General features: G+C 52.3%; 16 protein-coding genes across 45 annotated transcripts; 7 read left to right on the forward strand and 9 right to left on the reverse strand.

Annotated features, from left to right (window-relative positions):
• Positions 1-6,330: 6,330 nt before the first annotated feature.
• On the forward strand, positions 6,331-34,367 carry ADORA1 (adenosine A1 receptor). Of its 2 annotated transcripts, none has more exons than XM_058855554.1 (3): positions 6,331-6,677; positions 7,876-8,249; positions 33,397-34,367. In XM_058855554.1, the coding sequence occupies exons 2-3, from the start codon at positions 7,909-7,911 to the stop codon at positions 34,031-34,033; spliced, it is 978 nt and encodes a 325-aa protein (XP_058711537.1). In that variant the 5' UTR covers positions 6,331-6,677; positions 7,876-7,908; the 3' UTR covers positions 34,034-34,367. The 2 variants fall into 2 exon arrangements, with proteins under 2 accessions (XP_058711537.1, XP_058711536.1); XM_058855553.1 differs by having other exon boundaries at positions 6,332-6,677; positions 7,867-8,249.
• Positions 34,368-37,595: 3,228 nt separating this feature from the next.
• MYBPH (myosin binding protein H) lies at positions 37,596-48,702 on the reverse strand. Its single transcript, XM_058855539.1, has 11 exons — positions 48,157-48,702; positions 47,803-47,937; positions 45,634-45,801; positions 43,121-43,209; positions 41,980-42,175; positions 41,507-41,646; positions 41,203-41,362; positions 40,329-40,465; positions 39,736-39,922; positions 38,103-38,144; positions 37,596-37,833 (listed from the first exon to the last, which is right to left on the reverse strand). The coding sequence occupies exons 1-10, from the start codon at positions 48,476-48,478 to the stop codon at positions 38,134-38,136; spliced, it is 1,545 nt and encodes a 514-aa protein (XP_058711522.1). The 5' UTR covers positions 48,479-48,702; the 3' UTR covers positions 37,596-37,833; positions 38,103-38,133.
• A 12,506-nt stretch (positions 48,703-61,208) lies between these two features.
• DENND2D (DENN domain containing 2D) lies at positions 61,209-76,318 on the forward strand. Of its 5 annotated transcripts, none has more exons than XM_058855523.1 (15): positions 61,209-61,878; positions 63,649-63,993; positions 64,067-64,105; positions 64,291-64,362; positions 68,115-68,299; positions 68,717-68,829; positions 68,945-69,014; positions 70,067-70,144; positions 70,234-70,374; positions 72,282-72,430; positions 72,562-72,739; positions 73,197-73,238; positions 73,859-73,949; positions 74,384-74,623; positions 75,212-75,945. In XM_058855523.1, exons 1-15 carry the CDS (start codon positions 61,224-61,226, stop codon positions 75,271-75,273), a joined length of 2,460 nt encoding a protein of 819 aa, XP_058711506.1. In that variant the 5' UTR covers positions 61,209-61,223; the 3' UTR covers positions 75,274-75,945. The 5 variants fall into 5 exon arrangements, with proteins under 5 accessions (XP_058711506.1, XP_058711507.1, XP_058711508.1 ...); XM_058855524.1 differs by having other exon boundaries at positions 64,067-64,087; positions 64,285-64,362; positions 75,212-75,944; XM_058855525.1 differs by lacking the exon at positions 64,067-64,105 and having other exon boundaries at positions 63,649-64,014; positions 64,285-64,362.
• A 3,555-nt stretch (positions 76,319-79,873) lies between these two features.
• On the reverse strand, positions 79,874-110,140 carry CEPT1 (choline/ethanolamine phosphotransferase 1). 11 transcript variants are annotated; one of them, XM_058855548.1, is made up of 9 exons: positions 109,955-110,140; positions 107,060-107,460; positions 103,670-103,817; positions 102,466-102,607; positions 94,914-95,085; positions 84,289-84,420; positions 83,482-83,640; positions 82,219-82,344; positions 79,874-80,666 (listed from the first exon to the last, which is right to left on the reverse strand). In XM_058855548.1, exons 2-9 carry the CDS (start codon positions 107,396-107,398, stop codon positions 80,547-80,549), a joined length of 1,338 nt encoding a protein of 445 aa, XP_058711531.1. In that variant the 5' UTR covers positions 107,399-107,460; positions 109,955-110,140; the 3' UTR covers positions 79,874-80,546. The 11 variants fall into 11 exon arrangements, with proteins under 11 accessions (XP_058711531.1, XP_058711534.1, XP_058711526.1 ...); XM_058855551.1 differs by lacking the exons at positions 94,914-95,085; positions 109,955-110,140 and adding exons at positions 89,104-89,188; positions 108,949-109,021; XM_058855543.1 differs by lacking the exon at positions 109,955-110,140 and adding an exon at positions 108,949-109,021.
• DRAM2 (DNA damage regulated autophagy modulator 2) lies at positions 108,982-121,718 on the forward strand. Of its 2 annotated transcripts, none has more exons than XM_058855556.1 (9): positions 108,982-109,073; positions 111,334-111,427; positions 112,724-112,881; positions 113,785-113,852; positions 114,402-114,541; positions 116,636-116,813; positions 120,123-120,205; positions 120,831-120,923; positions 121,394-121,718. In XM_058855556.1, the coding sequence occupies exons 3-9, from the start codon at positions 112,751-112,753 to the stop codon at positions 121,499-121,501; spliced, it is 801 nt and encodes a 266-aa protein (XP_058711539.1). In that variant the 5' UTR covers positions 108,982-109,073; positions 111,334-111,427; positions 112,724-112,750; the 3' UTR covers positions 121,502-121,718. The 2 variants fall into 2 exon arrangements, with proteins under 2 accessions (XP_058711539.1, XP_058711540.1); XM_058855557.1 differs by lacking the exon at positions 108,982-109,073 and adding an exon at positions 109,198-109,242.
• LRIF1 (ligand dependent nuclear receptor interacting factor 1) lies at positions 121,541-137,474 on the reverse strand. Of its 9 annotated transcripts, none has more exons than XM_058855535.1 (6): positions 137,392-137,455; positions 133,976-134,146; positions 133,209-133,284; positions 129,682-131,200; positions 128,063-128,341; positions 121,541-126,836 (listed from the first exon to the last, which is right to left on the reverse strand). In XM_058855535.1, the coding sequence occupies exons 4-6, from the start codon at positions 131,185-131,187 to the stop codon at positions 126,390-126,392; spliced, it is 2,232 nt and encodes a 743-aa protein (XP_058711518.1). In that variant the 5' UTR covers positions 131,188-131,200; positions 133,209-133,284; positions 133,976-134,146; positions 137,392-137,455; the 3' UTR covers positions 121,541-126,389. The 9 variants fall into 9 exon arrangements, with proteins under 9 accessions (XP_058711518.1, XP_058711516.1, XP_058711517.1 ...); XM_058855533.1 differs by having other exon boundaries at positions 137,343-137,439; XM_058855534.1 differs by lacking the exon at positions 137,392-137,455 and adding an exon at positions 133,428-133,723 and having other exon boundaries at positions 133,976-134,260.
• A 605-nt stretch (positions 137,475-138,079) lies between these two features.
• On the reverse strand, positions 138,080-155,514 carry LOC131587554 (cryptochrome-1-like). 2 transcript variants are annotated; one of them, XR_009279384.1, is made up of 11 exons: positions 155,240-155,514; positions 151,027-151,487; positions 150,020-150,136; positions 147,132-147,279; positions 146,734-146,874; positions 145,443-145,613; positions 144,782-144,922; positions 144,195-144,346; positions 142,967-143,064; positions 141,968-142,507; positions 138,080-141,345 (listed from the first exon to the last, which is right to left on the reverse strand). XR_009279384.1 is itself a non-coding variant. In XM_058855538.1 (11 exons), the coding sequence occupies exons 2-11, from the start codon at positions 151,437-151,439 to the stop codon at positions 141,254-141,256; spliced, it is 1,584 nt and encodes a 527-aa protein (XP_058711521.1). In that variant the 5' UTR covers positions 151,440-151,487; positions 155,240-155,514; the 3' UTR covers positions 138,084-141,253. The 2 variants fall into 2 exon arrangements, 1 of the variants encoding a protein (XP_058711521.1); XM_058855538.1 differs by having other exon boundaries at positions 138,084-141,345; positions 142,397-142,507.
• A 165-nt stretch (positions 155,515-155,679) lies between these two features.
• Positions 155,680-160,802, forward strand: UBE2T (ubiquitin conjugating enzyme E2 T). Of its 2 annotated transcripts, none has more exons than XM_058855563.1 (7): positions 155,680-155,765; positions 157,005-157,144; positions 157,726-157,795; positions 158,512-158,617; positions 159,066-159,164; positions 159,538-159,618; positions 160,513-160,802. In XM_058855563.1, exons 2-7 carry the CDS (start codon positions 157,039-157,041, stop codon positions 160,636-160,638), a joined length of 588 nt encoding a protein of 195 aa, XP_058711546.1. In that variant the 5' UTR covers positions 155,680-155,765; positions 157,005-157,038; the 3' UTR covers positions 160,639-160,802. The 2 variants fall into 2 exon arrangements, with proteins under 2 accessions (XP_058711546.1, XP_058711547.1); XM_058855564.1 differs by lacking the exon at positions 155,680-155,765 and adding an exon at positions 155,769-155,800.
• Positions 160,803-163,272: 2,470 nt separating this feature from the next.
• Positions 163,273-166,599, reverse strand: LOC131587563 (CD151 antigen-like). Its single transcript, XM_058855561.1, has 4 exons — positions 165,487-166,599; positions 165,062-165,155; positions 164,622-164,816; positions 163,273-164,079 (listed from the first exon to the last, which is right to left on the reverse strand). The coding sequence occupies exons 2-4, from the start codon at positions 165,116-165,118 to the stop codon at positions 163,663-163,665; spliced, it is 669 nt and encodes a 222-aa protein (XP_058711544.1). The 5' UTR covers positions 165,119-165,155; positions 165,487-166,599; the 3' UTR covers positions 163,273-163,662.
• A 967-nt stretch (positions 166,600-167,566) lies between these two features.
• On the forward strand, positions 167,567-174,068 carry ADIPOR1 (adiponectin receptor 1). The gene is made up of 8 exons (XM_058855552.1): positions 167,567-167,680; positions 167,787-167,997; positions 168,553-168,675; positions 169,243-169,414; positions 170,332-170,518; positions 171,515-171,702; positions 172,864-173,057; positions 173,356-174,068. The coding sequence occupies exons 2-8, from the start codon at positions 167,848-167,850 to the stop codon at positions 173,482-173,484; spliced, it is 1,143 nt and encodes a 380-aa protein (XP_058711535.1). The 5' UTR covers positions 167,567-167,680; positions 167,787-167,847; the 3' UTR covers positions 173,485-174,068.
• Positions 174,069-174,938: 870 nt separating this feature from the next.
• On the reverse strand, positions 174,939-184,010 carry TIMM17A (translocase of inner mitochondrial membrane 17A). Its single transcript, XM_058855565.1, has 6 exons — positions 183,891-184,010; positions 179,409-179,508; positions 177,920-177,983; positions 177,039-177,167; positions 176,386-176,496; positions 174,939-175,249 (listed from the first exon to the last, which is right to left on the reverse strand). The coding sequence occupies exons 1-6, from the start codon at positions 183,914-183,916 to the stop codon at positions 175,179-175,181; spliced, it is 501 nt and encodes a 166-aa protein (XP_058711548.1). The 5' UTR covers positions 183,917-184,010; the 3' UTR covers positions 174,939-175,178.
• Positions 184,011-190,563: 6,553 nt separating this feature from the next.
• Positions 190,564-210,428, forward strand: LMOD1 (leiomodin 1). Its single transcript, XM_058856047.1, has 3 exons — positions 190,564-191,034; positions 206,066-207,649; positions 208,745-210,428. Exons 1-3 carry the CDS (start codon positions 190,774-190,776, stop codon positions 208,769-208,771), a joined length of 1,872 nt encoding a protein of 623 aa, XP_058712030.1. The 5' UTR covers positions 190,564-190,773; the 3' UTR covers positions 208,772-210,428.
• Positions 210,379-211,370, reverse strand: LOC131587586 (basic salivary proline-rich protein 1-like). Its single transcript, XM_058855587.1, has 3 exons — positions 211,185-211,370; positions 210,466-211,120; positions 210,379-210,419 (listed from the first exon to the last, which is right to left on the reverse strand). Exons 1-3 carry the CDS (start codon positions 211,368-211,370, stop codon positions 210,379-210,381), a joined length of 882 nt encoding a protein of 293 aa, XP_058711570.1.
• LOC131587775 (collagen alpha-1(I) chain-like) lies at positions 211,101-213,937 on the forward strand. The gene is made up of 2 exons (XM_058856005.1): positions 211,101-211,863; positions 213,257-213,937. The coding sequence occupies exons 1-2, from the start codon at positions 211,395-211,397 to the stop codon at positions 213,787-213,789; spliced, it is 1,002 nt and encodes a 333-aa protein (XP_058711988.1). The 5' UTR covers positions 211,101-211,394; the 3' UTR covers positions 213,790-213,937.
• A 547-nt stretch (positions 213,938-214,484) lies between these two features.
• Positions 214,485-218,723, reverse strand: SHISA4 (shisa family member 4). Its single transcript, XM_058856006.1, has 5 exons — positions 218,429-218,723; positions 217,239-217,410; positions 216,178-216,311; positions 214,974-215,156; positions 214,485-214,886 (listed from the first exon to the last, which is right to left on the reverse strand). Exons 1-5 carry the CDS (start codon positions 218,499-218,501, stop codon positions 214,840-214,842), a joined length of 609 nt encoding a protein of 202 aa, XP_058711989.1. The 5' UTR covers positions 218,502-218,723; the 3' UTR covers positions 214,485-214,839.
• Positions 218,724-219,495: 772 nt separating this feature from the next.
• On the reverse strand, positions 219,496-226,706 carry INAVA (innate immunity activator). Of its 4 annotated transcripts, none has more exons than XM_058855997.1 (8): positions 226,447-226,706; positions 225,922-225,981; positions 225,154-225,278; positions 224,959-225,075; positions 224,121-224,325; positions 222,275-222,776; positions 220,962-221,529; positions 219,496-219,800 (listed from the first exon to the last, which is right to left on the reverse strand). In XM_058855997.1, the coding sequence occupies exons 2-8, from the start codon at positions 225,965-225,967 to the stop codon at positions 219,708-219,710; spliced, it is 1,656 nt and encodes a 551-aa protein (XP_058711980.1). In that variant the 5' UTR covers positions 225,968-225,981; positions 226,447-226,706; the 3' UTR covers positions 219,496-219,707. The 4 variants fall into 4 exon arrangements, with proteins under 4 accessions (XP_058711980.1, XP_058711981.1, XP_058711979.1 ...); XM_058855998.1 differs by having other exon boundaries at positions 222,275-222,677; positions 224,956-225,075; XM_058855996.1 differs by having other exon boundaries at positions 224,956-225,075.
• Between the last annotated feature and the right edge of the window lie 2,382 nt (positions 226,707-229,088).

Below are 229,088 nucleotides of genomic sequence, written 5' to 3' on the forward strand. Positions count from 1 at the left end.
GTTTGGCTTCCTGAGTTCCTGCTCCAGTCCCAGTTCCCTCATTCATCTTTTGGGCCAAAACATCATAATCCGGGAACGGGAGGCTCCAGGGAAGTTGAGGGACTCCCCAGAAACACTTTGCGTTTTCCAGCTCATTTGGGGATGAAATTGTCCTGGAGAAGAAACTTTTGGCCTCAGCTCTAGCAGACACATTTTCCCCCAATCTGTTTTGGGGAGCAGCTGGCTTTCATCCCATAGGGAGGGACAGGAGTGTCATTTGAGGGGTTCCCTTCTCTATTTCTTCTGCAGCAGAAATATAAAAAATATCAATAACAATAATAATCAATAATGTATCATCATCATCATCATCATCATCATCATCATCATCATCATCATCATCATCATCTCTTTTTCTGTTTATTCTCTTTCTCCTCTGTCCCGGTGCCCGTGTCCCATCTGCTCCCTTTGGCTCCATGGATTTATTTGTGTCTGGAGCTGGGCTAGGGGGGAACCCTTCAGCCACCGGAGCTCACTTTGGCCTCTGCCCTTTCAAGAGCATCTATTTAGGGATGTGAAACTGGAGTCCCAATCGGCCCTAGGGCTGGGGGGGGGTCCCTTGTACCCATGAGGGGACTCTGGGAAATTGGGAAATTAGGGAAAAAGCCCAGTTTCCAGTGCCTGGGTGCTTTTTAATCCCAGGGAATGCCTGGAGGCACAAGCTCCTGTCCCTGTGTGATATTTTGGAATGGGTGAGCAGGTTGAGTGTCACGGGGGCTCCTTCCCTGCTCCATCCCAGCGTTCCCAGCCTGGATGGAGGAGATGGGCACGGATGGCAAACACGGCTCCAGCCAAGGCTTCTCGTGGAAAGGGCTGTTTCTGGGGTGAGGAGAGGAAATTTAGGGTTACTGCCTTCACAACGCTTGCCTGCGGTCTCTGCCCTTCAGCCCGGTGCTGTTCCAGCCTTTCCCGCAAGGGAATGCGGTGCCCGCACTCCCCCTCGTCCCCCGCCGCTCCCCCAGAGCTCGGAGACAATCTGGGGGTGTCAGTCCCCCGAAAGTGACACCGCTGGGTCTGTGCAGCTCTGCTGGATCCCCCTTTCCCTCCTCTCCAGCCTCGGGAGCCGAGCATCGCCGTGGGAACGGGTCCGGGGCATCACCGAGCGACCTCCGGGGTCAAATCCCCCCGGGGCTGGGCGGTGTGAGGCTGGAGGAGCTCCCCCGATCCCCGATCCCTGATCCCCGATCCCCCATCCCCGCTCCCCGATCCCCGATCCCCGATCCCCGGTCCCCCGTCCCCGATCCCCGGGAGGAAAGGCAGGGGAAGGCTCCGCTCCGATGCTCTCGGAGCTCCTGGCAGTCACTCGCGTTCCCGAGGAAAGCTCCCGGCTCTGGGAATGTTCCCCGATGGCCCCGGGGCTGCTGCGAGCTCTGGGGAATGTCCCAAGTCCCTCTGCAGAGTCACCGGCCCGGCCGAGCCGCTCCCCGGGGAGCAGCTTTGGCAGCTCCCGGGCTGTTCCAGCGGTGTTTGCGCTGCTCCAGGGCCGCGGGGAAACGATTCCAGCTGGAGGAGAAGTGGAGCGGGGCAGGAGGCGGATCCCCTGTGCTGATAAGGAATTTTCCACGTCTGCAATAGGAATCTGCAGGTTTAGGCATGTGGGAAGGTTTTGAACAGCTTTTCCTACAACACAGAGAACCTACCCAGCGAACTGCTGTCCTGAATTAATTTCTGGATATAAAAGAATTCGCCTTAAAGTGGTTGGAAGGCAATAATTTGGGCAGCAGCAGGGTGCAGGGCTCAGAGGCTGCAGGAGAAGAAGAGCTTTCCTCTTGGAGGATGGTGAGATGGTTACAGCCTGAGAGTCTGAGTGGGGGGAAAAGCTCCACTACTGAACCCAAGAGCTCTAAGTGACAGCTGGAAGCTAAAAGCAGGGAATTTAAAAATAGAAATATGGGACAAAATGCTAAAGTGAGAGATACGGGCTTGGGGAGCAGCAACCATGATTTCTTTATTGCCGCCTCTCCCTCCTCACTCAGAGGCACCGATACAGCTCAGCCCAGTCCTCCTTGGACATTTCCCTCTGTCACTGTCACTCCTTCATCCCAGGTTTCTCCTTCACCCCAAATCCTCATTTTCCAGCACCCCTGTGGTGTCCCCAGGTGTCCCCAGACCATCTCAGCCCCAGGTCTGGGGGTGGCCCTGGGCTTTTCCAGCCACAACACCCACTCGACTCTTCATCCCCTCCCCAATATTTCCCCAAAGATCAATCAGAAAAGGCTTTTACCATCTCCGAGATCCATCAAGGGAGGTGGTTCCCCTCATTCAGCCCTTGTAGCAAACTGGAACTCATCTTCTTCCTTTTACATTTTCATCCCTCACAGATTTTTTTTATTTATTTATTTTTTCCCTGAGCAGTCACTGTTTCATGCCAATCTTTGCCCCAGCAGGATCTGTCATCACTCCTGGGTGTTCCGGAGCCCTCACAGCCCCGGCCTCCCTCCTCCTCCCCACGGCACAGCCGGGCTGGAGGCACCGCCTGCCCTTCCTCAGGCTGCTGCAGCTGGAACCAGAGGCCAAACAGCGCTGGGTCTGTTCCAGGGGTAGCCCTGGAGAGGGACAAAGGGTTCGAACCGTCCTGGAAAGTGCTCGGCAGTGCTGGAAAGGTTTAACCCTCTCCTGCCCTAGGGAGCCGGCTGGAAGCAGGGGCAGGAACAGCTCCTGGCGCTCAGCCGGGCTCGGGGACACTCACGGGGAATAAAACACCCCCGGTGTGGTGAGGAACCAAACACCCCCGGTGTGGTGAGGAACGAAACACCCCCGGTGTGGTGAGGAACCAAACACCCCCGGTGTGGTGAGGAACCAAACACCCCCGGTGTGGTGAGGAACCAAACACCCCCGGTGTGGTGAGGAACCAAACACCCCCGGTGTGGTGAGGAACCAAACACCCCCGGTGTGGTGAGGAACCAAACACCCCCGGTGTGGTGAGGAACCAAACACCCCCGGTGTGGTGAGGAACCAAACACCCCCGGTGTGGTGAGGAACCAAACACCCCCGGTGTGGTGAGGAACAGGCAGCGGAGCCCAGGGAAGGGCTCGGATCGGGGCGTGGGGGCGGATTTCGGGACAGACCCCTGCCCTACCCCGCTGCCCTGCCAGGGACTGCCCTGCCCTGGGCTCAGATCCATTTTCTCTTCCACCCCGCGATGTCTCAGCATTTCCCCCCTGACAGGGCAGCACAGAAGCTGGCAATGTCCTGCTGTGCCAAGGCGTCCTCACAGTGACCCAGCTGCCTGTGGGCAACATCTGGTGACATCTGGCAGGGATCCAAGCGGGGCCTGACCCATTTGGCTACTCTGGGAATCTGCAGCATCATGGATGTGGCATCTGCCCAGGCCAGAGGGAACTGGGGCACATCCTCGTGCCAGCGCAGGGCTGAGGGATCACAGGCACCTCCCAGGACTCAGTTTCTCCCTTGGAGCACTGGCAGCGCTGCCAAGCCCCTTCCCAGCCTGCTCTGAGGGGTGGGGTGTGCTCAGGGGGAACAGGCAGACCACAGGGAAGCAGCCTTGCCTTCATCCACTCTCCAGCATCTTTAAATTCTCTCCCGGGATATTTTATGTGCTGTGTCATTGCTGCTGAGCAGCTCCTGCCAAGCCCAGATGGGGGTGCCCACCCTACAGAAACCTGGGGCTCCTCGTTTCCCCGATGGCTCCCCAGGGCCACACATCCCATGAAACGGGAGAGAAATGGAGCACAAGTCCTGGAGCAGCTGTGTCCCGAGTGAGGGAGGTCCCCAGGGCTCTGTGTCACTGGCACAGAGTGGTGGCCCCAGCACCATGGGGTGAGCATCACTCCAAAACATCCCAGCACAGAGATTTCCTCCTTGGAAAAGCTCTGGGGTTTCCCTTTGTTTGCTGCTTCTTTCTTTGCCCTGCACCAGCCTGTGTAGATCCACCAGACCGTGGCACTCAGGGGGTCACTTGTCCTAATTAATGTCTCTCAGAGCCATCAGCCCTCCAAGCACACATCACTGTGCTGCTGGCACCAGCCACACTCCTAATCAACTTTCCTAATTAAGAGGCCTCTTTCTATGACCAGAATGGGATGGGGTGGTCACCATGATGGAAGAGGTGGAGAAATTCTCAATTTCTCCTGCCTTGATCACCCACAATGGCACCACAGAGCTGCTCTTTGTGTAGGTAAACTGAGGTAGGAGGGGGAAACTCACACCCCAGAGAAAAGCTGAAGGAAGATGGGCAGAAATGAGCTCCCCACGCCCTGACTTGTCTCCCTGGAAAAGCTTTCTTTGGCTGCTGCCCAAGCCTGGGGGTTCAGTCAGGGCTCTCATCAGCCAGCCCTGACACGCCACAGCCTTGGGTGAATCCTGCTGGCATCACAGCAGACACCAACCATCCCCTCCTGCCGTGGCCACAGGCTGCTCCTGTCCCCAGCTCACGGGAGCTGCTGCACCATGTCCCCTGTTTGTCCCACTCCATCCCCTCTCTCCCTGAGTCCCAAGGGTATTTATCCACAGCACCATCACCCATTGCACTTCTCAGGACATTTTCTCCTTAAAAACCCCAGAAAGAGCCTGCAAGACCTGAACAGTTTTCCCAGTGTTTGATGCTCCCCAGAAGATCCTTTTGAAGGAATCCCTGACAGTCTCTGGACACATCCCCAGCTCGCTGTCAGGAGAATGAGCAGATGATCCCTGTCCAGCAGGAATGGGCTCTGTGCAGCCACCTGGATCACTTTGGCCATCCAACCCCTGCAGCCTTTGCCTGTGCCCTGGGACATTGCTTGAGCTGCTGACAGAGCTTGGACCCCCTTGGCAGGTTCACAGTCAGCAGATCATTTTTGGCATAAAATGGGGGTCTTTAGGGGTGCTGCTAAAATTGAGCATTCAGGGCCACGGATCCAAGGAGGGAGAACAAACTGCAAATCCATAAAGGAAAAGGAGTGGGTTTAATCTGTGTTTGGGAGATTTGCATACAATCAGGCCGGGCCCTGCCTGCGTTTGCTTCCGCATTGCACTCCCTTGAGGAACCTGATGGTTTTCCTGCCCTGCTCCCAGCCAGAGGTTGATTGCAAGGACACTCACCCTGGGGAGGTGCTGGGCGAGGGGTTCTGGGTTCTCTGGGAATGCCCTTTCCACTGTGGGGAGCCCATCCTGAACACCCCCATCCCACCCCTAGCTCTGGATTTAGGGGCTGAGCCATAGGGGGGCACCACTTTTCCCTGCAGTGGAGGAGGTGTGAGGAGATGCTGCTGGATGTGACACTCCATAAATAGCGCTGTGTTTACAGGAGCCTGCCAGCCTCGGGTTATTTCTCTCTGCACAGCAAACACATCATTCAGACCTAACTAAGCTCACCTTGCCCTGCTGCTGGCACAGCCCAGTGCCCAGAGGTGGCACAATGCCACAGTCCCCAGCCAGCCCTAGGAGGCTGGGACCCCCAGCTCTTTGCTGGCCACTTGCCCAAGGGGGAGAGCAGGCACCCCATGAGACAGCAGCTGATGGAAAACCAGCCCTGGGTTGGGATGGTCCCACAGCTGATCCCATCCCTGCTGCGGGGGGTACAGGTTCTGATGAGGAGAGGGATGAGGGGCAGCCCCAGGGGGCAGATCCAAGAGCTGGGACAGCTCTCCCGAGGCCGAGCAGAGCAGGGGACAGCTCCAGTCCCAAGTCTCACCAGAGGAGGGACAAAGGTGCAGATGGGAGTGGGGAGAGTCCCCCTGCCCCACGGCTGAGGTTCCTTGCAGCATTTGGATAAACCAGCCGCGCTCCTGGGAGGTGATTTATGGAAGATAATTTATGTAAGATGAGCTTCGCAGGTGCCTGCTGCACACCCGGGGTCCCTGGAGGGATTGGGTGGTTCAGCTCCATCAGTGAGACCGAGCCCCCAGACCCATTTCCTCTGCACTGCCCGGCCCAGGGAGGAGAACCGGGGGGTGACCATATTCCCTCAAACTTCTCCTAGAACCTTACAGAAGGTCCAGTCCAGTCTCGGCAGCAGTTCATTCGTGTGCCCAGAGTGTGCGGACAGAACACAGCCCCTCCCCAGCCCGGGCAGGGCCGCTCGGAGGATGAAGAGTCCCCCGGAGGTCTCACAGCGGTGATTTGGGTGAGGCAGTGCCAGCCAGAGACCGGGTGAGCATCAGAGCTCCTCGGGGCTCCGATTGTTGGGTTCTAACGAGGGGTCCCGGGGCCCAGCCCCGAGCAGCGCTGCCCGTGCCGGGTTCTCGCCCACAGCAGCTCAGGCTCTGCCTCCGCCCTCCCTCCCCGCCCCGATCCTCTGCTCACACCCGACCTCAAAAACCGGTTTTCGCGTTAAAACCGGAGCCCGACTGGTGCTGGCAGCGTCGGGGCTGGGACCGACTCCGCTCCCCTCGGTCCTGCCGCTTCCCCCCGGCCCCCGGCTCCCCCTCCCCCGGCTCTCCCGGTGCCGGCGAGCCCCGAATCGGGTCAGTCGCTCTTTAAAGGCTGGAAGGCGGCACCATGTGATGCTCCGGCTCCGGCGGGGAGCGGGGCAGCGCCTGCGGGAGCCGAGCGGTGCCGGGCACCGGGGACCGAGCGCAGCCCCGGCCAGCCCGGTCCCCCCGGCCGCCCCCAGCATGAGCCCCGCCTCGCCCTGCGGGGGGACAGCGCCGGCTCTCCGGGGGTGAGCGACCCCCAAAACGAGCCCTGGCTTTGCAGGCAAGGTGAGAGGGGTCGGGGCCGGGAGCGGGAGCAGCGCTGGGCAGGGAGGGCACCCAGCGAGGGGACAGCGGGGGACAGCGGGGGGACAGCGGGAGGACAGCGGGGGGACAGCGGGGAGACAGCGGGGGGACAGCGGGGGACAGCGGGGGGACAGCGGGGGGACAGCGGGGGGACAGCGGGGGGCAGCGGGGGTCCCGCCGCAGCTCCGTCCGCCCCGAAGGCTCCGACAGAGGCCCCGGGGCGGCCCCAGGGGCGGGGGGCGCTGCCGCTCTCCCAGGACTGGAGGCTCCGGTTCCGTCTTCAGCTCCGGGAGCGGTCGCGCTGCGGGATGGAGGGTGCGGGATGGAGGAGGGAGCGGGATGATGGGTGAGGGATGGAGGGAACGGGATTGAGGAGGGTGCGGGATGGAGGAGGGAGCGGGATGGAGGGTGCGGGATGGAGGAGGGTGCGGGATGATGGGTGCAGGATGGAGATGGGTGCGGGATGGAGGGTGCGGGATGGAGGAGGGTGCGGGATGAAGGGTGCGGGATGGAGGGTGCGGGATGATGGGTGCGGGATGGAGAGTGCGGGATGGAGGGTGCGGGATGGAGGGTGCGGGATGGAGGAGGGTGCGGGATGAAGGGTGCGGGATGGAGGGTGCGGGATGATGGGTGCGGGATGGAGAGTGCGGGATGGAGGGTGCGGGATGGAGGAGGGTGCGGGATGGAGAGTGCGGGATGGAGGGAACGGGATTGAGGGGGGTGCGGGATGGAGGGGGGTGCGGGATGGAGGAGGGAGCGGGATGATGGGTGAGGGATGGAGGGAACGGGATTGAGGGGGGTGCGGGATGGAGGGTGCGGGATGGAGATGGGTGCGGGATGGAGATGGGTGCGGGATGGAGGAGGGTGCGGGATGGAGGGTGCGGGATGGAGGGTGCGGGATGGAGATGGGTGCGGGATGGAGAGTGCGGGATGGAGGGAACGGGATTGAGGGGGGTGCGGGATGGAGGGAGCGGGATGGAGATGGGTGCGGGATGGAGGGTGCGGGATGGAGGAGGGTGCGGGATGAGCTCGGGAGGGGCAGGGGGGGCTGGAGCCCCGGGGGACGGCACAGACGGGAGAAGGGTTTTTCCCACCCCCTCGAGCAGGCTCCATCCCGCTCGCAGCTCGATCAGCGATGCCACTCTCTCACTGCCTCCCCGTGTGCTCGCAGGCGACCGAGGAACCCCACGGGAGCAGGGCGGACCGGAGCATCATGGCACACCCCATCTCAGCCTTCCAGGCTGCCTACATCTCCATCGAAGTGCTCATCGCTTTGGTGTCCGTGCCGGGCAATATCCTGGTCATCTGGGCTGTGAAGATGAACCAGGCACTGCGGGATGCCACCTTCTGCTTCATCGTTTCACTGGCGGTGGCCGACGTGGCCGTGGGGGCTCTGGTCATCCCCCTGGCCATCATCATCAACATCGGACCCCAGACGGAGTTTTACACCTGCCTCATGGTGGCCTGTCCCGTCCTCATCCTCACGGAGAGCTCCATCCTGGCGCTCCTGGCCATTGCCGTGGATCGGTACCTGCGGGTGAAGATCCCTGTCAGGTAGGAACCGGCTCTGTTGTGGAGGTTAAAAGGGAGTGAGGAAACCCCAAATTCTTGGAGAAGCCCAGGGAGAAAGGACTTCCCTCCCACTGCCATCCCAGACACATCTGGCTGCAGGGACAGGCTGGGAGAGGAGGGGAAGGGAGAGGGGGTGTCCTGGAGGCTCCAGCCGCTTCTTTTGGGGTGTCGGGGGGTGCTGGGTGTGCAGGCAGTGCTGGCCGGGAGGGACAGTCCCTCACGGGATCCCCACGGCCGGGACAAAGTGTCCCCAGGCACGGGACAGCCCCGGCCGGGTGCTCCTGGAGGAAAGGGGACACAGGTTCGGCTTTCAGCCCGGATTTTCCCCTGCCATGGGAATTGCTGCGGGACACAGCTTTGGGAGTTTGAGGAACCAGAGGTGGCAGCCTGGCACGTTTCACGGGGCAGCCTCCCCCAGGAGAGGGAGCCTCGCAAAAAACTCCTTTCTCCGGTTTCCCCCTTCTCTAACTGCTGCATTCCGAGCCCAGAGCAAGTACCGCGGGCCGAAAAGGAGGAGGATTCCTTATCTGAGCACTTTGTTGGAGCTCTGACGGCCCAGGAGGAGATGTTTAACCCTTTATGCCCCGCGGGGCTGGGGCAGCATTTCTGGGGTGCCGCGGTGGGAGCGGGGGCTGTGAGCGGGGCTGGGACATGAGAGCCGATCTGGGTGCCCTGGGCAGAGCCAGGCTCGCCCGGCTGTGAGTCCCCCTCGCTCTGTGAGGACGCCTTTGCCAGGCTCGGGATGCGGGAGCATCGCTGGAGAACAGCTCCTGTCAGACCCCTCTGCACTTCGGGCAGTTCCCTGGAGGGGTCCCCGAGCCTTCATCAGCACCAACAGCCCGGGAAGGCACCGAGCCCCTTGTGCTGGTGCTGCCCAGACCCTTCCCCAGGCAGGAATTGCCTTCCCATTCAGGGAGACAGGGACGGGAGGCGCCGGTGCTGGGATGGCCTGAGCGCTCTCGGTGTCCCCACATCCATGGGATCAGCCCAGGATTTGTGTTCCTCTGCTGTTTTCCCGCAGACACCAGCAGCAGAGCTTGCTTGGAGAAGATCTGTTAGACAGGAGGGGGTGCAGGATAAATCCACAATCGCTGCCCACCCCCTCGCTGCCGCACATGATTTCACAGACTGTTCCCGACTTCCTCCCTAGGTGTGATTTTCCCAATCTCTGTCTCCCAGCCCGCCGGTGTCACCGGAGTGATTCCCACCCTGTCACTGCTCTCCGAGCTTTTTTGGGCTTTGCGCATCTCCTGTGTGTGGGGAAGGCTCCGGTGTGGGAGTTCTGCGGCTCCACAGGAGCAGCACAGCCTGTCAGGCATTTTCCTAACAAACCAGTCCATTTTTAACTCCTTGTCTGCCTCTGAGCATCAGATGGGCCTTCCAAGGGAGACTCCTGCCCTGATTTCAGGAGATTTCCTGAGAGAAATATTAATATTAATATTATGCTGTACAGTTTGGGTGGGTTTTTCTCATGCAATTTCCACCCTGAATTTTGTGATCCCATTGTGTGCCAAGAACTCAGCAGCAGGAGTTTTTTCTGTCTTTTCAGAACATATTTTAGTATTGAAAAGCTTTGTGACTTCATCAGCCTAATGGTTGCACTCAAGTATCTCCAAGATACTTAGGATCTTAAAGACCCTACAGCTCCATGAATTCCTGGCAGTTGATAGATGTGGTGATTTTAGGGGATGCAGTGCCCTGTATACAGCACACAGGACAGGAAACACCACTAAGGAATATTCCCTGAATCTGAAAGGCCTCGAGTTTCTCCCAGCTTGTTGCAGGACACTGAGGATGACAGTGACAGCAATTTTGCAGTGTTCAGGGCTCTTGTGGTGTCATTGCTAACTGTGACACTGAAGCCAGCAGTGGCACAGAGGGTGTTGAGGGCCTGGAGCACCTGGCAGGACTCGGGGCCCGGGGGGAACACGTGGCCACTGTAGCTGGGAGAGCTCTGGGAGAGCTCCAGGCATCCCCAGAGAGCTGCAGGCAGTGATGGCAGCCAGATCTGAGCAGAGCTTTGCAGGCAGGTGGGGAGGGATGTGGGGAATATCTGCCTCAGGCTCATCCCTAGGGCAGCCAGAAGATGAGTGGGGACATCTCCCCTGGCACAGGCAGGGACAGGGTGAGCAGGGCCATCTCCCCTGGCACAGGCAGGGACAGGGTGAGCAGGGACATCTCCCCTGGCACAGGCAGGGACAGGGTGAGCAGGGACATCTCCCCTGGCACAGGCAGGGACAGGGTGAGCAGGGACATCTCCCCTGGCACAGGCAGGGACAGGGTGAGCAGGGACATCTCCCCTGGCACAGGCAGGGACAGGGTGAGCAGGGACATCTCCCCTGGCACAGGCAGGGACAGGGTGAGCAGGGACAGGGTGAGCAGGGACATCTCCCCTGGCACAGGCAAGGACAGGGTGAGCAGGGACATCTCCCCTGGCACAGGCAGGGACAGGGTGAGCAGGGACATCTCCCCTGGCACAGGCAGGGACAGGGTGCTCACTGCAGCCCATTCCTGTGCCAGTGGGACTCTTCAGACAAGCCTGGCACAGGGTGGATCCTCACCAGTGTGACCCACATGAAGCTGAGGGGTCTTGTGGGGACCCCCCACGCTCCAGCCCTGCTCCCCTCCCACAGGCAGCCCTGGTGCTGCTGAGGCTCAGGGAGAGGGAAATGCCAGGGACACCTTCCACCAGGCAGGGACACCTTCCACCACCCCAGGCTGCTCCAAGCCCCTTCCATCCTGACCCTGGACTCTTCCAGGAATGGGGAAGCCTCAGCTTCTCTTGGCAGCTTGTGCCTTCCCCCAGGAAGAACGGCAGGGAATGGGGAGCACGGTGCATGGCAGCCTGGTTCCAGCTCCATGGACAGCCTGGCCCTTGGGCTGGGAGCCTGGGGGACAAACTGCAGGTCTGATCCCTGTTCCAGGAAACACACAGACCCAGCTGCTGGGGACCTGAGCCCTGGAAACCTGGTGGCCCCAAGAGTGGGTTTCTCCTGGAAGAAATGGTACCCTGACAGATTTGGGGTGTCTCTACATGGCCGTGGGAGATGCCAAAGCAGCTCCATCACTCCAGGGGCACTTCCCATGGACACAGAAGCACAGAGGGACGTGGGCCACTCTTGCAAGGTGAAGGCAGATTTTATGTGATGGAGAGGGGTCTTGTTTGGATTTGAGTTGGCACCTCCTGTTCTTCCTTCTCTCCCCAGCACACACCCAGCATGGTCATGGCACTGGGATGTCCCACCAAATCCTCTCCCTTTTCTGCAGCCCCTGATCTCTCCTGGCTGCTGGGGCCTGAATGATGCTGCCTCCCACCTGAGGGGCCTTTCCTTGACTAAGAGGGATGCAGGGGCATCACTTGGGCTGAGCAGGCTGTAGCAGTGCTTCCCCCAGCCCCCACAGGAACAGCTGGAAACCACCTAAAATAGATCTGCTGGTGGAAAACTCTTCCTCCCCTCTTACATCCTTCCTCCCTGCCTGGCAGCCAGGCAGGACCCCCAGCCTGTGATCCCCCCCCATCCGGGCACAGCGGGACCTCCTGGCCCAGCCCAAACTTCCCCCTCCCAGCCGAGCCTGGGGAGATGAAACGAGTTCAAAGGGAGGGGAAGCAGCCAGCCGGGGGTGTCCGGCAGGAACCGGCCCCGCAGCATCCCGGCGGAGGCAGGATGGGAAGAGATGGTGCCGGAGCGGTGTTTGAGGGGATGCAGCTCCTTCAGCACCAGCTTCTGCTGCCCTGGGGGCCCTGTCTCTGCTCTGAGACGTGCCTTGGGCCTTTTGGAAAGGGTCATAGCAAAAGCAGCCGCTGTCCTTGGGATGTGCCAAACCCCCTTTGGCGAGGGGATGCTGACGCCTGGATGCAGCCCAAGCCTATCTTGGAATATCCCTGGGGGTCCTCACCTTGTGACCTCACCTCAAACACTTTGAAACGTGCCAGGAAGGGAAAAGCTGCAGGAATCTGATGTTTGCAGGAGTTTGTAACTCGTGTTGGAGTCTCTGTCCACAGCCAGAACCGCCACCCTCTGTGCCTGGGCCCCAGCGTTGGGGCGTCCTCCCAGCCCTGCCCTTCCCACCCTGCAGCATCCCAAGGAGCATCCCAGCAGGGAGAGCTGCCTTTGGTGCTGCTGAAGGTTTGGAATGCACATCTGTGAGGCTGCAGAGCCACAGAAGTCAGATCAGAATGGTTGGAGCTCTCCAGGAAATGGGGGTCAGGAGGCTGGAGCACAGCATGGGGAGAGCCAGGGTAAAAGCAGTGATAGGGGATGGCTCTGGGGACAGCGCTGGCATTGCCTGGGGGTTCAGGAATGCCCTCCTGGAATGAGATAAAACAGCTCAGGGATGGCAGAACACCCCTAAACCCTGCAGTGCCTTCAAGGGGGGCGTGCAGGGGACCTGTGAGCTCCTGGATGGACCCAGAGGGCGAAGGGGGAAACTCCCCCCTGGACTCCCTCTTTTCCAGGCTCCTGCCTGAGCTCAGGCTCTTCCTGGGATTGTTGTGCTCTTTCCCCTTCTCTCCAGCCCTGCCAAGGGCCACAGGCATGAGGCCAGCTAGGGCCAGGTCATGGAAAGCCTGGGAAGTCTTGCTGCCCTCGGCCAGCTGGGTGGTGGAGCAGGACACATCTGAGGTGGCTTTTCCCCGTTCCAGGTGTCCCAGGGAAGCTGTGGCTGCCCCTGGATCCCTGGAAGTGCCCAAGGCCAGGTTGGATGGGGCTTGGAGCAAACCTGGGATAGTGAAAGGTGTCCCTGCCCATGAGTGGAATGAGATGAGCTTTAAGGTCCCTTCCAACCAAACCATTCCATGATTCCTTCACTAAGAGTTCAGGGAGGGTCTTGGAAGGAGAGTGACGGTCACCTGCTGCCATGGGATGGGCAAGGAGGAGAACATTGGGATGGTTAAGCCAAAATTCCCAGTTCCCAAAGCATCTAAGGGCCCATGGGACACCTTTCCAGCACTCCCAACACTTAGTGCCAGGAAACCTTCCCGTCCATCCAGGCCAGTGAACAAGCCAAACCACAACTCTTCCAAGGCCTGTTTTACATTCAGAAGAATTTCAAAAGCATCCAGGTGACTCAGAGCTCTCATCCAGGAGCTCATCTATTTTCTTTCAACCTCCATTAGTCAGTGAAAAGATGCCATCCATCTGTACAGGCCCCATCCCTGAGAAAGCAGATTTCATTTCCAAGGAGAACACTCCCATTTTCCCTAACTTGGAGGAATTTTGGGGACTGGTAGGTCTTTGCAGCCACCTCTTTTGTTTCTTCCCTTGCTGCCCTTCTCCAGGTATATTTTTAGCACATGAGAGTGATCTGTGGAGAACTTCATTCTGTGGAACAGGCAGCTCTGAGCCAAGGATGGAGATTAAAATGCAGGAATTACAGTCCAGGGAGGTTTCTGAGACTTGAGGCTGTTTCCAAGCCACAGTTCTCAGCACACTGCACCACCTCAGCATGTGGGTGCTACATCAGAGCCAGCTTTTCTCAGCAAGCTCTGCTCCAAGCAGAGCCGGCTGCACGGACAAGCTGTGCCAGTGCAGCGCCAGGAGCTCGATTCCAGTATCACCAAAACCCCAGAGACCTCGAGAGGGGCAGGAATCCCTTGAGATGGGATTTACCAGCAGGTTATGTTGGTCTGAGATCCTGGTAAAGACCTGTAAACATCCAGGTGAACTGGTTTTCAGCCCTGCTCTCTGATCTTCAGAATAATTTCCAGCCATGAATGGGCCAAGGCAGGGATCAAAGGCACGAGGGCTCTTCCCTCGGCGGGGGAAGCCTGGATTAGACTCGCTGGGAGCTCACAGCTGCTGCAGTGGCGCCGTGAGACCTTGGCTGGCAGACACAAAATCAGGTCACTCCTGCTGCCGTGCAGCTGCAGGGAGGCAAGCAGGGCTGTCAGCAGCACTCCCAGCTCCTGCAGTGGCAGGAAAATGCTGCCTTGGGGGTGCCCCCTTGGGATGCAGTGAGGGGCTGAGTGTGGGGGGATCAGTCCCCAGCAGAGCAGAGGGAAGGGGAGGAGAGCCCCGAATCCTGTGTGGGAATGCTCCAGACTCGCTGATATTCAGAGCTATTCCCAAATTCTCTGAGTTAAAAGGATGAGAGGAGATGAATGGCCTCAAGAGACCCTTCCTGAGCAGCAGGAGCCTGTCCCCTCCCAGCCCTTGAGCACCCCAGCAGGGTGAGGTGCCGGGTAATCGCTCTGACCCCAATAGCGGTGTCACATCTGTCCCTCAGCAGAACTCACATCTGCCAGGGCTCTGTTGCAGGGCCATCAGTGAAAAACTACTCCTTCTGCTGCTTCACCCCAAAACCCTGCTCTGGGAATGTTTTCATTGGGCTCTTTACTTATTCCTATGATTTTCAGGGTAAGGCATCAACCCTTGGCAATGTCTCACCAGTAAATCTGAGGACGTTCCCAGCAAGGGCACATCTGCAGATGGGGAAACTGAGGCACTGAGCTGCACCATGGCTGGCTCAGGCTGATCCCACAGGTCAGGGCTGGAGGCTGGGAACAGGGAAGGTGCAGAAGCTGAGATTTTCTGGGACAGCACGGCCTGTCTGCTGCTGCACTGGAGTCCTGTCGTGACTGTGCCCAGAACAAGACAAGGAGCAGTGGCTTCAGACTGAAAAAATGGAAATTTCGGTTCAATACTGGGAAAGAATTCTTCCCTGTCAGGGTCATGAGGCCCTGGCACAGGTTGCCCAGAGCAGCTGTGGCTGCCCCATCCCTGGAAGTGTCCCAGACCAGGTTGGACAGGGCTTGGAGCAGCCTGGGATAGGGAAAGGTGTCCCTGCCCTTGGCAGAGGATGGAATGGGATGAGCTCTAAGGTCTCTTCCCACCCAAAGCAGACCCTCATCAAGCAGGGAGCAGACACCAAACCAGGTGGGGATGTGTGGATGGAACCCAGCAAGGCTCTGCCATCTCCATGGCCATGGTTCAGGTGTGGTACCATCAATCCAAGATCTGCTTTGCCAGGCAGGTGGGGTACAGCCAGCCTGTGTTCCCTCATCCCATGGCAGCACAGAGGGTCCATGAGGTCTCCATGGAGCAGAAACTGAGGAGCACCCACAGCCAGGAGCAGCCAGGCATGGTGGGACAGACAGCAGGTCCCTCACTGGAGCTGAGGAATGCTCCTGTGTCCAGGATATGACCTAAGGATGAGCTGCAGAGCCCCAGACCTGCCTGGGAACACCCAGACACACTGTCACACTTCCAGGACGTGGCTTTCCCTTTCCTGGAGTGACCAGCCTGTGTCCCAGGGCTCTGGGCTGGTGGAGGTGACGGTGATGCCCTTCTGGGCTGGGTGTCCAAAGGGCCTGTGCAGATGCTGGCACAGAGACAGGGAAACACCCCAGGAAAGAGGCTCTGCCAAAGCAAGAGCTGCTGATTCAGCTGCCCCAGCCCCTGCCAGCCCAGCCTGGCCCTCCAGGCTGGGTGTTGGGGTGAGTCAGGCCCAGCTCACACAGTCTGTGCTGAGCTGGCTCAGGGCATGCAGGAGTCCTTTGATGGGGTCCCAGCTCTTCCCTTACCCCCAAGATGTAGGAATGTGACTCCATCCAGGGGAGGTGTCATCATCTCCTGATCTTTACCAATCCAATCCCATCTCTGGTCTCAGCTCCTCTCCACATCACCCAGAGCAGGTGATGGAGTGAGAATAAGTGACTCACAGGGGTGCAGAGGGGCTCAGACTCCAATCTGGGGTGCAGAGGGACTCAGACTCCAATCTGGGGTGCAGGCTGGGGGTGCAGAGGGGCTCAGACTCCAATCTGGGGTGCAGGCTGGGGGTGCAGAGGGGCTCAGACTCCAATCTGGGGTGCAGAGGGGCTCAGACTCCAATCTGGGGTGCAGGCTGGGGGTGCAGAGGGGCTCAGTTGCTCCTCTTGACACGGAGCCTTTCCCAGTGACTGGCTCTGGGCTCTGGGCTGCTCTCCCTGTCCCTGCCCAGCCCTTGGCACAGGCACATGGCCTCTCTCTTGCTCTTTTTGGGTATGTGCCATGTGGCCATCAACAGCCAAACCACCCTCAGCTCCTCCTACACCCTCAGGTCAATCACACCAGGGTTTTTTAGTCCATTAGTGGTGTCAGAATAAACTTAACTGTGCCATAAAAAGGCAAGATTGGTTCTGCTGACCAGGAGGGGAATTTTGGCTGTGAGCTCAGGTGGGAGACAGCTGGGACAAAGCCTCCACCTCCAAACTTGGATCTGGAGGGACCCCTGTGAGGCCAGACCCCATGAAATCTCCTGTCTGGGACACCTCAGAGCAGCTTGTGCTAGACACCAGGGACTGCTGGCCATGGGGATCTGTCTGGGTGGCCTGGGACATGCAGGTCCATGGGGCTCCAAGGCAGAACAGGCAGGGCTGGAGGAAGGATAAGGGATGGGGGCAGTGGAGCTCATGCATCCAAATGACTGTGTTTGAAATCAGCCTGGCAGCGGGGAATGGCTCATCCAAGGGGTCAGAGTGGTGCATGGGCAGGTCTGTGTCCTGGGGTGAGGGCAGGGGGGAGAGAAACATCACAGCAACACAAGGAGGGATGAAAAAAAAAAAAGAGGAAAATGTGTGGGAGGCAGCACAGGGAAAGAACCTGAGAGATGAGTTTCATTGTGACACACACCAGAGTCATTTCAGACTGAGAGGAACTGATGGGCTGGGAGAAAACCTCTGTCTGGAAGGACAGGAAAAAGCCCTGTCCTTCCTGATCTTGCCCACAGGAATGTGAGGGAAGCCCAGCCACAGCCTGGGGAGCGCTGTGGTCTCTGCAGGCAGCAGCACACGGAGCATGGAGGGGACCACAGGAGGACTCCTGGGAGGGATGGGGACAGCTCGAGAGGCTCACCCCCCTGGGGACAACAGCACTGTCTCAGCCTGGGGAAACGACAGCCAGCACATCTGAGCTGACAGAAGCAGCATTAGATTATCCTGGAGAGAAATGAATGATTTTCCAGTGATCCTGCCAAAGCAGCAGGGATGGACACAGCAGCTGAGCTGGCAGAGCCCAGTGCTGGGGCTGGCACGGGGTGGGAGGGGTGTCCCAAGGGGCTGCTCCTTCTGGGACACCTTTCACCCAAGCTGACCTGAACTTTCAAGGCCATGGAATGGGAAAGGTGATGTCCCAGAGGCTGCCTGGGCTCCTGGCAGGGAGTTCCTGCCCTGGAAGTGATCACCCAGCTGCTGGGGCTGGCTGGTGCACGGGGTGCCCAGTGGCAAGAAAGAACAATTGATGCTCTCTAGGGCAGCCACAAAAAGCCCCCAAAGCCAGCAGGTTGTCTTGCAGAACAGCAATGAGCTGGGCAGGGGGAAGGGGAGACATCACTGGTGATTCCACCAGTGAGAGAGGATGAAATAACCCTGGAAGACTGAGATCATCTCCTTACAGAGCCCTGTGGGCTGAGGACTGGTGGATGATGGGGGCAAATAGGGGAGGAAGGGCAGTGACTGGTGATGTAGGGAAGAGCAGAGCAGGGTCAGCCACTGGAAAGATTTGGGGCATCTGGCTCTGCCCTTCTGTAGAACCCAACACTCCCCCTTGCACCCTCACTCTCCCTCTTGTTCCCATTGTTCCCCATCCCTTCCTGGCCTGGGCTTTGCCCCCTGGCACTGAGCAGGCAGCTCTGACCAGCAGCTGTCACAGTCCTGGGTGCTGTGCTTGGGTTTTTATCAGGTACCAAAGTCTCTGAACACAAAAAGGAGCTGGAGGAGTCCAAGGGATTTCTTCCCCAGCCTCTTTCCTGTGTGTCCCTCGCCAGCCTTCCTCTGCTGTCCCTGGCACCAGAGCTGGTGCTCTTGCACACAGATCCCAGGTACCAGCCACGCCCAGCAGGACTGTGGGGACACAGAGGTGACATCTCCCTGTCCCACCCTCTGCCTGGGCTGGCAGTGTCAGCTCTCCATCATTCCTTTAAGGAAGGCACAGAAAGCCAGGACATTGCTGCCATGGCTGTTTATCCACCTTCTCCAGGCTATTTCTCTCCCTGCAAGGAGAGATGGGGATGATTTTCTTTGGCCTCCTTCAAAGGAGGGAAGTGCCAGCTCCCAGCACCAGGGATGTTTTCTCATCCAGCTTGGTCCATCTTGGCAGATCACAGCTCCCCTCTGCGGCTCAGTCTCCCCATCTGTTCACAGGGGGAGTGATGCTCTCTCTGCCAACAGCGAGGGGCTGATGCTGAGAAATGCTGCCTCAGACATCGCCAGAATTAGCACAGTCCTACGGATTAAATTATTCCTCTTTCTCCTCTGCTCTGCTAACAACACTCGCTGCCTTTACCCGTGGAAAGCACAAATGAAACTCTCATTTCTCTCGGTGTGAAGGCTCCAGGCTCTGCTCAGTGGTCCTGACTGCGAGAGCCAAGAGCTCAGCCTGGGCCCAGATGGGCCTGGCAAAGCCTGAGCAGGGCCAGCAGAGCCCCACGTGGGTCTCATTTCAGGGATCTTCCCACGTTCTGCACTGCTGGGACACAGCTTCTTTATAGGCTCAAGGAGGTTTGTCTGCTCTGAGGGAGCTCAAAGTGCTCCAGTAGCAAAAGAGCTGGAATCCCAGAATTCAGGAGATGCTGCAAAGTTTCTTGGGTTGAGGATGGAGGGAACATTTAATTGTGGTGTTAACTGGAGCCTTCACTTTCAATTTGGCATTTCATTTGACTGACTGAGATATGGAATAACTGTTCAGACTCATTCCAAGATAAACAACTCAGTGGCTTTACACACGTTCTCTGATCATTACTTCTTCCATCTTTATGGTGTGTGGAGGGGTAATTACACAGGTTTTACTTAAGCTTTGTGGGGAGTTGTGTTTGGACAGAAGTTGGAAGCCAGCTGTAGCCGAAATTGGTACCTCCAAAATTATTTCCACCAGTTGAAACTACATATAACCAACTCATTAGCAAAAAACTAAAGTGAATCCAGCTGCTTTTGCATTTGAAATTGATCTTTTAATCAGGGGAAATATGCATTGGACAGAAGGTGCTGGACTGGTTGTTTTGGGTTACTGTGTCCTTTGAGGTTTAGAAACAGTAGATCTCATCAGCACTGCTAATTCTCCTCTAGGCACTGGGTGGAGAAAACAACGTCTCTGGTTTTGGGAACCTCCAGCCAATTTTTCAGTCTTGGATGTCCTAATCTTTAAACTGGGTTGAGTGCAAGAAAGAAAATGTTCCCTTTGCAGTGACAAATTGTGCTATGAGGATCCTGATCCAATAACAAGTTGCAGCCTAAGAAACTGAGGAGTTTGGTTGTTGGCTGCAAAATCAGGAGTCAGGTTAGCAAGAGAAGTGTAAAACCCAAGAAATTAAAAGGCAGCCAATATCAGTCTCTTGTTCCAAGTGTTCCAGTTTAGGATATGTCTTTTTTTCTGATGAGAAATGCTTTCTGCATTGGAAAGATAAAGACCCACCTCAGCCCTGTTCTGAGGCTTGCTTGGTGCCTCTTGAGATTCTCTCTCCAGTTTCCTGCCTCCCATTTATCTGAGGAGCAGATCTCAATGTCCTGTTGAATGAATATACAACAACAGCAGCTCTCAAGACCCCCCTCGTTTCCCTTCTCCCTGGGGTCCCTGATCTGCTCCTACCTTTTAATGGCTCTTGAAGTTTTCCAGCCTCCCCTGGGGACCCAGCTGGCCTTTGCTCAGCAGCGTGGTGGTGACAGGCAGGGGAGGCTGGTGGCACTGGGCACCTCCTCAGCTGCCACCTCCCTCCCAGCACAGCTGCTCTCCTCCTGCACCTCAACGTTTTGTGGGATGGACTCTGAGCCACAGAGGCTCTGGGAGCCCAGTCCTATCACACACTTCATATCTGCTGTCCCATTTCCATTTCTCAGAGCCACATCTGGCATTTTTAGTGGCTTTTAGAGCTACTTTCTTTCTTCGTCCTCCCTTCTTCTCCTTCCCTTCTAAATTTTGAGGGCTGACTTCAGAGTCCTGGTTTCAAAGAGGTTCTTTTGCATAAAGAACCAAAATATGCAATGCATAGAAAATCAAGTGTAATACAAGCAATAATTAAAAATCCATCACTTTTATCCAGCCAAGCCCTGGATTTGCACTGAAGATTGGCAAAAGCTGCCTTTTATCCCTTCTCCTTTGTACTTTGGGAATTCCTCACCCTCACTTATCCAATCACAGAGATACTCTGCTGAATTGGGTCTGGACAATCAGCTCCTGGCTAATTGCTATGGCAGGGGCAGGGCTGTTGTGTGACACCTCTGGAGGTGGCCAGGGTGATGGCCCAGCATGGCAAGGGACTCCTGGCCAAGCACATTGATATCCTGCCACAGCACTGGGTGAGAAACACCTCCAGCACTGCCACAGAATCATGGAATTGTTTGGGTGGAATCATGGAATTGTTTGGGTGGAATCATGGAATTGTTTGGGTGGAATCATGGAATTGTTTGGGTGGAATCACGGAATTGTTTGGGTGGGAAGGGGCCTGAAAGCTCATCCTGTTCCATCCCTGCCAGGGGCACCTTCCCTAGACCAAAGCTCCAAGCCCCATCCAGCCTGGCCAGGGAGATGCACAAGGGGTTGAGAGCTCCACCTGAAATTGTCTTTTGCTGGAGGTGGGCTCATCCCTGTGATGTGCTTGTGTGGGAGCCACCCTCAGACTCAGACCCCTCTCCAAGGAGATGCTCACACAGCAAATTCCTATTTTTGACAACAAAGCTGTTTAGACACTAAAAATGTCCAGGAAATTTATTGCATATAAAAGGGGGCAGCAGTGAAGAAAAGTCCGTGGTGCTCATCACACCATCCTGCAGCTTTCACAACCTCACCCTTGGGGTGAGCTCTTGGGGACCAAACTGTGCTTTTCTGTGTCCCAATTCCCAAAGTCCTGGGCTATAAAAGAATCTCAGCTTCTGCTTGGTTTTGTTTTTTTTTTTTTAAAGCAGCATTTCTTGCACTTTGCTCAAAACGTTGTTGCCTGAAAGCAGCAGCCAAAAGACGAGAGCATCACATTTTTTTCAGAGAACATCACCAGTTCTGAGATTCTGCATCTTGTTTCATGATTTTGCAGCCACTGCCAATAGTGTTAAATCACTTCCCTCCTACCTGCCTCGGGGTCCTGGAGGAAGAATCCAGAGGTCCAGGAAAACTCAGGGGTCCTGGAGGGCCCTGACCACACGTGGTAGAGCTGGGAGGGAGCCCTGGAGCTGCCAGTGGGACTTGTTCCCCACTGCCCAGGGCTATTGGGTGCATCCTCACACTGCCACGTGCCAGCAGGAGAGTGAAATGTCCAGAGCAGTCACCCACTAAGCACCCTTGGACAGACCTGGTAGTGCCCACGACATCAGGGATCTCACAGCTCCCCTTGGGGCATGAAGGCTCTGTCTGGGCTTGGAGGGCAGTGCTCATTGATAGACACAAACTAAATTATCATTTCCCTCAGGTATTGGATGGCCTGGGCATCCCAGCTCCCTGCTTGACCTCCACACACAAATCTGGGGTGAGGGGCTGAGCTCGGGGTGAGTGGTCCTTGCTGAAATCTGCCTGTGCAGTGACAGAGTCCACAGCAGGGTGCAGCCCAGGCTGAAAGCCAAGCTCAGTTTGGATTTTTTCTGAGCAGAAAGGTTTGATATTGGCTGTTGGGGACGCTGCTGGAGGATGTGAGGAAAATCCTCTCTGAGCGGAGCGGGTGACTCGCACTCCTTCACCTTCCTTGGGCAGCAGCTGCAGCTCCTCCACACCAGGACAGAACCTGAAGAAGGAAGTATCCTTCAGTGAGAAACCTGTGTGCTTTCCAGCCTCCCTTCCTGAGATTTCCAGCCCTCCCATGCTCCCCCTTCCCCTGCAGCTCCTGCTCACGGTGGATACCCAGGGGAGCTGTCAGTAGTGGTCCCTGGTGGAGCTGCTGTGGTTGCTCACACCCCACTCTGAGCTGAGGACAGCTGGGCCAGAGAGCTGAAAGGAGCTCTGCACTTACTGGAAGCTGTGGTTTGTTCCCAAGGGCCGTGATTCACTGCCAGAGCTGGGGCAGTCCAGCAGCACAGACACCCAGAGGGAGGCACAGCTCCAGCTCCAGGATCTGTCCCAGGAGGGTGTGGGGAGCTCTGCTGGCAGGCTGTGGCTGCTCCCAGCTCCCAGGGACAGAGGCGTGACAGGACAAATCTCCCTGGCTCTGCTGGAAAAGGTGTAATCCTGTCACTGGAACCTGAAATGTGGCAGGTGTAGCTCAGAACCAGCTGGGCATTGGGGGGTGTAGGTACATGAGAGAGCAGGGAAACCTCCCGAGGCTCTGGGTGATGCCCACACGGGAGTGCCGAGGTCAGGGTGGGCTGATCTGTGGGGTGTGCTGTGCTTTGAGATTTGATCCCACTGGGACTGGTCACATCAGGAGAGTGGCAGAGCTGGGGGGACGTGGCTGGGCTCTGAGTTGATCCAGGCACTACTGGAGCTGTGGGATCACCTTCTCCCACCCCTGTAACCTCCATCTGGATGGACATCCCCGATGACCCTCACTTTGGCACTGTCAGTCTGGGCTGAGGATAACCTGGCGTGGCCAGGCTGCCCCATGGAGGCATCATTCCCACTTCTAACAATTTTAGCACGTAAAGCTCTTTTCTACCTTATTTCCTCAGCTTCTTGTGGGGATGCTTGTGTCCCTGGGGCTGCTCTTAGATGTGCCCACATCCCTCTGCAGTCCTCAAGGACTTCAGGATGCCTCCAAGGTCCTGAGAGATGTGTCAAGGCAGGCTGAACCCACATCAAGGCTGAGCCCACACCAAGGCAGCAGAATTTCCCCAGGCCTTGTTTGGAGCCCAGAACATCTGCAAATTCCCCAGGTCCCTCCAGAACCTTCTCTGGCAAAGCCCAAAGCACGAACCCCGTTTTTGTGTTACTCTCTTGCCATTTTCTGGACCAGCTGCAGCTTCTCCCACCACTGAGTGAAGCCCTCCCCAAAGCCCTGGAGACTCCATGTTTTGGTGTGTGGGGACCAGTCAATTTTGGCAGCATCAATTTGTTCTCCTCAGCCTCATAATCACCCTCACCCACATCCATTAAAGAATTACTGGCTATTAGAGGTGATTACAAACATCCAGAGGTTTTGCCAGATGCTTTGCCTGGCCAGAGTTGTTTGTGTTTTGCAGGCAGTGGTGAATGATCACTACACAGAATCACCATCTTGGGGTAGAAAAACCAAACCCTGAACACAGATGGAGCAGGATGGTTAGCAGTGGGATGCACACATCCACCCTCCTCCTGCTTTTGGGCTCTCTCCTGGTGGCTTTGGGAGAGGTTTGCATCACCAGGTGTGGAACCATGTCCTCATGCCGCAGTGGAGGAGAGCCAAAGTGTTTTGGGAGCAGAGATGCTCAAGGAAGAGGCTTCTCATGCCCAGGTCCTCTCTGGGGAGGCAGGAGTGGCTGCAGCTCCAGGTCACCACGTGTGTGCCAGGCTTCCAGGTTAGGAACGTGCCAGCTGCTCTCAGAGCTGGGCCAAGCAGGAAAGACACCATATGGTGAGAAAATCCTCGCCTGTCTCCCAGTGGGGTGGTCCTGGTTGTGCTTGAGTGCCCTGCAGGGCAGAGTTAACAGCCAGGAGTGCTCCAGTGACAGCCACGACCTCTGGAATCCAGTTCAGAGCACACAGGACACTCACAGAGGTGTGGGTGGGAGGACCCAGCAAGCATCAGGAACATCCATCCTGGACTCCTTCTCATCTTTGGAGCTCCTGTGCCCTCCTCTCCTTGCAGCACACGGCCCAGGGAACCCCAGCCACTCGCGCCCCCCTGGGCTGTCCCAGTGCTCCAGACTGGGGCAGCTGGTGGTGATGGAAGCAGGGCAGCCCTGAGCTGTGCTCAGTGGTTGCCAGAGAGGTTCCAGGTGGAGGTTTGGGATGCAGCCACCCATGTGAGTGGTGGCTAAAAGGTGTCTGCTGCCATTGGTGCCTCTCCTGCCCTGGGAACCCTTCAAAAGTGACTCCTGTAGAAAAGCCACCATTGTCCTCATCGAGCTGTCCCTCACCCTGAGCAGACAGACATGGGTGAGATACCAGGAGATTTTCCTCCTCAGCTTCCTTTAAATCAGGTCCCCAAGGCAGAGCCTGAGGCCAAGATTCCATGTCACAACCACCTGGCCCATCCCCTCCAACCACGTTTCCCACTCCCTCTTGTCCCAGGTATTGCTGGCACTTCTCAGGTTTCTTCCACAGCTCAAATCTCTTGCAGAGGAACCAGCCAGAGGTGCTGGGAGGAGACACACACAGAGTCCTCCAGATCCCTCTGGAGTGCTGGGAAGAGGCTTTACAGTGGGATGCAGGTGTCAGGCTGGAAAAACTGTTCTGATGGAGTTTGCTGGGCTACTTTGGTGCAGGACAGGGCCTCCAGCACCAACAGACACCAATGTCCTGGCTAGATGTGCTCTTCTGGCTCACTGTTGTGGTTTTAAGGCAGTAACTAAAAAATTACCAGAAATTACTTATTTCTTGCTGTGAGATATGGATTAGAGCAAGAGCAAAACAGGCTTAAAACTTAAAAGCAATAAAGGAAGTTTATTAACAAAACTACAAGAATAAGAACACCAGAATAAACCTCCAGAAAACCCTTTTATCCCCCACTACCCACTATTTCCTTGTTCACATGACAACATAGAGACAAAAACTTTGGAACTTTGGTGCTTGAAACAGTCCCAATTCTTGCTAGAGTCTTTTCATCAGCTTTTGTAGAGAAACAGAAGTCTTCTTCTGCTAATCTATGGAGTTTCTCACGAGAAAACTATTTCTGTTATAGTTTTCCATTTCTCTGATGCCAGCTGCCCGGAAATCTGTCATCAGTTCACTCCTCCCATTTCACATCACTCTGAGGTGTGTTATGGGTCAATGAGTCTAGAGATGCCATTTTTTAAGGATGAGTTATTCAAAGGCAAAAGTTCTCTTTATCTGTTTTTGTGAGCTTTCCTGGAAAACAGTTTTCTCATTGCCCTCAAGGCCTCAAATCTTCGCTTTACTCTGTTCCAGCACCTCACTGTATCACAATTACTCTACTTTTTGCTCAAAATCCACACTTTGAACACTCCATTCCTCCCAATAGACTGTCATGAATTAAAGGAGTTTTTTCAGAACATTATTGTCCATCTCTATAGCTTTAACAGAAAAATATTTCAGCTTATAAAGCATCTCCTTATTCTCTCTTCTCTATCTAAAACTTTTAACTCTTTTCTTCACTGTCTTCTTCATGTTGATTGTCTCTCTCTCTCTCTGTCTCTCTGGGAAAAAGGAGTAATCTGTATGTTTTATCCAGGTAGTAAAAGAATTAAAGTCTTGAAAAAGCTGCAAGAGTTCATGGTGTCAGGTTTCAGTCCAGCAGCAGAAACTACAAATTAAACCAGGTTGGCCAGCTCCGTTTCTCCCCCCTCACCCTCTGCGGCCTTGTCCGGCCTGGAGGGGGGGAGGAGGCCGAGACAGAGCCTGTTACCTCGTCAGAAGCCAGAAACCAAAGAGAACAAGAGAGCCCTGGCTTTACATCTTAAGGTGGTGTTCACAAGCTGATCTCACTTTTCAGTAGTCAAAACTGCTGTCAATTCTTAGAAATGACCGATAATTAGTCAAGGAAAAAACCTCCCATCAGTCACCAGCAGCTTCAACTTCCTTAGCTCTCAAAACTATCTTAAAAGTAGAATCACCCCATGACACTCACCTGAAAGACCAAACCAGTTTTTTATGCCTTTACTTGCCAGCTGGGTTTTGACAAGCAATCAGTCTGGGATTTGGGGATCAGGACAATTTCCCTGGGGATGTTGATAGGACCAGTCTCTCCATTCCAACCATTTGTAGGAACAAGATGTAATGTCCAGCCAAATCCCAGCTTTGACTGATGGTGCTTGACCTTTGTCCCTCCTAAGGCCACCACTCATATGGTGACAGATGTAGCAGTGGCCACAAACCCACACTTGTTACCATTCTGTGATTCTATGAAGAAGGAACTAACCTTTCACCTCCAGGATCAGAGGTGACAAAGGCTCTACGAGCAGAGTTCCTTCTGCAGCACTTCCCACCTTGTGTGAGTACCCAGGGATCTCCTTGTCCCAGCCCTGAGCTGTGGCTCACCTCGCCCTTGCAGAACCCTGATACCACTTTGCATTTCTTAGGTTCTCATTTCTGAGCAGCTTTGAACACCAACATCTGACTTTTCCCACACAGCAGCCTCCAAGACACTGAAAGATCTGAAGGGAAGATACAGCCAGGAGAAAGGAGCAGGAATCTAAATCCCCTGAGATCAAAGCACTTTTGTCTAGAGACTTTCAATTAGATCAGGACATGATCTGGCTGCTTTTTCTTGCTGTGTTCATCGTGCAGATGAACTTCATGTCAGCTTGGCCTCCTTTCCCCCTGCCACATTGGCTCCAGCTTCTTTTCATTAGTAATGGTCTGTCTTCATTAGTGAATTAATTTCCAAGGAATTGCACTGAAATAAACTCTCCAGAGCAAAGACCAGCAAAGCCACATCTTGGCACTGGCTGGACAACAGCGAGGGTTTTGTGGACAGAAAAACTAATCACAGAACTGCTAAAACCCTCCACGTTTTATTCAAACCAGGCCTAGAGTCTTTGAAGCTTTTTCAAACAAAACAAGAGATGTTTGGTGAGTGTTTGGTTTGGGTTGACCTCTGGATCTTGGAAAGGAGCCCTCATCCCTCTCAGGGACAGACCTCAAGGCAAAGGTAAAAATCCATGAAAGCAATGAATGCTCTGTTCTCCAGGTGCTTTTAGACATGTCCAAATGTCTGAAATGGTCACAGGGCCTTTGTCCACCCAGGGCTGGACACCTCCAGAGCAGGGCCTGGGCTGAGCTGGGCTCCTTGGGCCACAACAGAGAGGGTTGTGGAGGTCTGGACACATCAACATGTGGCAGAAGAGGTTTAATGAGGAATGAGGACCAAAGGGAAAGTTGGATGGATGGTGTCTTCAGAGTGATGGCCAGGGGCCATTACAAAGGTCTGGAGGGACAGAACAAGGGGGAATGACTTCCCACTGCCACAGGGCAGGGTTAGACTGGATATTGGGAAGAAATTCCTCCATGTCAGGGTGGTGGCATGGTGGCCCAGAGCAGCTGTGGCTGCTCCACACTTGGAAGTATCCAAGACCGGGTTGGATGGGGCTTGGAGCAACCTGGGATTCTGGAAGGTGTCCCTGGCCATGGCAGTGGTGGGAGGAGATCCCTTCCATACCAAACCATTCTAGGATCCTATGATCTCCATGAGAAAAAGGGCCTCAGTGTTTGCCCCATCCTCAGACTCTCCTGGAGACAGCATCTTGCCCTAGGGAGCTGCTCCCTGTCTCCCTGTGCAGCCCCTGGGGACAATCTGTTGGCCTCTGCCTCCACCCATCACTTCTCCCCTTCCCCTGGGGAGCAAACAGCTCTATCAATAATTGCTATTTTGCCTCTTGGCATTATCTTCCAAAGCCTCAAAGGCAATTTTGTTCTACACTGCAGTTCCTGCCCATCCCATCTCATGATGAGGCTGGATGGTCTTTGGTCCTTTCTCACAGACTTGGCAGCCAGGAGGGCTTGGGTCAGTGCCCATCTCTGTGGGGAAGGTGCAAAAACCACCATCCAGGGAGGGCAAGGGGAACATCTACCAATTATAGCCAGGCTCAAACTCCCACAGGCAGAGGAAACAAACCCAAAGGGGATGAGGATGGGGGTGATGAGTGCCATGAATGTTTTAGTCCCAGCTGTTAATAAAAATAACAGCAGTAATAAAATTGCAATGATGCTGGTAATTGCTCTGGTGCTGATGAGAATAATAAGATTATTTATTAACTATGAGCCATTATCAGCATTTTCGAGTGCTTCTGCCTCCCAGACCATCCCAAACTCCAGCCCTATCATATCTATGCAAAATGAGACAATGATAAAAGATTTTTTTTTATGACATAACCAAGAATAATACTGGGAACAACAATGTCTGTCCCTGTCCCTCTGCTAACTGTCCTCCCACCATGTGGCAGGGGTTGAAAATTAGTTGGGATCTTGCATTTCCACCCTTTACAGAATCACAGAAACAATTAGGTTGGAAAAGGCCTCTGAGACCATCAATTCCAACCTGTAATTGATCCCTACCTTGTTACTCAGCCCAGAGCACTGAGTGCCACATCCAGACATTCCCTGGACACCTCAAAGGAAAATAAAGGGTAAAAGGAATTGAAGTTGGACTTGTGGCCTTTGGAGCAGCTGAGCCCCATGAGAGCTCCATGGTCAGACCCAATGGATGGATGGACCTGGTGGGCTGGAGGAACCTGGAGCAATTTTATAGCTTCTGTCATTCTCCACGTGGGGCTGATGGAGACAGTGGACACAGGTCCCTGGGAGCATATTTCCTGCAGCTGCCTCTCCCCTTGGCTTGTTGTTTGTTGTGGTTTTAAAGCATTAGCTAAAAAATCACTAGAAAACTGACTCATTTCTTGCTGTGAGATACAGATTAGGAGAAGGGCAAAACAGGCTTCAAACTTAAAAGGAATAAAGTTTATTAACAAAACTACAAGAATAAGAAACCAGAATAAAACCTCCAGAAACCCTTTTTTCCCCACCATCCAACCATTCTTTTGTTTAATTGACAACACAGAGACAAAACCTGGTGGATTTAAACAGTCCCAACTTTGCTATAGTCTTTTCATCAGTCTTTATAAAGAAAAAGAAGTTCTCTTTTGTCAATCTATGGGGTTTTTCACAAGAAAACCATTTTCTCATGGTTTCCCATTTTTTTTTATGCCAGCTGCCCAGAAAACTCTGTCATCAGTCCTTTCCTCTCATTTCACACCACTCTGAGGTGTGTTCATGGGCCGTGATTCAAGGGGTGTCATTTTAAGGATGAGTTATTCAAAGGCAAAAATTCTCTTCATTTGTCTCTGTGATCATCTCTGGAAACCAAAGTTTTCTCTTTGTCTCTTAAGGGCCACAAATCTTCAAAAACTCTCACTTCTCCTTTTCTGTCCCAGCATCTCATAGGATCACAACTACTTCACCATCTGCTTAGATCCACACTTTGAAATACTCCATTCCCCCAAAATACTCTTTCATTAATTAAAGGGGTTTTTTTCAGAACATTATTGTCCATCTCCATAGCTTTAACAAAAGAATATTTCAGCTTATTAATGCATCTCCTTATTCTCTTCCCATCTGAGGTTTAATTCTTTTCCTCACTGGCTTTGATAGTTTATGTTGTCTCTTTACATGCTGTTCACTCTCTCTCTCTCTCTTCCCCTCTCTCTGGACAAAGGATTAAATCTGCAAGTCTCATCTGGGTAGTGAAAAGGTTAAAATCTGGCTCAAGCTGTAGTAGGTATTTATACAATAGCAATAGTAGGTATTTATGATGCCTGGGTTTCAGCTCAGCTGTGATTAGAGCCAGGGACCCCCCTGGGAAGAAAAGCTTCAGCCACCCCAGAGGCTTCCCGGGAGCTGCAGCAGAGCCTGGCCCAGCCTGGGGCTGGGAGAATCCTCCCACAGGCTCCATCCCCTGCCCAGGAACCGCTGCAGATCCCATCCTGAGCTCAGGAGAATCCCCTCAAGCCCCATCCCCTGCCCAGGAACCGCTGCAGATCCCATCCTGAGCTCAGGAGAATCCCCCCAGGCTCCATCCCCTGCCCAGGAGGATTCAGCAGATCCCAGCCCATCCTGAGCTCAGGAGAATCCCCACAGGCTCCATCCCCTGCCCTTGAACTGCTGCAGATCCCATCCTGGGCTCAGGAGAATCCCCACAGGCTCCATCCCCTGCCCAGGAACTGCTGCAGATCCCATCCTGAGCTCAGGAGAATCCCCCCAGGCTCCATCCCCTGCCTGGGAACCGCTGCAGATCCCATCCTGAGCTCAGGAGAATCCCCCCAGGCTCCATCCCCTGCCTGGGAACCGCTGCAGATCCCATCCTGGGCTCAGGAGAATCCCCACAGGCTCCATCCCCTGCCCAGGAACCGCTGCAGATCCCACCCTGAGCTCAGGAGAATCCCCACAGGCTCCAACCCCTGCCCAGGAGGATTCAGCAGATCCCACCCTGAGCTCAGGAGAATCCCCACAGGCTCCATCCCCTGCCTGGGATCCGCTGCAGATCCCATCCTGAGTTCAGGAGAAGCCCCACAGGCTCCATTCCCTGCCCAGGAACCGCTGCAGATCCCATCCTGGGCTCAGGAGAATCCCCCCAGGCTCCATCCCCTGCCTGGGAACTGCTGCAGATCCCATCCTGAGCTCAGGAGAATCCCCCCAGGCTCCATCCCCTGCCCTTGAACCGCTGCAGATCCCATCCTGAGCTCAGGAGAATCCCCACAGGCTCCACCCCCTGCCCAGGAACCGCTGCAGATCCCATCCTGAGCTCAGGAGAATCCCCCCAGGCTCCATCCCCTGCCTGGGAACCGCTGCAGATCCCATCCTGAGCTCAGGAGATTCCCCTCAAGCCCCATCCCCTGCCCAGGAGGATTCAGCAGATCCCATCCTGGGCTCAGGAGAATCCCCTCAAGCCCCATCCCCTGCCCAGGAACCGCTGCAGATCCCATCCTGGGCTCAGGAGAATCCCCACAGGCTCCATCCCCTGCCCAGGAGGATTCAGCAGATCCCATCCTGGGCTCAGGAGAATCCCCTCAAGCCCCATCCCCTGCCCAGGAACCGCTGCAGATCCCATCCTGGGCTCAGGAGAATCCCCACAGGCTCCATCCCCTGCCCAGGAGGATTCAGCAGATCCCATCCTGAGCTCAGGAGAATCCCCCCAGGCTCCATCCCCTGCCCAGGAGGATTCAGCAGATCCCATCCTGGGCTCAGGAGAATCCCCTCAAGCCCCATCCCCTGCCCAGGAACCGCTGCAGGCCGAGCTCAGCCCCTGGCCGGGCCGCATGGCCTGGGGAGGACACAGGAGCCAGCTGGAACTCTGTTACCTTTCACAGCTGGAAACCAAAAAGAGAGATTCCCAGGCTTAGGTTTTCAAGGGTGGTGTTCACAGGTTGATCTCACTTTTCAATGGTCAAAACCACTGTCAGTTCTCAGAAATGGCCAGTTATTGACCAGGAGAAAAACTCCTGTCAGTCTCCAGCAGCCTTAACTTCCTTAGGTGTTCCCCATTTCTTTTCTTAAATGCCAATCTGTCTCTTTGTTTGAAGGAGCAGCAAGCTGCAGATGTGGCTGTTTTCTGTGGGTTTTTTGGTTCATCCACTTTTCTGTGACCATGTCACAGACAGGCTGGAGGATGTTGTCCAGGTTTGCCCTGGCTGCTTCTGCAGGTGCACCCTCAAACCTTGTGGGGCAAAGAGGAGCAGGAAGAGCCAGGTCCTGCTCCCAAACGCTGTCAGGTACTGCAGCAAGGGGTAAAAATGGACACGGACCATGGATAGACGTGCAGGAAGGAGGAACAGATATGGATCATGGAGGGACATGGATGTGTAGTGAGGAGGGAGGGACCCTGTGCCCAGCTGCAAGCCCTGGGACCATGTTTGGGGACCGTGGTGACACCGCTGCTGTTCAGCAGCTTTGTCTGCTGGGGAATGGCTCTCACACAGCTCTGCAGGTCACGGAGCACCCACAGTGGGAGCATGTCCAGCAAAATCAGTAGAAGACCCCAGAAATGCCCAGGAGTGAGAAATGTGGCACAGCTTGCAGGGGTTGCAAAGAGGGAAGGAGCTGGGGCAGGGGGATGGTGCTGCTGTTTCTGGTGTCGCCCCCCAGGCTGTTCAAGCCTAGGGAGGTGGCAGTGGGGTGTCAGGGCACATCAGCCCTCCCCAAGGACCTGCAGGCAGACACGGGGTGCAGGGGTCAGCACACAGCCCCACGGGAGTCTCTGGCATCTCTCTGCCAACCCCCTTCTCCCTCTGGACCATCCTCACCATTCCCTTCACTTGACCCCCACTTGGCCAGTTCTCTCCCACCACCCCTTGCCCTCCCCATGCCCCAGTTCTCCCTGCCTGTGCTTTTCCCAAGGTCTCCTGGCCTCTCTCCTCCCCACAAGGAATAAATCATCCTCCAAGGCCAGCCTTGGCTCTCAGAGGAAACAGCTGCCCGCATTGTCACCTGCTTCCCGTGGGACCTGCCTGCTGCTGGCACGTGGTGAAGCTTTTCCCAGAGCACATTAGGTCAGTTCAGGAAAGCTGTCAGGGACCAATGGCTCTGGACTCACAGGGACTGATGTTCTCTCCTCCAGCCTGTGCCAGTCCAAGCTCCCACCTTGATGCCTTGCCCATGAGAGGGGTCTTGAGAAGGGAGAGTGGGTTTGGGTCCTTGGCTGTATAAAAGGCCCAAAATACTCAATTTCCATCACAGGTAAAGGCTGCAGACCTCCAGCAGGGAGCAGGATTGGGAATCCAGGTTTGCCAGCCACCTCCGCGTGGTCCCTGTGGTTGGGTTAACACCAGCAGCACGGAGAGACCCAGCAAACAGTCAGGAAAACATTCTTTGTTCAATCCCCTCTGGTGGAAAGCAATAACTCCTGGGCTGAGAATCTGCCCAGCCTTCAAAGAAAAGCTTTCTGGAGGGCCAGGGGAAAAATCAATCCAGCAGACTGCACTTCCCGCTTGGAGAGCTCTGGAGAGATGAGCCCAGCCCTGGTGGCTCCCCAGGGGCATCAGGGAGGGAGCAGAGCCTAGCCAGAACACAGCTCTCCTCCTCCTCCTCCCGCCCTGGCATCAGCCCATCAAGAAAGAGGGTTTCATCAATCTAAGTACATTAGGAGAGGAACAGGCTGTGCCCAAAGCTTCCCCAGGGGTCCATTAGCACCCACAGATCCTTCCTCCACCCCAGCACATCCCACAGGATGCTTTTGCTGGCGATTTCCTCCCCAGGCACAGGGCAATTGTCTGGGATCTGCCAGGGCTGTTGCGTGGCAGGAGGAGAGGGTGACCTGCTGCTCTGGGTGCAGGTGCTTGGATGGGAGCTGGGGTCCAGAGCATATGAACTCCCTCCAAGAGGGAGGGCTGGATGCTCCAGCACATTCCAGGTGCTAATGCATTCCCTGGCTTGGCATCAACCCCCAGAGCTCATGGATTGAGTCTGGGGTCTCTGCCATCCCAGGACACAGGCAGGGAAACCAGTCTGTGAACACAATTTTCAGCACAGGCTGTTACCTACTGCCAGGGGAGGGAAGGAGGAACATCCTCCTATCAGCACAGGCACTGCCACTCCACCTGGAGCTACACAATCCCCATGGCTAACTCCTTCCTGTGGCTGTGTCTCTCCCACAGGTACAAGAGTGTGGTGACACCGCGGCGGGCAGCTGTGGCCATCGCCTGCTGTTGGATTGTCTCTTTTCTGGTGGGACTTACCCCCATGTTTGGCTGGAACAACCTCAACAAGATGCAGAGGACTCAGGAGCTGAATGGCAGCCACACAGAGTTTGTCATCACGTGCCAGTTTGAGACAGTCATCAGCATGGAGTACATGGTGTACTTCAACTTCTTCGTCTGGGTCCTGCCTCCCCTGCTGCTGATGTTGCTCATCTACCTGGAGGTCTTCAACCTCATCCGCAAGCAGCTCAACAAGAAGGTGTCCTCCAGCTCCAACGACCCCCAGAAGTACTACGGGAAGGAGCTGAAGATCGCCAAGTCCTTGGCGCTGGTTCTCTTCCTGTTTGCGCTCAGCTGGCTGCCTCTGCACGTCCTCAACTGCATCACCCTGTTCTGCCCGTCCTGCCAGACCCCGCCCATCCTCACCTACATCGCCATCTTCCTCACCCACGGCAACTCGGCCATGAACCCCATCGTCTACGCCTTCCGCATCAAGAAGTTCCGGACAGCCTTCCTGCAGATCTGGAACCAGTACTTCTGCTGCAAAACCAACAAAAACGCCACCAGCACCGCCATGGCTGAGACAGGCAACTAGGAACTGGGCGAGGGCAGAGGGGGGACCTCTGTGCCCACCCAATCCCCACCCGGACACTGTTCCTGCTGTCTCAGGAAGGGACAGCGAGGACCCAATGGGTTCTGAGTTCAGCAGCTCCCTGCAGTCCCCACAGCCATCCCGGGGGGTTATTTATTCAAAAGCATTGTACTGTTTGGATATCGTAGCCTGCAGTGTTCCTTTCTGGTTTAGGAATTTTTCTCCCTGTTTGTTTTTGTTTTTCATTTTTTTAAGCATTGCCAACTATTTAAGGAAAAATTGTACAGACAAACGCGCAGTTTATCTTCATGCAAATAAAGCCTAGTGATCCAAAACACCCAGAAGGTGCCCTGCCATTGATGGAAACCCTGAGCTCCGTGGTGCTGGTGGTGCTGGGGGCACCTCACGCTCTGTCCATGGATCCATGGGGGCACCTGGGCACTGGGACAAAGGGGTGCCCTGTGGGAGTGAAGATGTTGAGAACCAGGAGAATCCAGAGCACTGGGATTTATGAAGAAGTTAAGTTTGAAAGTCCTTTCTTTACCCTCTGTAACCAGGGAGAGGCTGAGACATGGGAAGAGATAGGAAAAGTCTTCCCATGGCATTGCCAGCACCCACAGGGCGGTGAAACCACCACCCCAGGAGCAGAGGGTCAGTCTCCAGCTCTCAGCACTACCAGAGAGGTGGGCAGAGGTGGGTATTGCTGAAACCCTGAAGCATAATCCCAGAGAACTCTGCAGAAACCACTTTTGCTTCCCCGATGGCTCCCTATGGGTCCCAGCAGCACCCACTACCCCTGCAAGCTGCCCCCAGGGAGGGTGTCCTCTCCAATGGTCTTCCTCTCCTTTATTCTAGTTTTGAGTCATTTTCCCTCCTTTCTCCTGGCCATTTCATGTGAAAAGCATTGGCAAATTTCTCCCAGGCTGTTCATCCCACACCTCCCATGTTCCTCCCTACCACCCTCCCTCTGCAGCCAAACTCTTTTGACTCAAACATTGTGGGTTAATGCAGACACCTCCCCAGCCCGGGGGGCAAAGGGGAACCCAAACCCCTCTGGGAACAAGTGGGGGAGAGCTACAGGCTCTCTGTGGCTGCTGATGCTGCCACTGCATTTTGCCAGCCCTGAAGTTCAGCTGTGGGTAGATTGGAGGAGGGTGTGGCTGGAGATGGACCATCCCTCATCCAGCTCTGGTCCCTCTGGATGCTGGAAGTGCCATTCCCTGCTCTGCAGCAAGATCTCCAGGGCTGAATTGGTGGTGGGAAAAGTTAATTTGAGTTGATTTGCATTCTTTTCTTATCAGCGTTCCTCGTTCACCAAGCTCCCATTGACAGCACAGGTCTTACTGCCCCAGCAGGGTCGTGTCTCTCAGAAGGGATGTCAGCAGCAGGCAGAGTGACTGCAGCAAGTTCCCACAGAGACTGGGGGTGCAGAGAGAAGGAGGACATTGCACGGGTGAGATTGATGGGTGATTTTTAGCAATGCTGGGAGTGTGCAGCACAGGCACTGGGGCAACCCGGAGTCCCTTCTCCCACTGCTGCAGCAAGCTCTGTTTAGCTCAGAGGGATGAGGAGGGCAGCAAGGAAGACAGGAGATGAAAGGCTCAGCCACCCACATTTTGCAGGCACCTTGATGTATTTCCAGGCTCCTGGCTCAGACCACACAGGGAAAAACAGGAGCAGAGCAGAAAAACAATGACAAGGACAGGAGAAAATCCTTCCCTCAGTACTCATCACAGTAGAGGAGTCCTGAGCACCCTCCCAGCCTTCCCATGGTGTAGATGCTGCTGTGCTGGTGCTGAGCCCTTGGGAACCACAGACTTCAGCCCACATCCCCCTCCCAGGCATCAGCAGTGACCTGGGGCCAGAGCTGAACCTCTCCCATGAGGCATCCCATGTCCCATGGCTCCTCTGCCCGGTGCTCCCGTGCCCCCACCCTGCCACGTCCTGTGCCTTCTCCTGGAGAGGGCAGAGGGAAGCGCCTCAGGTCTCATGGAGCACCAATATCAGTAGTGCCTGAGGATATTGCAACCCCAGGTTAGTGCAGAGGACGCCCCAGGCCAAGGCTGTGGTCCCTTGGCACAGCAGTACCTTGCATTCAGATTTGTGCTGCTGTTTGCCCAGCTCAGACTCCCATTTGCATCTTATTTCTGCTGCTTTTCTGCAGCTGACGCTTTGGCCTGATCCTTGCTAAGGTGCCCAGGAAACTGGTGACTGGGATGCTCATAAATTAAAGGGCATGTGAATGGTTACTTCATTAAAAATAACATCCAGTGGATTTTTCCACTCTGTGCTCTCCAGACCTTTCCCGGGGAGCCCTCACTGAAAGTGGATGTTGTCGCCCACCTCAGTCCCCTGTGGGGTTACAAATGCAGTCTGTGCTCTGTAGGACTGAAATAAGGGCCTGGAAAGGGCACAGTGTGCAGCATGAGAGTCCTGGAGATCAGCCCACAGCCTGCTTCCAGACCTGGCCCTGAAAGAATCCCACTGGCCAAGGCCATGTGCCAGGTGCCAGGAAGACCAAGGGGGACAGGACACCCCAAGCAGTAACAGGTGTGAGCATGCCAAGGAAAACAAGCTCTCCACTTGCCAGCTGGGACTGCAGCCTCTGCTCTGTGGCATTACCACCAGTACCAACCACCTCAAAAACCCAGCCTGACCAGCAGTGGGATAAAATTAATCTGACAATGCCCTCTGATGGTGGAAACAACCCTGGTGTGGACAGGTGCTGCACCAGTGGTGAGCCCCTTGGAACAGCAACACTCCCTGGACTTCAGCTTGGGCTGAAAGTGCCTGGGGACAGAAAGGGACAAAGCAGAGGGGCTGCAGGAGAGATGGTGCAGAGAGGGATCCAATTAATCGTGGGCACTGCCTTCTGTGGCACCAAGGAGGGGATGGGCTCCAATCTGTGGATGCCAGGCTGGATTTGCATCTACACTGGGAATGCCAGGACAGGGACAGGATGTGGGGCTGGCCCCATGACGGAGCTGCCATGCAGCTGGGAGAGCTCCTACCCTCGTGCTGCTGATGGAGAGATCACCTCCGTGCCACTGACTCCAGGTCACCGTGTGTTCCATGGGTCCCTCTGGACTCTGCTAACACCCAGTGTCTGCCCTGAGCTGGCCCAGAGCTGAAGGGATAACTCACCCTGCACACCAGCTCACAGGGAGGAGTCCCCTCCTCTGGGTAACGCATCACCATGTCCTGTACCCACCATGAGGAGGTGACAGCTCCTGGCTGGATCCACTGCCCCACTGGCATGGATAAAAAACCTGTGCTTCAATAAAGAAGCATTAAGATGCCCCAACATTGATGTGCCATTTCTTTTTCCCCAGTCAGAATCATTCCCCTGCTCCAGAAGGAAATCTTCCTGCATTCTCTTTCTCCTGTTGGGCTCCTTTGAGTTCAGTAATCTCTATATGTGTTTCACAAAGCTGGTCCTTCTTTTCCAAGCTCAAAACCCATCTTCTCCACCCTTGGTTGGGTGGGATCCTATGCGACCCCACAGCAGCCCTGGCACCTCTCCACATCCCCCCACCCAAGCCAACCCCACAATAAGCAGGACAGAGCAGTTTGGTGGCTTTTATTAGGACCAAAGCCCCTCAGCTGGGTTTGTTTCGTTGTCACAGGCAATGACAGGTTCAGAGAGGGCCCTGCCATGGCAGGCTGAGGTGCAGCCCCCAAAGCACTGCCAGGGAGGGGCAGCCCAGCAGTGTGCAGAGACTATGGCCAGGGGCATCAGCACCTGCCCCACCACTGCCTGGCACCTGCAGGATCCACCTGGGAAAAGGAACGAGATCCGAATCCTGGAAGAGCACCAAGAGAGCCCTAGTCAGGGATGGGTGGGAAATGTGTCCCAGCCACACTTACAGCCCTCCCTCCACCTCACCAAGGGACAGGTTTCCCTCAGGCTCATCATCCCACCCCACTCACGCATCTCCAGCCACGGGACAATGAAAACCTAAGCTGGGACTCCATCAGCTGGTGACAAGGGCTAATCCAGGACACTCAGCCCACTCCAGCCCCCTGAAGCGATCCAGCTTCCCTCCATTCTGGTGCTCCAACCCAGACCTACCTTGCTCTTTGTCTTGTCCTTTCATCTGTCCTCACTTGGGCACTGCAGGAGAGCAGAGGAGACAAAAAATCCCTGAACTCCCCTTTGACTCCCAAAAGTGCCTGCGTGCTCACCCCAATGTGCACCTCCCCATCCCAACCCTGCACACCCCATTCCTGCACACCCCATTCCTGCACACACCTGCTCCAGGCAATCCCCCACACCACCATCAATGTGTGCTCCTGGCCAGTGTCCCCTGGGATCCCAGCCTGGGTGGCTCCCAGGTGCTCTGTGTCCCCAGAACACTGCCCAGCTCATCCTCCTGGGGCAGCTGGGCTGATCCCCCAGCATGGGCAGCAGGGCAGGGGGGATTCTGCCCCTGTGCCCCACTCAGGTCAGACCCCACCTGCAGAGCTGCCTCCAGCCCTGGGCTCCCAGCACAGGAAGGACGTGGAGCTGCTGGAGCCCCTCTGCTCTGGAGCCAGGCTGGGAGAGCTGGGGCTGTTCATGTGGAGAAGAGGAGGCACTGGAAGGGACTCCAGGAGAGCTGGGGAGGGACTTTGGACAAAGGTCTGGAGTGCCAGGACAAGGAGGAATGGCTTCCCACTGCCAGAGGGCAGGGATAGATGGGCTATCATAGCTATATGATGGCTTCTCCAGATATGGGGAAGGAATTGTTCCCTGTGAAGGCAGAAAGGCCCTGGCACAGGGTGCCCAGAGAAGCTGTGGCTGCCCCATGCCTAAATGTCCAAGGCCAGGTTGGATGGGGCTTGGAGCAACCTGGGATTCTGGAAAGTGTCCCAGCCTGTGGCAGGGGATGGGACTGGGTGAGCTTTGAGTTCACTTCCCACACAGACCATCGATCTGTGACTCCACAGAGCCCCTGCACAGCTGAGGATGTGCCTGTGGGACCACGGGACTGGGGCCACACTTCTGCTCCTGGAGGGTTGAGCAGCAGCTCCCACAGAGCTGAGCACTGACTCTGTGCCACACCAACAGCCCTGGAGCTTCCACGGCATCTGGGGTGCTGGGGTGCCCAACTGGAGCCCTGCCTGCGTGGGAAGTGGGGCAGAGCATGTCTGGTGGCAGGAGTGTGCTTGGAAAGCCATGGGAGGGGACATAGAAGTGTTTAGGGACACCTGGCCAGCACAGGAACATGCAGAGGGTATGTGGGCAGTGGTGCTCCCATGGGCCAAGGAGGGGCTGTGGGGAGCAACATGGGGCAGGTCTGTTCTGGATGCTTTGCTGAGGCAGGGAAATGTGAGTGGGAAGTGTGGGAAGAATCCCAAGACATGAATCAGAGCAGCCCAGGTGCAGGAGAGGAGCTTCCCACACTCCCCCATGCTTGGGACAGGAGCAGGGGCAGCCAGGGCTGGGCCAAGCCTCCCGCAGCTCCTCTGGCTCTGCCATCTCTGCCTTCCTCCAGAAACCTCCCCATTTTTCCCCCATGAATGAGGAACGGTGATTTCAAGATGCTTCAAGACCATAAAGCCAAGAAGCCTAAAGGTGCAGCTCCACAGGGCTGCCCGATGTCCTCAGACTCCCTCACAACCAGGATCAACACAAAACAGGGACAAACCAAAGCACTGGGAAAGTGAGACCTGGAAAAGGCAGGCAAGGGCTCCTGGCTCTCCTTCCCCTCAGCCAATCTCACCTTTCACATCCAGTCTGCAGTCTACTGAGGCTTCCCCCAGGGGGTTCACAGCCTTGCAGGTGTAGACACCCCCGTCGAAAGGGCCAGGCTTGCGGATTTCCAGGGAGCACACACCCTGATCAATCAGTGCTATGTATTTGGGATCTTCCCGGATCTCCATCTGATTTTTCAACCAGATTATTTTGGGCTGAAATTTTAAAGCAGGGAAAGAAATGAGAAATCCAATTGGCCCCAAAATGCCACCTCTCTTTGCCTCTGCCCTGGCCCTGCCTGAAGCTTGTGGCCATGGTGGGATTCACAGTCAGAAGCATTTTGAAGATCCAAAGCTCCCACTTGTGAGCCATAACCACTGCTCCACCCTTCCTCCCCCAGCACAGAGGAAACAGGGCATGGCTTGATTTAAGACGTCTCCCACCCACCTGCAGAAACACCCCAAACATGCCCCAGTTTCACTCAGAGGGCAGTTGCAGCCCCTTAACCTCACCCAACCCTAATCCAACAGCACCAACATCTCCCAAACACCTCCAGCCGTCTTACAAAAAGCCCCCCTGGTGTCCCCAGGCCAAGGTTATGCTGTCCACGGAGCCACCAACCTGGGGGAAGCCCCGGACAGAGCAGAAGAGGTGAGTGCTGTAGCCCCGGGTGGTTGTTCGGTCCGTCAGGGGCTGTGTGAACTTTGGAGGCTCCATCATGTCCCGCTGGGGGATCTTCTCTGGCTGGTATGTGGTTTCTAAGGAGATAATTAATTCTAGCTGAGGCAGAGCTCAGGCTCCCAGGCTGACCAACACAGGAATTCAGCACAAGGTACCCAAGACCACTTCTGCTCCCTCCTGTAAGAGGCCAGGTGTCAGCTGGCCTGACACAAGGACTTGGCCCTCGGCTCAGAACAGCCCAGTTTCCTCATCCAGTGATGGATGATGGTGCCCAGGCCCAGCACAGAGCAGGGGGGATGCCAATCCCCAAACCCACTGTGACACATCCTGTGTGCAGCAGGTGAGAGCCAGGCCGGGCACACTCTGCATCTCCCACTCCATCACCAAATCCCAGTCCACAGAAATGAGAGTCAGAGGGAAGCTCTGCAGATGGCAGAGACCCTACATCATCGTGTGCTACCAGGGAGCAGGACAGAAACAGATGGAAGGAGAGCAGGGCTGCTGGAGATTTGGCTCTGAGCTGTGGAGCCAAAGCCAGGGCTGTTCTGACCCTTCCCAGCTCCTGCTTCCATCTCATCCCAGGGATATCTATGCCTTGGTTCCTCTCAGGGGGCTGAACGTGGCACAAGCTTTCCCCAAAGGAGAAATGAGGTGCAGAGGGGGGACAGGGGAACTCTGGGCCTTGGGGGTGCTCAGCTTCACCCCTGCTGGTCTTGTCCTGGCGACCAGCCCAGCAGCATCAGCACCACTCTGAGGTCAGAACCACTCTTGGCTACCACCCTCCCCAGCCCCTCAGCCAGGGACATGTCCCCACTTGTCTTCTCGATGTAGGCCACCCCAGAGGCTACGGCAGCGCTGTCACTGAGCCCACAGATGTTCTCGGAGAACACTCGGAAGGAGTAAGTGTTGCCAATGATGAGGTCGGAGATGGTGCAGCTGGTGCGGGTGCAGCGCTCCAGCACCGTGAACCATTTCTGGAAGGGAAAAAGGAGGAAAAAAGAGACCAGTGAGGACAGACAGGAGTGTGACAAGGATGGAGAAGGTGTGGGGTGAGGCAGGGAGTGCAGCTGTCCCTCTCCCATCAGGACATCACCAGCAGCAGGAGTGCCCAGGCTCACCCCACTCTTCTTGTCCGACTTCTGCACCCTGTAGCCCTTGATCTCAGAGTTCCCATTGTCCACGGGGGGGGTCCACTCCAGGGCCACGTTAAAGCCCCACACATCCACCAGCTTCAGGTTCTGGGGAGGGCCGGGTGGCTCTGCAAACACAAGCACCCTCAGGGTGACATCCCAGTTTGCTCCCTCCACATTCTGTACCTTGACCATCCCTTGACCTTGCTTTTAATCTCTTCTCACCCTGGTACAGGACACAAGGGATGAGAAGCTGCAAGGGGCAAGGTTGGCAGAAACTCTCCAACCCCAAGCACAGAAGTTCACATGCATGATCCTGTTGAGGATCCTGCTGGAACAGGGACTGCAGAGTCCCTTGCCTTGCTGCTGTCACATCACATCCCACCCAGAACAAGACCTATCCAACCAAGGAGGAGAAATGAGCCCTAGGGTGATCCTGCAGGGTCCCATCCTCAGCTTACCAACCACCTGGATGTCCAGGGTAGCCTTGTCCTCCGCTCCATTGATCTGCACGGTGAGCTCGTACTTGCCCGAGTCGCCGCGCTGGGCCTGGCGGATGTAGAAGATGGTGTCGCGAGCCGTGTTCCGGATGTTGATGCGCTTGGTGTCCAGGGGCTGCCCTCCCTTGCTCCAGCTCACCTCGGGTTGTGGCTTTCCCTGGAAGAGCAGGCAGGTCAGGAGCCACTCTGGCACACGGTCCCAGTCAGTCCTGCTGGGAAGGACGGGTGGCAGAGCCACCCTGCTGTGTCCAGGCAGCAGCAGCCCGGGTGCCACCTCTCCCATCCTGCAGTCCCCAGGAAAGAAGCTGCAGCTGATTCCTGTCAGACTCACTAACGGGAAGCCATCAGGCTCCAGGGATGAGGCAGGAACATGCTGGCTCCACATGGACATCCTGGTCCTCATGGAGCAAGCCCAGCTTTACTTGCCAGGGCAGAGCTGTGCTGTCATGGCCCAGGTGCTGAGCCCAGGCTCCAGCTGAGCACCAGGGCTTGAAGTCAGCATACAGGGAAAGTTAATGCTTGGAGCACGGCCAGCAGAGTCCAAACCGCCTGTGAGACATGGCCTGGACAAGGCCCTCAGCTCAGGGACCTCTCACTCCCTCTGCTTGGCCAACACGTTTCAGAGCCAGCTGCCACGGTGAAGATGCTCTGGTGATGTCCCAGACAGGATGGGAGATAGCTCCAGCCTAGCCCACCAGTGTCAGCATTGCTCCTCCATCACACAGCCCTGGGGCTGCCCTCCTCCAAAGGCAGCTGGTCCCCTCTAGGAACCCAAGTGCTGTGCTGTGGGGTCCCAAGGGATGTGGCCAGATCCTGGCCAGCAGCACAAGCTGAACTGGGCTGAGCTGAGACAGCAGCATCAGCCAGCCCATGTTCTGATGTCTTGGGGTTGTCCCACTGCAGCATCATCAACAAAGATGTAGCAGGGGAAAAATGGGATCTGGGCAGGAAGAGGAGAGAGATTCCCACCCCATCACCCACCCTTGGCCCATGAGACACAGGGACCAGGCCAAGTCAGAGCACACTTGGCCCATGAGCCAACCTGCAGGAGCTAACCTGGAGTGAAATGTGCAGGGGATTGAAGCCCGTATCACCAACCTACCTGAAAGGGGATCATGATGTTTACAGCATCCCCCACACGCCTGATGTAAGTTTCCCGCAGGTGCCGAGGCATGCGGATCTTCGGGAGCTCTGGGGACCAGGAATTCGTGCAGTGAGACAAGGAACTGCCATTCCTCAGCCTGGCAGACCCTCCCCGTACACACCCCTGCTTGGCCACCAAGAAAATCCACCCCAACACGGCCACCCTGTGATCTCCTGGCAGTGCTGCTCCCCTGCAGGGCTGTGCTAGCCTGTCCCATTGCCTGGAGCCCAGAGGAATATCCATCCCTGAGATCCCAAGGGCAGCATTCCAATGGATCATTCACCCCACCCCGTTACAGCCAGGCCGTGGAGACAGCCTGGCCTCAACCAGCAGAGCCACAGCCCTGTGGTAACAAGGCAGGGCACAGCATCTCCCAGCTGGGAAATATTTCTCCCCCTGACTTTCCAGAGGCACACAGCTTCCAGCGAGGACAAGGCCCTCAGCTCAGAACAGTGCTGAACAGTTCCCTGTGCCACCACACCCAGGAGGTGCCTGCTCACACCAGAGCGTGGAAGCCTCAGGCTGGTGACAAATGCAAACATCCCCAAGGAAACATAACAAAGACAAGCAAAAACCCCACCAGGGAATGTTCATGGAGCGTGTCCCTTTCCCAGGACAAACAGAACAACTGTAAAACTTTTCTGGCTCAGTGACACCCAGGGATCCCTCCAGAGCCCCTCATAAAGGAGCTGGGAGTCTCTGCCCAGGTTAAATGAGCTTAACCCTGGGGAGGGGTTATAGAATAAACCAGAATAAACCAGGCCTGAGGTGAGCATCTGTGAGGGCTGGGGAGTGCAGGGACAGGCTGGGCAGTCCCAGGTGACCCTTCCTGACAGTGGAAACAGTCCCTGCTCTGCTTGCCCTGTGATTCCTGCAGGGATGCATCCCCTGGTGCTGCCACTCGGGTTCATCAGTCCCAGCTGGGCAGGGAAATCTGACCTGGGGGAGGAATGTTAATTTATGTGTGCCTCCCTCGTGCCTTGCTCAACAGGAGGGGGCTGGCCAAGGTCAGTGGCCCCGGTGACAAAGAGCCATGGTGGGAAGGCCTTTTTCCTTCCCTTGTTCCCAGCAAAATGTGACTCCCATACTGATCCTTCATCTGGTTTCTCCTTGTCTTTCTCCACCTCCCAAGCCCACTCGTCCCACCTGTTGTTAAGCTCTGTGCTGTCCGATTGCTGCTATTTAAAATTCCCTGGGGTGCTATAAATGAACTGGTGAGATCTACAAAATGCAGGCCTAGAGAAAACGTGAATGCCAGGAGGCAACAAATGGGGAGGAGAGGAGAAGGGAGGAAAGAAATGAAAAGAAATGAGGAAAGGAAAGGAAAGGAAAGGAAAGGAAAGGAAAGGAAAGGAAAGGAAAGGAAAGGAAAGGAAAGGAAAGGAAAGGAAAGGAAAGGAAAGGAAAGGAAAGGAAAGGAAAGGAAAGGAAAGGAAAGGAAAGGAAAGGAAAGGAAAGGAAAGGAAAGGAAAGGAAAGGAAAGGAAAGGAAAGGAAAGGAAAGGAAAGGAAAGGAAAGGAAAGGAGAAAGGAAAGGAGAAAGGAAGGGAAACCCAGTAGATAAGTTCTGTGTGGGTCTCTCAGCACTTTGGGTTTTCCACCTGTACATCTGCCTGGGACAAAGCTCAGGCAGAAGGGACAGGGTGTGGAAAGCACAAACTCTGCATTTGTCATCTCATGCCAGTCCCTCACACCCCAGTTTCCCCAGTTCTAGGAGGTTTGGTGGGATGGTTTTGACATCAGGGGTGAACAGGCACAGCCACCACCCCAGAGCCACATTCACCTCCTCCGAGCACACTGAGAAGATCGACCCTGCAGGATCCTTTTCACAGGCTGATAGTCTCCTCCAAGCCTTTTCCTATGAAAAGCTGCTGGTTCCTTGAATAACTTTTGTTAGTATTACTATTTTTGAGCAGCTGAAAAACCTGATTTTGAATAAGAAGAAAGCTTGAGCATTAATAATTCCTTCTAGAGGGGAAAATGAGTCTGTATTTGCTGTTTGCTGAGTGCAAACTGGCCCTGCCCTCCTGCATCAGCCTCTGCACATTGGCATCACCCCGAGAGGAATGTGAGTCTTGCTAAGCATGGGAGCAACTCATTCATTAACGAGTTCAGCATGATTAAAGTTCCCATGCTCCAGACAACTGGCTCTTGACTTCCTGAGCTAAATAAACAAAGCTGTCCAATGTGTGCCGTGGCATACTGGGGATGTGACAAGGGGAGGAGACATGCTCAGGGGGAGGTGGATTCTGAGCTCTTGAAAAGGGAAAATGGGGCTCTGCCTTTTGAGTCCTTCACCCCCAAAGTTTCAACATCAGCAAGATGTTGTCAGGAAGCTTCTCCCAAGGGAACTGGCCATAGTCACTGAGAAAAACATCTGTCAAAGGCTGGATGGGACCCATGAGAAGCCTCGAGCTGCAGGGGTGGACTGAGATTCCACACAGGAATTCTGCCCTCAGGAGCAGTACTCACGGAGGATCTCCCTGATGAGCACGGGCTGCTCCAGAGTGGCCGGGACGCTGGCGCCGCTGGCACTGACAGCTGTCACCCGCACGTGGATCCTGTCCCCAGAGCTCAGGTTTGGGATTGTGTAGCGGGTGGAAAGAAAAGGCTCCTGGTTCACAGCTTTCCAGTCTGAACCTGCAACAGACCCAGCACAGCACTCGGGATGTGCCATGGACACACATCCCAAGCAGCAGGATCAGGGCCCAGAAGGTGAGACCCCAGAGGGGAGGAATCCCTTCCTTTGAAATGTGGAATGGTTTGGGGCACTAGCAGAAAAAAGGACTTTGGAGGGGAGGTTGGCCACCCCTGCCAAGGAGTGTGGGCCATGAAGTGCTGGCAGGAGCTCAGCAATGGAGCACGAGGACGTTGGCAAGAAAAGGCATCGGGCCAGCAAACACTTCCCAGCTGACCAGGTGCATTTCTGAAAGGAAAGATCCTTGGAGCTCCCTGCCAGCCACTCTGCTCCTCTCACTGCCCCAGGACAACACTGGGGCTCACCATGGCCTCCACAAACCCCTCCACATTTGGCAAGGTCTGCTCAGGACCTGCCCCTGGCTGGATGGACCCCTCCAAGTGTTCTTCCTGTGTGTAAGGGACACCTCAAGCTCAGCCCAGAGCCCAGCTGCACCCCCAGCCCCAGCTGACAGGGCCTTGCCACGTGCCAAACCTCTCAAGGTGTTTCTCATTTAGAAAATAAACTGCCCCAGACCCCCAAGGACTGGTTCAGACCTTGGTGGGCAATCAGAGTGACCCACATATGCCAGGCTGTGCCAAGTCCCCATGTGCACCTTCAGAACAAGAAGGTTTTCTTGTCAATGCCATTGGAGCAGCCAAGTCCCAGCAGATCCTCTTTCCCTTCACCACTGGCATTGCTTGAATTAGCCCTCACTCAAATCTCACCATATTTTAGCCAACCAGAGCCTTGTTCCAGCCCAAATACAGCAGTCCCGTGGCCCCTGGGTGACGACAGAGGGACTGGAGTTCTCCTGTCCTCCAGCAGACCCAAAGCAATCCAGGAGAACATGCAGACCCTTTGGGTGGCTGTCAGACAGATCCCTCCAGGAACGGCTGCATCTTCCCTTGTCCCATGCAAGGGCTTCCTCCTGCACCCCACCCAGTCGTGACAACCTCTCCAGCCCCAGCCCAATGATGGAAGCCTCCCACAGCCAGGAATGTGTCCATCATGTGTGCCAGAAGCTAAACAGATGAGGATCAGGTTCTGTGAGGTTCATGGGCCACCTGGATCTCCCAAACCACTCCAGCCCAGCCTCCCCTTGCAGACCCCCCCAGCCACACAGACCCTTCACTCTCACCCCAAAGCCCAGCAGGGCTTCAAGATAGTGCCCAAAACACAAATCTTATCCACCCTGAAAATCAGTTTTTCGAGCTTGCTGACATAGTTTCTGAGGACTTTCCCAGGACAGTAACTGTAAACATAGATATCTGTACATTCTTTCTGATACACATCTTTTGATGGACATCTCTCACAGCCAGTGTGGTTGGGAAGGTGTTATCCTGATTATCCAATCCCTGGCCGTGGTCAGAAACCTATCAATTCTGAGATAAAAACCAAAGTTCTCTCTTTCCTTCACCACACCCCGAGCTGCAGCTGTGTGACTCGTTTTGTGTCCAGCTGCTATAACCCACCCCATTCCACCAGCCAGGAATACAACTGGAGAACCATGGACAATCACAACTGCTGCCACCTCCCAGCCCTCCTCCACCCACCACAGCCACCCTCCTTCCAGACATAATGCAGTCTGCAAATACATGCCCAGCACCCTTCCCTTCCTCATCCTCCTGTTTTATCCCCATTTTTTCCATGCTTCATTTTGGGCAAACATGGGAGGATTGGACTTTTCCCTCCTGTTTACTTGGGTTACCATCCCAGCACCAGAGGGTGTGTTGGTCTCTGCTCCCCACTGGAGCTGGAAATAGCAGTGACTCTAAACCTGCTCCAAGTGCCTGCTAAAGACATCGCTGCTGTCTGAAGCCAAACCCTGTTCCTTCGTGGAAAGGAAATAACCATTCAAAATGCATGAATTTGGGCAAAGGAAGGGAATTGTTTCTGGGGGAAATGCTCTGCTGGGTCCCATCCCACAACCATGCTCACAAGGCAGGAAACACCAAACCTACTTCCATCTTTGCAGATCTCCACCACGTATCCATCCAAGCCTGCCCGGCCCAGCTGTTCTGGGGCTTTCCAGGTCAGTGTGAATGAGTTTTCAGTCACTTCTTCCACGGCCAGGGACAAGGGACAGCTGGGTGGCTCTGTAACAAACCCACAGTGGTGAGGACAGGGCTCGAGTACCAGGGCTCTTGGAGGGCAATCACTCAATCTCCAGGTCTGTCTTCAGCCCACCTAATCCCCAGCCCCATCCCACTGCAAAAATATCCTTGACGACTTCATCCCCCTGTCCCTTCTCCCCGGTACATGCCCCCTCCAAGCCTTGCTTATGTCCCCTCCCCACTCCAGTGCTCCCCACTCACCTTCCTTTGGTTTCTCCAGTTCAGGTTCAGGGGCTGGGGCCGGGAGTTCAGCTGGGGGATCTGGGGAACCTTCTGCAGGCACTGGAGTCGCTTCTGCTCCGGCTTCCGTGGGGATGGGAGCAGGTTCATCTGTGGGGGCTGGGGGCTGCTCTGGGGGATGCTCAGGGGCTGGGGGCTCTTCAGTAGCTGGGGCTGGGGCTGCTTCTTCCTTCGGGGCTGCTTCTTCCTTCGGGGCTGCTTCTTCCTTCGGGGCTGCTGCCGCCTTTTTCTTCGCCGCTGCTGGAGCTGGTTTTTTGGCTGGAGGTGCAGTTTTGCCAGTCATCTCTGCAAAGCCAAGGGGCTGGGCAAGGGGATATTCTGGGGTCTCTGCTCTGGGGTATCTGCCTTGTTTTGGGGTTCCTGCTCCAGACAAAAGATTTCTTCTCCGGATCTGGGGTCTGGACACCAAGGCTGGGGTCCTGGCTCAGGACCAGGTGTCTCTACTCTGGACCAATGGTCTCTGCTCCGGGACGGCTGTGCTGGGAGGGGGGAACCAGGTCACTGAGCCAGAACAGGGGCTGGGTGACTTTTATAGGCTTTGGCTGGCACTTGTCACCTCCCTGCAAACCAATCTGCCTGCGCAGGCGGGACCGCCAGGAATAGCCACCCGGGAGCTGCACATTCAGCAGCCCCAGCTGCCCCCTCCTATGGGATGGCAGCACACGGGCCCGGCCCCCCCAGCGGCCCCCCTGGGCTCACTCAGGAGTGGGTAGGCCAGGGCCAGGTCACCTTTCTTTGGGGACATGGCTCCTGTCCCCAGCAGCAGCACCCCTCTGGCTAAGAGCTTCCCCACCCCCACTGCCACCTCCCCAACCACCCACTGCCTCCCGGTCCCCACAGACCCTCCCTGGAGCCTTTGCCTTCCTTATCCCCTGCATTAACACCAGACCCCCCCACCCCAGCCCCCCTGTTAATCCTGCATTGACCCCCCAACTCACCTGCTCCCCCTCATGTCTTCCCACACCTCCACTTCCCACCTTCCGCACCCCTCTGGTCCCTCTGTCCTTCCTCAGCCTCATCCTCAATCCCACTGGGTTGGAAGAGGTTGGAAGACAATCTTTGGGCTCATCTGGACCAACCCAGCTGCCCATACCCAGAAACTGCATTTCTGAGAAAGACAAATCTCCAGCCCCATGCTGTGTTCTCCAGCCTCTGTTCTTCCCTCTCCAAGGAGACTGCTCACCCCAGGACTCGTGACCAGCCATCCTACTGTTACCCCCAAACTCAGATTCACCCCAAATGACCCAGAAAAACCCCATTAATCCTGTGGGTCATAAACCACTCACCCCGTGCTTGCTCCTGTTCCCTCACTCGTTCTCATGCTGGCTTTAGACACTACTGGAAGTGTCTCTGTATCCATAACCTTGCTGCAGTTTGGGTTGAGAGAGTGTTGTCCCCATTTCCCAGCTAATTCCCTGTCTCCAGGGGTGCTGCTATGGAGCAGCCAGGCAAGCCTGGATCTCCTGGCTGCTGCTCCACAGGCTCACAGTTCTGTGGCCCCCAGGAAACCCCTCCAGATGTGGACATCAGGGTCAGGAGGCGTCTCTGAGACAGACAGAGCACGAGGCACATTCTCTGCCAGGGCCAGATGATCCCAGATGATCTCATTTCCTAACAAGGGGATGGTTTTCCAGGTAGGGGGAGCTTGGGTAGGGTCACCCAAGAATGGGAGGGAGAGAAGAAAGAGCAAAGCCCCATTGGCCAGGCTGGTCTGTAAATGGATGGTGACATCCCAAGAAAGAGCCTGAGGGGTGCACCCCAGCATGAGCAGCGTGACCCCCCTGTTCCAGGAGGGATATTTGTTCTCTCCTGGTTATTTGGCAGCAGGACAAAGCCAGGATACCACAAGATGATGTTGGTGCCTCAGGAGGGTCTGTTTGCCCCAAACTGTGTGAAAACCCAGATGTTCCTTGATGACTTCCCCAGTGAGAAGGAATATGATTAATAAAGTTCTGCCTTTCCCAAAATACTCTTAGAATGCCTGAGGGATGAGATCCTTGGGGCAGGAGAGAGTGCTGTGGGGCTCCCAGGCATTTCTGCTGCCTGCATGGGTGGGTACTGGCAGCTCCTTTCCTGCCCAGAGCACCTTGGAGTGGCTCAAAATTGCCAAGTCAGTGATGAACCAGAAAATTCCCTACAGCTGCTCCAGCCAGAGAAAGGACAAGTCCTGCTGCCCAGCAGGGCAAGGAAGGGCTGGAGAGGATCATCCATCCATCCTGTTCCAGCTGTCTTTGGCTCCCTGAGGCAAATTGGAGAAGCTCTGGTTTCTCCATATCTTGGCCCACCAGGATTTCATCCTGCCTTGGATGACCTCGGCCCCTCCTTGACTCCTTCACTTGGGAGGATGGGTCATGCCTTGGTGACTCTCCATCAGCTCACAGGTGGCCAGTTCCAGATTCCCACAAACATCTGCTCAGACATCTTCCCTGTGTCTTAATCTGAACAAAAAAAACAAACAAAAAAACACTTTGTTGCAAAAAAATGGGCTTGTTTTGATTAAATGTTTAGAGAAGCAATTTAAAGAGCTGAAAAAGAAAAATAAATCAATACCAAAACTCCAGTTCAGAGCAAAATGGACACTCAGATTTCTCTCTGATTTCAATCTGGGGAAGCGTAGCTGAAAATTAAATACTTTCCTGAGGAAACAAAAAAGAACATTAATGCAATAATTTCACCTGAAGTTCTCAATTTGAAAGAAACTTGGGTCTGTGAACCTGCTCCATGACTTCTGGATGCTTTTGCTCTGCTGACTCAGGGGGTGACTAATAGGTTACAAGCAAATGAATCAACGTGGTTTATCACCCACTCTTATCTGGGCCACATGAGTAGAGTTTATTGGCATCTTGTTTATTCACATGTTGGGCAAAGCCCAGCAGGGAAACACTGAGGAGCTGCTGCTGTTGGTGGCAGAGGCACCACGGGAGGTTGTCCCAGGTCTGAGTTAAGGGTTTCCCACCAGCTCCAGGAGCAAGAGTCGGCATTTCCTTGCCCACCTTGATGGCTTCACCTCTGGATAACAGGGACAGAGGAGCTGCTGCCAGGAGGTGATTTCACCACCCAGGACAGGAGTGTCTGTGCCAGCCCCCAGCTTTGGGTGAGGGAGCTCAAATTAGTCTGGTGATAGAAATGAAAATCACACGGAGGGGGCTGTTCCTGCAGGCAGCTGAGACGGTTGAATATTAAAAATGCAATGATAATTTAAATATCAGCACATTTTTGCCTGAAATTGCAAGTATTTCAAGATTTAGCTGAAATAGAGGTTATCCGTGTTTTCCAGTGAGAAAAAAATCCCATACAAAAAGCTGGTACTTTTATAAACTGGTACTTTTATAAATTGGTTTTGACCCACATTTCCAGCCCACCGAGTCACTGAAACATTTCCTTACTTATTTTCCAAGTGAGTATAGGTCTAAATCAGGGGACAATCATTTATGTCTGGAAGGATCAGATCCTCCTCATGCCACGGTTATATTCCAGCTCCCCCTGATGATGCAGCACAGTGGTCGATCTTTTTCCAGATCTGTGTTTGGTTTTACAGGATCCCATTGCAAAGTGGAGAATTTGTTTCCCCAAAACATCAGCTCAGCCCTTCCAGCCATTCTCCCAGTTCAGGAAACCAGAGACCGTGCCAGGTGGAATGGGGGAAACCTCGGGAATGCCTTCCCCACCATGACAGCTGATGTGTCAGGGCAGGGAGATGGAAGAGGCCTCCAACAGCTGGGGCAAATCCTGGAGGCTTCCAGAGATTAGAACCATCCCCTAAACAGGGCTCCAAGATTAGACAGGAGGTGGTGAGACCTTCCCACTTCATAAAGCAAAGCACAGATGCCAAAGGCCTGGGATGAACATGGAGCTCATGTCATCAGGGTGAGAAGGACTCCCTGAAGCTTCCACATCCCCTGTGCTCATCCCCTCTTCTCCCTGTCCTCAGGAACATCTCTGCAGATCCTGGTGGGCTCTTTGCACCCCAGCAGGACTGAGGAAGCAGGAGGTGGATGTCACTCCTGGGCCACCACAGGCTCTGGGCATGGTGTCACCTGGTCCTTGACACAGCCATGGGTTTGGCCAGGGCAGAGGACAGAGTGCCAGGGGATCAGTGTGGGTGTCAGGGACAGTCACCCACAGGCTGTATCAGGGGACACCCAGCACTCAGCGTCCCCACTGCCAACCCCAGTGAGATAAATTCAAAGTCACCCAACAGAAGGAGAAGAAACCATCCCCAGCTCCCTTTGACCCCACCCTGCACACATCATGTGGACTGTGAGTCTGTGGGACACACCACACAAGGCCAGCAAAATGCCCAAATCCCCTGAATTTCAGCAGAGAGGAAGTGCCCAAGCCCCTCAGGGGGGCTGTTGCTGGTGGTTACTGGAGCTGATTCCAGTGTGGGTCTGTGTCCTCCTGTCCCCTTTCCAGGGTTAACTCAGGTCTCCAGAAAAGCAGGAGGCTCATCTGGAAAGCACATCATGATCAACCACAAACGCCATCAGGGCGTTCAGGTGGGCAGGCTCAGTGCCCTTCCTGCCACCTCCCATCCTGCCTCCAGCTCTGTCTCCCCACAGCATTTCCAGCCCTGCTGTCACTGGGATATTCACAGAGCATTGACTCAAGCAGCCGGGGCAGGCAGCAGGTGGACTGGGACCAGGCAAGGTTTCCATTTGTCTGTCACACACAAGTGGACACTTACTTCATCCCAGAGCAATGACTGCAGGCAGGGGCTCCAGGCCTGAGCTGGGACACAGCCTCAGTTCCCCTCCCAAAGCCCCCCAGGAAAAGCCCTGTTCAGGTGTCACCCTGGGACAGGAGTTCTGAGCAAGCATTGCTTTAAAATATCCTTGTCTAATCTAGAAAACACAACCAGGTGATAAAGAAATATCAACAGGAGCATCTCTGAGGTGCTGAGGGGAATCTCTTGCCTGGTGGGCGTCCCTTGGTGGGCACTGGTTCTGACAGCCACAGGCCCCAGAGTTGTCCCCGCTGCTGAATGTAACCCAGTTCACCCCAGCAGCACCAGTTTGATTCACTGACTCTCCAGTAACCCTTTCTTCAGGGAAAAGGTTGTCCAGCCCTGACACAAGCTGCCCAGGGCAGTGGGGGAGCCCCCAGCCCTGGAAGGATTTAAAAGCCATGTGGATGTGGCAACTGAGGACATGGGTTAGTGGTGGCCTTGGCAGTGCTGGGTTAAGGGTTGGACTCGATGACCTTAAGGGTCTTTTCCAGCCTAATTGGTTGTCTAATTTCATGATCAGTCAGGGTTCAGCCACCTCCAGGTCTCCCAACATCAGCCCATGGAGCAGAAGGGTGGGTGCTCAGACCTGCACTCTCCCTGCTGGGATCAGGAGCTGCCAGATGCAGGCAGGGGATGCAAACACCCAGAAACAACTTCTGGGCTGTTATTTTGGGGTTGTAATGGGATCATTCCCCTCCAAGATGGAAGGGGCAGAAAAATAGGAAAACCCATGCAGAGATGTCCTGATTTTACCCAGTGACTTGCTGGGAGCTGAGCCAGAGAGTTCCACGTTCCCTCCAGCCTGTGACAGCACTGTGGTGGAAAAACCATCACAGGGAGGCATCAGCTGCTGCCCACAGCCAAAATGATTTCCCCAAGGCCACCTGTGGGGCCAGCACAATTACAGTCACAGTGTGAGGGGACAGCACAGCCCGAGCAGGAGCTGCAGGGCAGGAGCTGCAGGGCAGGAGCTGCAGCAGCTGCACCCAGGGCCAGCTGGGTCTGAGCGTGCTGGGCCAGCAGGAACCCTCACCTTGGCACCTTGGCACCTTGGCAGCTGTCACCTGCCGTGTGCCCAGGAGCAGTGCCTGTCCTGGGACCCTGCTCTGCCTGGTGGGGGGATTTTTCCAGCCCTGCCCAACTTCTGGGGCTGCCAGCAGGAGCTCACCTAGGATGGAGAGCCCAGGGACAGGGGGACAGGGCTCTCTTCAGTCTGCCCAGAGTCGCCTCCACCAGGGCTTGGGGATGGCAGCTGGAGGTGCCAATAAAGCTCTGTTACCACCTGCCCTGGCTGGCCCTGCTCTGTAGCACGGAGAAGCTGCAATTAGCAGCTCAGGTTTTCCTTCTTCATTAAAACCAGGAGCTCAGGAAGGCCTGAATGGTTTCAAAGCCCCTTTGCTGGTTTATTCTGAACATTTGCACCCAGGGGCCAGAGCCACACCAGCTGCTTCTGTCTCCTGAGGAAGGAGCTGGGGGGCTCTGCAGGAGAAGGGGGAGGGAACAGCTCAGCCCCAGGCTCCACCAGCACCAAGGGTGAATTTCAGTATGGATTAGGACCAGCAGGGAAACTCAGTGTTTGCTCTGCACGAGGGCAAGGCTTCTCAGAGCCTGCTTTGCTCATCTCCTCACCTGCAGCCCCAGGCAGGACCAGGCACTGCCAGTCCCCAGGAGGGTGTCCAGCTCTGCCCTAAGGACTTGGAGGGGCTGGAACCCCTGCCAGGGTGCACCAGGACACTGGCCAGTAAGAGCCCAGGGTTAGACACTCCAGGTCTCATTTGACCTTCAGCATCCCCTTCATCAAGGACTTAAGGCCACCTTGAGTGTCTTCAAGGCCTCCTGTAGGACCAACATTGGTGTTTCCACCTCCCATTCCAGCACTTCCCATATTTCCTTACATCCAACCCCTCCTTTCCTTACCTTACCTGTTTTCACTGGCACCCTCACCTTCCCTGTGCTCTGCCCATCCCTCCTCCCCCCTGCTCCCCTCAGCCCCCTCCCAGTCCCTGCAGGGCTCTGCCAGCTCCATCCTGGGGGATCCCTGTTCAGCTGGGAGCAGGTAGGACCAGCAGGACGTCCTGCAGCCACACCTGTCCCAGCCCAGGGGACACTGCTGGTGCTGGGACCAGCCACGTTTCACATGGCACAGTGACATCCCAAGGAAGTCCTTGTGGCCAGTGTGGTGGTGGCCACAAGGGCTGCCTCCACCTTGCCACGTCCAGAGTGTTTGCTAAGGGCTGTCCCTTCCCAGGATTCTTGGAAGCAAATGGGATCTGCTCTCTTGTTGGGACAGCATGTCCTGGGGCCATCCCACCCCCCTCTCTAACCCAGACACCTTTATTTCACAACTTCCCCACTGTGTCCCCCTCCCTGGAGAGTTTGCTGGGTCAGAGGGGCTGTGAGAGGGTTTGGAGAATCCCCAGGTCCCAGTGACTTGTGCCAGGTCCCAGTGAACTGGGAATACGCACCAGTTTGGGTTGCCCAGCTGCATCCTTTCCCTGCAGCCACCAGGGAGCATCGTGGGAACACCCGATCCAGCTGTCCCCGTGCTGCTCCCACCACACCAGAGAGTTCACCCCCAGACACTGAAATCCTCCCACTCGAGCTTTGGGAACGCCGGGTCCTTGGAGTCCCTGAGCCAGCTGTGGTGTCCTCAGAGCCAGCTGCAGCCCAGCCCTTTTCCAGAGGCTGGAGTGTCACGGTCAGGGCACCCAGGAGCTGCTCCCTGCCCTGTCCCCGTTCAGCACAGTGTGACAGCTCCATGCCATCCCAGGGGAGAGCATTCAGCACAGTGTGACAGCTCCATCCCATCCCTGAGGGAGCATTCAGCACAGTGTGACAGCTCCATGCCATCCCTGAGGGAGCATTCAGCACAGTGTGACAGCTCCATCCCATCCCTGGGGACAGCATTCAGCACAGTGTGACAGCTCCATCCCATCCCTGGGGACAGCATTCAGCACAGTGTGACAGCTCCATCCCATCCCTGGGGAGAGCATTCAGCACAGTGTGACAGCTCCATCCCATCCCTGGGGAGAGCATTCAGCACAGTGTGACAGCTCCATCCCATCCCTGAGGGAGCATTCAGCACAGTGTGACAGCTCCATCCCATCCCTGAGGGAGCATTCAGCACAGTGTGACAGCTCCATCCCATCCCTTAGGGAGCATTCAGCACAGTGTGACAGCTCCATGCCATCCCTGAGGGAGCATTCAGCACAGTGTGACAGCTCCATCCCATCCCTGAGAGAGCATTCAGCACAGTGTGACAGCTCCATGCCATCCCTTAGGGAGCATTCAGCACAGTGTGACAGCTCCATGCCATCCCTGGGGACAGCATTCAGCACAGTGTGACAGCTCCATGCCATCCCTGAGGGAGAGCATTCAGCACAGTGTGACAGCTCCATGCCATCCCTGGGGACAGCATTCAGCACAGTGTGACAGCTCCATGCCATCCCTGAGGGAGCATTCAGCACAGTGTGACAGCTCCATCCCATCCCTGAGGAGAGCATTCAGCACAGTGTGACAGCTCCATCCCATCCCTGAGGAGAGCATTCAGCACAGTGTGACAGCTCCATCCCATCCCTGGGGAGCATTCAGCACAGTGTGACAGCTCCATGCCATCCCTGGGGACAGCATTCAGCACAGTGTGACAGCTCCATCCCATCCCTGAGGGAGCATTCAGCACAGTGTGACAGCTCCATGCCATCCCTGGGGACAGCATTCAGCACAGTGTGACAGCTCCATCCCATCCCTGAGGGAGAGCATTCAGCACAGTGTGACAGCTCCATCCCATCCCTGAGGGAGAGCATTCAGCACAGTGTGACAGCTCCATGCCATCCCTGGGGAGAGCATTCAGCACAGTGTGACAGCTCCATCCCATCCCTGAGGAGAGCATTCAGCACAGTGTGACAGCTCCATCCCATCCCTGAGGAGAGCATTCAGCACAGTGTGACAGCTCCATCCCATCCCTGGGGAGAGCATTCAGCACAGTGTGACAGCTCCATGCCATCCCTCGGGGAGAGCATTCAGCACAGTGTGACAGCTCCATCCCATCCCTGAGGAGAGCATTCAGCACAGTGTGACAGCTCCATCCCTGGGGAGCATTCAGCACAGTGTGACAGCTCCATCCCATCCCTGGGGACAGCATTCAGCACAGTGTGACAGCTCCATCCCATCCCTGGGGACAGCATCTCCTCAGAACATCTCCAGGGCAGCTGGGCCAAGACAAGGTGCTCAGAGAACAAGAAGGGGTTGAACTGTTGATCCCATAACCTGCAAAGAAACAGCCATGGAAGATGCTTCAATCCCATCCTTCTTGTCATGGGCAAGTCAGTGCCAAAGGGAGAGTTGGATATTTGCAGGGAAAGGCCAAAACCTCCAGCTGGACATAACCAAGGAGAATGAGAGTCAGGGATGAGGCTGGAGGTGGCTTTGGCTCTTGTCTCCTGGGGGTTAGGAGGTGGCAGAGATCCCAAGGGATCCAAAGACAACAGGGAGAGATGGGGAGTCTTCTGCCTCCCAAGTGCTGACCCTTAAGAAGGATGAGAAATTCTGAGTCACACAAAATCTGAGAGCACCCCTGGGAGAAGGGCTTGGGGTGCTGGTGCTCAGTGTGCCCCAGCTGTGTGAACTGGGTCTCAGAAACCCCCTGAGCCAGCTGGGCTGGTCCCAGAGCGTGGGCAGCAGGGCAGGGGGGATTCTGCCCCATCTGGTGAGACCCCACCTGCAGAGCTGCCTCCAGCCCTGGGCTCCCAGCACAGGAAGGACGTGGAGCTGCTGGAGCCCCTCTGCTCTGGAGCCAGGCTGGGAGAGCTGGGGCTGTTCACCTGGAGAAGGATCCAGGGAGTCCTCAGAGCCCCTTCCAGTGCCTGAAGGGGCTCCAAGAGCTGGGGAGGGACTGGGGCCAAGGGTCTGGAGTGACAGAACAAGAGAACGGCTTCAAACTGCCAGAGGGCAGGATTAGATGGGATAATGGGAAGGAATTCCTCCCTGTGAGGGTGGGGAGGCCCTGGCACAGGGTCCCAGAGAAGCTGTGGCTGCCCCATCCCTGGAAGTGCCCAAGGTCAGGCTGGATGGGGCTTGGAGCAGCCTGGGATAGTGGAAGGTGTCCCTGGCCATGGCAGGGAATGGGAATGGGATGAGCTTTGAGGTCCCTTCCAACACAGACCAGTCTGGGATTCCATGCACAGAGAGCTGGATGCAGGGACCCACACTTGCTCTGTGACACCCTGACACCCTGAGGGAGCCCATCTTTTCTGCAGGCTGGAAATGCCCCAGGATCTCACTGGGCAATGGTGACCGGAGGCATCGCTCCTGCCCAGCACCTGTAAAGTCCTTGGGATCTCTTGGGGTGCTCAAATGTTGCAGGAATGCTGAACGACATGCAAAGCTGTTGCCTGCTCTGGCTGGCACTGAAGGTGAGAAGCTGATTTATTTCATAACCTGCAAAGCCCTGGGGAGGTGGACGTGGCCAGGCTGGGCACCAGGGATGGCTCTTTTCTGTCCCTGGCGCTGTCTAAGTCATTGGGACTCTCCAAAAGTTCCCATCTTCCCACAAGCCAGGCCATGAGCCCGTCTTGTCCCACCACCTGCACAAGGAGAAACACCTGTGCTGGTCCCTTTTTTCTTGTGGGGTGCAGGAGAAGCTGTGCTGTCCTTTTGCACCCCCAGCACAGCCAGCAGGAGGGATGGGGGACAAGGAGGGAGCTGCCAGGACCAGTTATCTGATCCCAGCAGCTCCAGTGTAAACTTAGCATGGCCTTTTGGAAAGGACTCGCTGCGGCGAAACACGCAGTAAATCACTGCTCCGAGTGCCAACAATATTTTGAGATTAGCAAATCTTAAAGCTCACTTTGGGGTCGTGGGTTGGAGCCCTGCCAGTGTAACTGGGGGGGTCTTCCTCACCTCACACCCTCCAGCTCCCAGGGCTTGCACCAAGCTGCAAATCCTTGCTTTTTGAAGGAGATGGGATAAGGTCTGGGATCAGCCTGGGATCAGTGTGAGGTCCTGCAACCCTCTCCTGTGGATTCTGTGCTCACAATCAGCAGGACTGACCCTCTGATTTCTTTGCCTTTTCCTTTCCAGACTACCTTGGAAATTCCCCAATTCCCTCCCTTACTTTATCAAACAAACCCAGCTCCCAGCAGCAGCCCTGACCCCACAGCATCATCCTGTGCTCCCTGGGACAAGTCACCGTGACCTCCAGCACCGTCACCCCTCTCTCCCCAGTGCCCCCAGTGTCCCCAGCACCCCAGAACTGGGCTCTCCACACTGCTTCAGGGGAAGGATTGCCAGCATTTAAAAGTCACCCAGGAGCTGGGACCCTGGTGCTTCCAGACATGCCACAAGTTTCCCAAGCTCAGCTGAGGGCTCATTCAGCCTGTGAGACAAAGAGAAGGGAGAAACCCTTGGAAATGAGGAGGAAAAGGGACATCGGTACCTGGGAGCCCCAAGCAGGTGCATTCTAATGGCAAATCACCACAGGGCCTGCATCCTGCAGGAGATTGACCCCTGAAGCACCTTCCCAAGGACAAAACATCCTGGAGATGCCATTTTAACCCAGCATAAATCCCTGGGCCATCACTGGAGGTCCTAGGGAAAATCCCAGGCTACACCTGAGAGTTCTGTGGCTCCACCCTTTCCAGGCCATGTGGTAGTTTGGATTCAGCTGTGTTGAGAATGCCAAAGGATTCCAATTTCCAGGAGGAAACCACTTCATCCAGAGCAGTATTCCATCAGAGTTCTGGAGGAATGTGGGACTGAAACCCCGCTTGCTGCTGTTCTTCTGTCCGTGCTGTTTGAGTCAACACCCTGATTTATTTCAGGCTTAGAGCTCTTGTCACTGAGTTCTCAAAAAGATTTGTGCTGGCCACAGAAGGTCATTCCTGCTTGTATCAAAGAGAGCAGAAGAAGTTGCTTGTCAGAAGAACATTGTCAGTGTAGCTGAGCTCCTGTTCCCTGTAGAAATATTACAAAATAAAAAGCTCCCAAGGTCAAGTGCAACAGCAACACAGCTGATATTAAAAATAATGTTCCTGTTTATTGGCATTGTGGTACAGCTCCCACCTGCAATGCTGTATGCAACTGTCCTCAGAGTGCAGGGAAAATAATTCAGCAAAAGCAGCATGGATCTGTGTCAGGGAAGGATTAGCTTTGGAAGGATTGAAATCAGGAAAAGGCTCTTCCCCCAGGGAATGGGCACAGCCCCGAGGCTGCCAGAGCTCCAGGAGTGTTTGGACAAGGCTCTCAGGGGTGATCAGGGTGGGATTGTTGGGGTGTCTGTGCAGGGCAGGGTTGGACTGGATGATCCCTGAGAGTGCTCCCAGCTCAGGGGTTCCTGTGATTCTGTGATCTGTGGTTGCTCATGTGCCAACAGCAATGCCAGCCCAGCTGGGAGCCTGTAAACTGAGATATCCCCTGACCAGCAAACAGCCTCCTCCACTTGCCCTGCACTGTATTTGCAAAGAGCTTGGCAGCCCAGCATGAACCTTCCCTCCCCACCCAGCACTGCTCATGCCCCTCTGCCCCACACCACAGCCATGAAACCCCAAAGGTGGATGGAAATATCTGGAGTTAAAACCATGAGGCACAAGAAAAAGTGGCCAGGATGGATTTGCTTTCCAGTGCTTGGGAGCTTTGGATCCTCCACTCCAACCAAAATCCCAAATCTTTTTCCATGCAAAAATGGGCCATTTTTGAGTGTGTAACTTTGACATGGAGCCCTCTGAAGCCCAGCAATTGGAACATGGAGGGCTTTGGGCCGAGAAGAGATGTGCCTTGCCAAGAAGCTGTGATTTTGGTGTACCATGAGGGCTGACACTTCTTTTCCTTGCCCAATCCGGGTCTGCTTCGCTCCTGGTTATGGCTCAGGGTGTCCCAGCTGAGCCCCCAGCAGGTCCCTCAGCACCCACAGGGAAAGAGCTCAGCAGAGGATGTTCCAGGGCACCCCATTTGGGGATGCTGGGAGGGACCATGGAGCACGGAACAGGACAGAGAGCTGAGCATCAGTGGCAGGAATGGTGCAAGCACGAGGGTGTTGAACTCACACATCCCCAGCCCGAGCACAAACCCCTGAGAGCCAGAAAACCAGGGCCAAAAATCTCCCCAGTGGAGATCCCCTCTCCCGGGGAGATTTCTTTGCTCTAATGCCGCCATCCAGTGGGAGAAACTCCCTGACACGGGAAAGGTTGGAAAAGAGGCCATTGAGCTCCCAGCATCCTGGGGCTGCCCTCGGTGGCCTCCCGAGGTGACTGCGCTCCATCCTCCGTCTCCAAACCCCGATCCCAGCCTGGGCGCTCCGGGCAGAATGGAAACAGCCGACACAAGGGGATGGGGAAGGGGGAAGATGCACCGGGCTCAGGCCAGGCTGCAGGGCCAGAGGAGGAGGAGGAGGAGGAGGAGGAGGAGGAGGAGGAGGAGGAGGAGGAGGAGGAGGAGGAGGAGGAAGCTGAGGTGCAAGCAGGGTCCCAGCGGTGAGGACAGCCCGCTCCCAGGGCGATGCGGGACCGCTCTCAGCGCTCCCCCCGCGGGACATTCGCGGTCTGAGCGCACCGAGCCTGCAGAAATCCGAATTCCAGCCCGTATTCAGCAGCGTCGGGACCTCAAGGAGGGGAAAATACCCAAATACAAAAGTCCCTGGGGTTGGTCAGGGAAGCGAAATGACTTTGGCAGCGGCCACAGAGCAGCGGAGCGGGGGGAGCGCGGTGGCCGCAGCGGCCCCCAGGGTCCCACAATGCCCGGTTGTTGTCCCCATGAGCGGCCGGATTCCCGCAGAAAGGAGCTTTCAGTGGCGATATTCGAAAGTTCAACCTCTCAGCAACGCAAGGTTTGCTGCTGGGCTGTGCAGGCACAAAGGGACAGTGTTTCCTCGGGAGCGGAGGTTTCGTGCTGGAACACGGCGCTCCCACTCCCGCACAGAAGCCGCCCGAGCGGAATCCCGGCGTTATCCAGGCGGGATGGCAGTCAGAGACTTGCCTTAGAGGGAGAAAGCACGGGGAAAAAATGTGTTTATGGGTATAAAATCAAAGAATTTCGGGGGTTTTCCTCTGGCTGAAAGCATCAGCTATTCTCCTAAGGTGGCGCGAATTTCCAGGAAGCAAGCGTATTCCTCCAAAATCGAGGGGAAAACCCCTTTTTCTTTTCCTTTAGTGCCAAGAGGAAATTTGTCCTGGGAACAAGCCCTGTGCACAAACAAACACGCTGTTCTCTCCTCCGGGAAGCAGAAATGCTTTCCCACCCACTCAATATAAGCCAGAAAATGACTCGTGGAGCAGCAATTCCCTGATAGCCCCTCTGAGGAGGAGCATCCTGATTGAATCAGAGGCACGTGTCCTGCTGGGGATGGATTTTGGAAGCATCCACCACCTCTGCAAGCTGGCAAAGGCCGTTCCTAGAGGCTGCAAACCCATCCTCGAGCTCCAGCCCACACTCGGGAAAGGGAGAGGGATGGGAGATGTTGAAAAATAAAAAACATGAGGAGGTTTGGTGTAGGGAACCTGTTCTACAGCCGCAAACACACACTGGCACCGGGGCTGGGAGCTGTGCACAGCTCATCACACCTGGAGTCCAAGAACTGGTAACTGCGCCCAAGGTCCCTCGGTGTGTTTAATTAGGAACACAGAAGATATTCATTACTTCAATTTTCGGATCAGAGAATTGTTTGGCTTGGAATGGATCTTAGTTACGGCATAAGCACTACTCAAAAACAGGAAATATTGGCAGACAGGCTGAGAACGGGAAAGGGGGATTTTTCTTTTAAAGATACCCTTGGTTTTTAAGGGACTTTCCCTGTTGGTGTGTGCGGAGCAGTGAAACCACCCGGCAAAGCCCGAGAGAGGAAAAGCCCGGATCGCTCCAGCAGGACACGGCTCCTCTCTCCTGCCATGAGGGCAGAACCGGCCTCCAGCCCGAGAGCTGGACCAAGCATCTCTCCGGATCTCTGCGAGGGAGGATAAATCTCTGACCGGCAGGGAAACGCCAGCCCGGGGTAAAGCACAACCCGATGGGTCAGGACGAGCCCATTCCCAGCCCACGGCACGGGAATGAAGCACGGTGGAGTCACCGGAGCGGGTGATGGGCTGGCTCCCTGCGACACCGCAGGTGACAGACACCAAAACCTCTGTACCCTGGAGGGGACGGGCCAGGACGGGCCAGCGTCACCTCCGACCCTGCAGAGGCTGCGCTGGGCACCGCTCCCTGCGCTGCTGGGTCCCGGAGAGAAGAGGGACTGGGGGAGGCCGGGAGGCTGGAGCAGTGTTTGAGCAGTGCTGCAGCACTGGGGAATGTAACATACAGCACTGGGGAATGACTTCTGTCCCCTGTGATGTAGGGCAAGCCTTGTTCCCAGTGTCCACGCCCCGATTCCCACGCTGTGCCCAGTCGCAGCTGGACCCCAGCCTAGGCCGGCCCCACCAGGATGCGCAGCCCCGTTGAGGGGATGCTCAGCCCCCTCTGTGTCCGGTGATGTCGGTGTCACCGTGCCCGATTCTCCTGGATGTCCCCGGCCCGGTTCCTCCTGGCATCCTCATAGCTCGGGGTGTTCCCAGCTCCCCCATTCCCGCTGCCTAAATGACCATCGTGCCCTCCGGGTCTCAGGTCCCGGTACCCCCGTACCCGGTGTCCTGCTCTTGTGCAGCCAGGTCTCCCCCGTTCCCGATGCTCCCCCGAATCCAGGATCCTCCCGGGACTGCCGTGCCTGGTGCCCCAGAGCGCCCAAGGACTCCCATTCCCAGTTCTTCCCTTACCCCCGTGTCCTGTACTCCCGATCTCACATCCCCGGTTCCTCCTGTCATCCTCGGCTCCCTGCTCTCCTCATTCCCGATGCTCGCGGGTCCCCCGTGCCCGTTTTTCCCGGTTTCCCGGTTTCCCCCGTGCCTCAGTGTCCCTCTCCCCGGCCGTGTCCGCCCGCTGCCAGGTGTTGCCGTCCGCTCCTCCTCCTCCCCACCCCGGGCCGTCCCTCCTCCCTCGGGAAAGCGAAAGCGCGGCGGGCGGAAGCCGAGCCCTCCCCCGGGCCGGTCTGGGCCGCACCGGGACCGCGCCGGGACCGTACCGGGACCGGGACCGGCACCGACACCGCTCCGGGACCGCACCGGGACCGCTCCGGGACCGGGACCGACACCGCACCGGGACCGCGCCGGGACCGGGACCGCACCGGGACCGCTCCGGGACCGCGCCGGGACCGGCACCGACACCGCACCGGGACCGCGCCGGGACCGGCACCGACACCGCACCGACACCGTACCGGGACCGCGCCGGGACCGCTCCGGGACCGGGACCGCGCCGGGACCGTACCGGGACCAGGACCGCGCCGGGACCGGCACCGACACCGCACCGACACCGCACCGGGACCGTGCCGGGACCGTACCGGGACCGGGACCGCACCGGGACCACCATGGCTTCCATCAGCAGCTTCTTGCGACGGAGCCTGCGGCGTGCCGGCCGCAGAGGTGAGAGCCGGGAGGGCTCCGGGGGTGCCGGTGTCGGTGTCGGGTCCAGCTCCGGTGCCGGTGCCGGTGTCGGGTCCAGCTCCGGTGCCGGTGTCGGTGTCGGGTCCAGCTCCGGTGCCGGTGCCGGTGCCGGTGTCGGGTCCAGCTCCGGTGCCGCGGCTGCGGGAGCTGGAGCGGGGACGTTCCCTGGCAGCTGCAGCCGCTCGGTCCCTCCAGCCCTCCCCGTTCGCCCTCCGCCCCCCGGAGCCCACCTCGGGACTCACCGCATCTCCTGCTCCGTTCTCGGGGGTTCGGTCTATCCCGAGAGCTGCACCCCACCTCCCTGAGCCCACCCCGTCCCACCTGAGCACCTGAGCCCACCCCACAGATCCCTGAGCCCACCCCACAGGTCCCTGAGCTCACCCCACAGATCCCTGAGCCCACCCCACAGATCCCTGAGCCCACCCCACAGATCCCTGAGCTCACCCCACAGATCCCTGAGCCCACCCCACAGATCCCCTCTCTCCCCACAGATCCCTGAGCCCACCCCACAGATCCCCTCTCTCCCCACAGATCCCTGAGCCCACCCCACAGATCCCTTCTCTCCCCACAGATCCCTGAGCCCACCCCACAGATCCCCTCTCTCCCCACAGATCCCCTCTCTCCCCACAGATCCCCTCTCTCCCCACAGATCCCTTCTCTCCCCACAGATCCCTGAGCCCACCCCACAGATCCCCTCTCTCCCCACAGATCCCCTCTCTCCCCACAGATCCCCTCTCTCCCCACAGATCCCCTCTCTCCCCACAGATCCCCTCTCTCCCCACAGATCCCCTCTCTCCCCACATCCCCACTGCACAATGGCAATCCGGGCTCGTGGGATCCGGGACACCCGTGGGGATGATCCACGGCGGGACCCCCGAGGGAGACCCTCAGGAGTGTTGGGTGTTGCAGAGCCTTCAGAAGGAGGTGCAGAAGTTGGTGCTTTGGGATTTGTTACCTTTTCCGAGATACCGAACCGGCAGGGTTTTCTGGCTGCCGTATCTCAAGCCAGAACAGAGCCTGGAGCCATTTATTGCTTCAGGGGCTTTCTGCGCTCCCTTCCCCGCCTGCTCGGGGCTCTGGCCCCGTGTGAGCTCCACGTCCCCAGCTCAGCAGAAGAGGTGCGATGAAGCCAAAGACATTTCCCCTGCTCTGGGGCAGGTGGGCAGCTCGGGGAGCTGAGCTGCCCCCCAAACCAGGCCAGGAAACTCTGGCACAGCAGAGCTCGGAGTTTTCCGGGAGGAAAGAAACCGGTTGTGCCACAGGCAGAGTGGGGCTGGCGCAGCCCTCGGAGATAAGAAAAGGCCGCAGCAGCCTTTGCCCTCTCCGTGGATGGGAGGGTGAAGATCCACATCATCGGCAGCTGCTTTCCATCCAGGAGCTCCCAGAGCCCCCTGGCCCTCCTTCCCCTCCTCGCAGGGAATGTTCCCAGTGCTGGGGGGCTGGGGGTGCTCCCCGGATCTTCCTGAGCCAGGCAGAGTCTCTGGCTCTTGTCACCCTGCTTTGTGTGAGCCCCTCTGCTCTGGGGCAGCGCTGGGATCTCTGACCCCACATTGAGCCTGCCTGACCGTTCACCCCATCCATCCATCCATCCCTGGAGCTCATCTCATCCATCCATCCCTGGAGCTCATCTCATCCATCCATCCCTGGAGCTCATCTCATCCATCCATCCCTGGAGCTCATCTCATCCATCCATCCCTGGAGCTCATCTCATCCATCCATCCCTGGAGCTCATCTCATCCATCCATCCCTGGAGCTCATCTCATCCATCCATCCCTGGAGCTCATCTCATCCATCCATCCCTGGAGCTCATCTCATCCATCCATCCCTGGAGCTCATCTCATCCATCCATCCCTGGAGCTCACCTCCCAGCCCAGGGATGGGGAATTGTGGTCTGGGGGGGTTTAGGCTCTTTGCAGCCAGACCTGTCACTGATGCACGCTGCAGGAGGCAGAGCTGCAGCCTGGTGTCACCGGGCTCTCCAGAGCAGCAGGTTTGGCTTGTTTGCTTGCAAACCCCATGGACTAAATGCAAATCCAGTCCTTGCTGGAAGGCACACCTGGTGTTCCCTGAAATGCAGAGTGGAACTGGATGGGCAGGATTTAACTGAACTTTCATCTTGCCCTGGTCATGGGAAAACAACCAGTGCCAGTGTCCAGAGTGGACGGGGGACACCAGCAGCCCTCCCATGGCCCAGCCTTGTTCCCTGGGGTGCCCCCAACAACCTCCTCCTGCCTGGGTCTGAGGTGGGACCAGATCAAAGCCATTGCTGGAGCATCCCAGGAAGAGCAGAAGAAGCAATGCACACCTTGACAACCTTTTCCCTGGCCTGGAGCACCCCACTGGGCAGGTCCAGGATGATCCCCAATGAGGATAAACCAGAGGCATCCTCAGCCAGCCCTTGTCCTTCACCTGCTGCAAAGGGACCTCTTGGGGATAAATTTTGCCTTGCCAAAGAGCAAAACTTTGCATGTGGAGGTGGGGCAGCCCCAGGGTACATGAAGGGGTTTCTTTGAGCATCTCCCCACCCCGAGCTGGGAAAGGCATTCCTGGTCCCTGGGAAGGAACATCCTGTGATGGGACCACGAGTGTCTCCTCTTCCTATGAGCCTTCTGTTCCCATCAGCTCCCAGTGACCTGGAACAAAGGCTGGAGAGGTGTTTCTAGACTGGTGGTGGCTCTGGAGCTGGAGGAAGGTGTAGGCACCAGCACTGTTTTTGGAGGAGGATGCCACACAAGGAGAAGGATAATGGGAGAAGCTGATCACAGCCATGCCTTGCCCTAACCCAGCTGTGGCACAACCAGAAGAGCCCAGGGATAAACTCTGGGATCTGGGGACAAATTGCAAGAGGCAGTAATCTCATCCAGCCACATACATCCTCTCCTTGCTATTCCTAAAAGAACAGCTCAACTTTTCTGCTCCATAGTCAGAGGTGGGACAAGAACAAGGGTATCAAGGCAGGCACAAGTGGTGTCTGGGAGAGGGGAGAGCTGTGGCATGGCCTGGCTGCAATTTCTGTCTGGCATTTAACTCCTTTCCAGCCCCTGGATCTCACTGTCCCACTGTGGCCATTCCAGGCTGAATGGGGCTGTTTCCCCTCCTGTTCCTGGCTGTTCAGGGTGTGGCAGCTGCTGCTTCCCAGCTCGCCTCCCCAACCAGCCCAACAAGAACTGGGCTGTAATCTCCAGGAACTGCTTTGCTCTGGGAGCTGTGGTTTAGGGAAAACCCTTGAGTAGCTCATTTGCAATCAGCAGTTCCCAGGACATTCAGCAGGGAGAGGTTGGGATTCATCTGACTGGAGCTTTAGGAGGTGCCCAAACAAGATATTGGCTGGTTTTTTGCTGTTTACTTCCCCTAAGGGAATAAAATTAACTGCTATAAACACATTCCCACACCTCCCTGCAGATGTTTAATGCAGAGTCCATCTGCTCTCCCTCATTCCATGTGCCTGCTTTGCTCTGGGCATCCTTCTGGCCTCACTGGGCTGGGGCAAAGGAAGGCTGGGGGTGTCTTAAGATTTTCCCTAAAAGACTCATAAAAGGCATTTCTCTTTTTTTTTCATGTCCCCTGCTGTTCATTTTTGGGGACCAAAAGTCCTGAGCACCAGGACCTGGTTCCCTCCCGCCACTTCAGCCATTTCACATGTAACTCTGCAGCTCCTCCCTTGCCCTCAGGTCACCTCACACCCCCCATTGCACTCTGATCTGATTTTTTTTATTATTTTTTGGTTTCAGAAGGAAAAGATGGGGCCTCTGCTGCAGAAAACGCCCCCCCACAGGTACCACAGGGGAAGCTGGGAGAGCGGAGCTCGCTCTTCTACTCTGCTGGACAGTTCTTCTTCGAGTACCTGGTGGTGGTGTCGCTGAAGAAGATGCCAGATGGACACTATGAACCCAAGATAACCTACCAGTTCCCAAAGGTACCTGTCTTTCTGATAAAATGAATTCCACATTTAGAAGAGAAAGGGATGTTGTTCCTTCCCTGTCATTAAAGCTGTAAAAGGAGAAAAGTGCCCCATGGCCTTGGGTCACAGCCCCAGACCCCAGGAGCAAACTCCCAGGACTTGTCCCTGGCCTCCTGTCCCAAAAAGGGAGACCACAGTGGGGAAATCACACCTCAGGGAGTGGCACAGGAAGAAATCCCAGTTTTCAGAGGGTCTTTCTGCTTTGCCTCACTGTCCATGGGGTGAAAGTCAAAGTTTGGATTTTTGGGAGGTGTTTGCATCATTCAGAGCTGGGGGTCGCTTTGAGACAGACCCCATTTCACAATCCCACTCCATTCCTGGTGACAAGGGGAACTCTCCATCTCCCTGACTCTTGGCATCGCTTCCTTCCAGCGTGAGAACTTGCTGAAGGGCCAGAAGGAGGAGGAGGAACGTCTCCTCCAAGCCATCCCCCTCTTCTGCTTCCCTGATGGCAACAACTGGGTGCCTGTCACTGACTTCACCAGGTACAGCCCCACTGAGGGTCTGGGCTGGGGCCCTCACCCTGATGGACTCGTGAGAGCTGGAAGGACCAGCTCAGCTCAGCCCAGTCCATCCCAGCCCCGTTTTCTCTCCTTGCAGTGAAACCTTTTCTTTTGTCCTGACAAACGTGGATGGCAGCAGGAAGATCGGCTACTGCAGGCGGCTGCTGGTGAGCCCTCCTCTCCCACACCCTGCAGGGGTGACCCCTCCTCACAGGGGGACACATCACCCCTGCCCTGCCCAGAGCTCAGCTCCTGGGGATGTGCCTCAGAAGTGAAAGTGATGAGAAGCAGCCAGAGGGTGCCTGAAGGGGGTTTTTAAAGCTCTTTGCTGAAGCATCACTCGGGTGTTGGATGGAGGAAACTGAGTGTTGCCAAAGCCTGTGGATGTGGCACTTGGGGACAGAGTTTAGGGGTGAATGTGGTGGCTCTGGGCTGACTTTTGGCCTTTCAGATCTTGGAGGGCTTTTCCAATCTGAACAGTTCTGTGATTCCCCACTGGCTTCCACAGCTTCCCTGGCTCCTTTCCCTTGTCTGCAGTGGCAGGATGGCTGCAAATCCCACTTGGGATCAGGATGGGGATGGCAGTGCAGCCATCCAGGTGCCAGAGAGCTGGGAGCTGTCAGCCCCATCCCCAAAAACTGCACCTGAGCAATGGCTGTTTCTCAGCTCGGGGCTTTGACCAGCTCAGGGGCTCTGAGGTGCAATGGCCTTCCCTGGCTGCTGCTTTAAACAGGGACATAAACCCAGGAGAACATCCCTGTGCCACAGCCTGGGGAATTGCTGGATCCACCACCCCTTCATCCTGGGAGCTGAATGTCTGGAGGGTTGGAAGTGCAGGAAGCAAACAGACCCAGGACAGTCCACTTGGAAAGGAAAAAAAAAGCCAGAGAACTGATTCCCATGGCCCCTGCTGCAGCAGGATTAACCCCAAGGATGGTGGGGCAGGATGTCTTGGAGAATGTCTGGGTGGGAGGAGAGTTTGGAAATATGGCAAAGGACTTTGCACCAAAATAATGAACAGCTTAGACACTCACATCACTGTCTCTGGGCACCCTCTGCTTCTCCAGCATCAGCTGCATCCTTGGCCTTGGTCCTAGCTGTGAAAATCCCCCAGTGAGTGACTGGGAATTCAAGAGGAGCAAGTGGGGATCCCTTTGGAGAGCATGGAGCTGTTGCAGGGGCTGGGAGATGCTGAAATCCTTTTCCTACACTCTTGCAGCCATCGGGGCGTGGTGTCCGGCTCCCTGAGGTTTTCTGCATCATCAGCTGCCTGGGCTGCTTTGGGCTCTTCTCCAAGGTAGGGACGTGGTGGCTCTGGTCCAGTGCTGGCCCTGGAGATTCTCCTTTGTCTGCTGGGGATTCCTGGCTCCCATCTTTCTCACCCAGATCCTGGACGAGGTGGAGAAGAGGCGCCAGATCTCCATGGCAGTGATCTACCCCTTCATGCAGGGCCTGCGGGAATCGCCCTTTCCAGCTCCAGGGAAAACTGTCACAGTCAAAAGCTTCATCCCCGAGTCAGGCACTGAGGTTGGTGGGGGACCCGGGGGCACCTCCTGGGCTGCTGCCTCATCAGGAGCCCAGGCTGCACCTGGGAGCATCCTCCACACCTGCAGCACCCAGGGGTGCTCACTGCAGCAGGGCAGGCAGGGACAGGGGTCTCATCCCTTGGGTTCCCATATTCATGGGTGTTCATTTCCCTCCTGATCCAGGAGAGAGCAGCGAGGATGAGGATGGAGCCCATCCCCAGGGGATGCTGCCCCATCTTTGCATCCTCTGCAGCTCCCCCAGCCTGGAGCTGGAGCTGCCACACAAAAACCTCTCCACATCCTCTCCATGCTGGGACATGCCTGGCCCTGATGCCAGAGTGGGATCTTGTGCCAGGGGCTGGGAGCTGCTCCTGCTCCTGAGCCAGCATCACCTCCTCCAGCAGGCTGGGGAGGGAGCACAGCGCTGCCAGGGCTGTCACAGGCTGCACATTTCTTCCCAAAAGAGGTGGCACAGCCTGTGCAGCACAGCAGTGGAATCACCATCCCTAAAAGTGTTTAAAAAACACATTAACGTGGCTTGGGCACTTGGGGATGGGGGTTAGTGGTGAATGTGGGGTTGATGATCTTAGAGGGCTTTTTCAACCCTGCTGATTCCATGATTCCATGATTTTTCTCTTCTCCATACCACCATACCCAGCTCACAGTCCTGATTCCTGCCTGCTTTAGCCGGGCAGGCAGCTGCAGGTGTGTGACAAGCCCAGTCTTTTCCTGTGGAGAAAATATCTGATCCAGGCATGGATGAGAAGATCTCATCGTGCCCACACACAGCCCAGACCCACATGGGCACAGCCTTTTAATTTGCTTTTTCTTTCTCTTGTGGCAAAGCCAAGCTGGAAAAATGGGGAAGATCCACTCTGGCACTGGGCAAAATATCCTCAATTCTGACTGTGCCCTGCCAGGGAGGGCCTGAGAGCAGGATCCCTCCTCTCTAGAGCAGTTCAGCAGCTGGTGATCTAAGTGATTTCTTCATCAGGGAGCTTGTGCAAGACTTTGCAGGTTGCTCAATGTTCTGTCCCAGGGCCATGGTTGGAAGCACAGCCTGGGCTGCCAGAGCAAGGAGGAATGAGGATGTTCTTCGAAAGAGCTCTGGGGCTCCAGGCAGGGTCTGCAGCAAGGCAAGGAGACCACTGAGACCAGGAAAGGAGGGGAAATAAATCCTGGGTACTGCTTGGGCTGAGAGCTGGGGATGAGACAGGACTTGTGCTGAAGAGGGGCTGTGGAGCCCAGCCAAGCCTGATGCTGTGAAGATGCTGCTTTGGTGGGAAGGCAGATGGAGAAGGGAATTTTCTTACTGGAGGATGGGGAGAGGGGCCAGGGCTGTGTCATGAACATCCCTGTTAACCCTTCAGTACTCACCATGTCTGGCTGCCACGAGGACTTGAGGGCAAAGCCAGCCCACCTGCAAATATCTGTTGGGTCTCTCACTTCTGGGACATCTTAGCCAGGAATTGCCAGGCTTGTCCTGACTGAGAGGCTTCAGAGGAAGGTTTTTTGGCATTTGTAGAAGTCATGCTCACCCCACTCCTCTCTTTCCTGGCAGCTCACAGATGACCTGTCAGACACTGAGATGGGACATGTCCCTGCCACCCCCTGCCAGGAACGTGGGAGCGCTGGAGAAAAGGGGAATTTGGGTTAAAAATCCAGTGCCCAAATAAAGAGCCCCACAGTGCCCATCACTGATGGCTCCCCTGAGCTGCACAGGGTGAATCTCCCAGCAGGATGAGATGGGGTTTGTCCCTTGCACATGGGCACAGTGAAGATGCTGCAAATGCTGGGTCGTTAATTAAAAGCATTAATTGCTTCCAAATCACCTTCTCAGGGAGCCAGGGCAGGATGGGAGGAGTGCTGCCCCTCCTAAGCTGGGGTTGTGTGGCTCTTCCTTGGCAGCTCATCGAGCTCACACGGCCTGTGGATGCCCACCTGGAGCACGTGGAGTTCCAGGCTCTGCTCCAGCGACTCAGCCCTCACCTCATCTTGCACATCTTCGCCTCTGCCACGCTGGAGCGGCGGCTCATCTTCCTGGCTGAGGAGCTGAGGTGAGTCCTGATCTCTTTATTCTAAAAATGCCCATAAAATGCCCCTGGAGTGGCACAGGACACACAGGAGCTTGGAGTGGGATGTGTCCTCCTCCCTGCCGTGACACTGCCGCTGGCTGCCTGTCCCGCAGTGTCCTGTCCCAGTGCATTCACGCCGTGGCTGCTCTCCTGTACCCCTTCACCTGGGCTCACACCTACATCCCCGTGGTCCCCGAGTGCCTGCTGGACACCGTGTGCTGCCCCACACCCTTCATGGTTGGCATCCAGATGCGGCACCTGCAGCGGGTCCTGGAGCAGCCGATGGAGGAGGTATTTCACCTGGGGGGGAGGGCAGCTGCACTGAGCCATCAGTTCATCCGTGTCCCCAGCTCTGGCTTGGCCCTGGGGCCGGAGGCTCTGACTGTGCCCTTTTCCCACCCAGGGAAATCAGGGTGTCCTCCACGTCCCCTCCTGTTGGCACCTGGGGCGATGCCTCCGCACGTCCCTGGGAGCTGCCTGCCCCTGTGGCTCCAGGAGCTGCTGTTTGGGTCACCCCAGTCTTGAAGCAAAGGAAAGCTGTGTGGGGACAAGCCACCAAACCTGCAGCAAAAATTGTTCTTGTGGGGAATGCCCTGGTCCCCCTGGCCATGTCCCTCCTGCAGAGAGGAGCTGATCCCTCTCCTGTCACCCTCGTGGGCTGGTGACACCAGTCCCATCCCAAAATGGGTGGGAGGAAGTCCAGATGTCTTGGCAGGGCTAAACCTGGTCACTCCCTGCTTTCTTTCAGGCTCTGATAGTTGATCTCTGTGAAGGGAAGATCATCCGGGCGGTAGGTCCTCCCCGTGAGGGTGTGGGGCTGGGGGTGGCCTGGAGAACCCCAGGAAGGGCCTTTTTTCCTTTGGTGTCAGCTACCTGACAGCTTCCACACTTTTAAATGGCTTCAAACTGCCAGAGGGGAGGGATAGATGGGATTTGGGGCAGGAATTTCTCCCTGTGAGGGTGGAGAGGCCCTGGCACAGGTGCCCAGAGAAGCTGTGGCTGCCCCTGGATCCATGGAAGTGCCCAAGGCCAGGCTGGACAGGGCTTGGAGAGACCTGGGCTAGTGAAAGGTGTCCCTGCCCATGGCAGGGGGGGGAATGGGATGAGCTTTAAGGTCCCCTCTAACCCAAACCCATCTGGGATTTTGTGGTTGTATGATTTTGGGGCATTGCTGTTTCAGTGGCACCCTCCCAGGGGGAACATCCATGTGAGGATGTCTGCAGCCACCGCTCCTGGCCTTTGAGCTACAAGAGCAGGGTCCATGCACTGCATATCCCACACCCCCAGCTCTGCAGGACACTGTGATGATGATTAATTAATGAGCTTTGAAAGCCCCACTCATGGGCTGCCCCAGCACGTGGCCCCTGAGCTGGATTCCCTGCGCTGCTTCACGGCCCCGTTGCCTTCCAGGTGGGAGATGAGGAGGAGATCCTGCCCGGGAAGCTGCAGAACGAGATGCTGACGTCTCTGAACAGGCACAACAACAACAACAACGTGCACAGTAAGGACGTCTGGCATGGTAAAACAGCCCCAGTCTGCCCTCCCCAAGGCTGGAGACTTCAGCCAAGGGATTTTACTCAAGTCACCTGGTCTGGAATGTTTCTCCCCCTATTTACTGGGGTAATCCCTTGGCTTTTCCTCTGTCCTCTGAAACACGAGAGCAGGAACAGATAATTCTGCTGGCAAAATGGACTTTTGCTAATATTTGCTAATATCTATCTAATATTAGAACATTAGAATATTAGAACATTAAGATGCTGCCACCCTGGAAAGCAATACCCTGGAAAGCCAGGGCTCCCTCAGCAAAATCAGTCTGATCTTTGGTCAGTGGCAGAGGCTCTAAGCAATTCCTTGTGGTGCAAAGACAGAGCAGGTTAAAACAAGGCCACGCTGTGTTCAGAGGTCCCATCTCCCCCTCTCGTGTTCCCCTTCCAGCCTCGGAGCAGCTGAATGCCCTGGTGTCAGAAGCCTTTGTGCACTTCTTTGTGCGGCTGCTGGGGCACTACAGCTCCCACATCAAGTGGGGCAGGAGCGGCTCCGGCAGCTTCCAGGAACGAGCCTTCTGCAAGGCCATGCCCTCCAAGAGCTGCCGCAGATTCCTGAAGAAGTTTGTGAAGACCAACATGTTTTCCCTATTTATTGAGGAGGCAGAGAAGAGCAGGATCCCACAGGAAGGTAATGGTCCCATTTCTCGTGAGCTGTGTGGAGCCCTGCTGGCTGCTTCTCTGCCCTTTGATGTGAGACCTCGCAGGGCAATCCTGGGGAGGGAGTGAGGGATGGCACTATCCCTGTTTTCCCATTGTATTCCCAGTCTACATCACCATTCTGGCTTTTTGCTGGGTCTGCTGCTTTCTCCCTTCCTTGCTGGTGGGAAACACAAAACAGGAGTGAACACATGGGATAAAACCTCTGGCTAACCCAGCACTATAAAGCCTGTTTTGGATGAGAGGGATGGGTGGCATTGCAAGCACTCCCATTTCATAGACTTGTAGAATCCCAGGATTCCAGGAAATTGGGTTGCAGGGACCTTTAAAGTGCATCTCATTGCACCCCCTGCCATGGGCAGGGACACCTTCCACTATCCCAGGCTGCTCCAAGCCCGGCCCAGCCTGCCTTGGACACTTCATGTCCACATTTCCCCTGGGTCCTCTCTGGGTGCAGGTGTCCATAACCCAGCTTGGTTTGGGACATAAACACTTCCCAGGATTCTGTATCCCCCATTCCAAACACCAGCACTCACCCATGACTTCTTCTCCTCCACAGCGTATTTCCAGCAGAAAATAAAAGAGTACCACGAACAGAAGAAGCACCGAAGGGACTCCTGAGGTCCAGCCTGGGAGCAGAGGAGCAGGACTGGGATTGACACGTCCCTGCCAGCAGCAGCAGCACACTGGACACTGTTCCTGCCCACCTGGGACTCCTGCACTGCCTGGGCAGCCCCACTGAGCACCAGTTCCACCCTTTCTTCCTCAGGGCATCACTGCACTGGAAACTCTTTGCACAGAACTAGTGCCAGGCTGGGATTTCTTTCCCAGTCGTGGTTGCTCCAGGAACAGACTGTGACTCCCAGTGCTTGGCCCTTCACAGTCCCCCCAGCACCTCACACAGAGGGAGGGCAGCCAGAGCTGGCTGCAGGACAACAGGGGTTTAGAGTGATTATTAGAAGGGGAAAAAAAGAGGAATGAGTAGGAAATAGCGTTACTTCTCATTAAAACAAACCAGGGGTGTGTAAATAAGGAACATCCCATTGCACAATTCCTGAGGTTTTGTTATTAACAACTGTTTTATATTGTTTTATTGAACCATTGTTAAACACCAGCAGGAGCAGGTGGAGGGGGGGCAGTGGTTTCCTCTCTTGCAGCTGCTGCATCACTGGTGCCACACAGAGCAGAGTTTGGCTAAGGAAACAAAAATACTCATTTCCAGCAGGTTATTTATTTGTGCTGGAGCAAACTGTGAAGGCAACGTGGTGGTGGGGTGTCAAGGGGGAAACAGCTGATCAACAGCTTAGGGGAGGGAGGGAGGATTTGTTCCATCCCAGAGTAAAATGTGTCACCATCCTCTTGGGTCTGGTCTTGGTGCCATCTTCTCTTAAAACCTTGCAGTTCCTCTCTGAAATGTGATGCCAGCAGCAGTTTAAAGCCAAGTGATGGTTCTCCTCCTTTTTGAATACACTCACCCAGGAAATAAATACTGCAGCAAGGAAGCTGGGCTGGGGCTGCAGATCTGACTGGTCCCACCCACAAAAACCCAAGCCAGGAACTTCTCCCAGCAAAGGCTGGGGACAAAGGCAGAGCTTCATTCTCCTCTCTGGGATGTTACAGCTGAGCTGTCGCATCACTTGGTACCCACCAGGCATCAAAATATCAAAAACATCCTGGAATCATGGAATCTCAGACTGGTTTGGGATGGAAGGGATGTTCATGATCACTCAACTCCACCCCTTGCCATGGCAGGGACATCTTCCACTGTCCCAGGTCACTCCAAGCCCCATCCAGGCTGGCCTTGGACACTTCCAGGGATCCAGGGGCAGCCACAGCTTCTCAACCTGTGCCAGGGCCTCACCACCCTCACAGGGAAGAGTTTCTTCCTAATATCCCATCTAAAAATCTCCTGGTTTAGTTTCAATCCATTCCTCTTTGTCTTGTCACTGTTTCCTTGTGTAAAAAGTCACTCTCCTTTTTTTTACAGGTATTTGTTAAGTTGTGGCTTTAATACCCAAAGGGTGTTGAGTGCCTTTAATGCCCAGAGGGTGTTGAGTGCCTTTAATGCCCAGAGGGTGTTGAGTGTCTTTAATGCCCAGAGGGTGTTGAGTGCCTTTAATGCCCAGAGGGTGTTGAGTGTCTTTAATGCCCAGAGGGTGGGCAGTGCTGGGGACACACGGGGAGCAGGGACACCGGGGCTGGCTCACATTGCAGCACATCAGCACAACCCACAGGGTATTTTTAAATCCTTCTTCCTGCTTCAGATTTGCCCAACACTCGATCCAAGCCTACAACAGCAAATCAAATGGCACCAAGAAATGTTCCCCTGCTTTGGAAAGAGCTCATTTACTCTGTTAAATTGTTAAGATAGTTCCCAGCAGAACACTGGCCAACTCACACCATCCGAGGAACTCGGGGCCCAGCAGCAGGCAGCTCAGCCCCCGCTGCTGATTTGGGACTCAATCCCTGCCCTGCAGCTGCTCTGGGGAAGATCATTTCATGCTCTGGTATGTGTCACCCTCTGCCAGCAGCCTCAGTGCCAGCAGGCAGTCCTGGGAAGGTTCACCCTGCCCAAGCCAGCACCGGGGTGACAGCCCAGTGCTCCCAGTGCTCCCAGTGCTCCAGGGCAGGAACAGCCCCTGCTCCCACCCCACTCCAGCCCACCTGGCCATGAACTCTGAATGGAATGACTGAACTCCTCTGCTCCATTCCACGCTCACAGCGAGGCCACAGCACCACTGGAGGTACCTGGGGCAAGCAGGGTGGGATGTGAAGAGGAGGTAAAAAGTGCTTTGAAACAAAACTGACACTTCATGACACAGAAAGAGGCCCTGAGGTGTCCTGCCCTGCCCCTTTCCTGTGTTAAACCCCTTATCAGAGTAAGGGAACTCTTTCAGCAGTTCTGAAAGAGCCAACACAACACCCAGTGGAAATTTCCAGCTTCTCTTTACAAACAGAGGAAAACCTGCAGAGCAGAACTGTGTTTTTTTTAGCAGGGCATGTTCTCAGCCCAGGTGCTACAGCTACTGCAGTTCTCCCTCCTGAGTCTCTTCTCAACACAACAGAAAGTGAAAGGGCCCATCAGGAGATCAGGCTGAGGCCACAAAGCCCCTGTCCCTTCTCAACCCCACAAGCACATCCAACATGACCCATGGCACAAACAAGGCAGGTGGAAAGGTCATTTATTCCATTATCTGTCAACACACCCAGAGCCACAGCAGCACTTCAGAGAGCTGGGATTGCCAGCAGTAACTGCTCCCTGATAGCACTGAAACTACATCAACAGAGAAATGGAATTTTTTTTCTTGGCTGGGGGCATCCAAACTTCCAGGGAATGAAAAGCTCAGAAAAAGGTGTCCTATTGCATTTCCTCAACAGCAACAGGTTTTAGTTCTGCACATGGAAGTCTGGTCCTGCACAGCCTTTTAAAGGCTTTGGTTCTTCTCCAGTCTCAAGTATTATTAACAAATTATTTGGAGCAGCCTAATCTTAAACCCCTGAGGACTGAAAGCAGGAATCTTTCTTGTTTACATGGGTGAGTGGGCACAGAGGTGTTTAGTCAAAGGCTGAATCTGATTTGTGGAAACCACTCACACTTTCCAAGCAACAGCTCTGCACCCACTTCATGCTGATGAAAGGAAACACGTGGTTTGTAAAGTGCATGTTCAATCCCTTCCAGGCTATTCCCCTGCAGACTTTTACCTGCTCCCCTTCAAGGACAGCAGCAGAGGCCACATCGTCCAGATCCACCCTTTCCCCAGTTCATTGCAGCTAAAATCCAATTAATGAGTTCCCTGAATTCCATTTATATCTAAAAATGTCATTCTAGAGCTGTCACCTCATCCATGGAGATACTGCTGGCACCAAGGCACTTGGAGCAGAGCTCCAGGACCCTTGGGAGCTGCCTCAGGTGTATCAGGATGCAGGAATCAATTCCCCCTCTCTGGCTCCAGCCAGGCCACACAGCCAGGTCCCCAGAGAACCCTCAGCTGTGCCTGCCATCCAACTGCAGCTCACAAGATTCAAAGCTGGAGTGCAAGGGTGGAGTGGCAAAGCCTTTCAGGAGTCTCCTCCTCATCCTGAGCAGGTTCCTGATCCCCCTGGTGCCCCCAGGCTGACACAAGAGCTCTGGCTCGCTTCTGACACCGTGCCACCCCAAAGGAAGGAGCCAAGGCTCTTCCAAGCCCAAAAACACAACCCTGGGCACTTCCTTGTGCCAAGGCTGAGCCCAAGGACTTGGCACTTCTGCTTCCCAGCAGGGCCAGCTTGGTCTCTCCCTACAAACACTGCAGCCACCAAAGCAGAGTCACCTTCCTCCATGTCCCCTTCAGTGCTGGCCCTGCAGGACACAAACAAGCCCAGTCCCAGCAGTCAGACACTGAGCACTGCCCAGGGAGAGGGAACATGGGCTCCAAACCTCTCCAGGCACTGCAAGAACTGAGCTCTCTCTCCACTCCCTGAGCACATTTTCTGATCACTGGGGTATCACAGGAAATGCACATCAGTGCTTCCAGGAGTTGAGGGAGGTTTTGATTTACTGTTACTGAGGTGTGAGGTTTTTTGGTTCCTTTCTTTTCTGACCATGAGCTGTGTTTAACCCCTTCAGAGCCATGTCACTGTCCACAGGCACTGCCTTGGCCTGGGCTCCCAGCACAGAGAATTTCCTTCCCACCTTCAGGGAGATGCTCCATGGTCAGAGGGCTGGGATTCCAAAGGTGGGATCCCAGCATTCCAGCTCTGTCCCAGCAGCAGATCCTGCCCAGAGACGCTCCCTGCTCTGCACTTCAGCCCCTTTGCTCAGGGGCTGAAACTGCCCTCAGTGCCAGGGCCTGTGCACCAGCTGAACTTCATTAACATGCAATTAATTAAACCCTCCATTAATCTTAGTTCACCACAGCTAAAATAGTATTAAAACAATGACAGAAAACAGAAACCCAAACTTACTACACTCTAGAGCAGGCAAAGCTCTCAAAGATCCTGGAATGAAAACATGATTCACATAAAAGCATTGGAAAACTACTCTGTAAACCACAGGCAGGTTTGTCATTCACAAGTCTAAGTAGGACAGAGCAACACATACATCTCAAGACAACTGTTGCTCTCAAAAATTCTTATTTATTAAGAGCAGAAAGGAAATTTTGCTTAGGTTTTATACATAAAAAAGTAAACAGTAAATTTTTTTTCTTATAGTCTTTTCCACTGAAGAAAATTGAGAAATAAGTTGTCTTTTTAGATAATGTTTATTTAAAAAAATAAAATTAATTGACAAAGATACCACACTATTTTGCATGCCGGGTACCCCTTGGCTCGCAGGACCCTGTTCAGCATGAAACCGCTTTGTCAGTAATGCACAAGCACAAACCACCCCAGCTTGGCTCCCACCTGGCAGCTGCTGCAGCCACACAACTTAGTGAGATATCTCTGGGTTTTTACCAGCTCAGGTCTTTAGTAAATAAATTTCAAGTGGACACTAAACAAGTATTTCACTAAGAGATGATGAAATATTAAAATTAAAAGCAAGTCAGATTGCAGCTGTAATTATACTACATTAGAAACTTCAGTTGGTGGGGGGATCCATTCACCATATAGAGATTAATTTGTAATCAAGGTAATTACAAAGACAGAGCATTTACTTCCTGCATGCTTTCCCAGGCTTGGAACCAACAAAGTTGACTACATGGAGAGTTGACTAGGGTGTACTTGGAATTCACTCTCTCAGGCAGGAGACTAGTTAAGGAGTGTTACTGATAACAAAGAAGAAAAGTTATACAACATTGATTATTATAAATTACTTTGTTCTTATCTGCTTTTAGCCTTAGTCTCCTACAAGTCTTCATCCGCTCCTGTGGAAACCCAACTCCTCCTCCATCCATTCCCCCTGGCAGCTCCCATCCCTAGTGGTGGTTGGAGTGCGTGGGGCAGCCCTTGATGCGGAACACGTGGATGTGCAGGTGGGCAGCGATCTGGTTGCACACACTGACACAGTATCGGAGCAGGTCCAACAGGGACAGGATCTGTTCAGGGAAGAGTCATCCATGGTTACACACACATGTTCCTTGTGTGCCCCACAGGGTGACAGCCCACACTCCCCACACACAGCACCGGGCTCCACTGAGCTGAGTCTCCAGCTCCAGGAATAACCATGGAATCACAGACTGGCCTGGGATGGAAGAGCCCTTAGAGCCCAGCCAGCTCCACCCCTGCCATGGGCAGAGCTTCCACTAGAGCAGGTTGCTCCAAGCCCTGTCCAACTTGACCTTGGACACCTCCAGGGATGGGGCATCACTCCCTAAAGAGTTTCTAGGAATGCTGGGCTTTCTTCCAGCCTAAGACAAGACAGACTCTTAATTCTACAATCAGAAAGTGGAGAAGAATTACAGCAGCTACAGAGATACTGTGAAATGTCCCATTAACTCTCAGTGGTGATAACCATACACACAACATCTTTTCACATCAACACAGTTTTACTGAAAGGTTAACACTGTCTCTGTTCATTAAACTTGAGCATTTGTTAAGCCCAGGTAAGTTGAATTTAGGATGCTTTTCCTGATGGGTGCTGGCATCATGACAGACATTCCAGAGCTTAAGGCACAGCCAGAGCACCCCTGCATTGCCCATCACAGAGCCCCTGTTAACAAGGCAGCTCATCTGCAAAATATTCTAATCTAAACTTTGAATTATTTGCTGCAGTGCTTTGAACTTTTAAACTGTCAAAGTCATCAAAGCTGGAGTTTGAGTCCCACCATCACCCCAGAGCCACCATAATTACCATTAAACCATGTCCCCCATGTGCAACATCCAGACAGATCTTGAACACTTCCAGGTATGGTGACTCCATCACTGCCCTGGGCAACTTATTCCAATGCCTGATTAACTCTTTCACCTTTTTTTTTTTCAAACATCCAACCTAAACCTCCCCTGGCAGCAGAGCCTGACCCCCCCTGGCTGTGCCCTCCTGTCAGGGAGCAGAGCCAGGAGGTTCCCCTGAGCCTCCTTTTCTCCAGGCTGAGCCCCCCAGATGCTCCCCAGCCACTCCTGGTGCTGCAGCCCCTTCCCCAGCCCCATTCTCTTCCGTGGACACGCCCCAGCCCCTCAGTGTCCCTCTGGTCAGGAGCACAGGAGCACAGGGCACCACTCTGGGCCCTCTGGACACACCATGGCCACAACAGCCCAGGTGCCACTGCCCACCTAGGCACATCTGGGTTCAGGTCCAGCCACTGTCACCAGCACCACAAAATCCTTTCCCAGCTTCCCAGCCACTCTTCTCCAGCCTGGATCATGTCATGGGACTGCTGTGACCCGAGGACAGGCTGCTCATGGATCCAGCCTGTCCAGATCCCTCCAGAAGATCCACATCCCACCCAAACTGGTGTTCTGCAAACTGACTGGGAGTGCCTCAATCCCCTCACACAGACCATCCCTAAAGACAGTGCCAGGACCATCCCAACACTGAACCAGGGACACTGACCCTGCTCAGCTCTGCATCCCCTCCAGGGGACTCAGCTGGGCACACCCAACACAGTGAATCAGTGGCAGAGCTAATTAACAAAATGAGCCTGGACTCACCAGGGCAATCCAGAGGACAATATATTCATCAATAAAGCTGTTAAAATACTGGTCAAGGAACAGCAATGCTGGTCCTATGAATGCTGTGTCATACAGATACATCTCACTCTTGGTCATGTGGGCAACCTGCAGTAAAAAAAAAGAGACATTTAAGAAATAAATGTGTGGCAGCCAAGGCAGAGTGATTTCAGAATACAAAAAGCCAAAACCATAAAGTTCAAGCCACATCACTGCAAAATATCAAACACTCAAGTGGCTGCAACAGTGTTGTTTGAACCATGGTGCTCCACAGCTACAGAGATGCAAGGTTTGCAGAGAGGTGTCTTTTATTAGAGCAGAGAATGTAGCACAGGAAAAAAACTAACAAGTTTTCCAGCTTCACCTCTTCCTCCTGCCAGAAACCAAACAGTGAAATGGAAGCAGACTGGTAAATTTTAAAGCTGAGCCTGAAAATGAAAACTCACAGCTGCTAGAGCTTCAAAATTCAAGGACACTTGGTGCTCCTCTCTCTCCACCTCTTTTTATCTCATTCCATAAGGATCACCATCTCTCTCTGTTTACAATTTGATGAACATTTTTGGTGTTCAGGTGTGCCCTTCCCACCTCCCTGTGTGCACATAACCATCCCACACTCCATCCCAAACGCACAGCACAGCTGTGAGCACCAAAGCAAACCTGGTAAGAAAGAAACTCTTCCTCCACTATGAATTTAAACTCTTCCACTGTAAGTGAAGTCCAGCACTGACCCAGCTCCCAGCAGCCTGCAGAACTGGGATGGTGCTTGAGGCAGGAGCTGTTTAACCCTTGTTCATTGACAGCTCTGCCCTTGTACAAATGTGTTAATTATTTTAACCCCTATCTATTTTCCTCCAATTCTTCAAGGTAAACCCCCAGCAAGTGTTCCAAACCTCACCATCACCCCCACTCCTTCTGCCAAACCTTCCTCCCCTTTGTGTCTGTTCCAGCCCAACTCCTCACACGTGCACAAACACATTGCAAACGTGTGTTAACAGCTGGGGAAGGGGGAGAACAGCTCTGAGCTCTTCTGATGCTGCCTGTGCAACTACAGCATCACCTCCAGGTTCCCACTGCCCTCTCAAACAGAAAATGACTCTGCTGCTCCTCCAGCCTACTTAAAGCAAAGCACGAGCATCTCTTCAGAGCACAAACACGTGGAAGTTACTCAGTGGAATATCCAGAGAGCTCCAAAATCTACAAAGAGTTCTCCTGCAACAGGTCTTGGGAAGGTTCTGGCACACTCACCACGAGTTTATTTGTGATCTTGGCAGACACAAAGCCAAAAGTCAGGATGTAGAGGCAGGGGTGCCTCTCAAAGAGCTGCACAGCAGATTTCTTGTAGATCATTGCAGCCAAGGCGATCACTGAGCCAATATGGAGAAAAGGTGAGAGGACACTTGTTCCCTGTGGTGAGATTAAAGCATGAGGTTAATAAAATGTGCACATTGCAAAGAAACCTCAAAGAGCCCCTCACATGGTGTGCAATGAGGGGTTAAAAATAAAATCACATTAGAAACATCTTTCTGAAAACTAGTGGTAAAAGGAAGAAAAAGTAGTGAAACTTGAGCATGCAGCAGCTGAGAACATGGTGGAAACTTCCTGGTGCTGGGGAAAAAGATCAGATTTTAGGCAGCAAGAACCATTGCAACAGAAGGTGCTCGTGTAGGCACCTCCACTTGTTCTTTTACATTGGTAATATAAATAATACAGATCTTTCAGAAAGATCAAACCCAGAATCTTCTTGAAAAATTTCCTTCTGAATGGATTTTTGCATAGGATTTTTCTACTAACTCTTCAGTGAGAGGTGTATTTGTATAATTCTGTTTATCTCATCAATTCAAAAACAAATATCGAAGTACAATGAGTACTTTAAATCAAGAATTTCAAAACTTTGACTCCTAAATCTACCATTGTTACACACACAATATTAACTTGTTTTCCCAAGCCAGCAAGGAGCTGAAGGGAAAATATTTCCATGGAGAAGGGATTAAATAGAAACTGTGGCTGAAGAGCCTTCGTGCTGAGGAGGAACTGGCAGCCCAAGGTACTCACTGCTATAGTGGATCCATTTTTGCCAACTCCACCCGTGAAGATCACACCAAAGTAGTTTGTACAGGAGAATATGGTTCCTGCCACAGTACAAAGAGCTGGGAGTATTTTCACCTGAATATTCAGTATTGGAATCTTAATGGAAGAGAGAGAAGAAGTTAAAATATGCACAAACTCAAATTTGGGTTAGTATTTCAGGTGCACTCAAACACTCCACTTTCCAACACAACATTTGCTCTTCTCTCTCTGCTATAGAGAGATTGACATTTCTACAGAGAAAAACGTATTTTCCAAAAATCCTTCCATGAAGCTTCCAAGAAAGCCAGACTTATGTTCAGTTACCAGAGAAGAGACACCAAAAGCAGAGAAATGGACAGAAACCAAGAACTTGCTCTAAATGATTTCAGGGAAGAGAACCATCACCTTTCCTGAAGCTGCAGTCAGAATCAAACTGGGCAGAACAAGAGCCACTTGGGATGGTCAGTACTGGATCCAATCTTTTGTGCAAGGCATGGCAAGCAAAGAGATCAGACAAGGCAGATCAGTGACCCAGGAGAGGAAGGATGAGGTTGCTAAAGAGGGGAGAACGAGCACAGGTAGTTTCGAAAGTTTCCTTCATTTTTTAACAGTCATGTTTCAAGCAAAACAGGAAAAACTAGAAATGAAGAACAGTCCAAAGTAAACCACAGGAAATATGTTATGGAAGCAAGTGTTGAGTGATAACTAACCAAAACTTCCCAACTGTGTCTATTCAACTGCTCAAAGCTCTTCATTTGGGAACTGAAGTCATGGCACTCAACTGAATAAATGCTCGGCTCCCCAGTGAATCCAGCCAGGAACAGAAGCCCAGAGGAGGTCAAGTTGCTTCTATTTTTCTTTAATTACACTCTCAGAGTAGATTTCAGCAGGTTTATCATGGAATATTACGAGCTGGAAGGGACCCACCAGGAGCATCCAGTCCAGCCCCTGTTCCTACACAGACATCCCAACGATCCCCCCTGTGCCTGAGAGCGCTGTCCAAACACTCCTGAAGATCATTCTTGAAGATCCTCAATTTTCTACTCCATTCAACAACTGAACCTCTTGGTCTTTTCAGGACATGATTAAGAGGCAGAGGAGCACTAACCCTTCATGCCTTGTTCAGCCCACTCCCCAAACCCCACCCAGTTTCATGACACTCAAATGTATTTCTCCCCTCCTAAGGCAAAAAAGGCATTTCCTACATGTAGAGAACTGTAGAGAAAGAATAAAGACAAATAAAGAGAAGGCTTGAATTGCCAGACTGTAGCACTACTTGTAATCATCCATTCACGTCAGGAGGCTCAGGACTTCTCAAACTCTTCTAAAAGCAGGTACCTATGCTGACCTCTGCCTCAGAACTGATACTTTGGTATTTAAAGAATGAGCTGGATTGACTTTTACAAGCAAAAGGACAGTAGCAAACTCCATTACAGGAGTCAGAAGATATTAAGGTTGACATTTTCCCAAGACAAAGGGAGTTGGCTGGGAAAAACACCCTGTGAACTCCCAGCTACCACTAGAACACTGGAGAAGGATTCTCAGGGAAGGAGAAGATAAGGACACACAGTTATAATAGTCCAGATCTGGGTTCTTAACACCCTCCTTTTGGCCTCCACAGCAGCTGCATCAGTGCAAAACATGTCTGAAGAAAAAATTATTGAGAAACAGCCACATACAGAAATTTGGCAGAGGAAAGCCAGGAGTGGATTAACAAGTCAGCGCCTGCTGAAAAGTCAAAAGTGGTAAGCAGCAAAATCAAGCAAATATCAGATTACATTTCTTTTTTCCCCCTCTGAGTAGGGGGAGAGAGGGAAATGTTCATACAAAGTGGCACTGCAGCCCCTGAATCTTAACTCAGAGGACACTGGAAGACAGCCACAAGGCTTCCCTGTCTGGTATTCCATGTTCACTACAGCCCCTGCAGTTAACCTGCCCTTCCTGGTGATTCCAGGGACTTCATCCAAAGTCACACGCAGGCAGAACTTCCCAAAACCATGTCAGCAATGCAGGGAAGTATCACCAGTCACATCTTTTACAGGCAAATCGTGTTCTCTGTTAAACCCTCTGAGACTGATCACAGAGGGAAGACTCTGTGCATTGACCTCTGTGCATTGAGCTGCAGAATCCAAGTAAACCCTGGGAAAGAAGCATTCCCAGCTGGACAGGGTTTGGAGCAACCTGGACTAGGGGAAGGTGTCTCTGCCCATGGCAGGGGGTGGGACTGAATGAGCTTTAAGGGTCATTCCAAACCATTCCACAATTCCAGATTTTGTTTGGGAAGAGCCCAGGCATGGCAATAACCAAGTGGCAGCAAGCAAAGGATGGAGTCAGGAGCGATTGCCAGAGCCAGCATTAAAGCAAGTCTTGAATATTTTGCAAGAAAATTACTGCCAGGATTCCAGAGTACATTCCATCAGTTTTGTGCAGAATGAATTGGGATTTATAAAATAAAGTTATGAGGAAATAGGCCAGAGCAGAGTCCAGCTAAGGGCTCATGGAAGCAGCGTGTAAGAGAGCACAGGAAGGGTTCCTCCAGGAGCTCCTCCTGTCCCCAGTCCCACAAACCCCACAAACCCCACAAACCCCACAGCAGCTGGGGAACCCTGGAGTCCTCCTCACAGGGCTGGAGCCCAGCTGCAGCTTGGAGCTGTCCAGATACACTGCAGTCACATCTGTCCAAGGAACAACTTCCAGAGGGCTGAACTCCAGCTTCGTATTCCCAAAGTGTTGGTGCTTTTTCATATTCCAGACTGTGGGAGAAAACTCCAGCAACTGCAGCACTTTCCTTGCTTCAAGCAGGAAAATAAAATATAAAATCTATTAAACCAGTCACCCTAAGCTTCCTTGCTTTATTCACATGTCTCAAATGATCCAGGATGGAGCCATAGTCAGCATCCCACAGGAATTAACCAGCTCCAGGAGCCTGGGAAGCAGCACTGAACAGGCTTTGAGGAGAATTTACACTGCAAGAAAGGAGGGGTCAGGATAGGCACACACAGTTTCATGGAATAAAGGAAAGGTAATGAAAGCAGCAATTGCAAAAATCCACAGCTCTGCATTTTGCCTGTTCAGAGTGTTTTGCTTTTCCCATGAAAAGTGGAATGTTTGAGTACACAAACACATTTACTCCATACTTCCCCCAAACAGAAGAAAATAAAAAATACCAAACCACCAATTTTGCAGTCACATCAAGAATTAAAGGATTAGAGAGGGCTGGGTGAGAAGGTGCTGTGTGATTTATTTTGCTCTGCAAACAGCAAATAACATTTATCTCTAAATGAACACAAAATCTCACTTGTTGAATTAAACAGAATTATCATGGGAGGCCTGATTAAGGTCGCTCTCTGGACAAATGCTCCGTTAAACCAACCTAACTAGTTAAGTATTTTTGGGAGCTGCCTTAGGCAAATGCTGCTGCAACGCAGAACTTCTGCTAGATTTCCAGATTTTGCTGAAAAGGGTTATTTAACAGACTATTTTAGAGTTATTTAAGCTGTTTAATAACAAGAGACCCATTTCTAAGCTCACACAAACACCATTGAATTGTGGCAGAGGTTGCTCTAGCAGCACTTTTTCCCCTTTACTTTGTTTTTTTTAAAGGAAACTGAGAACAGGAACTGAGAAATTCTCTTGGTAACAGAATATTACATTATAGCTTCATGGGGATGTTGGCCACACTAATATATCTGGAAAAATCAGCACCAATAAGATGATATGTAGCCTCATTTTTATTTTCTAATCAGTCCTACCCACCCTCACTCCCTTTAGATGGTATTTACTTTGCAGTTTTTAGAATTAATTAAGGGCTTTGGGGTTTTAAGCACAAGCAGCAAAATCAGGATAGCCACAATTAGCTCATTTGGGATGCTCTCCACATGCTGTGGGTTCATTGCTCCCATTACACAGAGCACATTAGAAATTCATCCATTTGACATTAAGCTTTTTAGGAACTTTTGGCCATCTCTTGGTGCTACTGAAATCAAGATTTCTTTTTCCTTAAGAATTGCATTTGTCAAATACAGAGGGAAGACTGATAAACAGGAAGGAAAACTAGGAAAACCTTCCAGGAAATCAATGCTTTGGATTTTATTTCCTGTAAATTTATGTCTTTTTAATTTATGTATACACACACCTGCTTTTCTGTGGACAATGCCATTTTGATAGCTCAGAGTGGCTTCTAATACTACTGCATTACTATTATTATTGTAATTACCATTAAACTGACAGCTGACATGGCCTGGTGAGTCTATATCAACATATCTATATTATATATAGATATATACATAATATAGATATAAATAAAACATCTGCAGCCAGGCTGTGCCAGGAGCTCAATTAATCAGGATCATCTTAGTTTGAAAGGAAAAACCTGACAAATGGGGTTTTTTCCCTTACACAAATCAAGAGTCATCAGCCACATTTAGGCCAAATTATCTACTGATGATCCCCAACTGCTCTCACAAGAATTCCCCCAAATCCTCATCCCAGTTTAATATTCCTCCACTGTTTGCTGCATGGAATTAATTCAGGTTTTGGCTGGGATTTCACCTAAGTTCATGCAATGCTTGATTGCTTTTTACCTGCAGGTACAAAGTATAAAATAATCTTGTTTTAATGACTCTGGTACAGCCAGAATCCACAGTTAATTCCGAGGGATCTGGATTACAAAATCTGTTTCCATTTATGAGGAAAAGTGAAACTTTCCTGCAGAAGTGAAACTGTCTGGAGATGTGCAGGAGTCCTTCAGTGACCACGGGATTATTACAAAGGATAAAATAAGAACATGAGCAAAATTACCAGAGATTGCCAAAAAGGTGGTCCTCCAATCACTGCCAGTAAATGCATGATTATTATGAAGATTTGTACTTCAGTCACATCAATTCTGATTAGGTATAAAAAGCCAAAAAAAAAAAAAAAAACAACGCAGAATTATTCAAAGCAATTTCAAGTCAGTTATTCGCAAGCTCAGCGGAGCAACTCTGTCATGCACAGTATAAACACCCCAGAAGGCTGAGGAAAAGGAAAAACTCACAAGTAATTTAGAAGGCAAAAATGTATTTAGTTTTATTGTTTAAATTAAGAGCAATGTTGTGGTATGATTTTGTTTTCACAGTGTAATAACAGAAAGCCATTTTATCAACAGAACATATTGGAACTCTTCACTGCCCATTGGCAGCTGCAGAAATAAATATTCAGTTTTAACCTTGTCCACCAAAAAAAAAAGAATTTCGTACAGATGATAAAATTCTAAAAATATATTTTTAACCCATATTATAGTCCCTACCCTATTTTAATATGAATATTCTCTGAGTAAGATCAAGCTTTGAAGAAACACAAATGCCTAAAGGGTTGATGGAAATGGTGCAGTGGCCTCAAGAATAGAAATCTCTTCTGGTTCCAGCAGAGCCAGGATGTGATGCAGGAAAGAATGGGAGAAAACAGGGAATTTATGGCTTTGTCTTAAGAAGCATTTAAGTAAAAGTCTGGGAGGTAGAAAGAGTGAAAAATGGGTGTAGAAATGAATGCCAGAAACAGGAGTATATAAAAATAAAAGTGAAGAGGATGGACTTGCTGGTGTGAGATATATACATGGGGTGTACATATATATATATATACCACATATGTTATAAATAGGCATACACATTTTATATATCTATATATATGCATATCAATGTATGTTATATATAAAAAATATGTTACATATATTATAGTCATGTCATAGTATCTTGCCCTGAAGTGCTACATCAAAAATAACCCTTCAAGTCATTTTGAAACATTTCTGGCTTATCCTTATTTCCAATTAGATAATTCTACTCCAAACCCTGCAGACACAGGCTTTGCTGTGACAAAACCCTGCTGGTATCACCTGCACAGGGAAGGAGAATTATGGGCTGGGCTTTCCTCTGTCTGCCTGAAATGAGCTACAAGACCATGGAATTGATTTATCATCAGCTCAGTGTTTCTCTGCAGACTTTGCTTCAGGTTGGGAGTGGATCCTCTCATTTGAGGATCTCCAGTCTGGGCAGCAGCAGAGCCATAAGCACAAGGGATAATTCCAAATCTGCACCTAAATCCCTTGGCAGACATCCCCTCTTGCAGGGGTTGCAATGAGATGAGTTTTAAGGTTCTTCCCAACCCATTCCATGAGTCTTTGCTTTGTCAATTTGCTTTTCACTACACAAACCTGGAGATGTGACACCCAGGAAATAACCTTGAAAGCTCTCCTCTATTAAATTTTCTCAATACCAACCCTGCAAGGCAATCACAACTGGCTAGGGGGAAAATTTCAGGTTACTTTTGGCAGCAGAAATCTTATGCACAATAAAGTAATGTCATGTGTGGAAACCCAAGTTATTCTGCCAGACAAACCTTTGCACAAGGCTGAGAGTCCAACAAACACATGGGGAGCAGTGCCTGGACTGAGGTTAGGGAGACAGTTTTATCTTTACACAGCCATGGCACAACCTTTACTCCCCTGCCCAGGGCTCTGCCCTTCCAACTCAAACAGAAACACCATCAGGCAGCCAAGGATATTTGTCAAAAACTCCTCCCTGACTTACAGGAAGAATCTCTTATTGTAGAACAAATACAAGTCTTAACTTCAGTACCACCTTAATATTCTGTATTTTCAATGGCTCCTTAAAACAGAAAACAAAAGCATTAAGACCTACTGAGGAGAAACTAACCAATCACTTAAAGAAAGCATAAATTCTTAATCCTGAGGAGGAAAAAGTCCTGGGAACATCCCATGCTCATTAAAACCACTGTCAGATGACTTAAAATGATAGGCTTTATATCAGTAAAGCACATGCCTGATGCTGGAATCATTCAGTGAATTTTTTTCTCAGGATGTCAAGTGGCCTCTGGACAGAAATCCAAGAATCCAGAAATCCAAGAATCCAGAAATCCACAGGCAGCTTCTCCAAGCTGGACTGCAGAAGGGAGAACATCTGGAAGCAGAAGGTGGTGGAAGGGGCACACTGTTCCTTCTCTGGGTTTAACTTGAATTCAAGGTAACTGTGCAAGCCCAGGATGAACCAGATACATCTCTGATGCTGCTGCATGGAGCAGTCATCCCAAATTCCTTAAAATCTGACCACTTTCTTCCCCCAAAACACCTGCTCAGCCCCACTTTCCCTCCCGTGCCAGCACCACCTCCTGCCATCAGTGGAGTCGGGAGATTGGTTTGGCTAAAAGGATCCAACGAAAAAGAAGAAATTCCTGTCCCAGTTCCCAGACCATCAGCTTTCCTGGTGGTTTTTTTGTGACTTTGGGAATTCTGGGGGCCCTGGGGAGAGGGCAGGGAAGATCTGCTAAGCCCCTGGAAGCCACACAACCCAACAACGGGTCCCGGTGGGACTTGGTGGCTTCAGAAAGGAATAAATGGGAATGACAGACATGCAGATTGCTACCAGCCTTCACAGAAGTTCAAAAGAGCCCCTAAAATGAAAAATAAGTGAAAATATGCCATTATAAACTGAAGCAACAATGTTTTATTCAAGAGATGTGAGCAAAGCAATATCTGAACTGTCTGAAAAGCATTAACATGTCAGGAGATCAAGAGGACACTCTTAGACCTAAATGATTAACTTGGATTTATGCATTGTAATCAGGTAAAATGAGCTAGCAGCCAAAAAACTCCATGAATTGCCTCAGTCACCACAGTGTTTTGAACCTCTGGTAGAGCTGGGAAGTACCAAATGAAATGGGAAGGCAAAGGCAGGGCTGCAGGAAAGCACTTGCTCCATTTGGATGGAGACGAAGCAATGCCTTTCTTTTTGGGGGAAAATGCACCCAACTTGCTTTAGTGGATGGGGAATTTATTCACAAAGCAGGGTGATAATATTCCTGGTTAGATATGACATCATTAGTTCCATATTTTATTCTACATTAAGTTCCTTGCATATTCAAGTGACTCTCCCATGGTAAACATTAGAGAAAACAATTTTGGAGTAATGGATCATTTATCAAATTATAGTAAAAAAACAAGGGAAAAAAAGTAGAAAATAGGGAAAGACCTTTGCTCCTGCAGACTGCCCCATTTAATTACTATAATCACATTTAATTACATACAAGCAGGTACCACACACAGAGCTGTAAGAAAGCAAAACCATTTCAAAGCAAGAAGGGAATCAGCCAGTTCAAAGATTCTATTTTCAACTTGTGTTTGTATTTATTTAGTCATTTAAATACTACAGTGGAAATCCTAAGAAAAAACAAATGGGAAGAGCAAGCAGCATGAATTCTGCTAGAGTTTCTAAAAGCCTCTGAACTGGGATATTTTTATCAAGTGGGTTATTTTCAGGCATCACTGGAGCCATACTTCCCCTCAACCTGACAGCTTTGCTGCCTGGTGTTTCCTGACAACTGAGTCATGTCAGCAGTGCTCAGATACTGACACTGTGCACATTGTGTGGAGGATCATCAAGCCCCACAAAATGGAGAAAATGAAACAAACCCTTTTCCCAAGACATTCCCACACCACAATAGATGGACGGAAAGTTATTGTACAAGTTCAGTAGACACAAAGAATCACGTTCCAAAAATCTCTTACTCAAATAAACCAGGGGCTTTTTCATCTTTTATAAAATAAACAGAAGACCCTGAATTGAGGTTTAAGATCAGCAGGAACATCCAGGCAAGGAACAAGAACAAAGAGCTGATGCTAACAACAGAGCAAAGAGCCCAGACTCAATATTTAACAAAGTAAAATGCCCAGACAGAACATCCAGTGGCATGGCTGGGGAGAACATTCCCAATAATACTGACAAGGACTGATTCTGCAGCAAAGTGATGTTAGGGAACAATAACCAGCAGTGCTGTATGAGGCAGGGACAGGGTCAGGCAATGTCAGCATTGCACTGGAGGTAAACCACAGGCTGAAAACCAGAATACCCAAGGATTTAATTCAAATGAAGTCAGGGAAGCACAAAAGTTGTGAGTTTTAAAATGCACATTTCGGCCCTCACTGCCTATCTGCCTAAATTCACAAAGCAGCAGAATTCCTGCAGAGCTTCCAGGGACAGCTGCAGTTCCTGTGGTGACACTGTCATCCATCAGTTCTCCTGCACACATTGCAGTGTGTTCCTCTCCTGAGCCTCCTTTCCCTGTTGTGACAAACTGAAATGCAGATTATTTGCAGTCTTCAAACATGTAGAGTGTTCCCAGATAAGAGAGGAAGGAGAGAACCCTGGCCTGGTTTGAGCTAGAAGAGACCTGAAAGCTCATCCCATTCCACCATGGGCAGGGACCCCTTCCCCTTGCCCAGGTGACTCCAAACCCTGTCCAGTCTGGCCTCAGACACTCCCAGGGATGGGGCAGCCACAGCTTCTCTGTGCCAGGGGCTCCCCACCCTCACAGGGAGGAATTCCTTCCTTCCTTCCATTATCCCATCTATCCCTGCCCTCTGCCACTGGGAAGCCATTCCCCTTGTCCTGTCCCTCCATCCACTTGCTAAATTACCATTTCCTGACACTATTTCCAGCCCTTCAGAGATTATGAACAAAGTATTTGAAAAATTAAGTCACTGGTGTCACCTAACTCCCCTCAGAGCCACCCAGCTCCCAGGGTCAGCTGGAGACACGTCAGGATTTACCAGATTGCTGATGGTGCTGCATCTAAAGCAGAGCCAGTAATTCATCCTCCTAAAGAACTTCCTGAAAGCAGAGATTTTGCTCTGCTATTACATGAAAAAAACAAAGGAACTATTAGAAAATAATTAGCATCAACACAGGTTTAAAAAGAACTATGTAAACCAACCACCAAAAAAATAACCTCACTTTTGCTTAACATCTGATGCAGTTCTAAGAAAGACATCAAAAAGCTTATATCCTCAAATATTTCAAAGAAAAGTCCAGGATAAAAATTCACCAATAATAATCATAATTCATGAGATCTTTCAAGGAATGCAATTCATTCACTTCTAATGATAATATTTTATTGAAAGGGGACCTCACCCATATACAATGTATTAGGGAAACAAAGAAAAGAAAAGAGGTAAAATAAGGAAGAGAAAGTCCCTCCTAAGGCTAGCAAAGTAGATGGGAGAAGGATTTATTTAGCACAGACATAAGGAAAAGCATTCTGAAGATAAAGACAAGATGGAAAGGAAGTTACTTCAAGAAGCTACAAGCACAGGGATCAAGCTACACAACTTAAACCAGATATTTTTAACCAGACTTTTTAAGTTATTACACAAGACAGTTCCCTGAAAGAGCCAAGAAATTCTCCTTTTTTTGGTGGAAAGGTATTGAAGTGGCTTCTTTAAAAAAGAAGCTTTTTTAAAAAGTAGTTCCAACTGCATTATTTTACATCTACAGTTAGAGCTGCTTCCACAGCCCTGCTTGGCTTTTAGGTGAAGCCAAAACTGTGATAAAAGTTTGATTTAAACTTTGGTTAAACAGGCAGGTTTTGCTTTGGTTTCAAATAAAATGTGATGCTTTCAAAAAAATTTGTTTCCAGTTAAACCAAATTTTTCCTATTCATTGAAATATTTTTCCTCCTTGTATTGAACACTGGAATCCCCTGGAGAAGCTGCTGTGCACAGAGCAGTGCATGACAAAGGTGCTGCCCTGCTCAGTCCTGGTGCAGCCAAGCAAAGGCTTTACCGTGTTATTCCAGAACCGGGGCCCCAGCGTTCCCGTGAGGAGCTGGATGGCTACTGTGCAGAGCATGGACTCTGTCACATCAAATCTATGTGTGAGGAAGAGAAACAGTTCAGAACATTCTCCTGAGCACTCCTCTGCAGGCAGGAACAAAACATCTGACAAAATCCAGGGTCTGGGGGATTCAAAGGGCAGGTCAGGGAAGGGATTCACAACCACAAAACCCAGGAGTATTATTGAATTAACAAAACCATTCTAAGCCACATAATATTTTACACATTTAAATCTTCATTCAGAACCTCTGCAATTTACAGTTTTACCATATCACTCCAGCACATAAGGAGAAACAATCATTTGATGTATGCATGAGGAAATAAATTAAAATCCTTGCTCTGAGTCACGGTGAATAAAATCCATAATCAAGCACAATCCAGGACTCTCATCTCCTGGTCTCATGTTCATGTCTGCAAATGACACTGAATATAGGTATTCTTTAGCTGAAGATGCTCCTGCATCTTTTAGTGGAGCTGAAATGCAGATTCTATTTCAGTTTGACACCTCTGAGGGAAAGGAAGAAGTTTCATCTCCCTCCTCACGCAGCACCTTGGCAAATAATGCTCCAAGAAGTGACCCTGCTCAGGGGTAATCACCCTCCATTCTGTATATATTTATTTCTCACCCCTGACAGAAAGGGATGAAAAAATATGCTGGAGCCAACAAAGCCACCCTTTCTCCTAAAACAAAGCCATACATTTGCATTTTACCACAACAAAAAGATTTTAAAATGGGATGAAATTTTAAAAAACCAAACCATCTAGTTTAAAAAGAAAATAACTCAGCAGCAGGGTCAGCCAGAACACAGATCCTGTTTATTGCTGCTCTTATCAGAGTGTGCTGGAACAGACACTCACCATGCCAAGGGATTAAAAATGGGCAGTGCAGAAAGGTCATGGTGGCCCCACTGCAGGGCTCAGGTGCAGTGATAATACACAGACACCATGCCTGAGCAGAGGGGCTGCTGAACTTCAGCCTGACAAGCATGTTCAGTTTAATTAGCACATAACACAGTAAATAGTAAGTACACTGGTGATTTTTAGCTACTGCTAAAAACCACCACACTGGGAGAGGTAACAGTTGGTATTTTAGGGAATAGAGGAGGAATTGCTCATGTCCAAGCCCCACAGCTACTTTGGTGCCTCACAACAGCTGCAGTTTCTATTCCTTTTTTCCTATGTTAATTTAGGTGATATTTGTAATTCAGACATGGATCCATTTTTTAACATTATCTGGGAAGTTTCAGAAGGGGCATTGACCTTGGCATGTGCTTCACTCCACAGAGATGCTGCCACTGACAATCCCCATGCCTGCTCTGCTGGGAACCTGTCAGGCTCCTGAGCCTGAAGCCAATTAACACCCAGGAGATTTGTGCTGCATGCAGAATATTCCCTTCTCAGTGCTAATTTACTGAGTGTATTCCATGGGCAATTCCTAAAGGCCCTGTTTGACTAAACAAGTCATCAGACAATTGAAGAGCCACCACTGGCTCAGGGCTCAGAGACAGCTGCAGTCAATCCCTTCCTTGTGCTAACAGGGAAGCCAAACTGAACCCAAATGGAGAGATGTCCTGAGAAAATGATCCAACAGGAAACAGACACTTACACTGGAGATGGCCCTGAAATCGAGTCAATCAGTAGCTGATCTAATACAGCTTTTTAAGGCTGTGTGAAACTACAAGGGAGGTTTATGCACCATCCTCCCCTTCCTCCCTCAACACACAAAACTCCATGAAAAAGCCCCAAATCACAGCAGACAAGAAAAACACTCCTGCCTCAACAGAAAACAGAAGTTACAGAACTGGAAAAACTCACAGGGATCCATGAACCAGTTAATGCTCTGGTCTGAAAAATGATGATTCTTCCATCTGTTTTGTCTGTATCTACTGAGCGTGCAAGTGGGATTACTAAGGCTGGGCAATGAACTGGGAATCTGAGCAGAAGACAAAGAACTGTTTTCTTAAGGGAACCACAGCAGCAAGAAAAGAATGTTTAACATCAGAACACAAGAGAAAGAAAAGCTGAGAGTCACATGCTGGAAGTACAAATGCTTAGTTATAAAGTTATTAGAGTTTTATCCTAACTCATTACAATCCTGCAGTTTCACTTGGATGCAATGAAATACAATAGCATGAACAAAGCAAACTCTACAGAAAAAAATGAAACATGAATTAGAATTATTTCCAGCACCAGGAAATTCATGTTGAGGAAAAAATAATATTAAAAATGGGCCATCAGCCCCTTTCCTCATGATTCTACACATCCAGTATGTAAATATTTCCTTCTGCTGCCCACAGAGGTACACAGAAGTTGCACAGCTCAGGCAATAGCCATGTGTTTGTTATGTTGTAGTTCATTATTTCACAGAGCAGTGAGAACTCCAAGGATTTACCAGAACAAATCAGGAGCAGTATCTCCACACGTGACCAATGGGATCGTGGCTGAAAATGCTGTTGAATGACTTGTGGGAGGGAAGAGGAAGATGTGGGAACCACCCCCACCCTTTTCCAGGAGCCCTCAGCAGCTGCACAGGTTCCTGAGACACTGCCAGTGTGACTGAGGGAGCAGGAGGTGCAGCAGCCACCACAGAGACCAACACGTCCTGCTCACAGAGAACCCAACATCCCCTGACATCATCAGAGGCTCTACTTAACCTCACACTCTCCTCTGTAAATAACCTGGGTGTAAAAGTTCTCAGAGCAGTGCTGGAAAGTTTAAACTCTGCAATCATGGGGATTATTGCCTTATCTCAGACAGGGGATCCTGAGCTTGTTCCCAGGAGCAAGAACTCAATGTGCTAAATTCTGACTTGGAAGGTTTCCATCCCTGTATTTCAGTATTTGGTGTGTGTTGTCTATGCAAGAGTAAACACCAACTTCTCCTCTGCTGAGGCTGAAGAGGAAGGTTGGCTTAGCTGCTTTCTGAAATCCAGCCCCATTTCCTCACCTCTCCTTTGTACCTTAGCAGCAGCAGCAGCGACAGAGCTCAGGTGAACCCATCCATTATCCCACAGGCTCTTGGGCTGTACAGCTGCTCCAGAGTCACTGAACAGGAATGATCACCCAAATTCTCCAACTCTCCTCAAGAAAGTCTGTTTTGTTCAGCAGCCTGAATTGCTTTGCTTTCTCTGGAGATTATTATTCAAACAGCAAAGCAACCACTTTTAACTTTTCAGTTATATGAAAGGTGGTAAAAACAGATTCTTCCTCTCATATTTATATTCTTTTGTGAAGTCTCCTTGGAAACTAATTTCCATCTCATTGTGTCTATATTTACACATATATACACCTGTAATTCCTACCATCACCAACTTTTGATATTTTAATTAAAAAACATTGTAATAAACCAGATAATGCAGTAACTTGTAGGAGAAATGCTGGAGACCATGGTACAGCAGCACCCTCATGTCTCTGGATGGACCCTTGAGTGTTCAGTGCCCACTGGGTTTTCTCAGTAAGATTCAGCACCTCCAGCACTTCCATCATGAAAAAGTGCACCTGGACTTTACCTGAGTAGTTTGTATCTCATGTCTCTCAAGAAAACACCCGGGCTGAACAAGGGGGAATGGCTTCCCACTACCAGAGGGCAGGGTGAGATGGGATATTGGGAAGAAATTCTTTCCTGTGGGGTGGTGAGGCCCTGGCACAGGCTGCCCAAAGAAGCTGTGGCTGCCCCATGCCTGCAAGCATCCAAGGCCAGGCTGGACACTGGGGCTTGGAGCAACCTGGGATAGTGGAAGGTGTCCCTGCCATGGCAGGGGTGGAACTGGATGGGTTTAATGTCTTTTCTCACTCAGCCAATTCCATGATTCTGTAATTCTGAGCTGTTCTGCAGAATCCAAATCTGACAGGGATGCATGGCTCGGAGCCCCTGGATCTGGGACAGTCCCTGCAGTCAAGCTGTCCTCTGACCTTGAGCAGGAAACATCCTGAGCCTGCACACACTCACTTCTCCTCCAGTACTGCCTGCAGGGAACAGAACCACTACTGAATCCAATTGGGATAACCTTGGATTGGGGAAGAACCAGGTGATCACAGCTGGGTTCCAGATAACATCAGGAAAATCCTCTCAGGATCTGTGCACTGTATTCCCTATCATCTGTTTTCTGCAACATGTTCCTGCAGTATATCACATCTGCTTCCACAAGGACACGTGGAAGTCCATCACAGCTTGGCAGTTTGATTTCTGGGATATGAAGGAAAAAATTATGTTTCCAAAGCAGAGGTGCCCCAGTGATGGCACAGCTGCCCCAGCATATGACTCAGCTCATCCTGTGCTGAAGCTCTGCAAATCCACAACCCAGACAAACCAATTCCTGTGCTGGAAACCAGGTCAGGAGAACCAAGTCATTATTTGGCCTGTTTCAATACTAAGTGTCCCTCTGTCATTCAAAATCATCTTTTTCAAATGTGCTGAGTATTCCTGTTGTTCTGTAAGATCATTCCCAGATCAGGTGTTTTACCTAAAACTTCTGCATTTAACTCTATCCCTGCCATTCCCTGTTGCCTTTGCACTGCTGATATCATTATAGTGACTCTCCAGGAGCCTTCCCCACTGGCCTTGAGACAGTTCCTGCTTCCTCTTGGGGAATTTTTAAGCTATCCTGACCTCTAGCTATTATTTGAGCTGCTCAGCCAACACCAGTTGCTTTTTGAAGAGTGCAGTGGTTGCCAGGATCTAATGGAATTAGTTCCAGGATCTAATGGAATTATGTGATCATTTGAAGATGGAGACAGATCACAGGACTTTATTGACTCAGCTGATTATTCTAAATCCTGGAGTACCCAGGGACTGCCCCACAGCTGTCAGGGAGAAGACAAAGAACCTACACAGCTCATGGATTCAGCTATCAGGCTCAGCTGAACAGTTTTCCTGCTCCACCTGCAGAATCTGTGGGAATCTCTCAGAATGGATCCCATTTCCTCCTCCCTCAGGGGAACTGATCCTGGCCTGCACTCTGACATGCTTTGCTCAGCTTCAGGGACTTGCCAAGGCTCCTGCACTGACATCAGAGAGAATCATGGAATTGTTAAGGTTGGAAAAGCCCTCCAGGACCAGCAAGTCCAGCCTGACTGATCCCCACCTTGTCACCAGCCCTGAGCGCCACATCCAGTTGTTCCTTGGGCAGGGATGGGACTCCAAAGCTCCCTGGGCAGCCCTTTCCAATGCCTGACCACCCCTTCCAAGGAGCAATTCCTCCTGATGTCCAACCTGACCCTTCCCCTGATGCAGCCTGATGCTGTTTCCTCTCCTCCTGTCCTTGTTCCCTGGGAGCAGAGCCCGACTCCCTCCCCATCCCCAGCTGTCCCCTCCTGTCAGGGACTGGTGCAGAGCCACAAGGTCCCTCCAGAGCCTCCTTTCCTCCAGGATGAGCCCCCACAGCTCCCTCAGCTGCTCCTGCTGCTGCAGCCCCTTCCCATACACAAACCAGACACTGCTCCACAAGCACACACTTTGGTTGACATCATTTCCCTGGTTTTTTTAAGATGGACTTTTCCAGCAAGACAGGCTGATTGTATTTCACTCCTTACACACAGGCCTGAAATGTTCAATCTGTCCCTGTAGCACCCTCTGCTCTTCTCCAAACCATTTGATCATTGAGTTCTCTCTGCACTGAAATACAATTTCTTCAACATATCAGAAACAGAGTAAGTGATAACCAGCTGTCTGCTCTTTCCTGCTGCTTCAGAATTAAGACAAGTCAAAAACACCTTCACATTCCCTAAAACATCACTACTACACCCTCTCTCTGAGGGTTTTTGAGAGTCACAACAAGGGATGCAGACAGAAAAAAGCTCCTGTGCACAAGAATTTTTCTGGCTCCTTTCAACAGCTGTCTCTGATCCCACTAAATCATGATTAAGGATTCCTAAGTCTGTGCACTGCAGTGAATCTGAAATGGCTGATAAAATACCTTATTTTCAGTTTTAGATTAGTGAAACAAAAGCTTTGTTAAAAAGGTGTCATGAGAATCTGTTAACTGGATAAATATGTAGGTTTTGCGTTAAAATGAACATCAGTTCATGACAGTCTATTAACCTTGTGACACAAGGCAAAATATGTTTACTACACAGTGCTGTGTTATCTGAATTAATGATACACACATTTAGGTGCTTATTGCCTGCTCTGAGTTAGCTACCTATCAATGGTCACCACATTCTTATGAGGCCAGGCAGAAAAATTTAATTTGCTGAAAAATGCCTCCAAAATACAGACTCCTGACAAAGGATCATCCCAGTGAGCACCAGCACTGACCCAAACACTTCTCTGCAGCACAACAGCAGTTTGGGGACGTTGATACTTCCATCTGTAAAGTCAAGGACATGTCAAGGTCGGGTTTTTGTGTTCTTTGATCAATAACCAGAACTCTTTGATTACCAGGGCCCTGTTAAGTTCAAAGGGAGCTAAAAGCATTCAGACCTTTAGCACAGCATAAAAGTGAGACTCTTAAAACAGGAAATTATTTGAGCCACATGTCTTATTTTAAAGATTTAAGTACCAGAATGGATAGTTTCAGTCAATCTGCTTTCATGTAGTCAGTCAGAAATCTAGATTTTCTTCTTTTCTTCCTCTAATAGCCATTTAAAACTAATCTAGCATCTTAAATTTTTGAGCAGAAATACGAAGTTTATCAAGAGCATATGTATTATTGAAACAGTATCCTGCCAATAAAAGCTGTCACATACAAGAGGCCCATAGTTGTACTATTTTAGCAGTGCCTGAGACCTATATAGCAATATATAGACCATAAATAACAGTCTATTCGACATCTGTATGTAGTTGTTGTAGAATTGTTTAAAAATCCCACAAATTAAGGGCAAATTTCAGTTTCCAGATGCAACAAAAAATAAATTCTGCAGTGCATTTATTTGAAATATGTTTGTTTACTCTATGAATGCAAACACAGAATAAATTTTCGACATAGAATACATTAAGTATTAAGGTTAGAGAACCCCACAGCTCACCAAGTTCTTGTGCTGCACCTCCCACCCAGCCTCATCCAGCAGGAAACAGGATTTGTGCTCCTGACCTTCTTGGCATTGCAATTTTGGTTCCATTTATCGACAGAACCATGATCTGTGCTAACCAAAAGGGATTCCAAACTTTAAATTGGAGGCACAGTGGCAAATACTCTTAAGAGTTATGGTTAATAACATCACACTCAAGCAGTATCAAGACAGTTTAATGAATGCTAAAGCCAGACTGCCACCATCTGACCAAAGTGTTCCAGTCTTGGGATAAAACAGCAGGTACTTTCCATTACTTATTTAGCTTTACATCACATCAAAAGCTTTAATTAACTAACAGGCCAAAATGATATTTTACCACTCCTACAAGCTAAGGGACATTCACTATTAATTACAGATCCAAAGTCTGCCAGAAGCTCTAAGTTTGTCACTATGGATAAAAACAATTTGCTACTGCTCAGAGGAGCTGCACTATGGCAAGGTGCAATTCAGGAGAACAGGGTGCCTTTCCCTTTCTCTCAGCCAGGTACTTACATGCCGAAGCGCAGCGTCCCCGAGACGTACGTCTGCCAGTGTGCGCAGTAAAACATGAATGTCCCAGCAAAACAACAAAAGAACATCCAGTCAGGGTTGGTGCCCAGCTGCACAGCAATACAAGTTCCCAAAACCACAAAGACTGCAGGAGAAAATCAGTCACAGAGTGAAAAGGGTGGATGTGTGTAAGGATCCTCACCAGAAGCAAAGCTAACAACAGGGCCCAGAGGAGGGACAGTGGGAAGGTTACCCTGGCATGGTTATTTCACAGACATAAGAGATTAATGGTTCCACTTCAAAATATACAGGCTGCACAACACAGATGTCAATCCACATCAGTTATTAGAAGTCATCAATATTAAGGGTTTCTCAGTTTCCTACATTTTTTTTATTTTCTATAATGCCTAATCTTATCAAGGGACTTGAGTGATTTCTGCAGCTGCAGCAAATTCTGGGGTTTTCTCCTGCATTTTCCAGATGTTTTTCCCCATCTTCCAAATTTTTCTGATGCAATTAAGAAAGCTGAGGGGCTGGATACATTCAGGATGTGTAACATAGATAAGCTTTCCCCTCCACCCTTTCCATACAAAACTCTGATAATCTGATAAAGAATTAATAAAATTTAAAGCCCAAGACCTTTAGAATTTAAGGAACCCAAAACACCCGATCAGGAGTTGGACTCAATCTTGTGGGACCCTTCCAACTCAGGATATTTTAGGATTTTATAATTTTTTGCAATGGGTTTAAACTTCAGGCTGGCTCAATGAACTCCACCAACCCAGGAACTGACCTGGACAAATATAATCTTAAACTCTGACTTGTAGAGTCCCCCTGCTAAGGCTTAGACCTGTCTTGGTATCACTCTGTATCAAGTCAATATGAAATAATATAGCACAGTATCCTGACAACTTATAGAAAATATTTTAGAACCAAGACTCTGCTAAAGCATCACAGAGAAGTGCTGGCTCAGGCTGAATTAGTCACATGCTCAGTTTTGTTTTCAATGTACCACATGAGAAGACATTCAGCTGATCCAGAGCACTGTTCTATGGAAAGAAAGGTGACTTTCTTGGTTGAAAGTGATACATTCAGCACTATCAGTTATCCCTTATTCAGTAAAGAAGCTTTTTTATTGTATTGCAGATTTGATCCCTGAAACAGAGTAATTCAATCCTCCTACTTCAACTGAAAATGACAACAATACCTGTGGACAATGAATCACAGCCATGATCAAAAAGCTCTCCTAACGGAGTGCTGCTATTTGTCCTTCTTGCTTGTTTTCCATCTATAGCATCCAGGGACTGGTAGATGAAAAGGCCACAAGCACAAGCAATGTATGCCCAGGGAGGTGCCTAAGAGAGAAAGGCAATCACAATAAGGTTTACAATAATCTTTAAAAACCAGAAAGCCTGCAGCTGAGCTGTCCCACAGCCTGACACAACAGCTTTCCCCTTGCACAGATGTCCTCCTCACCCAGGGACCTCTCGGCAGTTGGCCTCGCAAGGACAGACAGAATGGGCTGTTACATGTGGAATGTAAATAAAGCAGTGGCAGATTAATAGCTACAGCTCCTGGTCTAAAGCAGGAAACTGCACTCTACAGCTGGAAAAATTGCAATACTGTATTTGCAAAGCAAATTAACAAAGTCCTCGTTAAATACATGCAAGTTGTCCCAGTGATTTCAGAAACTTGGGAACTTTTAGACCCCAACTTTGTCACAAACACTGAGCTCATCTCCACCAGCCCTTCACCACTCACCGAGAGCTGTGTCACTGCCAGTGCCCAGACTTTGAGTCCAAGAACATTTCTGCAGCTCAGCCCCTCCATCATGAACTGCTCCCTCTAGTTCGAGAGCAGCTTTGCCAAATCGACATTAAGAACCCTTAATGGTCACATCTATGGTAACAATTTCTACTCTGACAGAAACACAAACAATGCTGAAGCCCTGCTAGAGCAAAGATTACAATCCAAGCTTTTTTATGCTTTTTGAAACATAAACCCTTAAGACCACAAAAGCCAGGGAGTTGCCATTACTCTGTCTCCGTTTACAGATCCATAAATCAGAGATTATTGCCTATTTTGCAATCTTCAAATTCAACACACTTTACAGAAGTGAGCATTTATGAACAGCTTTCTTTTATAGACCACACCAACAAAATCCAAATACAGCTTAATCAAGGTGACCTGTCTCTGATAAAGCCCTGGAGTCCAGCTGCTTTTGGCCAACACAAACATGACTAACTTGTAGAACATCAACTTAAATATATTTCCTTCTGCAGCTCACATTGTTCCTCCCATTTACCAAAACAGTTCGTTCTGCCCCAAAAGCTGCCATTGTGCTCTGCTTTCAGCAGTCTCTGTACAAACAGCACAAGGTGAGAAAGGGGAAATGTGTCACCCAAGAGCAGAGCACCACATTTAGCCAAGGTTCTGATGGTACACAATTCCCTCCCATTTTTATCCCTCATGTATAGATTTTATCTGCCACAGTTAAGTTGAATTGCATCACCCTGAAGGATTCTCTATAAATTTAAAAATCAGTCTGCTGGCTCTCCTCTCTTGAAAGCTCCTTTCATGAGCAGTGTAGGTGTTTCCACTTAGGCCTATTTATAGCCAAGTAAGATTTCACAGCTCTCTCTTTATCCAGGTAATTTTTCCATTTTTTCATAAACTCAGGTACCATTCCATCAGTCAGCTCTTTTCCAGCTGGCTCCTCCCAGCCAAGCAGGAAGTATTTGCATCTCCTTTATTCTCGGGCTGCAGGAAGCCCTGAGCAACAGCTCTGCCCTGGCTACACCTTTCAGCAACAGGAAGGGAGGAGCCACTCTTGAGAAAAAGCAGAACTAAGGGTGAGCTACAAGGAGGAGAAAATTTACATGAGAAATCAATAGTGGTTTTGGGGAGAGGAAAAAATCTGCTCCTGGAATTTCAGAGCCCCATTTGCTTACCCACACAGCTCCTTGACGCTTAAAAAGCACCTCCTTGTTCATGCTGTGCCATGTGGCAAATCAGATCAGGCCAAAAGCTGCCTCAGCACTAAGTTATTTTTCAGTTCAAGCAAGGAGAAAATCTCATTTACCTCACACAAAGTACTTCTCAAACTGTTAAACACCAAACAGTGCTTTCATACAGGAGCCTGCAGCTAACACTGACTTTCTGATGCTCTGAGTGCAGCTTCCTAGGCATTTCAGAAGTTTAATTACCAACCAAAATACAACTGTTCTCCAAATTCTAAATTTTGCTCTGGTTAAGTGACTCAAACCAGCTCTGGGTTCTTGAGAGCTGAAGTCTCTCTGTCAGACTGGATTTCAGAGTCTGAGCCCACATGTAACCCTGCTCAGAAATAAACACAAGTTAAACCAACGCACACCACGATGCCACAGCCTGGAAAAGGAAGGAGCTGCTCCAAGTATTCCCTGCTCAAACTGGATAGTCACTGTTTATCTTACACCTGCCAAATTCCACAGGTTATTGTGAAACAATCTATTTCAACAGATTTCTAGGAGAGGCAAACACCCCTTTCCCATGTCCTACGTGGAGCAGGGACGCAGTGCTGACTGTGCCAACCTACGTGAGATTTTGGAGTTTGAGGAACAAACTGGGTCCTGCTGGATTCCCAGCCTCGGCTGGGAGACTTGGTTAGGAAGGAGTAGAGATACTTTAAAAGCTGGAACTCTTGAGACATTCCCAGCCATCTGGTGTTAGCACATTTCTATACCGAAAAACTCCCTTTCTCAGTGCACACACATAAAAGCAGCTTCTAAGATTCAACATTCAAGTGAAAACTTCTAGTGCACAAAAATGAGTCTTCAAGCACCTTACGATGTAAGTGGTGATAGAGAGAAGTTGAAATGCCTCAAAAAGATGTTTGTAGCTCTGAAATCAGGTTAAAACAGTTCTGCTCAGGAAAGGTCAGGAACTTTTAGTGCATTCAGAACAAAGAATAAAACCACTGGCTTTTATCTGGCCTCCTCACAGCATGGCCACAGCTCAGGAACACAACTCCATGTTCCCACAGCTTCACCACACTGTGCCAAAAGTCCTGACTGAGCTGCCAGCACACAGAGCTGCTGGGGCCCAGGAAGGTGTTCCTGTGGCTCACTAAGCTGGGTTTGCTCACACCAGCTTTGCTATCTTAAGCAGCACTACTCTAGAGCTCAGTGCCTTGGCTCTGGTGCAGCCCAGCATGTCCAACCCACTCAGCCTGTGTGGAAACTCCAATCCCAGAGCTGAGGAGGAGTCACCCTGTTCTGGGCACAGAAGGTAAACAGGTACCAGCTCCTCCTGCCACACAGACCAGGCAGTGCAGAGCCACTGCTCCAGTTCCTAGTGGGGCTGAGCTCTGTTCCCTCACAGCTGCTTTGGTGTCAGACCCTGCTCCACACGGGTGTGTTGGCCCCAGGAACTGCTCCAGCATCCACAGCTGCTCTCTCTGCATGCCAGCATCACACAGAGGCACCAACACTCACAGAACAGGTTACAAGGACGAGGACAAAGGGCTGAACAGCAAGAACCAGCTCTCCCCAAAGCAACAACCCACCCAAAACCAGTGACAGCAACCAAAACAAAGAGTTGTCAGGAGTTCATAACTCACCTGCTCTGTAGCTGTTGGGCAGTAACATACTAATAGCAGAGTTGTAAATATATTTATTAACAGTCCAATGATGGTGATCAGGTTGGGGGCAATCCAGGCTGGAACTCTTCCAACTAACCATTCCCAGTAGCCCTGCATGAGGGGCTCAAGCAGGGACCGTCCGGCACTCTGGTATTTGTGCTCCTCTAACCGTTTGAGCTGGTGCTTGGACAGAGGAGGCGTGGGCAGCTGCACCAGTTTGCTGAGCACACAGGCAGCAGTGGGGCCATGGCCACAGCCCGTGGGGCCCTCCAGGTGTGACTCCCCACATCGCCTCTTGATGCTCCGCTGCCCACTCATGGGTTGGGTGGCCTAGGAATTGTCTTGGGCAGGCAGCAGCTGGGCTGGAGAACCATAAGATCCTGCAACACAAAGGGGTGAGACACACCTGAGCACACAAATGAGATCTTAGGATATCACAAGTTTCCAGTTGCTGCCCCAAAGAGCATTTCATTTGCCATCAGCAAAGCAAGATGATTTTATAGGATTATTCCTTTGAAACAGAAAGTTATTTGGAGAATTGCTGAGGGAATGACAAGAAATGAGTGCAATTTACATCCCAATGCAGATGTAAAACCCAGCAGCCACCAGCTGAAATTCCAGCAGCAGCAGAAACTCCCAGCACAGCAGTGAGCTGTGTTACAGACCAGGGCACAGCCAGTCCCCTCACACCTCTGCCAGGAGAGCAGGTGACACCACTCAGGTTATCAACTGACAGCACTAAAAACTGCACCAATACTGAAATCTTAAGTTAAATTACTTTGGAGCAGCTTTGTCTCCACAGTGATGCTGGACAATCACTTAAAAACAGTTATGCACTTTTTTTTTTAAAGTTTTTGTCCCTTATTTCAGTTTTGCCGTAGCTTTTTTCATCTCTAAATTTAACCCAGCTCATTGTCTGTTCAACTTTCAAGACATACAAGAAACATAGAGGAGCTGGAGAGCTTTAGTTGGCCAGAGACAGCATGAAGCAGCTGTGAAAAGAAAATACAGGGTTAGGAACAGCTTTTTCAGCACAAACAAGAACCCTCACAATGCTCCATCTCCCTTGAAAGCAGCTGACCACAGATGTAGCTCTCCACAGGAAGCAGAGAAGCAGTAGAGAAAGGAGACTAAAAGTAAGAGTTTGCTGTTTATCTATAGGAGACAATCAGGAAAAAAAACCAACAAAATAAGAAGAAAACCTGGTTGAAATCCAGCAAATAAAGCAGAGAAAGGAAGAAGACAGACAGCTCCAAAGCCATCCGCCCTGCACGGGTGGAGAAAACGGTGCAAATCAAAGTTCGTCACTGGCCTAAGAACAAGTGCTGTCACTCTCCACACCCTCAGCAAGGCAAATTCCAGCAGTGAAAAGCCACCTCAGGCAGCCCCGTCGGAGGGAGAAGAGGAGAAAGCGGCAGGGCCTTGGCTGCGCTCGGTAAGGTCGAGAGCAGAGCTGCCCCTCTTCAATCGCCGGGAGACCAGACTGGGGCACCGCGGAGGGTGCTGCCCTGGATGACCAGAAAAATCACTCCCAGTGCGTTAAACTGGGCTTTTCCCTCATCCCGAGGGGGATAACAGCCCAGGAGCATCTCCGTCTCCAAAACAAACGCGGGGCCCGCCTGCCGCGGGTCTCCCACGGGGCCCGGCAAACACCCGCCCGGGGAGGGGCCCAGGGCACCCCCGGCCCTGCCGACGCTTCGCCCCCGCCCACCGCCAACCTGGGTCCCCCCGGATCCCGGCTCAGGCCGGGCCCTCCACCTCGGGGCCCTCCCCGCTCCCCCGGGCGCCTCCCGAGCCCTGCAGGCCCCGCCGGGCCGGGGGCTCCGCGCTGCCCCCGCCGGGCCGGGCCGGGGCTCCCCCGGCGTTACCTCCGCTCCCCACACCGGGCGGCGCGTTCTTTACGCCGCTTTTGCGACGGCCGCAAAGGAGGCGGCGGCAGCGCGCGCTCGGGGCGGGGCCGGGGCGGCGCGAGGACGGCGCGGGAGCGGCTGAGGTGAAGGGGGGGGAACGGGGGGACCCGAACCCCAAACCCGCCCTGCTCTCACCCCTGTCACCCCCCGAGAGACGCTCCGTGAGGTGAAGGGGGGGAGAGAACGGGGGGACCCGAACCCCAAACCCGCCCTGCTCTCACCCCTGTCACCCCCCGAGAGACGCTCCGTGAGGTGAAGGGGGGGGAACGGGGGGACCTGAACCCCAAACCCGCCCTGCTCTCACCCCTGTCACCCCCCGAGAGACGCTCTAAACTCCCTTTTCCTCTCCCAGCCACCTCTGTCGCCCCCGGTCTCGCTCTTGGGGACCGCCCGGTGTTCCTGTCACCCCGTTACCGCCTCCGAGATCTTCTGTCACCCCTTCAGGGGCCCCCTTCATCCGCTTCAGCGACCTTGCGGTGTCCCTGTCACCCCGTCAGAGACACCCCTCCGAGACCCCTCGTCATCCCCTCAGAGACCCCCCAGCCTCAGTGACGCCATGGCCTCTGTCAGCCCTCATCATCCCTTAGGGATCCCCCGGTGTCCTCTCACCTCCTCCGTATCACCCCCACCCCACTGCAGCCCCCTCCGGCTGCCCTGCAGTCTCCACTGCCCTTCGGAACCCCAGGAACCTCAGGTGTCCTCCCTCCCTCTCCTGACAAATCCTCCTTATCCCCTTTGTGCCCTGTGCCAGCCCCAGTGACCACCGTCACTGTCCCCGCTGCCCAGTGACCACCATCACTGTCCCCGCTGCCCAGTGACCACCGTCACTTCCAGTAACTCCTCTGCTCCGAGGACCCCACTGAGCCCCTCTGCACCTTCATCTCTCTGCCTTCAGCCTCCCCTTTCTCCCCTTCATTCCCTTTCCCTCCCCTCCTAAACCTTCCTCCATCCTGCTTCCTTTTACCTTTCCTCTCTTACCTCCCCCAGCACCCGCACTGCCCCTGGGACCTTGCAGCGATTCCAGTCCCAGCTGTCCTGTGGGAATCTCCCGGTGCCTCTGCTCTGGGGACTCAGGTGTTTTTAGCTGAATCTGTGGTCAGGCAGGTGGGATTCACCAGTGCCTCTGACACAGCCCCTGGATCAGCTGGAGCACTTGGCCACTGTCAGAGTGTGCCAGGTGTCCCCAGCAGGCCTGGGGACATCCTGTGTCACAGTGTCCTGGGCCTGGCACTGTTTGGGTTGGCTCCAGGCCATGTTCTGCCTTCCCAGCCAGGGAACAGGAGCAAGGCCAGAACATGGAGACCCCTTGGAAGCTGCCCCCAAGACTGAAAGATTTCGTGGCAACGTTTTTGGTGTCTGTACTGAGAAAACACTCAAAACACCAGTGTGTAGCAGGGACAGCAGGGGTGACACATCTTTATGTCAGCTCTGGGCCCCTCCTGACCAGAGGGACATTGAGGGGCTGCAGCGTGTTCAGGGCAGGGAATGGAGCTGGGGAAGGGGCTGGAGCACCAGGAGGGGCTGGGGAGCATCTGGGGGGCTCAGCCTGGAGAAAAGGAGGCTCAAGGGGGGACCTTCTGGCTCTGCACAACTCCCTGACAGGAGGGGACAGCCAGGATGGGGTTGTGCTCTGCTGCCAGGGAACAAGGGACAGGACAGGAGGAAATGGCATCAAGCTGTGCCAGGAGAAGTTCAGGTTGGATATTGGGGAAAATTTCTTCCTGAAAAGAGTTGTCCAGCACTGGCACAGGCTGTCCAGGGCAGAGGTGGAGTCACCATCCCTGGAGGGATTTAAAAGCTGTGGATATAGCACCTGGGATGTGGTTTAGTGGTGGCTTTGGCAGTGCCAGGTGAACAGGTAGACTTGATGATGTTTTTAAGGGTTTTTCAAACTTAAATGACCCAATGATACTCAGGTTGCTCCAGCCCCTCTCCAGCTATGTATTTAGCATTGCACCAGCAGGACATTGGGATTTGTGTCCACAATGAGATGGGAAATGTTCTGTTCCTTTTCTTAGGTGAAAGCCATGGTCTTAAGCATTAAGCATGGCTTTAGTTGCATTCACTTCATCTCTTGAAAAGCTCTTCAATTCAAGTTAAATGGTTGTGTGTACAACTCCTAAAGTCAAAGAGCCTTAAACACCAGTTTTTCTTCATTTCTACCTCCCCACCACAAGCTTCACTCCTTAAACCTCTTGGAATGCAGGAAAAACATCATGGGGCAAGCCAACAGTCTAATCTTGTGTCCAGTCAGCAGCAGTGACTAACAGAAGGTGCTAAGAACAAACAAGGCAAGAGGTACAGAAGTACTTCACATCTTGTTTATTTTCCTTTATATCTCAGAGAGTCAGAAAAATGAAGCAAACGTGGAGCTTCAGCAGAAAAATTACCTTGGATTCCCCTTAAGTGACATGTCCTCTGATGCCCTTTTTCTCAGGTATGTGGAATGTGGTTGGTTGGTTGGTTGGTTGGTTGGTTGGTTTGCAGGGGAAAATCTGTTAGCTCAGAAATAAAATTAAGGCACTATGAATATTTAAATGTGAAAGGAGAAGTATATTCAGACTGACTGCTTGGAGCTGGGAATTACATACCCAGGCACAGAACATTTATAACAGAGAAAGTAATGCAAAATCTGCATTTCTCTTTCAAATTCCAAATTTACTCATACTGGAGATGAGATTGTGAAGTTACAGTCATTACTGCATTGCAGTCTTAAAATCATGATCAGATGGCAAACTTTATATTTAGCTTAAAAACAGGCAAGAAATCAGGCCACTTGAATTCTGTCAGTCTGTTCTTCCTCACTACATATCCTGTTAAACACCTTTACCTGCCACCAGTCAGATTTCTCACAAGCAGCTGAACCTTCACCTCTAAAAGGCTGTAGTTGTCCATTCTGTGCAAGGGTTGTGAAGGTTGACGAGCCCTGGTCTCTCACAAGATTCACCCACTTGTTCTAACTTCTTTCTTGCCATGAGACTTTGGTCCTTCCGCTTTCTTCCTTTTCTCTTCCTCCTTTCCTCCAGCCTTTCCACCCCAGGCCATGCCCTTCTAAAACCTATCAGTGTTGTAGTTCCTTTTAATTTGTTTCAACATTATTTTGCTTTTCTCACATACAGGATAGGCCAGGTTGGACAGGGCTTGGAGCAGCCTGGGACAGGGGAAGGTGTCTGTGTCCATGGCAGGGGGTGGAACAAGGTGGGGTTTGAAGTCCCTGCCAGCCCTGGGACTCTGTGACATATGTTGAGTCACACAGTCTGACAGGGAATAATTGAGGGCAGGTATTAAAGTAATTTTGTGTCATTTCCTCCACATCAACCCAGCTAAGTGTTAATAGAAGCTGGAGGCTCCACCACAGCCACCATTAGCTGCAGTGTCAATACAGGGACATGCTCTCTGTCAGCTGTGACACAAGGCTGAGAAGAAAATGGAGTCACTCACAGGGATCCATTTGATCCCCTTGATCACTTATTTATGATTTCTTCTGTCAAGTCAGTGTTCACTTTGGGTTTGCAGGAGAGGACTGAGAGCGACATCAAACTGCTGAATGGGAAGCAGCCTGCCTCAAGGAAAGAAAATCTTCGGAGTCCTTGTAGTAAAATCCTCGTTAACTTTTGGAAATCTCAGTAAACCCTTGAGAACTCTCAGTAAACCCTTGAGAACTCAGTAAATTTGAGAATCTCAGTAAATATTTGAGAACTCTTAGTAAACCTTTGCATTTGTTTCTTCACAGTGTCTGGAGGCAGAAGCCAGCCCTGAAATGTGGTGGTTCCAGCAAGGCCTCTCGTTCCTGCCCGTGGCTCTGGTGGTGTGGTCAGCAGCATCGTTTGTGTTTTCCTACATCACTGCAATTGTCCTGCACCACGTTGACCCTTTGGTGCCCTACATCAGGTCAGTGATGTCCACCCTGTGTCAGAGCACTGAACTGACCCCACTCCTGGGAATTCTTCCCAATTCCAGACTTAGATAGCAGTTCTTACCCAACAGCTCCAGTTCTGAAGTTGCATTACATTTATAGTTAGAGGTGATATTAAACTGACAGAGCAGAAATTCAGGTTAATTGTTAGGAGGAAATTCCTTCCCTGTGAGGATGCTGAGGCCCTGGCACAGGTTGCCCAGAGAAGCTGTGGTTGCCCCATGCCTTGAAAATGTCCAAGGCCAGGTTGGAGCAAGCTGAGATGGTGGAAGGTTGGAATGAAATAGTTGAGATGAGCTTAAAAGTCCCTCCCAACCCAACCCATTCTGGGATTTGTGTGTTACTCTATTTAAACATGTCTGGTTTTGTGCAAAGCTCTAAGCTTCAGCTCTATCAACATTCCCTTAACATTATGATGAACAAGGGAACTGGAGCTGCCTCACCACACCCCTGCTCAGAGTGAAGCCACTCACTGACACCAGGTTTGTTGCACAATCCATACCAAAATCTACATTGCCAACTTTATTCCATCAAGGCTGATATGTATAACTCAAGCTTTGCTCTTTCAGTTTTCCATATTCTTCATTTTTCCAGTTTTAATCCTTTTTATTCACCTTTAATGGCATCAAGATCGCTATGAAAGGATCAGTTATTCTGAGTGTGATCATTCCCTGCACCAGGGCTAGCTTGTCTTTACCATGGAGATTTCTACAGCTCTAAAACCAGCACAGCATAGTTTGAATAATGAAAAATTCAGTGAAAAACATCTGGGAGGGGCTTTTTTTACAAGAAATAAGTAAAGTTGTGTTGAAGTATTTATAATATAAATACAGATATAAATAATATAGGATATGTATCACTCCATTTGTCTTTTCCAGTGATACAGGGACAATACCACCTGAAAGATGCTTATTTGGGATCATGTTAAATGTTTCAACCTTCTTGGGTGAGTACAGAAAGCTGGCCTTGGTGAGCTGTAGGCAGTTCTGGAATGCAACACCTTTAAACAAGTTCACTTCCTTCTCCAGATCACGAAACAGCCCGGAACTCTTACTCAAAAACTAAATACTGAACAATAAATCTCAATTTTCTTAAGCAATTCAAAGTGTGTATCAGGGATGTTATCCAGGAATTGCCAACGTGGCAATTGCAGATTCCAGAAGGGCAAAAAGTGCATTAAAAAAACTAACAGAAAAGTAAAAGCAATAAAAATGCAAATTCAAGGCAGTCGCCTTACCTGTGCTGCAACAATGGAGGGAGGGAAAACAACCTAATATGGCTTTTAAATGAAATAGATCAGAAAAATTTATTAACTTGACTTGTTTGCCATTATATTATTTCAATTTTCTCTTCCAGCCTTTCAGCTTTCCTATTTCACTGTGCCCTAAAAAAATTATTGTATTGTAAGAGTTGCCTCTGTTACTCAGCATCTTCCCAGGTAAACAAGGACACTGCTTCCTGGCAGGAATCTCACTGCCTGTGGCTCTCTTGGCAGGGATGGCCACCATGTACGTCCGCTACAAACAAGTGTCTGCCCTGAGCCCGGGAAACCCCAGGATCCTCAGGCTGAATAAGCTGGGCCTCACCCTGGGATGGATGAGCTGCTTTGGACTCTGCATTATTGCCAATTTCCAGGTTTGTGCTCTGCTCCTGCCACAGCTGTGTCTGTTCTGAGATATCTGCTAAACTGGGGATTTACAGAAAGCAACTTTCCATGGCAAAGTGCTTTTTTTGTCAAATTCTCTACAGAGAATTAAAAAATACAGGGTTTGGCTTATAATTTGTTAGTTATTCCTTATTTGCTTTGGGACTTGTGAGCAGCTGTTCATGACATTTCAAAACATTCCTATCCACCAAGCACTGCAGAAGCCACACTTGGATCTCCTTCCAGGCAGGTTGAAAGCCTGAGGTCCAGGTTGAAAGCCCACCACTGTGACTCAGGAGAATGAGGGAGGTATCAAATAGTAAAAACTTGTTACAACTAGAAGTAAAGCCAACAAAACCACCCAACCCCACAAGCCCAGCTCTGGAAAACCTGCCCTCTCAGGTAGATTTTCCTTCAAACCTTCTCAAATTCTTGAAAATTCTGCAACATGAATTCTTCTGAGTTTCTCCATTCCAGGTCTCTATTTTTTTTTTTTTCCCCAATACTTTCCACTCCAAAATAACCAAATCTGATATTCTCACCCATCAGACCATGAGCAGGTCCCAGTCATTTGGTTTATTTGCCTGGTGATTATATAATTGCCAGCCTTATTACATTAATTACCTGATGGATTTTGGGGCTCTGTTGTGGTGCCTGTAGCCACCACAGGCTGTGGTGTCACCTTGGGCTGCTGCTGGATTAGGGACAGGGAAAACCAAAGAGGAAAAGCTGATGGGAAGCTCCACCTTTTCCCTAGCACAGCTTCTCAGGTGCTTCAGCTGCCCCTGTCTTAGAAACCTCAGCACTCTCTTTTTAGGCATCTTTTCTTTTGGAGGTCTCAATGTATTTACTATTTTCTAGAGCCCTCAGAGGCTCCCATTCCACACCCACCCAGAAGAATCCTCCAGGCTCTGCTCAACTCCATGATTTCCCTCCACTGCCCTCAAGAAAGGTTTTTTCTACTTTCTTTGTGTTTCACAGCAATCAAAACCCAGGAGGTGCATGTTAATTTGATAACAGTTCGTGTTTCATTTAATCTTGAGCAAAACAAAAGTTGGAAGTGATGCACCTGCATATTGCCCTGAAATCCACTAGTGATTGAAGACCCCAAAGTGTGAAAATGAGAATTTCTCTTTGCTGACACCTCCTTGCACAGCACATGATTGTGGAGCACGCACCTTTGCAACCTGCTTATTTCTTAAATAGAAATTCTCACTGGATGCAGCACTTAAAATTCATTTGTCCACAGAAAGTTCCCAAGGAAAGGCTTGATCTTAAGAGTTACACAGTGAGATACACAGAGAACCTCATGTTTTAGGGCAAAAACATTGCTCTATTGGGGTACAGGAGGCTGCCAGCCCTTGCCTTGTGCTACAGGTCTGATGACACTTTTTGTTCCCTGTCTCTGGCTCATGTGCTGAGCTGGTGATGAGAGGAAAGGGCTGGACACACGTGACTTTCCACACACATATTTTTTAATAATAAATTTTTAGTTGGGTTGGGTTTTTTTTTTAATATCTCCTGGTTTTGGTTGTTTTTGCTATTTGCTATTTGACTCTTGGTTCCCCTGGTGGTATTTTTAAGTATTGCTGCTTAATTGAACCTTGTCCCCTCAGAGTATTCAAAGATACTAATCTGACAAACAATCTTTATTCAAGCATTCAGAGAAATTCAAAACCTCATTATTCTTAATCCAAAATTGTGTACTAGAATCATGTTGTGTCTGTCCTGTACTACATTATCTTTCATAGATGCACAGGTTCTTGGGGTAGAAATTCCCATTCCCTGACTACCTGCAGGGATTCTCTCACCCAATTCCTGTGCTATTGTCCATTCATGAGAAGAGCTCTCACAAATTCCTGCACTGAAGGTACAGCTGTGACCTGTAACTTCACCAAAATTCCAGAGGCTGGCAGGTTTTGGCTTCCAGACATCTCCCAGTGGGGCTTCCAAGAAAAGTCTGATGAGGACTGGCACAGTCCAGAGCTGCTTAGCTCGGGGTGGGAGAAGGTCACTGAGGGGTGGGTGCCAGATGTTTACAGAAGAAAATGAAACCAGGTTCTCACAGGCAACACTTTCCCCAGAAATGCATCCTGTACTACATCCACGTGCTGGGAGCCTGCCTGACCTTTGGGGTGGGCTCCATTTACATGCTGGTTCAGACCATCCTGTCCTACCTGATGCAGCCAGAACTTCACAGCAAAGACATCTTCTGGGCCCGCCTGGCTGTGTTCCTGTGGAGCTCTTCCAGCATCCTGAGCAGTATCCTTTGCATCAACACCAAAACCCAGCAGCCTCCACAGCATTTACACCTGCTTGAACTGATCCACCACTGTGTGCCACAAGGGGCCTGTCATCCTTGATTCTAGAGCCTGTAGTGTTCTGTATTCCAGCCTGGGAATTTCAGGGAAAATGGTTAATCCCTTTAATACTTTTAATATCCCCCATGGATATTAAAAAATAAATAGTAAGAGGGGTGGTTACTACCCTTTCTCCTCCCCTTTCCTACTGCACACCAGAGACTGAAAATAGGAAAAATAAGAGTTTATGCCCAAGAGGTCTGACTAAATTAAGAAATGTGAAGCCAAAGGGAATTGTGCTTAAGGGATGGGTGTTTTCAATGGGGGAAAAAACAGGTAAGAAATAAGTGTGTTCCTGAGACAGGAGTGGTGAAGAGTGTTAAGAGTTGGATACAGCTGAAAAAGAAACCCAGAATGTAGCACAAGAGGAAATACTCTACAGACCATGTGGAACAGGGCTGGCTGTTCCAGCTGGCTGCAGAGCAGGGATGATGTGCTGGCACTTGCCAGAGAGACAAGTCTGGAGCACATCTCAAGGGTGAGTCTGGGGACTTTGACCTCTGATCTCCTCCCTGCCCATCCTCCAGTTCAAAAGACAAGATATTTCTGACTGGCATTCCCTACCACCTTCTCTCACCATCAGAATCCATCACCCTTTTTAGCTCTGGATTCCAAATGCTGGAAGCAGCTGTGGGGTTTAGAGAAAGAGGGAAACACAGAATGGTTTGGGTTGAAGGGACCTTCTAGTCCTGCCCTTTTACAGTGAGAATCCATTCCCATTTATCCATATATTCATATAAAAAATGTGGGCAAACCCACTCAGAAACAGAGGCCTTTTTCCTCTCCTGAATCATTGAAGCAGTCAAGAAACTGCACTAGAACAGTTCCCCTGCTCAGCACAATGGACTTGAACATTGGATTTAAAAATTAAACTCAGTTTTTGTCAAACAGGACACCACCACCAAATCTCCTGAATTCCAGAGACACAAGTTGCAAAACCCATTTATAGAACACTGTCCCACCTGCAGCTGTGTCCTGGCCACTGATTTAATCCCCACCAATCCCACTCATTTCCAGGCTGGCAGCCAATACCAACACTAAACCGTATGTCCCATTTCCCAAGGCTGGAGAATCTCGCTGGGCTCCCATCCTTGCTGCTGCAGGAGTGTAGAATCTGTAGGAGTCAGAGGAGCAGGGACTGAGCTCAGGCTTGTTATCCATAATGTAAATAAGGACCCTCACCTGCTGAGGGGCCTTGGCAGACAGCAGGGAAATCACCTAAGAAACTTGGAGAATTGTTGTATTTAACATAAACTTTTGGTATTAATAAACAAGATTTTCAGCTTTGAATAGGGAGGAACCAAACTAGGGGGAAACTAAAATATGTTCTATGAACAATATGATCTGCTGTAAGTTATGCTCCTCTTACAGATGCCAGCAGCCCACAAACCTCAAATCTGTAGAGGTTTTTGTGTCAGTGTAGTCTAACCAAAATTATAGGGAAGTTGTAGAAATAATGATGTGCATGTAGATAACAACAAAAGGGGAAGAAAAGGGAGATTATTGTTCTAAATTAACAACTCATATTGTAATAAGGGAAAGATGGGGAAAGGGAGAAGTCTGTGGCCTTGGGTTAAACGATTGTAACAGGTTCTGGAAGAAAGAAGGAAATGTATTTTGTGTCAGCTCTGGGGTCACAGGCACTGCTGGGACACCTCCAGTCCTGGGGACAGCTCTGGGCCCCTCCTGACCAGAGGGACATTGAGGGGCTGCAGCGTGTCCAGGGCAGGGAATGGAGCTGGGGAAGGGGCTGGAGCACCAGGAGGGGCTGAGGGAGCTGGAAAGGGGCTCAGCCTGGAGAAAAGGAGGCTCAGGGGAACCTTCTGGCTCTGCACAACTCCCTGCCAGGAGGGGACAGCCAGGGTGGGGTCAGGCTCTGCTCCCAGGGAACAGGGACAGGACAGGAGGAAACAGCATCAAGCTGTGCCAGGAGAAGTTCAGGTTGGATATTGGGGAAAAGTTCTTCCTAGAAAGGGTGGTCAGGCTCTGGCACAACTGCCCAGGGCAGAGGTGGAGTCACCATCCCTGGAGAAATTTAAAAGGCATGTGGATGTGGCACCTGGGGACATGGGTTTGTGGTGGCCTTGGGGAACAATTGGACTCAACCTCAGAGATCTTTTCCAACCTGAACAATCCTCTGAATCTATGAAAATACTCCTGGTCCTGTGGTGGAGTGTAACAGCACAACTGCCAGCCCAGAGCAAGGCAGTTGATGACCCACTGTAATGGGCAGGGGGGGAATGGGAACCGGTTACTTTTATATCACAACAATTAAAATCTTCCCAGTGCAACAGGAACTCTGGCAGATAATAAACAGCTCCTAGAGCTGTCCAGTTCAGTTAGCAGAAAATTGGGTGTCTGAGGTCCAGTTAGTAATCAGAACTCCTAAACTACTCATGTCCATTTTCTAATAAGCTTTCTGGGTTCTTAAGGCCATATTTGTGCCAGGAGGTACAGCCTTGTTCACCACCAAAATTAATCTTTTGCATCCGGAGGCTCTTGATATTTAAGTTCATTAACCACTGAAGAAGTTAATTTCTTAATCCTGAAATGAAATGAGATGAAAATCAGGTTGTCTATAAATTAATGATCGGAGTTGTTGTGTTGCAGGAGCACTTTTTTGGGTACCTTCCCTCTGTAAGATGTTGAAAAAGTGACATCAAACACTCCAGAAGGATCCAGGTCTTGGATTAAATGGGAGATCATTGTCACATGGGGTGAAATCCAAAGCACTTCTCAAACCTTGACTAAGAGGGAAACAGAAAAGCCAAAAATCCTCTTTGCTGCAGGTGATACAGAATTCCAACCTGTGGCCCACAGCAAGAATGCAAGGTATTTGAGACATTGAAAAGCCATCAGAGAAAGAGAACTAGACTCTTTACTAGAGTGGGAAATACCAGTAAAATTAAATTAAAATGCTCAGTAAGTGCTCACATCTGATCATAGCTTAAACATTTCAGTGAGAGCACTGTGTTTGATCAAGAGGCAGCTTACAGAGAACAGAAATAATGAATTTAGGTTCAAAGTAACTTTTTCACGTGACAATAACCAGTGGGTTGGGACAAGCCACGGGTTGAAGGGCACGGTGTGAACAGCCCATGGCAGCATTTCTGCTCCTCAGGCTGAGACCTCACAGCCTCAGCTTGACACAGTCTGCAAGTTCTGTGTTCCTCATCTTTAGCCTTGAATCTTCCTTAACCTCTTCCCTCAGTGTTTGTGTCCTCGGTTGTGTTGTACAGCGGCCTTTATGGACAGAACCTGGTGCAGAAGCTGCACTGGGAGCCCCAGGAAAGAGTAAGTGATTGCAGGGTGGAATGGAGATCAAGTCCAGCTGGATTTGGAGGGACAGGTGGGAGCTCACAACACAGACTGGGGTGGGAGAGGAGAGAGCTGTACCAGTCAAACCAGCCAGCAGCTCCTTGGAATGATGGGATCCCAGGCTGGGGTGGGTTGGGAGGGACCTTAAAGCCCATCCAGTCCCACTCCTTGCCATAGGCAACTTGGACTTCCAGGGATGGAGCAGCTACAGCTGCTCTGTGCAGCCTGTACCAGCACTTGCTGAAGTTCTAATCTCACAAAACTGTTGGATCTTCAAGTGTAACTCTGTATTTATACCCTCTGCATCTTGAGGAGGGCCTCAAACCTCTCTACTCGGTTAATTGAGCTCTGGATTGAGCCTTTTGCAGGTGGGTATTAAATTCCCAGTGGGCATCATCCCAGTTGGAGCAGGTGTTGTTCTGGTCATTCTCATTCCTCAGCATTCCATCATTGGAGACTCCAGATACAATAAGGGATTTAGGTCTCCAGTGGGAATAGTTGTAGTTGCAGGATCTCATGGGAGATCACAAGTCACTTGCCATCCTTGTGCCACTGCAGGTTCCAGAGCAGTTTTCACATGATCCTTTCCCCTCTAACACAGGGCTACACCCCCCACATCATCAGCACAGTCTCTGAGTGGTCGCTGGCATTCTCCTTCCTCAGCTTCTTCCTCACCTACATCCGTGACTTCCAGGTAAAACAAAGTTAATGTTCTCTGTTTCTGAGGAGCCCAGTGTGGTGCAGATGGGCAGCCTTAGATTTTATGGGATCATGGAATCATTTTGGTTTAAGGTGATGGAGTCCAGCCATTAACCCAGCATGGGTCAGTCACCAGGGCTGGAGACCCATGAGCAGCTCTAAGTGACCCCCACAGTCTGTCTCTGCTGTGTTATCACAGCTCCAGCATCAGGCTGGCTTTAACTGGCCTTGACTGGCCCTGCCTGGCTTCACTTCCAGCCCAGTCACAGCCACAGGGGCCTTTTCCTCCAGGACAAGGCAAATGACGGAGCCAGTCCATAGCACAGCTAGGAGCCAGGCACGTGGTTCTGAGCTGAGCTGTTGGTGTTGCCAAAAATCTTTGGTGTTTCCTCTGGCCACTGAAGTTCCTAGTGCCAAGGCAGCGAGGGAGCCACTCACAGGGACTCCCTTTGTTTCCCTCCACAGAAAATCTCCCTGCAAGCCATGGTCAGCCTGCAGGGCCAGACCCTGCACGAGAGCCCAGGGAGCTTCAGGGCAGAGGAGCAGGCGCTGCTCATAGCAGGGAGCATCTGATAGATGAAGAGAACTCAGGAATTTAATAGCAATAACAGCTGTTATTTCTAAACATTTATTTTATGTTTAAAAAAGTATGAAGTGATTGTCTTGTAGTTCATCTCAAGGGCTTTGCTATTAACCCACAGAAATGCAAATGTTACCGGTACTGTGAATGAGTCTGTGACATTTCTACATTTTCCAATGTCATGAAGGATTAAATGAAGGTTATTAATGAGTTGTGTCTCCTTGTCTCTTCCTCCACACCCAGGTTCACCTCTCTCACCCTCCTCTCTCCAGTGCTCCTCAGCCCAAATCCTTTTGGGTGGCGGAGCCTCCGGCCTCACCTCTGCTCCCCTGGGCCCAGGGGGCCGATCCATACCCTGCACTTAGGGCCAGATGGGATGGACCCAAAGCCACCCCATCCTTTGAGCAGCCCATAGGGAAACACCTCTGCTCTCAGGGAACAGGGACAGGACAAGAGGAAACAGCATCAGGTTGTACCAGGAAAGTTTCAGGTTGGACATCCAGAGGAATTTCTTCCTGGAAGGGGATTCCCAGGGAGATGATGCAGTCGCCATCCCTGGAGGTGTTGAAGGAGTTCCTGGACGTGGCACCCAGTGCTCTGGGCTGAGTGACAAAGTGGGTATTCGTCACAGGTTGGACTTGATGACCTTGGAGGGCTTTTCCAACCTTAAAGGTTTTGGGATTCTGTGATTGTCCTGCTGTGGATGGTTCTTCCTTCTCCCAGTCCCTGCCTTTGCCTCTGCAACTCTGGTGGTATAATTGGGTCACTTCCCAGTGAAGACTGAGGCACAAACGCTGAGAATCTCAGTCTTCTCCATGTCCTGGGTAAGCAGGTGTCCCGTTCCTTCTGGAGAGGGCCCATACTGTCCCATCTTCCTTTTATCACCAGTGTACCTGTAGAAGATTTTCTGTTGCCCTTGATGTCCCTGGCCAGATTTAACTCCATCAGGGCTTCAAGTTTCCTAATCTGATCCCTCGCTGCTCAGACAATCCCTCTGTATTCCTCCCAGGCTGCCTGTCCTTGCTTCCACTCTCTCTGAGTTTGTCCAGGAGCTCCTTGTTCACCCTCAGAGGCCTCCTGGAGTTTTTGTCCAACTTCCTCGTGCTTAGGATACATCGCTCCTGGGCTTGGAGGTGATCCTTAAATATCAACCAGCTCTCCTGGGTCCCTCTTCCCTCCAAGGCTTTATCCCATGAGACTCAACCGAGCAGATCCCTGAGGTGACACCCTGAATCCCAGGGATCACTGTGCTCTCCTTGTTGCCCTGAGGATCCTGAATCCACCATTCCATGTTCGCTCAGCCCAGGCTGCCCTTGAGCTTCTCTTTCCCCACCAGGTCTTCCCTGCTGGTGAGCACAAGAATTTATCCTCAGTGCATTCCAGAACCTCCTGGATCAATTATGCTCTGCTGTGTGCTGAACATGACACTGCTGCTGTGCAGAGCTAGATCTGATGGGTGTTCCTGGTACAGCCCATAAAAACCACCCCCAGGTGGCTTCCTGGGGTGCACCCAGCAATGCCCAGATCTGGGTCAGTGCTGGGCTTGGCCACCTCAGGTTTACGGTCAGACTTGATAATCTTGAGGGTCTTTTCCAATCTAAATGAGCCAATGATTCTGTCTGGGACAGACCTCTGGGAAGGTTTGTGCCTCACACAGAAGTTCTGAAGCTGTGGTGGGTCTCCAGTACAGACAGGCAGAGGGACAGCCCTGGCCAGGGACTCCAAGGCACCAGGTGTGGCTGATGGTAACAACTTGCACCATCTTCCTGATCTGTTCTGTCCAGCACTCACTGCCACCTCTGCTCTTTGGACTCTGAAATTCCTAAAAGGTCCACCACCAATTATTCCCAGGAATTTGCTTGAAGTAAGTTGTAATTCAGATCCTAAATCCATGGATTTTGTATGTACTCAGCACAGCAATCCCAGTGTGTCACACCTTCCTGCCAGCCTGGCCTGCATTCAGGGATGGTCCCCTTCACTCCTGGGGTGACAGCCAGCATTCCCAGAACTCTGATTCTTGTCACAGACTCGTCATGAATCGCAGGAGTTCAGGGATGAACAGGGCAGCAAAATCCTGTGCTATGGACAGGATGAGGAGCAGCTCCAACAGCCTCAAGGTCCTTGGCTGTCAGAAGCCCCTTTGCTCCTCTTGGCACAACTTTCCCCCATCGACACATCAGGAGGCTTCTCCTGGCTCTCAGTGATCCCTCCAACCTTGCACTCACATTCCAAGGAAGATCTCTCTCTTCCACACTTGGTTTCACTCTGTTTTTCTGAACTGAACCAGGTGTTTTCCATCACTACATTGGACAACCAAATCCTGGTCACGTTTCTTCAAAACTTTGTAGTGAGGATTCTTCCCCAACTTCTGAGTATTTTATTTCTCTACAAAAAACTCAGGCAAATGGACTGCTTAGTCAGGGAAAAGAGGTTCTGGGAGAAAGAAGACGGTGCATTGTAGAACATCAATGCTGGAATCCTCCAGTGAAACAAGAGGATAAGACAACTCAGCTTCATTACTTCTTGAGATCATTGTAAAAGAGAGGAAAGACACTTGTTAGAGAACAGTGAGCAAAATCTGTTGGAAGAGTATCTTCTGCAGGTGATTGCAACACCAGACATGACACGAGGCTGCCTCCGTGCCCTTCCCAATTCCCACTTCATCCTTTCAGGTGGGATGGAGTCAATGTCCTTCACAGTAGCCCCAGGTGACGCCGTGTTTGGGATTTGAGGAGACTGCTGATCACACACCTGTTTTGAGGACAGCTCCCACAACAGCCGGGTTTTCTCCTTCTCTCGCTGTGCACCCCCTAGCAGGCTCAGGATGGACAGGAATTTGGGGATGTACAAGGAACTGGGAACAGACACAGCCTGGGCAGTCTTCCCAGACTGATCAAAGGGATATTCCGTGCCACAGGAGGCCATGCTCAGCAAATAAAAGCTTTATGAAAGCAGGAGGATGGAACAACATTTCTGGTCACAGCATTTGTCTTCCAAGTGAATAGTGCACACAGAGACCCTGAAAATGGCTGATCTTCTGCCTGCTGACAGGATGTGGTGACTGAATTCTTGATTTTACTTCTTGTGTAAGCAGCTTTTTGCTTGACCTGTTAAACTGCTTTTATCTTCACCCACAGTTCCATTCTTCCATTTTCCCCCATCCCACAGGAGGGGAGCGAGTGGAGCACGTGGGTGTCTGTCCCAGAACACCCATTCCATACACAGTGAGCCCATGGATGCCCACAGTACCACCCTGACTTGCTTGTTCCACCACACTTCCCTCCTACCAAGTACCCTCAATCACTGCAGACTTTATTTCCATTATTTACCCTCCCTCCTCACCCACCACTGTGCATCTGGTCCATCACCTTGGTCCAGCTCAAGCTTTTCCTGCTCCTGGAAGTGTCACAGGCTGGGCTGGACAGGGCTTGGAGCAACCTGGGCTAGTGGAAGGTACCCATGGCAGGGAGTGGAATGAGATGAGCTGTAAAAGTCCCTTATACCCCAAAGCCTTCTCTGATTCTGTGATTCTTCAGAGCAGGAACTTCTTTCTTCCCTTGTAAAAACCTCTCCTGCTTCTCCAATCCACTGGAATTTTTCCCACTGTCAAAAATTATATAAACAAGGAATTTGGGACTAAGCTCTCTAAGAAACATCCATCCAACACCAAAACCCTATAGATAAACTGGGCATCCACGGGATAATAAATGAAAACCCTGCAGATGAAAATTTGACTAAAATTAAACAAAATAAGAATAAAAACAAAAGCAAAGACAGTAAAAAAGCCTCCTGTGAACACAAATCCGCAGCAGAGCTCTGCTGGGATCGGTGATGTTAAACATAAACATAAATAGACAAGAACAAGACAATCACAAACTCTGCTGGCAAAAAAAGTTATTAATTGGTGGAAGAGAAACTGAAAAACTGCAGAAGGAACCTGCAAGGATCAAAGACATGGACAACAGAGGACAAGGAAAAGTGTCCCTACACATACAACAGAGCATGTGGGAAAATACACACGGAGTTCTATAAAAATTAGGATGTAAAGACAGTCTGAGGGCACATCCCCTCCAACAAGGCAAACTAAGGTACCGTAAATGAAGGTGGGAAGAGACATGTTCAAACAGCAACAAATTAAAAGACACTCATTGAGGATTGTTAAAAATACCACCCAGGTATCAAGAAGTCTTTTAGCTTTGAGAAATTATTATTATTAACAGAATTCTGTTTAAAAAAAGTACATCTTGCAAAACAACCCCACTACCAAATTTCCACATTGCACAGCTGGAGCTGGCCATGGCCTTATAAAGGCTCACAATAATGACAGGGAGATCCATTAATCCAAACTGTCAAAGGGCTCCTCCTGCCTCTGTCTTCATCTGCAAAAGGTTTTGTATAAATACCTGCATTGTTACTGTCTACAGCCTAATTCCCAGCTCCTTTAAATAGCATTTATTAACAACTGACTGTTGACCTCTTCTGAAAACTGACAGTTCTCAGGAATTCAAAGTTCTCATGCAGTGAGAAACACAAACAAAAAAGTATCTACAACTAGGGTTTGCAATTTGCATTGGGGTTCTAAGAGCCAGGCTATGGAATTTGAAAGGGGAAAGTTTATTTCCTAAGACTAATACAGAACCCCTAGATTCAAAATATGGGGAATGGTAAAAATGTCTGTGCTCTTGGATCATGTCCCAGAAGTAGAATTTGATGGTCCAAGTCTCTTATTTCTGGCATTTAACAAAAACCTACAGTTCTCTAAATACACACAAATTTCATCTAGTTCTTCCATCTGCCAGAAATGTTCATTTAAGCAAGGGATCTCCTCCTGAAGTCCCTGAAGAGGTGATGCACGAGGCTGGGAGCACCAGGGCAGGGGTTTCAGCTCTGCTGCATTTCCCGGCGCATTTCCTCCAGCGCCGCCTCCCGCTCCCGCAGCAGCTGCTTCAGTCGCTTGATTTTCTCATCCCGGATTGTCTCATCCAGGTCTGGGGGAGCCACGGGGAAGGCGTCATCTCGGAAAGAACCTTCCAGAAGGGAAGCATCCTCTTCAGGAGTCACTAAAGCTGAAATGCCCGGGTGGGTGGTGTCACTGCTCCGGGGGAACGTGTCCTGCTCCGAGTCCCTCCCCGTGGGAGCAGCCGGCGGCGGCGAGGCTGCGGGAGGTGACACACTCCTGCTAAGTGCACTGCAACTCGAGCTGCTGACTTCTAAACTGGGACTTGTGGCTGATTTGATGGAAGTTCTCCTCCTCTTCCCACTGTCCAACAAAGGTGAAGATTTTATTTTCCTTCTCCTAGTCAAATCCTCTTCCAGATCCACAGCTATCTGCACAGTTAGAAAGAAGACAAAAATCACTTCTGTTAAACTTGGCATCAGCTTCATTATAACACCAAGTTCTCTAGGCACAAATAACAAGTTATTTGTTGCAAGTTTTTTTAAATTACTGCTTGGAAGAAGTTTCTTTCAGCAAAGGAACAAACATATTTCTGTGTTTGATGTTTTTCTAGCAAAGATTCCCAGTCAACAATTTCAGAATACTGATTTCCTTCCTCAGTCAACACTGCATGTCTCCCCATCCTGGGCACATCCATCCTCTCCTGTGGCTGTTTAAGTTAACACTACTGCAAGACAAAAACTTTCTAATTTGATGGGAAAATTCAGTGTAGAAGAATTCTTCATGTCTACATTTCCAAAACCTCAGTCTGAAGAGTAATGTCCATGATCAGACCAAATTCCTCCCAGATCTTTTATTATCTGACTCATGGAATCACATCCTGGTTTGAGTTGGAAGAGACCTTAAACCCCATTCCATTCCAGCCCCTGCCATGGGCAAGGATACCTTCCATGATACCAGGCTGCTCCAAGCTCCATCCAGCCTGGCCTTGGACACTTCTAAGGGATGGTTTCATGTTAAATTAATGGTAATGGCAATGGCAATATTATCAGCAGCCATGGATCTGCTCAATTATTAGCACAAAAGTAGTAAAATCTGAGAACATCTTTGATTGAGTGAAAATGTAGCTGAATGGAAATACTTGAATGGATAAAGTCCTTTCCACACATTAACTGAAGTTCTTCCTTCCAGAAGTACCCAACCAATGACAAAGTTTATAACAACATTTGTAATTCTAAAAATTGAACAGATCCAAAAGTAAATTTCTTTTAACAGATCCATTCCTCTGCCTGTGCCCACTGCACTGCTAGACAAACACAATCATCTGCAGAGGGTATAAAAATAAATCAGGATCCCGAGGTCTGGTCCCTATTCCAACAAGAACCATCACCACAGTAGTGGGGACAGTTTTCTCTAAAGCATTTGTTGTTCAAGTTTCCTCCATTTGAACCCAAAAACGAGGATAAAAATTCCTAGAGGGTGCTCGAGTCATCCAGAAATCTCAAACAAGTTCTAGGAACAATTCTCACAGAGATCACAACAGCTGCTGACTCTTCTGGTGAACTCAGAGGTGGGAGGCTCCAAACACCCCCAGCTCTGTACTGCCTAAACAGACGCTGCTTTCTGAGTGTATTTAGCACTGAAAAATCCCAGATACCTTTTTCTCTTTAACACATTCCTGATGATGATTCATTATTTCCACATCCAATGAGGATGAACTGCAAGAATCATTTTTCCTTTCCAAACTGTCACTGGAACAAACCCCTTCTTCTGGACTCTCACAGAAGGCCCTTAATGGTATTCTCGTAAGGTAAACTCTCTCCTCCTTAAAGAGACCAAATTTTTTCCTTAATTCCAAGAATTGTCTCCAGTGTTGCTTCTCCTGGTGTTTGATTTGAATAACCTTTCCCGGTGAATCCATTTTTTCACATTGGATCTGAAATACAGAAACAGCGAGAGAGCCATCAATCACTCCCTCATTCTCTCTCTCTACATATATATAAATAGATAAAATATATTAATATACAAAAAATAGCTACTAGAAGGACAGGTGAACATTTATTTTGTCTGCCATTCTCCAAGAGCTATGTTTAACACAGCTATCATTTAATGCAGATAAGCCAATTTTGATAAATTATATGCAAATTATTGTAGGTCTAGCACTCGTTATTTAACACCCCAAGTCCATTGTGGAACACCCAGAAAATGTCCAGACCAACCAGCAATCACAGAAGAAAAAAAAAAAAGAAGCAACAAGAGAATCACTTGTTCTACCCTTTCAAAGTAGCAAAGAAAGAAGAAGGAAGTGCAGGTCTTTACTGTCTTTACTCTGCAATCCAGGGGTTTGCAAATTCAGGGACAAGAACACCTAATTTGCTGAACTACTTCTCACCAAGGTTAAAGCAAATGCAAATGCTGACACTCAGCATCACACAACACTGAAGAAAATAAATTATATTTCAACCATTTTTTAGGTGAAAAACAATCAAAAAACTAGGTCTTACAGTCTGTTGCAGCAATTAAATGTCTAAAATTTGCAAGGATACACTCAGTTGACATTTCTGTTCTGCCTGGACAACACAAATTTCAGAATTATTTTTTTCTCTGAAGACAAAATCATCCTGGCCTCTGGAGCTACTAAAATCATGACCAATCCTGCATGGGGAGCTTGGGGATTGGAGGCTTACAACTTCTAATATATTTTCAACATTATGATCTTAAAAGAATATGTCAATGCAGCCATTAATGATCTCAAGAGTTCCTGATGTGGACCCAGGGGAGGGGAGGAAGGAAACACAGCTCCTGCCCACGGCTGTCAGAGCAAGCGGAGCCTGGAGCTGACAGTGCCACACCAGAGCTGTCTCTGGAGGACAAACTCAGCTCTTCCAACTTATTTTCCTTTTGTGAAGCCACAAACTTGTCCTTCACATCACCCCTGCAGCCCTAATGTTGTGCTGTGCACATGTGGCATCAACATCTAAGAGCCCAAACCATGAACAGCCTCCCTGCAGTTCATTTATTGCTGACCATTTATCCTGGGAGGAAATCAAAAGTCACCCTTCCTCTGTCCCTCTCTTTTTTATGCATTTCTCACATGCACAGTGCAAAATGATCGGGAAAAAGGCCTTTTATTGACTAGAACCAACCTTAGGGCAGCATTTCCAGGATACCTTGTTACAAGAATGTGTGAACTCATCAAGGGCCATTTTATCCACCTAAAACCAGGAGCACAGAACCACTGACGGACACTGAGGTGGCATGTTCATGATTTATTACCTTTGGCCATTCTTCACTGACAGCACATTCCTGCTTAGCCTGAGGTAGCACAGCTGCTCGTGGGGAATGACTCTTGTCTTTGCCATTCTGCCACACACTTTCCTGCATCCCTACTGCTGGAACTGGGATCACTCCACTGCAAGAAATGCTCTTGGTGAAGGGCAAATTCTGTCCCTGGATTACAGTGGGATCCTGCTGATCAGCACTTGGTATAAGCAGAGCTGCAGATGTGGATTTTAAGTCATTTTTTAAGCCAGCTGGTGATGAATTTTTGGAGACTGTACATGGGTTTGGGTCTTTCTGAGACAGCACCACTCCTTTGCTTTTTGACAACAGCAGATTCACCACTTTACTGGTTATTTTATTGACTTCAGTAGAATCAATTTGCTTGGGTGTCTCCGTTTTTGGTAAAGCATCAGAAGAGGAAGATGTTTGTTTGTCAGCCTGGGCTGACAGAACATCAGAGCCTCTTTTGGTCAATAAATAGATCTTCCCATTGTACATGACCAGAGCATTATCTTTCAAAGGTGTGATTTTGGTTTGGCTTCCACCAGGACCATTAGAACAGAGTGGCAAAATATTTGCAGTATTAACTTCTACATTCTTCATGTCTGACAAAGTTTTCAGGATCTTGGAAGCCACATTATTTGAAGACTTCACAGGGATAAGACAAGCTGCTGAGAGTGGGGCAGTTTCTTGCACGATCCATTTCATGGGAGTCTGCTGGCACTGCTGCCCCTCAGGTGTGACTGGCTCAGGAGAAGAGCCAGATCCCTTCTGGGCAGCTGTCACTACCAGTGTCTTTGAAACTTCCATGGCAGATTTGGGGCACAAGCTCTGCAAGCACTTGGGCAGGACTTGGGAGGTTTTCACGGTGTTCACGGGTGACACGTAAATCACCGTCGGCGTTTTTGTACCGTCGGCCCCTCCAGACACGTTGGTGGCTGCAGCTGCCAGGATTTTTTGCTGTATTGCAGGTGGCAAAAGAGATGCTGGGACAGACTTCACTTCTGCATCAGCTGGAATCTGGAGGTGGTGTCCGGAGGGCAGCACTGAAGATTTGACAGTCACTGGGAGGGATTTGGTGTTCACCACCATGTAGGTTGTGCTGCTCTGGTGAGAGGAGCTTGAGATGACCACGTTCTGCAAGGACACTCCATCCGTGGGCACACAGCTGCTCTGGGAGTTGACAGCTGCACTTGGAATCGAGCTTTCCTTTTCAGAACCTGCCCTAGCACTTTCCTGCTTGTCTAATGTCCTCCTAAGAACAATCTTTCCAGGATTAGGAGGCTGAAAAATAGGTATCTTAACAGATGAAGGTGCAGCAGTATTGCCAAGCTGTGTCTTAAAAGTAAGATGGACTGGGCTAGAAACATTTGCATTAGAATTATTTGGCATGGCTGGAGACTGAACTATTGGCACAAAGCTTCCAGAAGTTTTAGAAATGGGAAGCAATTTCAGAAGTTTTTTCCCATCTGGTCCCGTTGTCTGAACGACTCGGTACATACATCCTGCAATGCTTAACAAAGAAAAGGGAAAAGAGAAAAATGAAAGGCAGTGTAAGTGAACAAGCACAGGTACTTTAATTCACAAGCATTAGTGACCCCTACACCCAGGGCTGAAGCAAATTAACTCCTGGAAAATGCCTGAGCTAATCTTCAGGAGCTTCCTACTGGCCTACCTGGGTTTCCATTTCAGACCACCTCAGTCTGTCTGAAAATAGTATCCAACTTCTACACCCCAGAGTAGCAAGAAATGGCATCTCATTCAGATTAAAAACAAGTTAAAAGACCCCAGGAAACACCTCACATTACCTCTTCTTCCCCTCATGAGGCCTTTCATTATGAAAATGAAACCACTTCCTCCTGAATTCCCTGAAAAGCTTCATTTTTCCCTTTCCTACCTCCCTGTTACTATTTATATCCTTCCTGAGTGTTATGAACTATGAATTTAAGGAACACTTCAGGAAAATACAGGCAGAGTAGTTACATGGCAAGATGGAAGCAGAAATTACTTCAGACATAACAAAGAAATTTGGAAGCAGGATGCATTTATCGAGTGGGAAAGGCAGCTCCTGTGCCTCCACTGCACTTGCCCAGCCATTCTCGAGGCAGGTACAGAACACAGAGGTGCTTCATCTTCAAAAAGATGGAAAACCCTCAAATGTCACTGGATTATAAACATTTTTGAGACCAGAAGTCTAAGTCTGGGAAGGGAAAGACTTCAAAACCAAGGAGGAAGAAAGGGAAACAGCAGCAGGGACATCTGGAGAGAAAACAGAGATTTCTTGCAGGTGGAGGTAAGAACTCACCAAGAGACAGACAGACCTTACCAAAACACAAGTTAGCTGGGACTGCTCCAAATGCCAAGATTTTCTGAGTCCATGGCAAGACAAAGAACCTTTCCCATTCCAGGGGAGTTTGCCCAAAGCAGGCTCTTCTACAAAGAACTCCTGGACTCGGAGCAGCATCTATTGCCCAAAGCACTGCAGAGACAGCTGGGCAAACAGAGCTGCCCTCACTGAAAGAAGAGACCAAATCACTGGAAGTTGTTTCCCACCAGCGGATCCAGAGCGATTGAAAGGCAGAGCTGCCAACCCCACCTGGAGTCACCAAGAGCACCAGCTCCATTCCAGTGACTTCCCATGTCAGTAAATGCCTTGGGAACATGGACATGGGAGTTCTCCCAGTCCCATCCCAGTGACATCAGTGCTGTGTTCTGCTTTCCATCAGGTAGTTTTGAAACCAGCACTTTTTCTGTCTTTTCAGACTCAGCTTGGAGTGGTGCCGGGGTGAGCTCAGTCCTGCTCTTCACTCCCAAAGTCGGGCAGATGCTGCTGGGGGTCCCCTTCCCCTGGGCACTGACACAAATACCCCACTGCTGTCTGCCCAACGCACAAAGGCATCAGGCACACACAGCTTTCCTTGCTGTGACCCCAGAATCAACTCCCATACCTCGGATTTTGGTACAATGCCTCATTTCTGGTCACAATGTGTGAAAATGGAGATTTTTACGTGAGGTATCAGTGCAGTGGGCAGGAAATTCTGCAGTGCTTTTGTTTTTAAGGTACTGAAAATCAAAATATGGGCAATGACATGGTTCCTAACCATGTGTCATAACCATAAGCTGTCACTGGAGGGCTTAGGAGCAAAATGGAATTGGATGCTTTGGAATCAGAAACCAGAGTTGAGATGGACTAGCATGGACAGACAACAATCTGACAGAAAACAGTTTTGCTTAAACGAAGAGGAAGTAGAAATATTTGTGTGTTTGAACATAATTAAAGCAGAGAAAAGACTTCTGGAGCGCTTTAAACCTCCCAGCACTACTAACAATGCAAATGAGGAACAGCAGCAGCTCCTGGACCACACTTTGTTCTGTTCTTTGACTCTCAACACTTCTTTCATAACTCCATAATCTACAGCCTCAACTTTTTTTCTATAAATAAGAAGTAACTGCAAGTTGAGAAGGAATTTTTCAGCAAGTCCCACAAGTGTGAAAGTGCTGAAGAGAGAACGGGCACTTACCTGCACCCCAACTAACTAGGGCTGCAAACTGGAGCCAAGGGGCAGAAGAAACCTCCAAAGAGGCTCATTCCTCCACCTGTCAAAGCAAGGGGACACTTCTAACTTTTGGGCAAAAGGAGGAGGAGCAGATCAGAGGGAGATGAAGCAAGAAAAAGAGGGAGAGATGAACTGAAGATATATTTGCATCAATATTTTCCTCTGCCAGTTTCCAGTGCTCACCTCTTCATTCCACCTGGAATCACCATTCACCTCCATCTCAACAGACTTAAAAACTGGTTTTGACTGTGCTGCAAACAGGAACTTTAAAAGTAGATTGGGAGGGGAAGCACCAGTAAAAAAACCTCATTTGCCTGGATTTCAGGTCATTCTGATTTTAATGATTACAGAAGGCAATTGTAGCTTTTTATCTCCATGAAAAAGAGCAAGATGCCCCAAAATTGTGATTGTCTGGGAAATAACATTCTTTACCTTGAAACAAATATCAGGTAATTACATCTTTGGAGAATGACAAAAAGCTAAAGGATAGGCAAGAGAGAAGGAAAAGTCCAATGAGAATCCAAGAAGCGGAATTCACACAGATTTACTCAAACAACAGAGGAGAGAAAGGATCACTGCAAATATTTTTAGCTCTCTAAGTTGAAAAGGCTTCATTGCAACAATTCCACATCATAAAGCTTTTCCCAGGTGATAGAAAGAAATAACCACGAGGAAGTTTCATGTTACCAGAATAAAATAAAGCAAAATAAAATAAAGCACTGTGCCCATACATTTTTCATGAAGAGAAGTTGGAAGTTATTTTGCTTCAGTCTTCAAGCTCACTGCTTCCTTGAATTAATGAATTTTTAAGAGTTTCTTAAGCAGAATGGAAAAAGCTCCCTCAGTGTCCCCTTTTTAGGGTGTCAGATCAATTTGGTTCAAGAACAGGATAATTTCTTTTCCTAAAATAAAACCAAAAAACAGTAGGAAATCTGTATCGTGCCAGGTTGTCCTTGGGAATTTCTCCCATAGTTACTGAAGTAGAGTTTCCTTTCTCCTCTTCATCCTCCTTCACTTCCCAACCCTGTATGAATAAACCTCCTTAAGTTTCAGATATGAACTCTCAGAAATAATTGTGTTGTTATGATACTTTAGAAAGGCCTAAGGCAGATCCATGAACAAACCTTGAGGGAAACAAACTCATGGAAGACCAAAAAAATGGTGGACTGGTAGAAATCTTATTTAACATTACCAGAGAAATTATCAAATTCAATAAAAACAATAAAATAAAACTCTGTGACATTCACAGAGGGATCTGTCAACCAGATCACATTTTTTTTGACCCAAAAAGGAGATTTCTTTTGGTGAACAGTCTGTGTGTGGCAACACCAACACCTCCCTATGGACAGGGCATTAAGGAAGGCAGGAAAGCAGAGAGAACAGAAAGAAACTGGGAGATTTATTTCTTTACTTACTTAATTCAAGACAGAAAATGAAAAAGAATAATGTACATTTCCTTCAGTTCACCAGAATTCCTGTTTTCTTGACCAGACACAGCAGTTTTACTGCCTCAACTTCTCTCACTGCTCATTACTCTCAGTAAACAACACAAAACACAAAATACTGAGTATTCAAACAGTCACCTTCTTTATGCCTGCATTAACAAAAACACCTCTGGAATGTTTGCAGGAAATAGGAATATTTATTTCTGCCAAATAAATTCATCCACCAAATCCAGTGCAAGCACCAGCACATGATTCCCACAGAAATCCTGACTGTGCCATTAAAAAATGCAGCAGTGGAGCCCAAAGAGACAAACTGACTCAGGAAAATTGACTCAATCTTCCTGCAAAGTCATCAGAAGGAACAATGACCTCCTTTTCCATCTGCCTTCACTCCCAACTGTTCCTTTAGGCACAACTTTCATCCACAAATGGGAATAAATAGCCAGGGACCGTGGGCCACTCCAGAGAAACAAAAGAATTTATTTTAATGGGATCCAAGAAGTGGCAAAGTAACAATTTATTGTCAATTGGAAACGTGCACCCAGGGACAAAGTAAAATTAATTTATTGTAGTTGATACATATTTATTTTATACAGCTGCATTCATTCCATAGATTATCTGAAAATTGTAATAAAATAATGAAAGTAATGATAACAATAAATATATAGTAACATAATCTAGACAATATACAATAACCATCATTTTTATCATTATCATCATCTAAAGGAAACCAGAAAATTGATGTTGAATTTGGAGGAATCCTGACCAGGATTCCAGTTCAAGCCATCTCTAATGACCTGAGGTTTTATCCTAAACCAGAAACTTTCAATAACGGCAGAAAGCCACTTTCTGTTTGTCAGGAATTGTTCCTGGGAACTCTTTTCATCCACTGTGGAACATTCCCTGGAGTACAGATAATGTGGATGTGCAAACTGCCAGGAAACGCTCCCTGTGCTCCGCTCTCAACCACAGCTCTCCTGATCCGAGATCCCCCTCCAGTCATAAAACCTGTGCTACCATGAAAAACATGAAATGCTCAATCTGTGACCATCAAAAACACCCAACACCGAGTCTGTGACCATCAAAAACACCCAATGCTCAATCTGTGACCATCAACAACACCCAGCACTGAGTCTGTGACCATGAAAAACATCCAGTGCTCAATCTGTGACCATCAAAAACACCCAGTGCTCAATCTGTGACCATCAACAACACCCAGTGCTCAATCTGTGACCATGAAAAACATCCAGCACCGAGTCTGTGACCATGAAAAACACCCAGTGCTCAATCTGTGACCATCAACAACACCCAACCCTCAATCTGTGACCATGAACAACATCCAACAGTCTGTGACCATCAACAACACCCAGTGCTCAATCTGTGACCATCAACAACACCCAACAGAGTCTGTGACCATCAACAACACCCAACCCTCAATCTGTGACCATCAACAACACCCAATGCTGATCCCATGGCAGCCCCAGGACTCAGAAATCACCCACAACTCATCCCTGAACACACAAAACACCCTGAGAACTCCTGAGAGACAGGGAAAGGCGTCAGGAGCCAAGCTGGAGCTGCTGGGCCTGCAGAGCTCCCAGCACAGAGCAGGGGGGAAGCACAGAGAGCTGAGCAGCCTGGAGAATTCCCTCAGCACAATTCCAGCCAGGAAAACCCAGCACAGCAGGGCTTGATCAGAACGAGGGAGCTGATCGCTGGAACTGATCCAGAGAGTGCAGGGAATGGAGCTGGGGACGGGGCTGGAGCCCAGGAGGGGCTGAGGGAGCTGGAAAGGGGCTCAGCCTGGAGAAAAGGAGGCTCAGGGGAACCTCCCGGCTCTGCACAAGTCCCTGCCAGGAGGGGACAGCCAGGAGAGGTCGGGCTCTGCTCCCAGGGAACAGGGACAGGAGGAGAGGGAACGGCCTCAGGCTGGGCCAGGGGAGGCTCAGGGCGGATATTGGGGAAAACTTTCTCATGGAAAGGGTGGCCAAGCACGAAGAAAAAGCTTCCCAAGGCAGAGGTGGAGTCACCATACACAGAAGTGTTTAGAAATTAGTGGATGTGGCACTTGGGGACATGGGTTAGTGGTGTGGAAATGATCTTGAAGAGCTTTTCCAACAGCAATAATTCCATGACTGAAAGGTTCAATTCCTCTCCCAGCCCCACTCGCCCTTTCCCCTGACTCCAGCACACCCCACCCTCACCCTGATGTGGCTGCAGGGACAACAAACACCAGAGAAAACACAACCAAATGGGAGAGAAAACAGAAACCAAACACGGAGAGAAAACAGAACCAAAGAGGAGAGAAAACACAACCCAAACACGGAGGGAGGGAGGGAAGGAAGGAGGGAAGGAGGGAAGGAGGGAAGGAGGGAAGGAAGGAAGGAAGGAAGGAAGGAAGGAAGGAAGGAAGGAAGGAAGGAAGGAAGGAAGGAAGGAAGGAAGGAAGGAAGGAAGGAAGGAAGGAAGGAAGGAAGGAAGGAAATAGAAGGGATAAGAAAGAGACAGGAAAGGAAGGGATAATAAAGGAACGGAAGGAAACGGACAACGCCCTCCGCCCTGCCCCCCGCCCGTCCCGCCGGGGCCGCCGCCGCTCCCGCCCTCCCGTTGCCGCCCACGGGTCCCGGCAGGGCGGAGAGCGGCGGGCCCGTACCTGGCGGGGCGTCCCTGCGAGCCGAACCCCCGGGCCCGCCCGTACTCACAACTGCGGCCGCTGCTCAGGGCTCCGCGACATGGCGGGGCGGCCCCGCCGCGGCTGCGCATGCGCGTCACTTCCGCCTGCACCGCCGCTTCCGGGATGCCGCTTCCGGTTTGCCACTTCCGGGAAGCGGCGCCGCCCGGCGGCCACGAGCGGCACTGCGGGGGCGGAGCTTCCGGTGCGGGCGGAAGTGGGCGGGGCGGGCGGAAGTGGGCGGGGCGGGGCGGAAGTGGGCGGGGCGTGGCGGAAGCCATGCTTTGGCTCCGCTGCCTCTCAGCTGCATAGAGCAGGGTAATCAGTGCTCCTGCTAATGAACCAATAAAATAAAGAGGAAAGTACTTGGAATTCAAAATCTCATCTCTTAAAGTGATATCTCACTTAACCATGTCATGTAATGAAAAACATGAGGATACAGATTTCTGTGGTCTTGAAGTTTAGATGTGGGAAAGGATTTCGATTTAGCTCAGACACATTTTTTAGATACAAAAATTCAGAAGATTTTAGTAAAAGACTGTATTAAACTGATATCAAAGATTAATACTCAGAACTTCTCCCATCAGCAGAAGCCTGAGAGAATAGTTTAGTTACCCAGAAAGACTAAGAAAAACGTAGCTATTTCTGCCATAAACGTCCATCCCCAAGAGGACAGTGCTGGCGGGAGGACAGGCAGGTTTGTCCTTCAGCTGCTGGAGGTTCCAGGACAGCCCCAGCGGCCCCAGCCCTGCCCAGCTGGGACTCAGAGCACTGGGTTTGCACTGACCAGGTTCATTCCAAAGAGGATCATCCCTCACAGGCCTGGAGAGATGGTTCCAGTTCCAGGGTCAGCTCCAGCCCAGCATCAACATCTGCCTGGTGGCTCTTGGAGGCGTCACCCCCAGCCAGGGAGGGCTGTTTGATGTCCTGCTCTGAGAACCTTTCCCTGATCTCCAGCCTGAGCCTGCCCTGGCCTGAGCCCTTCCCTGGGTGCTGTCCCTGTCACAGAGAGCAGAGATCGGAGCTGCAGCCCCCAGGGAGCTCTGCCCTCTTAGGAGAAGTGAAGATTTCCTCAGCAGACAGGAGGGCAGATGGTTCATCAGCTCCACTGCTGGCAAAACACGAAAGCAGCTCTGGAAATGCCGAGCTGGACGGGCTTTGGAGCCACCTGGTCTAGTGGGACCTGGTCTAGTTCTCGACCATGGCAGGGGTGGAACAGGGTGAGCTTCCTTCCAGCCCAAACCAGCCTGGGATTCCATGAAAGGCTCCACAAGTGACCCACAACAGGTCACATCACTCTCATTTCTATCAATGATAAACCAAAAGAAATGAAATCAGAAAAGACACTTAGAGCCCTAATTCACAACCCCCAAATAAAAACTTTACCATTTAAGTCTGATAAGGAAGCAAAAATGAGAATGAATATCATCCCAGGCATAGAGAGAAGCTCTGGGCACGTTGGAGAGGGGTGAGGAAGCCAATGGAGGGGCAGGAGTGGTCAAAAAAAAGAAAAATCAAACAAAATCAACACCATCAGACACATTTCCCTCCTTTAGCAGAAGCACCTAAGGTGACCCAAATCCAGCCAGAATGGACTTGAATCATGCCAGGAATGCCCAGCAAAGATGCCATCACTTGTCTCCACAGCCCAGAACTCAGAGAGATGCATCAGGTGCAATAGTTGTGTGTCAGTATCTGCACAGCTCCACATCAGCTCCTGCTGCCTCCAAGGTCAGATCCCCTTAGAGGAAAAGATGCAAAGACAGACACACTCTGCCAGGAATTCATTTTTACGGAGCAGGACTCTTGACCATGAAGTCACAAACCAGCTCAGCCCTTCCAGGTGGGGAAAAGGGCCTGGGGGTGTTTGTGTGGCCGTGGTGTGTCCAGCAGGACCATGCAGTGACCCTGCACTGCTGAGGCCCCACCTCCAATCCTGGAGTCAGTTTTGAGCCCCTCGCCCCAAAAACACCTTGAGGGACTGGAGCATGTCCCAGGGAAGGGAATGGGACTGGGGATGGAGCCCCTGGAGTGGCTGAGCTGGGGGGCTCAGCCTGGAGATGAGGAGGGTCAGGGGAGACCACCTTTCAGGGATGTCTAGAGAGTGATAAGGTCACCTCTGAGTCTCCTTTTCTCCAGGCTGAACAACCCCAGTTCCCTCAGTCACTCCTCACAGGGTTTGTGTTCCAGGCCCCTCTCCAGCCCCACTGCCCTCCTCTGGAGGTGCTCAAGGCTCTCAATGTCCTTCCTGAACCGAGGGGCCAGGACTGGACACAGCACTCGAGGTGTGGCCTCAGCAGTGCCGAGCACAGGGGCAGAATGAGCTCCCTGCTCCTGCTGGCCACACCATTCCTGATCCAGGCCAGGATGCCACCAGCCCTCTGGGCCAGCAGGGCTCTCTGCTGGCTCATGTTCAGTCAGCTGCTGGCCAGCACCCCCAGGTCCTTTCCAGCCACACCATCCCCAGCCTGGAGTGCTGCAGGGGGCTGTTGTGGCCAACTTCATCTTATTAAACTTCATCTTACTGGACTCTGTCCATCCATCCAACCATTGCAGGTCTCTGCACAGCCCTCCTCCCTTCCAACAGATGGACACGTTCTCCCAGCTGGGTGTCATCTGCAAATTCACTGATGGTGGACTCAGTCACTCGTTCAGATGATCAGTGAAGAGATTCAATAGGATTGGGCCCAGCACTGATCCCTGGAATCCACCAATCTGATACCTTGGAATTCTACCTTTCCTAAAGGGGGAGGCAGGAGGCCTTTCCTTCTGGCCATCCCTGGAAGTCAGGAAGTTTTCTGGAGGGCTGAAGTGTCAGGGAACACCGGCATCTCCAGGAAATTGACACAGGCTTGGAGCAGCAGGAAGATCCTTGCAGCTTTGTATTTACACCTCACTGCCCTGCTGCCAGGATCTGCCCTGACAGGTCCTGCAGGTCTCCAGCAGCACTGAAAGATCCTCCTGGTGCTCATGGTTCCCGTGCTGCTCCTGCACCAGATCCCAGGATGCTTCCAAGGAGTTTGGAATGCTGCTGGAGCTGTTGTGCCACCAGGTTTCCCGAGAGGACTGATGGATATCAATTATGATAATAGATTGATCCAGAGCCCTTGCATTGTTCATGTAAGAAATAAGTTTTATTTCTTTCCAAACCCAAAATGCTACCTGCAGCCATGAAAACCCCACTGCACTCCCCACCAACAACCACAATTGACTAATCCAGCCTTGTCTAACTTCACAGCAGTACATTTCCGTGGGAGGGGAAATTTTTTCCATGTGGTACATGATAGAATTGATCTCTACCCTGCAGTTCTGGTCAGCCAAGGAAGACAATTATGGTGATAAAGTTGTGTATTAGGCCTAATTTAGTGAGATATTTTCAATGTTGTCCTTAAAATGCATAATAATTCCTACTTATGACTTTAAAACTACACAAGGTACAAGGGGCTGCACTCTACTCTGTCTACCCAAACTGGGGACTACAATCACAAACTGGGAACTTAAATAATCTGAACATCCCTAAGTGTCCATCTCTATAAGGCAAGCAAATCAAGGGTCCTAATATTAATGTGCAACCACATTAATGTGCACAAAGTCTTATGACATTGAGTATTTGCCACAAAATCTATTTATACAGGTGCATGAAACACATCTTGCATTCAGCCAACAGCTTCAACAAATGGTCCAGAAGCAACTCAGAAATAAACAATTCCATCCAAAACTGCAGTAAAACCACTCAAGATCCAACAGGTCTCCTAAGGTCAGGTCACAAACAAGAGGCACCATTAGCAGGGCCAAGTATGGAGGACAGTGCTTTGGCCAGCTCAGCTGACCCCTGGCTCTCCCCTCTTGACTTTTTTTGGTACCCAGCAGGTGACCCCTGAGGGAATTTTGGTTTATTCTGTCGTTCTGGCCACTTTTCCTTTTGAAATGTTTTCTTCAGAATGGTCACGTTTTACCTTTATTTCCATGGGGTCATCTGCATCATCTACAGCAAGAAATACAGAAGGAATAAAGTTTTCCAAGTCTTCCCTGACTTCAGTCAGGTGAATATAAAAAGTATCAGAAAATGCTTCTGTTCATAGGCAACAAGAAAAAATAAAATCCCAAGATGGATTATGTTGGCAGGGGCCTTGAAGCTCATTTCTCTCCACCCTGTGTGAGTTGAGAAGAAATTCTTCCCTGTGAGGGTGCTGAGCCCCAGCAGAGGCTGCCCAGAGCAGCTGTGGCTGCCCCTGGATCCCTGCAAGCATCCAAGGCCAGGCTGGATGAGGCTTGGAGCAACCTGGGATGGTGGAAGATGTTCCTGTCCATGGCAGGGGGTGGAAACTGGATGAGCTTTAATGTCCCTTCCCACCCAAACCAGGCTGAGATTCCATGTTTTGCTGTGAAGGATTCCTCTGAGCTCAGCACAGACCCTGGGATTTCAATTTTAAGAGCACAGGTGCCATAAGTGACACATCTGTGTGACTGGAAATACCTAATTAATTAATTACTTCAGGCTCAGCACAGTTTGAGTGTTCTAGCCTTACCTGATAATTACCTGTTATCCACTGGATTAAACAATGCAGAAAACCATACCAAAAGATAAATTTCTTTGAACAACTCACCTCTCCAGAGTTTTGTGCTCAGTGAGAATCTCAATATCTGCTATGGCATAGGGCAGATCACGGCACCAAGGACAAACAAGAATATTCTGGTTTACAAGAGGCAAGGGCAGAGCTGCAGAGATTTCTGCACCCTGGGGACACACCCAACCAGCCTGGGGCTGGGGAGTCAGGGCAGGTGGAGATCTGGTTCTGGGAAGGCAGGCTGCAGGCAGGAGGGTGCTCCAAGGGGAGAGGGAAGGAAGAAAAGGCTCACACTGGTTCTTACACATGGGACAGTGTTTTAACAGTAACCAGAAGAGCTGCACATGATGTTGGTATCCAAAGAAGAAAAGCATCCTGGAAAAGCACTCAAAGCCTCAGAGCCCCGGGTTCCTGGGGACAGCCTGAGTGTCACAGCACAGGGAACCTGGGTGCTGCAGCACCTCTCACCTCTCGTCAGCTGGGCTGTTCTGTGCTGCTCCTCTCTGACCTGTTTCATCAACTGCAGGTTGTGGTCACTGGCTTCCTTGTGGTTCACCATGGGGAAGGGGTAATCCTGACCTGGGCAATGTGGAGACAGAGCCTTTACCACACTTGGCAAGGACATTTTCCCTGGATTTGAAATACTTCCAGCTTTTCTTAAATGGAAGTGCCTAATCCGCTCCATCAAAGAGAAGAGCTCCCACTTTGACATAAGAGCCTTCAAAGATGTGTTAGAGCAGGAGTAAAAGCACAAGATGTTCAGATACTATTTAAAGCAGCCAAGCATCCAAGATGGATAAATTCAAAGGCAAAAGCATAGAGTGATCCAAGAGTTTTAGGACATAAAGTTGAGGCAAAAGTATGTACTGTGAAATGAGACTCCAATAAAAAAATGTTAATGGAGAATGAACAGCAGGAAGGCTGTTGGATTCATCCATTTTCAGAAGATAAATGGTTTGTGATGCTTCCAACTCATACACATTTATTTTGGATAGTTAGCAGCAGGAAAATCCCTAGCAAGGAATGCAAATGAATTACCTATGATACATCCTGCTTGCTTCTGCTCTTCTTCAGATGCAGTCCAGGGCTCGTAGATGTACTTGGAGGGAAAGTTCTTTAGTATAGGCAAGTATTTTCTACAAAACAGGGATAATAGGGGGGATTATAATCCTGAAGTCAAATATTCATACATTCAGAGAAGTGTAAACCAACCTGTGCCATGTTGATATTGATATTACAATCCATGGGAAAGTTCTGATTTGTTCTCCACAAAAAAATCTGGTTTATGTTCTCAAACCTCCATAGATGATATCTTCCAAAAGTTAACTTTGCAGCATAGAATACATTGGGTGATTTAAACAGTACTTATGTTTTGATTTCATCCAAAATATGTTTTTAACATTTTTACTGACATTTTATCCTAAACATTAATAAATTTAAAAACCAAACTAATTTTAAAGAATTGTTGCAGAATGGCAAAGTCATTTTCTGTCCCACTCTGTGAGGTACCTCAGCACAGGCTTCTCCTTGGCAATACCCAAATCTAGCCAGGATGGGAGGAAGAGATGTGGGGAAATGCAGCTCTTTGTTCAGTGTTAACACAGTGAGCCCAGGAAACCCCCAGTGCTTTCAGAGAGCCCATCAGCACATTATGGAGAGACAAGGAAATGAGACTCTGAAGCACAGAGGACTCAGAGTGGAAAACAAAACCTGTGTGTGTGCAACTAAAGGATGGCAGGGTTAGATGGGATATTGGGATATTTCTTCCTCTGAGCGTGGGGAGGCCCTGGCACAGGTGTCCAGAGAAGCTGTGGTTGCCCCATCCCTGGAAGTGTCCAAGGCCAGGCTTGGAGAAACCTTGGGTTATAGAAGATGTTCCTGTCCATGGCAGGGAGTGGATGAGGCTTAAGGTCCCTTCCAAGCACATCCCAGAATTCTATAAAAAGCAAGAAAGTGCAGACTGGAGCAGAGAAGCTGTGGGAAGTTCTACTCAAATCCTTTGGAAAGAGGAGCCAGCCTGGTGATCAAACATGGTGCTGGAGGCAACAAGTGCTCACAAATGAACACAAGCCCTGCTCAGCCATCACTTGGAATGACAGGTATCTCTCTGCTTCTCCATGACTCAGTTTCCTCATGTGCTCAATAAACCCCTGCTTATGAGCCCTGTTTAACAGATGTGTGATAAACTGATCCAGTTCATCAGCTCCTGCCATCAGAGGAGCTTGGGAAGCTCTCGGGGAGGTGGTGGGGTGGGGAGTCCCCTGACCTGATGTAGTCACCCTGGGGGTCTGTGCGCTTCCCAAAGCGGACAGGGCAGAAGATCCGTGTGTACTGGTGGAAGAAGGCGCTGGCTGACAGCCACATCCAGTTCCCAGCATTGATGCTGTAGTCAGCATCTAAAAGCAGCTCTTCAAACACCTGCAAATCAGGGGTGGGGAAGAGAGAAACACCCCTGAAATGGCTACTTTGCAAAAAGTGGGCAAAAGCAGGCTGGGAGGTGAAGGGTGGGGGTTGGTGCTGGAAGCACAGCACTGCGGGGCCTGGGCTGCCTCCTCACAGGCACACCAGGAATGCTCTCCAAAGACAGAGCAACCCAAAAACTCTGAGTTTGGAACTCTGCTACAGACTGAGCATGTCTCCACCAGTATCCTCATTATCCAAAAATCATGAGGATCTGGGGAAGGGAATGACCTCTCACAACTGCACTGAGTGACAAAGATTCCATAAACCCTGAAATCCACAGGAAGGGGCAGAACCAAACTCTGCTCTGCAGAATCTCCAATGCTAGACTCAGGCTGTGCAGTGTTTCCCAGGGCCAGGCAGAACAGAGGGAAATAAAAGCCAGCAGTGAACCTTCATTCCCTCCTCCCAGCTGATCCAGAGGTCCCCCCGTGTCAGGAAGCAGGCGACAGCGTGCCGAGCCAGGTGATGGATCCAGCCCTCCTGGCGCAGCTGGGTCATGATGGCATCGATCCATGGGAACCCTGTCTGTGCCTGCAGCAGAACAGGAACATCAGCTCCCACCTCATACACTGCTTTCACACAATCACAGGATGCTTTGGCTGGGAAGGGAAATTTGAGCCAATTCCACCCCCTGCCATGGGCAAGGACATCCTCCACTATCCCAGGTTCCTCCAAGCCCTGGCCAACCTGGCCTTGGACATTTCCAGGGATGGGGCAGTCACAGCTGCTCTGGGTGACCTGGGCTAGGGCCTCATCACCCTCACAGGTCTGTCCCACTATCCCATCTTAGCCTGATCTCTGTCAGCTGGAAGCCACTGCCCCTTATCCTGTGACTCCATCCCTTGTCCCAGGTCCCTCTCCAGCTCTCCTGGAGCCCCTTTAGGTGCTGGAAGGGTCTCTAAGGTCTCCCTGGAGCCTTCTCTTCTCCAGGCTGAACATTCCCAGCTGTCACACCACTGCAAGACCCCCTCAAACCACCAGGAGCGACCAATCAAGAGAAGAAGAAAGCTTCAAGCTCCAATGCAGCTGCTGTGGCCATGCGCCTCATTACCGTTTTCCATTTGTGGAGCCTCTCTGCGTCCTTGCACCAGCAGATCTGGAGGCAGATGGGGTTTCCAGCCATCTGTGTGAAGTTGGGGGTTGCTGATGCTACTGTATAGAAAAATTCCCTCCACAACAGCTGCCCTTGGAGTGACACTGGGGGCAGAGAGTGGTGCTTTGCCTGCGAAAGACACAAGGTGACAGCTTCAGATCACACGTATCGTTGCAGCCTCACTCATTTTGTGGCAGTCAGACATAAAAAATAAAGATTGATCTGACTACAATACTGGTTTCAAGGCACTTTAGTGTTCAAGTCAAGGAAATCAAAGATCTGATGCAATGCTGTCTGGCCCAAAGCAAAGCCAAACTGACAGACCTCAGTGTTACCTCAAACATTCCCTACCTCCCTTCCAAAACACCGGGATTTCTTACACCAAGCATGTGTTTATTAATGTGTTAACTGAATTCAGGTGGCTCAATCATGTCTCAAAAGAAAATCTTAAAATGGAGGTAAAGGAGGACCTGGGTTTTTCTTGGGTTGGTTTCAAGCTCAATTTTTATTAAGAATCAAACAAGATTTCTGAAAGTGGCTTCAGTTTATGCTACAATTAAAACTTGTCTAAGACAAAACCAATTGATTTCCAGAAACAAAACTGTATAAAAATATCAAAAACTTCCCTTAACCACCAGACAGACAAACCAAATCCTTGAATTTTAGGAAGGTTTTCCTGGGCTTCCCTGCTGATCCTGGGTCTGCTTGCTCCCTATTCATAGAACCATGATTTGGGTTGGAAGGGACCTTAAAGCCCATTCCATTCCACCCCATGCTATGGGCAGGGACACCTTCCCCTAGCCCAGGTTGCTCCAAGCCCTGCCCAACCTGGCCTTGGATGCTTTGAGGGATGGGGCAGCCTCAGTGGCTCTGTGCAGGCTGGGCCAAGGCCTCACCACCCTCACATGGAAGAATTTCTTGCCAACATCTAATCCAAACCTGCTCTCTTTCAGTTTGAAACCATTCCCCCCTGTCCTGTCACTACAGTTCCTGATGAAAATATGAATTTAGAATATGAGTATCGTGTTTCTAAAACTTAATTGGGAAGAGCTGCAGACATTCACAGGTGTTTCACAGAACATGCAGCCACTCTGCAGATTTCATGGGACGCTGTGAGAAGACATTAACAAAGCAGCATTTTTTGATACACAAAATCTCTACCAAGATGATCCAAGTGTTAAATCCTGCCTCCCATACCAGACATGCCACAGTTTTGGATTTACTTACTTAGGACCAATTATTTGCTTACCTGAGCATAAATGTTTGATAACCTATAAAAAAATGTCCGAACCGACAGACAGCCCATACTGAAATATGGGCTCAGGCCTGTGGTGCTTGGAAGCAGCGAGTTTGGGATTGTCCTTGGTTTAGCAAAACTTGTCACCCAGCCCTGAAATGAAAACAGAAATCTGGGTTCAGGCAGCACAAGATGACACATGTCCAGTAACAAACAGAGGAAAGCTCTTGGAACTGGCTTCGCTATCACAGGGGCTTGTTTGATGTCATGCCTGGAAAACACTCCCACTTGCCAGAAATCAGGGAGAACAAAACCCAAGCCCAAGCTGCCACCCTCCTCCAAGCCAAGCTGGGCACTGATCTCAGCCCACCTGGGGCCACTACCATCCCCTCTGCTCCATCAGGGCTGACCTGGTCACTCAAGTGTTGCTCCAGGCGCTGCAGCCCTTCAGTCTCCCCTCCTCTCCAAGGGGAAAGGCTCTCTGGGGAAATCTTCAAATCCACAGGGAGAGGCACTCTGTAACACTCAGCCAGGCTTGGGTCAGGGGCCCTACATCTCCTGAGGTGAGAGAGAAAAATCTTTGAAAGGAGCAACAGGGGCCAGGAGAAGGAGGAGCCCCTGTCCATAGCACACACCAAGCCTCCTCTATCACAGTCCAACCAGAGCACAGGGAATGAAAGCACAGTGAGAAATCCCAGGCTGTACTCTCCTAGAGGAGAAAAGTTCATCCTGCAACTGCTCCAGCAAATTCTAGCCTGAACTCAGGGAAGAAGAACAGTCCCACCAAGTTACAGTGCTCAGAGAAGTCAGCTGCACCCAGAGCTCAAACCCTTTTTAGTTCCCATCCCATACAAAAGTCTCAGAGGCAGCTCCTCTCCAGTGGCTCCCAGCAGTGTAATACTCAAGTTCTAGAAGGGAACCAAGAGCCTCCTCAGACCCTAAACACAATTATGGTGCTTCCTCCAAAGGCCACTCCAGCTCCTGTGCCTCTGAGGAGAGGTCACTCTGGAGAGGTTTCACAGAATCCCAGACTGGTTTGGGTTGGAAGGGACATCAAAGGCCATTCCATTCCACTCCTTGCCATGGCCAGGGACACCTTCCATGGGCAGGGACACCTTCCACTAGCCCAGGGTGCTCCAAGGCCTGTCCAGCCTGGCCTTGGACACCTCCAGGCATGGGACAGCCACAGCTGCTCTGGGCAACCTGGGCCAGGGCCTCGCCACCCTCACATGGAAGAATTTATTCCCAACATCTAATCCAAACCTTCTCTCTCTCAGTTTCATAGGGAAGGAGGCAGATCAGCTTCCTGGGCAACTCTGCCTGCTCCTTCCTAACCAAGGTGGGGCTCTCCAAGACAACACCCTCAGCAGCCCCCCCACATCTCCTCAGCCTCAGCTGCTGTGGCTTCCCAATATGACTGGAGGAGTATCAGTCTGGTTTTTCTTCCCCCTTGTAAAACACAGATGAAGAGGCCCAAGGAAGTGCTGGTAGTACACAGATTTCTCACAACCCATGAAGGAACTCAGGCATCAACAGATCTTTGTACTTACCTGGACAAACCTGAGCTTGGCCCTGCTGCAGACACCTGCAGAGGTGGGGCCAGTGCAGCTCTCAGAGCACTGACATAGCTCAGGCCTGCTGGGAAGCACGTGAACCACTTACCTCTCATCAGCATTAATTTTAAAAGTCCTAACAAATTAGGCAAGGGAAAAAAACAGTAGAAAAAAATATAGGAACTTGTATATCCCAGTACTCACATGAGTTTTGTCATCAGACGGTCTGAGGACAACATTAGGAATTAACATCAGGAATTAACAGGACTCCCCCAAGATGGGAAGATCCAAGCCTGGGTTGGTGGCACTGAGCTGAGGCCATGCAGGAGGCACCTGACATTGAATCCCAAGTACCTGCAGTCCCATTCCAGCTCTCTCCTGCCTCACTCTTACCTCCCTTTGGATCACTGACCTCTCCTCATGCAGAGCTAAACACAAGATATCTTGACTCTGAGCTTCTTCTCAAGTCCTGGGAGACATGAGCTCAGTCCCTCTCTCTCATATGGCAGAGGGGAGGAGAGATTAAAGCCAGGAGGGAACAGTAGGATTATTCCACTGAACTTCCTGTGTAAAAAAAAAACTATACTGGTTCATCCAATTCCTGTCCAAAATCTTGAGAGAAATGTGGAACATGCCTTTGAGTAAATTCCCCAGGCTTTCCTCTGTAGGACTCTGACATCTCATAAAAGCTTTGCTCAAAGTGCCTTGGCAAAAGCTTAAGACTTTTATGGAATCACAGAATCATTAAGGTTGGAAAAGACATTTGAATTATTGAATCCAACCATTATTTCGTGAGCTGTCCCACATGGTGGGAAATCTGCTGCACAAATATCAAAAGAGATGACTATCAGAGCTGCTGGAGTCTGAGACACAGAGTGTGTGCCCTTGTCTCTGATGCCTGGCTCTGAGACCCAGAACACTGAATTTCACATAACATGAAATTTATGAGCATGTTTTCATGGTGATACATGAAAACAAAAAGCTAAAAGTGTGAGTGTGTAGATTAGAGAGTTTTTTAAGTCACTGGGTGAAAAAGTAAGTTTAGAGTTTAAACTAGTTTAGAGAGCAGAAGACAAGATGGAGGATTTAGAGTGTTGTCTCTTGTCCTTCTTTCTTCTCCATGTTCTTCTCCTAGAGGTTTTTGGGCAGTAGTCAGTGATTGGATAGAAGATGCCACAGTGCAGCACACAGGTGATGGGTCATTGGGTCATTAAGAAAAATAATATACATGTCTATTGTTAATTGGATAAGAATAAGTATAAAGATAAAAAGGCTGCACAGTCTGGGGCCATTTTGTGCCATCAGAGCAAAAATGTGCCAGGTTGTAGTGATTCAAACTTGTGTACAAAGTCTGGAGAGACCTGCCAAGTTTTGTGATAACATCCCAATAAACACAAGAAACAAGATCCTAACGAGCTTTGGAGTTTTCTCCCTGACCCAGAGAACTGAGATAAACAGAACTCCCCATGAGGGGGTATTCTGAAGGAGCCCAGCTCAGAAGAGACTGGGAAATCCACAGCAGAATCAGAAAGAGAGAGAAAAAACAGACTAAAGAAGTTATAAGACCATTCCACCACCTGCTCTCCCCTCCCAACAGTCACATCCCCTTATATAGAATCAATAACCCTCCACGCACAGAAATAAAACAAGAAAACATCTAAAATGCCTCATTATCATTTGGCCCTGGCTCTTCTCTTGGGCAGAGAAACAGGACCAGCAATTCCCACTCACTGGCTGATACTTACTGGAAGTCTTCAGCTGTGAGGTTTCGGACAGGCATCTCAGGGTCACCAAGCAGAGACAGAATGTGAAGGAACCTCTTGTAAGTTAATGGGGGACTCCCACCGTTTATGTCCAAAATCCTTAAAAAAATACAAGATCTCTTTCCACACAGCAGAAACCAAGGAAGAAGCTGGAACTGACAGTGGACAAGAAGGTGACATCACAGGCTATAACAACTCCATTAGTGCAAGTGATTGTGGAAATTACAGATTTTACAAGTAAAACTCCCCTGGGTGAATGTACATCTATCCCAAGAGCAGTTTCTCAGGACCTAAGACAACAAAACTGGGATCAGGATTGCAGCCATGGGCTCACCTGCACAGCTACACACAGCCAGAACACACAGGGCAGGGTGTGGGACACCTCATGTCACAAAAAAAAACTTTCAGGGCAGTAGATAACTGTCCTCTCTGAGCAATCACCTGTGCAAACAGCTTCAAGACAGCAAGTTATACACATCCATTCATTTACATAATTTAGGGGTTTTGCACAATTGGAGCATTAGGGCTGGCTTAGTTATTACTGCTTTCCTTCTTAGTGATTTTAATATCTTCAGTCATTCAGCACTGGTAACAGCTTGGATCCAAGTGTATTCAGACACCAGGGAAAGCTGTTCTGAAAGAATTTCAAAAAATCTAACACCAAAAACTCTTTACCATATTTAACAGAACTTTACAAGTCCTATTAAGCATGTTAGAGAATTTCTTCCACTCTATTTAAAAGATTAAGTCTTTAGATGAATTAAACTGCCCAAAAGGACAAATTTAACCAGCTCTTTAGGCTGAAACTCTAAAACCTGCGCACAATCTCTTCTGTTCCTTCCAAGACAGCAACACACAAAGTTTCTCCAGCAAACGTTCACCTCAGACAGTCCCAACATTTTCTCCAAAGGAAAAACCAAGCCACTTGGCCTATTCTGTTCTAAAGTGACTTTCCTGGAAACAGCTGTGGGTTTGAGGCAGTCACGTACCGCTGGGTATTGTACAGGCTGTGGCCCGCCAGGGAAAGCACCTCGAAGCCCAGCTCTGCCCCCAGGCGCCGGATGTTGGCCTCCATCTCCTGGTAAAACGGCTCCATCTCTGCATCCAGCGTCACCTGCGTGATATTCCACCTCTGGATGTGATCCCTAACAACAGCCTCATACTCCCCTTGAATAACCAGCAAGCAGGAGCCCAGCTGGCACAAGTTTTTGTGGAGATCCTCAAGGGACTGGAGCAGGAAGTGCCAGCGCAGGGCCCCAATGTGCATGGAGGAGGTGAGGAATGCTCTGTCCAGGATGTAGACGGGGTACAGGGCCTCTGAGGACTCCAGGGCAGCCAGCAGCACTGGGTTGTCGTGGAGCCGCAGCTCCTTCCGGAAGAGGTGAATGGTGCGATGCAGCATGCTGCCTACAGGAGGAAGGGAACCCTTGGGCTTCAGGATAACAAATCCCTATAAAGAACAAGGTCAATTAACAATTAGAAATAGAGCTCAAAAAAAAATCCTCTGCAGTTTTTACCACAAACTTCTTGCTCTGCTAAGTTTTCATGAGAGAGAAATGCAGGAACAAGACCAAAGGTCTCCTCTGGTCCCACCACTCAGCAGCAGGATCACCACCCAGCTCCACAGAGAATAGTCTCTGCCCACAAATGAGTCACTCAAATTCTAAAATTAAATCCCTCAATTAAATTACATCCCAATAACACTCACCAGAAGGAAGAAATCAAAACAGATAGAGCTGCCAGAGCTCCATTTAGGGCTTTTTAACACTTTTTAACCCCACAGATGTGGCTGTCAGCAAAACCTCTGGAAATCATGATTTAAAGGAGGTCCACAGGAGCAATCAGCTCATCAGAGACCTAATACAATACTCCCTCTTCCAGGTGATCTTAGGAGAAGACATCTGAATTTCTGGATTTCACAGAATCCCAGACTGGTTTGGGTTGGAAGGGACATTAAAGCCCATCCTGTTCCGCCCCCTGCCATGGGCACAGACATCTTCCACCAGCCCAGGTTGCTCCAAGTCCCGTCCAACCTGGCCTTGGACACTTCCAGGGCTCCAGGGGCAGCCAAAGCTTCTCTGGGCACCCTGTGCCAGGGCCTGAGCACCCTCACAGGGAAGAATTTCTTCAAATATCCCATCTCACCCTGCCCTCCAGCAGTGGGAAGCCATTCCCCCTTGTCTTGTTCCTCCAGATCCTTGTCCAAAATCCTTCTCTAGCTCTCTTGGAGCCCCTTTAGGCACTGGAAGGGGCTCTGAGGTCTCCCCTTTTCCTCTCTGGGCTATCCCCAGCCCTCCCAGCCTGTCTCCAGAGCAGAGCTGGGTGTGGTGATGACACAGACCTACTCTTGGTTCCCCTTTGAACCAGTTCAGCTGAGTTCAGAGGGTTGTCAGGAGTGCTGACCTTGGGTGTTAGGCTGAAGTGGCTCAGGGTACAGTTTGGGAGGCAGCTCCCAAGCTCTGGCTGCCCTATTCAGGACAATGAACTCAGCAGATGTCAGGAAGAAAGGAGAAGCCCAGCAGCAGCTCCTAAACTCCCTTTCCCATCTAAAATTGGGAAAGTTCAACGCCCAACTGTAGGTGGGTCCTCACCTGCTACTAATATTGAGCCTTACCCTCAGAGGAGAATTAAGAGATTAGGGATTAGCAAAGAACCAAACAATCTTTAATCCAGCTCAGCTCTTCCAGCCAAACAGCTTCACTCAGCCCTTCACTAATGGCTCCACCAGGCAATTCAGCCCTTGTGCCTGCTTAACCCACATCCAGCAGCTTTTCCAGAAATCTGATTTGCTCCATTCCCAAACAGGCACCAGCAGCACCCAGACAGACTCTGTTACAACGCCCCAGTAAGGCCCCACACTCAGGAGCATGGGGTGCAGCCCAAGGCAGGGCTGGGCTGTGTGGGGTGCTCTGCCCTGCACCCACTTCCTGGGAGAACCAGAAAAACAGGATGACTCCTGCTGCTCAGAGGAGCACCCAGCTGGCATTTTTGGGTATTGAACCATGCAAACTGTGCTGGTAGAGTCCCCTGCACCCTATGCACCAGCTAGCCTCACAGAAGGACTGCGCCAGTCAGGGGCTCCAAGGCCCCCACAGGCTTTGGGGCTGTCCCAAACCCTGTGGGCCCACATGGTCTGCAGGGTCACCCCAAATCCAGACACCCCACGATGTCTGTGGGATCACACTCGCCCTTTGCCCCTTGGTCTCACACACCTGGGACTGCTGTGAGCCCAGTGCCCCGCACAGTCCATGGGATGGCCCCAAGATACATCCCCAGGCTGGGACCCACCCCATCCCGTGATGGCATCTCCACAGAAGCAGTAGGGAGCAGGATCACACCACAACAGGGACTGGGCATAGGACAGCCCCAGGTCAGGGCCTGGGCGGGCTGTGGGGTCTGAGTTAAGGGCAGCTCTGGGGATCACACTAAAGGGGACTGGGAGAATGAGAGCTGGGGGGACAAGGATTTAATTAAAAGAGGCTGGGAGGAGCAGGGGCTCCATTAAAAGGGGCTGAAGGTCACTGGGGAGGGAGGGAGGGAGCCTAGAGCCAAAGAAGTGTCAAAGCTGGGTGAGGAGCTGGGATGCCCTGCTGGGTGGGAAGGAATGGAGGGGGATCACTTGTCCAAGCCATGGGTGGTGTTACTCTTCCACCTCTCTCCAGAAGCCAGTGACTCGGGTCCATTCACCCAGCAAGGCTGGGCAGACTCCCTGCCACAACCAGATCACATCTGTCCCCCAAAAATCAGCCAGGCAGGCAGAAGATACACCTCAGACAGGATTCATCCCTGCACTTTGGGACAGGTGCACCAAGACAGAAAGGGAAAACCAGGCCTTACTTTGAGGGCTGCACAGCTGATGCTGTCCAGGGTCTTTACAACACATCACCCCAAAAGGAGGAGGTCACACAGTCACTGATCCCAGCTCTCCCACTGCTGAGCATTTGTCTCCACAGGCAGGAATGTGCTGGAGGGATGCAAGAGTTGTCAGTGGCACTATCCAAAACCTACTGTGCTGCTCCTGTTCCTACAGGCATCCAGAAATGAGCTGACCAGCTTTAAACACCCCTAAATACCATAAATATCTGCCCTGAGGTGGATTCTGCATCAAAGATGGTCTAAGCCGCTCAAGTTTTTGTGTAACTCCCAAGAAGAAGGATTGCAGGCAGCTCCTCTCTGGTCCCACTGGCCCTTGGAGCTGGCAGAGCCAGATGGGGCAGGGACAGACCAAGACCTAGGAACTGGGAAGACAAAATTTTAACAGTTTCATTTCCTCTGTGGGGCACTCTCCATTGTCAAATGCTCCTTGATTATATCCTGGCTGCTTCAGAAGCAATAATGAAACAGATAAACACAGGTTCAGACATCTGGAGAGAGTAGCCTCACACCTGCTCTCTGAAACGACAGTCTGGGCTTGGGAAGTGGAATAATTATCACCATTAAGTTGATTACTGTTATTCTGATTTGATAGACTTGAGAACAATTCTTAATTGGGATGTAAGAATTTAAGTTTTGCATAAGTCTGGTTCCATAATACCACTCTCCACACGGAGCCAGACCTGAGGCTACTGTTGATTCCAACCTCTAAGTTATTTTCCTTGCTTGAATATTTGAATACGTATTTATCACGGTACTTTGATGCAAGAAAATGGCATATTGAGTCAGAGGCGAAAATAAGTTCCAAATCCATCCAAGAGTAGGGGTTTGAACGGGGTTTCTCCCGCAGCGGGTGGAGAACCGAGAGTCTGAACCCCCGGGGCCCGGGCCGGGGGGAGGCTGGGGGAGAGGGGCTGAGGCTCCAGGACCTCCTGCCCGGGCCGGGGGGAGGCTGGGGGAGAGGGGCTGAGGCTCCAGGACCTCCTGCCCGGGCCGGGGGGAGGCTGGGGGAGAGGGGCTGAGGCTCCAGGACCTCCTGCCCGGGCCGGGGGGAGGCTGGGGGAGAGGGGCTGAGGCTCCAGGACCTCCTGCCCGGGCCGGGGGGAGGCTGGGGGAGAGGGGCTGAGGCTCCAGGACCTCCTGCCCGGGCCGGGAGGAGGCTGGGGGAGAGGGGCTGAGGCTCCAGGACCTCCTGCCCGGACCCCTCACACAGGGGGGCAGCGGCGAGGAGGGAACGGGGGAGGGCGGCCCCTGCGCCTGTCCCGCAGCAGCTGGGGGCGAACAGGCCAGCCTGGCCTCCATCTCTCCCTGAGGGGCTCCTGCCTTTACCTCCTTCCCCACGGGCTGCGGTGGCGGCGGGCGCGGCGCCGGTTCCTCGCCCCACGGGGCTGCTTACATAACGCCGGCCAGGACGGGCGGGTTACGCAAGGACCGCTCCCAGCGGGGCCCTGCCCGCTGTCCGCGGGGGTTTAACGCGGTTCAGGGTGGGAGGGCCCAGGGCTGGAGCATTCCAGAGCCGGGGATACCGGAGGGTCCCGGGGGATCCCGGAGCGGCTCCGGCCCCGCGCCCGCCTCCCCACAGCAACTTCCAGCCACGCCCCCAGCGCCTGAGGGGCGGGGCTTGGATTCCCGCCCGCAGCGCTTACCAATGGCAGCGCCCCTATTCAAATGAGGGGGCGGGGCTGAGCGACAGGGAAGCCCAATCAGCGCCCGAGCAGCTGGCCAGAGGGCGGGGCTTCCTGCCAGGCATCCGCCCATTGCCACGTGATAGCGGAAGTCCAGCCCCCGCCGCGCGCCGCCTCACGGGTCTGGGCGGGGCCTGGTCTTTGGCGGGAGCGTTAATTAGTTAGAGAAGGTAATTAGCAGAGAGGGTGGAGGTCGTTACGAAAGGTTTGTGTGAGGGCTCTTGGAGGAGTGAGGTTGTGGGTGGCCTTTCCCATCCTTGGGGAGTGGGAAGCGGGGCGCAGTTCTTGTGCGGGGGTAATTAGGTAATTAGGCTGAGGGGTAATTAATTTGGCTGATGAAGGAGAGTGAAACGCTTCTTCAGTGGGGATAGTCAGGGTAGGGATGCAGTAGAACTGAGGGGTGCTGTTAATGGTGCCTGAGGGGAAGGATGATCCCTGGAGGGGCAGTTCGGCTGAGGGAGGTGTCCCTGCCCTCAGGGTGGGGGTCAGGGCTGTGGGGGTCACCGGGCCTCGGGCTGTGGAGGGTCACCGAGCCTCGGGCTGTGGAACGTTACCGAGCCTCGGGCTGTGGGGGGTCACCGGGCCTCGGGCTGTGGAATGTTACCGAGCCTCGGGCTCTGGAGGGTCACCGAGCCTCGGGCTGTGGAGGGTCACCGGGCCTCGGGCTGTGGAGGGTCACCGAGCCTCGGCCTCTGGAGGGTCACCGAGCCTCGGGCTGTGGAGGGTCACCGGGCCTCGGGCTGTGGAGGGTCACCGGGCCTCGGGCTGTGGAGGGTCACCGGGCCTCGGGCTGTGGAGGGTCACCGGGCCTCGGGCTGTGCAGGGTCACCGAGCCTCGGGCTGTGGAGGGTCACCGAGCCTCGGGCTGTGCAGGGTCACCAAGCCGCGTTCCGCTCGGGGTGACTGGCAGTGGTCCCCGTGTCCCTGCCCACGAGGACTGGGGAGGAAGAGCAGACCCTTGCTTTAGGAGTATCAGGAGTATTCCTGTGGCAGGGAGTGGCCCATCCCTGCAGCAGCTTTCAGCTTTCCCCCTGCACAGGAAGGGAGAGATGGGGCCTTTGGCAAGAGAGGGGCACTGATGGGTGGCCCCAGCGGGTACCTTAGCCATGAAGGGACACAGTGGTCCCAGGGCAGATGTTACAGTCCCATAAGGGGTTTAGAGCCTGTTCGTGCTTCCCAGTTCATTAGGGTTTGTTAAACCCCAGCATTTATTAGAATCAGCTGGGAACTGAGGGGATGGGATGGATTATAAAGGGTCTTATGCTTCTCCTCCAGCTGGGGGCAAAAGCAGCTCCAGGAACTGGCTTAGCAGGTCTGTGACTCTCATACCACATCAGGATAACAGTTCAAAACCCAGGTCCTTAGCCAAAGAGAGTTCTCAATTTAAAGTGCTATTTTTGAAAATCCAGGTTTATCAGGAGTAGAATTTGGTCTCAGAGCACCATGCAGAGAGCATCACGGCTGACAAGGGAGCTCTCACTCCTGGCTACGGAGCCACCCCCGGGTATCACCTGCTGGCAGAACGGGCAGGTCAATAACCTGCAGGCACGTACGTACCTTGGGGGCTCCCAAAGGCAGGGCTGGGGTGCAGTTTGCTGCTGGGTCTCTGCATGCTTTGGGCTTGTGAAAGAAGCTCTATGTGGAAGTGTTGGATTTTAGTTTCCTTTAAACATAGCTTGGCCTGTGCCTTGGCTGGTCTGCCCTCAGTTTTGATTGTTGGGGAGTGGAACTGTATTGAGTTCTGGGGTGCAGGATCATGTCCAGGGAGGCTACAGTTACTGGTGACCAGCATGGGGCTCCAACAAGATGAGCTTCTGCTCAGGAAACCATTTATTCAACACAGGAACAAACTCAGATCCAGAGATGGAGAGCCCCAAACAGAGGCAGGATGGTGGGTTTTATGGGACAGAACCAGGGTGGAGCTTAAGGTCTGGGTCTGATAGGATGGTCTTTAATGTCCCTCCCAACCCTTAACATTCTATGATTCTGTCACCTGAGCAGCTCTGTAACTGTGGGGGGTATGTGGGCACTGCTGGACAACGAGATGATCTTGAAGGTCCCTTCCAACCCAAACCATTCTGTAATCCTGATTTTGAATGTAATTTTTGTATTTTTATCTTACTCCTAAAGAAATTCTAGGAGGTGTGGACACACCATATGAAAAAGGAATATTCAACCTGGAAATCATAGTTCCTGAAAGGTAAGTGGGCAATAGGCTCTAGCTAGATTAATTAAGAAGGAATTTTCCTGTGTGAGGGTGGTGAGCCCCTGGCACAGGGTGCCCAGAGAAGCTGTGGCTGCCCCTGGATCCCTGGAAGTTTCCAAGGCCAGGTTTGGCAGGGCTTGGAGTATCCGGGATAGTGTAAGGTGTCCCTGCCATGGCAGGGGATGGAGCAAAATACACTTTAATGTCCTTTCCAACCCAAACCAGGCTGATTCTCTGGTGTAGTTCTGCTCTGAATGAGTAAACTGATGTAAGGTATTTGCTGTAAATGCAAACATGTGAGTCCTTCCTTTATCCTCCCAACAAGGAATCGAGACCCTCTTTTTAAGGAATGTAATTTTTCTAGCAGCTGATACACTTACTTCACATTGAACATTAAAGATGTGTGATGAAAAACCTAAAAGTGTAATGGTAAGACTTTTGCCTTGTCATGCTTTCTCAAAGCTTTCTGGAAGGAGCTTTTTCATCAGTACAAGGTTTCTTATGTTGTTCTCCTTGTGGAAAGCTATCCAGAGAAGTGTTAGTCAGACACAGCTGGCAGCAGCAAAGGCAGAGCCCTGCCTCCAAAGATTTGTGGAGAAGGGCTCCAGTCATGTAGGCTGGGAGGAGGAAATGATGGAATTGCTTGGGAGGCAAAACAGCTGGTCCTGTAGGTATAATAATAACTTGTTTCTTAATGCTTATACCTTCAGGTACCCGTTTGAGCCACCAAAGATTCGCTTCCTGACCCCCATCTACCATCCTAACATTGACTCTGCTGGAAGGATTTGCCTGGATGTTCTTAAGTTACCCCCGAAGGTAAGACAGTGCTTGGGTGTGGGTAAGTGAGCCTGGGCAGGATAATGAGCTCCTTATTTGCTTCTTGTAAAAGCCTGATTGAATGTCTGTTTGCTCCTGACTTATTTACAGGGAGCAGGGAGTGAAGTTTTGAGTGGCATCTCCTTTGTTTAGAGCCAGAACATGATGTTTTTTGTTCCATATAACAGGAAGGCTTTAAAGATTGGAGTCAAAAGGCATTAGGTCTGAAAATGAGTTGCCCCAACACAGCAGAGATATGCAGGATACAGCCCACAGAATCATGGAATTGAGAGTGGGTCTGATGTTTTCCATGGGGCATTAGGTGCTGGCAGTCCCAGGGCAGATGTGGGCAGGCTGGGTTGAAGTGCTGTGGGTTCTGAGGTGTCTCTGGGCTGCTGTGTGCTGGTTTCTCTCTCTGAGCTGCTGCTCCTGTCCTGTTTCCTTACAGGGTGCATGGAGGCCTTCCCTGAACATTTCCACCCTGCTGACCTCCATCCAGCTGCTGATGGCAGAGCCTAACCCTGATGACCCTCTCATGGCTGATATTGTACGTGAGCTCCTCTTCCTCTCTCCTGGCCATGGACACAGGTGGGGAGGGAGTGGTGGGCTGCATTAGACTCCATTTCTGCTTCACTCTGGATTGACACACTAGGAGTGTGGCCTGACCTGGGTCAGCTAGGGCATCCCTGGGCTTCCCTGAGGCAGCTGAAGCCAGAAGAGATGGTCAAGGTCTTGTCTTCAAGCCATTATCTTCAGTGCAAATGGCAGCACAAGTTCTTCAAGCAAACTAAGTGAATTTTACACTTTTATGCTTGTTGCAGTTTTAGTGTGGTTTAGGACTCCTAAAGCCAGACTTGGTCCCAGCTTCTCAGTGACAGGTATTCAATCAAATCTGTCTTTGTCTTGCTCTTCCCATTTAGTCCTCAGAGTACAAGTACAACAGGCAGCTATTCCTGCTCAATGCCAGGGAATGGACCAAGAAATACGCAGGGCAGTCAAGGGTAAGGACCATGCTCTGCTCACTTGGTGTAGCTCCCTCTTGGTCTACAGTCCTTTTATCTGTTTCTCCTTCACAGTTGCTTTGTTCTTTCCTTCCTCCCCTTCTGCTCTGTGTTTTGGATCTGTATTTAATTTCATTAATTTTTTTTTAAACTCATTATATCCTCTCCTTCCAATTCAATGTGCTTATTCACTAATAACTGCCATGCTGCTCAAGGAGGAGGAGGGAGAGATGGATAAACCCTTCCCAGGGATCCTGCAGCCCTGTTCTCCCTCAGCTCTGTTCCCTGTCCTGTTCCTGATGCCTACCTGCACCTGTTCTCCACCTGCTCATCCATTCCCTGACTGGTCTCCCTGTTCCCTGGTGGAGTTCAGCCTTTCTCCCATCATCCTTCCTCTCTTCCTGCCTCCTTTCCTCTCTGTAACCTCACCAGTGAGTCTCATAAAAACAAAATCACACTTAAGCAGATCAAAACCTTTGCCCAAAAGTCAGTTACCTTTAGGCCTTCTCCCTTCCCTAGGTGCCTTCCCTCCCTGCACCTGTTTTGGGTAGCACCCCTTCTGGATGGGGATATCTTCCCTGGGAGCCATGCTCACTGCTCCAGCTCTGAAGGCATTTCCAAGTTAATTGTGGTTGTCAGGAGGGCACAGAGTGAAGCCATCTCTGCAATAACACACAGAGCCCTAGAGTGACCCAGCTGATCTGTGTGTGTTCTACTGCTCTGCTCAGTCATTATCTTGCTCTCCTGTCATCCCCCTTCCTGAAAATCCCAGCAGCAGGAACAGAATAACAAAAGCTCACTTTGTAAGAGCCAGAGTACAGTTTGAGCACAGGGCTTTCCAATGGCTGTAAAATTAAATTATTCACAGCTCTTTTATTTCTTGGGTCATCACAGGCTTCCAAGCCTTTGGAAGAGAAAGTCATCCAAAGTGAAACAAGCACCAGCAATGAATTGGCCATGCAGAAGAGAAAAGGGGTTAACATCAGTAGGAAGGAGAAGAAATCCCGCCCAGATTCCTGAGGGGGATTTGTTCTCTTCGGGCTGTCACTGTCCCCTTCCCCTCACACAGATCCAAGATACCCTTTGGCCTGCCTTTAAAGAGCTGCACCAGCTTTGGGTCTCTGTTTCCTTGGGGTGTTACTTTTTGCAAAAAGTTCCATTATATTAATAAAATATAAAGTTTCAATTTATATCTATTTTTCCATTTTGTTGACTGGATGTTTTGGAATATTTGAAAGAAAAGGTGTGTTGATGTGGCACAGCCTGGTTTTTGGTAGCAGGAAAGGGCCACAGGAGCAGCTTCTGTGACAAGGTGCCAGAAGCTTCCACCATCTCTGACAAAGCCAATCTCTGATGGCTCTGAGGATGGATGTGGTGCTGGCCCAGTTAGAGAGGTTGGTAGCACCTCTGTGATGATCTGTTTAAGGAGAAAATGGTGCTGTGCTGGCCTGGCTCGCAGGCTGTGGGCAGGAGGGCGGGGTGGTGGCTTCCCCTTGCCATGCCCCACATGAGGAGAGGTGTTAAAGGTGCTGGGATAGCAGCAATGGAAACTGGGAACGTGGAACCTGGATGAGATCAGCTTCTCAGCCCTGCAGGATCTTGCAAGAGTACCTACAGGCAGCAGGTTTTCTTCCAGTCAGAGAAGAGCAGGGAGAAGTGGGAACATGTGAGAGAAAACAGCATGGCAGCACCAAGGTCAGTGGGGGAGGAAGTGCTCCAAGCATCGGAGCCGATTCCTCTGCAAGGCATGGTGAGGATCAAGGTGAAACAAACTGGCTCCCAGTAATGCATGAAGTCTACAGGGGATGCAGAAATTCACAGCCCAGGAGAAAAGGGCTCGTGCTGGAATGGGTGGATGCCAGGGAAAGCTGTAATCCAGTGGGAGACCCGAATAGAGAGAGAGGGTCCTTGCTCCCAAACTAGAGCAGCCTGTCCTTAAAAGATTACATGCCCATGGACAAGTGACCCACACCACAGCAATTTTGGGAAAATGCCCATGGGAGGGACCTCACAGCATATCAGAGAAAAGACTCTGCTCCCTGAGCAAACAAAAGATCTCAAGGGATGAGCTGACCAAAACCCCACACCCTGTCTCCCTGCGGGAAAGAGGGAGGGGCTGGGGGAGAAAAAGGTGTTTACTTCTCATTATTCTCCTCTGACTCTGTTAATAATAAAATCACTTTATACCTTTAAAATTGAACCTGTTTTGCCTTCAGTGTTTTTTTTTTCTCCCAGTCCTTAACTCATGAGCCCTTTGGTTTTTTCCCTTGTCCTCTGCCCAACAGGGTAAGCAACAACTTTCGTGCCTGGCATTTGGCCAGTGTCAAACCACAACACAAGGAAAACTATGACCACTGCTTCAGCTTCCAATTTCCAACTTTAGAGACATGGGAACAGCACCAAGTAGTTCAGTTTCTATTTTCACAATCAACTGAGAGCAGGAGCTGAGCAGCAGACAGGTCAGAAACAGCTGGTGGGAATCCTTTCCCAGGAAACTCTTTAGTTTTCCATGTAACTTCAGGGGCTGTCATTAAACTCAAGTCTTACAAATCTGTCTCTCCAGAGCAGGTTCCAGTTGGAGCATTTAGGATAACCTGGATTGTGTCGTGGCTCTGTTATGACTCCAGGAGGTGGCCAGTGACAAGAACCAGCTCACAGCAGGTGAGGAAGAGCCCAAAGGATTCCCAGATATCTGGGAGGGTGGACATGGAAGAGTGGGATGTCAGCAATGTGATGTGCAGGGTGAAGAGTGCAAGAGGATTGGTCTAAGCAGGACAATTCTTGGTGCTTCCACAAAGATGAGGGCTGGCAGCAGATCACAGTAGGAGCAAGCTTGGCCTCTTGCTCTGCAGGTTGCCTGCTGGGAATTTAACCCATACCCTGTCCCTGCTCTCAGGAAAGCAAGTCAGGCCTATCTCTGGAGCAGAGACAGGACTCAACGAGGTTTCCAATGCCTGCAAGCAATGAAGCTCAGTGATGAGCTGATCTCTGCTGGGTGAGGAAAGGCCATGTCCTCAGCTGCTCCCAAAGCCCAGGCACGTCCTTGTCCAACTCAGTCAAAGTTGTAGTAAAGGCAGAAAGCGAAGAACATGGCAAAGATCTGGAATGATGGAGGTGAGAGAGGGTCAACCCCATGGCAGGGCCAGGCTGGGCCTGAGGATGGAAGCAGAGAGGGGCTGGAGGATCCCTGGCCTGGGGCCACTGCTGTGCCCCTCCAGGGGTCTGGGCCAGCTCTCCTGGTGCTGCACAGGGACACCCAGGGTGAGGAGACCCAGGGTGAGTAAAACAAACCCTCCCTTGTTCCTACACCTGCCCCATCTACAGTGGAGAGCAGGCTCTGTACCCTGAGACAGACCTGAGCCCCTTTGTGCTCTCCTTGCCCACTGAGCAACCCCCATGCCACCAAGAGTGGATGCTCTGCCTGCCCTGGCCCTGGCCCCCCTCGTTACCTCAATGCCCAGCACGGCTAAGCTGCAGGTCCCAGGGAGGGAGATGTACCTCTGCAGGGTCCTGCCGAAGGTGAAGAAGCAGCCCTGGGGCAGAGAGAGGATGGAGAGGCTCTCTCGTGTTCCCCATGGCCACAGGGAGCCCAGAGGGGGACCAGAGTGCAGGGGGATGTGGGGGGGTCCCCTGTGGGGCAGGACAAGCTGAGGACTCTGGGAGCCACTGGACTGTGGAAGCACAGACAGGCAATGGCTCAGGCTTCTGTCCCTTGTGCTCTGCCCTGTGAGCCTGGGAAGGGCTGAGGCTGGGACAGGGACACAGACACAGCAGGCTTGTGCCATACCTGCTCATGGATGTAGCCAGGGCTTCTGTCCTGGCACTGCTCCCAGCCTAGGAGCTCTCCTGCCAGCAGAAACCCATCCCGGGCACAGCACGCCTGTGGCCACGGCATCCCTGGGTGCAGCTCCTGGAAGCGGGAGCCATTCCCAAAGTCTTTGGGTCCTAAAACACCACAACACGAGAACTGGAACAGAAGGGAAACACCATCACCGTGGTCACCCTTGGTGGATCCTGTGTGTCCCCCAGGAGCCTCCCGGGTGCTCACCGTGACCATGAGGGTGTTCCAGGCTGTGGAGAAGACCTCAGCACTCTCATCCCCACCGTAGTTCTTCTGTAGCTCGGACAGGAAGTGCTCGGGCTGCACCTGTGGAATTGATGCCAGGGCTGGGAATGTTCCTCTCCCACCCTGCTCAGCAGCAGCTCCTGCTGAGGGGAGTTGGGCACCCACTGGATCCCCCCCACCTGCTTTGAGGTGTGTGTTGTGCTGGTGACAGAAGTGAGGGGAAGGGTGTCCCTAGACCAGCCCTGGTCGCCCGGTGGGCTCTGAGCCATGGCCATGGTGTGGCAGAGGAAGGCTGCTGACGCTGGGGATGGTGTGAGTACCTGTTTCCAGTGCACCAGGAAGAGAATGGCCCCAACAAGCTGTGCGAGGAAGACGAGGCTGACAAGGATGAAGAACTGGAAGGCAGCAGGTGAAGGAGTCAGAGACCAGCCTGATCCCACAAGCAGCCTGCTCACATTATCCCTGCCCTCCTCTGCACCAGTCCTGCCTGTGCTCTGTGTCCCTGAGACCAGGGACATGTGTACAGCTCCTGGGGACAGATGCCACATCTCTGACCACAGTGGCTGCAAGGCAGGGGTTAAAAACAAGCACTGCCTGCAAGGGACTGGGGATGCTGAAGAAACAGGGGTGTTGGTGCTCAAATAGGCGTTTCTGTCCCTCACCAGCAGTGGCGTCATCTTGGAAATGCCATGTGGGACAAGCCAGTGGCTTCAGAGGGAACTGACTCTACTTGGTGGCTTTATAAATCCTCTGGGCTCTAAGCTGAGACTCACAAGGTGGGGAGTGGATGGCAGGACATGTTGAGGATGAGGAACAGCAGCTCCTGGCTCTTCCAGGAATACCTGCATCCCCCACTACCCTCCAGCCTGTGACTCCCGCCCCCAGTGCCCCCTGCCCACATCCTGCAGCCCCTTCCCACCCATCTTCCCTCCCTCACCAGCAGCAGGAGCGGGCGGCTCCGGCGCAGGGCCCCGCAGCAGCCCAGGAAGCCGAGCAGGGACAGGGCAATGCCCACGGCCAGCAGCAGCCACGCACCCGCGCTCAGCACGGCCCTGGCAGCCACGATGTCCTGGAAACCAGCCGGGTCCGTGGCCACCCACACTCCCATGCCTGTCAGGCATGTCCCCCCAGCCTGCAGGAGGAGGTCAGGAGATGATAATGAGCTCAAGGGATGTCCAAGGCTCCGTCCCCTCCCTGGGAATGGGTGTCACCCACCCTGAGCCAGAGGTAAATGTCACCCCATGTGGATGTGGGATGCTTCAACCCTTGGTTCCCTCCCTGGGACCGGTGTCACCCACCCTGAGCCAGCTGGAGATGTTGCTCCCCAGGCAAGGTTCCCCTCCACCCCTGCACCCCACAGGGCCCAGGTGGACTCACAAACACCAGCACATTGAAGATGAACATCAGGTACTTCATGCAGCTCAAGACACCCATGGAGACACCAGGAGCGGGGACACAGCAGTGTTTGTCCCTATGGAGGGGAGAGCAGAGCCCTGGCCACAGCCAGCCCTGACTTGTCCTGGACCCCATGGCTCCAGCAGAATGTGGGGAGATCCCAAAATTCCCAGATCATTTTCTACCTCCACCATCTCCCATCACACCCCAAAAAGCCCCAAACCTGTGTTCTCTCCAAATCCGTGTCCCCTCCCAGTCACGTCCCCTCCCTTCACATGTCCCATGTCTCCTGTCCTGTGTCTCCTCCAAACCCTGCATTCCCTCCGGACCCTGTGTCCCCTACAAATTCCATGTCCCTTCCCAACCCAGGTCCTCTCTAAATCCTGTGTTCCCTTCACATCACTCACCCTGTGGGGATAGCGGCCAACCCAGGTACCTCTAACCTTCCCTGGTGCTGTCAGCACCTATATAACATCACCAAGGTTGGAAAATCCCTCCTCCCTTCCCACTCCAGCAGCCCCAAGAAATCCCTTCCAGCCGCGAGGCCATGAATGATTGATGGGGAACAGGATCCACCATTGTGCCACTGGCGGCCGGGAGTCTCCGGCTCCTGTCAGCCAAGGAAATGAAACCTGTGGGCAGGGAAAGATGAGCCACCCCACCGGGCCAGGGGTGAGCTCGGCCACTGATCATTGCTGTGGCCATCCAGGAAAGCCTTCGGTGGCCACAGGTCACAGGCGGTGCTGCGGGGACAATCAGCCCAAATGGATGACAGGGTCTGTCCCCTCTTGTTGCTGGTGGGAGAAATGGAGATGATTCGTGCTAACTCAATTGTAACTATTTGAAAAGTTGTTATTATAAAGCAATAATGGGAATTGGTGTTACAAGGCAGATGGAGCCCTTTGCAGATGTTACAAATAGGATACTGGATGTAGTTTTAAGATAAGGAATGTCTCAAGACAGAATCAACCTTGAGATGGACAAAGCTGGAACGACTTCAAGCATAAGGTTTGAAATGATGGTTTTAACTATGAAACACAAGGCTAATTATTGGAACATAATGTTTGCTTACATCACACAATGCTTAGCACACACTCACAACCTGTGAGGTGATCCAGAGGACAAGGATGAGTGTAAGCCTTCATCCAAAGACCACCAAAAGAAGACTGAAGACCCCCTAGCAACAGGTGAAGCATGAACCATGAAGTACAGTGACGCAGAATTTAAGAATTGAAAGTGGGAGGAAACTTACAGGAAATACTAACAAATATGTATAAGCATGTAGTACATAAGTTTAGTTTGAATTGCTTTGTTTGGTATGTGAGGTGGGGTGAGAAGCTCTCTCCGTACCCTGGTCAGTTACTGGCAAATTACATACAGAAATTGTATTTTTTTACTAAATTGTATTCATTTACACCAAATTGCTATTCAATTGACTAAACGGTGTTCTTTTACTAAATTGTATTTTTCATACCAAATTGCTATTCAATTCACTAAATTGCATTTATTTTTAATTTAATTGCTGTTAACTCAATAAACCTAATTGTCTAATTTCATTTATAACACTGACTTTAGGAGCTCTCTAAATGCAGTCACCTTAGAAAGGAAACATTATTTATTCTGCACCAGGTACAAAGAGGAGGTTTCCACAAATCAAGCACACTGAGGGGTAAAAGGTTGAATCTTTTATACAGTAAATTTACATGAACCCGTCTATCTAAAGCATATTCTTCACTTGCCTAATACATATTTCTTTTAACATATTACTCAGTGTTTGAAACACAAAGTTCTTTTCTTCATTGAAGCATCTTCTCTTGGAGAAGCTGAATTTCGACAGCTAGGTTTGCAAAAAGTGAGATAATTGATCCTAGGGGCAGAGAATTCATCTTGAATTGATAGATAATCGCAGATAATTCACCTTGAATTGATAGATAATCCCAGAGAATTCATCTCGAATTGATAGATAATCGCAGATAATTCACTATGAATTGATCAATAATTCCGGATAATTCACTATGAATTGATCAATAATCCCGGATAATTCAGGATGAATTGATCAATAATCCCGGATAATTCACGATGAATTGATCAATAATCCCGGATAATTCACGATGAATTGATCAATAATCCCGGTTAATTCAGGATGAATTGATCAATAATCCCGGATAATTCAAGGTGATAGATAATCCCGGATAATTCAGGATGAACTGATCAATAATCCCGGATAATTCAGGATGAATTGATCAATAATCCCGGATAATTCATTTGGAGGCGGTGTCGGTGTCCCCGCAGCCCCGGGGCTCTGTCCCTCCGCTCCGAGCCAGCAGGGGGCAGCCGAGCGCGCAGCCATAGAGCCGAGCGGGGCGGCCAGAGCGCCTCCCGCCCGCGCCCAGCCAGGCGGCTCCACCAATCGCAGAGGGCGCTGGCCGGGGGGGCGGGAGGAACGAGAGACAGACAGGGATCCTGACCAATCACAGCGCGTTTTCCCCAGGCTGGGGCCCTGCGGGGCGCGGCCCCGAGGCCGGAAGCGGCGCTCTGCCTTCCCGTTCCCTCGGCGCTGCTTCCGGTGCCGCCGCCGCCGCCCGCGGGATGTAGCGGCCGGTGAGGGCCGGGCAGGGGAGCGAGGGGTTCTCTGCTCCCAGCCCACCAGGGACAGCCCTGCCGCCGCGCCCGCCGCTCCCGGTAACTCCGCTTCTTCCACCCGCAGCGCGGCGGCAGAAGGACGCGGAAGGACCTTCATCGGCTGCCCCGGAGCTCCCGCCGCGCCGATGGCGTCCCGCAAGGCCCCCGCCGGGGCGGGCAGCGGGCTGGCGGCCGCCGGCCGGGAGCGGGAGCGGGAACGGGCGCACCTGGAGCTCGCCGAGCTGGGGCCGCTCCTGGAGGAGAAGGGGGACCAAGGAGCCACCGGCGCCGCCACCGTGAGCCCCTCCCGGAGCCTGAGCCTGGCTCTGTCTCCTCGCTCCGTCCCCGCGGATTATCCCGGCAATCTGCCCGTTATCCCATTAATAGCTGGAGGAGCGCAGCTCCGAGCCCGCAGGAGCGGAGCCGGGATTGTCCTCAGCAGGGATGTCACCGGGATCGCTGTGCCTGTTCCCAGGCTGTTCCCAGGCTGTTCCCAGCATTTCCACAGGGCAGGGAATCACCTTCCCGAACCCTTTCCCGCTGAGGAGAGCAGATGTGCCGGGACCAGAGCGTTCCCAGCCCGGAGCTGTCTCTGCTCGGGTGCCCCGGCTGTGCCGAGCCGCGGTTCCGGCCTTGGGATGAAAATCCCCGGTGGTAATCCCACTTTTCGACAGGATAAATCTGGGATTAGCCTGCCCAGGACGGGCCAGGCAGCAGCGTGTTGCATAAACGAGGGTGACTGGGGCTCCTGCCTGCTCCTCTCAGAGGGATGAAGCCCCAGCTGCCCTCAGAAGAGCAGGGATGGTTCATCTCCCAGGGGCTGGAATGATGCCTGGCTCTTCTCCCTGCAGGCTGAGGATCCACCAGGCCCGGCAGCCCGTGAGGAGGAGGAGGAGGAGGAGGTGGTGCGGGTGCTGACCCTGCCCCTGCAGGCTCACCATGCCATGGAGAAGATGGAGGAGTTCGTGTACAAGGTACCGGAGCTGGGGGTGATCCCCTGGTCTTGACTTTGGAGCAGATTCCCCAATCCCAGGGTTTGGGGTGTCAGGCTGTGTCGGAATGAAGCTCCACATGGCCCCAGCTTGCCTCAGCTCTGCTGGGCTGATCCCAGTGGGGATGGCCAGGATGGGGAGCTGGGAGCAATCCCAGTGTTCCTGTGTGGCCCAGAGTCCCAGTGCTGGCTGGGGTCACCCAGTGCCCACAGTCACTGTGCACCTGTGCTTCTTCCCTGATCAAACGGGAATTCCCACCACAGGGAGCAGTCTGTGGGTGTGGAAAGGTTAAAGCTGATGGTATCAATCACCCCTGAGTCCCTGGGGGATCCTGGAATCACTCCTTTGGGGCCTGTGTGCTAACTGAGGTGAGGGTGAAATCACTCCCTGGGAGTTTTGTGGAGCAAAGTGCAGGATGTGGGTGGGTGGCTGACAGGGTCCACAGGACACCTGATGTCTGAGAAGCCAAACTTCTTCTCCCTGAGGAGCAGCCCAGGGCTGGGTTGTTGCCTGTGGGTTTGGGGCTCTGATGGCCCTGGTGTGTCGCAGGTGTGGGAAGGACGCTGGCGCGTGATCCCGTACGACGTCCTGCCCGACTGGCTCAAGGACAATGATTACCTCCTGCACGGACACCGGCCCCCCATGCCCTCCTTCCGTGCCTGCTTCCGGAGCATCTTCCGGATACACACTGAGACAGGCAACATCTGGACACACCTGCTGGGTGAGTGTGGGGCTGGGGGGGCTCAGACCCTGCATTAGAGTCAGAGCAGGCTCAGTGCTGGGTCCTCTCCATGCCCAGGGCTCCCTGTGAGGATGCAGGCAGATCAGACATGGAGTGCCTGGAGCTCCTTGGGAGAGAGGGACCAGGGCTGGGCTCAGCCACTGCAGGACTGGGATGGTGAAATGTGTCCTGGGAAAAACAAGGAAGCCTCAGATGATGTTCCTCTGAAATGAGTCCAGAGGAGGCCAGAGAGATGCTCTGAGGGCTGGAGCTCTTCTGCTCTGGAGCTGGGCTGGCAGAGCTGGGAATACTTAGCCTGGAGAAGAGACAGCTCCAGGGAGACCTTAGAGCCCCTTCCAGTACCTAAAAGGGCTCCAGGAGAGCTGAAGAGGGACTTTGGACAAGGGCTGGGAGTCACAGGACAAGGAGGAATATCTTCCCACTGCCAGAGGGCAGGGTTAGATGGGATATTGGAAGAAATTTTTCCCTGTGGGGGTGGTAAAGCCCTGACCCAGATTGCCCAGGGCAGCTGTGGCTGCCCCATCCCTGCAAGTGTCCACAGCCAGGTTGAACGAGGCTTGGAGCAACCTGGGATAGTGGCAGGTGTTCCTAGCCATGGCATGGGCTGGAATGTGGTGAGCTTTAAGGTCCCTTCCTACCTAAACTAGTCTGTGATTCCATGACCCTGTGAAACACATCAGCTCAGCAGCTCTTTGCCCTGTGCCTGCCCCTTCCCCTGATCCCAGAACTTCTCATTTGCATTAACAGAGACCTTAGCCAAGGACCTACTGTGGGTTACTGAGCACCCCTGGGATACATCCCCGACCTCCTGGAGCATGGCTAGGGCTGTTCTTATCCTGGCTCTGCTGAACTCCCTCACTTGTCCCCCTGACTTCCTTCTCCATGTGCTCCTGCAGGGTTTGTTCTGTTCCTCTGCCTGGGGATCCTGACCATGCTGCGGCCCAACATGTATTTTATGGCTCCTCTCCAAGAGAAGGTGGTGTTTGGGATGTTCTTCCTGGGAGCAGTGCTGTGCCTCAGCTTCTCCTGGCTTTTCCACACTGTCTACTGTCACTCAGAGAAGGTCTCACGGACTTTTTCAAAGTGAGTCAGCATGAGTGTGGTTGTGTGGTCTCCTGGGAGGTTTTGGGTTCTTGCAGCATTTCCTCTTGGAAAGCACTGTGTTCCCAAATGTTTTATCCCTGGGGGAAGGGAGAGTCCATCCAATCCAGCATGAAACTGGGAGGAAGCACAGCAGGGTTCTGGAGGGTTCTGTCTGAGCATCTTAAACATGCCAGGTCAGGGGCCTCAGGTGCATGATAAAGATCCTGGGACACTGCAGCTCCCAAGGGAACAGGATCCTGGCTCCCAAGGGAACAGGATCCTGGCTCCCAAGGGAACGGGATCCTGGCTCCCAAGGGAACAGGCTCTGTTGCCTCTTGTAGCAGTGAATTGAGGAGGGGTCTCACTGGGCAGCTGGGGGCCATGGCCAGTTTGGCAGGACCCAGTTTACTGGATGCTTTTAAAAACCTCAGTTTGGACTGAAATCAAATGGAAAGAAGGAACAGGATTCCCAGCAGAGTGGGAAGGCTGGTCAGTGGTTTGTGCCTCTTCCCGGGCTGCTCCCATCAGCCTTTGCAGTGAGGCTCTCGAGTGACATTCTGCTCCCTCATGGCTGTTAAAGGCATTTATTTGAGTGCTGCTTGCTGGGAATCGTGCCCATCCCCTTTGCACAAGCCCTAGAGATCCCATGGGATCCTGTCTCCAGAACAAATCCAGCAGGAATGCCCTTGTGTTCCTGGGAAGGCAGTGGGGCCAGTGCAGGGGCTATGTTTCAGTGGTGAGATGAGTGGAGGATCACAGATCCATGTGCACAGGGATTTGTTCCTGGTGGTTTGAGTTCCAGCCTCCTCTTGCCCCTCCCCACCGTTCCCACTGTGCCCAGCCCTTTCTCCTGTCTCACCTGCCCTGATGGGACTCCAGCACTGCCCTCCTGCCCAGTGACTCCACTCAGGTGCAGGCTGGAGAGTCCCTTTCCACATGGAGGGGGCTGATTTTGGGGCTCACCTGTGGCTCTCTGTCATTGCACCCTGGCTGCAGGTTGGATTATTCAGGAATTGCACTGCTGATCATGGGGAGCTTCGTCCCGTGGCTCTACTACTCATTCTACTGCTCTCCACAGCCAAGACTCATCTACCTCTCCATCGTCTGTGTCTTGGGTATCTCTGCCATCATTGTGGCACAGTGGGACCGATTTGCCACTCCCAAGCACAGGCAGACCAGAGCAGGTAGGAGCTCCCTCCTCCCTCAGGTCCTGGGAAGAACTTTGGGCAGATCCCGTTTGGGAGAAGCTCTGGGAGCTGCAGGATTCATTTCCCCGGAGCAGCACAGCACTGCAGGGAGCAGCCTCCTGCCTTCTCTCGCTGTGCTGGGGATTCATCTGCTGAGCAGAGCCTGAGGTTTGGAGTTTAAAAATAGCCTGGGTCAGCTGGGGCTGTGCCTTTCCTGCCTTCTACGGGAAGCAGTTTAGCAGCAGGAAGCTGCAGCTGGGGCAGAGGAGAAAGGCATTCCTGAGCTCTTCCCTGCCAGGGACGTGCTGGCCGGTCCCTGCCTTCCTGGGGGTGCAGGGGGGGTTCAGCAGGTCCAGCCTTGCTGAAGCACCAGGAGACACCTCCCTCCCCAACTCCCAGGGGCCCTGAAGCAAATGTCTGAGCACTGTCCTGGCTGCATGAAGTGAGGAAAGACCATGCTGAGACAGAGGCCACCTGAGAGCCCTCAGATGAGGGCAGGGGAGAGGCGGCACTCACATCCCCCTGGCTCCTCCCCACTGCATCCTGTGCCCCCAGCACGAGCAGGATCCAGCCGGGTGCCACCCTGAGCCTCTCCAGGCCAGTGTCACCGCGGTGCCACTTGTTCTTTGCCAACTCATCAGAGGGCAGAGTTGAACATTTCAGCTGCTGCTGAGCTCCTTCCTCAGGAGCTGCAAGAAATTACTGTACTGGAAGGGGTGGCTGTGTTCCTGGTGCAATCCAAAGGGCTGGCACCTTACAAAGTCCATTCCCATAGCCAGGAGTGGGAGCTGCTGCAGCCCTGCATAAAAAACAGTGGGTGGATTCTACCCAACGAGCACGGGGGCGGTTTGCCTGGAATGTGGACCTGTGGATCCCTCATTTTGGGAAGGATGTGTGCCATAAGGATTGGAGAAGTTTAAGGAGTGTTAGGACAATGCTTTCAGACACAGTGGGGGGATTGTTTGGGGGTCTCCTGTGCAGGGCCAAGAGTTGGACACAATGATCTTTATGAGTCCTTTTCAGCCCAAGATGTTCTATGAATTCAGTGAAGAAAAGCTGCTTCCCTAGCACAGGATGAGGGATTCGGGGAAATTGGTGGCAGGAGCAGCTCCCCCCCACTCCCACTGAGCTCTTTTCCCTGATCTCTCTGGGCTACAGGCGTGTTCCTGGGGCTGGGACTGAGCGGGGTTGTGCCCACCATGCACTTCACCATTGCTGAAGGCTTTGTGAAGGCCACCACGGTGGGGCAGATGGGCTGGTTCTTCCTCATGGCTGTGATGTACATCACGGGCGCTGGGCTCTATGCTGCCCGCATCCCTGAGCGCTTCTTCCCGGGCAAGTTCGACATCTGGGTGAGTGTGGGGATCAGCAATCCTAGGGGCAGCTCTGGGTCAACAGAGGGGCATTGAGGGCTGGATGGGATGTCAGGCTGTGCCTCAGCACAGTGGCAGGCAGACCTTGAACTGTGGGCACACCTTGCTGCGTGTGGGCAGGGCAGGGTAAAATACAGGGTGGGAATCACTGCTGGATGCAAGGCGGGGAGCAGAGAGCAAAGGACAGTCCTGGAGCAGCAAGGAAGAGGAAGAGGTGGTGTTGACAGTGTTGGTGTCCCCTTTGGTCTGGTCTAAAGGTTTTTTTGCTTCCCTCCAGTTCCAGTCTCATCAGATCTTCCATGTGCTGGTAGTGGCTGCAGCCTTTGTCCACTTCTATGGGGTGTCCAACCTGCAGGAATTCCGCTACGGCCTGGAAGGAGGGTGCACAGACGACTCTCTCCTCTGAGAGCGCCTGGTTTTAGTACAAGCTTCCTAAGTGCTTTTTAAACTCTTGTCTTTGCTAAAATCAAAGGAAGACTCAAAACCATTTGGGGTTGTTGGTTGTTTTTTTTCTTTTAAAGAAACAAAAAAGTAAGAAATGGGTAAATCCTTTAGCAAAGTTGTTGACCAAATCCTCACCCCCTTCCCCACGCACTGTGCTGGGGCTGCAGGGGGGTGCCTGACTCCTCCAGTGTTTTTGCTGCACCAGGATCACCTGGTGCTTGCTGCTCCTGCACAGCTGTGCACATCCCACTCTTCATGAACCAGGAGTTTTGCATATCCCCCACGGCAGTGCCTGGCTGGGGCAGCCCCAGGCACAGGCACACACTCATGTAATTTAAAGTTTTAATTGTCCTTTTTGTTTTGTTTTCCTTGACAAAGTAATGTAAACATAAATGAAAGAATATTTAATATTTAATACTAAGCTTTAAGACAACGCGCTGCCACCGCAGTCCTTGGCTCCCTCCGTGTCAGGAGGAAGAACAGTGTTGTAGGGAATGTAGAGCTGCTGTAGCTGATTGAAATAAAAAGGTCAATAGTTCAGTGTCACCACTGTGTCCATGTCCATTTTTGGGGTGGGGGAAGAGAGGGCTCTGGGCACCCCAGGCACAGGGCAGGAATGCCCTGGGGCAGTGGAATCCCTCCAGCTGCAGTGGACTCTGGACTGGGCTGGAATAAAACAGGAAATTGGAGTGTTGTGATGACAGGGCAGGAAACCCAGCCCTGGCTGGTGACAGCTCTGGGGCTGTGACTTCCTTTGGGGCTCAGCAGGGCAGGAGAGGTGGCACAGCCTGGCCAGGGTGGGAGCAGTGCAGGACCATGGCCCATTCAGAGGCTTCTCCTGGTGCATAGGGGACAGTGACTGTCAGGTTTGGAGGTGCAGGGGCCAGCAAAGTCCAGTTCAGGCAGCTGAGGGCCACTGCCTGACCTACAGGTGAAGGAGTGTGGGCAGAGCCACTGTAGCCCCTGTGCCACCTGCCCCTGCCATCCCCCAGAGGGGGGATGTCCTTTTGCTGAGCTGTGTGGATGTGGCCCAGCTTTGGAAATCCCCCAGGCTGGACACTGTATCAGCAATTTCCAGCAAACAATAGCTTGATCAATGAGTTAATTAGTGAGTTACAACAGAAAACCTCACTGGACGTGATTTTGTAACTGCTACCAAGAGGGAAGGGGCTTCTACAGCTGGAGGTTAAGGACAAAACTGCAGAGCAGATGCGGTAACTCTGCTCAGGCCAGGATCTGAAATGAAAAGCAGGAGGCTGTGCTGGCAGCAGGTGCAATGCTTCCCCCTCCAGCCCCATAACTTAGACAGGGAAGAGGCTACCTTTCAGCTGCATTCACTGCAGGTGCAACATCCCAGAGAAGACTCCAAGACTTTGACTCCAGTCTGTGCCCAAAGGATGACAAGACTCCGTTTGGTCCTTGTCTCAAATCTCCTTGTATTCTACCAGACATGTGTAACATTACAGCAATGGAATATATCAGGAATAAATAGATTTTCTTTTCTAAAAGTTCTCCTGAGCAATTTGACATTGAGAAGTGCTGCAGGTCCTCCTGGCATAGACCACCACTGGTCTGAGTACAAACCCCCTCCACATCCTCCAGGTGGGACTGCTCAGGAACAGGGGAGGAAGAGGAGGAGGCGGTGGCCAGGGACCATCACTGGTACTGTCGGTAGTCACTAAACGGGGGCGGCTGCAGCTGGGAAGGATCCTCTGACAACTGTGGGCCTGGAGCACAGGGGAAAAGGCAAATAAATACCAAAATGTAGGAGATTCTTCCCATTAACAGAATTCACAGCTGGTTTGTTTATATAAATCCCGCTTAAAATTAATCATAAATCCTGGAATTGTTTCGGTTTCATAAAGAGTTTCAAAAGTTGCACAGAATCACAGACTGGTTTGGGTTGGAAGAGACCTTAAAGCTTATCCAATTCTACCCTCTGCCATGGGCACAGACATCTTCCACTAGTCCAGGCTGCTCCAAGCCCTGTCCAACCTGGCCATGGACACTGCCAGGGATGGGGCAGCCACGGTTTCTCTGGGCAGCCTGTGCCAGGGCCTGCCCACCCTCACAGGGAGGAATTTCTTCCCAATATCCCATCTCACCTCACCCTGCCCTCTGGCAGTGAGGGTGGTGAGGCCCTGGCACAGGTTACCCAGAGAAACTGTGGCTGTCCCATCCCTCAAAGTGTCCAAGGCCAGGTCAGACAGGGCTTGGAGCAACCTGAGATAGTGGAAGGTGTTTGTGCCTATGGCAAGGAGGTAGAATGAGATGGGCTTTGAGGTCCCTGCCACCCCAGTCCAGTCTGGGATTCTGTGACAGAGGGATTTAGCATTTTTCACAGGAAGCATTCACACAATTTCTGACTCAGTGAGAGCTCTGCTTGCATTTTACTTGGGAAAGAAAAAAGGGATGTAGATAATTGAAGCAGTTTAGAAGAGAATCACCACCACCCTTTTTGGAAATTATGTATCTCTACCTGCCAGGTCTTCATCTTCTCATTTACCCCAGGGTTCCCTACACAGACCACAACCTGCCAGAATCACTCCTCTTTTCCACAACTTGCTGCCTGCCATTCCCTCAAACAATTGTGTCCCACCCCTGAGTAAAACCCTTCTGCCACCATGTGCCAGGTGTGTGGCAGAAGCCAGGGACAGCAGGGACATCCCTGCTCTCACCCTTGCCACCTCCAGTCTCCCAGCGGGAAGCAGCTGGTGATAATCTCATGTCATCAGCACCTGCAGCTCCTCCTTGGCTTTCCACAGCCTCAGGAGCTGGCAGGGCAGTCTAGGATAAGAAGATGACTGCCAGGGGCACATCAGCAAAGCAAATGCTTGTGACACATCCTCTGCTGGCTCCTCACCGTTTGGGAACTGTGTGGAGGCAAATCTTGTCAGCAGAATTCCAGCTCCTTCAATCAGGGCCAGGAGAATTCCTCCCATTGCGGCAGATCCGACCATGGCAACGGGGCCATCTGGAAATGAAAAGCACAAACCAACACTTAATTTCTTTGGTACATGTTAGAATCCATTGAACCCCAGGATGGTTTGGGCTGGAAGGGACCTTAAAGATCATTTCATTCCACCCCCTGCCACGGGCTGGGACACCTTCCACCATCCCAGGTTGCGTCAAGCACCGTCCAACCTGGCCTTGGGCACTTCCAGGGATGGGGCAGCCACAGCTTCTGTGGGCAACCTGTGCCAGGGCCTCCCCATCCTCTTCGTGCCTTAATCTCTCCTAAAGCAGACTCAGAGAAGTAATTTTTTCCATTAAGCTGCATTAAAGGATAATTACTGGGAAACTCCCCTCACCCTCCTTTCAAGGAACACCGGGAACGTTTGGGAGCCTGATTATTACTTTCCTAAGGACAGGAGAAAAGTTTCAGATTATTTTTCAGAACCTGAGACACCAAATTCCAATCTGGGTGTGACAGTGCTTTGAGTGTTTTGCTATAACAATGAGAACTGTGCATTTAGAGAATAGGAGATTTTTCAGCTGATACCCCCAGTTTCTTACTTCTTGCAGCTAAAATGGCTCCAGTCAGGGCTCCGCTCGTGATGGAATTCCAAGGATCTTCCTTCCCTCTCATTCTGACCATACTGCAGTCAATCATGGAGAAGAGACCTCCCCAGACAGCAAAGCTCCCTGTTCCAAATCAAACCAAAGCCGTTTTGGAGAGAGCAGAGAAGCCAGTTGTGCTGCACAACAGATGCCATGGTGTTTACTGTGCTCCCTTTCAGACATGAAGTAAATTCAGACTTACAAAGAGCCAAATACAGACTAAAATCAATACAGGAAAATTTCCAACTTGACATGTCATCATCCCCCTGTCCCCCCATTTTATATATCATCTCACTAATCTACAATTAACTACAGAAAATTTATCAAACCATGATTATAATGGAACTTTCATCCTAACAAAGTCAGATTAGCTAAAGAAACTTGCAGATTTATCCCTTTTTAACATATTTCCTCACAATGATGCAGTCATGTCACACTTCACATCTCACCCAACCCTGCTCCTGTGGCCTCAGGAGCTCAGCATCCTACAGCACATGCATGGACACCCCCAAGCTCTATTTTTGATCCAAGCTGGATCACTTTTCATAATCAGTTTTATCTTAACCCCCTCCACACCATGAAGAGGCTCCAGGGAGCTCTGCTGTTTAAGATATGACCTGTTATTAACTGCTGCCTTATCACTCCAGGAACACAGACTATTTCCTCCACAACCAAACTCATTTTGGATATATCAGAACTGTATTTACCCATTGCCTGGGCCAACAAACCTGCTGAGACTCAGCTCAGGTGTCAGTTCAGCTGCACCATGTTACATTCCCAAACTCTGTTACCTACCAACAGTCAATTCTGTGCAACAAAACCTCAAAATTCATTACCTCCCAGTTGTGGAGCTCTGGTTTTAATGGCTGTCAAACTGCCCCGCAGCCGGTGGTTTACACCCTAAAATAAGAGAATTCAGTTAAAACAGTAAAATCTTACAGCCAAGCTGAGTCTATACTGCAAAAACCTGCCACAGGCCCAACACATTTCTGAGCCTCAGCATCTGTGAGGAGCTGAGACAAAGTGTGCTAGTGTGCTTTACATCTATTTCACTATTTATCACTTCCATACAATATTCCTGTCAGGTACAGATGGGAATTACAGACACCAGGCAGGAAACAATTTAGGTTCACAGTCTGAGTGTCCCAGTAGGACTGAAGGAGGCATTACAGTAACATTTTAGCAGGATAAGCAGTGATTTTTCTCCTGTATAATTTTTATTTCCTATCTGATGATAGGAAATGACACTAGCTGTCCTATGTCATTCCTGCAGGTGGAATTGTAGGTGTCTTTGTAGCAAGAGAAGCAAAGTCATGCTGAGCTTTCCAGAGTCCAATACTCAACACATCACCCAGGACCCCACAGAACGGTTACAGATTTTCCCACACTTTAACACAATTTAAAGAATATCCACCAAGTTTTATTTTTGTTACAATCACTCAGAAGTGGGGATAGGTGTATTTAGCAAGTCTTAAGCAAAATTAAGAATCTAATTAAGCACACAGTCCTTTTCAAGTGAAGTGTCTGCAGAATCTGAGTAGTTTGGAAACAGTTACTTATCAAACCCACTTCAAGCCAACAGTTTATTGTCAGAGTAACATCGAAAACACCTCATATATGAAGTCAGAGAAACTTTAAAACAAATATTCAAGCAGCAATTGGATCTTAATTTATCAAATGTCTCTGCAATGGGCTTATAGCCAAAATTTTGCAGCAGATATCCCAAAAGTGAAAACCAACTTGTATCAGCAAAACTTCACTTCCATGTTTACTCACTCCTGCACTAGAACCAAACCTGAGGATTAAAAAATCAAGTTAATAAAAAGAGCAATGATTAAATAGGAGATTAATTGAAGAAAATTATACCCTTTAATATAAATATTAAGGAGAAAAAGATTCTTTCTTTGGGTCGTTCCATGTTTTAAAAGAAAGGGAAAGGCCAGGACAGGAAGGAGAGCCCAGGCTTCATGCCCCTCCATGCAGACAGAACCACAGGCAGGAGATCAGCCAAGATGGATCTTTCTGGTTGTACTTCCCCATCCTGAGGGAAATGTTCATCAGTTAGGGAAGAGCAAGCTACCAAAGTTCCACTGCGGCCACCAGAGCAAACGGGGAAGCAGCAGTTTTATCCCCAGAGATGAAGAACCCCCACAGATCTTGAGCCAGGACAGATTCTCAAGGTCTGGATTAACAATGTACAGGTCTTTAATCAGCCCTGCTCCCTGCACAGGGATTTATTCTCCTTCCCCTTCACTGCCACACTCCCTGGAGAAGGACAGTGGAGGGAAGACTGCAGTCAGTGCACCTTCAGAGGATTTTACTCACCACTGGGGAATTTCGGAAGCCTTTGATAGCCTGGAAAATGCCCCCTCCTATGGCCCCCATGGTGAAGGCCCCTCCACAATCATCCACTATCCTCCAGGGACTGGAAAGAAAAATAGAGATGAAAATATTAAATCCCATCATGTTAAACCGTGTGAGTGGGATGGATCCAGCACTTTGGCACTGGTATAACTGGGGTGAAGATCAAGCCTGGTGGCTGTACTGTCTCACATACAGCTCACTGAGCAGGCAGCAACACAGAACCAAGAGTATTTCAGCAAAACAAACTCAACCTTTGCCAGAGTCTCCTGGCCTCCTTCCCTGGAGTGGTAAATACCAAATATACAGAAATGCCTGAACTCCTCACACAAGGCAGAGAGACATCCATCATGGAAAACTCCTGCAGAATTCCAGCTCTACCCTACTTACATAGTGTAAATAGCTTTAAATTCCCTGATCTCATTAATCTCTTGATCTACAGAGAACTGAGGCAGCAAATTCCATGAGACTCAGTTCCCAGTTGTCATAAAACACCTTTTCTTGAATTACTCACCCTTTTCATTAGTTTTGCTTATTTAAATGAGACTTCAAAGTAATCTTTGCTGAGCTGTAAAGGTTTTTCCTGATGCATCCTGGATCTCTGAAGTCCATTCAAACAAAACAGAGATCCCCTCAGAGGTACAGCACCCAATATTCCCCCTCCAACACCACAGAGCAGCCAGGAAAACCTTGCATAGAATCACCTTCCTGCAGCACAGACTGTCAGTACCTGCTGGAGAGCCTGAATCTGGGGTTCCTCTGCCAAGAACTGAAGCCTTGCAACCCTAAATCAGTCCTAAATTAGGTAAGCTTTAAGATGCCATTAACTTCTGTTGTCACTGTGGGTAATTTCAGAGCATAAAATAACAAAGCTGTTTGGTTTCTTTCATCTTGTACTGAGATCTTCCAGCCAAGCACTCAGGTGATTTAACACCAACACTGCCAATAATCAGAAAATGCAAAAGTCAGCCTACAACAGCATGCAGGTAACAAATCTGAGCACCATGGCAAGTGTTTCTGTCAAGGCAGGATCATCAAGGAGCACTTCCAATTTCACTCAGAATGTCATGTTTCTGTTTCTGAGGAGCCCCTACAGCTTCTGGATCCTGCATATGAGGACATCATCCCTGACCTGCCACTTCCCCAGCTTACAGACCTCCTCTAGAGATGGGTGACAAACCCCCTTCACTGTGCTGCAGGCTTTGCCACAAGATGTTTTCTTCTTGAAGAAATCTCTAATTTGCAGTCCCTCTCCTGAGTGTTCTCCCAGGCTCCTCACGTCCACAACCTAATTCCAAACCTCCTCCTCCACAGCCAGCCCTGCCCCTTGTCGGAGTGAACTCCTGTGTGCACAGATCACACTCAATGTCAGCTTTGCTTTCGTACCTTGGATCGCTGGGTCATTCCCAAGGTGCCAGGACCCCACCCAAGTGTCACCACTGAGTGTCCCCAGCAACAGCTACATCCACATCCCAAATCCACATGGCCTCAGGAAGCAGAGGGGTGTATTTTTTCCTTCATCACCTCCTGCTTGTCTGCCCAGCCTGCACATGGTCTCATCTCATTACAACCCCATCAGCCCTAACTGCATTCAATAACTCAACAATTTATTTTCCTTCCACTCTTTTGTGCATCAGGAAAAGGTTCCTAGCACACTCTTGCCCAAGATACCAAAATGGAAAGCAACTCACATCTCTTTTCTCAGGGATTTTTTTGTTGCTTTATTCTCACATCTCTTGTGCAGATTTTTATCTCCTCTGTTATGAATAAAACATCCCAACTCTCTCCCTTTGTTAACTCTCTAAGAGTGATCTCATTAAAAGGCTTTTTGGAAACCTAAATGGATTATGTAAAGCAGGCTTCCCTTATACACAAAGTCAAGGAATTCCAATCTAAAAATCTGCTTCTTTTTCCTAAAGCCTTGTTAATGAGAGCCCAATAATGGAAAGCTTCCCTCTTTAACATCATTAGCTGTTACCTTAGGGATTCCTAATTTTCATTTTAAACTACTCTCCAAGCTTTTCTGAGCAGCTTTCAAATCAGAGAATCTCTTCGATCCCAGCACAGCCAGCCCGTGTGTCAGTTCCTCCAAACTCCGTCAGAGCTGACACAAAATTCGCCCAGCCTTTGCACTGTCTGACCTCATAAAGAATTGGAGGAGAAGAAAAGAGATTATTCCACTGTTAATCTGGCACTTATCCACAAGCACAGCAGTACTGTTTCCCTGACTGTGAGGGGGAGCCCTGGGTGTAGGGAAATGACGTGTGGATAAGGTCAGGTTCCTGCTCCTGATAGCACCAGAGATTGCTCAGAGATGAGGAAGGCAGAGGCCAAGACTTCACTTCTCCCAGGGCTCCAGGACAGCCACACACCATCTCTGGCTGCCTGGGAGAGGAGTGAGTCCTCCCTCCAAGCCCCATGGCATCCTGCAGCTCTCCTGACAGCTGGATAACCACTGGAATCAGAGAACACCACACTTTAAATGAAATTAGGCCTTTTCTCTCCGCCAACGGCTCATCAGGAACCAGAATGGGGGACACCAACAGCCCCACATGGCTTGGCAGCAAAACACCCCTACTGCACAGCATTAAGGATACAGCTTCAAGCTGCAGCTGGGGAGGGTCAGGAGGATATCAAGAGGACTTTCTCCACAGAAAGCACTGTCAAGCATTGGAAGGGGCTGCCCAGGGTGGTGGTGGAATCCTCATCCCTGGAGCTGTTCATGGAATGACTGGAGATGGCACTCAGTGCTCTGGTCTGGTTGACAAGGTGGGGGTCACAGGTTGACAGTGCTTCAGAGGTTAGACTTGATGGTCTGAGAAGTCTTTTCCAACCTCAGTAATTCTGAGATTACCTGAAGACCACAGCCATCTATAAATAAATGCTATTTACTTTGGTCATGTCCCAGACTTTATGCTGTAAAAAGGCAGGGGTGATGTTTATGGACAAACTTAATACATGTCAGGAAAGTAACCTGCAAAGTTTGGGAAAAGCCTCATGATCAGCTGCAGGTCCCTGTCTGCAAAGGTGAGCAGAATCTCAGCCTGGTTTGTGCTGGAAGAGACCTTAAAGCTCATCCCATTCCACCCCCACTTCCACTATCCCACATTGCTCCAAGCCCCAGTGCCCAATCTGGCCTTGGACACTGCCAGGGATGGGGCAGCCACAGATTCTCTGGGCAACCTGGGTCAAGGCCTCACCACACAGGGAAAAATTTTTTCCCACTATCCCATCTAACCCTGCCCTCTGGCAGTAGGAAGCCATTCCCCCCATCCTGCCTGTGACTCCAGGCCCTTCTCCCAAGTCCCATGCTAAGAAACTCTGCCCATTATTCAGTAACCCCGCGCCTAAGCTTGCATTTAATCCTTTCGTTACTACAAATACAACCTTTGACTTGCAACCAATGTGTAGGTCTACAAAGTGCTGAACCATGACAGAAGTCAGACACTGCCAGCTTGGCATGGAGGGGGCTGGGGGGTTGGGCTAGGCTTATGGAAATGGGGAGGGAGAAGAACAGGGCCTTGGGGAGTGTGAGGGCAGCTGGGGGGACCAAAGATGAGGGAGGACTTGGGGGCTGAGGGTGAGAGAAAGCTGAGGAGAGGGTGGGGGAGGCTGACGACAGAGGACACCGAGGATGAGGGAGAGAACTGAAAAATAATTAAGGGTGAGAAAAGGCTGAGTGGGGCATGGGGGAGGCTGAGAGTGAGGGGGGCTGTAGATGAAGGAAGGCTGAGACGGTGGCGCTGATGATCGGGGGTCTTTGGATGAGAGGAACGACTGAAGATGGGGGGACAGATGGTGGCTGAGGATGAAGGGGGGGACTTAGGATTGTAGGGGCTGTACATCGGGGAAGATACGAGGTGAGCTGAGAATGAGGGAGGATTGAGGATGGATGATCTGAGAACGACGAAAGGACTGAGGATGAGGACGGGAGCGGAGGTGGGAAGCCTGTAAATAAGGAATGGACCGAGAATGCGAGGAGCTGAGGATAAGGGATAATTGTGGATAGGGAGACCCATGATGGGGGGGCTGAGGCCGAGGCGGGCTGAGAATGGGGAGGCACTAAGGATAAGGGAAGGCCGGCAGGGAAGCTGAGGACGAGGGACCGAGGTAGGGCTGTGAATAAGGGGGTGCTGAAGGACCGAACACAGCTCCGCCAGTGCAGCGCCCGCCGCCGCCCCCGGAGGCGCATGAGCGGCGCAGGTCGCAGGGCCCCGCCGGCTCCTCGCCGCTCCGGGAGGCCGCGGGGGCTCGGCAGCGCCAGGGCCCGGCTGCCAGGCCTCGAGCGGGCCTCGCGGCACGGCCTGGCCTGCGCCGCCTCCCTCAGGGGGCCCCACCAAGGTCAACTCCGCCCCCCAGACGGGGAGCGGCCCCGGAGCGCGCCCGCACCGCTCACCCGCCCCGTCCCGGCGCCCGCGGATCCCGATCCCGACCCCGTCCCCTCACCAGGGCTCACGAGCGTACTCCTCCATCTTGCCCGGCCCCACCGCCTCCCCGCCCGCGACTGGCTGCGCCGGCCCCGCGCCGGCCAATGGCAGCGGAGGGCGGGGCGAGGCGCTGAGCGGGGACCGGTCTGCGCGTGCGCCATGCCCAGGCCCCGCCCCCCCGCTGTGATTGACAGGTGCAGCGATGGTGGGGGTGTGGCCGAGCCGTGAGGGGAGAAATCCCAGAGTGAGTGATCCTTTGGGTCCCTCCAATTCCTCCCTAAATTCCATCCAGTGACTCGCCCTCCTGTGGGCAGGGGCACTTCCCACTATCCCAGGGCGCTCCAAGGGCCGGCCAACATAACTTTGGACATTTCCAGGCATGGGGCAGCAAGAGGACCTCACCATCCTCAGAGGAAGAGGAATTCCTTCCCAGTACACCATCTAACCCTCTGTTAGTAGGAAGCCCCTTGTCCTGTCACTTCAGGCCTTTGGCCAAAGTTCCTCTCCAGCTCTTTTAGGAGCAGTACCTGTGCAAGTTGCTCCAAGGACAAACCACTGCTCCAAATTTCATGGAATCATAGAGTGGTTTGGATTTGAAGGGACGTTAAATCTTATCCTGTTCCACCCCTTGCCATGGGCAGGGACATATTCCACTAGACCAGATTGCTCCAAGGCTGTCCAACCTGGCCTAGAACATCAGGGTCCAAGCCCACATCATTGCTGATGCTGCTGCATGAGCTGGGCTGACCTCACACGCCCCAGGGTCTGCTCCTGTGCTTCTGCGTGTAGGTGGGAGCTGGGACTTGACGTCCCTATCGCCGGGTCAGTTCCCAGGGCAGGCAGAGCTGGAATCCACAGAACAGTGTCATTGCTGGCAGAAGATTCCCAGGCAGCTTGCAAAGCTCTCATCACAAGACGAGGATGTTCCCTCTTGTCCCATCACTTGTTCCCTGGAAGCATAGATCTTCCCCCGCTCCGCTCCACCCTCCTGTCAGGGAGTTGTGGAGACAGAGAAGGTCCCCCCCCTCAGCCTCCTTTTCTGCCCTGGAGCCTTTCCCCACCCAGTGGTTTGCAGCCACTCTAAATTGTAAATTGCTTATTCTTTTTTTACTCCTAATTTGGCAGTACAGGCTCTGCTCTCCTGTAAGGACAGCAAATCATTCGGTAGCAAAAACTAAATGCAAAAGAAGGTTGTTCTGTAAGGACTTAATTTAATGAGCTAAAGCACCATGAGGGAGCTAGAATGCTCCACCTGCTGTGTCAGGTTTTGATGCTTTAAAAGCCTCCTAGGGTTTTATGAACATGTGTGTTTGGCCTCATTTAAGGTGTGGGAATAGAGGTCACTTTGGAGATTCCTGGGAGGTGGTATTGTGGCTTCTGCTTTGGCCAATAAGGGGAGATGGAAAAAGTAGGAAATCTTGGTCTCTCTCAGCCACTGGAGCAGCTCTCCCCACTCCTGTGACCTCTGGCACTGCTGTGACTTCATCCACCTGTGCAGGGCAGTGCTGAGGCAACACCTCCAATCCTGGGCACAGCTCTGGGCCCCTCCGTTCGGGAAGGACATGGAGGGGCTGCAGCGTGTCCAGGGAAGGGAAGGGAGCTGGGGAAGGATCTGGAGCACCAGGAGGGGCTGAGGGAGCTGGGAGGGCTCAGCCTGGAGAAAAGGAGGCTCAGGGAGGGCCTGCTCACTCTCCAGAATACTCTGACAGGAGGGTGTAGCTGGGGCAGAAGAGGGAGGGAGGTTTCAGGCATCAGGCTCTGCTACCACAGAACAAGAACAGGTCAAGAGGAAACGGCCTTAAGCTGGGCCAGGGGAGGTTCACTTTGGATACTGGGGAAAATTCTTCCTGGAAAGGTTGGTCAGGCCCTGACACAGCTGCCCAGGGCAGTGGTGTAATCACCATCTCTGGAGGGATTTAAAAACATATGGATGTGGCACTTGGGAACATGGTTTAGTGATGGCCTTGGCAGTGCTGGGGAACTTAGAGGGCTTTTCCAAACTCAACAATTCCATTATTTTGTGACTGGTCCAATCCTTCTTGGTGTGGCAATTCTTTGCTGTAGCCCTTATCCTTTCACCTAATGAGTGGTAGGTTAATTAAATCAGGCCAAGTAGTCCTGCCTTTCACAAGCTGTGGGAGAGCTGGTGAAACATGGTGAGTCCATGAGGTGCAGGAGCTTCAGCATCACCCAAGGGACCTGGTGGCACCCTTGGGCAGGCTCAGGGAAATTATCCAAGGGCTTTCTGGGGTTTCTGAGTTTCCCCACAGCCAGGATTTGGTTCATTTCCCAAAATAAATAGTCTTCTCCACTCTTGCTGTCATGTGTGCATGTGTCTGGAGAGGAGGTTTTGGATAAAGATGCATTGGGTTTGGGAGAGAAGTGATTTCTCTCACTGGCCACAAGACACCCACCACCTCTTGTAACTAGGCAGGGAAATGTCACTTTCCAGCAAACAGCTTAGAAAATGATAAAAAGATCCATTTGCAGCCTCTCCTCCTACAGACCCTGAAGGAAAGGGAAAGAAAACAGGCTAGAGGAATCCATCCAAAGTTCATCTGTCCTTTTTCAGCTAATAGGGAAGAATAAAGACAAGTGGATGGTCCCAGGTGGTGATGAGAGAGGCACAGAAAGCTTTCTCAGCTCTGCCAGAGTTTGTAAATATGCCTGGAAAAGCTCCTTAATCTGCCTCTGTCCCTCCTCTCGGCTTGTTGTGGTGCTTCAAAGCCAGTAGTTTTGAAATAGTCATTAGTGCCCTCAAGGTGTTGTTTGCTATGGAGATGGGATCCCAATAAATCCAGGACTGATGAATTCAGAGCTGCCAAGAGCTCCTGTGTGCCAAGTCACACTGCATCCCCCTGCTCTGAACCACATAGGGCCTGGATGATCTCTCTGATGAAGAGAGACTTCAGAAACTGGGCCTGGTTAGTCCAGTGAACATTGAGAAAGGATCCCATCAATCCAGACAAATACCTCCAAGGGGTGTCAGAGGAAAGTGCCAGACTCTTTTCAGTGGTGCCCAGTGACAGGATGAGAACCACTGCCCATAAACTAAACCCCAAGAAGTTCCACCTCAACATGACGAAGAACTTATTTGCACGGAGGAGGGCAGAGCACTGGAACTGCTGCCCAGGTCTTCTTCTCTGGAGATACTCCAAACCCACCTGGAAGTGTTCCTGTGTCACCAAGTGACCCTGCCCAGGCAAGGGGGTCAGACTGGGTGATCTCCAGAGGTTCCTTCCAATCCCAACAATCCTGGGGTTCTGGGATTCTGTGCTTCCCTGTAACACACTGTGGTGGCTGGAACCAACTGCAGAGCATGGCCCAAGGGTCCCAAAAGACATCCTCAGTCCCAGTTGGTAGCCCATGAATGACCAGTCACATATCCAGAGCTCCTCTCATTCTGGGGTGAAAACACAAAATTGCTTTCTGCTGTTTTCTTTCTACAGCCCCAAGAACTCTGTGGAATAGGGTCTAACTGAACTGTGACAATATCCCAGTTAAAAAGGGCTGTGTGATGGCCAAGATAAATCACAGTGAGACCATCCACTCTAAACCAAGTGGATTTTGGACAAGTTTGGTGTGTCCCCTGCTTCTCTCCCAGATTTTCTGCTAATGTGGAGATATTTCCCCACAAAATTATGCTCTGTGTGTCGCTAAAGGACACAAAATGATTCACACAAATGCCTCTCAGTGTTAGAACAGGAAAGAAGAAGCTTTATTCTCTGGCTCCAGCATTTATAGATTCTCAACAATGACCAGAGATTGGATAATTAAGTTACCACCTTCCCAAGCACACTGGTCATGCGAAACATCTATCAAAAGACGTTTCTTAGAAGGAATGTGAAAAACAACTTATGTTTATAGAACTTTCATGGGAAAGTAACTAAAACCATGAAAACATTATTAGAGGGCTTTAGTTTTCAGGGCAACACTGTGCCACCTCTGCCCAGCTCTCCAGTGCAGGGGAGGAATGTACAGGAGTTGTGGACTCCTGGATCAGAAAAGAATGGGTGATACTTCAGGAGAAACTTCTCCCGGGCCATATTCATAACTTCTTAGGGAATTTGGTGTGTGGTACTTCTCATCACAAGAATGAAAGTTCAGGAATGACAAAACAGAGATTTTATCAAGGTGTTGATAGTGATTATATTCTGTTGAAAACTAATTTACAACATGAGAAAGTTTGCAATGATTTAATACGAAGGAAAGGCAGACAGCGAAAATTCTAGATTTCCCTTTTAAGCAGAAGAACTTTTTCTTTGGCTTAGCTTTGCAGATTGTCCCTAGGGCTCTCTACATGTCCTGTCCCTGGAGCCAGGGGTGGCACACCTGGGAATTCTTGGATTGTTCCAAGAAGAGGCAGACACAAAGATGTGATTCCTCATAACCCTTTTGTTGTGCGCTTTCCAGTTGGGAAATGAGCTTCCAGTTTATTGTTCATCTGTTGTAAACACTTGATGACTGAGCACAACAATACCGTAGAAATGCTGGAGGGTTGGGCATTTATAGAATAGCATAATGGATTTGTGTAGGTTGGAAAAGCTTTCCAAGATCATCAAGTCTAACTATTGTCCCGGAGCTACCACCGACCCAGTAAATTCCTTCAGGAATGGGGACTCCACCACTGCCCTGGGCAGCTGTGCCAGGACTGAGCAATCTTTCAGGGAAGAAATTTTCCCAGTATCCAACTTAAACCTCTGCTGGTGCAGCTTAAGGCCATTTTCTTTTGACTTGTCTCTTGTTCCCTGAGAGAAGAGCCTGACACCCACCTAAGTTGACCCTCCTGTCAGTTAATTTCTTCCACTCTGTAACACAAATTTCTCTTCCAAAACACAGTGTTAAAACATTTCCAGGCTTATATCCTGAAAAGTGACCAGACAGGACCTTAGAGAGATCCAGGGCTGTATTAAGGTGGAACAAACATGACACTCATTTGGCTTCTTTGGGCAAGGACAGCACCAAATGGACACCAAACACTAAATTCACTGTGGTTTCTGTTGCCCTCAGCACTGCCACAGCTGGGGAAGGAGAATTAAGAAAGATGGAGATGATCTTTTCATCAGGAACTGGAGTGACAGGACAAAGGGATGGCTTCCCGCTGCTAGAGGGCAGGGTTAGATGGGATATTGGGAGGAAACTGTTCCCTGCAAGGGTGGTGAGGCCCTGGCACAGGTGCCCAGAGAAGCTGTGGCTGCCTCTGGATCCCTGGAAGCGTCAAAGGTCAGGCTGGACAGGGCTTGGAGCAACCTGGGATAGTGGAAGGTGTCCCTGCCATGGTAGGGGGTGGAACAGGGTGAGTTTTAAGGTCCTTTCCAACCCAAACCATTCCATGATTCTGTGTCTGAGGCCAGCTGGGGAAGAGAATGGCTGAGTCCCTCCCAGTGCAAGTAAACGCCAAGACCAGGGTTGCACGATAAGGAAAACAGAAGTGGTAGGGATGGAATCCACCGCAGCAGTGTTTAAGTTTGTGCACTTGGAAACTAAACCAAACAGTTTCTTCTACAGTCTGGAAAAAATCTCAGCCGTGCTGGTGAATCATAGGAAGGATATGAGCAGGACCTGGGCACTGCAGTGTTGGAGATAAAGGAAATTCTGGTATGCACCAAGAATGTACATTTCCTGTCATAACAGAGAATGTATAGTTTGTTACACACGGCACTAGGAGACTCACCTGGAGCACCTGGTGCCTATGTGCAGGGTGGGATCTGGCCAGGAAGACAAGCAGAGGAGGTGATTAGGCTGAGGAAAATCCTAGGGCAGCTTATTTTGTCAAAAACCACCAGAGAGCTCCTTGCTTGGATAAGCAGAGAGAGGCCTGGGAGCGGGCAGTAAATATTAGGAGGATGATAAAGGATGAAGAAAACCAGGATGAAGCTGGCAGGATAACAAATGGGTACAAAATGCTGGACATGGGGTAAAGCTGCCTGGAAACTTGGAGGGAAAAGCGTGTCTGCTGTTCCTGCGGGAGAACAGTGCCAATAAAGCTTCTGTATGGATTAGGGAAATGGAGAGTTGGAGCTGCCAGCCAAAGCCCAGGCTTAGGGCACTGCCTGGACCAGGAGGAGGGGAGATTCAGGAATTCCATCTGTGTCCCCTCTTGGCGAGGGGAAGTGGGAGTGTGTGAGGAAGAGCAGCTGCAGGAGCAGCCCCTCAGGGTCTGAGGGTCGGTAGGAGCTCTGACAGCCCCCGGGGGGTCAGGTCTGCGGCGCCGGGAGCGCTCGCTACCTGCTGCCTCCATCCCTGCATCCCTCCGATGGAACCAGTCTGCCCCAACACTACCCCTCCAGCTCTTTGCCGAGGGGCTGACGGCACCGATCCCACACTGCAGCGGGATGAAGAGGAAAACTTCCTCTGAAGTGGGTGCTTCCTTGCCGATTTTAGCCAAGACCTGCCACTGTCACAGCAGAGACTCCCCCATCCCTTCGGAGCTCCGCTGCCCACTTTAGGAGCCCCCCAGCCCCCATGGCACAGACTGGGCTGCCTCCTCCACCCCCCATTCCCGGCCTGCCGGCTGCTGCATTTTTCCCTGTTTTCTCACTGGGTTGGCCCATTGCCTTTAAAAGGCGAAATGCTTCGGACTAAATTTGGTCATGTAGCTCTGCATGGTTCCCTGGAATGTCCTCGGGTTTCAGGCTCCTCTGATAGCACCATTCCCCGCCTCCCGCCGGGCTCCATTGGCTTCCCAGCGCCCGAACCGCCACTGGATCCTGTTATTGGCCAACTCTTGGACCGAGGGGTGTCTCCTCTGGATAACCACCGTATCCCGGGCTGGAGAGCTGCTGAGGTTTAACACTTCATCACCTGCTGCCGCTCGGGAAGCAGCTTTGGAGCTTCGGCTTGTTTTTTTCTCCTACTTTGGGTACCACACAACCGCCACCGTGTCTCGCCAGCGAGCCAAGATGTCCAAAGTGGCCAAATACCGGCGACAAGTTAGTGAAGATCCAGATATAGACAATTTATTGTCTACTTTGTCTCCAGAGGAGATGGAGGAGCTGGAAAAGGAGCTGGATGTGGTGGATGCGGACGGGAGCATCCCTGTGGACCGCAGTCAGACAAACCAATCAGAAAACCCCTCACCTGGCCCACAAAACTGTGACACGACGCTCAACCACCACGACAAGGACACCAGGAGGCTCCTGCAGCGGGAGCACTCGGTAGACGTAAGTGACATCCCCCAAGTGCTGCTGCGGGAGAGGTGGGAACGCACCTCAATCCCCGCTGTCCCCCGGGAGGAGTGAGGGATGAGATAGAAAACTGAAAACCCGAGAAAGGCGTGCACTTGCTGAGGAGGAATAGCTGTTCCGGAGAGACCAGGCAGCTGGTCCAGGCACTCCGGGAGGGAACAGGGTGTCTCATAAAATCCCGGTGTTACTAGCAAGGCCAAAACCTGTGCTGGTGCCAGGAATTTTCTCCCTGCTCCTGCTCTAACGTCCCTGGGCAGGGCTGGGAGTGGAGCTCGGATTCCCAGGAGGCTGCTGGAGGGGCTGGTGCAGTGACAGCGATCCCATGGGCTGCGTTTTTTCTTCTTTGGTTTTTTTTTTTTCCCCTCCTTTGGAGATCTCCGGACTCTTGGTCCTTTCAGTTCTTATTATGCAAAAGATTAAACAGTCTCTAGTTCTTGTGGAATAAAAATGTATGCTGCTCTGTGGAAATCACGTTGAGGAGCAGGTTTTGCCCCATGATGTTTGTTTTGCATTTATTGTTCTCTTAAAATTCCTGCTTTTACTTTGATTTGGGTACATTTCTCTTCCTCTCTGTACCTGGCAAGAGTTTGCTTGGAGCTCAAGAGCTTCATGTCAGTCCTTCTCCTCTTTTTGTGTTGTGCCTTAGTGTGAGCCAGTGTTCCTTTCTGTAACATTTATTAACCTCTACACTAAGAATATTAGGTATGTGCTTTGTGCTTGGAAGCCTGGGAAGTATCTGGTTTCCCTAGTTTTTCATGGCAGGCTGAGCCAGAAAGTGAAAGACAGTGACTCTTCAGCAGCTGATCCATGTGGTCATGGCCTGGTTTCATGTCGCAGGCAGGATTTGCATCTGCTGTGCCGGAGCAGGGCTGGGGAGTGCTGGCAGCACAAGCAGAGCCAAGTGCTATGTGGCTACCCCTCTGCTCTGGCTCTGATTCCAGATCTATTCCAGGTTACCCAGCTGTACCCTGGCTGTTCCAGCTGGAAGATCAATCTATAACTACACCAGAGCACTTGGAAATTTCTCTTTCTGGACATTTATGGAGTTTATAGAGGAGGGTCCTCTCCTGACTATGGCCTAGGCACCCTTATTCCCTTCTAAATATTGTGAGAAGTGGGAATGAAATTGTTCCTCCCCACCCCTGTCCTGGGCAGCCTGGCTCTGAGGATAAGGAACAGTTTTCACCTTCTGTATGTGGTGCTTGGAATGGGCTGGAGGACAGTGAGTGCTGTGCCCCTCACCACAAGGGCTCTGCCTCGATTTCCTCACCAGTGGAAGATTTCCCTGTGGTGAGGAAGTGCAGGTTCTACAGGACAAATCTGCCTGGAGAGGGAAATGCTATTATGTGGAACCAGTCATCCCAGTGACCATTGTTTTGCAGGTGACCCCAAGAGGTGACCCTGAAAAGTCTGCTGTTTTTGGAGGGGGACACTTGGGTTTGATATCACTTGTGTTGCTGTTTCAGTATTAACTGTTGGAACATGAGAGTTTTATTGGGAATTGGCATAGGGAAGTGTCCATGACCAGGAGGAAGGGAGGAAATCTGTGAGTTTTGTTAAAAAGAGACCTGAGAAATTGCCTGGTTAAATATAATGTTGTTTGGAAATGCCTGAGAGTGTGTGTGCAGTGGCAGAGGACTTGGGATGTGAAAAGGGATGGCCCAGGGAGGAGAGACACCTCCTTACACCTGGGAGAGGGTACAGGGCTCTGGCTGGAGGGGAGATCAGCATGTGGGTCCTGGAAAAGCTCCTGCTGCTCTCTGAGTTCAGGAGCTTCAGGCCACAAAGCAAATTGGTGACAGATCAAGTTTGTCAGTGAAAGTGGCCCAGTTTGATTGCATTGCAGTAACTGGACAGAGCAGAACTGACTTTCTTCTTCTATTTCAATCCCTGGAAGCCAAGAAAAAAGTATATCCTACACCCCTTCCTCCCTGCCATTTTTAGGATCTGGGATTAACACCTAGAAAATGCCAGCTTGCAGTGTTGGCACATCAGATCATGCTGGTGGTGGAGTAGGGCTGTGCTCTACCATGGGGCCATGGGATGGGATGGGGTGGGGTGGGATGGGATGGGATGGGGTGGGGTGGGATGGGATGGGATGGATCACCAGACCACAGGAGCAGTCACAAAAAACAGTGCAGGAAACCAGTGGTCCCCTCTCTCTGAGGAAGCCCCAGGCAGGAAGCCCCTGTTTTGTTGTAGGATGGAATGAGAACGTGGAGCCATCCAGAGCACCCCAGGCAGGTGCTGAGCTCTCTCCCAGCTGCTCAGAGCTCTGAGGTCTCTGATGACAAATCCTTCTCATGTGTCAGCAGATTTCATGTTGTGCCACTCAGCACAGGCATGGTGGCTGCACTCCCACGGGGTTGGCATTCCCCCAGGGTGTGCAGGCATCACCCCATACATGTCCATCCCAGCCCCTCTCCATCAACAGCTCCCAGTATTCTGAACCAAATCCAGAGGAGGTCACAGAGAAGCCCTGAAGGCTGGACCTCCTCTGATCTGGAGACAGACTGGGAGAGCTGGGGGTGTCCAGCCTGGAGAAGAGAAGGATCCAGGGACATCTTCTGAAGAGACATCACAGACACATACATCTTCTAGATGTTCACAGGTAATTCCCACTGGAATTACCTTCCAATACTTCCCTGACCTTGTGCCTGTGCTTCTCCCCCCAACTCCTGACCCCTGCCCCACTCACTCATCTGCTTCTGGCATGCAAAGGTTTCTCAAGATGCCTTAAATTAGGAATGCCAGGCACTGTGTTTGTGATATCCCTTCAGTAGGGAGGAACAGGAGGGCAGATTCTTGTCCTTGAACTCCAGAGTTTGTTTGTCCGCAGTTCTTGGAATCGTGGTATGGTTTGGGTGGGAAAGAGACCTTAAAGGTCATCCCATTCCAGTCCTGACTTGGACACAGACACCTTCCATTATCCCAGGTTGCTTCAAGCCCTGTCTAACCTGGCCTTAGACACTTCCAGGGATGGGGCAGCCACAGCTTCTCTGGGCAACCTGAGCCAGAGCCTTACCACCCTCACAGGGAAGAATTCCTTCCACCATGCCATCTGACCATGCCCTCTGGTAGTGGGAAGCCATTCCCCCTTGTCTTGCCTGTCACTCCAGGCCCTTGTCCCAAGTCTCTCTCCAGCTTTTTTGGAGCCCCTTTAGGCTCTAAGGTCTCCTCAGAGCCTTCTGCTCTCCAGGCTGGACAGCCCCAGCTCTCCCAGTCCATGTCCAGATCGGAGGGGCTCCAGCCCTCAGAGCATCTCTGTGGCCTCTTCTGGACTTGCTTTAGAAGTCCCATGTCCTTGTGATATCCTCCCTGCTGTTCTTCCATGCCTCCTGATGGGAATCTCTGTTGTGGGACATTGTGTGTTAGCTGGGATAGGCAGGAATTCCTCCAAAGTGCAAAATAAGGTATTTTGAAAGGAAAGATTGAGTTTCTGCCCATCTCACTGTCCTTGCAGTCATTTCCCTGTTCTTGGACTGTGTCTCCAGGCACCTCCATTTCCACTTAAATATTGGGAGAAGTTGGTATATTTAGAAATATTGTTAACTACATAATAACACATCTTCTTAGTGATGAAAAGGGCAAACTAGGGTAACTAGGAAGCAGATTATAAACAGCCCAAAATAGATGTGAGCTTTGCCCCAACCTTTCCACACTGGGCAGCCAAATTCCCATCCTGGTCATGGAGTAATAAATTAATCTTAATTTTGTCTTGCTAATGAGTGGAAGTATAACCCAGCTGAAGTGTGGGGCTTGGACCAGTGCCCCTCTCTGGATGCACTCAACAAGGTCCTTGCATCACAGGAGCTGGAATTAAATGAATATTCATGAGTAGATAAATGAAGAGATGATTTCTATTGGCTCATGGCTCTCTACTGTCACAGGCAAAGACGTAATGAGAGAAATTCCAGTTGGAGACATGCTGCAAAGTTGATACTGTGGTATTAAAGTGCCAGAGGGAAGGTTTAGATGGGATATTGGGAAGACATTCCTCCCTGTGAGGGTGGAGAGTCCCTGGTAGGGGCTGCCCAGAGAAGCTGTGGCTGCCCCATGCCTGGAAGTGTTTAAGACCAGGTTGGGCAGGGCTTGGAGCAACCTGGGATAGTGGAAGGTGTCCCTGCCCATGGCAGGGGGTGGAACAGGGTGATCTTGAAGGTCCCTTACTACCAAAACCAGTCTAGGACTCCATGAGTTGCCTGGGGTACAAATGACTTGCTGTCACTTGAAATCCTTGTATCATGCCTGGGATTTCTGTCCAGAAGAGGAGAAGCTGAGTGTGGCAGGGCACAGGGGCTCTGTGCAGCTGTCCCTATGGGATGGGTTTCTCTGGGAGCTGAGCTGTGAGAGTAGATGGTGTCTGTGGGAGCTGGTCCAGTTCCTCTGTTGCTGGTGACATCTATAAAAACCACATGTCTGTGCAGAGAACACAGTTATACCCTTCCTGAGAACACCACATCCATGGGGTCTCTTCCATGGTGATCTTTAAGGTCCCTTCCAAGCGTAACAATTCTATAATTCCATGATCTTTCTCACTGGCATTTCGTCAGCCCTAATCACTCTCAGGGAACCTCTGCCAGATGGGACCTCATTGAGAAGAGCTATCTCATGGGAAGGATCTCCAGGTGAACCACACGTGCCATGGACTGGTGCTTTGGTGGATGAGTTCTCCTTAGCAGTTGCCAAGTCCACAACAGGAGGTTTTACTTTTCAAAGAATTCCAAAAAATCCACCTGCAGCAGTTCTTTGCTTTCCTTGGACTCTTACCCAGCCTCACCACAGCACCCTGGTGGCTCCCAAAACACCAAGCAGCTGATGGCAGAGGCAGCCCCTCCTTGTGCTTTCCCTTCTCCAGCATCACCCTCTTCCCTAGGAACGGATCAAGCCTCCTTCCCTCAGCTCACAGAATCATGGAATATCCTGGGTTGGAAGGGACCCACAAGGATAACTGAGTCCAGCTCCTAGCCCTGCACAGGACAACCCCAAAATCCCACCCACCATGTGCCTCAGAGAGTTGTCCAAATGCTCTTTGAAGTTCACCTGTAAGGGGAGGACACATGGATGTCCCGATCCCATCAGCGTTCCCAGTCCTGCCTCCCAACAGGGCTTGTTTTGATTTGATTTCACGCAGCTTCAAGCATGGATAGCTGGGAAGTGCAGGGAAATTGCATGAGGGAGCATTTTCCTGCTTATGGAGGGGAGTAAATCCAGGGCCACAAACCAAATCTTTTATGAAGATACTCATGTCATGGGTGTATCCTTCCATGGAAGCCCAGGGCCCAGCCTCCTGGAGGAGGAGACTCTGAACAGGGGGTGGGATGCCATGGCAGCTTTGCACAGCCAGAGCTGGGTGTGCACAGCCAGGGCCAGATGTGCTCAGTGCAGATGGTCCCTGTATTTTTGTCTCATGAAGGCTTCCCTGTAATTCTGTGAAGTCCAGGAGATCTCTTTCATTGCTCAGAAATGAAAACTGTTGTCTGTGCTCTGGTGTTTCATTCTGAGTTTCTGAAAAAGTCACAAGAGGGAATAGCAGCAGAAGCTGGAGCTGTTACCTGCAGCAGATGATAAAATGACCCTCCAAGGTGAATATAGAAGCAAGAACAATCCTGTGACAGCTCCCAGAAGGATCTGGATCTGTGTGGAGAACAGCTGAAAAATGTGAAGCAAGAACACAGGCATCTCTGAGCTGCATTCCTAAAAAAATGGTGTGAGAAAGACCTTCCCAGCTGGATTGGTGTTTTTGTGATGCCTTTGGGGGAAGAAGCTTTGCTTTCCTTGTTTTTCCTTTTGTGACCAGGGCAAGTTGCAGCACAAAGTGTTCCCAGTGACGCAGAGCTCACACCAAAGGCACACACAAGTCTAGGAGATTCATGGTCCATTAAGGGCATGAGCAGGGGAAAAAAAACCCATGGATTCCTAGTCAATTGGGAAAGAAAAAAAAAAGAAGAGCAAAAATATGGATTCTATACTTACATGAAGTACAACTGGGATGCAGATAAATTCATAGAGGTGTTTAGCTTATATGGGCTGAGCTTCCCAGGAGGTTTAATATGTGTTTATGTAAATAGACATGGAAGAGGAGAAGAGCTGGGTCCGTTATGTGTCCCTCTCTTTCGCAGCACTGCCATAGTTTGTGTGCTAAAACCATCTCAGTGACTCAGCTCCCAGCAGGATACTGGGTTTAACCAGTCATATTGCTCCATCCCACCCTTTGCTGTGTAGGAATCATGGCAGGATGGAGCAAGAGGATCTCAGTGTCAGGGAGCATGTTTTGAAGTCAAGATGTGGCTGGCAGGATGGCTGGGGACAGACACACCATGGAGGGTCAAGAGTCCTGCTTTGTCCTTTCCTCTTCCCAGAATGTGGAGCAAACAGGGATAAAAACAGAAGGAACTGGAACTGTGGAAACAACAAGAGCCTGTCCCAGCCATGGTGTGGCAGCAGGACCAGGGCAGTGCCCATCCTCTGTGCTGGCACTGCTGGTGTCACATCTTGAATCACGGGAGGAGTTTTGGGCTGCTCAGGACAAGAAAGTCATTGAGGGGCTGGAACATGTCCAGAGAAGGGAGCAGAGCTGAGGAAGGGTCTGGAGAGCCCCAGGAGTGGCTGAAGGAGCTGGGGGGGCTCAGCCTGGAGAAAAGGAGGCTCAGGGGGTACCTTATGGCTCTGCACAACTCCCTGACAGGAGGGGACAGCCAGGTGGGGATCAGGCTCTGCTCCCAGGGAACAGGGACAGGACAGGAGGAAATGGCCTCAAGCTGTGCCAGGGGAGGTTCAGGTTGGATATTGGGGAAAATTTCCTGCATGGAAAGGATTGTAAAGCACTAGCATGAGCTGTCTAGGGCAGAGAAGGACCATCCCTGGAGGAATTTAAGAGATGTGTGGATGTGGCTCTTGGGGACATGGGTTAGTGGTGAATATGGCAGTGCTGGGGGAATGGTTGGACTTGATGGTCTTAGAGAGCTTTTCCAATCATAGTGATTCCATTATTCTGTGATTTCCTGAAATACAACTGGAGAGGCGCCAGCCCAGGTCATAGAAGTGTCATGTGCAGCCTCTTGACCATGGCTTACACACAGCATTTGGGTCAAGATTTATGCTGCATTCTGCAGAGGGCTCTAAGGGGTCCCTCCTCCTGACAGAGGCACCATGGCATATGTTGGACATGCCTGGCACAGGAATGAGCACCTGCACAGCCATGGAAGCCTCTGCCAAGGAGAGTGATTTGCCATTTGCTTCCTTACAGGGAATTCCTCAGCTCCAAAGAACCAGAGATGGTGACCCCTGGCATGCCCAGCTCTGTGCCCACTAAGTGCTCTGTCCTTGGGTGCAGCTCCCATGTGGTGCCAGAGGCTGAGGAGCTGGTACTCCTGTTTCCTACAAACTATTTAAGGGAATGGCCAGCAAACCAATGACCAGCAAAACTGGTCTGATTTTCCAGGTAGGCACCTGGAGCTTGGCTCATCTCACCTGCTTCAAGGTGAATCATCTTCCAGGTGCCCACTGCCAAGGGGTGTCTATGATGGTCTCATGGGCTGCTGGATGGGATCCATTGGATACCTGCACCAGAAAGGGGCCTGGAGACATGTCCATATGTTTCCAGGAGGCTGGGAGCAGGTCCTGCTCCTTGAACATCCAGCCCTTATGACACAGAGGCTGGAGATAGGATTAAGACTCCCTAGAGCTGAATTGCACTTCTCCTGTTCCTAAAAATCTGATAAATGCTTTTTGTGGGCTTCTCACAAAGTGCACTGGGTAGAAATCCAGCCCAGAGCTGTTTGTAGCGTTAAATCACTGGTATTCCCTGCCATTTTCAATCCCAGATGAAGAGGAGACAAGCAGGGAGAAGGTCTCTTATTGGGAATATCCAGTTTAGCTATGGCAGTGCCAGGAGAAGGGCTGGGAATACAACAAATAGAAGAGAAATACCTGGATTTCTAAAACCTGATTTTGTTAGAGGAGAATAATTTTCCGTCTGCAGAGTATCCAGTGGCTTTACAGCTGTAAAATGGCTGTGTGTCTCCGTGGAAGGGCTGGAGCTCTTCTGTTAAAGGAAACAAAGTCAAAACATTTATCAGCTTTAATTCAGGGGAAAAAAAAGAAGCAAAATCAGGGCCAGAAGCTGCCCAGTCTCTGGAGAACAGCTCTGCATCTCAGAAAGGGGATTTTTAAAAAACATTGGCCTGAAACAGTGATATTTGGGGTCAGAGAGGTCTGGGCAGAAAAGAAAGGGAAAAGCTCAGTTCCTCATTAAAATGACAGGATAATATGTGAGGTGGGACAGGGCAGGGAGTTGCTCACTTCTCTCTGGGATTTAGCACACTGAGCATGGCCAGGGTTCATGTGCATCCCAGTGCTGGAAGCTGAGGTCCTTTCAACCTTCCTTCATGCCAAAAGGGTCCAAAAGTGCCAAAAGAAACTCTTTGCTGCCTGATCCTCTCAAGGAGCCCTGGGGATGTGAGCAGGGTCTCCCACAAACCTTTCCGTGGTATTTGCTCTCAGTTGGGAGCAGGAGGGTTGTCCAGGGCATCCCAGGGTCAGCAGAAGCCTTGCAGTCGTGCTTTCTCTGCTCTGGTCTCTGGCAATCCAGGTTCAGCAGCTCCCAGGACATAGCATTTTTCTGGGAATGTCCTTGGCTCTGAATTGTCCCTAGGTTACTCAAAACTGGATGAGGAATGGAGGAAAAGGGCTTGGGCAGCTTGTTGTGGTTTGGCTTGACTCTAGCAACCCTCTCCAGGAGCAGATGCCCAAATACCAGGAACATCAAACAACCTGCAAACCCCCTGCCTTTGTCCCCAGCCACCTCAACGGCCTGTCCTCTCCATGCAGTGGGACAGCCTTGGAGCACATTCCTGTCCCCAGGGAGCTCTCACAGGGCTTGTGCTCAGCCTCCTCAGCCCCAGGGTCACACTTGAGGGGTGGAGGGATGCTGGTGACTCACTCATGGGTTCTGGCTGGGATTTGGGATAGGTGGGTGGGACAGAGGGAACATGGAGGTCCTCAGATTCTGGCAGGTAGGCAGGTGTCTCCAGAGGGTGATGCCCAAAGTTAGAGCTGTGGATTCAATTCCAGAGTTTTATGGTGGCTCTGGAGAGTTTATAAGGCTTGGCAGTGTATGTAGGACAGACTGAAACCCTCCAGGTAGTGAAAGCAGATTGGCTTGTTAGTCATGGATCCGTAATTATCCCTAAACCTGCTCCTTCAAGTAACTCAGCCCAGTTTCCTTCCCTCACCTGGGTCTGATCTGGGACCCATGCAGCTGACCAAGAGATTCTGGTGAATTGTCTGTCTGTGTCTCAGACGTCTCCCCTAATCTCTGAGCTTCCCCACTTCCTTATTTTTCCACCTCCAAAAGCCACTCAGGATTTGTGTAGAACCAATGGAGTAGTGCTGCTGTTATCTAAGCCATGCCATTCCAAGAGGTGAACTGGAAAATGTCCCATAGCCTGCAGGAGGAATTTATTGTCCCAGCAGAGGCTGGGAGGGAGGAACAGCCCCTTGACCTGGGCATTATTCCCCAGTGTGCCACTCTGGAGGGGTTGTGGTTGCTTTGCAAGGAGCACGGTTCTGGGGGGACAGTCTTTGTTGGTGGCCAAATCCATGTGCCAGGCAGCCAGCATGGCCCTGCCAGAGGAGCTGCTGGAAAGGAGGGAGGCTGTGGGTCCCCAGAGAAGGGTCATGGTGGGCTCCAGTGCACATGCAGAAACCATCATCAGCCAGCTTGGAGCTGACCCTGGATTTGCCAGCAGTATGGGTGATTTGGATAGACCTGATCCTGGCTCGGGTTTCCCCTGTCACGCTCCTGAGGTTCTCATATCATCACAGGATGATGTCTCATACTCAGCTTCCAGAGGCCCCTAGAGCTGCAGGTGACATTAGAGACCAAGCCAGTGTCATGGCTGCAGGTTCAGTTGAGTTCACTTTTCCTGGAGCCACTTTCACAGGAGCTGCAAGTGCATGTTTGGCCTGAGATCTTTTGTTGACAGGCCCCTTTCCTCATGGAAACCACAGCATGATTTGTGTTCCAGCAGTCACCTGCACAGAGGAGCCTCCTGGATTCTTGAATGATGAAATGGTCTGGGTGGGAAGGGACCTTAAAGATCATCCAATTCCAGCCATGCCATGTGCACAGACACCTTCCATTATCCCAGGCTGCTCCAAGCCCTGTCCAACCTGGCCTTGGACACTTCCATGGATGGGACAGCCACAGCTTCTCTGAGCAACCTATGCCAGGGCCTCAGCACCTTCACAGGGAGGAATTCCTTCCCAATATCCCATCTAACCCTGCCCTCTAGCAGTGGGAAGCCATTGCTCCTTGTCCTTTTCTCCATGCCTTATCCCATGTCCCTCTCCAGCTCTCCTGGAGCCCCTTTGGGCACTGGAAGGGCTCTAAGATCTCCTTGGAGCCTTCTTTTCTCCAGGCTGGACATCCCCACCTCTCCCAGTCTGTGTCCAGATCAGAGGGGCTCCAGCCCTCAGAGCATTTCTGTAGCCTCTTCAGGACTTACTCCAGAAGCTACATGCCCTTCTGACCTTGGGGGCCTTCTGGCTTTCCCCTTTCAGCCAAGCCCTCCTTGAACCCCACTGGGGTACTTCTCCCTGGAGCCAGCACAGAGCTGCTCATTCTCCCAAGATTCCATCCTCACATCTTGTTCTTCGGCTGAGCCAAGCACACCCTGCCATGGTGGGACCATGAGGGACTCTTCCCAGGACATACCTCTGAAAATAACTGCAGGATGAGGAAAGTTGGCTCCTTCCAAAGACTAAACTTCTGCAAACATATTTCCATATGTCCCCTTTGCCAGGGACTGATTTAACAGCATCTGCTGGGCCACCAAGTGCCCCTTCCCTAATCTTGGGTATAGTGAATCCCTGAGTAACACCTCCTCCCCTCCCCTCCCCGTTCCCCTTTCCCTTGGAAATCTGCTGTGGGCACAGCAGGGTGGCTATGCCCACATTCCACCTGCTGAACAAACAGACAGATCAATAACTACCATTAAACCAGCAATTTTCTACACCAAAATGAGCTGTGGAGCTTTTGGTGCAGGAAGTGAGACCCTCACTCCACCAACAGATTCACCCTCCCCATCCCCAGCTCTGTCCCCAGCCCCATCCCTTGCTCAGTGCTGGAGCGAGTGCTTGGATTCCAGGCAAGAAGTTCCCAGTCTCCTTTGCCTTTTAAGGCAACATCTGAGTGGGTTTGAGGGTTACAAATGCTAACAAGCCATGGCAATGCTCATTTTAGTCTATTTAGAGGAAACGGGAAGGCATTTCAGTTCATCAAAACACTGGTGATTAATCAACCGACTACCAGGCTGTTTTCATTAGGCTTATTTTTAAAGGTCTGACATGCTGTGTAAAAATATTCCCCTAATAAATATGCTTGTGACGGAGGGAATGGCACAGAGGGGGTGCAGCAGCACTGGTTTCCAGGTACCCAAGGTAAATATGCCAATGGGCAGAGAGGAGTGAGCAGGTAGAACTCGGGATGGCCATGAAGAGGGGACAGCTGGCCCTGGGCTGCAGGAGAAGATGTGCTGGTGGCCACAGGGAGAGCCAGATGTTTGAAAGCAGGGGAAAGGTGCTTTTCTCTTTCCTCTTCTCCACCCCTGCCACACAGCCCTGCCACAAAGCTCCTCTTGCAGTTGCACTTCCAGCCTGGAGGTAAGGACTTTGGCATTATGACCAGTGGTGGGCTTTTGACACCTGAGGCTGGCACCTGCAGCATGGGCTGGGCCAGTGAGACACACCAAGAGCCCAGGAATGGTGGAAAGGCAGGAGGGGACAAGGACATGTTCCCTCCTGGGCACACATGTGGCCTCAGGCAGGACCCGGAGCAGACCTGCTTTGGAGATGTCCCCAGGTTCCAGCAAGGGATGGAGATGGGCCACAGTGACCCTTGGTTTTAGAAACACAGATCTAGTTTCTTGCCTGAATATTTTTTCCTCTGATTCTTCCCCCTCTGCTGCCACTGGAGCTGGGCACTTGCCAAGGGCTTTCCCAAGGCAGCTCCGCAGGAGATGAAGCAACTTGAATCCCTCTCACACTCTGCAGCCATCCAGCACTTCTTCCAGTAACCTGCAACTCTTAGATAGGATCCTTCGGATGCATCCCAAATTTGCTGGATGCAAATGATCCCACAAATGCTACCCACAGTGGCAGAAACATCCGTGATGGTCACTGCATATCTGTTGCACTCCCTTGTTCCCACGCCTGGTGCCACAGCTGGCTCCTTTTGCTCCATCTTCTTTTCCCTGACTTCTCCCAGCTCCCTCTCCTGATTCCTTTTCCCCCAGCTCTTTTCCCACATCCCGTTCTCTGGCTCCATGTCTCTCCTCCCACAAACCTGCCCCATGCCGCAGCATGTGGACATGCAGCCACACATCCATGGATGGAAGCTTTAACCAGATAACAGGACATTTCCAGCATATGCTGCAGCAGCTTTCCCAAGCAGGGATTTGCCATGGATTTTATTTCCCTCCAGTTTCATTTGCTTGGAGTAAAGCATTGCCTTCTCCAAGCATGGGAGAGGTTGCTGGTCATTCTTACCAGGGTTTTTCTTCCTTTCTTCAAGATCTGCTCATCTCTGGCCAAAGCCTTTGCTCCTCTTGGTCTTGGATGTGGCCAGGGTGCTCAGGGGAGACTCAGAGTTCCCCAGTGTTAGGCTGGGTGAGCTTGGGCTGGGAAGGAGAATGATTTTTGGAGCAGTTGTTGTGGAGATGAGGGTGCTGGCTCTGACCCCAGGGGTACTCAGCCTGCGGTCACCAAAGGGTTGCAGAGCCCTTAGGAGGATAAATGTCCCTTCTCACAGGAACCTGCAACCTGGGCACTCCCAAACACCTTGGAGAGGCCCTGTTGGGTACCAGGAGGGGAACACCAGTGTCCTCATCCCACAGTCCTCCTGCCAGGGTTCGTCCTCCACTGAGCTGTTCAGGATGTCACTGGGCATCTGTGCACCATCCTGGTGCTGGGAACAGGCCACGGCTTGGTGAGAAGGAGCCCCAGCTCAGTGCCAGAGGAGGTGGCATCACCTGCTTCCTGCAGCACCTAGGACACCTCTGGTAGCCACATCCCTGGTCCCTGGGGTGACAGCAGTGGGGGTTGTGTGGACGCCAGGCCAGGCTCTGTAGAGGTCTGGCATGAGCCTTCCTGTCCCTGTCCCTGTGCCAGGGAGCCAAGAAATCTCTTAACTAAATAAACAGCTCTCTCATCCCTGATGGCATCTGTTTATACACCAGGTACAAACAGTCCCCAGGGCTGCCCATGCACAGCCAGTTCTTTCCACAAAAATCTGTCCCTGAGGGCTGGCAGTACTGCCCGTGGGGAAAGCTCAGCCTCATGCTGCCCCAGAATGGACACCATGGAGCCACGGGATGAAGAGGAGGAGGCCAGCCTGACTGCAGACTGAGGTGTCAGGATTCAGATTTGGGGGTTCCAGGCAGTAGGTGAAGCCACAGTGCTGTCATAATCATGAGAAGGTCCAGGCAGATTGTAAAGGCATTACAGATGTATCTGCCAGAGGCATCTTCCTTCCTCCTTTCCCTGGAGTTCTAAAATCTCCCCAGCAAAGATGATGCACCAGGCCAGTGGTGAGGACCTGTGTGTTCCCTAGCTGTGAAGGAGGGAGAAGGACATTTAAATTGCCAAACCTTGATGTGAAATTTTTGGTAGGATCCTCCACTGTGCAGCAAACTTGGTCCCAGTGTCAAATTTATCTGCCTTCAACCACCTGAAGCATTGGCTCCTCTCCCTTGGGAATGGATGTGTTTCATGTCATGGAGTCCCAGACTAGTTTGGGTTGGAAGAAACCTTAAAGCTCATCCCATTCCACCCCCTGCCATGTGCAGGGACACCTTCCACTATCCCAGGCTGCTCCAAGCCCTGTCCTGCCTGGCCTTAAACACTTCCATGGATGGGACAGCCACAGCTTCTCTGGGAAACCTGTGCCAGGGCCTCTCCACCCTTACAGGGAAGAATTTCTTCTCTATATCCCCTCTAACTCTGCCCTCCAGCAGTTTAGAGGGAAGGATGGGAACCATATCAAAGGTGGTTCCAATTCTGATGGAGACTCCTCCCAGCCCCTCAGCCTTGGCTGAAGGCTGCAATGAGGCATTGGCTGTGTCCAGCTGCTGGAGCTGGCTGTGGCCAGCAGCAATGCCCAGGACAGGCTGTATCGAGGGCAAGGGTCAGGTGCTTTTAAAAATGACCAAATCTTCTTTCTGACCTTCCCCCAGACTCTCCAAGTTAAGCCCTTGCTTCTTATGATTCTTTGGACACTGGGAGCAGATGTGCTGGGAGAGCCTCGTGCATTAGAAAGCAATAAATGCCATGCTCCCATTTCCTTGGTTTTCTGCTCAAAAATGCAAACTTCTATTGAAAGGAGAATGGTTTTACAGGGCCCAGGGTTGGAGTGACTGCTGGGTCAGCAGTGTCACTGGGGACACTTCTGTGGGCACTTCCCTGCTTGCATACACATTCAGGACAGTGCGGAGAATGTTGGGCTACAGACTGTGAAAAGCCGCCAAGCATCCAGCTGGAAACCATTCAGGAAAGGTGGGGAAGCACCTGGGGCTCACAGGGAGACAGGCACTGCATCCATCTCTAGTTAGAAAAATTATTTTAAAATGGTAACTTATAGGGGGTATGAGGAAGGTGCTTCCTACAACTTATTAGTTTATGGCCTTTTGGCGAGGGTGTCCTGCAGACCTCCAGAGCCCTTTGGGAGGGGGCTGGAGGCAGAAGGAGAGCAGAGATGCCTTGGAGAGTTGCAGCAGGACCTCATCACACCTGGGTCCTGTAGGCTCTGCCTACATTCAAGGCACTGAGATGCTGAACCCTTCCCTAGAGCTGGGACCTTGGCTGGGCCAAGCATCCTTCCAAAGGCCAGCCACAGGCTGCAGGATGTTCCCATGTGACAGAGGTCTGTGACAGTGAGACTGGGGCGGCAAGTCTGTAGGTCAAAGGCACCTGTTTCTGTAATTCCTAGGTGTTTTTCTCTCCCTAGGAAAGCAGGTTGAGCAAGAATAAGGGAGACAAAAATCAAGACGAAAAAGGAAAGGAATCTCCTTCCAAAGACCTGGCCCAGAAACGAGATACTAAAGTGGGGAAAGACTCTAAAAAGGAAGAAAGTGTTCAGAAAACAGACCTGAAAGGTAAAGATGAGACTGAGACCAAGAGCAAAGAGAACAAAGCTATGAATGATAAAGTCAAGGCCATGGAGAAAAAGCTTATGGGGAAGGACAAGAAGGAGGAAGAGAAGGGTTCAGTGTTGAGGAAGGACACAGGGAAGGAAAAAAAGGAGGAAGAGAAGAGCTCAGAGTTGAAGAAGGATGCAGGGAAGGATAAAAAGGAGGAAGATAACAGCTCATATTTTAAAAAGAAGGATGCAGGGAAGGATAAAAAGGATGAAGAGAAAGTCTCAGCAGCAAAGGAGGAGACAGAGAAGGAAAAAAAGCAAGAAGAAGATTCAGCATCAAAGGACACAGGGAAAGATGAAAAGGAGAAGAGTTCAGAATCAAAGAAACATGCAGAAAAAGACATTAGAGGGGAAGGTAAGAAAGAAAATGATAAAAAAGAAGAGGAAAAGGCTTCAGCTCTGAAAAAATCCAAGGCAGATGAGAAGGACAAATCCCAGGCAGAAGCAGAAAAGGCAGAAAAGGTGGAGGAGAAACAGGAGGCCAAGGCAGGAGCAGGAAGCAGCCCTTCCAAGCCTTCCTCCAGCAGCTCTGCAGATCAAGCCAAGGACGACGAAGCCTCCAGCATCTTTGACGAGCTCATCGAGAAGGTGAAGAACAATGATGCTGAGGTGACCGAGGTCAACGTGAACAACTCTGACTGCATCAACAACGAGACCCTGGTGCGCTTCACCGAGGCCCTGGAGTTCAACACTGTGGTCAAGGTGTTTGCCCTGGCTAACACCCGTGCTGATGACCATGTGGCCTTTGCCATTGCCATAATGCTCAAGTCCAACAAGGTGCTGACAAGCATCAACTTAGACTCCAACCACATCACTGGCAAGGGTATCCTGGCCATTTTCCGGGCACTGTTGCAGAACAACACGCTGACAGAGCTACGTTTCCACAACCAGCGGCACATCTGTGGGGGAAAGACAGAGATGGAGATTGCCAAGCTCCTAAAGGAGAACACCACGCTCTTGAAGCTGGGCTACCACTTTGAGCTGGCTGGGCCTCGCATGACCGTCACCAACCTGCTGAGCCGAAACATGGACAGGCAGAGGCAGAAACGCCTCCAGGAGCAGAAACTGGCACAGGAACAGGGCGAGAAGAAAGTCCTCCTGGAGGTGCCCAAGCCTGGACCACTGTTGAAGGGGTCCCCCAAGGCATCCCCGCAGCCATCTCCCAAGGCTTCCCCCAAAAGCTCTCCCAAGAAAGGGGGGGAACCCGCTATACCACCCCCACCTCCTCCTCCGCTCGCCCCACCACTGATGATCAATGAGAACCTGAAGAACTCGCTCTCGCCAGCCACGCAGAGAAAGTTGGGAGACCGGGCGCTGCCAGTGCAGGAGAAGAACTCTCGGGACCAGCTCCTGGCAGCCATTCGCTCCAGCAACCTCAAACAGCTCAAGAAGGCAAGTGCAGGGCCAGGTGGGGCCCATGCACAAGGTGGGGCTGGGGGCTGGGGGCTGAGGTCATAGCCATTGTCACTCTGGCAGTGTCCTTCTCTGGAGTGGGGTGTCCATGCTCCAAACCCCTGCAGAGGGGCAGATCCATCCCTTTGCCAAGCACATGGGGAAGGAAGATCCATCCTTTAATACCATCCCTGCAGAGCAAGGCCAGCAGGTCCATCCCTTGGCAGAGCTCCTGTGTTGGGCAGATCCACCAGGATCCAGGGCTTGGGACACAAGGAAGAAGCCATCCATAAGTTATAACTCACTGGGTTCTTATTATCTTGTTGTGGCTGAGCCCAGGATGTCTGGAGAGGCTTCATCTGCATTTAAGCAGCTGAAACATTCCTTCATGTCAGCCCCAGCTCTGGGACTGCCAGATTTGACTAAGCCTTTTGAACTCTTTACATATAAGCGACTGAATGTTGTTCTGGGGGTACTGACACAGCACCCTGGGGACCAGCAGAGGGGTGTGGCCTACTTCTCAAAACAGCTAGACAATGTAAGCCAAGGGTGGCCTGGATGCTTAAAAGCTGTGGCAGCAACTGTCCTCCTAATACCGGAGGCCATAAATTCACCCTTGGGCAGCACAATGTCGTGTACGTACCCCATGCAGTAAAAACTGCTGGAACAAAAGGGCCTAATGCTGGTCCCAGCATGGAGCATTGAAACCTCTCGCACACTCCAGGTGGTTTATGTCTCTGCTGGGCTGTCCATAGGCTGGAGTGTGGGGACAACCAGCCTGGCCAAGAGAAAGACGTCATTGAGTGGTTTGGGCTGGAAGAGACCTTAGAGATCATCTTTCCTTTCATGGGCAGGGACACCTTCCACTATCCCACATTGCCCCAAGCCTCATCCAGCCTGGCCTTGAACACTGCCAGGGATGGGGCAGCCCCAGTTTCTCTGGGCAGCCTGTGCCAGAGCCTCACCACCTTCACAGGGAGGAATTTCTCCCCAGTATCCCATCTAACCCTGCCCTGGATGTCCCTGCACCACGTCAGGGACATTCCTGCAGTCCCTCCCTTTGCTCTCCCAGTAATGGGGTGTCCTTCCCTGCAGGTGGAGTTGCCGAAGCTGCTGCAGTAGGGAGCAGGAGGACTTTTTCCCTGCAGCCCATGGCAGACCCCCAGACTCTCACCTTTCTCATGACTGTTTCCATGACAAGCCCTTTGGAACCTGCAGTGATCGACGCCAAGGAGCAGGGATCTCTCTGGGACACAGAGGACAGGCCAGGCCCAGCAGGACAAGATGGAGGTTGTATTTATTTTTTGATGGTTGTGAAGCCTTCAAGCTCGCTCTTCTACCAGCACCGTGCCCCGCTGGAGATGCCAAGAAAAGAGCAGGGGTCTGCAGAGCTGATCCTTATGGAAATCCCCTGTCAGAGCATAAGGAAAGGGTTTGACACCCTCTATCCAGGGTCCAGCCTGGGGTGAGCAGGAGTACCCCCAGCCCTGGGGTGGAGCAGGGGACACCCAGACCATCATCACATCACCACAAGGTGTCTGGGTGGCCAGCAGAGTTTTGGGATTCAGGCGCAGCAGTGGCTGCAGAGTCGGGGGTTCAAGCTTGACATCAGGAGGAATGGGAGGGTGGAAGAAAGGAGCAGCCAGGGAGAGAGGGGGCATGGAAGTGGTGGGACATGGGGAGCCAGGCTGGAGCCAGGAGCTCGGGGCATCTTGTACGCACCCACAGCACTGTGGAGGGACCCCCAGAGCCCTCAGAGCATGGAACTGAAATCCACCTTAGAGAGAGTAGGGAAAGCACCAGCTCAAGGGGTGCAGTGGGTTTTGGGGTCATGTGATGCCCACCCTCCCTCCCCATCCTTCCTGTCGTGACACCTTGATCACGATTTGTATGTCTGCGGCCACTGCATCAGCAATAAAGCTCACCCAACGCTTCCTATGCCTCTGGACAACTCCACAGCCCCTGACCCCAGATGGGGATGCAGGGGGTCTCTGGGAATGGACTCAGCAACTTCAGCCAGGGCAGCTCTTCCCACTCCCACACCCACAGCCCACCCTGAACTGGGCACCCTGGAACTACCTAGACACCCCAACTTGGGTGTCCCTGGTCACCCACCCAACCAAAACCCCCCCAAATGGGGCACCCAGACCCCCAGATGGGGCACCCTGCTGCTGCTGCTGGACACAGACAACCAGGCACCCAGAGTCATGAAGACACCCCAACACTCTGGATTCACCCACAACTGGGCATCCTGAGACTGGCCCAGGGTCACTCCAAACTCCAAGGTAATACAGAACTGAGTGCCTCAGGGTCACCCTAAAACCCCTGGGTGACCCCAAAACTGGGCACCCCAACTCCCAGGGTCGCCCCAGGGTCACCCCAACTCCCCGGGTGGAGCCCCAGAAGTGCTCTCACCCCTGGCACCACGGGGCCGGGGCCGTTTTGGGGGTGCAGCAGCAGCCGGGTGTCCCTGGGGGCTCCCCCCGTCCCCAGACGCCCACGAGCGTGGCTGGGAGCGGCTCCCGGTACCGGTGAAACGCCGGTCTGGGGGGCATTTTTGAGGCCGCGCAGCGCCGTGACCCCACTGGGAGGAGCGATATCGATACTGGGGGGTCCTCCCGGCCCTCGGCCCCGTACTCCTGCCCCGTACTGCTGCTAACGCGGGACCCCGACCGGGCACCGCGGGGCCGCTGGCACATCGCACACCGAGCATCCGACCGGTCCCGGGGTCAGAGCACCAGGGGCGTCACCCGAACCCCGGCGGTGCCACCTAAAACCACGGGGAGCGGAGCTGACCGGAGCTGACCGGAGCTGACCGGGGCTGACCGGAGCTGACCGGGGCTGACCGGAGCTGACCGGAGCTGACCGGGGCTGACCGGAGCTGACCGGAGCTGACCGGAGCTGACCGGGGCTGACCGGGGCTGACCGGGGCTGACCGGAGCTGACCGGAGCTGACCGGGGCTGACCGGAGCTGACCGGAGCTGACCGGGGCTGACCGGGGCTGGCCGGGGCTGACCGGAGCTGACCGGAGCTGACCGGGGCTGGCCGGGGCTGGCCGGAGCTGACCGGGGCTGACCGGGGCTGGCCGGGGCTGACCGGGGCTGACCGGAGCTGACCGGAGCTGACCGGGGCTGACCGGGGATGACCGGGGCTGACCGGGGCTGACCGGGGCTGGCCGGAGCTGACCGGGGCTGACCGGAGCTGACCGGGGCTGACCGGGGCTGACCGGGGCTGGCCGGGGCTGGCCGGGGCTGACCGGAGCTGACCGGAGCTGACCGGGGCTGACCGGGGCTGACCGGGGATGACCGGAGCTGACCGGGGCTGACCGGGGCTGGCCGGAGCTGACCGGAGCTGGCCGGAGCTCACCGGGGCTGGCCGGAGCTGACCGGAGCTGACCGGGGCTGACCGGGGCTGGCCGGGGCTGACCGGGGCTGACCGGGGCTGACCGGAGCTCACCGGGGCTGGCCGGAGCTCCCGAGGGGGAGGGCGCGGGGTCCGGCAGGGGGCGCCGTTAACGCACCGGGGCCGCCGTTACCGGCGCAACGCGCGGCGGGGCCGCTGGGGGGCGCGGAGCAGCCCCGGCCCTTCCGGTCCGGCCCGGCCCCGGCAGCGGCAGCGCCCGGCGGGGCTGTCGGGGGTGTCCGGCTCCGCTGCCCCGCTCCGTACCGGGGAGCCGGCGCAGGGCACACGGCGGCGGCGATGGGCGGCGGGGCGGCGGCATGAGGCGGCGGCGGCGGCGGGGAGCATGGCGGCGGCGGGCGGCGGCGGGGCGCGGCGGGGGCTGCTGAAGCGGAAGCCGAACTTCACGCTGCAGGAGCTTGAGGTGCTGATGAGCGAAGTGCTCCGGTACGAGCCGCTGCTGTTCGGCGCCGCCGCCGGTACCGTCAACGCGTACGAGAAGCAGAAGATCTGGTGGCGGATCACGCACAAAGTGAACGCCGCCGGCCGCCACCAGCGCGACATCGGCGAGGTGAAGAATCGCTGGCGGGGGCTGCGCCGCCGCGCCGGGGACAAGATCAGCCGGCACCGGCTGGAGCGGCAGGGCCCGGCCGGCAGGGCCGCCGCCAGGAACGGGAGCACCGGGAATAACGGGAGCAGCGGGAACGGCGCGGCCGAGCCCGACCCGGGGCCCGCCCCCGTCCCCGCCTGGGGTCCCCGCGGCGCCGGCGGAACCGATCCTGCGATGCGCAGCGCCCAGGGCTCCGCGCTGCACGGTGAGACTGCGGGAGCGGGGACCGGGCAGGGACCGAACAGTGCAGACACGGACATGGAGAACCGGGACACGGGCACGGGGGAGCAGGACCGGAACCAGCACACGGGAGAACGGGGCAGGGTCACGGGGATGCTGGGGACCGGCGCACAGACACGGGCGCTGGGACTGGGACAGGTGTGTGCTGCGACAGGGACATGAAGAAGCGGGATACAGACATGGGAGACAGGGGCAGGGACTTGCTGGGGGAACGGGATGGGACATGGGGGACCAAAAAGGGGCCTCGGATGAGGTGGAACGGGACATGGAGAAATGGGTATAGGAAGTGGAGACAAGCAACAGGGACGTGGGGACACTGGGACCAGGACAGATATATGGAGGAAAAGGGTCAAGAGAGACAAGCGCCAGGACCAGGATGTGCAGGACCGGGACATGGACATGGGAAACCAAAACACAGACTCAGGGCCACCGGGATTGGGAGAGGGTGGGAGGAATGGGGACACAGGACCAGGATGTGAGGGGATCAGGATGCAGGAGACCACAATAGTGATGTGGGGATACTGTGACCAGGATGTGGGGGTCCAGGACACAGACATGGGGGACTGGGAGTGGGATGCAAGAGAAGTGAGACTGGAACAGATCGCTGGAACCAGGACAGGTGCATGGGGGACTGGGGCAGGAACAATGGGACAGGAACACAGAGAGAACATAGAGTCAGGGCAAAGGGATAGGAACATGAGGTATTGGGACAGGGACACAGGTGACAGGGATGTGGGAGCATCAGGACAGGGACATAGGAGATGGGGACCAGGACATAAGGGTACCAGGATCAGGACAAGGATATGGGTGACTAGGATTATGACAGGGACCAAAGGACAAAGGACAAAAGGGGGATACTGGGACCTGGATAGGGATAAGAAGGGGCTGGGAACAGGGCAAAGACATGGTGGGATTGCGACTGTGGTATGGGGCAGGACCAGCACACAGATAAGGAACGTGCCAGTACTGGGACCAAAACAGGGCCGTGGGGGTTAGTGGGGTGAGAAGTGGGACATAAACAGGGACATAGAGACACCGCATTCAGGACAGAGATATGTGTGGGTTAGGACAAGGGCATGGGGGTGCCAGGACCATGCAGGCACATGGAGCCACCACATTAAGGAAAGGGGTATGGGAGTACTGGGAACAGGGGAGGGACAAGGGACATGGGATAGGGTCAAACCATCATGAGGGACACGGGACTGTGGAGATATGTATAGATGGAACCAGGACTGGGTGCAGGAGAGGGGATGTGGGAGCACAGGGATGGAGACAAGAGAGTCTGTCACTTGGTCCTTGGGGCACTGGGGACACGGGAGATTCCTGCAGATGCCCTGTGCTCCCCGTGCCTCCCACAGGAGCCAAGGAGGAGCCGGTGAAGGAGGAGCCTGTGGAGGTGAAGACTGAGCCCTTCCACAGCCCCGCTGCTGACGGCATTCCCGGCCGCGGCTCAGACTGCCGGCTGCCCCGCAGCGGCATCTGCCCGCCCGGCGAGCTGTGCGAGGGCTGGAGCCGGAACCCGCCTCGCCCCTCACCCTCCGAACTCTCCCTCGGCGATCTGAGCGGGCAGCAGGAATCGCTGGGCTCCGACTTCCCGAGTCTGCTGTTGGAGCAGGAGGCCGAACAGCTCAGTCACTGCAGCGCGGGGGAGGCGGGGCCCCCCGGGCCGGCGGGGCTGGACGGGACCCCCGAGTGCCCCCAGCTCAGCCTGGTGCAGTCTCATGAGCGGCTGGTGCAGGAGATGCAGGCGTTCCGCCGGGAGTACGCCGAGAGCTGTCGGGAGACCACGGCGGTGCTGCGCAGCATCGCCCAGGCACTGGGTATGCTCAGTCGCAGCCTGGCCGAAATCCGTGACCTCTACCTCCGGGAGCGGGGGGTCCCCAAATCCTGAGCCCCCCACGCAGCTGGCTGTGTACACACACCCCTACCCCTCCCCCAGAACCCACCTCGCTGCTTTTATTATTATTTTTATTATTATTTCTTTTCCTGTCCACCCCACTTCAATAAAACTCGGAGCTGTACCCCCACGGCTCCCCCCACCCCGGGCGTCTCAGAGGGTTTTGGGGGCGATGGGATGCAGGGGCCTGGGAGATGGGACAGGGGTTTGTCCTTCCAGGCGGCTCTGCCTGGCTTTTCTCCTGGACAGATAGACTCTGGTCCCAGATTTAGCCAACGATCCTGGGCGGGGATGAATCCCACCGGGAACAACCATCGGAGTGACACACCACCCACCCACCCTTCCCTGCTTATTCCTGTGCAGGGGAGGGGGCATGGACAGAGGAATTGTTCATGTGCTCACTGTCCCAATCCTGGTGCTGAATTTGCCATTTTCTCACCCGAAAGATCGCAGGGGTGAATTGACACCCCCGTTTTGAGTGAAGGGGGCTGGATGAGCAGCAGCACTCCAGGCTGGCTCATCCAAATGGCTGATGTGGTGGGAATTACCCGTCCCGACACAATTCAGGGATGGAGAAGCCTCGGGAGCAGAAAGGAGAGGGTGGGATTGATGTTCCCCCGTGTTACAGTTTGCGGGAAGGGGGCTGGGGGCGTTCTTTCCCTGTTCGAGTCACCGAGACGACAGCAGGCTGTGGGCAGAAGACGTGGTTTAATGCCAGTCCCGGGGGAAAGAAGAGCAGGGCGTGAATCCGGGGGTGGGCGTGCAGGGAGACAGCCGTGCACGGCCCTCGGGGGACCCCCCCGGGCCCCCCCGGCGGGTGCTCGGGGCCGCTGGCACCCAGAGCTGGGGGAGAAGGCACCCACAAAGGAGCCAGTGTGCGGCACAAGGGCCGCCCTGTTCTGTTGGCACCGGATCACCTCAGGATGGCCGGGAAGAGCCCGATCCAGCGCCAGCTGGGGCAGTCCCCCAGCGCCAGCGGGGGTCCCAGGGGTCCCCAGCCTGGCCCCGCTGGCCGGCGGCGGGTGCGGGGGTCCCCGCGGGGGCTCATGCTCCGGGGTAGCTGGGCTGTGCCGGAACGTAGGGCGGTGGTGCTGCGGGAGCAGAGGGGGTGTTACCAGGCCACCGGGCCCCTGGGGAATAGGAAGGGTCCCCGTTCCCCCCCCCCAAAAGGTGCTCACCTGTGGGGTTGTAGACAGGGGGGCCGGAGGGGTACATGGGGTACTGGGCGGCAGAGCCGGGTGCAGGGTACATGGCCATGGGGGTGAAGCCAGGCTGGGGAGGCATTGGGCCGGCTTTGGGGTCCACGGGGAAGGGAGCTGGGGGAGCTGCGGGGGGGTAGCTGGAGAGGGGGATTTCCGGGCCTGCAGAAGAAATTGGTGTCTGTGGCACCCCGGCACAGGGACAGGGGTGCCTAAGGGTGGCAGTGGCCCTCGGGGTGGTGGTTGCCAGGGTGTTATCCACAGCCCCCACCCCAGTGCTCAATTTTCCCCCAGCATCCTTTCAGGTCCCACCACCTCACCCCTGCCAACCCCTCCACCCTGTACCCCAGGACCTCTCCTGCTTCCCCCATCCCTGTACCCTACCCTGCCTCCTACACCTCCATCCTCACCCTCCTGATGTCCCCCTGCATTCCAACAGCCCCCCCTTCTCCTTCCCTGCCCTACCACCCCCCCCACGCCCTACACCTATAGGACTCCTCTGCTCCCTCTCATCCCTTCAGCTTCTACCTTGCACCCCAAAACCCCTGCACATCTCCAGCCCCCCCCAGACCCCTTCACTCTGTACCTACAGGATACTGCAAACCCCCATCCCTGCAACTTCCCCCTTTCCACCCCCAGTCCTCTCTGCATTCCTTGAGGCCCCCTCAAAATCCCATAATCTTGTACCTCAAGAACCCTTCTGCAGCCACTCCACTCCCCACCCTGCATTCCTCCAGGCCTTCCCACCTCACCTCTTCCCAAACCCCTCCACTCTGTACCTACAGGACCCTCCTGCACCTCCCATCCCTATAACCCACCCACACACCCCAACTCCCACAGGCCTCTGTCCAGGCTCTCCCAATCCCCCACCCTGTACCTACAGCACCGTCATGCACTGAACCTCCTCCTGCACCCCCCATCCGTGCACCCCCCATTCCTGCACCCTCCCATTCCCCCAGCTCCTCTTAACCCTGCACCTCCTTACCTGCAGGATCCTCTTGATCCCCTCCTCCTGCACACCCCCATCCCTGCATCCCCCATCCATACAGCCCCCCACCAGACCCCCATCCCCCCTGAATTCCTCTAGGCCCCCCCTACCCTGCTCCAACCCTTTTTCCTACAGGACCCTCCTGAACCCCCCTCCTCCTCCTGCACCCTCATCCCTGCCCCCCCAGCCCCACACCTTGTAGGGGGGTGCGGGAGTGCTGCCGGCGCTGGTACAAGTAGCAGCAGGAGCACATGAAGCAGCAGACGATGGTGGTGACGATGGCGATGAAAAGCACCACGGCTGAGGCGATGCCCGCGATGGTCTTGGGGCTGTGGGGAGCAGGGCTTGGGGGGCACCCGTGGCACATTCCCCCAGCCAGCACCCACTGATACTGCCCAGTACCCAGTGCCACTGCCCAGTGCCCAGAACCAATGCCCAGTGCCCAGAACCAATGCCCAGTGACGCTGTCCAGCACTGCTGTCAGCACCCAGTACCAGTGACCACTGCCCAACATCCAGTAGCAGTAACCAGTGCCCAGCACTGCCCAGTGCAAGTTTTCAGTGCCAGTGTCCAGCACCCAGTACCAATGACCAATCCACAGCATCCATCCCCAATGTGCAGTGCCCAGTATCAGTGCACAGCATCCAGTGTCCAGTCCCAGTGTCCAGCACCCAGAACCCAATACCAGCACCCAGTACCAATACCAAGAGCCCAGCACCCAGTACAAAGGGCACAGCACCCAACAGCAGTGCCCAGCACCCACTGCAAAGCTCCAATGCCCAGTACCAGTGCCCAGAGCCTAACACCCCAGTACCAGTATCCAACACCCAGCAGCACTGCCCGGTGCCCAGTACCCAGCACTCAATGCCCAGCACCCAGTATTAGTGTCCAGCACCCAGAGTCAACAGCTTGGAACCCAGCAGCACTGCCCAGTGCCACACCCCAGTGCTCAGAACCAGTGCACAGCACCTGCATTCAGCATCCAGTAACAGTGCCTGGTGCCCAAGTTCCCCTGCCAAGTACCAGTGCAGAGCACCCAGCATCCAGCACCCAGTGCCACTGCTCAGTACCAATGTCCAACCCCCAGTACCCCAGCCCAGCACCCAATACCAGTGCCCAGCATCACTGCCCAGTGCATAGCACACAATGACCAGCACCCAGTACAACTGCCCATCACCAGCACCCAGTACTAGTGCCCAGCACCCGGTCCCAGCACCCAGGGGAGCCCCCAGCCCCAACAGCCCTGGCTGTGGCACCTGAAGGCGAGACAGTGGCGCTGCTGGCGCTCGGTGAGCAGGCGCAGAGGGTCTCGGCAGCAGTACCGCTGGTGGCACGTGCCGCAGCAGAAGGTGAAGAACTCGCAGTCGAAGCCGGGGTGCCATGACCCGTTTCTGTCCACGTACCACAGGCAGTCTTCACCCCCGGCCACTGTGGACAGCCACCCATCACCGGGGCCTTGGAGCACCTGGCCATCACCACCCTCGGGGGCATCAGCAGCACCCCATGCCCTTCATTCCCCACATGAGCACAATCTGTACCCCACTGTGTCCTATTCGCTTGTACCCCAGTCCATCCTGCTCCATGGACCCCCAAAGTATGCCCCTATACACCCCCAAATACCCTGCTCCTTCCTGTCCCCCTGTCCCTCATACCCAGTCCCATATCCCCCATACCCTGCTCCATCCTGCCCCATATACCTTAAAACCCTGCTCAATCCTGCCCCTGTGTACCCCCATGTCCTGCTCCATCCCGTCCTACTTCCTTCCAAGCCCTGTCCCTATGTACCCCGACACCCTGCTCCATCCAGCCCTACACTGTTGCAGACCACTCTCCATCCCACCCAGCTTTCCGACCCCTCCAGATTCTTCCAGCTCGCCCCCCCTTCCGCGTGTTGCAGTAGCACTTCCTGCTCTATTTCTGTCCGAAGCCACCTGTCTCCCCAGAAATAGCCGCGGGCCGAGGCCCGGGGGCGGCCGGAGGCGCCGGGGCAGCGGGCGGGGAGCCGCGGAAATGGGCTTTGCGGGAGTCTCACATGGCATTATTCACACATCCCAAAATGGGACCACAGCAGCTCAGGGACAAGTGGGGAAGCTGAGGCACAGGGTTCGGGCATGGGAAGCCCCTAGATTACCCGGGGTTGGGCATCCCGGCTCGGTTAGCCATCGGCTCTATGCCTGCTCTTCCCGGGGGTCAGCGGCTACCGGGGACATCCCGAAAGCGGCAAACGGGAGACGGGTTTGGGAGACGTGGACACAGTGCCCAGGGGGACACTGTTGCAAGCCACCCCCCCGGTCAAAGGGACCGTGTGTGGCACGACTCACAGTCACGGCTCGTGGCACCAAGTCCCACCCAGTGGGATCCCCGTGTCAGCGGAGGGTGGCACCGTGTCCAGTCGCAGGGTGGCACCGGATCCCCCGGCCCTCCCCGGTCCCCGTATGTCTCTTACCCATCGAGGCGGCCACGGCCACCAGCAGGGTCCCAGCCAGGGGCCAGCCGCTCCCAGGGCCGCCGGGCCCCATCCCTGGGCCGGGCCCGGTGTCCCCGCTCAGCGCTGCCCGGGACAGGGGCGGCGGCTGCGCGGCGGCACCGGGACCGGGGCCGCTCCCGTGCCCGTCCGGTGCTGGTGCCGCGGGGCTGCTCCCTCTGCCGGTGTCTCCCGGTGCCGGTGCGGAGCCGGCGCAGGCCCGCAGTGACGCCGCAGCCCGGCGGAGCTCGGTTGCTGCCCGGTGTGTCCCCCTCTCCCGCCCCCACCCCGACGCCGCCTCCCGCCGCAGCCACCGGCCCCCGCCCGCCCCCACCGGGAGGAGCGGAGCCGCCGGCCCCGGGCACTGGCAGGGCCGGGAGGGGATGTGGGGACCGGAGTGCTTCTCTGGCACTGCATCCCATCACTGTACCCCCCCGGCAATCCTTATTTCCCCTCTTCCTGCACCACATCCTTCCCATTATCCTTGCACCACTCCCCGCACCCCATCCCCCACATCCAATCCCTTCCCTACCCCCTGCTCCCCATCATTTCCCCTCCCAGCACCCCTTGTCCCACTTCATCCCACCTCTGCACTCCTCATTTGCCTGCCCTGTACCCCATCCCTTCCCTGCACCCCACCACTTTGGTTCACAGCACCCTTTCTCCAGCCCCATCCTTTCCCTGAACATCTTATTTCCCTCCCCCTGCACCCCATCCTTTCACCCATCCCTGCACCCCTCCCCTGCACCCTTCATGCCCACCCTCCTGCACCCCTCACCTCCATTCCATCCTTCCCTTCTAATCCCTGCCCCTTTCCCAGCTTGGGTCACTGGGTACCAGGGGTGCACAGCTGGATCTGGGGCACCCTCTTGGCACTGTGATCACCCCATTACTGCCCTGAGCACAGCCAGACCCCAAATCCTCCGAGTCACATCCTGGCAACGCCAACTGGACCCAGGATATGAGACCTCAGAGGGGACACACAGGTGACACATCCTGAGAGTGACATATCCCAAAAACCACCTTTATTAAAGACCAGAGCCTTAAATTCAGGGTGGTGGTGACACCAAGGTCACTGGGGGTCACAGTGTCCCTATCAGCATTGCAGTGCCACTGAGGGAACACAAAGTGGGGGCCAGCCCCTGCCATCCCACTGTGGCTCCCTCCTGTGCCCCCACGCCGGGGTGGGGAAGCGTGAGACGTCCCTGCCGTCCCTGGGCCAGCCAGGATGTGCCCCCGCGCCGGGGTGGGGGTGTGGCACTCACACTTGTGTGACAATCTCGCCGTTCTCAGGCACATAGACCTGCACAGGCACGCTGGGTACTGAGCGTCGCAGCACCTGCACCGGGGGACCCTGGTGGGACAAAGACCCTGTGGGTGTTGGCACCCTACCTTGCTTGGGAGCACCACGGGGGGCACATCCCAGCACCGCGGTTGGGCTGGGGGAGTTGTGCGGGCATGGCCAGATCCTCACTCGCCCCGCATGTCCCAGCTGTGCTGTGGATCCATTTGTCCCAGTGAGACTCCCAGGTGGAGAGGGAGAGCTGGCCACTGAAATGTCTGCAGGGATCCTTCCCCACTCAGGGGCACCCCAGTGCTGCAGCAGGGACTCACATGAGTCCTGCTTGTGGGAACCTGAGTGTGACAGGAGGGACCCACATGGATCCTGCCCTAGGGACCCCCTTGAAATTCTGGTCCTTCCCATGGGACTCTTGTGGGACCCCAGTCTTGCCCCAGTAACCCCCTTAAGGTTCTGGTCTTTGCTGTGGGACCCCAGTTCTGCCACAGGAACCCCTGCAGGATCCTGTTCTTGCCCTCAGGATGTTCAAGAGAAAGTAGGGACCCACATGGAACCCCAGTCCTGCTCCAGAGACCCCCTTAAGGTCCTGGCCTTATCCCAGAGACTGACATGGGACCCCAGTCCCTGGGACCCATGTGGGACTGCAAACCTGTCCATGGGACCCTCAGCAGGTCCTCATCCTGGCCCAAAGGACCTTAAAGACCTTACTTCTGTTCCCAAGAACAGAAGACCCTGGTCCTGGCCATTGGACCTCCTCAGGGACCCCTCTGGGACCTGAATTCATCCCGTGATTCCCTCAGGATCCTGATCTTCCCATGGGGAACCCACTCAGGACCCTGATCCTGCCCCAGGGACTATCAGGGACCCTCCAGACTCAACCTATGGGATCTTGGACCTGCTCAGAGGACCCTCAGAGGGTTCTGATCCTTCCCCAAAGAATCTTAAAGGACCTTGATCCTCTCCTCAGAACCCTCCTGAGACCATGGTCCTGCCCCAGGGTCCCTTCTGGGATCCCAGTCCTGTCCTAAGAACTCTTATAGGAGCCCATGGACCCCCTCAGGACTTCACTCCTGCTCTAGAAATCCTCATGGGATCCCACCAGAGCCACACGTCCCTACACTACCTCAGGGTGACAACTCATGTCACCTGCAGGACAGCACTCAGGGGGTCCCTCTTCTCCCACGTGACCACTCCCAGCCAGAGCCTGTGTCCTACCTGAACCAGTGACAGGACTCCATGAGCAATGGGCATGTCCCCGGTGGTCCCACCACGGGCTCTCTGGAAAGTCCCTTGCCGGTCGAGGGAGTGGGGCCGGGAACCCCTCAGCTGGGCGCGTTGGTGCCATGACTTCAGTTCCTCAGTGACAGCAGCCTTGGAGAGCCCCCGGGCTCCCGTGGGCACGTAGTCTTTGAGCGAGGGTGTGCGCACGATGCGGCTACGTGAGGGCACCAGACGCTGGTACCGCAGTGGGGCCAGATCCTGCTCATACAGGAAAGTCAGGGGGCCAGCGGGCGGCAGGAGCTGGAGGGCACCCCGTGGGTAATAACCAGGCTTGGCAAGGGGCAGCGGAACTGCAAAGGACACGTCAGGGCTGCTGCTGCCCGGGGAGGTGGCATGGGAGACGCTGGAGAGGTCAGAGATGCTGTCATCAGAGCCAGAGCGACACACGGGGCTGGGGGTCAGGACGCAGGAGGTGGGCACAGTGACTGTGTAGTACGTGGGGCGCCGGCGGGATGCAGCACTGCGGCCCCGTGGCTCAGCTGGCTGGCAGCACGGGTCCACCCTGCAGGCAAGACACTGTGGCTGCAGGAGGACCCTTCCCCTCACCCCAAAGCCAGGGCAAGCCCTGGGAAAGGTGCACCCATAGGTGTGAGGCACAACCACCCCGTGGGGAGACATCTAGCCTCTTCCCACGGGATTAGTTCATCCTCCCCATGGGGCTGACCTCCATCATTTTCATAGGGTTACCTCCATCCTCTCCATGGGATTATCCAACCTCCTCCCAAGCATTTCTATTCATCCTCCCCACAGAGTTTTCCCCTACATCCCCACAGGATTATCTCCATCCTCCCAGTGACTGAGTTCCATCATCTCCATGGGGTTAGTTCCATCTCCTCCCCATGGGATTGTGTCTGTCCTCCCCATAAGATTTTCTCCATCCCCTGCATAGAGTTAGGTCCACACTTTCCTTGGTGTTCTCTCTATTATCTTCTCCATGGGATTATCTCCATCCTCCTCCCCCTGGGTTTAGCTCCATCATCGCCATGATTCATCCATCTTCATCCTCTCCCACAGGATTACTCCCATCCTCCTTCCCACAGGGTTAGCTCCATCTTACTGACAGTGGGACTATCTCCATACTTCCTATGGGATTATTTCCAACATCCTCCATATGAGCTGAGCTCCATCATCTTCACAGGGTTATTCCCGTCCTCCTTCCCATGGATGGAGCCCCATCATCCACACAGAATTACCTCCACCCTCCCTTGCAGAAGCCCTTGTCTATCCTCCCCATGCTCAGGACATACCTCAGAGACTGGGTCTGTCCCTGCCGTCCCAATGGCTCTGGGGTGCTGGGAGCACTGGAGCCCGCCTGCTGGCACAGCACCAGGGTCCGGATGGGGACAAACTGGTAGGGAGGGCCTCCTGTCCTGGACACTGAGGATCCTGCGGAACCAGGGCTGCTGGGGGCCAAGGAGCTGGCAGGGGCAGCCATCAGGGACCCAAGACGGCATTGGGAGCGCTGGGTTTCCCCATCCTCAGGGTTGATACTGGGATTTTTGGCCCTCTCATAGGGTCTGTCCAGGCTGGCCTCCTGCCAGTGATTGAGGGGGGGCATCAGAAGCCCCAGCTCCTTCTCCTCCTCCTCTGTGGGGTCCTTAGGAGATGGGGACCTCTTTGGGGCGGCAGGTTCTGATGGCTCTCTGTCCTCTGCAGGAGAGATGGAGGGTTGGGATGGAGGGGACACAAAGAAAGGGTTGGGATTGAGGGAACAGCTGGATGGTTGGCATGGAGGGGAGATGTGGGGGGCTGGGATGGAGAGGACACAGGGAGAGGAGGGATAGAGGAGACACAGGAAGGGTTGAAATGGAGGGAACATACCAGGGGTCCCCCCTGGTCCCCAGAGGCCCCTCACCCTCCTCCAGCAGGCCGGTGTCAGACATGGTGCTCTCGTCAGAGGCACTGAGCTCTGTGGGGCAGGGCCCTGTGAGAACAGAGCCGCGGCCGCTTCCGGGTGCCAAAGCGCTCCCACGGCCCCGCCACCACCCAGCACGTCCCCGCGGGCCTCTGCTCCCCTCTCCCACGCCACCTGCCCCAACACGCTCTGCGATGGCAGCGGTACCGGCCGGGCCGGCTCTACCGAGCCACGTGCAGTTCCCAGCCTGCCCAGGATGGGCAGGTTGGAGGCACCAACAGGGAAGGAGATGCCGCCACCATGGCCCTGGTCCCTGGAGGGGACAGGGATGGAGAGAATGGGGACCCCTTTGGATGGCCGCCACTGGGATGGGGACATGGCAGCTGGGCCACATCCTGCCCCTCTTTGGGATGGGTGATTTGGGACAGTTATGGGGTGCAAGTGGGAAGGGTGAGGCATTGGGGTACATTCAGGGGGGTGCAATCAATAGAGGTGAAGCCCTGGGGTGGATTCAGTGGGGTGCCACTGGGGATGGTTTATCAGGGTGCATGCACTATGGATGGAGTTCTGAGGTGCATTCAGGGGGTACATATGCCAGGAATGGTTTATTGAGGTACATGCACTGGGGATGAAGTTTTGGGGTGTGTTCAAGGGGGGACATACACAAAGGACGGTGTGTTGGGATGCATGCACTGGGACAAAGTTTTGGGGTACATTCACAAGGGTACCACCACTAGAGATGAAGTACTGGGGTACCTTCAACAGGGTGCATTGACAGTGAGAGTGTATTGAAGTGCGTGTATCAGGGATGGCCTTCCAGGGGCATATTCAGCAGGGATAGGGAATTGGGGTGCATTCACCAGGGATGGTATGCTGGGGGGCATTTTGGGGGGGCACACTCATTGGGGGTGTAGAACTGGGTTGTATTCACAGGGGACTGAAAGTTGGGGTGCATTCAGGGGGTGTATTCATCAGGAATGGGAAATTGGGGTGCATCCAGGGAGCTGCATTCACCAGGGATGGGAACTGGGATGCAAGCATTGTGGATGGCATATTGGGGTGCATCCAGAGGGGTGCATGCACTTGGGATGAAGGACTGGGCTGCATCCTGTGGGGTGCATTCACAGAGAACGGGGAATTGGGGTGCATTCCCCAGGGACACCCAACCAAGCAGCACCCTATTCTGCCTCCCTGTTCTCCAGCATTACCCCACCACCTGGGGGGCTCGGGGGGCTCACCCTTGGCAGTACTGGTGTCCTGCTGCCCTGCCAGGAGCCGCCGCTGGCTCAAGACCTGCTCCAAGTCCCGCAGCTTCTGCTCCTCCCGGAGTGCTGCCGTCTGCCGCCTCTTCCGCACCTGCCGGCCGATGTTCTCCTCATGGCAGAGCCGGCGGGAGGCTTCGGCAATCTGCAGCTGCAGTGCCCGCTCCCGCTCCAGAGGGTCCTGGGGGCACAGGACATGCTCAGAAATACACCTCGACACCCCCAAGCCCCTCATCGTGCTTAACAGCCCAACACCACCCACAGCACTTGGGATCCCAACCCCTCCCAGCATGTCATCTGGGACTCCAACACCCAGCATCACTCTTGGAACCCAACACCAGCCATTATGCTCAGGACCCCACCACTACCCTTAACATTTGGAACCCACCTCCTCCCATAATTCTGGCACCCTGATACACCTGGGACCCCGCCACACCCATCACCTTGGCACCCCAACTCCACACATTATGCTTAGGACCCCATGATAACCCCATTAACACCCCAACACCACCCATCATGCTTGGAACCCTACCTTGTCCCACTTCCTGGGCACCCCAACACCAAATTGCATTCAGACCTAAACACCTCCCTTCACTGGGGCATCTCAGTACCCCAACACCATACACCATGCTTGAAAATTCCCCCCTACACTTGGTACCCAACCACCACCCATGGGATGGGGATGGCACCATTTCCAGGTGACCCTCAGGAAGTGAGGCGAGGGGAGGGGAGGGGGAAAGGTGACGGGAGGGGAGGGGAAAAGAGGTGGGGAGGGGTCCCCACCACCTTTGTACCCCAGGGACTGCCTCACCACCCCACAAAGAACGACGATCTCATCCAGCTTGAAGGCAGCCCCGACCCTGCGACGGACCTTGGGGGGCTTCTCACCAGCTTTCAGGGGGTACTCACAGGGCAGGGTCCCCGTCAGCTCCTGAGGATGGCACAGGGACACTGAGCAGAGCCATGGCAGCATGTGAGGGCAGGCAGGGGGTCCGTGTGTCCTGCTCACCGCCTCACGCAGGCACAGCTGCCGCAGCTCCTGGATGCAGCCATCGAGCTGGGCCTCCAACACCTGCTGCTGCCGCCGCCCTGCCTGCACCCGCTCCTTCGGGAGGGACATCAGGCTGTCAGGGCCTGGAACAGACACATGGACATCTGGAGGGATGGGAACACCCAGTGCCACCCCGCGGCCATCCCACAGCCTCCCTGCCTTAGTTTCCCTCCATCACAGGGGGTGGAAAACGCAGCCATGACCCTCCCAGCAGCACCCATGGGTGTACTGAGTCCCCTGGAACACCTGTTTCACCCACCCAGCAGCACCCACTGGTGTTCCAACCCCCCCCAGGATATTCAGGAAGCCCTCCCCCAGCAGCACCCATGGGTTCTCCAAGCACACAGGGTATGCATTAAATTCCCCCCAGCAGCACCATGGGCACTTCAGCCCCCCCCGAGACACGTGTGCCATCCCTCCTGGGGGGGCACAGGAGGAAGGTTTCAGTCTGACTCAGCCATCCCAAGCCAAACCTGTCTGAGTCAAATCCTGTCCAGAGCACCCCCCACTGCACTTGGGGTGCCTCCCCAAACGCAGGGGAAGCCTCCATTCCTCCACCCCCTCATTTCCCCAAAGCTTTCTCCAGGCAGCTCGTGTGTCCCCAGCATGTCCCCATGCACCCAAGTGCTCTGTTCTCTGCCTGGGAAGGAGGGGCACGTCTATCAGACCACCCATGGGCGACAGGAGCACCCCAAAACCTCCCTCACCCCCACACGCCCTTCTCACCCGAGTGCAGCATGATCCTGCTGTCCATGTCACTTGCCTCCCCCATGCCGCGCCGGGACCCTGCGGGTAACAGCGGGGACACAGCTCGACCCCACGCCCCCAGCCAGGCTGCACCCATGGGCGCCCCCACCCTGCACCCCCAAAACCCCCCATGGCGCTCCGGGCGTGCCGCGATGGCGGCGGGGGGGACGCGGGGCTGTGTTTGCTTTTCCTTCTTGCAGGTCCTGCCATAAATAAAGGGTGTGGACAGCTCAAAGCGGGGGGAGGGTGATACCCTCGAGGGGGTCAAAGGTGCTCGGGGTGCGGGGGGGCCCTCGCTCCCGCCCCAGCTGGTTTCGCTGGGCACCTCTCCCAGTTTTCCTTTCTTTTCCGTCTGGGCTAGCGGTGGATCCTGCAGTGGGTGCGACCGCCGGCCTAGGAAAAGGGGGTCGCCAGTACCCCAAGATCCCCAAACTCTTGGGGAGGGAGTGAAAATGGGGCAGGGGGGCCGGGGTGAAGGCGGGGCGGGGGGGAGAGGGTTCACACCGCTTTTCCAGCGCCGTCGCCTGGCCGTGCCTCAGTTTCCCCAACCAGCTCCACGTCGCGCTGGGTGTCCGGAGGCAGGGAGGAGGTCCCGGGGGTCCCGGCGGGGTGGGAGAATCCCTTACCTGAGCCCGCCGCCGCCACCGGCTCTGCTGCGCCGGGGCACGGACGGGTCTGGGCTTGAGCGCAGGGAGGAGCAGGGTGAGCAACACCTGCCCCAGTCCCCGCCCGCCGGACGGATCTCCAGCGGCTGCACTGCACGGCACTGCATGGGCTGGAATGACACTGTGCGGCACGGCACCGGCTGGTACGGCATGGGATGGCATGGAATAGCACTGCATGGCACTGCATGGCATGGCACTGCATGGCACTGCATGGCATGGCACTGCATGGCACTGCATGGCATGGCGTGGGTGACATGGGGATGCACAGAGTGGCATGGCTCACTGTGGCATGGTACGGCAGGGTATGGGATGTTTTACCGTGGTATGGTTTGTGTTGACATGGTATGGCATGGTCTGGTGTGGTTCAGCCTGGTACAGCGTGGCGTGGCGTGGCGTGGCAGTGTGTGGTGTGGGATGGCACTGTGTGATTTGGCACAGAATGGCATGTTATGGTATAGATGTGTCACAGCGTGGCTTGGCACATCACAGCAGGGGGTGCTGCAGTTTGGTGTGGTGTGGCACCACAGCCCAACACAGCCTAGCATGGTGCTTGCTGGAGGCTCCATCCCTAATGCCGTGTAGGTGTGGGCCAAGCACAAGGACCACTGTCCCCATCCTTGCCCTGTCCATGCCCAGCAGGACAGTGCCAGGACAGTGCCAGGAAAAAGTCAGGATGGTGCCAATGCTCTCCCAGGCCATGAGACGATGATGCCGTAGCCACTGTGGCCCCTCTGAGCTGGATTGGAGTGAGTTGGGCACATCCTGCATTGCTGCACCTGGCAGGGTGGGGAAGAGTCTCATCCCCATTGAATGTGGTGAGAAGGCAGGAACCAAACCGAGCGCAGGCAGGGGGATGTAGGCAGAGGGTGCAGGGAGCAGGCAGGTTGCAGTCTGTGGGAGGGAAGTGCAGATTCCCCAACACAAGGGCCTGTTCCCTGCCTTGGTGCCCAGGGTGGTGCTGTCAGCCTGGGGCTGTTGGTATGAAACCTATTCAAAGCAGTGTCTCTTCCTCCCTCCCAGCAGACTCCAACTGCAAGTGGAAAGGGCAGGGGTGAAACATGTTTAACTGTGGAAATGGAAAAAACCACCAGGAGAAGACAGAGGAGGAAGGAGGGAGAGACTGAACGAGTGAGGAAGGCTCTGTGCCAACAAGGGATGGCTGAAGGCCTTGGATGGACACCAACTGTAGCTGGGCTGGTGACACCACTGGCAAAATGAGCCAGGGCCACCGTGACCACCCTCCATTCCCACCATGCACCGTCAGCCCAAGGCAATGCCACCCCATCCCTGTCTCTGTCCCATTTCCATCAAGAAAACCAGATAAAAGACTTTATTTGATTGTTTTCTGGTTCGTGGAGCCAGGGCAAGTACAGGCCAGGAGCGAGTGTTGCCTGCATCCCCCATATCACCCCTGGCACTGCCGTGGTATTACTGGCTTCTTCCAGCCCTGGCACCCTGGCTGTCAGTGGCACAGGACACCAAGGCTCCAGTACTCACCCCCAAGCACAAGCTCACTCAGAACGGCAGCACCAGGTGCTGCTCCCAGTGCCAGGATGTGCTGGGGACGGGGGCAGCCTACTGTGTGTTGCAGGGCTCAGGGAGCTCTGCTGGGTTGGCTTTGACTCATGTCTGCTGGGCACCTGCCTCTGCCAGCTTCATCTTCTGCAAGCTGTTCCACACCTACAGGAACTTGGGACAAGGGTCCGGCTGTGGCCCAGCCACCTCCTGCTCATGCTGCAGGAGGGGCAGCCATGGGCCTGGTTCAGATTCCCCCAGCCATGACCTGGCTGTCTCCTGACACCGGCATTCCCTCAACTGTCACCATGACCTGGTCACTGCTGACCATCCCTTGACCCTTGTCCACCCCATCCAGCTTTCTTTGGACACTCCTCAAGTTCCTGGATATCACTCAGCCCAGCAGTCGGATGAGCACTTGGCTGTTCCCAGGGAAGGACATGGATACGCAGCTGGATGGACGGATGGATGTTCAGGCTGAACACCAGAGGACAGGCACTGGAGTCTGCTGGGGGCACAGGGAACACTGGGTGTACCAGGAACATGGGGTTTGCTGGGAGCACTGGGGACTGCTGGAGGCACCGGGACCACTGTTGGGGACATTGGGGCCACTGAAGGCAATGGGAACACTTGGGGTGCTGGAGTGGCTGGGAAGACTGGGACAGCTTGGGGCACTGGGGTCTGCTGGCAGCACTGGAAACACAGGGAGCCGTGGTGGGCACTGAGAACCCTGGGGATTGCTGTGAGCACTGGGAACACTGGATTATGTGGGTTACTGTGGGAGCTGAGGGTTACTGGGCTGAGGACTGGATGCACTGGGTGTTATGGGAGGTAAAGGGAGTTACCGGGTGCACTGGGTGTCAGTTGGAGGCGTATGGGGGATACTGGGATGGGGATTGGGTGGCACATGATGTTACTGGGAACTGGGGTTTATTGGGGAACCTGGCGTTACTGGGGAGGACTGGC

Source organism: Poecile atricapillus, chromosome 23 (genome assembly GCF_030490865.1).
Source record: "Poecile atricapillus isolate bPoeAtr1 chromosome 23, bPoeAtr1.hap1, whole genome shotgun sequence".
Lineage (NCBI taxonomy): Eukaryota > Metazoa > Chordata > Aves > Passeriformes > Paridae > Poecile > Poecile atricapillus.

Excerpts from the sequence above, each read along its gene's own strand:
- ADORA1 (XM_058855554.1), top strand. The coding sequence starts at position 7,909 with ATGGCACACCCCATCTCAGCCTTCCAGGCTGCCTACATCTCCATCGAA. Across the intron at positions 8,250-33,396 it reads CGGGTGAAGATCCCTGTCAG|GTACAAGAGTGTGGTGACAC; the intron begins GTAGGAACCGGC and ends TCTCTCCCACAG.
- MYBPH (XM_058855539.1), bottom strand. The coding sequence starts at position 48,478 with ATGACTGGCAAAACTGCACCTCCAGCCAAAAAACCAGCTCCAGCAGCG. Across the intron at positions 45,802-47,802 it reads GGAGATCTGCAAAGATGGAA|GTTCAGACTGGAAAGCTGTG; the intron begins GTAGGTTTGGTG and ends GGTCTGTTGCAG. Across the intron at positions 43,210-45,633 it reads GCTCATCAGGGAGATCCTCC|AGCTCCCGAAGATCCGCATG; the intron begins GTGAGTACTGCT and ends CCTGGTCCCCAG.
- DENND2D (XM_058855523.1), top strand. The coding sequence starts at position 61,224 with ATGGAAACAGCCGACACAAGGGGATGGGGAAGGGGGAAGATGCACCGG. Across the intron at positions 68,300-68,716 it reads TAACCTACCAGTTCCCAAAG|CGTGAGAACTTGCTGAAGGG; the intron begins GTACCTGTCTTT and ends GCTTCCTTCCAG. Across the intron at positions 70,145-70,233 it reads GCTTTGGGCTCTTCTCCAAG|ATCCTGGACGAGGTGGAGAA; the intron begins GTAGGGACGTGG and ends TTTCTCACCCAG.
- CEPT1 (XM_058855548.1), bottom strand. The coding sequence starts at position 107,398 with ATGAGTGGGCAGCGGAGCATCAAGAGGCGATGTGGGGAGTCACACCTG. Across the intron at positions 103,818-107,059 it reads GCCCAACAGCTACAGAGCAG|GCACCTCCCTGGGCATACAT; the intron begins GTGAGTTATGAA and ends TTTCTCTCTTAG. Across the intron at positions 80,667-82,218 it reads TTGTCCTCTGGATTGCCCTG|ATCCTGTCCCTGTTGGACCT; the intron begins GTGAGTCCAGGC and ends TTCCCTGAACAG.
- DRAM2 (XM_058855556.1), top strand. The coding sequence starts at position 112,751 with ATGTGGTGGTTCCAGCAAGGCCTCTCGTTCCTGCCCGTGGCTCTGGTG. Across the intron at positions 116,814-120,122 it reads CTCTTCCAGCATCCTGAGCA|TGTTTGTGTCCTCGGTTGTG; the intron begins GTATCCTTTGCA and ends CTCTTCCCTCAG. Across the intron at positions 120,206-120,830 it reads ACTGGGAGCCCCAGGAAAGA|GGCTACACCCCCCACATCAT; the intron begins GTAAGTGATTGC and ends CCTCTAACACAG.
- LRIF1 (XM_058855528.1), bottom strand. The coding sequence starts at position 137,423 with ATGTCGCGGAGCCCTGAGCAGCGGCCGCAGTT. Across the intron at positions 131,201-137,391 it reads CCTGAGCAGCGGCCGCAGTT|CATTGCAGGATGTATGTACC; the intron begins GTGAGTACGGGC and ends TTCTTTGTTAAG. Across the intron at positions 128,342-129,681 it reads TCAGTGAAGAATGGCCAAAG|ATCCAATGTGAAAAAATGGA; the intron begins GTAATAAATCAT and ends TCTGTATTTCAG.
- LOC131587554 (XM_058855538.1), bottom strand. The coding sequence starts at position 151,439 with ATGCTGCATCGCACCATTCACCTCTTCCGGAAGGAGCTGCGGCTCCAC. Across the intron at positions 147,280-150,019 it reads CTCACAGCTGAAGACTTCCA|GAGATGTAGGGCCCCTGACC; the intron begins GTAAGTATCAGC and ends CTCTCACCTCAG. Across the intron at positions 144,347-144,781 it reads GCTGGGAGGAGGGAATGAAG|GTGTTTGAAGAGCTGCTTTT; the intron begins GTTCACTGCTGG and ends CCTGATTTGCAG.
- UBE2T (XM_058855563.1), top strand. The coding sequence starts at position 157,039 with ATGCAGAGAGCATCACGGCTGACAAGGGAGCTCTCACTCCTGGCTACG. Across the intron at positions 157,796-158,511 it reads GAAATCATAGTTCCTGAAAG|GTACCCGTTTGAGCCACCAA; the intron begins GTAAGTGGGCAA and ends TTATACCTTCAG. Across the intron at positions 159,165-159,537 it reads ACCCTCTCATGGCTGATATT|TCCTCAGAGTACAAGTACAA; the intron begins GTACGTGAGCTC and ends CTTCCCATTTAG.
- LOC131587563 (XM_058855561.1), bottom strand. The coding sequence starts at position 165,118 with ATGGGTGTCTTGAGCTGCATGAAGTACCTGATGTTCATCTTCAATGTG. Across the intron at positions 164,817-165,061 it reads TCTTCAATGTGCTGGTGTTT|GCTGGGGGGACATGCCTGAC; the intron begins GTGAGTCCACCT and ends CTCCTCCTGCAG. Across the intron at positions 164,080-164,621 it reads GCCGCCCGCTCCTGCTGCTG|TTCTTCATCCTTGTCAGCCT; the intron begins GTGAGGGAGGGA and ends GCTGCCTTCCAG.
- ADIPOR1 (XM_058855552.1), top strand. The coding sequence starts at position 167,848 with ATGGCGTCCCGCAAGGCCCCCGCCGGGGCGGGCAGCGGGCTGGCGGCC. Across the intron at positions 167,998-168,552 it reads GAGCCACCGGCGCCGCCACC|GCTGAGGATCCACCAGGCCC; the intron begins GTGAGCCCCTCC and ends TTCTCCCTGCAG. Across the intron at positions 170,519-171,514 it reads GTCTCACGGACTTTTTCAAA|GTTGGATTATTCAGGAATTG; the intron begins GTGAGTCAGCAT and ends CCCTGGCTGCAG.
- TIMM17A (XM_058855565.1), bottom strand. The coding sequence starts at position 183,916 with ATGGAGGAGTACGCTCGTGAGCCCTG. Across the intron at positions 176,497-177,038 it reads AGCCATTTTAGCTGCAAGAA|ATGGCCCCGTTGCCATGGTC; the intron begins GTAAGAAACTGG and ends TTTCATTTCCAG. Across the intron at positions 175,250-176,385 it reads CTCCACACAGTTCCCAAACG|GCCCACAGTTGTCAGAGGAT; the intron begins GTGAGGAGCCAG and ends CCTGTGCTCCAG.
- LMOD1 (XM_058856047.1), top strand. The coding sequence starts at position 190,774 with ATGTCCAAAGTGGCCAAATACCGGCGACAAGTTAGTGAAGATCCAGAT. Across the intron at positions 191,035-206,065 it reads AGCGGGAGCACTCGGTAGAC|GAAAGCAGGTTGAGCAAGAA; the intron begins GTAAGTGACATC and ends TTCTCTCCCTAG. Across the intron at positions 207,650-208,744 it reads ACCTCAAACAGCTCAAGAAG|GTGGAGTTGCCGAAGCTGCT; the intron begins GCAAGTGCAGGG and ends CCTTCCCTGCAG.
- LOC131587586 (XM_058855587.1), bottom strand. The coding sequence starts at position 211,370 with ATGCCGCCGCCCCGCCGCCCATCGCCGCCGCCGTGTGCCCTGCGCCGG. Across the intron at positions 211,121-211,184 it reads CCCCGCCGCGCGTTGCGCCG|CTCCGGCCAGCCCCGGTGAG; the intron begins GTAACGGCGGCC and ends CCCCCTCGGGAG. Across the intron at positions 210,420-210,465 it reads GTCAGCTCCGGTCAGCCCCG|GTGGCACCGCCGGGGTTCGG; the intron begins GTCAGCTCCGGT and ends CCGTGGTTTTAG.
- LOC131587775 (XM_058856005.1), top strand. The coding sequence starts at position 211,395 with ATGGCGGCGGCGGGCGGCGGCGGGGCGCGGCGGGGGCTGCTGAAGCGG. Across the intron at positions 211,864-213,256 it reads CCAGGGCTCCGCGCTGCACG|GAGCCAAGGAGGAGCCGGTG; the intron begins GTGAGACTGCGG and ends TGCCTCCCACAG.
- SHISA4 (XM_058856006.1), bottom strand. The coding sequence starts at position 218,501 with ATGGGGCCCGGCGGCCCTGGGAGCGGCTGGCCCCTGGCTGGGACCCTG. Across the intron at positions 217,411-218,428 it reads GGCCGTGGCCGCCTCGATGG|TGGCCGGGGGTGAAGACTGC; the intron begins GTAAGAGACATA and ends GGCTGTCCACAG. Across the intron at positions 215,157-216,177 it reads CTCCCGCACCCCCCTACAAG|GCCCGGAAATCCCCCTCTCC; the intron begins GTGTGGGGCTGG and ends TTTCTTCTGCAG.
- INAVA (XM_058855996.1), bottom strand. The coding sequence starts at position 225,967 with ATGGGGGAGGCAAGTGACATGGACAGCAGGATCATGCTGCACTCGG. Across the intron at positions 222,777-224,120 it reads GGACACCAGTACTGCCAAGG|CCCCCCACATCTCCCCTCCA; the intron begins GTGAGCCCCCCG and ends TCTCCATCCCAG. Across the intron at positions 221,530-222,274 it reads GGACAGACCCAGTCTCTGAG|GGTGGACCCGTGCTGCCAGC; the intron begins GTATGTCCTGAG and ends TCTTGCCTGCAG.